The 280,591-nt window shown below is 51.7% G+C and overlaps 12 protein-coding genes across 17 annotated transcripts; 3 read left to right on the forward strand and 9 right to left on the reverse strand.

Annotated features, from left to right (window-relative positions):
- The first annotated feature begins 1,672 nt into the window (after positions 1 to 1,672).
- HAP1 (huntingtin associated protein 1) lies at positions 1,673 to 7,442 on the forward strand. Its single transcript, XM_034070184.1, has 15 exons — positions 1,673 to 1,769; positions 3,239 to 3,315; positions 3,405 to 3,521; positions 3,592 to 3,692; positions 3,892 to 4,000; positions 4,092 to 4,170; positions 4,259 to 4,389; positions 4,473 to 4,547; positions 4,625 to 4,762; positions 4,840 to 4,907; positions 4,993 to 5,151; positions 5,259 to 5,566; positions 5,643 to 5,861; positions 6,120 to 6,222; positions 6,886 to 7,442. Exons 1-15 carry the CDS (start codon positions 1,673 to 1,675, stop codon positions 7,232 to 7,234), a joined length of 2,130 nt encoding a protein of 709 aa, XP_033926075.1. The 3' UTR covers positions 7,235 to 7,442.
- An 833-nt stretch (positions 7,443 to 8,275) lies between these two features.
- COPZ2 (COPI coat complex subunit zeta 2) lies at positions 8,276 to 10,484 on the reverse strand. Its single transcript, XM_034070029.1, has 10 exons — positions 10,465 to 10,484; positions 10,080 to 10,148; positions 9,858 to 9,939; positions 9,688 to 9,779; positions 9,552 to 9,607; positions 9,334 to 9,411; positions 9,067 to 9,118; positions 8,879 to 8,982; positions 8,707 to 8,734; positions 8,276 to 8,533 (listed from the first exon to the last, which is right to left on the reverse strand). Exons 1-8 carry the CDS (start codon positions 10,480 to 10,482, stop codon positions 8,893 to 8,895), a joined length of 537 nt encoding a protein of 178 aa, XP_033925920.1. The 5' UTR covers positions 10,483 to 10,484; the 3' UTR covers positions 8,276 to 8,533; positions 8,707 to 8,734; positions 8,879 to 8,892.
- Positions 10,485 to 12,474: 1,990 nt separating this feature from the next.
- NFE2L1 (NFE2 like bZIP transcription factor 1) lies at positions 12,475 to 21,521 on the forward strand. Its single transcript, XM_034070028.1, has 7 exons — positions 12,475 to 12,521; positions 12,959 to 13,107; positions 13,350 to 13,861; positions 17,169 to 17,375; positions 17,748 to 17,837; positions 18,086 to 18,247; positions 18,451 to 21,521. The coding sequence occupies exons 3-7, from the start codon at positions 13,352 to 13,354 to the stop codon at positions 19,774 to 19,776; spliced, it is 2,295 nt and encodes a 764-aa protein (XP_033925919.1). The 5' UTR covers positions 12,475 to 12,521; positions 12,959 to 13,107; positions 13,350 to 13,351; the 3' UTR covers positions 19,777 to 21,521.
- Positions 21,522 to 24,843: 3,322 nt separating this feature from the next.
- On the reverse strand, positions 24,844 to 34,684 carry CBX1 (chromobox 1). Of its 2 annotated transcripts, none has more exons than XM_034070132.1 (5): positions 34,517 to 34,684; positions 27,643 to 27,818; positions 27,255 to 27,432; positions 26,324 to 26,418; positions 24,844 to 25,661 (listed from the first exon to the last, which is right to left on the reverse strand). In XM_034070132.1, the coding sequence occupies exons 2-5, from the start codon at positions 27,780 to 27,782 to the stop codon at positions 25,517 to 25,519; spliced, it is 558 nt and encodes a 185-aa protein (XP_033926023.1). In that variant the 5' UTR covers positions 27,783 to 27,818; positions 34,517 to 34,684; the 3' UTR covers positions 24,844 to 25,516. The 2 variants fall into 2 exon arrangements, with proteins under 2 accessions (XP_033926023.1, XP_033926024.1); XM_034070133.1 differs by having other exon boundaries at positions 25,303 to 25,661; positions 27,643 to 27,815.
- A 177-nt stretch (positions 34,685 to 34,861) lies between these two features.
- SNX11 (sorting nexin 11) lies at positions 34,862 to 40,190 on the forward strand. 2 transcript variants are annotated; one of them, XM_034070360.1, is made up of 8 exons: positions 34,862 to 34,948; positions 35,476 to 35,719; positions 37,158 to 37,206; positions 37,340 to 37,426; positions 37,766 to 37,866; positions 38,061 to 38,159; positions 38,288 to 38,500; positions 39,223 to 40,190. In XM_034070360.1, exons 3-8 carry the CDS (start codon positions 37,186 to 37,188, stop codon positions 39,353 to 39,355), a joined length of 654 nt encoding a protein of 217 aa, XP_033926251.1. In that variant the 5' UTR covers positions 34,862 to 34,948; positions 35,476 to 35,719; positions 37,158 to 37,185; the 3' UTR covers positions 39,356 to 40,190. The 2 variants fall into 2 exon arrangements, with proteins under 2 accessions (XP_033926251.1, XP_030898480.2); XM_031042620.2 differs by lacking the exons at positions 34,862 to 34,948; positions 35,476 to 35,719 and adding an exon at positions 36,556 to 36,645.
- A 2,034-nt stretch (positions 40,191 to 42,224) lies between these two features.
- Positions 42,225 to 172,234, reverse strand: SKAP1 (src kinase associated phosphoprotein 1). Its single transcript, XM_005141888.3, has 13 exons — positions 172,172 to 172,234; positions 167,519 to 167,624; positions 157,423 to 157,448; positions 144,313 to 144,429; positions 63,256 to 63,336; positions 62,270 to 62,353; positions 60,927 to 61,051; positions 60,167 to 60,230; positions 59,766 to 59,930; positions 56,320 to 56,382; positions 53,623 to 53,735; positions 42,906 to 43,023; positions 42,225 to 42,400 (listed from the first exon to the last, which is right to left on the reverse strand). The coding sequence occupies exons 1-12, from the start codon at positions 172,203 to 172,205 to the stop codon at positions 42,922 to 42,924; spliced, it is 1,080 nt and encodes a 359-aa protein (XP_005141945.2). The 5' UTR covers positions 172,206 to 172,234; the 3' UTR covers positions 42,225 to 42,400; positions 42,906 to 42,921.
- A 43,103-nt stretch (positions 172,235 to 215,337) lies between these two features.
- Positions 215,338 to 216,970, reverse strand: HOXB1 (homeobox B1). Its single transcript, XM_034070328.1, has 2 exons — positions 216,264 to 216,970; positions 215,338 to 215,663 (listed from the first exon to the last, which is right to left on the reverse strand). Exons 1-2 carry the CDS (start codon positions 216,871 to 216,873, stop codon positions 215,338 to 215,340), a joined length of 936 nt encoding a protein of 311 aa, XP_033926219.1. The 5' UTR covers positions 216,874 to 216,970.
- Positions 216,971 to 223,998: 7,028 nt separating this feature from the next.
- On the reverse strand, positions 223,999 to 226,467 carry HOXB2 (homeobox B2). The gene is made up of 2 exons (XM_005141865.2): positions 225,883 to 226,467; positions 223,999 to 225,049 (listed from the first exon to the last, which is right to left on the reverse strand). Exons 1-2 carry the CDS (start codon positions 226,277 to 226,279, stop codon positions 224,451 to 224,453), a joined length of 996 nt encoding a protein of 331 aa, XP_005141922.1. The 5' UTR covers positions 226,280 to 226,467; the 3' UTR covers positions 223,999 to 224,450.
- A 2,916-nt stretch (positions 226,468 to 229,383) lies between these two features.
- On the reverse strand, positions 229,384 to 249,144 carry HOXB3 (homeobox B3). 4 transcript variants are annotated; one of them, XM_034070158.1, is made up of 4 exons: positions 244,032 to 244,143; positions 238,880 to 238,942; positions 232,766 to 233,319; positions 229,384 to 231,740 (listed from the first exon to the last, which is right to left on the reverse strand). In XM_034070158.1, exons 3-4 carry the CDS (start codon positions 233,199 to 233,201, stop codon positions 230,977 to 230,979), a joined length of 1,200 nt encoding a protein of 399 aa, XP_033926049.1. In that variant the 5' UTR covers positions 233,202 to 233,319; positions 238,880 to 238,942; positions 244,032 to 244,143; the 3' UTR covers positions 229,384 to 230,976. The 4 variants fall into 4 exon arrangements, with proteins under 4 accessions (XP_033926049.1, XP_030898455.1, XP_030898456.1 ...); XM_031042595.2 differs by having other exon boundaries at positions 229,384 to 231,743; XM_031042596.2 differs by lacking the exons at positions 238,880 to 238,942; positions 244,032 to 244,143 and adding an exon at positions 249,086 to 249,144 and having other exon boundaries at positions 229,384 to 231,743.
- Positions 249,145 to 255,188: 6,044 nt separating this feature from the next.
- Positions 255,189 to 257,278, reverse strand: HOXB4 (homeobox B4). The gene is given in 4 exon segments (XM_034070159.1): positions 255,189 to 255,916; positions 256,706 to 257,126; positions 257,238 to 257,257; positions 257,260 to 257,278. Coding segments are annotated over 4 exon segments (762 nt in total). The 5' UTR covers positions 257,264 to 257,278; the 3' UTR covers positions 255,189 to 255,599.
- Positions 257,279 to 271,192: 13,914 nt separating this feature from the next.
- HOXB5 (homeobox B5) lies at positions 271,193 to 273,553 on the reverse strand. The gene is made up of 2 exons (XM_005141867.2): positions 272,950 to 273,553; positions 271,193 to 272,012 (listed from the first exon to the last, which is right to left on the reverse strand). Exons 1-2 carry the CDS (start codon positions 273,497 to 273,499, stop codon positions 271,765 to 271,767), a joined length of 798 nt encoding a protein of 265 aa, XP_005141924.1. The 5' UTR covers positions 273,500 to 273,553; the 3' UTR covers positions 271,193 to 271,764.
- A 3,027-nt stretch (positions 273,554 to 276,580) lies between these two features.
- HOXB6 (homeobox B6) lies at positions 276,581 to 278,912 on the reverse strand. The gene is made up of 2 exons (XM_034070123.1): positions 278,177 to 278,912; positions 276,581 to 276,840 (listed from the first exon to the last, which is right to left on the reverse strand). The coding sequence occupies exons 1-2, from the start codon at positions 278,583 to 278,585 to the stop codon at positions 276,581 to 276,583; spliced, it is 669 nt and encodes a 222-aa protein (XP_033926014.1). The 5' UTR covers positions 278,586 to 278,912.
- Between the last annotated feature and the right edge of the window lie 1,679 nt (positions 278,913 to 280,591).

The raw sequence follows: 280,591 nt of genomic DNA on the forward strand, positions 1-280,591 counted from the left end.
ATGGGTGGTGGAGGGGTCACCGGTGACCCCAGTGCTGCTGCGAGCTGCTGAAGGGGATGAGAAGCCCGGGGGGGGCACCCACAGCTCCCGTGGTAACCTTAACCCTAACCCATGGTCGCTGTTCGCTGCGGGGCACTGAGGGATGATCTCGCTTCACTTCTGCCTCTGGCCTACGTGCGGCGGGGACAGGATCAGAGCGAGGGGCTGGATGTGGGGCAGTAGGAGACAGATGGGGCTGAGGCCCCAGCCCTGCTCCCCCCCCATCTGCAACAGGCTGGGGATAAACCCCCCGTCGTGCCCTGCCCTTGCTCCAGCATTCCCCATCCATCTGCTCCCATCCCTGTGCCACCGGGTGCAGCCCCCCCAGACACCAGCACCCCCCAACCCAGTGAGGGATCGAGCCCCAAAGCCCATTTAGGTGCCACGGGGGCAGCCATGGGCCGGGGGTCACGTTTCTCCCTGGCTCCAGCGCCGCGGTGGGGGGGGCTGGTTCTGCCTCATCCCTTCACCCAAACCTTTAAGCTGCCGTCAGAAATAGCCCCTTGTAATCTGCTTGTGCACAGACACGGGGGACCTGCCCCAAGCCAATCCTGGCGCTGGGGATTAGGGAGAAGCAGCTCCTGCTGTGTCCTTGGGGTCCTTATGGGGTGTCCTGGTTTGCTGCGGGGTCCCTGCCCCTCACTGGGAGAGACCCCGGTGTGAGGGTGATGCTGGGGCTGAGGGTACCCGGCTCTGGCCCCAGCTCCAGGATGTTTTGGGGCAGGGGACGGGTGGGAGTCCAGGAGGCAGGAAAAGGCATCATGGGATGAGGAGGGGCAGCCCCAGCCCCACGGACTCATCAATGGGTTTGGTGCTAATGAGAGGTGGCACTGGGGCAGGACGTGCGTATGTTGGCATTACCAGCATCACGCTGAGCCGTGGGGCCGTGGTGCTGTGGGGCCCTCGCCGCAGCCCTCCCACCCCTGAGGCCTGCGTACGTGCCAGGCTGCTCCTCCGTAACTCAGCCCATGATTTATTCAGCTCCTGCTTCCGCACTGGTCGTTGTTGTGGGGCTGCAAGGGGGGCTGCAATGGGGGTTGCAATGGGAGCTGCAATGGGGGCTGCAATGGGAGCTGCAATGGGGGCTGCAATGGGGGATCTGTGCTGAGCGGGTGGGTGATGGTGATGCACCCAGGCCTGGGGGGGGAAGAGCAAGGCTGGGCAGTCAAAGGCTGCGCTGTGGTACCCAGGGACCCCTGCACAGGATGGGGTTTGGGTGAAGGATCCAAAACCTCCCCTCGCCCGTCCTGAAGGGCAGAAGCCGCATGACCCAATTGCATCAGCCCTGCAAAGGGACCATTGAACCCTCCACAGCCACATCCATGAGGACCCCGGTGCCCAAACCCCCCCAGCATCCACAGGGTAGGGGCCGGGAGGTGGGACACGGCACTGGTACCCTGGGATTGTCCTGATGGGTTCCCAGGGGGGGCAGCAGCCGCTGCGACCCCATCCAAAGGGATCGGGCAGGAAAGGGCAGCCCCAAACCCCCCCCCCCCTCCAGCTCCGCCCTCGGTCACGATCGCGGTGGGTGGGAGGCGCTCGGGCAGGTGCGCGCAGCCCGGACGGTGCCATAAATAGGGTCGGGCTGCGCCGCGCAGCGCTGCGCGGGGGGTTACGGCTGCGCGCAGCGGCCATGGAGATCTGGAGCAGCCCCGCTGCCTACGAGGAGCGCAGCGGCAGCACCGAGCGGACCGGTGACACCGACCCCATCGCTCGGGAGCTGGAGGAAGGTGAGGGCGGACAGGGCCGGCCCTGCCCGGGGCAGCGGAGCGGGGACCCCCCGAGCGGTGCCTTTCCCGGCCCGTTGTGGGGTGCGCAGCCCCCGCTGGGAGCGGGAGGGGCTCTGAGCCCCTGCAGCGCTGGAGAGGGGATGGGGCCAGGCCAGGTCCGTGTGTGCCCATGGGATGGGGATCCCTGTGTGCCCATGGGATGGGGATCCCTGTGTGCCCTTGGGATGGAGATCCCTGTGTGCCCTTGGGATGGAGATCCCTCTGTGCCCATGGGATGGGGGTCCCTGTGTGCCCATGGGATGGGGGTTCCTGTGTGCCCTTGGGATGGAGATCCCTGTGTGCCCATGGGATGGGGGTCCCTGTGTGCCCATGGGATGGGGGTTCCTGTGTGCCCGTGGGATGGGGTTCCCTGTGTGCCCGTGGGATGGGGGTTCCTGTGTGCCCAGGAGCTGGGGATCCCAGCATGGCCTCGGTCCCCGCACCGTGCTGGATCAGGCCGGCTCTGGTGTTTACGTGTTTGCAGCGCTGAGCCCCCTGTGTCTGCCCGGGCCCGGCGCTCGCTCAAACCCTAGCGATGCTCATGCTCTAATTACTTCCAATTAACGGCTCTGGGGCCTGACGAGGACCTTGGGGACCCTGCAGGGAGCAGCTGCTGTTGGGGTGCGGGAGGGGCATGAAGCTGGGGTTGTGCCCACTGGGGTGCAGGGAACCAGGGCCGCGGGGCAGGGGGGACCGGAGGAAGGGGGGTGTCAGGTGGGAACAACCCCCCCATTACTGCACAGCCCCCCCGTCTGGGGCAGTGTAATGGGATTTGTGCGGCTGAGCCTCCCGTTAACCCGCTTTGTGTCCCGGCTGAGGCCGGGGGAAACTGAGGCACTGATCCTTGGGGCAGGTGAACATCGGAAGGGGGCAGCGGGAGGAGGTGTGGGGTGCAGACAAACCCAGGGCTGGGATGGGGGTTGAAGGGGAGGGAGCTGGGGACAGGTTGGAGGGGACGCTGCCTGCGGGCCCGGCTCGGTGTGGTGCCACCCGCTGCTGTTTGTACTGGAGCTCCAGCCTGCTCCTTACTGGAGGTGTCGGCTCCGATCCCGTCTCTGCTGCCTGCCTCTTCCCATCCCTCCTTTCCATCTGTGTGCCCTGCGGTGGGGCTGGCACTATGGGAGCAGCGGGGGGGGGGGGGTGTCAGCATCCTCCCAGGAGGCAGCAGCGGTGGGGGTGAGCTGGGAGCACCCCGTTTCCCGTGGTGCTGACCTGGCTCTGAGCATCCCTGTGCATCTCTGCCCTCTGCATCACAGCTGGTGCTGCCAGGCAGATAAAAGCTCCTTTTTGGTGGAGCTGCTTCGTGCCACCTGCAGCAGCCACCTCCTGTTCCCCCCCATGTGCATCCCTGGGGGTCCCTGATGGGAAGCGGTGACACGGGGGGGGGCAGTGCTGAGCTGCTGGGTTCACCCTTTGCCCGTCTCCCCCAGTCCTGTGCGCTGAGCGGGTGGCCAGGATCACCAAGACCTACCACGACATCGATGCAGTCACCAACCTGCTGGATGAGGTACGACCATGGGACCCCCCCCATGCAGGGTGGGGACGAGGGGGCAGAGCAGGGGACGGGCGGGGGCTGAGCCGGACCTGCCCTTGCAGAAGGAACGGGACCTGGAGCTGGCAGCGCGCATTGGGCAGTCCCTGCTGAAGCAGAACCGGAGCCTGAGCGAGCGCAATGAGCTCCTGGAGGAGCAGCTGGAGCTGGCCAAGGAGGAGGTATCGGCCCCCGGGGTCCTGGGGGCTGCAGTCCCCATGGCCGTGCCCTAATGCCCCTTTCCCGTCCCAGATCGCGCAGCTGCGCCATGAGGTTTCCATGCGGGACGATCTGCTCCACTTCTACACCACTACAACAGAGGAGAGCGAGCCCATCTCCTGCACCTCTGCACCGTGAGTGGGGGTCCCTACCCCAGGGCTGACCCTGGGGCAGCATCCCTGGGGTAGCACCGGGGCTGCTGCTCTTTCCCCCCCCTACCGCAGCCGTGGGTCCAGCCCCACAGAGCTGGGTCACTGCAGGTGCCTGCTGGGGGCAGTGGCAGCCCCATCCTGCCCGCTCTGCGGTGCTCAGCGCCCTCCTTGCTGCCCTCAGGTTGCAGCGGCCGGAGCGCTCGCTGTCCCTGCAGCAGTACTTCCAGTACGAGACCCTGCAGCAGAAACTCAAGTGCCTGGAGGAGGAGAACCAGAAGCTTCGCATGGAGGTTGGGGGGCACCTTTTGCTGTGCCCACCCCCTGCCCCACTCACTGCAGGTCCTGCCCATCGTGCTCAGACCCTCTGACCCTCTCCCCCAGGCCAACAACATCACAACCGAGACCTGTCGGTACGAGGAGCAGGAGCAGCAGCTGATGATCGACTGCGTGGAGCAGTTCTGTACGTGGGCTTGGGGGGGCTCGGGTTGGAGGGGGCTGCATGGGAAGGGGGAGGTCCTGGCACTGACGGACCCCCATGCCCTCCGCAGCCGAAGCCAGCCAGCAGGTGGCCCAGCTCTCGGAGGAGCTGGCCCGCAGGGCCGAGGACACAGCGCGGCAGCAGGAAGAGATGGGGCAGCTCCTGGTGCAGGTCGTGGAGCTGCAGCACAAGTGCCGTGCGGTGAGTGCCCGGGGACCCCTGCCCCTGCCATGGGGGGGGACAGGCACAGGGCAGGTCCCTGAGCGCCCGCTCCTGCCCCGCAGTACGGAGCCGAGGTGGAGGAGCTGCAGCAGCATCTGACTGCGGCGAGGGAGGTGCAGCAGCAGCTCCGGATGGAGGTGAGCATGGACGGGGGGGTCCTGGCTCCTGCCCCGGCACCACCGGGGCCGTGCCTGAGCGGAGCCGGTGCCCGCAGCTGCGGGACCTGCAGGAGAAGTACACGGAGTGCGGGGGGATGCTGCAGGAGGCGCAGGAGGAGCTCAAGAGCCTGCGGAGCCGGAGCCTGCCCAACAGCACCGTCAGCCGCTACAGCGCAGGCAGCCTCCTGCCCGTGGTGAGCGGAGCGGGGTGCGGGGGGCTGGGGGTGCGGGGGGCTCTGCTCTCCCCTCACCCTGCTCCCCCGGTGTCCAGGACTCGCTGGCAGCTGAGATCAAGGGGATGATGAGGAAGGGCACAGACAGCTCCTCCTCGGACTACAAGTGAGTGCTTCGGTGGCTCATGGCCCTTCGGGGGGGTCCCTGTGGGGCTTGGCTCAAGGATCCATCCTGCTCTTGCTGCCTGCAGGAGCTGCCGGCGCATCTTTGAGACGGTGAAAGCAGTGAACCAGGCTGCCAAAGCCAAGTCTTGCTCCGAGGCTCCCCACAACGCGCCGGGCTCCAAGCCGCGTTCTGCTGCCCCTTCCGTAGGGAGCAGCACCCCCCGCAGCGGCTCGGAGGGTGCCCGGTGAGTGCCGTGGCTGGGGGTGCTGGGTGCTGATGGAGCATTGAGCGCTGGGGAGGATGCACTGTGGGTCCATGGCCTTGTGTTCCCTAACGCTGTGCCCCCGGCAGGACCGAGGGGCCCGGAGCGGAGCCGCGGGCAGCTCCGGGCCGGCAGGACCTGGAGGCCGCAGTGCTGCGGCTCTCGGTGCAGCAGCAGAGCCGTGGGGATGAGCGCTCCTCCCTGGAGGCGGAGCGGGAGCGCAAGCTCTGGCTGCGGGACGGGACCGGCTCCAGCGGCTTCCTCAGCCCCAGCGACAGCATCGTCTCCACCGGCACCGACCGCTCTGCGAGCTCGGAGCTCACCGCCGGCTCCGGCTTCTCCCTCGGCTCCCTCTCCTACCTGCCCGACAAGCTGCAGATCGTGAAGCCCCTGGAAGGTGAGGGCTGAGGGATGCGCTGCGGGGCTGGATGTGCCGTGAGGCTCCCGGGGCTCAGCTCTGTGTGTCCCCACAGGCTCCGTGACGCTCCACCACTGGCAGCAGCTGGCACGGCCCAACCTGGCCGGGATCCTGGTGCCGCGGCCCGGGGTGCTCACCAAAGACTTCCGGCACTTGGACACCGACCAGGAGCACGTTTACAGCCTCAGCGACCTGGAGGAGGACGATGTGGACGCCGGCTCCTTCCAGCTGCTCCCTACCTCACCCCCCGCCCAAGCCAAGGAGCGCCCCGGGGGTGAGCGCAGGGAAACGGGGCGGACGGGACGTGCTCCCCCCCCAGGGATGCTCCGGTCCTGCCCTTCGCATCGCCCTGCTCCTGCCCTGCCCCGCGGGGATGCTCTGCCTGCCGCTGCCCCCGTGGGCTGAGCCCGCGGCCGGGAGAGGCATCGGCTCCGGTCCCTGCTTGTCCTCGGAGCTCTCACCCTCAGCTTTGCACCCTGCCTGTGTCCTGCCCCCCCCTCCCCGTTAACCCCGTGTCTCCTGTCCCTTCCAGTGTTCCTCTCTGTTAGCAACCTCCCCCAGACCCCGTCCACCTTCACCATCACCACTTGCCACATCCTCCACCCCACCACCGCGCTCACCACGGTGACACCCAGGTAAGGCGTGGGGCCCCCCCACCGCCTGCTCTGCCTGCACCACTTTAACCCCCCCATAACCATAACCCTCTCACCTCTGCCTCTGTGCTTGTAGCCCCTCACAGAGCGATGCTTGGGGCTTGGGATGCTTCCACCTCTGCCTGCTTGTGCCTGGGGCTGTGCAGCCCCCCCGGCCGCTGCGCTGCAGCCCTTTGATGGGAAGGACACCCTGGGACAGAGCCGGGTTTGCTCCCGGTGCTGGCCGGGAGCCGCTTTCCCTGCACTGGACGCGGTTTCCCTCTTGGCACTCGTGCATCCACCAGGATCGTTCCCTTTAATTAATGAGCGGTGCTTCAGCGCTAATGAGCCCCTGTGGGGCTCGCTGGGGGCCGGTCTGAGCTGGGGGTCACTGGACAAGACCCTGCACGGCTGGAAAACACTTGTGGAGCAGCAGCCCCGGTCCATTCTCTCCTGGCTCCCAGGGAATGGGGGGGAAACCACGGCTGTAGCCCCCCAGGGCCGTGCCTTGAGCTTTGGGGTGCTTGGGCAATGGTGCAAGGGTTGGGTTCATGAGGGGAATGAGCAGGGAGGAAAGAGGGGGCTCTGCTCTGTCTCAGTACCTGCAGCAGCATCCTCAGGCCAGGGTCCCCCCACTGATCCCCTCTTCTCTCTCTTCCCCTCCAGTCTGTATAACGCGGTCGTGCCTTCTTGTGGGCCCTTTGAGGGGCTGAACCTCGGCAGCCGCTGCCCAGAGCTCTCTTCTGCCCGTTCCGGCCCCACCAGCGCCCCCGTCGGACTCGTCAGGCTCCTGCTGGGCCGAGGCATCCTCCCCTCGGTGCCAGGGCTCCCCCGTGCTCATCCCCGGCCCTTCCCCACGGCCGGGGGGCAGGAGGGACCCCGGCCCCGGAGCAGCATCTTCAGCTTGAACCTGGTGCAGAAGCTGCGGCGCCTGGGGCTGGACACGGTGGTGGCCAGAGGGGAGATGTCCTGCACCCAGGGACAGCACAGGGGGGGCCGGGGTGCGCTGACCTGATGGTGACCGGAGGCTCAGGAGGAGAAGAGTTGTCTTCATGGTCCAGCCCTAGGGGGATGGAGATGGGGCAGCCCCAGCACTGGCACCTTGGGGTGCTGTGTTTGACGCAGCACTGCTCCTAAAGGGATGGGCAAAAGGAAAAGGATGTGAATCCCAAGAACAGTCCAATACCTAAAGTACGATAAAGCCACCGCTATAAGGGGAACACGAAACTAAAAGGGGAATAGAAAGCAATAAACACAAGTGATGCCCAATACAATTACTCAGCACCCACTGACTGGTACCCAGCGTGACCCAAGCAGCGATCTGGGCCTGCTGAGTGCCTCCCCCATGGGAGCATGGGGGGGGGGGGAAGCTGTTGGGGTGTCACTCATGGTTTGGGGAGACAAAGGGCACTTTGGGATCCAAGTGATGTGGGGTGACCGCAGGAGGAGCTGGGGTATGGGGGGTGTCCAAGGGAGGGGAGTCCCTGTGATGGGGGGGGGGGGGGTGACAGAACTGGGTGTCCCCAGGGGCCGGTTGGGGGTCCCTGGGGTTTGGGGGGGGTCACAAGAGGAGGGGGGGGTGTGAGGGGGGGGGGCTCCTGTCCGGGGCTCCCGTGCTCCCCAGTCCCGCCCGCAGGTGGCGCTGCAGGATAACGGATGCGCAGTCGGGAGGGGCGGGGCTAAGGTGGGGAAGGGCGTGGCCATGTGCCAAATAAGGAGTGAATCCAGCGCGGGGCGGGGATATGCAAATGAGCCACAGCCTTGCCAAGGGAGCGTCGAGCAAGAGCTGGAGGCGAGGGTCGGGATGGGGACACTTCCAATCCCTTTCCCCTTCCCTTTCCCTTCCCTTTCCCCTTCCCTTTCCCTTTCCCTTCCCCTGCTCAGGACCCCATTGATCTTCAGCGGTTTCAAACGACGAAGCCGCAAAGAGCAGAATTTCCCAGGAAAACCCGGAGAGGTCACTTCTGCCTCCAAAGGAAACACAAGGAGCAAATGACCTCCCCAGCACCCGGCCTTGGGGGGTGACCCCCAACACCCAGGGCTGATGGAGGCAGGCTCTGGAACCACGGAGGAAAGCTTTATTTGCGGCTGGGAATCATCCCCCTCCATCAGGAGCTCATTTTTCCCTTGGTGTGCTCAATGCAGGAGGCAGATGGGAGGTGTGGATGTGGCTGGGGTCGGATGGGAGATGCCAGGTCTGTGTCCTGCTGGCCCAGCACTGGGATCCCACCTTTCCAAAGAGCCCCTCCAAAGGGAGCTGTCATGTCCATAGGGATGGCACCATGTTCTCCTTGAGGAGCTGCAGATTGAGACCCTGGGGATAGGGATGGGGTCAAGCTGACCATGGGGTGCCATTCCCAGCCGGATGCATGGGTTCCCTTGGCTGGGAATGGGGGGGACACCTCATGACAAGCAATTATGGGTGCTGGGGTGCACCCCATCTCCTTGCTAAAGGTGAAGCTGGGCAAACCCCCCATTAGCACTTACCTGGGGCACGCTCTGCTCAGGCACCAACCTGGAGGAGGGAAGGGGACCAACAGCTTTGGCTGGGGCAAAGGGGACCCATGGGGTGCCCTGATGTGAAAAGCATCCCCTGGACACCCATCGGGACCCTGACCCCAATCCCTGCCCATCCCCTAGGCACACAGAAGGGTTTGACCTCCTCAGGGCTGCTTATCTGTGGCTGTTCCCTGAGCCCTTCTGCTCCGAGCTGCCTGACAGGTAGTCAAAGAGGACGAAGCCGTAGGGTGCTGGCTCCGGGACCTGGGGATGGGAGAAGGAGGGTGAGGAGGGTGCAGGAAGGAGGCAGGAAAGAGGAATTACATGGAGCAGGATGGGCGCCCTCACCCGCAGGCTCAGGCGCTGGATCACTTGCTGAGGGTCACACTCCAGGATCACCCTGTGGAGCAGAGCGGTGCCGATCCCACCGGGATCCCCCAATCCCGGCTGGGCTCCAGCACCCCGGGCCTCAGTTCCCCTCCCTATGCAAAGCCCCTGGGCTGGAGGAGGAGCTGCAGCGCTGGGGGCAAAGTGGGGTGCCCAGCTCCCCCTTGGCACCATCCCAGCACCCAGGGGACCCCCTGTCCCTGCACCCCCCCCAAAGCAGGAGCTCACCCCCTATCCACGATCTCATCCACCACCAGGAACATCCCCTCCATGTTAGCCAGGAGCCAGCGCTTCTCCACCTCCTTCCTGCGGGCGAGCGAGTGGGAGACTGGAGCACCCGCTGCCGGGGATCCCATGTGAGGTGCTGGCAGCCGGACCCCCTCACCCCGGGATGCTCTGCCTCAGTTTCCCCATGCATTTGGAGCTGAGTGGCTCCAGGGACTCACTGCAGGAGGCGGCCGAGGGCATCGAGGAGGCAGGTGAGCACGGACAACAGCATCAGCTGCGGGAGAACCGGGATGTCAGGGAGGACATGGGGGTGCCCTGGGTGTCACTGGGGCCATGGGGGTCCATGGGTCCTACCTCATTCTCCTGTCCGCCCCCCACCACATAGAAGCAGAGGTCTCCGCTGCTCCTGTACACGATGGTGAGTCCCTGCAGACTCGCGACTTCACCTGCACACAGAACAGCATCAGAGCCCCCCCAGGATGCTGCTGCCCCAGGGATGGTGTCCGTGTCCCCCCCCCGCTCACCGCCCGCCCGCTGGCTCTGCCTGAAGATGCTCCTCTCGAACGCCAACCGCTCCTTGGCCGTGGGGAAGGTGCTGTCATAGTACTGCGGGTGGGCAGGGCTCAGCCATGTGCCGGCACCCCCAGCGTTGCCATCAGCACCCCCAAGGTCGCATCCAGACCCCCCAAGCGGGGATGGTGCTGACCGGGGGGAAACTGAGGCACGGGGGGGGGTCCGGGATTTACCTTGGCCAGGAGGCGCTGCCCGAGGCTGTCCAGGACGAGCAGAGCCTTCACCGTGTACAGGGAGGGCTCCTGGGGGCCGGGGGGGCTCAGTCCCGGCGCACGCCGGGCTCCGGGTACCGGGGACCCCGCTGCCCCCTTGTTCCGCCCCTCTCCTTCTCCCCCCCCCATCCCCGGTTCTCCCCATTCCTCCCCTCTTCCTCCGTCTCCCCCCGTGGTGCTCCCCCTCTGCCCCTCTCCCCCCACCCCGTTCCCGTTCCCCCTTCCCACGTTTATCTTCCCATTTTCCCCCCGTTTCTCCCTATCCCGCCCAGGCCGCACGAAGTTCCCATTGGAGGCTGCGCAGTCCCGACCCCGATCCCAGTCCCGATCCCGATCCCGGCCGTACCGGCCCCGCAGGCTCCATGTTCCCATTGACCCTGTCCCCCCCCCGCCACCGCGCTCCCGATCCCGCCCCCCCCCGTCCCGCTCCGCCCCTCCCCGCGATACCGGAGGGAAACGGGGATCCCCGGGGGGAGTCCGAGGGGGGGGACACGCACTGGGGGGGGGGGGTGTGTGTGTGTGATATCCGCACCCCTCCTTTGGGACCAACACCGGGTGGGAGCCAATGGGGTGGGATGAGAAGGTGACCCCCCCCCCGTCCCAACCCCAATCGTCACCCCGGGTTGTGGGACACCAGTTCTCCCATGGGGAAGGGGCTCCAGGCCCCCCCCCGCAGGGCAGCACGGGGCACCCACAGCGGTGGTGCCTGCCCGAGCCGGGGGCACTGCCAAACAGTCCCGGGGGGGGGGGACGACACTAAAAATAACACCCGAGGGGGGGGCCGGGCTCGGGTTGCGGAGGGGAGGTTGGGCAGTGGGGCTGGCAGCACCCCCACAGCCCTCGTTCCTGCCCTTGTTGGGATCTGGGCATCCAGGGGGATCCAGGAGGATCCAGAGGGATCCAGGGGGATCCAGGGAGATCCAGGAGGATCCAGAGGGATCCAGGGGGATCCAGAGGGATCCAGGGGGATCCAGGGCCGGCTGTGGGTGATGTGGCTGCAGCCTGGGTTGTTTTCCTGGAGATCAGGTAGACAAAACAAGCTCCGTTTGGATCTGGACGCTTCCAGGCTCCTCTTGGTTGTTCCGGTGCCTTTGCTGCTTGTGGATGCTCTGGATGCTTGACGGCACGAAGGGTCTCCGCTGGCATTGCCACGTTGGGAATGCCACGGTGGGAAGCCTCACCCTGCTGCGTGCTGGAGCCCACGCTCGTTTTCCATGGGTTTTCTTGGGGATGAACTATTGTCTCCGGCATCCTGTTTGTTACTGGGGCAGGACAGAGGGTGTCTGGGTTGGGCAGGCATAGCAGACAGGGGTGGTGCTGCTTAGCTGCCCTCACCTCCTACCTGCTTTCCCTGCCAGCTCTGTCCTGTGGGTGCTGGCATCGATTTGGGCCACACCAATCCATAGGGAAAGGTGGAAATCAGCTGCTCAGAGGTGATGGGGCTGAACAGTGTCCCTGCGCCTGCTCCTTTACCAGCTCCCATTGGGATCCCCGCAGAGAGCTCCGCTCCCGCAGCACCGTTCACTTCCAGGGCAGGTTTAGATGGAGCTGAGGACCAATTCCTGCCCCAGAGGGAGCCCAGGGCAGGGCTGCCGGTGCCCACACCCCCTCAGTGCCATGGGGCAGCGCTGGGCACGCTCGGACCGGCTGGGATGGGAGGTCTCCTCCGGGAGACCCCAGCGCGGAGCTTCCAGGGGCAGGGGATGGGTCGGGATGAGCTCCGGCCTCAGAGGGCCCTGAGAGCCCGGCCCAAGGCCCAACCCGCGATGGGGGCACCCCGGGAGCACCGAGCCCCTTCCCGGGGATGGAATTAACCCGGTCCCGGCCCCTCCGACCGGAGCCGCCCCCGGGCCCATGGAACCGGCGACGGGCCCGGAGCGATGCGGACGGAACAGGGGGGGGGGCTCCGCCATGGCGGCTGCGGGCCTCGCCCTTCGCTGAGGGCCTGGGGCGCCGGGTGCCATGGCAACAGCTGCGGGGCGAAGGGGCGGGGCCGCTTCCTCGCGGGGATTGGTGCGTTCCGCTGCCACTCAAGCGGCGGGGCCCTGCGCGTCGTCTCATTGGCTGCTGCCGCTGCCGCTCGGAGGAGGCTTCGCGTTCTATTGGACGAGGAGAGCGTCACTCAGCGGCGGGCGGGGGGCGGGTCCCGGTCACTCTGTTCTCTTCACCGATTGGTCCAGTGCGCCAATTGGCAGCTCAGCCCGCCAGGCCACGGCGCGGCGGGGGCGGGAGCAACGCCTCTCCTCCGCCTCTCATTGGTCCTCCGCTTCCTGCCGCCCTCCCGTTCGCGGCCGCCGATTGGCGGCGGCGCCGCGCGAGGCGGGAGGGGGCGGGGCTTGGCCAGGGCGGGGAGCGGGAGCGGGGCCGGGGCCGGGATCCGGGAGCGCGGCCGGGGCTGAGCCGGTACCGGCGGGGGGGGGAGGGGAGGGGGGGAACGGCGGAGGGGGGGGGGGGGTGGGGGCGGGGGGCAGGGGCGGGCGGGGCTGCGGAGCCGCGCGGGGGGGGGGCGGGTCACGAGGCTGCGCGGGGGGGGTCTTAAAGGGGCCGCGGGGTGAGGGGGGGGCTGTGAGGGAGGCGGCGCACGGACTCCCCCCCCCCCCGGAGCCACCGGTACCGGGGATGTTTCGGTGCCGGTAACGGCGGAGCCCCGGGGGGGGGAGCGGGTCCGGAGGCCTCGGGAGGGGGGGGGGGGGGTGGGAGCTGACGCGCGGGGCTAAGAATAGCGCGGGGAGGGGAAGCGCGGACAATGGGGAGCGCGGAGGGGCCCCCCCGGGAGCCGGGTCCGGGCGCGCCCCCGCCGCCGCCGTGCGGTTACCGGGCGCGCTCCGGTTACGTTGCAGCCGCTGATGAGAGCGCAGCCGGGAGCGGAGCTCCCGTGAGCGGGACCCTGGGCTCGTAACCGGAGCAGGAGGGACAAAGGAGCAGGCGCAGAGGGAGCAGCCCCCGTGCTGGAGCGGGGGGGAGCCGCTGGATGTGCGGGGCTTGGGCAGTAAGTGACCTGCGGGAGCCAGCGGGAGGGGACGGGGGGAGGCCGAGTTTGGTGCTGCTTGAGCACGAATGTCAATGGGAACCACAGCCCTGATCCCAAAGCCTTGGAGCATCCTGAGCTTCCCTTTGTCGGGGGCAGGGCGAAGGCCAAGCCGCCCAACCTGTTGTGTGTGCCCAGTGCTGCTTCTGGAGCTGTTTTTGTTCGTTCCCAACCCTCGTTCTCCTTCGTTTCTCCTCCTCCAGAGATGCTTTCTCTGAAGAAATACTTCACCGAAGGCCTCATCCAGTTCACCATCCTGCTCAGCCTGATCGGAGTGCGCGTGGACGTGGACACCTACCTGACCTCGCAGCTCCCCCCGCTCCGGGAGATCATCCTGGGCCAGAGCTCCGCTTACACCCAGACCCAGTTTCACAACCTGAGGAACACCTTGGACGGTTATGGCATCCACCCAAAGAGTGTAGACCTGGACTATTACTTCACCGCCCGCAGGCTGCTCAACCAGGTGAGGGCCCTGGACAGGTTTCAGGTGCCCACCACCGAAGTCAGTGCCTGGTTGGTGCATAGAGACACCGAGAGCTCCGTGGCTGGGGCGCAGCCCAGCGCCGGCATCGCCCTAGAGAACGGCAGCGGCCTCCAGGATGGGAGCAGCCCCGAGGCCGGGGTGAGGGAGAGCGGAGCTGAGCAAGGCTTTGGGGACGAGCTGGAGGATCTGGGAGCGGTGGCTGCCCCTGTGAATGGCAACCTGACCAAAGAGGTAGGAGCCTCTATGGCTGCTGGGGGGGGGGGTGTTGCCCTTTGGTACCCACCTGCGTGTGATGCACGTTGGGTTTAGTGCTTGGGAACAGCGGCTCTTCCCTTGAGAATGGCATGGATGCTCCATTAGGATGCATTTAGGGCTGCCTGTGTTACACGTGGGGTGGGATTTCCTTGTTGTTTCTGCTATCCTCAGCCTGAAAGCAATAATGAAAGTGGGGGGGGGGGGGGGGGGGAAGGGTCGGGGCCAACGTTTCGCCCTCTGCACGTGGTTTTGTGTTGCGAAAGCAATGGAACGAGGCTGGGAAATAAACAGGGGCGTTGGGTAACAGCTCCTCCCGGGGCGGTTGGGTTCCTGGGTGCTGGAGCTGCTCCAGAGCCCGTGTTGATGCCTGGGCTTTCATCACACGTGGGTGGGGAGAGGTGAACTGCAAAGCGCTTCCTGGCTTGGCTTGGAACCTCCCCTGCCTGAGCTCAGCCTCGTGGGGCCGCCCTGGGCCCCGGTGCTCGTGTCCCTTCCCGGCACCGTTCTCTTTGTCTTGTGCTCCACATGGGCTCTCCCCCTGCTCCCCTGCATGGAGGGGCCGGTTGGGCTCGGGGACGTGGCTCCTGTGTGAACAGGGCTGGTTTGAGGGGTCAGTGTTGTAGGGATGGAGCCTTGGGTATCCCATGGCATCAAACCCTGCTGTGGGTGTGCAGCCGTCGGTCTTGGTGGTGTCAGAGAGGGGAGATCACTTGGGGAGCTGCAGGCCCCATAGCAAATGTGTTCCCTGGTAATTCCCTGGCTTGGGAAATGCCTTGCTGAGATCCTGCATGGACTCTGCTGTCCTTCCCCAATCCAGTGATCTGGGCTGAGGGCATCAGGTCCTTGCAGCATGGGGAAGCTGGGGTCGGTTTTGAAGAGGAGATGGTGGGTTTGAGGCTGGGAATGCTGCTGGTTTCCAGAGGCCTCCTTGTTTCCATGTTAAATGCTTCCTGTTCTTGGTCTGCTCTGGAGCCAGGCTGAGAGAGCTGGGCTGGGGCAGCCTGGACAAGAGAAGGCTCCTGAAGGGGAGACCTGAGAGCAGCTCCAGGGACTAAAGGGGCTGCAGGAAAGCTGGAGAGGGGCTTGGGACAAGGGATGTAGGGACAGGCCAAGGGGAATGGCTTGAACCTGCCCAAGAGATGAGCTCTGAGGCAGAAGCTGTTCCCTGTGAGGGTGCTGAGGCGCTGGCACAGGGTGCCCAGAGAAGCTGTGGCTGCCCCATCCCTGGCAGTGCTCAAGGCCAGGTTGGACACAGGGGCTCCATAGGGCTCTGCAAACACAGCCCAGTGCTGCAGGGTGCGGGTCTGGGTCTGCACCTTCTCCATTCCCGGTGCTGAGGCTTCCATGCTCCTCCTCTATGTTCCATCTCTTTTTTCCCCCCATATTCCCATCTGGGAGCAGCAGGGAGGCTGTTATTGAGGCGCTGCCAGGGGCACAGCACCAGGCACCAGCACCAGGACATCCCCATGTCCTCGTGCCCCCACCCCATAGCACGTTGCCCTTGGGATGCAGTGCGACATTCCAAAGCACTTGGCTCTGAGCATCCCCCAGCAGGCTTCTCTGTGGTTATTGGGGTATCTTCATCCCCAGCAGCTCCCATCCTTCCCAACGGGAATACCGTGTGAGCTCTGCCATCTGCAGCCTCCAGAGACACCTGCAGGGTCTGTTCCCCCCCTCCTTCCTTAGGTGCTGGATGATGATGATGATGATGATGAGGAGGGTGCAGCTTTAGGCTTGGGGATTCCATTTTTCCATGACTTTTTTCCCAGTGCTGATAATATTGCAGCTCACCTGGGCCTGGCACGACCTTGCTGGGGGAATATCCCTGGTTTTTAGGGATAAGTTTAAAATGATCAATCTAATTATTCTATTATTGATCTAATTATTCTATTATCAATCTGATGATATAAATCTGATTATTCCATTATAAATCTAATTATTCTATTGTCAATCCAGTTATTCCATGATCAATCCAACCATTGCCTGGGCACCATGGGAGCATCCCAAGCAGGTGAATGGGGGTTCTTGCCTCTCCATCCCACATTCACTCCTCATCCAGGGACCGGTGCGATCCCGGGCGCTCCCTCTGCAGCATTGGGGGCGGGGAGGGGGGGGGGGGGGGATGCTCCGGTTCCCGGGGCCGGCTCCACACCACCGGGATATAAATACCGGCGGTCATGTGATGAGCCGCTGGTGCTCAGCCCCCCCCCCCGCCGCAGCCCAACGGGGATCTCCTTACACTTGGGCTCGGTCCCGGTGCAGGGGGGGGGGCTCCCCGGTGCAGGGGGGGCTCCGGGGGGGGGGGGGGGGTTCAAGGTCACCCCCGTTGCCCCCCCCCCGTCCTCCGGGACCGGAGCCGCTCCCCCCCCCCCCCCCCCGGTGCTGCGCAGGGCGAGGCCGGGCCCGGGGCGGGGGGGGGGGGGGGGCGGTGGCTCCGCAGCACCAGGGCTGTGCGCCGCGCGGGCGCTGATTGGCTGAAGCGTCAGCCCCCGTGGCTCGTGATTGGTCAGGGCGGTGGTCCCCCGGTGGCGCTGATTGGCCGCGGGCCGCGCGCGGGGCGTGTCTTGGCGGCTCATTGGTGGAGAAGGGGCGTGGCGTGGCGCGCGGGTGGGCGGGGCTTGGCGGCCGCCGCAGCCAAGGTAACGGCGGGGGAGGGGCGGGCGGGGCGCGCCGCAGCCCGGCCCGGGCAGGGCACCGGGACCGGGCCCGTTACCGGCCAGCGCGGCCCCAGCCCCGCCATGAGCGCGGCCCCCCCCCCCCCGCCTGCCCCCGCCGCCCCCCCGGGGACCATGAGCGCTGCGAGCCGCGGCCCGGGCGGCAGCTGGGGACATGAGAAAGGTACCGGGGGCTCCGGGATAACCGGGATGGGGAGGGGGGGGGGATCCATCCCCGGGGCTCGCGGTGCCCGGTACCGGAGGGGGGGGGGGGTCGCACACTGCGGGCCGGGGCCGCCGGGTTGCATCAGGTGGGTGGGAATGCGGGGATTTTCCTTGCTCCGCACCCCACCCCTTATGCAAATGTCCGGGATGGCTCCGCGGGCGGACGCGAGGCGGCCCCGGTGCAGCCCCCGCCGCGGCGGGGCCCGGGCGGGCCCAACCGGCTGTCCATGGGCGGTGGGGCGGGGAAGGAGCGAGGAGGAGGAGGGGGGGGGGGGGGGTGGGAGCCATGCGGAGCCCGCAGAGCCGAGGGGGGGACCCCGGGAGGGGATGGGGATGGGGGGGGTGTCCCCCGGGGAGGGGGGGGGCTCCCGGCCGGGGTTGAAGGGCCGGTGGTTGTGTTGCAGGACATCGATTTGATTGACATCCTGTGGAGACAGGACATCGATCTGGGCGCCGGGAGAGAGGTGTTCGACTACAGCCACCGGCAGAAGGAGAGCGAAGTGGACAAAGAGCTGAGCGATGGGAGGGAGCGAGGGGACGGCTGGAGGAGAGAGGTCCTGGCCAGGAACCTGCTAGTTGATGGGGAGACCGGGGAGAGGTTCCCTGCGCAGGTACCGCCCGCAGCCGGGTCCCTGGGGCCACGGGGGGGGGGGCTCTGCCTTCCAATGGGAAGGGTGGAAGGAGCTGCAGGGTTTGCTATGGGGAGGGGGGGAAGGAGCCGGCCATGGGCATGGCCCTGCCCGCAGGGAGGTGAGGGCGCCGGGTCCTTGTGGCACAGCCGAGTCCTTGCGCCGGCAGCAGGGGAGCAGCGATTCCCTGCTCCGCTCTGACGCTCTCCAGAGCAGGAGGATGGAGCCACTGGGTGGGGCCTCTGGCTCTTTTTGGATGCGCTGTAATAGAGCCCTGCTGGAAGGAGCTCCTTGCTCGTCGGCACCAGCTCCATCCCCTCCCTCATCCTGGGGCTGCCGCTGTGCTCCATGCAGGTGCCCGGTGCGGAGGATCAGACAGCGCTGTCCCTGGAGGAGTGCCTTAGGCTGCTGGAGGCCACCTTCCCCTTCGGGGACAATTCGGAGGTGAGTGATGTCCTGAGCTCCTCCTGGATCCCCTAACGCAGACTGCAGCAGTCAGTGGGGTTTGCCTGCCCTAAGCAGGTCACACTTACACATTCCTGGCCTTGCTTCTCATCAGTTCAGAGAGGAATAACTGCACCCAGGTTGCTCTGGACAAAGGGGAACTGACTGCTCATATGGAGGGTGATGGGGGGTTCGGGATCGCTGCCTCCCCCCTATCCATGGCCTGACTCTTGCCTCATGGGGTTCAGTTTCCAGCTGCGGATGTGTCCACCCTGAGCGAAGCCGTGCCCGGTGAGAGCCGGCCCGCGGGCGGCCAGCCCGGCCTGCTCCCCCCCCTGCTCCCCGAGGCCGAGTCGCCCTTCGACCTGGAGCAGCAGTGGCAGGACCTCATGTCCATCATGGAGATGCAGGTGAGCTCATGGGCCGGCCTGTGGGGCTGCGGCACTCGGAGCCTCGACCTGTGCGGTGACATTGGGTGTGTGGTGCTGGGTTCACCTTCCCGCAGCCAATCCCGCAGGATTGGGCTCATTTGGCAGGTCCAGAAGCATCACCCTGCCTCTGGCACATGGCAGGAGTGCAGTTCCTTCACCGCCGTGTCTTGTGTCCCTTGCAGGCTATGGAAGTGAACACCACGACGGCCGAGCCCCTGTTCAACGGCACGAGCGGGGACCTGCTGGCCTCCAACTACAGCCTCGCCCCCAACACTCCCATCAACCAGAACGTCAGCCTGCATCAGGCCTCCTTGGGTAGCTGCTCGCAGGACTTCTCCCTCTTCAGCTCAGAGATCGAAAGCCCCTCCATGGCCGGCGGCTCGGCCCTGCTCCAGCTGACACCGGACAACTCCACCGGCCTCAACAGCACCTTCGGCTCCACCAACCTGAGCGGCATCTTCTTCCCCCCGCAGCTCAATGGCACCGTCAATGAGACAGCAGCCCCCGAGCTGCCCGACCCGCTGGGGGGGCTCCTGGATGAAGCCATGCTGGATGAGATCAGCCTGATGGACTTGGCCATCGAGGAGGGCTTCAACCCGGTGCAGGCCTCGCAGCTGGAAGAGGAGTTTGACTCCGACTCAGGTCTTTCTCTGGATTCTGGCCACAGTCCTGCTTCTCTGAGCAGCTCCGAAGCCTCCTCCTCCTCGTCCTCTTCCTCCTCGTCCTCTTCCTCCTCCTCGTTTTCCGAGGAAGGAGCCGTCGGCTACAGCTCCGACTCCGAGAACGTGGACTTTGAAGAAGCGGAAGGGGCGGTTGGATACCAGCCAGAGTACAGCAAGTTCTGCCGCATGAGCTACCAGGACCCGTCGCAGCTGCACTACCTGCCTTACCTGGAGCACGTTGGCCACAACCACACCTACAACATGGCACCGGGGGCCCTGGATCCCGAGGAGCCCAAACTGCCCAGCACCGGGAAGAAGAGCAGCAAGGAGAAGCCGTCCGAGTTCCTGGACAAGCAGATGAGCAGGGACGAGCATCGAGCCCGCGCCATGAAGATCCCTTTCACCAACGACAAGATCATCAACCTGCCCGTGGAGGAGTTCAACGAGCTCCTCTCCAAGTACCAGCTCAGCGAGGCTCAGCTCAGCCTCATCCGCGACATCAGGAGGCGAGGCAAGAACAAGATGGCTGCGCAGAACTGCCGCAAGAGGAAGCTGGACACCATCCTCAACCTGGAACGGGACGTGGAGGACTTGCAACGGGACAAGTCCAAACTGCTCAGGGAGAAAGTGGAATTCCTTAAATCCATCCGGCAGATGAAGCAGAAGGTGCAGAACCTTTACCAGGAGGTCTTCGGGCGCCTGCGGGATGAGAACGGGCAGCCCTACTCGCCCAGCCAGTACGCGCTGCAGTACGGCACCGACGGCAGCGTGCTCCTGATCCCGCGTGCCGCGGCCGAGCAGCCGGCGCGGCGCCAGGACCGCAAACAGAAGGACCGGCGGAAGTGAGGGGATGGGAGCAGCAGGACACTCGTTCAACAGGGAGAACTGGAGAAGGGCTGAGCCTGGAAGTACGTAGAGGAACTTTCAATGCCTTCTTATCCGATCCTATCTTCTCAAACCCCACAACCCACAGCAACCCAACCCACACGAGCAAAGGTGACTGCTGCCGGCCGGAGACGCTGCGGGCAGAGCGCGCTGGGGGCTGCCCGCCGCCGCAATTCCACAGCTTTGGAATCTGCAGGACACGAGCTGGCAGCACTGGCGGTGGGCTTGGCAGAGGCGGAGAAACAAACTACTGTTAGGAACTGGCTTTAAATAAGTGAAACAAAAGAGATTTAAGCAAATGAACTTAAACCAAGTGATAGGAGAGACATTTTCTGAACTTCCAAAGTTCTGTGATTTCAGGTAGTTGGTTTATGATTATTTTTCTTTTTCCCTATTTTATTTTCCCTTATTTTTTTTGTTTTGGTTTTGGTTCTTTTTCGTTTCCTTTCCCTGGCCCCGTTTTTGCCATCGGTGTGTGTGACTCGATCCGACTGAATTCCAGATTTACCCAGCATCCCTTCCTAGAGCAGACCGGTGCACACATGGCAACACGCGGGCTGGGACTTCCCATTAACCCTTTCCAGGCTTGAGGAAGCTCACAGGGAGAACCGGGTACGTGCGGAGGAGCTGTGGAGGGCGTTCGGGAAAGGGGGGCACTGCAGAGGGGTAACAGAACCGCTGTGCTCCGGGTCCCCCCCATCACCACACTCAGAGCATGTCACTGCCGCAGCCAGCGCCGGGCTGGGCCGGCACACGCAGCAGCCTGCATGCAAACGCTGTCGTCTCCCATCCAAGGGCCAGGAGCTGGATGAGAAGGGTGGGGGGGTCCTTGGGCACCCCCCCCCAGTGCACAGCACAAGGGGAGCAGAGGGTTTAACCCCTTCCCTGTCCCCCCAAGCCGCGGGCTCGTCACTCATAGAACTTATAGACAGCCGTTAGGATTCCTGTGTCCGTAACCGCGCTTTGATTTCTTGGGGCTTCAGCCCTGGTTTTCCCTATAGGGTCTTGAGTGCTTGTGTTGAGTAAAAGAAACATAAAAAGGGAGAAGCCCAAACGTTCAAAGCTGCTCAATGTTCTCTTTGCCATACCGAAAGATTCCGTGTAACCGTGTGATCACATTATAGGATTCTCTTCTGTCCCTAGGTGTTGGTCTGACTTCCTTTGTTTTCAGGAGGGGGGTGGGGGTAGTGCCTTGATCACTGTCCGTCTCCGCCACGGAGGCGATCCTCTGAAGCTGTATTTCCAGTATAGCACAGCTGGGAGCCAACCGACTTTACCAGCAACCAACAAAACAAAGCTTCCAAACCCAACCGAAAGGCTTTGCCAAGCCAGTCCTGTGCGTGCGGGTCGGGCTGAGGGAGGACTCGGGCTGGGAACGCAAGGGAAGGAACCCTGGTACAGGCAGGAGAGAGGCCTGGCGTGGCCATGGGGAAGGTGGTTGGATCTCATGGTGGGGGGGGGGTTGTAGGGATCTGCTCTCTGCAGCCCCTGGAGTGCTCCTTGAGATCCTGTGGCTGGACTTGGGCAGGAGCTGAAGCACAAGAGGTGGAGCTGTGGGTGCGGGGAGGTTGGAAGGGAGCCCTGCGCGGATGGTTTAAGTTATTTTTCCTCTTAGAAACTCTTCTTTTGAGTGCTCTGTGACCTGTCAGGGAACGAGGAGAGATTGTGTGAGCACAGGACGAAAATAAACCGGCTTATTCACTGTACAAGCCTTTCTGCTTCATGGTTTTCTTCTTCGGTGCCTTCAAAGAGAAAGCAAACGGCCTCCTCCTGTGGGGCCTTCGCCTCCACGGTAGCTCCAGGGCGTTGCTGTTGGCCCAGCCTGTACGTACCAGCTTGGAGGGGAGGAGAAGGTTCCTCTGCTGTTCCCTTCCTTCCTTCCCAACAGCATCTTCCCAAAGCAGCCCTTGGAGAAGCGTGGTCCTGGTTGAACCCGCAGTGCATGGGTCCTGGAGCTCAAGCTGCTCAAAGGCCTGTGGGGTTTGGTGCTGGTCCCTGCAGGTCAGAGCTGCTTGGTGCAGCCTCATCCTCCTCCTGGAGCTGAGCACTGGGTCCTGTTGGGTGTTCAAATGCCACCAGTGCAGCTCCATCCAGTGCAGGCCACAGCGCTGGTTGCAGAGCCAGGGGCTGATCCATCACCAGTGCATTTACACGGGGTTCTGCAGGTTGGCTCCTGCCCCATCCAGCCCTTCACCCATCCCTGTGCTGAGGGATGCGGGTTTGGAGCACCTCATCCTGCAGCAGAGCCATCGGAGGGGCATTGCCAGGCTGGTGCTGGTGGGGAGCTCTGGCTGCGAGCCCAGGGCTGCCTCCAGCCCTTGGTGCCAGCCCCATTCCCTTGGCAGAGCTGGGTTCGCATCCAGCTGGGCTCAAGGGCAGGCCCAGACTCTGCAGCACGGCAGGAGGGGGTCAGGCTGCTGCCAACAGCCTCTCCCTGGGGCCAGGCAGGAGCCCAGGCCCTGCAGACGACACTGAGCATGGCTTGGATGAACCGAGTGGGGCTGGAAGGGCTGCGGCACCAGCGAGACCTTGGGCTGGTGCTGAATCACTGCAGTGCCAGGCAGCAGCTGGGGATGGCTGCCTGGTGCTCTGCACCCCCCAGCACTGGATATGCTTTAGTGAGAGATGCCTTTCTCTAAGGCTTTCATCCCCACCACCTTCCTGCACGGCTGCTGTAGGTGCTGTGGGTTTTCCATCTTGTGGCCTGATTATGGAGCAGGTCCTGAGCATTCCCTAGAGCCTGGCAATGAAAGCCACGGTGTCTGGGTGAGACATGGCACCAAAGCTTTGTGAGCACCAGCATCAGGCACCTCCCCGGGCCAGGCACAGCCAGAAGAGGAAGCAGAAGTTCCCCAATTGCCTTCACCAGGGTTCCAATGGGGTAAATGTCCTTTTCCTGAGGATTAAACCTCTCCTTATGGCACTGAAAGAGTCCATCCACAGCTGCTGCCGGCGCTGAGCCCAGCCCAGCTCCACACATGGCAACAGCTCAGGCAAGGGGAACACGAAGCATCAAAATCCATCCTCTGCAGTGCTTCCTGCCTCTCCTCCTGGCCTTGGGGGTTCTTACTGCAGATACTCCTCCAGGGCTGCTTTAGAATGGTGACAACATGAGGAGGTCACAGCCCCAGCGCTGTCACTGCTGCCAGCCCAGCACCAAGTGCAAGCAGGAAGCATTCATCCATCATCAGGGCCCTTGAACCATGGTCCTGCTGCTGCCTGAGCCCTCAGCATCCGCTGGGGATGGAGGAGCTGCCTCTGCCCCTTCCTGCCCCACTTGAGGCTCAGCCCGGAGCACTCCACAAGGACAATCATCCCGTGCCTGTTCCTCAGGAGGTGATGCATCCTGCTCCCATGGTACCACAGATCCCTATTCCTGGGTCTGGAGCCTGCCTGTAGCTCACGTGAAGCCCCCCCCCCTCAGTATGACCACAGGCCCACCTGGGGGGCTGCAGCAATGAGCATCCTCCAGCTACCTGCTGCTCTGACCACCACCAAAGCCTCCCCGCTCCATAGGAACACCAGAAACCCCTGGGGCAGGAGCCACGATCCTGCTCTCAGGAATGCTTTGGCCCTCTCTGTGCAACCACACAGGGGGAGAAGTCTCCTCTCCTCCACACACAGCTTGCAGCCCACAGCAAGCCCACACCAGGAACCAAAGGGGAGTCCCCCTTCACCCAACCAGCCACCAGCAGCACTGCCAGAGCTTTAGGAACCCATCCCTAAGCATGAAGTTGGGCTGAGAATGGAAGTGAAGGTCACTTACCCACCTCTGCTGCCGGCTCCTGGCTAAGGAACACGCGCGTCAAAGGAGGTCCCGACTCATCCTCTTGTCTCCATGGGTGAGACTGGGCTCTGGCCTCTATCCACTAACCTCTAGGACACTTCTCTTCTCCAGATGGAAGCCAACATAAACCAGAACCTGGGATCAGCTGCTCCAAGGCTCCGGCTGCAGTCAGGAGCCAGCGGCTGCCCTGGGCTGCACCAGTGCTCCCCCTGCTCGGCAGGAGCCGCAGCCACATCCCTGCTCTACACCTCCTCACTCATCGCATGCACAAAGAGCTGGTAGAGAAGAGAAAAATCAGGATTATAAATCTAAAATTTTATTGAGACCAAAAAATAAACCGAAAACAACAAAAAAACAAACAACAACCAAAAAAACCAACCCCCCCCCCCAAAAAAAACAACCAAAAACAACCCCAAACCAACCAAAACCCGACAGAGCTTGGGATGAGCTTCAACTCCAAACACGGACTTTACAGTTCAACAACGGCTTCACAAAACCTAAACACATGCTCTTAGAAAAGGTTTGTACAAGGCAAGTCTAGATACATACCCACCCCCCCAACCCCCCCCAGTGGGGCTCAGGACTCCGGCCATTAAATAGATGAGGATTTGTGACCAATCTGATTGCCAAAAACAGGACGAAACAAGAAACAAAACCAAGGAGTCGGGAAGATTTGGGGTCCCGCATCCAGCTCCAGCCCCAAGCTGAGGCCTCCTCCCAGCATCGCTTCTCAGGGGAGAATAAAGCATCCTCAGAGTGCTTTGGGTTGGAAAGGACCACAAGACTAGTTCCAACCCCCTGCCACAGGCAGGGATACAATGGAATTGGGTTGTTTGTGCTGTTGATTCCCTCTCCCTCCCGCAACGGGAAGGTTCCCAGTGCTGTGGGGCTGGCTATTGTCAACTGAAGGAACAAGTAGAAAGCTTTCCCCTCATCCCCCCCCCATTCTGAGAAATAGCACCTTGTAATGGAAAGATGGGTAGAAAGGCTTCTGAAGGGTTAAAACCCCCCATACAATGCATGTGTCAGTGGCAGTTCTGCTGCAGGACAATACGAATCACAAGTTTGCATTTTCACAAGTGTCCCCCCCCAGTTCCCTTTATCCCTCTCCCCATTGCTCTTGGGAGTGGGGGGGTGAGGATCCTGGCTCCAGAGAGCTGGATATTCACAGTGTCCCTGCCTCTGCCCCCCCCAGCACTGGGATCTTCCCCCCCCCCCAGCCCTGCCTTTATTCTGCTTCTCTGTTCTGAATTCAGGTTCTACAAAAGAGCTGGAAAGGATCTGGAACGTTGTCACCAGACCTCCCTCCCTCCCTCCCCAGTTAAACAAGAGACCAGTTTCCCCACATCCCCCCCACCCCCCTTTGAACCAATACACCAGTAAATAGCAAAAGAAACAAGAGAAGAAAGGAAACAAAACAGAAAACCAACACACATGCTACGCCGTAAAAATGCAGAGTTAACACTATTGGGAAGAAGGCTGTGGGTTGCTGAGATGGTCTTTGAAGAATAAGCAGTATCCATCTGCACTCCCTTTCGCCAGCCCACCCATCACCAGGGCTAGTCCTTCATGGAAGGGGCTTTGCTTCCTCTGCCCCAAGCTGTGAAATAGGCAGCTTTGAAACAAATACCCCATTTCCTCCCCTCATTCCCACCCCAGCATCCCCCTGCCCTTCCCTTCCTTTTCCCCCCCTCCCTCCACATTGAGCCGGGCTGGTTGGAATCTGTACACAGCATGAAGCTGCAGAAAGCAGTTGAGCAGCTGCAGGGCACAGAAACCATACTGGTCTCTTCAAAGGGCATCTTCTCCAGCCATCTCTATGCTCCCAACCGAGCAGAGCTGCGTTCTCCCCCTCTTGCTCAAACCCACAGTTCAGATCTTTATACAAAGGCTGGCCAGAGCGGGTGCCAGGGCTTAGTTCTTGTCCTCTTTCTTGTCATCGTCCTCTGAGGGGTAGGAATGCCATGTCAACCTCTCCTCATAGAACGAGATGACCACCTGGGGGCACTTGATGTTGGCTTCCTTGGCAGGGACCAGGTCGGCCTCGTCAGAGTTCTTCCTACAGGCCAGAGCAGAGGTGCAAGTTAGGGGGCTGCGGAGGGGGAGGCGGAAGGAACGGAGACCGGAGAGGACTCAAGAAGCAGCAGGAAAACGGGAATCCCTGAGGTGCTCGGGGGCATCCAAGTGCCCCCTTCCCGAGCGGCTCCGGAGCAGGGAGAAGCAGCACAGGAGCCCAGGGGAAACCGAGGCGTGAGTTGAGCGCTGCGTTGTCGGGGATGGGGAAGGAGAAGCCGAATGAAAGCTGCGGCCCTGCCCCCTGCCACTCCGGACTTCTGGCACGGTGCAAAAGCCAAGGGCTCCCACAGCTCCGCCTGCCTGGGCTGGCTCCCACCTGCACCGGCGACAAGCCCTGTGTCACTACAGCCAGAGGGGACACGCTCGCTGCCACGGCTCTGCTCTCCCGGCCATGACACCGTGCCCCTCCTTCTCCCCAAGCTCGCGCCTGCTGCAGGGGGGGGGACATCTTAAAGAGCCACACGACCCCCAAGGGCCCTACCTGCTCGTTTCACATCCACGTTAGCCTCAGCGCAGAGGGTCACCTCAGGCAGCGGAGCCATCGCCAGAGATTTCAGGCCAGGTAGCAGGGCCTCCCCAGGCGCGGGTCCTTCCCTCTCTGGCACAGAATAAGTGAAGAAGTGACAGCCACAAAGACACACTCACCACTTCATCAGGAACATGAGCTCCCCGCTGGAATCCGTGGCTCCGATGATCCGCTCGGGCTCGAATCCTCGGGCAAAGCCTCGTGGTTTCTCCGACTGCAAAGAGACAGATGCCGCTTGCAGCATCCCCCAGGACAGCCACAGCCCTGCCTGTGCTCACCACGGGAGCTGCTGGAAAGGCTGGGTCAGATGCACAGACCAGAATCATGGAATTCCAGCCTGGTTTGTGCTGGAAGGGACCTGAAAGCTCCTTGGGCAGGGACCCCCTCCCCTGGAGCAGCTGCTCCAAGCCCCTGTGTCCAACCTGGCCTTGAGCACTGCCAGGGATGGGGCAGCCACAGCTTCTCTGGGCACCCTGTGCCAGCGCCTCAGCACCCTCCCAGGGAACAGCTTCTGCCTAAGAGCTCATCTCAATGACTAATAATGGCTAATAATGACTAAGGCCAGTGGGGCACTGAGAAGACCACTCAGCTGTAAGCCTGCTGCAGAGAGTGGACGTCCTGCTGCGTCCATGGGGAAGTGTCCTGCTGAAGCTAAAGCAGAAGATCCAAAGCTGGTCCAACTCTTGTGCTGGCCAAGACCCAGCAGCTCCTGGGATGAACCCAGCCTGCAGAGCCTTTTACCATCCCTATTCCCAAGCAGCTACAAGCACCCGAAGCAGGAGGTCCTCTGCTCTGTCCTGTTCCCCCTCTCCAAGGGAAAACAGGAAACCCCTACCTCCTGTTCCCCCCCTTGTGCTGCTCTTTAGGAGAACCTGGTGCTCTAAACCCATTTGGTTCAGTTGAGTGCTAGGACTGGCTCTGAGGTCACTAAGAACAGCTGGAGCGAGGCTTTGGAGCGTGGCTTTGGAGCGTGGCTGCTCCAGCTCCCAGACACCATTGCCAAGTGTAGGGGTAGGGAGGTGAGCACAGGAGAACCCCACCCGGCCTCACCTCCTCCTTCTTCTTCTTTGGTTTGCTCTCCTCCCCTTTATCCTCTGTGTCGGACTCTGCTTTGCGCTTGCTCCCCTCGGACTTCTCGCTCTCATGTGCTGTTTTCTGGGACTGAAGGAACTCTGCAATGAGGTCTGGGCAGTCGAGGTTCTCCTCTGGCTCCCATGTGTTATCTTCACTGCAATCCAAGACAACAAGACAATCAGTGCCCTGATTAAAGCTCGAGGCATTCAGCACTGCTGCTTTCACCCTTAGGGCTGCCCTTGGCCTCTTAGCTCTGCTTTCCAGCCAAGGAGAGGCACAGGGACACTGAGCCTCCAGCCCAGGAGGAGATGCTCGCACCGGAGCAGCCCAGACCCACCTACAGCAGCAGCAGGGAGGCACTTACTCCGAGAAGCCCTTCCACTTGAGCAGGTATTCCACTTTGCCCTTCACCACTCGCCGGTCCAGGACCTTCTCCACCACATACTCCTCCTCCTCTTCCTCTAAAACCTCTTCCACTTTCTTCTTGTTCTGCTTTTTTCCCATTGTGCTGGCCAGTTTTTCAGCTTACGGGCGACGCTGCTAAGGGAGGAGGGAGAACCAACACGTTAGTGTCAAGGTCAGGTTTGCCTCTGCCAGGCAGCCCATGTGTTGGGTACACAGAGACAACGCATGGGGCAGGAATGCTGCTTTGGAGCAAACAGGTTCATCCAAAGCAGATAACACACAAAGAGCTGGGCCAGGATGGCAAAAAGGAGGCTCAAGCAGAGGCCTTTTTGATCTGAAGCTCCGGCCGTTTGATCTCCCTGATTCCACCCATATTCTGTCCCTGTTTTCAGCACACCATGGCTCAAACTTGCTGCTCTCATGTGTTGCTCATCGGCCTCGAGGAACGAAGCAGCACCCCACTGCTCCACACCCTGCCCTGCCCCTGCTGAGCCCCTCATGTCCCCCTCACCCTGTCCTCTGCCCTTTCTTCCCCTTGCTGACCTCCCCTTCAGCTTAGTTCAACCCTGCCTGCAGTGGCAGAAAGCATCTGCAGAGCTGTGGGGCACTGAGAGGGAGACAGCAGCACACTGCTGGTAGGAACTGTGAGTTACTGAACAGATACTCCAAGTTAAATACACACCACAGCCCTTGATACCGAGCTCCCTGTGCTCATTTCCTTGCTGCTCCATGGACGTGCCTATGGGATATTCATCCAAGTCACCAACTCCCCAAATACTCTTTTGCCTTTCTCTGTGCTGTTTGGCAGTTGAAGATTGCTGCCAGCACATCCAGGGCAGTGGCAGCAGGGATGAGGGTAACATGTGATGGGGCAGCCATGGGTGCAGCTCCGCTCCTCACTCACACACTGGGGAGTGCAGAGGAGCAGCAGCCCCTGCCAGAGCTTCCCCAGCCTGCAAGGAAGCACTTGAGAGAGCCAGAAACCACAGAGAGGCCCCACTTCCCTGCTGAAACCCAGCTTGGAGCAGTGAGAGCCCCGAGGGGCAGCTCATCCCTGCTGCTGGGGATGGCAGCGCCTGCCTCTGCCCTTGCATCCTTGCAGATGCTCCCCAGCCATTTCCCAGTTGCTCCCAGGTACACCAGAAGGTCCCAGCGCCGCAGCCAAGGCACCAGTGAGCATCTGTGAAGGGGTCTTTAGGCTGAAGACTCTGATCTCATCACCAGCCCTTGCTCCTGAGAACCGAGTGCGCTGGAGCTGCACTGATTGATACCAACCAAAGGGTCAGGAGGGCCCAGGTCTCCCCATCTGTTATCTCCGCTGTCACAGAGAGCCCCTGGTGAAGCTTTCAACAGGACCCAGACCACCCAAACCCAGCCCTGCAGCTCAGCCCCCACCCCAATCCCCCCCTGCTGCACTGAGGGACAGGACTCCTTTGAAATGCCAGGAAAATCCCTGTTTTCTGCCAAGCAAAGGGTCACACGTTACCTGCCTGGGAACGTTCTCGTTTTGCCACTCAGGTTTAGCATGAACCTTCTAGAACAGAATTCATTCCAGTAAATATCCCTGTGAACTGGGCTTGGTTTCAACCTCAGCCCAGACCTGGAGCTCCACACTGGCTGAAGGAGACACAGGGTTCAGCAGCATCCCCAGCTCTCAGGGTGCAGCTGGATGAGCTCCCTGGGGCACCAGGTGCTGCTCTTGGGGTATTAAAGGAGAAGGCTTCAAACGAGGCCCACAGGCTCTAAAGTTACCAGTTCAGACCAGCAGAGGCCACAGCAGAGGATGGCAGGGAGCACAGTGCACCCCAGAGCACCCATCTCTGCTGCTACCCCACAGACAGGGCTCGAAGGCAGCTGAGGAGCATGGAAGAGTGCAGAGGGAGAAGCAGCACTTCCCTGCTCGGCAGGAGCTGGATTGATGTGCTTATGCTTGGACCACGCTTACTGCCAGACAGACATCTTCCATCTTCCCTGTGCAGGGCCAGGCCCCAGTGGGTGCTGGCATCAGGAGGTGCTTGGTGCTCACTGAGTCCAGGCTCTGCACCAAAAGCCTTTTCCTCCCTCTGCTCATGTTTAGCACTAGAGATCTCCCTTGCTTTGCTTTGCTTTTGCTGGTGGTCTCAAGGAGGGGTTGGTACCCGAGCAGGGTGCAGAGCAGACAGGGAGGAGCTTATTCTGCTACTGCACACGTTGAGTGCTGCTCATGGAGCTCCAGCCAAAGGTGGAAACCAAACCCCTTCCAAGCAGCTCCCTGCCTTGTACAGACCAGATCCGAGGTGGTGCTGGGGATATTCCCACAGACAGGCAGCACTTCCCCCCTGGATCCTTATTTGATGTCCAGGACACCCAGTTCCAGGATGACGTTTTATTGCCCTACTCATCCCAAGGCAGGGGAACAACCACCTGGGAACATCCCACTGGAACAGCCACCCAGGAACACGCAGCAGAGAGGCTTTGTCCTCCCCAGCTCCTGAAATGCACTGAGAGCATCCTTAACCAGGCAGGATGGCTCCGGGTGCCTGTGATGGGGCTGAGAAGGAGGCTGAGCTCCTGACACCAACATCAGGCTCGGAGCCACCACCAGCACCTCAGCCCCAGCAGGAAGCCCAGAGGGGCTGTTTCAGCTGGGAATGCTGCAGGCAGCTCCTTCCTCCCTCCCCTCCATCCTCCTGTTCTGGAAGGGGCCAGAGCCGAGTGTGCCCCAGCTGAGGAGGTCCCCAAGAAGATGCTGATGCAAATAAACCCAGCCCAGAGGGGTGGATTGGGCTCCCCCTCCCTCAGCAGCCGCTTCTGTTCAGCTGCAGGCAAAGGGATTAAGATCAGATTGAGATGAGGCAGAAGCTGTTCCCTGTGAGGGTGCTGAGGCGCTGGCACAGGGTGCCCAGAGAAGCTGTGGCTGCTCCATCCCTGGCAGTGCTCAAGGCCAGGTTGGACACAGGGACCTGGAGCTGGATGAGCTTTCAGGTCCCTTCCAACCCAAACCAGGCTGGGATTCTATGATGACTTCAGTGGAAAGTGCTGTGGTTTCTGCTTGGAGAGGGACTTGTTTTGAAGGCACCTCTGGATGCTCGGCTGGATCCCCAGGCAACTTGAGCAACTTCCCAAGAAGGCAACAAGATCAAAGAGCCTAGCGGTAGAGTTGGCCTCAGAGAGGAGCTGCTGAAGCTCGAGGTGGTGTAGGACAAGCAGGTGTGGAAAGGGAAATGGAGAGAGGCACCAGAGCAATACAATAGCCCAGATCCAGCATTTTACTGTGGCAAAAGATGCAAACCCAAGGCCAGGAGCGCTGTGAGAAAGAGCCTGCCAAGGGGAGGGACCAATACCCCAGTGCAAAGGGCTGCAGCAACCAGAGTGTAAGCATCTGGCAGGCAGCAACCTCTGCAAAGCCCCCAGACACTCACTCAGGGCTGCTCCTTCCTGCAGGCACTGCCCTGGTTCTACTGGAGGCATTTACACCCCGGAGTACCAGCATCACCCTATACAGAGCCCTGCTCTGCCTCTGTGGCTCCTCATGCCTGCTCACAAGCAGGACAACGTGTGGGTCTGCCTCTGGATCCTGCAAACCAGAGGGGATAAGGGGATATCCATAGGGATAAGGAGATATCCATGGGGATAAGGCTGAGCTGTAGCTCACAGCACTGCTGCAAGCACAGAGCCAGCACGGAGAGAAGCTGCTGCACAGGCCTCTCACTGCACTGCAGTCGAACACGCAGCTCAGTGCAAGAGAAAGGGACTCAGCCCTCCCGGGGGCACAGACTCGTGCATGGCTTCAGCTGCAGAGCTGCTCCCCAAACCCTCCGTGTCAGGAATGCTGCTGTGGAACTGGGATTTCAGCCTCCTGTGCTCGGGAACATCCAAACCCTCCAGTCTGAGGTGTTCAAAACAAAGCAGCCAAAGCACCGGCTGGGTTCTGGTCTCCGGAGGAAGGGGGGAGGTTTGGGATGGGAGAGTTCCAGCTCTTTGGAAAGGCAGCACAGGGAAGACTCCCCCCGTGCTCTGCTGCCTTGTCTCCAGAGCTTGCAGATACACACACATCTCACACCAGAGGTGCAGGATGAAGCCAATGCGTTCTGCCTGGGCATTCTTAGGGAGGACAGACAACTCCTATGGTGTTTCCATGAGCAAACTCGTGTCTATGGGACTCAGGGCTGGGTGAGTCCTGCCTCAAAGAGATCTCGTCAGTTGTGTGCTGCCTAAAATTCAGCTTCAATCTTCTATACTTGATGTGTGAAATAAAGTTGGCTTATGCTGAAAAAATAGGATCAAGACAACTTCAGGATGCGTCTATGCCAAAGCTTTCCATTTGCATTTCCTGCTTATTCCCCAGCACTCAAGGGGAAGCTGAAAGCCTTTGGGAAGAGGAAAGCAGAGCAGGGAGAGACCGAAAGGATAACTTCTTGGTGCAGCTAAAGGGAAAAGGATCCAGGACAGACCTGAGCCACTGGGAAAGGATCCAGCCTCTGGTAAAAGGCCATGAAGAAAGAGGGGCTGAAGGCAGTGCTGCCACAGAAGCCTGTGCTAGTGGGTAAAGGAGAGCAGCATGGGTCAGATGCTGGTACCAAGAGAACAGCATCCAGCCCTGCAGGGAGGACACTGCCTTTGGAAGATGAGGAAGCTCTCCCCACACCCTCCTGGGATGCCTGGTGCTGGGCTCAGCAAAGGCAAAGAGCAGGCTAAGAAGAAAGCTCCAAGGTTTCACTGAGCACAGACTCATTGGCTGCATCTTCAAGGAGGAACAAGAGCTCAGCTCTGCTTCCAGCAGCTTTAAACCCAAACCGTCTCCTCCTCCTGCCTCCCTCCTTGGCTCCTGAGCACGCCAAGCGCATCCCGCACGCGCCAGGGAAAGGCAGCAGGGATCTTGCCTTTGAAGTGGGAAGCGGCACATGGAGGCTTCCACTTCTCCAGGACCTGGGAAGAGCAAGCAAACAGGCCTGGAAAGTTGGAGGGAAAGCTCCAGCCTCTGAGCTGAGGGCAGAGCCACAAGCTGCCAGTTCAGCCACATCATTCCCAGTTCAGTTCACAATCCAGCAGAGAAAGCACCTCTGGATTTCCGAGGAGCACACATGCAACAGGAGGGATGGAAACCCTGTCACACCACCAGGAATGGTGTGACCGAGGCAGACACAAGTGCTGAACTCCTCTAGATCAGATAACTGCTCCTGGAATGAGAGCAGGGATTTGCATTCTCCTTCCTTTAGTAGGGACAGCACTGCCCCAAGTGCTGTGGGATTCCTGTTTTTCCAGTGCCCCTGACACTGCGCTGTGTCCCTCTCACAAGCAAGCCCAGGTCCCTCCAGCACCTTCCCCTTCACCCTTCATCCCTATGGACACTGGGGCTGCATCTAGGGGCATCTCCCCAGTGCTCCCAGACCTGGTTGGTTTTGCCTCTCCCTGGCGCTGGGCATGGGTTAGAGCAGCCACATCTTCACCCTCATCATTCCCACTCCCAGGATCTCAAGCACTGATAGGAAACCAAGCCTGTGTCACCAACCGAATGCACATCCCTTCATCCCGAGCATCCCCATCCCCGCAATGCTCAAGGCCTGGTTGGGATTTGGAGCAAGCTGCCCTAGGGGAAGGAGTCCCCACCTGTGGAACTGGAGCTTTCATGTCCCTTCCAACCCAAACCATTCCCTGATTCTATCCCATCACAAACACTTTCCCCTCTCAAATGCACGGGGATTTTTAATTCGGCTTTTTGAAGTTAATAGGTTATTCCACAGGCAGGCCCTGGAATTCCACAGCCAGAAACCCCCTTCCCCTTCAACCCCTCACTTTACCGGGACAACACACGGGTAACACAACACAACTGCTTCCAAACCTCAACCAGCACTGCCCCATCGCTGGGACCTCCCCATTCAGCCCCTTGCCACCTCCTCCACACCAGGGACACATCCACCACCTCCTCCTCCACAGGTACGAACCCCACGTTGGCTCCACCACCTTCCCTTTCCACAAGCCCTATTCTTCCCCCCTAACCGCTCCATTAACTCCCATTGCAAGCGTGGATTGAATCCCCCAGCTCAGGAGCAGGAGGAGCTGCCCAGCCCCTCACTGTGCACTACGGGAGGGCAGCGCTGGCCCCAGTCCCAGCTCTGCTGCCTCTGCCCCTTCCCACCTCCCTGCTCGCTCCTCCGGGACCAGCCCCAACCCGCTCCGCACTTCCCGCTCATTCTCCCCGCCAAAAGCCGCCTCTCGTCCCCTCCTCCTTCCCGGCGCATTCCCGCAGGGACCAGCGGCTCCTCCGCTGCTCCCTTGGAGCCCTGTCCCGTCCCAGGCCCCGCTCCCCACGCAGGGACCAGCGGCTCCTCCGCTGCCTCCTTAAGCCCTGTCCCGTCCCAGGCCCCGCTCCCCACGCAGGGACCAGCGGCTCCTCCGCTGCCTCCTTAAGCCCTGTCCCGTCCCAGGCCCCGCTCCCCACGCAGGGACCAGCGGCTCCTCCGCTGCTCCCTTGGAGCCCTGTCCCGTCCCAGGCCCCGCTCCCCACGCAGGGACCGCGGCTCCAGCCGCTCCCTGAGCACACTGCCACCCCTAAGCCCGCACCCTCCGCACCAGCCCCATCTTCCTCAAGGGCTCCCCTCAGCTCTTCCTCTCCGGGCTCCGCTTTACCGGACCCAGCCCCTCAGGTCCCCCCGCTTTGAGGGGCTCATCACCCCCATTACCGCTCCCCCACACCCCAAACCCCCCTTTAACCCCCTCACCCCCATCTCCGGCGCAGCAACGCCCGGTTCCCCCCACAGCGCCCGAGCTTTACCTCAACACCCCCCCCCCTCCGGTCCTCCTCAGCCCCTCACGGCCCCACCGCAGCCCCCCCGCCCGCGGCCGCCGCTCACCTTGCACAGCCCCGCCAACCGTCGCCGAGGGAAGGGGCTGCAGAAGGGGCCCGGTCGGTACCGCTGCACACGGGGCCCGGTCGGTGCCGCTGCACACGGGGCCCGTTCGGTGCCGCCGCGGGCCTGGCCGCGCTCCGTCCGCCTCCCTCGAACAAAAGAGCCCGGCCAGCCCCGGTGCCCGCCGTGCGCACTGCGCCTGCGCCGCGACCCGCGCCCGCCGCGGGGCACCATGGGAGGCGTAGTCCTCTCCCCTCGCCGCCCCGGGGCACGATGGGAAGTGTAGTTCCGGCCGCGCTGCCGATAGCCGCTGCTTCCGCGGGTGTGAACTACAACTCCCAGCACCCCCCGCGCCGGAGGACGGGAAGCACCCGCTGAGGGAGAAGGCTCCGGTGCTGCCGCGCCGCTTAAAGGGGCCGCGGCCTGCGAGAGGAGGTGAGGGGGTTCGGGGGGGTGATCGGTGCCGGCGGGGAGCCCTCGGCCCGCTCGGGGCGGCGGCGGCGGGGCCGGGCCTCACTGCCCCCCCCTCCCCCGTGAGTGGGCGCTGGGCCCGGGCCCAGCATTACCAGGCCCTGGGGCCGGGGTTTGGGCCGCCCATGTAAACGGGGAGCCCCTTCCTTCCTAAGTGGGGCACCGGAAACCCGCTCCGGTGCCGGCTGTGTCCGAGCGTGACGGGCGAGAGCAGCAAGAACCGGGGCTCGCTCCTTGATGGGTGCCTCGGAGCGATGCGAGACGGTCCTCCCAATCCTGAGGCTCCCGTGGGGCTGGAAGGCGCCTGGACGTGACCGCGGGCAGGGAATGGGGCTGAGGGGGGCCCCGGAGCTGCCGCTGGTGTGTGCTGGTTCCATGCAGGTCCCGCTGTTCCAGAGGGATAGAGGCTGCTGGTGAGGCCGTGTCTGAGTCAGCAGGGAGATACCGGATAGCAGGGCAGAGATAAAAGCTGTCACTTTCTCTGTCCGCAGTGTGAGCGCTGGGGGCTGCATCCGGAACCGGGCAGGGCCATGGGATGTTCCTCTCTGCCTTCCACCTCTTCTCGCTGCCAGACCCCCAAAGCCTGAACCTGGGAGCACCGCAAAGCAGATGGGAGGAAGATAAACCCAAACCCAGCCGCGTATCTCAGGGTCCTGTAGACCGAGGCTTTAAGCCTTGAAAGAGGATTTGGTGCAACTGCTTAAAGCTGACTGGGAGCTGCCTCCTGCGCTGGGTGTAAGTTGATTTATTAAATTAAGATCAATTAACCCCAAATAAGGCATAAATAAGATTACACATTTCTTGGTCCAGCTCTGCATGGAGCAGAGGGGGAAGATGGGAGCGTTCAGACTCCCTGATCCCTGCTTTCCTGCAGCCTGCCTGGCTCCTCACCGCCTGCAGGGAGCCACCTCCTCCCTGTGGGTCCCTCTAGTTCTTAAGAGCACCCTTTCCATAGCTGGGAGAGTGAATTCCTCCTCTTGGCAACCCTCTGCTCTTCCATTCCTGCAGTGTTAATCTCACCAGGGCTGTTATGCAAAACGAGGAGCTCCAAAAGCAACGGGATGGGCAGCAGCATCCACATGGAAAAGGATGCTCAAACCCTGCTGCTGGCCTGGTTCTGGCTGGGAGCCCCAGCACGGGGGAGGCCGGAGCTCGCCCTCCTCCCGTGCTGAGCAGTGACTCACTCCGGTCCCATTTGGCTCCTGCGCTGCCCTCCTTCCCCAGGGGAAGGATCATGTGTGCTGCGGCGTGGGCTGGGCGTTATTTTGGGAGGTTCCCCTCGCCCTCCCCCTTTACAGCTCCAATTGGGAACAGCAGCAGCCTGACCCAGCTCCAACAGAGTTCAGCTCCTGGGAGGCAGCTCGGAGCAGGGCTCTGGGTGCTCTCTATCCCCCAAGCTTCCCCTCTGCTGCATTAACACTGTGTGTGCTCTGGGATGGGGTGGCTCCAGCCTAGGGAAAACACCTGCAAACCGGTGGAGCGGGATTTTTCCAGCGTGGCTCCAGCTCAGCCCCTCCCCATGTCCCAGCTAAAATTAGCTCTGTCTTCACAAGAGCTTCGCTTCACAGCTGAGCGTATAAATAAAGGCTGGCTCTCCAGTGCTGCCTGGCACTTGGCAGCTCCCATGGCCTAAAAGGCACCGCTCCAGGAATGGGGAACAGGTGAAGGGCTGCTCCATGAGCACCAAGTGCTGCTGCCTCAGCCCAGGGGCTCCAAAACCTCCTCCAACTCATCCCACAGCCGAGGTGGAGCCAGGCCATGGGATATGTTTGGTCTTCCAGCTCCCCCTGACGAGTCTGCGTGCTCTGTGTGCACACAATGTGTCTGTGGGGTGGGGGGGACCCTCTCTGAAAGGTTTTCACTGGATGGACTTGGGCTTTCCTGGGGGCTGGGGGGGTTATCTTGCTGTTCCCCCCCTTTCCTCCAAGCCTTGGCACTGTGGTAGTGCTGCAGAACAGGAATTCCTGCAGGAGCACACAGTGATGGAGCTGGATGCTCTCTTTGCTGTGGGTTTGAATGCATCCTCTTGATGTGGTGACTGAAGGGAGAGGAGCAGGCAGAGGGGGGCTGGAGAGGTGCCTACGGGACAGGACAATGGTGGGAGGTGCAGAGTCCATGTGAGACCCTCATGTGTTGAACTTGCTTCCTAAATCCTTCTCTTTTCTCCCTCCAGATGTTTCCCGCTGAGCTCTGGCTTTAGGATGTTGGAGAACCGAGAGGAAGTAAGAACCTTGCTGACCTGGGTTTTCTCTGCTCCTGGCTGGGGTGAGGGGTGCTGGGTCTGAGGGGCAGCTGGTGACGGGGGGGGGGCTGGCAGTGCCTCCCTCCCCACCTCAGGCAGTGCTTGTGCCTTAGGAGCTGACCACGGTGCGTGTCCAGGACCCTCGGGTGCAGAATGAAGGCTCCTGGAATTCCTATGTGGATTATAAGATCTTCCTCCACGTGAGTTGTGGCTGTGGGACAGGGGCGAGCTCCAGAGCTGGGCCGTGAGGCTCCTGGGTGGGTTTGTGTGGCCATGGGTGGCTGTGCTGAGCAGGGATGGAAGGAGCTATGAAGGGGGAGCCCTCAGCACCCTCCTCCTGTGCAGGTCTGAGATCCAGCTTCTCCCCTGGAGCCTGCTCAAGGCACTTTGAGCTCTTCCAAACCCCATTGCTTTGAGAGGTTCCTTCAGTCCCTGGGCTCTGTGCAGACAAGCTCCTGCCTTCCTCTGCTGTGCTGCCTGAGCATGTGGATTATTTCCATGTCGTGTGGATTATTCCCATGTTTGGGGTTGTTTTGCAGACCAACAGCAAGGCCTTCACTGCCAAGACCTCGTGTGTGCGGCGCCGGTACCGTGAATTCGTGTGGCTGAGGAGGCAGCTCCAGAAGAATGCAGGCTTGGTGTAAGCATGCCTGTGCCTTGTTCTCCCTCCTTTCCCCCTCCTGCAGGCAGACACTGTTTCCCATTGACCCACATGAGCTCAGGACAGATGTGGATAGAAACTCCAGGCACTAACAGGGGATACCTGAGCTCCTGGGTGTCCTCCTCCCGTGTCTCCTTGCACTGGGGTGATCTGGTTCTGCTCTGTCCCTGCAGGCCTGTCCCAGAGCTGCCTGGGAAATCCACCTTCTTCGTGGGCAGCACGGATGAGTTCATTGAGAAGCGGAGACAGGGGCTGCAGCAGTTCCTGGAGAAGTGAGTGGAGGGCTGGGGAGGGCTGGATGGAGGGACAGGACACACTGCTCCAGCCTGGCTTCAGGGATGCTGCCTGCGAGGTGACAGTGGAGCTCTTGCCTCAGCCGCCCTCCTCTCTGTGTGCACAGGGTGGTGCAGAACGTGGTGCTCCTCTCCGACAGCCGCCTGCACCTCTTCCTGCAGAGCCAGCTCTCGGTGCCCGAGATAGAGGCGTGTGTGCAAGGCCAGGGCCCGCAGACGGTGACCGAAGCCATCCTGCACTATGCCATGTCCAACTGTGGCTGGGTGCAGGAGGAGGAGAGCCGCCCCGCGCTGCTGCCGGGGGGGGACCTGCAGGCCAGGTAAGGCAGGAGTGAGCCAAGGAGCTGCCTGGAGCCCCCTGCATGGTTTGGAGCTTCCTTGTCCCACTCAAGGGAATGCATTGAGCATGTGTTCTCCAGCCCTGGATTCCTTGGGGTTAGGCCATCGGAGCTGGGCATCCTGGGCTGTCACCAGCAGCCTCCTGTGCTGCACACCAGGAGGGGGACCTGCCCTGGCCGTGGGCAAGGAAAGAGCTTGAGTCTCTCAGACCTTAAGCTGAGATTTACCAAGGTCTTCAGCTTCTTTCCTCCCTTAATCTCTGGGGAGTGAGGAGCCTTGGGAGGCTTCCAAAGCTTTCTGTGCATCTTGCCTTTGTCCTCACAACATGAGTGGGCTCTGCAGTTCCTTATGCCCATCAGAGCTTCACAGTGCTTGCTGCCTGCTGGGGAATTAATCAGGCATCTCCTTGGGGGGGGGGGGGTGTCTGGACACCAGTGAGAGACCTGCTTGAAACAGAGCCCTTCTGGCTTCAGGAAGGGCTCTGGGGGGTGAGCAGCAGCGCAGGGCCATGGGCAGGTACCCAGGCAGAGTGGCTCTGTCCATCCCTTGCGCCTGCAGCAGCATCTGCCTCTGCCTGCTCGGGGTTTGCGTGCGAGGGTGAGTGGCTGGGAGCCGAGGTTGTGCCGGGGAGGCAGCCGTTGTCTTGGAGACACGCGGGCACCTCAGCCCTGCGTCATTCCCACATCCCTGCCTCTCTTCCCAGCTGTGCCGGCCTGGGAAGCCCTCAAGGGCCGAGCTGCCTGGAGAGCTTCCCCTACTGGAGCGACTTCGGCATGGACGAGCCGCACTCGGACAGCCCCGAGGAGCCGCTGGGAGCAGGGCGTGAGGAGCAGTAACCGGTGCTGGAGACCTCCCCCTGCCCTGCAGCCCTCGCTGGAAGAGGGACTGCGGCCGGGGCAGGATGGAGGGACTTGGGCTCTGCAGGGTCAGCGGCTCCAGTGCTCTCTGCCTGTCCTTGATGTCCCCAGGCAGTGCGTTCCTATCGCTCTCCTCTGTGGAGAAGAGATGTAGTGGTTAGTGCAACCTGTGTTTGTTCTTCCCATGGCCTTTGCTCTCGGACTGGAGCAGCAGCAGGACTCAGGGGATCCGTGTTCTTGGGGTGTCCCTGGCCTGGGGCAGGGGAGGATGCTCTGGCTCACATCCAGCATAATGGAGGAAGGTTTTTCCTTGTGGAGCAGGGAAGGGCTCTTCAGTTTAGTCCCTTGTGTTCCCCTCAGTACCGCAGGCAGGGGATGCTGCATGTCCTCAGCAACAGCCACGCTGTGCAGCTCCTGGAGCTGGTGCCCACATGTGGGATGCAGATCCCATATCCGTGCCTGTGGCCTCCTGGCACAGCTCACCCTGTGGGTTGCCTGCACTGGGATGAGCATGGGGCAGGAGAATGAGGTTTTTCTCTCCTGCTCCTCTGAGGGGATGCCCCTTCCATAGACTCCTTCCTTGCACACTGACTGCCATGCAGGCAGGTGTGAGCATCCTCCCAGCCAGGCTCCAGTTAGCTGGGAAAGCAGGAGCATGCAACTGCCTCAGAGCCAGTGCCCAGCAGTGCTCGGGCTCTGCTGACTCCTATTGCCTCTCCCTGTCTCCCCTGCACCTCCTTCCTCCCCCTCAGCACTGGTGAAGGCAGAGCCGACGTGCTCTGACTTGAAATAAAGATGAAGTGGCAGAGAGGGACTGCGTGGTGGCAGTGTCTGGCCTCGCTGCATGGGCAGAGCCAGCTGAGCCCCGGCCTGGCTCAGTGCAGAGCCATGGCTCTAGGGACCAGAGGGGGTTACTGCATCTCTCACCATGGGGCTGATCCTGCCCTGGCAGGTCCAGGCAGAGCTGAGGGGTCCCTGAGGTGAGCTTTGGGGGGCTGGGCTTGGCTCTGGGGGGGTCTTGACCTCCCCCCAAGGACCAGGAATGGTTGGGAAAGCAAATGTCAGAAGTTCATGGTGCAGGGTGGCAGCTGCTGGTGCGCTGCGGCCATTGGCTGCCTCCCTCATGCATATTCATGGATATTCATGAGCTGTGCAGCTCCAAATGGTGCAGCTGTGAAGCCAGATGTGCCCATGGACCCGCTCCTGTGCCACGCATGCCCTTTGCTTGTGCACAGCCTCATGCAGACAACGTGCCCTCAGCCAGGGCCGTATCCTGCCCCTGGCACTCTGCTCCATGAGCTTGGCCTGGAACGGCTGCATCCTCCCCTTGACACCTCACCAGGAGCCAGCCAGTGCTGGCTGGAAGGTGGGTTTGGACAGGGCAGCCCTGGGGCTGCATCCCCTCTCCTGCCTCCTCACAGTCCCCCTGGAGCCCATCTCCCTGCCTCAGGGCTGCAGCTCTGCTGCCTCTCAGAGGCCCGTTTAGTGGTGCCCATCAGCTCTGCAAAGCTGTCGGGAGAACAACGACTCAGGGGCAGAGCTGGGCCTGGGGGGGGGGGGGAGCACCCAGCCCTGCTCATAGGCACCCCCCCAGGGGTGTGAGTCCTGCCTGATGCCCCCATGCAGGGCTCTGGGGGGTGACAGTGCCCGCTCCATGCACGGGGCCGGCTCGGTCCTGTGTCAGGGGGTGCTGGTACATGGGGATGGGGTGAGCACACAGAGCCCCCCCCAGCCCCGGTACTCATCCCCATCCGGAGCAAGGGAGGCCACAGCCCCCCCCCCTCCCCGTGCCCTCGCTGCCTGGCACGGCTCCTGCTGCTGCCACAGGGCTTGGAGCTGGGCCATGCACTCCAGACAGCGCAGCCCCCCCCGCCTGGCGCTGCCGCCGCTGCAGACAAAGGGCAGAGCTCCCCCCCCTGACCCGCACAAAGCAGCCTCCTCCCACCCCCAGCTCCTGCATCCCAGGGGTGGAGCTGGGGCAGGATCAGGCCCCCGGGGGGGGTATGTGTGGGGCTGGGGTGAATGCATCCAGGCAGGGCCGAGGCCTCGTCCCTTTCACACCAGAGCATCCATTCCTCCCTGCCTGGATCCCAGAGGGCTCCTGGGAATGATGCTGGAGAGATGGGTACAGGAGACAGGGGAGGCACAGAGCAGAGGGAGAGTTTCTCCTCCAGCTCCAACCCAATGGGCAGGGACCCCTTCCACTGGAGCAGCTGCTCCAAGCCCCTGTGTCCAACCTGGCCTTGAGCACTGCCAGGGATGGGGCAGCCACAGCTTCTCTGGGCACCCTGTGCCAGCGCCTCAGCACCCTCACAGGGAACAGCTTCTGCCTCAGAGCTCAGCTCAGTCTCACCTCAGGCAGGTTCAAGCCATTCCCCTTGGCCTGTCCCTACATCCCTTGTCCCAAGCCCCTCTCCAGGTTTCCTGCAGCCCCTTTAGGCCCTGGAGCTGCTCTCAGGTCTCCCCTTCAGGAGCCTTCTCCAGGTTCATCAACTCCGACTGTTCTGAACCGGGCACCAACGGGTCCCCTCCATCCATACACCCGCACCCCTGTGCCGGTACCCGGCTCACCCTGCGGGTGATGCTCCTGCTCCGGTGCAGCCCGGGGGGGTTCGGACACCCTCCCCGGGATGGCCGCGGTCTGCAGGTACCTACCACCATCTAGCGGCCCTGCAGCCAAGTGCGGGAGGAGGATCAGGATGCTCCGGGTTAATCCTCAGCCGTGGGGATCCCAACGGGCCTGGACCACATCTGAGGATGCTCAGAGCTGAGGCTGCGGGCCAAGAGCCGCTGCTTGCACCCAGCTCCGGCTCCAGCCCCACGGCAACGTCTGGAGCAGGCAAACACGGAAAGGAAACCGGCTTTATTGGGGGGTGCCACCCCCCGTGTCCCGGTGGCATTGCTGTGGGTACCACAGGGCAGGGCTCTGGTGATGGGATGTGGGTCTCTTCATGCAGCGGGTGCCTGTAGGGTGATGGGGACGGTGTCGGTGGTATCTCAGCATGGTCAAGGAGAGAGAAGCACCTGGATTTGGGGGGGGACAGATAGGGATGATGGTGGGAAGGGGACACTGAGGCACTGATGTGGCACAGAGGGGGTGACAAGGCTGGGATGTGCCTGGGTGAACGTGGAGGTCTCATTGCCCCAGGTGGGTACCAGGACTTGGCTGCAGACCCCATCTGCTTTCCCAGCCCTGACCCTGCCTCAGCTTCCCCATCTCCCAGATTCCCCCATAATGGAACCATCACAGAACCCCAGCGTGCTTTGGGCTGGTGTCAGCGCTGGTGGAGGCGGCTGCTGGGCTTCTACCATGTTTCTCCCCATGGAGTCTGAAGGATCTGAGACCCAGGGAGGGCCATGGGGCAAGGAGGCATCATCCCTCAGCCACATCTGGCTTTGCTGGGCTAAGCTGCTCCCGTGTAAAACAGGGACCAGGAGATGGAGCCAAAGCCAGTTCTGAAGGCTCAGCACCCTGAGGATGCTGGTGCACCCCAGAACAGAGCTGCCACCTCTGTGGCCCATCCCTCACCTGGGCTGATGGGTCCTCATTGCTCCTCCAGGTCATAGGCAGCTGCCAGGTAATCCTTTGGGACGATCCCGACCACATTGTTGAGTTCTCCAACCCACCATCCATACACGTTGTACTCCTGAGGGGACACAGTGGGGTCAGTGCTGGCACGCTGGTAAACCCATCACTGCCCTTCCCACCCTTCATCCCACCCCATTCCCCACCTTCACCCAGGGTCCTGCAGGCCATGGCTTGGAAGCTCAGCATTCAGTTCACCCCCTGGGGTGGGAATTGAGGGCTCTCATTTCAGATGCCAACCCTTGGGATGTCCCAGGTCCCAGCCTGGAGCTCTCTGCAGCCAGACTGTGCCTGGTTAACATGCCCCTTCCCAAGGTTTTTTTCCATGACAGAAGATATTGGAGGCAAATTGTAACAGGGAAAGCTTCTTGCACCCCCTGTGTGTGTGAGAGGAGCTGGCACACGCAGGCCCGAGGGGTTTGCCATCAAACCAGGAGATTTTCATGTATTATGTAAAGGAAATAGATGTTAACAGGGATGCACAGAGCAGCACATCCTGCATCCCACACGAGCTCCGGCCCCTCCACCTGCCTGGGGCATTTAATGGGTCTCCAACCTCATCCCTGCTTCCCAACAGGAAGAAAAGGGCTTTGCTCAGGATTGAGTCCCCGCAGACGGATTTTGCTCCTGATGCTTCCAGATGGTGCTGCCCTCACTGGAGCCAGGAAAGGATCCCTCGACACTCCTGGGGCTGGGATCCCACCGCTCCCATGGACTCCCATGCAAACCACACCCCGTCCATAGACAAGCAGGAGCACGGAGGGATGCGAGCCCCATCCCAGCCGCCAGGGAGGAAGCCTCCTGCGCTCTGCTGTACCCGGAGCCCTGGGGCAGAGGGGCCGATGGGGACCCCCGCAAGCCCCAGCTCTGCCATAGCCCGAACGGCAGCCGAGCCCCTCAGCCAGGGGAGGGGGATGCAAACGCGAGCCAAGGAGAGGCCGCGCCTCCCTCCCAGCCTTTATTTCACTGCGCGGTGCCAAGAAGAATTAAAAGCCCATTAAAGTCCCGCAATAACGGCCAAGTCCTCGTTTCCGAGTGCCAAATTGCACCGCGCTGCATCGTACAGATGTTCCTTAATTATGCTAATTTTTATTAAGCGATTAAAACGAGGAGAGCACTGGCACAGGGAGGCAGGAGCCCAGCGCAGCCTCCACTCGGCTCTCATTTACATCCTGCTCGCCTCGGAGAGGGAGGGAGGAGGGAATCTGAGGCTGGTTTTGCTGGGATCTACCTAATTACACGTTAATGGGGCCTCTGTGCTCCCAGGACCTGCGTGGACCGAGGTGGGGAGGGGGAAGTCGTTTGGTTGAGATGCTACAGACGGGGCTGAAAAGCCGTTTAGCTGGGAGGGGAATTGCTCCAGTGAGGTCGGTGCACTCGGAGAAGGGAGAGGGATGCTCAAGCTCCATCAGGGCTGCGGGAGCTCAGAGGCTGCACCCATGGGTGCTGCTGCTACAGCAGCTCCTGGGTCATTTCAAGAGGCAGAGCAAAGCTCCTGCCCCAGAAGCACAGCAGGGATGAGCAACCCCCTTCCAGGCTGGAATGTAACAGGAAACTGGATGTGAGGCTCACCCCATCACCCATTCTCCCAGCCCAGCCACCTATAGAGCCACCATGGCCTTGCTCTGCTCCCAAAATGCTGTGATTCTAGCCCAGAAGGATGAAATCCCCTCGAAGCACTTCTCCCTGTTCCATTCCTAAGATCCCTGGTGCGAACCCAAAGCAGACGCTCGTTCCCATAATCGCCCAACATCAGGGTGTTTATGGCCGGTTGGTGCATGGGGCCATAAAAAGCTTTATGCTGCTCATCTCCATCGACAAAGGGAGAAGGAAAAGGGGGGGAAGAAACAACACAACCACAACCTGGTTGCTCTCCCTGCCTTGCTCCACTGCTCCTCCAGCATCACCCAGGAGAGATGATGATGCTGCGGGAACATGGAGCCCCTGAATGGCCCCACTGGGGAGGACACCCCATATCCAGTCACCAAAGGTGGGGATGGAGCCAAGTGTCCCCTCACCTGGTGGGAGCCTCAATGTGCAGCTCCAATCCCCCCTGCAGCCCCCCTCAGGGAGCAGCACGGGCTCCCTTCCTCTGCTGATGCTCCCAAGCTCTCCTTTGCCACCGCTCTCCCTCACGAACAACCCTGCTGGGCTTCGGGAAGCACATTAATCATCCCCCTTCACATAGGAGATCAATGATGCTTTGATGGATGCCGAAAGAAAAGCCAATCACTCAGGGACTTATCGGTTTATGATTGCTCGGCCCCATTATTAGTGCTTGTGCACCATACATTATGGTTAGGAAAATGGAGGAATCTGATTCCTGCATGAGGGATGGTGGGAGCACGAGGGGTCGGCTGACACCGGGGAGGTTTATACCGGGTCAGCTATACATCTCCTTACCTCAAAACCCAGCCCGTAAGCTCCGGAATCAAGGGGGAGATGATCCTCAGGGAGCCAGAGCTGGAAGCAACTGAGGGATGCAGCTGGGAATGCCACTTCCTTGGCACATCATCCAGGATGGTGCATGGGGGGTTAATTTGGGTGATGCTCATCCTTTGCCATGGCCTGCCCCCATCACACTGCTCTTTTATAAGGTAGAGCCCCATATAAAGCAATGATTCCCATCTGTTTCCAATGAGTCAATTCCCAGCTGCTGTGAGGAGCTGAGGACACTCAGCTGGGGCTGGGGTGTTGCTGCTTCCCCATGTCCCATTGCAGTGCCTGTGCCAGGGTGTTGCAGAGTCCCATCCCAGCAGGGTCTGTGTATCCAACCCCACTGTGGTCCATGTATCACATCCCATCAGGATCTCCACATACCAGAGATATTAGGGGAAAAAAATAGGAATAATAAGTAATTATTCCAGTGCTGAGGCATTGCCACAGGGTGCCCAGAGAAGCTGTGGCTGCCCCATCCCTGGCAGTGCTCAAGGCCAGGCTGGATGGGGCTTGGAGCAGCTGCTCCAGTGGAAGGGGTCCATGCCCATTGTGTTGGAATTGGATGAGCTTTAAGACCCCTTCAACCCAAACCAGGCTGAGGTTCTATGATTAAACCCAACCGACCCATAGGCACCACGGCCCAAGATGCTGCTGCCGCTGAGCCTGTAACACCGCATCCATGGGGAACAACGGAACGACAAGGAGCGGATGGGGCACACATCCAGACGGCAGCAGAAGGTGCAGCTGGAGGGGACAAGAGCAGCACGGGCTGTGTGAGGAGCATCGGTACCGGTGCCACACACGCGGGGGGCTCCGGCGCGCTCCGAGCCTGGGGCACCGCGATGCCAGCACAACGTTTAATGTGCTGAGCCCATCTGTGCCATGAGCTCCCCGAGAGAGGAGCCTCCCAAGCTCCACATTGCCTTTAATATTCCCCTAAATCACCTCCCCGCCGCACTTCAAGGGCCATTGCTGCAATAGCGCAGGTTCATCGAGAGTGCAGGGAGGGAGCGGGGGGGCTGCGGGGATGGGCTGTGCCGGAGCGCAGCTCCCAGGGAACGGGGATCCTGTGCCCCTCGGACAGGGGAGGAAGGGAGATGGGAAAGGGGGGAACAGCAGAGGGCAGGGATCGTGTGGCTGCTGGGAGGTGATGGGCGGGGGGGGTGGGAGCAAATGGGTTGGAATGGGGCAAGAAATCACTGCTGAAGAATCGCTTTTATTGATGTTCCCTTGCAGACCCTATCCCACTCTGGAGAGCCCCATCCCTCTCCCCATCCTGCTTCAGAAAGCTCCTTCCTCCTCACATATAAAATGGATGCGGATGCTTGGGTGATGGGGGAGACCCCAAAACAGCCATAGCTTGAGAGGGGTGTGGGGCACAGCACCCATGGGTACCCCCCCATGCCCCTGCAAATGTTGTGTCCTCCTGAGATGCTCCAGCTCGGGTGCATCCCGCTCCCTGCCTCAGTTTCCCCATCACACTAAGGTTGATCCCCTCTTAATGTGGCTTCTCAATACGTAGACGGGGGTTGTAAGAAAGATGGGGATGGAGTTTAGCAGAGCCTGTGGCAATAGGACAAGGGGGAAAAGTGGCTTTAAATGAAAATACGGAGATTCAAACCAGATCTAAGAAATGCTTCATGCTGGGGCACAGGGTGCCCAGGGGGTGTGAGATTCCCCATCCCTGGATCTGGATCAGGATCAGGCTGGAGTGGCTCTGAGGGTCCTGCTCAGTTGGGGATGGCCCTACCCTTGGAGAGGGGTTTTAAGGGTCCCCCTCCAATCCAAACCATGACTCTGTGATTCTATCTCCCTGGCTGCCACCCCCAAATTGCCCCACATCATGTGTGGGGTGCAGGGGGGGGCTCTGGGGCTGCAGGGAGGGATATGGGCTCTGGGATGCAGGGGGTGTCAAAGGGAGAATGCTCTGTGTGTGTGTGTGTGTGTGATGCTCGTTGCCCGGCAGCGCATCCCTGCGTTGCCATGGCAGCCGCATCCACCGGCTCCCGAGCGACCCCGGCGGGGTCAGGCGCGGGTCGGCAGAACAAGAGAGCACCGGCGGCAGTGGGACCCTAAGCCCCGGCCCTGTTACCGCTTCCCCGGCCATACGATGCGATGAGAGCAGCGATGGGCGCGATGGATGTGTCCTATAGCGGCTGCCTCCCCACTAAGGTCACGGCATTCTCCCTCCTTCCTTCCTTCATTAACTCCTGGTATCTGCGGCTGGGGGGGAGCAGGGGGGGCTGTGGCTGAAGGATGGTGACAGCAAAGGGGTCATGGCAATGGAAACGGCTCCTTCACTTCCCGGGAACGTCCCGAACCGGGAATGTGCCAAACCAGCCTGTTCTCCACAGAGCACAAACCCCAACCCCTGCCAGCCCCGGAGAGCCTCCATCCCTCCCTTAGGATTTATGATCCTAATTAACTGATGACCTTGAAACGCGCGTCCTTGCCGCAGGGATTGCTGCAAGGGACCATTTCCCATCCAAACCAGGACTTGGGGGGGGGTCACCGGACCCCTCTGCCCCAGCCCCTTCCTACAACAGCCCCAAACACCCCAAAAGCGCCAGCGCCGGGACCCTGTGACCCATTCCACAGGCAAACTCACACAGAAGGGCCCGAATCCAGGGGGGAATCAGTGGGGAAAGGCAGGGAGGAGGGGAAGAGCTGTACCCCCGACACCGCTGGTTCATAAATAGCAGGCGGGGAGCGGCGGCTGTAACCCGGTGACAGCTTCCCCAGGACATAGCGGGATGCACTTGTGTTATTTTAATTAAATACTGCATTATGCTTTGTGACAACTTCATGGCTCCGGCGTAAATGAATCTGGAATTAAAGTCTTACTTAGGCATTCCACTACTTCCCCCCCCCCCCACCCCACTGCCTCCTTTCCCTCCCTCCCCTCTGTGGTACAAAGCAAAGGCCATAAAATCAAGATGTTTGCTCAGTTACAGATGGAGCAGCTTGGAAAAGAGGGGAAAGCAGAGGAAAGGAGATGGGGAAGGAGTGGGAAGCACCAGTGGCTGGTGGAGGAGAGCACCAGTGGGTGATGCTGAACGTTAATGGGGTGTGATCCATCCCTTCCCTTGACCGCAGGGTTTGTCACTTCCCACTTGTGACTTGAGGGGATGAAGCCCTGGAAGTCTGAATCCATCAGGGATGGGTTAGGGTTAGGGGTTAGGGTTAGGGTTAGGTAACCCTAATGGAGTTATGGCAAAAGGGAAACTTCTTACTTAACAGCCAGGCCTGGGAAGTGCAATTCCATCCCCCTGTTAACGCGTCTCTAATGAAACCAGACCGTACGTGACATTTTGCCTTTAAATGTTACCACATCCATTGGTTTAAATGTTACCCTGAACTGGGAGATGGGCTTATAATTATCTCTGCCTCTCCCTAATGAAGTCAGATTTGCTGCTGTCTGCTGGCGTTCGGCATCAGCAAAGCAAAACAAGGGGACTCAGGAACATAAACCCATCAGTTTCAAGGGGCAGAGACTGGATTTGATCCTTCTCTGCTCTGTTTTGCCCCCGTGGGATCATGATTTCATCCTTACATCCCCATTAGTCCCCATTAACCACCCCCCAAATCCAAACGACTCACTCCCATCTCCCCGCCCGCTCTATTCGCCCCATATCCAGCTGGATAATATGGAGATCCATAAACCACCAGCAGCCTGGGAAGTTATGGCCGGGGAGGGATGGTTCTAATGCCGAAGCTCTGCACATTTCCCCTTGTCGCAACCCCAAGTGAAATTCCCACTTCCATGTATGAAATAAGCCGGAAATCAGGTCCCATTTGTTGATGCTGGGAAGAAAAAGCAGATTTTTTGTAGCCTTTTATAGAAATATCTCATTTTTTTTGTCTTTGGCACCATTTGAATCAGGGCAAAAGCTTCCCCCTCCCCCCCCCCCAACCCCAAAACCAGATTAGCAAGGGGCTCGTTGCTAAATCTCTGTCTCATAAAGGCAGAGTTGACTCTGGAGGAGCTGCTGCTCCTAAGGCTGCCTTGGAAAATGGAAGCGATTGTCACACTTAAAGACACAAATTTCCTCTCTAATATATTCAAATGGAGCCCTCGGAATCCAATCCTACATGGGCAGATCTCATAAATTCCCAATATTTCAGCCTCAACAGCCTCCGATGGTTAGTTTTAAAGATTTATGTGGTAAAAAATTACTCGGTGATGAATATAGTTTATTCTGCACAGTATTGGAGGGGATAAGGAATTAAACTACTGTCTTTAACAGGGAATTTATTATTACCTCTGTCAAAGGCAAAGTCTTTAACAGCATTTATTATACATTTCAGGGCAAAATAAATGGTTGGAGCCCGTCTTAAACCCGAAGCCCCATGGGCCAGCCCAGGAAAGAAAGGAAAGAAAGAAAGAAAGAAAGGAAGAAAGGAAGGAAGAATGTTTTCTTCCTTCCTTCCTTCCTTCCTTCCTTCCTTCCTTCCTTCCTTCCTTCCTTCCTTCCTTCCTTCCTTCCTTCCTTCCTTCCTTCCTTCCTTCCTTCCTTCCTTCCTTCCTTCCTTCCTTCCTTCCTTCCTTCCTTCCTTCCTTCCTTCCTTCCTTCCTTCCTTCCTTCCTTCCTTCCTTCCTTCCTTCCTTCCTTCCTTCCTTCCTTCCTTCCTTCCTTCCTTCCTTCCTTCCTTCCTTCCTTCCTTCCTTCCTTCCTTCCTTCCTTCCTTCCTTCCTTCCTTCCTTCCTTCCTTCCTTCCTTCCTTCCTTCCTTCCTTCCTTCCTTCCTTCCTTCCTTCCTTCCTTCCTTCCTTCCTTCCTTCCTTCCTTCCTTCCTTCCTTCCTTCCTTCCTTCCTTCCTTCCTTCCTTCCTTCCTTCCTTCCTTCCTTCCTTCCTTCCTTCCTTCCTTCCTTCCTTCCTTCCTTCCTTCCTTCCTTCCTTCCTTCCTTCCTTCCTTCCTTCCTTCCTTCCTTCCTTCCTTCCTTCCTTCCTTCCTTCCTTCCTTCCTTCCTTCCTTCCTTCCTTCCTTCCTTCCTTCCTTCCTTCCTTCCTTCCTTCCTTCCTTCCTTCCTTCCTTCCTTCCTTCCTTCCTTCCTTCCTTCCTTCCTTCCTTCCTTCCTTCCTTCCTTCCTTCCTTCCTTCCTTCCTTCCTTCCTTCCTTCCTTCCTTCCTTCCTTCCTTCCTTCCTTCCTTCCTTCCTTCCTTCCTTCCTTCCTTCCTTCCTTCCTTCCTTCCTTCCTTCCTTCCTTCCTTCCTTCCTTCCTTCCTTCCTTCCTTCCTTCCTTCCTTTCCTTCCTTCCTTCCTTCCTTCCTTTCCTTTCAGCCCCCCAAGAGCACTGGGATGCCATTGGGGTCCCGAGAGCATGGGGAAGGGACCATGGGGACCCATGGGTGAGCCCCAGTGGATGGGGCACAATCTGGGATGCAGCACTGGGAACAGAGGGGCACTGGGGCATCGCCGGCGCTGCCGCCAGCTCTCGGCCTCCCTTTTGTCCTCGCCTGTGCCAACGTCCCCTCATTTATACACATTACCTGGGAGGAATGAGGCTGCCAGGGGCTGGTTCTGGACCATTGCTTCCCACCGGGGGGGGGCAGCCATGGCCCTCGCTTGGCTTTGACCGGTTGGTGACCGTTGCCTCCCAGCTGACCCCACAGCCCCAGCCCCATTCCCTTCCCAGAGGGGTTATTGATGGGATGTGAACACGGCCGAGCCCCGGGGCCCATCCCTGCACATCCATAGCTCCGGGATGGGCGCTGAGCCCTGACTGGGCTCATCACACGTTGGCTCCATCACCTGAGGGGTTCAGTGCATCGCCGGGGGGGGGCCTATGGCCTCTCCCCATAAGTGAGATGGCCCCAAACCCATGCAAAATGCCACTAGATGTCACCACACACCTTTCGCTCCGGGTCCGGGGTTTGGGAATATTCCCCCCCCGCCTCTCCCCTTCCCTCTCCCCGTTTCCCCCCCTGCTTTCATTGAAAGCAATTGAGAGAATTAACTTATCCGGTTTTATGGCCTGCTTGTCACATCCAACTAAGCCCACTTAAAATAGGAAGTCTCACTGCATTCAAATAATTATCATCACGTACAAATCACTCAGGCAGGGGAAAGGGGGAGAGGGATGCGGAGCTGGGGTCACTGCTTCCTCCTCCCCACATTCATTCCCTCCCATGCATTATCCCATCTGGGCTGCACTGAGCAGGGTGGTGGGTTTTTGGGGTCCCTGCAAAGGAGGGTGATGAGGCGGGTAAAGGGCTTGGACAGATGTAAACCCCCCCCCCCAGCCCTGTTATTCCCAGTATCCCTGCAGCAATGCAGCACTGGTGGCACTGGGCTGCAATGAAGAGCCTCAAGCCCAGATTTGATAGGAAAAGCCCTTGACGGTGGCATTCCCTGGTTCAAAGTCAAAGCTTTTTGATGGCAAAGGGCTGGGTGGCTGCAGCACCAAAGGGACCGCTCCAAGCAGGGATGATGCTTCCCTTGCATCCCTCCACCGCAGCATCCCTCACGTCCCCAGGTCCCTTCCATCTACCAGTGTCCACCAACCCCCAAACCACTTTTCCCTGCTGCTGGAGCTGGAAATGTCAGACAGGGCCCAGGCAGCCGCGTTTCAAACACACCAGATGGGTTTTTATATTAGCTCCTATTTCACGTCCAGCCGCAGCGGCTGCCGCGGAGCTGCCGACGCGGCTTCGGAGAGATTAATTCTGCGAAATTAATTGGGACAAGATTGAAAAGGAAATTAAAACGCAGCTGAACGAGCAGGATTCTCAAACACCTTCACCCCCCCTTCCCTTTCTGCCTCCATCCTTTCCCCCCCCCCCCTCCTGCCTCCATCCTTTCCCCCTCCCTGTCCACGGCAGCCTCCGTTCTGCAGCATCCGTCGCGCAAAGTCATTTACAGGGGAAAAGCTCTCAGGAGCGATCGGTTCCGTGTGAGGGAACCAGCACAAGAGTCGCAATCTGGAGGCACTGAAGAGAGTGAAAACCCTGCCGTGACTCCAAGCTGTGTCCCTGAGCTGGTACAGGGGGACCCGGCCTGCTCTGCTGTCTGGGATGGACCGAGGCACCGGGGATGGCACCGGTGTCACCCCCTGGGTACAGGGCTGTGGGTTCAGTGCCCGGAGCACTCAGCTCCATCCCTGGGGCCAGCAAGTCACTAAATGCCATTGTAAAGTGCTCTGAGATCCACAGATGGGGAATTCTCACCCTTCCAGAAAGGGATGGTGAAGGCCAAGCTCCAAGCTGCTCTCTGCCACTGCCAGCGATGCAGCTGCCTCCGAGGGGACACATGGGAGATGGTCTCAAACATGCCAGCTGAAAGCATCCATCCCATGCTGGCTGCATGGGAGGGGGGGCAGGCTGGGTATGGGGCTGCTGCAGTGCATGGCTCAGAGCAAAGGGTACCCTTAATGTAAGTATGACCCCAAGGGCTCTGATGGATGGATGCACAAAACCTCCAAGGAGAGGCTGGATGCTGCCACTCCCCAGCCCATCACCGCGGTGCCTGATCACCCATGTCCTCCCTGAGGATATAGGGATATGCCAAAACAAATCTGATTCACAAGGGCCTGTAGGGACAGGCCAAGGGGAATGGCTTGAACCTGCCCGAGGGGAGACTGAGATGAGCTCTGAGGCAGAAGCTGTTCCCTGTGAGGGTGCTGAGGCGCTGGCACAGGGTGCCCAGAGCAGCTGTGGCTGCCCCATCCCTGGCAGTGCTCAAGGACAGGTTGGAGCATCCTGCTCCAGTGGAAGGGGTCCCTGCCCATTGGGTTGGAGCCGGACGAGCTTTAAGGTCCCTTTAACACAAGCCAGGCTGTGAAAACCCGACTGCCCCAGTTCATCGCTGGCACAAACTGGGGCCACTGTGGTGCGGTGGGACCCGGCTGGGAGCCAGGACAGAGCCCTGCGGTGCTGAGCACGGCAGGAGGGGGTCACAGCACCCCCACTGATGCAAACAAGTTCTTCACCTGTGTGTGCTTGCTGAAGGGAGCCCTGGTCACACTCAGCTGAGCAACTCAATTACCCCTGTGCTACCTGAGCAACAGCACGTACGGAGCCCATCGCCATGGGGAACAGCACTGAGAGCGCTCAGCATCCCTCTTTAGGGCATCTGCAATGCCATGTGCGAGGGCAGCACTGGCCCTGGGGGGGCATCCTGCTCCCCCCCTCCACTGAGCTGCTCATGGAGCTCTGCTCTGGACCAGTTCCATCAGGTCCTGAGCCTGAAGTTGAGCCCCATGAGCATGGGGATGCTTTACCTTGCTGAGGATGTAGATGAGGTCTCCGCGCTGGAAGGAGAGCTCGTCGGGATGCTCACTGCTGCAGTCCCACAGGCCTTGGTAGTAATGGGCATAATCCTGCCAGGGACCCTCTGGGAAAAGCAAAGAGAGGTCAGGGTGACAGGGAATTCCATAGGGAACTATTGGGATTGTGGGTGGTGCCTTCCCCCCTCTCCCAAGTCCTTCATCTCCTCCTCAGGCTCAAACTGAGCCATGGAGATCCATAACCTGGTCCAAAGGGGACATACGGCCCCAGCACCACCTCCGCAGTGCAGTGTCCCCCCATGCCAGAGGCCACAGGAGAGGAGCACCACTCTTTAACATGGATATTGCAGGGAGGATGCTGCTGCCAAAGGTGACAGCCTTAATGATAGAAACCAAGGAGGGGATTGCAGGCAATGGAACAGGGATCATTCAGGAAGCCAACAGCACTGAAGGGAGTGGGAACAGGGATGGGAGGAGAGCAGGGAGCAAACATCTGCCTTCACCCCCATTGCAGCAGGTCAGAGAAGGTCCCAAGGGCACAACACAACCTGAACGCTCAGGTCTGGATGTGCCTGATGCCAGACTGAGCTGCTCTGCCCAGTTTGCAGGCTGGGAAGCATCCAACCCATCCTTCCCAGCATCAAACATCCCATCCCAAACCTGCTCCCAAGCACACAAGACAACTGTTACACCACGTTCCTAGACCAAACTTGAGGCAGGGGACGGCTCTGATGGCACAGCACCAGCATGGGGGTGAATCCAGATGTCAGGACACGGACATCACCATGATGTGACCCCTATGGATAATCGGAGCCAGGAAAAGCACGGCTTGCCGGGGGTCTGTGCTGCTCTCCACAGCTGAGCCAAGCCCAGAACGCATAAAGAGCAAATACTGAGCACATGTTGGAGGCAATGTTCCTAATATGGTCTAAGGGACTGAGTGATAAGGGTGCATCTGGAGTGCTGTGCCCGGATTTGATCACCTAAATATGAAAGAGGACATTACAGAGATGGATAATGGCACAGCAGGGAGCAAGTGAATGACTCAGGGACTTGGGGAACTTCGGCTGGGAGAAAACAACCCCACCAAAGTAGGTCTGCATCCATTGGAAAGTATTAAAGGGGGAGCACACAGTGGAGAGAGAAGATTGGGAAGGGAATAGAAGGAGTAGGAGCTCCTGAGTTATTTAAGCTTGTGCTAAGTGCAGGAACCAGAGGTGATGAACTAGAGGCAATCTCTGAGCAGGAGGATGAGGCAGGCAGCAGCTTTGGTCATTGACACCAAAGGTCATTGGAGGAGGGTGTGAGGACACCATCCCCATGCAGACATCACCTGGGATAGGGGGGATGTAAGCTTGGCACTGACCTGGTGCCCCCCCGTGAGATGAGGGCAGGGAAAGGCTGCTGGGGAGGGCATGAAAGCACCAATGATGCTTGAGCATCGTTGTTAATGTGCTGGCAAAGGGATTTAAGGACAGCGATCCCACACATCAGCTCCTCTGTATCACTGCTGGGAGGGGAAGAGGCTTGGAATAGGAAATACAGCTTCCTGCAAGGGGTTTCCAGGGCCAAAAGTGCCCATTCCCGTGCTGGCGAGCAGCTGGGACACATGGGTCTGCTCACCTGGAGCGAGGATGCTGCTGGGAAGCTGGAGTCAAGCTCATCCCAGTTCTCCCTCATTTACTGGGAATGCTGGGGAGGTGCCTCCCCCTCCTCCATCTCCTCTTTCCTGCTTAGCAAAGGAACAAGAGGACCTTGGAGGCATCTCCCCCCCTCCCCAAGGAGCTGTTGGTAAAGCAGAGCTTTGCAGGAGCGCCTGGACATGACAGGACAAAGGGAAGTTGGGCATTGGGGTCCTCTGTGAGGGGTGAACCAGCTGGGCAATGCTTGGGGTGCACTGAGGAGAGCACAAGCACATGTGAAGCTGGTTTAGCCTCCTGTTATCCACAGCATCCAGCACTGAACCCCTCCGGTCTCCATCACCCAACAGGCAGGATGCCCACTGAGCATCACCACTGGAGCAGGAGGATGGGCTGGGAAGCTCTCCCAAGCCAGGAGATGGTTTCCCATGAGCGAGCAGGGCAGCAGGAAGGCCCTGGCCAGCCCAGCCCCAGCTCCCTGGACACAAGTGCTGCTTTCCGGTGCCAGGGAGGAAGCAGGGATGGAAGCAGGTGGGACTGGGGAGGAAACAGATCTTCCGCTCCCATCCCATGGCGCAGGTCCTTAAGGAAGAGGCAGGGGTGGAACCGGTGACCGTGGCAGGCTCAGGGCTGCTGCTTCCTGGTGCTTGTGTCCTTCCGGCTCCTGCTCCCAGATCCTGCCCTGCAGCAGCTTCCTCTGGGCCGTGATTTGCTTCCTGCCCTCTCCCCGCACCAGTGGGATGCACTGGGGGAGCTGGTTCCCTCCCTGCGGTCCAGGACGGGACGAGAGACAGGGATGGGAGAGCCTCCATCGGGCAAGATGGGGATGGATGCTGAGGCTCCTCCACTGAGAGCTCACTAAAGCCATGGGGTCTGGTCCATAGAGGAGAGGCATCCCCCATGCCCACAGCATGGAGAAGATGGGGAGAGCTCCCCCCAGCCTCAGGGTCTCTCCCATCCTCACCCCAGGATGCTCAAAAGCAGTGGGGTTCAGCCCCCCCTCCCTTCCCAAGCATTCCTTAAGGTTGGCCAAAGCCAGGTGGGATCTTACCGCTCCTCCGCCTGCTCCCTGTGTCCTTGCTGTCCTCTGGGAAGGGGGGATCGAGCTCCTCATCTGGGAAGGAAGCAGCAGAGCTGTCAGGGGAAGGGCTGTGATGCCACAGCCCTAAATCCCGGCTCAGTTGTGCCGAGTGGGAAGGGAGGAAGTCCCAGCTCGGATTTTCAAGCGTGTTGCATAAACCCATGAATTGTGGTTAACATGGGGCAGAACAAATCCCTGCACAGAGCCCCATAAACTGGGGCTGCACTTTGCTGGGTGCTCCTGTGCGGGACTGTAAGGGAACATAAGGTGGGATGCAGGGATGGAGATGGGAGGAAGGAGTGGGGACAGGAGCAGAAGTGAAGGAGGAGAAAGGGGAGCACAGGCAGGGTGGTATGGGAGGGAATCCTAAGTAATACCATGGGACAGGGTAAGGAATGAGGGGCTGGAAGTCATGGGGAAGCGGTGAGAAAACAGGCAGAGACTGATGGGAGCAAGGATCTACACATGGATAAGAGCTCAAATCCATCCACAGTCAATCTCTCTATATTTGATACATGTATTTATATAAAGTCTATTGATATCCATTTTCTATCTCTAAAATAGAACCAAACCCATCTGCACCTCCTGCCCTTGGGGAGCAGGCCTGGACCAGCTCTTCCAGTGCAGAAGGGATGCATCCCTACTGCATCCCAGGGGATGTGGCTTTGCTGTCCCCTTTAGGCAGAGCCAACAGACACCAAGGCCAGGGCAGTGAAGCGCTGGGGCTGCTCCGGCTCAATCCCAGCCGGAGCCGATCGATGCAAACCGGGTCAGAGCGCCGCTGCCCCTTACAGACTGCATCCCATGGTGCAGGGGGGGCTGCTGCTGCTGCCCCCATTAGATGGGAAACAGCCCCCAAAATCTTTCCTAAATAAATCAGACTTTATGGTAGGGGTCGGCCCCTGACGAGGCAGGATCCCATTAGCATCGATCCCAAAGTGAATTATGGAAAGTGGCTTTTGCCTGCTCTTTGCATGTGTAAAAGAGAAGGGAAATGTAACCAGAGCAGTGCTCCCTCCCCATCATTTCCCCCCCCGCCCCCCAACCCCTCACATCTGGATTCCTCTATCCTTTAATTATGGCACTGAATCCCTATATCCCATCTCCTGAGGTGAAGGGCCATCAAACCAGCTCCTGCATGCCATGAAACCCCCAATGCCGTCCTCCAAAGCATGGCAGCATCATTCCCCCACCTGCACCCAGGGGCTCCCCATATCCATGCTGTGCACATCCTGCAGGCACCGCTTCCATCCCGGAGCCAGGCTGTCCTCAGGAAACCTCTTCCCAGATCCCTTCTTGCAAGCAATCCCAAGCTCCTTAGGAAGCATCAGACGGGGCTGGTGCAGGAAAACATGTGCCATGGAGGAAATGATGCCTCTGGGTTTCCAAGCGGAGCAAGGCTGCTCCAAGGCGCTCTCCCCTGTGCCTCAGTTTCCCTCTGCCCTGCTCACCTCTCCCTCTGTGCCTTTGGCAAAGGTGCAGTAAGGAGCAGTCCTTGTGGATGGGACTCAGCTTCCCATGGGAAGCAGCTCCCCACACCCCAGCCCCACAGCCAGGGGTTTTCCAAGTCTGGAAGCGACGTTCTGCCTCCCCTGGGGTGCTTCCTCTCATCCAATATCCCCCTTTTATAGTGATGGATCAGAGGGAAACGCTGACAAAGGCATCCCACGGGGTCCATGTCCTTCCCCTGCTGCCGCATCCCTGTGCAGAGCATCACAACCTCACCCTTAGGAAACCACCTTTCCATCCCCATGGGCATCCCGAGTGGTCCAGGGCAGGCTCAAGCCCCAGGCATGGCTGTGCCCCCCCTGCTGTGCTGGAGCAGCCTGAGCATCGGGGCAGATTCTCAGAGGAGCTGTGTTTTAATGTAGCAATTTGATTCAATTTTCCACTCTATAAAATTACCCATCACTGCTCGTTGCTTCCTAACAGACACCTTCACTCTTAATTTAACAATCCCATCGAATTCTGCCAGGGAAATTGGAAAAATTTATCACCTGTGAAATTTTATTTTTCCTTGGTTGTATCTGTTTTTGTAAAACTTCATTAACGACGATGACTTGCTGAGGAAATTATCTCTTCATCCCCCCCCCCCTCTTCCCTTCTCCATCCTCTTCCCTCTGTTCTCACTCAGGACACAAGGGAGGCAGCCGGGCCTGGAGGAGATCCCAGCTTGGATGAGGATGTTCCACTGAGGGGGTGAAGGAGCAGGGGGATGAGCTCTGTGCCCTGCAACTGGTTTCTCACCACTTGCACCCTGGACATCAATGTGCCCCCCCCACTGACAGCCAAGCTGCAGGAACTGGGGTCTGTGGGGGATGAGGAGCTTGTCCCTTCGTGGCAACGAATGCCCCAGAATGGGATGGGTTGAAGGGACCTCAAAGCTCATCCAGCTCCAGTGCAATGGGCAGGGACCCCTTCCACTGGAGCAGCTGCTCCAAGCCCCTGTGTCCAACCTGGCCTTGAGCACTGCCAGGGATGGGGCATCAGGGCACTGAGGTGCATGAGAACAGGCACCGAGGGTGAACCGGGTGCCAGGGTTGGCATCCTCACACTTGGCATCCTGAAGGGAGGGCAGCAATGGGATCTGTCCTTCAATCAATGCTGTGCAAGCTCCCAGCAGATGTCACAGCTGCTCCCACCTGTGCAGTGAGGAGCTGGACACAGCTGCCAAAGCAGGCAGGGATGGATGCTGAACGCCCTCAGCATCTTTCACCCACCGGCCTGGAGAGCCCAGGGACCACTGTGGGTGCACCCAAGGGAAGGGGAAGCTGCTGCCCAAGGAGCTGAGGATGCAAATAGAGGAATGGAAGCAAAGGCGAGAGATGGAGAGAGGCTGAACACAGCAACCAAAGGACTCTGCTGTCAGGGCTGAAGAGGCACAACCGCACACGGGTTTAACTGAGGCTCAGGTGAGCCCTTGGCCAAGCCCTGGGGCACATCACACCATGGGTTCTGCTATAACAAGAGCTATCGCAGAGGGTGTCAGGCTTTGAGGATTGCTCCTGGCTCCTTTAACCGGGAGCTGCTGCCCTGCTACCTCCAGACCTCGTGCACTGGTAGGGAACAAGCACTGGTCTTTAATGCAGTTATTTCATCATCTCCTGCAAGGGCAGTAATTGCATTACAGCCCTGCCTGTGTGCCCAGGAGGGAGCATTTTCATCATCTCCACTCTGATTTTCCAGGTAACACAGCCCAGAGATTCCACTCGCACCAAACTTAATATCAGTGGAGCTGAAGGGAGCCTCTAAAAGCTGCCTCCCCTCAATTCGCCACCATCAGCTGGGCCAGACAAAGAAATGGGGTCAAATCTCTGAGATTTGGGTCCATTAAACTCATTCCCATCGATGTAGTGGGTAGCCAGGGGTGTTTGCAGGGCTGAGGCTAGGGGATGGCTCAGGATTTGGTTGCTTACCTGGCAAAACCTCATAGATGTCATCCTCTTCCATCTCAACATCTGGCCCATCTCGATCCAGAGTAGTATTATGGGATACCGTGGTCACAGACTCAGAACTGTCCACGTCATTGTAGAGCTCCTCCTCATCCTCTTCATCACAGGGGATAGTGAAGGAGCTCAGGTCTGGCAGGAGAAACCACCCAACCCTGGCCTCAAAAACCAGCCAGAAGCTCTTGAGAACCCAGATGTGGGCTCCAACCAAGCAGCTCCGCTCCTATGGAACCACTGACTCCAAGGAGCAAGGCCCCAGGACCCCTCCTTGGCTAAGAGGGATGCAGAGCCCCAGCAAGGGCCAAGCCCCCCCCATTGCTGCCGGGAGCAGCCCAAGCCGGGTGGGAAGATGCTGCCACCAAACTCACCCTTCAGGAGGAACTGGATCTGATCCACCCATTCTTCAGCCTCTGCTGGGCTTGGGGCTGTGAACTGGAAGAGGTTCACCCGTTATTGAGCTGGTTCTTGGGTGCAGGGAGAGGGAAGAAAGGAATTGGGGATGGAGACCCTGGCTCTGCCGTTCCCTCCCCTGTGACTTTAGGAAAGCCATTTCCCTTCTTATCTCCCTCTTCCAAAAGGGAACCAGAAGCGGAACAGAGCCAGACTATCCCAGAGGAAACCTGTCAAGCCTAATTCATTAAACCAGGTCGGATGAAAACCACAATCCCCACTGAACACACTCCACCGACTCTGAACCAAGACATCCACAAGCTCAGGAAGCTTCTGCAGACGTTGTGCTTTGGGCTGGGTTCTTCATTCCCACTGGTTTTAGGTACCCCCAGGATGCTCAATGTATCAAGGCTTAAATGTAACTTGGTGCTGTGGGGCCTATTTAAAACTGGCCTTCCCAAACCCAACCCTTTACTGCTTCTACCCCATGTTCTTGCTTAAACCCTGTGCTCCATCAATGCAAACAGAGCCCAGGATGACTCTGGTGCCAAGGGAGGGCCCATGCTGAGATCACCCATCAAGAAGAAGCATCAGCTCCTTCTGCTTGGTTTGTTGGAGCTTCCCAACCCCCTGAGCCTCCAGGTCCAGCCTGCACCTCTGCCCCCCAACCTGGGCCATGGGCTTTGGTGCCTGGTGGTCAACCAGCACACGAGAGCCATTTGGGCCCCTGGTTCCTACCTCGTAGGTGCGTTTGCCAGAGCAGGTTAGCTCAAAACAGCATCTTTTCCGAGAGTCCTTGCGGAGCTGGGGAGCCAGGCGGGCACTGTAGTGCTCAATGGAGAAGGTGCCTTTAGGTTGCTTGCCTGGAAGAAGAGGAATGTGTTAAACCTGGAGCCAGCAGCTCTTTATCCAGTTGGCAGATTGGGATGCTGCAGACGTCCACACAGGGAAACTGAGGGACACCATGAGCCAATGGGGAATGGTTGGGAAAACCCCTTCAGTCTCAGCATGCCCATGGAAATCCAAAGGGAATATCATAGAATGCTCATAAAGACACAGGAGATGCCCTTTTAAACCTCAAGAGGAAGGTTGCTGGGGTCAGGAGGCTGCAGATGAGCTGGTTGGAATGAAGCAGAGACCGTGGTGGACTTGGGGAAATGGGATCCCAATGGCTGTTGTGCTGGTGAGGCATGGACAGGCCTCGGGAGGGAACGGGAAGTGCCTGTGGTGCTGCTGTGAGGCAGGGCAGAGGGAAGGAGCTGCCATCCGAGGCGCTGTTATTCCCTGCGGTATCCGGGTCAGGCAGTCACTGTGAACCTGTTGTAGCTGCACATCCTTAAGGACTCCCAGGGAGGCCTCCAGAAGGATTTCAGCTCACTTATAATGGGTTTCCTCTCCTGTGTTGTCACCTGAGGGGGTGATGACAACTGCTTGTCCCCCCTCAAAGCACCAATCCTGGCTTCAACACCTGCGATGTCTCTGCACGTACCAGGAGCTGGGAAGCTTGTTTGGAAGTGAAAAGTGCTTGAGATCCCCAAAGGATGCGGATGAAGGACAAAGCTCCAGCTCCATCCTCACTTCCCACTGGAGCTCAATCCTGTCCCAGCCACTGGGTTGCTTTGTGAGCTGTTCTCATGGCGTGTTTCTGGATGGGTGGACCAGGGGAAGGCATCTATCTTATCACGCCAAACTCTGCTGGAGATATTAGCTGTCTGTTTATATGGACCTGATAGAGCATGACTGCAAAATATTTATGTACACTGACACATGGGTTATATACAGCCACCGAGGGGGCTGAAGCCCAGCTGACAGCTAATGGAAAGCTTGGAGCATCATTCGATTCACACGCAACTCTGTTTGTGTGTCTCTCTTCTCTTGTTCCACACCTATAAAGGTGTTTCGGGGGCAGGAAGCAAGCTGAGATCTGCCTTTGTAGCACCTGCATGTTATGTCTTGAGAGGCAATGACAGATGATAACCTGGCCTTGGGCAAGGGCTCTGCCCTGCACTGCTCTAGCTCTGTCTGTGCCTCCATCCATCACCTACAGCCTGGGGACCACAAGCAGAGACCTCACCACTTACTCTTCTCATTGGCATAGTAGTAGAAGGTGCTTCTGTTGAGGACACACCAGCGCTTCTGCCACTCGGAGCCAAAAAAGCTGTGCTCTGGAAAGACAAGGTCAGAGCAGAGTGAAAAGGATCCATCCTGTTCTTGTTCCAGGGCAATATTTAGGGCAAAAAGGACTTTTTTTCCCCCCCCAATAAAACCCTGCACATTTCTGGCATAGAATTCAGGCAAGCAAACATAATATGAATGGGCTGAACTGAACTGAACTGGGCTGAACTGAACTGGGCTGGGTTGAACTGAACTGGGCTGAACTGAACTGAAGTGGGCTGAACTGAACTGGGCTGAACTGAACTGGGCTGAATTGAACTGGGCTGAACTGGGCTGCTGTGACCCTTAGCCCTGCTAACTGGGAGTGAGCACAGCTTTGGGTTAAACCTCCCCAGCTGAGATTTAAGCACAGGTCTTGTACTGTGTAATTGGAGCAAGCTGAAACGTGCCCAGGACCAGTTGCAGGGCTGGGCAGACAGGGGCTGTTCCTGCCTCATCCCTGCTGTCATACAGTAAATAAATCAAGATAAAATCAGAGTGATGAGGAAATCATTTGTAGCTTTCACAAGGAGCAGTGAAATCAAGATAAAGCCTGGGCTGACTCAGAGCCCTTATCTTAACCTGCTAATGTGTGCGATGCTCCCAACCCCCTTGTCTTCACCCGGCCTTTATCCTCATTAGGGGCTGCTCCTTAGAAGGACACATCTTGCCTTAGAGGACTGGGCTGCTGCTTAATTCAATCTGTGGGGTTTTAATCTCTGTGCTGCAAAAGAGCACAAGGAAAGGCTGAGCCCCCCCTGTGTGCACGAGGCCTAAGCAAAGCCTGAAAGACTCTGCATGTGCTATGGAAAAGATGTGTTTTCCTGTTAGTTTTCCATCTGAAAGCTTCAATTGTTGGGAACTCTGAGGTGATGTCCCCAAACCTTATCCTATGGTGCCTGTCGAGCCTCACCTCGCGACTTCTTCTCCAGATAGCCTTGCTTCAGAATGCTCCCTGTGTCTTGGATGGACCTGGGTGTCATCTCCTCCAGTCCTACAGAGAGAAAAGCAAAGCAAAGCCTTGGGATTTGTCCGGATAAAGCTGGGGCTGCCCCATCCCTGCAGTGCTCAAGGCCAGGTTGGACACAGGGGCTTGGAGCAGCTGCTCCAGTGGAAGGGGTCCCTGTCTGGAGCTGGAGGAGCTTTGAGGTCCCTTCCAACCCAAACCATGCTGGGATTTCCCATTCCCACAACCCACCAGCACAATGTTTGCATTGAGACCAAACAAGGATGCTCAAAAGGACCCAAACTCCCTCTGTGGGTCCAGCCTGGCTGGATTAGGGAAGATGCAGAATAACATCCTGAGGAGCTCCTGCACCCCCTTCGGATGCACCCTCAGAGAGGGGACCCCACACACCCCCTGTGCTGCCACCTCCTTGGCACCCCATAGCAGAGATGCTCTCAGGCTTCGCTCTAAGCGATGCTGAGCATCTGACTTGCAAACAAGGCACATTTCCCCTCGGCTCCCAGCCCTCAACCTCTTTTGCTAATGCAAATCTAAATGTCATTTGATGGGGCATTTATAAGGATGAGAAGGGGCCGGTGGTGCCGGTGCCCAGGGAGACCCGGCGCGTAGGAATATGCCATTAATGTGCCCAACGCCAGCTCCCCCATCCCGCTGGCAGGAGCATAAAGGATGCTTGAGTGGAACTTTGATGTGGATGTTAAGAAGGCAGAGCCCAGCGGGGGGACAAGAGGCAGCCCCAGTGAGATCCCATCAGCGCTCGAGCTCCGATTGAATTACCCAGGGGGGAAGGCAGGAGCTGCGAGGGCTGCTTTGCTTCTTTAATTTCATTGACTTTCAGTACATTATCAGCATGGGGCTTCCCTCGGCCCCCGCTCCTGTGCAAACTGGCTGTGGGAATAGCCAGCGTGCAGGATGCTGCTGCTGCTCCAGCCAAGGCAGGGATGCTCTTGGCCATCCGGCTCCTCCTTGGGATGTGCTTTCTGCTCCTGCCTCCTTGACAAGGGAGGTTTGGGAGCACAAGGACCTTTCCAGCACCCCAAAGAGCACAGATGTGATGGGAGCCAACAACCACCTCTGCCGTACCGGATCCTTCTCTCTTTTAGCCATCATTTCTTGGTGCTTGCCTGTCAGCAGGCAGGACCCCTGGGATTCCCTCCTGCATTCCCCAATATGCTTTGCCCCATTGGAGATCAGTTTTCCACATAAGCAGATCCCATGTTTCAGGTTATTTTGGGTCCCAGGATGTGCTGGGTTAGCACCATTCTGGTGCCTCTGTGGCATCAAAAACATCATCAGGAGCCCAAATCTCTCCTGCTCTGCAAGGGACACCGTGCCTCAGTTTCCCATCAGGAACATCACCATGAAAGCAAACTCCCTCCTCCTTAAGCACTCTGTGCTTGCTCAGACAAACTAAATACAATTAAGGAAGGGTTCTGAGGGCTGATTTGATTGCACAGGGCTCTGGAAATGTGAAGTCTTACAGCCTGTGACATGAGCATGGCAGTGGCAACCTGCGCGCTGCACACAGCATGGCTAATGCAGCCCTGCTAATGCAGAGCTGAGATTACATCTGGGTGAGTGCAGGGGATGGGGTGCTCTGCCTGGCTGCAGGCAGGGCTGGGGCTGGTGGGGTGTCCCTGTCCTTCCCTATGTCCCCTATAACAATCCAGATGGCTTTTGCTAGCAGCAAATAGCTCAGTGTATGTGCAAAGGCAGTCCCCATTGGGGGGGAGGTATTCCTTAATGGACATCCAGGAGATCCACAGAGGATAGATGGGAGTCAGCCCCAGAAGCTCTCTGGTTTCTAAGCCTGATGGTTCTGCCCCAGGACCACCCAGCTGGCAGGTAAACCACAGCTCACCACATCTCCAAGTGATGGAAAAGCCAGGCTGCTGCCTGGTCATCATCTGTTCCAACCACTAATGGCCATTCACCATTTATGAAAACAGGGGAAGAAAAGGCCTTACATTCATCTGAGAGAGGCACATCTGTGCTATCCCAGACACACGGCCCATCTCTGGTCATTCACGGGGCTGTGGCTGTGTTTGGATGTGGTCTCGGTGGTCCCTTCCACCCTGGCATCTCCCCCTGTGTGCCAGGTACTGCATGGCTGAGCCCAGTGAGCCCCAGTCACCTCCCAGTGTCACCAGCATCTCCTGCAGAGATGCTGAAGGCACTGGAAATGGCTCCTTGCCATCATCCTGGAGACCACTTTTCTGCAGGGGATAGACCCACACTCACAGCAGCAGGAGCAGACACCAGCTCCTTCCCCTCCTGATAGTGGCTCAATGCCATTCACATCCCCAGGTGCTGCTGAAGGATGCTCTCATCCCCCCTGCATCAGCCTGAACCCAGGTCACCAACCGAGCCTGTGCCTTTGCTGATCGTTCCAGCCTGTCCTTGCCATGTCCTCAAGGACCTTTGGATTTCATCTCTCTCCCTTCTGGTCTCTGAGTCATGCACAGCAGCTGCAGCCAAACCCGGGGCCTCATCGGTGCCCACGCTGTCCCATCAGCGCTGCTCAAAGGGATGCAGCACAGAGGCACGATGCTCACAGCTCATTCCCCATCCGCCAGCTCATTCACCAGGCTCAAACGTGCCAAGAGCAGATTCTGCTCCCGGGGACTTCCCAGGGAACACCCAAAACCATTTCAAACCGGAGCACAATCGGCTGTCATTTCCCAAACCCTCCATGGTGCCTGCGCTCGTTTTCCATTGAAGCTAATGAGCAGAAAGACAATCAGAAGGAGACAAACAAGCTCCTGCTGCCTTCAAAGCGAGATGGGCTCGGGAAGTGCTGAAAGCCTTTGGAATTCCCACCCACCGCCCAGGTCTGCTGTGGCAAACGGGTCCAGGACGTGGGTGCCAAGTGGCATTTGTGGGTCTATTCGATCCCATGTCAAACCAAGGACCTGGCTGCAAGCCATGCTGCGTTTGGTCTCTGATGAGGGAATAATGCTTCCTGCATTTAAACCATTGCCTTTTTCCAAGATCAAGAGGGTCTTGAAAGCATCTCTGCTTCCTCACATCGTGATCTATGTGGGGTACAGGTACCTCTTCCTGGGTACCCTCAATGTTACCAGCCAAATCTACTGATGGTCCAGTTCCCATAGGAGGATGGCAGTGAGCTTGGCTCCATGGTTCCAGGTTCTTGATGATGGAGGGTGGATGCGTCAGGCAGAGCTGGGAAGGACCTTTCCAGAGCCATGCAGATGCTGCAGGCCAGCAAAGCAGCCAGCAACAGGCATGGGTTAATCATAGAGTCATGGAATGGTTTGGGTTGGAAGGGACCTTAAAGCTCATCCAGCTCCAACCCCTGCCATGGGCAGGGACCCCTTCCACTGGAGCAGCTGCTCCAAGCCCCTGTGTCCAACCTGGCCTTGAGCACTGCCAGGGATGGGGCAGCCACAGGCAAATGTCCCGACCAAAGAGAGCAAGAGGAGAAAGGCCATGGTGGGGAATGAGCCACCATCCACCACTGTGGTCCCCTGGTCCCTGCCTCCTCATCCCCCAGCTCCAAGGGGCATCTCCTCAATGGCTCCCAAGCCCTCAGTGCCCCTTGGACACATTTGCCTCTGTGCCTGGGGAGCACTGCTGAACCTTCCAGTGCCTTGGAAGTGGCTGGGGATCATTTATAAGGATGGGAACAAAATGAGCAACTGTTTCAAAGAGAATGGGGAACCAAACAATTGTCATCATGGATCACATGGAACAGATCTTGTGCCAGGCCAATTTCATTGCATTTTTGAGCAGAAAAATAAGAAAGTAGATGAAGAAAAGGGAAGGCACAGCAGGGAAGATCCACTCAAGCTTCAGATTGACTTCTCAGAAGAGGCCAGTAAGCAAAATCCAAAGCGCAGGCATCCATCCCAAGATACCTTCCTGGACTGAAAGCTGGAGGCAGTTAAATCATGGAGAGTGAATATTCCTGTGTCCAGCTTTGGGATCAGTTGTCCTCAGGAGCCTGAGGATGCTCCAAGGCATCCCAAGCCAAAGAGCCCATCCCAAAACTGCCGCTAAACCCAGAGCATCCTTTGGGACAGGCAGGGAGTTGCTAACTGCTCTCTTGTAGCAGCCAGTACAGACCAGTACTGAAGGTAGGAACCAAGATTAACTGGTCCCAGGGAAGGGTGAGGGCTCTTGACAAGTGCTGAGTCAGGAGCAAACACAAAACCCATGGAAGTGGCTCAAGGAAACCACAATTCTCACCTGGGGTTGGATGGGGCTGAATGAACTCTGCTGCCCCTACATCCTTGTTGGACCACAGCTAATGACTGCACACAGACAGGGAGGGGAAGGTACAGATGGACCTTTGTTAGGAGCCGGGTTAGTGCTGGATTTACTGTTGTTTTCTCAGAGGAGCCCATGACTGTGGGGTTTATGATGGAGAAGCAAACAAGAGGCAGTCAATGGCCAACGGTCGGGCTGGGATTTAGCCCGAGAGGGTGGAAAAAAGCCTCCAACTTTGCTTGGTGCTTGATTTCCTCATTCTGTCTGGAAAATTTAACAGCAAGTTTGAAGCTGAACCAACTTTGCCAAAGGGAAATAGAAGAGAGAGAAAAGAAAAGGAGAATTCAAAGAGGAGGCAGAGCCCTTGGCCCAAAAGTTTCCTTCCAAATGGCTAAGTCTCTAATTGCAAAATAAAACCCACTAAATCTCAATATCTATTTGCACAGCTCATTAGCCAAGGGCTCACACTCAGCAAAGTGGGAGGGAGAAGAGAAAAACCCTTCAGCACCAAGCGGATTTGGGGAGTTGCTATGGAAACCAAGCCCCTCGCAGCCGCATCCCGAAAACCCCTGCTTGGATGGGGCTGTGTCCACCGCAGCCTTCCCAAGGAGGCAGCGTCTCAAAGCCCTCTAAAAGAAACAATAATGTATGAAATGCATAAATCTATAATGTGTGTAACTCACTCCCCCTGGTCCCGCTCTCCCCCAAACATAACATTATGTCAGCGTTCAACCTGCTGCGCTACCGGCCAACATGATTTACAGCACGAAAAGGGAAAACCTAAATCATCATGTAATGAAAACATTAAAGTTAATGCATCACAAGTGAGGAATTTATTACCATTAACTCCAATAAACAGTTATAAACCACCCGTCCTTTCCTGTCCACACACAGGGACACGGGGACTTCATTAGCTTCAACTTTCTTCTCTTCTCCACCAGACCGTTCATGTGTGCTCCAAGTGGCCACCATTTATTGTTAACTGGACTGGCTCATTTTCCGGGCCCTGGTGATGCTCTGAAGGCCTCATCCATTTCCTTCCACGGGTGGCTCAGTGCAGACAGATGGAAGAGGTGAGTTCTGGGGACATGCAGCTCCATGGGTTGATTTCAATGCTGCTACAATCGATGCTTTGACATCAGCCCCAGTGCCGTTACTCACAGGGGCTGATGGATAAGTGATACCATATGGGCACGCTGGGCGGTTACACCAAACACCAGCATCCCTCAGGCTGCTCTTGGCCAAATATTTGCTTCTCGCTGATGTTCCCCCACCTTGGCAACCTAAGCCTGACATGTGGAGCCCCAGCCAACTGCCCCCAGCACAGCGGAGGATGGCGGGGCTGGCTGGTCCCTGCATGGGACCGTCTCTCCTCCATCCCCTTTGGTCCTGTAACTGGTTTCAGGAGAGGTTCCAGGGGGGATTTGTGGGCTGGGAGCCGTGGGGATGCAATAAGAGCCACTGTCATCCAGTTATGAGCTATTGCTTCAGTCCTGAGGTGCTTGGATGAAAATACCCCTGCCTTCAACAGGAGCTGAACCACAAAGTGTGCTGATGGGTTGGTTATTGCCAGGCTGCCAATAAGGACCTGAACAAAGATGTGCTGCTCCCACAGTGCACAAACACATCCTGCTCCCCTATATGCCAGCACCTCACTATCCTCATAGGGAACAACTTCTTCCCAAGAGCTCATCTCAGTCTCCCCTCTAGCAGCTTAAAGCCATTCCCCTTGTCCTGCCCCTACATCCCTTGTCCCAAACCACTCTCCACGTTTCCTGGAGCCCCTTTAGGCACTGGAGCTGCCCTAAGGTCTCCCCTTAAGGAGCCTTCTCTTGTCCAGGCTGCCCCAGAACAGCATCTTCACATCCTTCATGCCAGGAGCAAGTGATGAGGATGAAGGCAACCAGAGAAACAGCCACCCCACAAAGGGACCTCAGCAGCAATCAACCTCTCGGAGCCCAGAGCAGCATCTCAGGCCACTGGGATTGCGGTTGGGCTGTGAGGGGAATATCGGCTTGGAGAGGCCAAACCACATCATGTTTCAGCATCACGACACTATCCCCCAGAGCTGCTCGACCCGAGCCCCTGTCTGCAGCCACAAACCAGTGCAAGAGAATTCCCAATGGGAAGATGTGATTTGAACCTCCAGGGTCTCGGTGAGGCTGCGGGAAGCTCAGGCACCTGTTGGTGAAAACCCATCTTACAGCTTTATTCCTATCCAAATGCTGTAGCACAAAATCATCAGCCTTGACACAAACGATTCCTATAGATCACTGCGGAAAATCGAGGGGATTTAAGGAGAGAGGAGGGTTAGGAAAAGTAAAACAAACGACGTGCCATTTTTCAAGCGGAAACAATGGCAATATGAAGATGTATAGGTGTCAGCCTTCTGGAGGAGGCAGGAGGCTGTGCTCCTTTACCTCTTCCAGTGTCACTCTCCTGACCTCTACCATTTGCAATGCTTTGATTCCACCTTGCCCAAGGGATCGCTGAGCGCCGGGGAAGAGATGAGGAATGCCCGTGCCTGACCTCACCTCCACACTGTCTAACGGCTGACAGCATAAATCAGTCCCTTCCCTCGGCAGACCCAAGTGTCAAGAACCCATGTGAGGAGGCTGCAAATATGAAATGATTTCCCTGAGGGTTTTCATTGTTACTCAGGTTCTCTCCTGTAACTGTAGACTCGTGTTTCACACGAACAACCTTCCTCTGGGACCCCCATTTGTGTATGGAATGAACAGGAGATGGGGAGGAGGGATGCTGGCAGTGAGCATCCACCTAGGAGGGGAGCAGGAGAGGCACAATGATACCCACAGCCCAAATGCACTGAGCTCATCCTTCCTGGCTCTGTGCACACCAAAACTGGTGCAAGACCAGTGAAGGGGTATAGGGAAGAGCTCAGGGAGGTGGCACATGTATGGGGTAAGACACAGGAGCCATCCCATTGCTGGTGACAGGGTGAGTGAACAAGGGAAGGGATGAAACCAGCCAAGGCCTGGTACTGGATAAAAGGACCACAAAGCTCACGGAGGGTGCTGGAAGCTGCCCCCATCCCCAGTGCTGGGGATGCATTTGCACATGACAGAAGCAGAACCAACACAGGGGCACCGTGAGCTGCTCCCCACACCCAGCCTTCCCCTATGGGGTTTTTCTGTTTCTCTAACCCTGACACTAACATCTGGCCACATTCTCCCCCATTATGGAATACCTGCTCAGGCAGAGCCATTTTGCTCCCTTCCCTTGGATTTGGAGGGTCTGGTACCCAATGGGGGCATCTTTCAGGTACCATCCCTATAAGAAACCCCTTCTCTGGCCCATCCCTCCATCCTAAATACTGGAAATGGCAGAGAGGGGTTTCAAGAGAGACCTGGGGTAAGAACAATGCAGGCAACAGGCTCTGGAGGCAGCAGCAGGGATGATGCCAGTACAGGTTTGGGTCTGCACCCCAGCAGCAGAACAGCTTCAGCTCCCTCCTGAGCTTACAATGGGTGCTCTGCTGACCCTGCCCTGCAGCAGAAGCTGAGCTGAGAGCCCCATTGTCTGGTTTTAGTCTGGCTTTCACACCCACAGCAAGCTAAGAGCTAAGGAGAAGCCTTGGGGCATCAAATCAGCTTATTTTAGGTGTATTTAACCAAGCTCTTGGAGAAAGCAGGCAGCCCACCTTGACCTGCTGATGCTGAGAGCATTGCTGGCTGCTATTTGCACAGCTCTGCCCAAGCCTAACCCCCCCCCCCCCCCCCGAAGTGCCAAATGGGATCATTATCCCATCCCTCAAACCCAGCATCCCTTTAAAACCCAGTTCTGCAGGTAATTAGAACTAAGTGCTCTGTGCAGCGTGGCCACTGGTTTGTCTCATCTCAAAAGCCAGTTGAGGCACCTCGGTGCTCACTTCCTTGGCACAGGGTCTCCAGCATCTTCACCAGTGACATCCCATGGGCACAGACCCCCCACACCCCCCCCCTCACTGGTTGCTAATGGGAATAACGGCTGTGAGTCAGGGTTACATCCCATTAAACCAACCCAAATTCCCCAGCTCCCTGGCAGGGTTTCAAGGTCCAGGTTTGATGCTGGAAGTCACTGTCTTATCAGGGGGACCCCTGCCATGATAAGCAAGGTCCTTGGAGGCAGCGAGTGGGAGGAAGCTGCTCTTCCCGGATGGATCCAAACCAGCAGCCTGGTTCTCCCACTTCCCTTTCATCTCAGCTCCAGCCTCTTTCTTTCCCTTGCTTCCTACTTCTGAGTAATTGTGAGGAAAGTAAAATCAACAGGTCGTAAAATGATAAAAGCAGGTTCTATGGCAAATCCTCCCCTTGGGCTCACTTCGCCTCTCGCTTTACACTGATAAAATGCCCCTGCCTTCCCTGGAGCCCTCTTGATTTACATCACATACCTTGGATTAGGAAAGTAACGTTGATTCCCTGATATCAACACAACATGAATCTAGACACACCCAGCCTGGCTCTGTTAGGCCAATAAATCAGGAGCAGAGCCAGGAATAGCTTATATACGAGTAATAGAGCTTCAACTACACCATCCTGATACGGCGAGAGCCATCCAGCCTCCTTAATGTAGATAGTTATATCCAAATAAAGGTGCTTTATGTCAGTATAAATTATTCTCTTCCCATTTAGGGATGCCTTTGTACAAAATGAATGGGCGAGAGCAACTGCCAATCTGGATGCAGAGAGATTGCTTAGACTCAAGAACAAACCCACCAGCAAACCCTCACTGAAACACAAGCTGGAAGTTGAGGGCTCCTTCCCCTGGACCTGATGCTGCGGGGTCCCCCCGGCCCCTCAGGACACGGTGCTGTCCCATTCCATCTCCCTTCCATGCCAATCCAATGGGAACCTGCAGGAAGCAGCAGGAATGTGGGCTCCCCCCCTGCTCCAAACCTGATGCCTTTTCTCCTGCATCACCTCCAACCTGAGCAGCTCAGGACCCCCCTTGCAAGGAGGCACCAAGTGCTCTGCAACCCAGAGGAGATGGGGATGGGGATGCCTTTGGGAGCCACCACCAGGCAGGAGAGGTGATCTCTAGAGCTGCCAAATGGAGTTCAGAGCATCTTAACCTCAGGATTATCTCTGCACCCCCTTGGCTCAGCCAAGGCCATCATCAGTGCCGACAGGAGCCCTTGTACCAGGCTTCTGTTGGGTCCTAAGTGCCTTACACTGGGTTTTAGTAACCCACAGCCACAATTAAGCACACATGGAGATGAGGAGCAGGACCAGGAACAGGGCCATGAAGCAGGACACAAGGCAGTTAGAGTGGGAGCCTGATGCGACCACGTTCCCTCTGCAGCATCCCAGGACCTGGGGCTGGGACCCCCAGGACTGAGGACCCCATCCCTAAGGAATTGCTCTGGCTTTTTGTCTGAGGGTTTGGGCTTTTTATGGGATGCACACCCTGCAAAACGGGAGAAGCTGGAGGCAGTTCCAAGTGCCTCCCTGTGCCAGCCTTTGGGAGCAGTATTCCCACCCCTAAGCCAGCAGCCCAGCCCAGCATCCATCTGCAGACCTCTTGGCTCATCCTCTTGGCTCTCTTCTGCAATCGAGGGGAGAAAGAGGCACTTTCTCCCCATTGAGTACAAAGAGAGCCTGGGGTGTGTAGCCAGAGGCAGGTGATGGGAATAATTCCTGCCCTCAAGTCCCTGTTGGCCATTCCCAAGACTGAACTTCCCTGCTCCTGGCACAGCTCCATGAGGAGATGGAGCAAGGGAGCGGCTGGAGCTCATTACAGGCTCCTGCTTTGCGCTGCTCTGGGACAAAGATGTTTCCTTTTAAAGCCTGGATCTCCCGCAGGCAGGAGCCCAAGTGATGAAAGGAGCTTTCTGGGTGGTGTGGTCCCAGCAGAGCTGCAGGGACCAGAGCCCTGGGTGGCTTCATTGAACTCCAAGTGATGCTTTCAATCATGGAGTGAGATGCTGGGATGGAGCTCAGCCACCCGGATGCTGTTTGGCTGTTGTCCTTTGGCTTCACTTCCTTCAGGAAAGATGGGAACCCCTCAAAGATGCTGCTAAAGTTCAGTTTTATGGGAGATAATGGAACATTTCCCTTGGCTGAGCAGCAGCACACACCGGGTCTATGCACAAATACTCCGGTCATTATGGAGCTCAACAAACATCCATTTGGGTACATCAGTGGTGGCTTACGTTGGGAGAGGGTGGAAGATGCTGGGTTTAGGAAGCGATGATCAACTTTTAGTCCCAGCTCCTGTTAAACACTCTCCGGTCTGAGTGTGAAGAGCAAATGGGAAGATACAAAACGCAATGTTCTGAATTTTATTGGGAAAATAAATTCACTTTTAACTTGATGGATGAGTGGGAAATGCAAATCCTATCAGATTTACAGCTGATTTATTTAAGCAAGGAAGTCTTATCAGCAGCCATGGGATGGGGTTTAAGGTTCCTTGTTAGCACATCCTTCCGGTTGGCACATCTCATCCTCCCAAACCTTGTCTCCTCATCTACAACACAGAGGTTGCCTTTCTCGGCCTGTGTGAGGTTGAGATCTGGGCTGCTCTAATATAGGGAATGAAAGGAAAGATTCCCCCTGAGCTTCAGTGTTAAGTCTGCTTTAGGCCCTTTCAGAGCTCCCCAGTGCCTTGCTTAAGACTCGGGCAAGCAACAAGCATCAGGGGTTTTACTTTTGAGCCTTTATAATTGTTTGGGGCTAATATTTGCTTGAGATGAAGCCTCATCTCCCCCCTCAGCAAAGAGATGAGCTCCTTGCAGTGAGCATAACCCAGGAATTCACACCTCATTTTTCCCAACCCAGCACTGTTATTCCAATGAGTTCCACATCCCGAACGCTGTGTTTTAACCTCCCCTTCTGCACTGCCTGCTCCCAACTCCTTCCGGGCTCTGGCACCCAGAGGTGAGGCTGACACAAGGGAATCTGGTGTCCGTGAGTCCCCCCAGGCACGGAGCCATGCGGGAAGCATCCCCATGAGCCTGGGCTGGCTCCGGGAGAGGAAGAGCGGCTCTGCCTGTGCTGCCATGGGAGGAGGATGCTCAAGGCTCCGGTGTTGGGTGATACGGGGCAATTAGGTTCCAGTATCTTCCATTAGTGAGGGGTGCGAGGTTGCTAAGTGTGGTATCTGTTAGGCCAGAGTCATAACAAACCCACAGACAAATGAAGTGTCAGTTATCCCCTTCAAAGGGAAAAACAGGGAAAAAAGAGCAAGCTGCTTCCTCTTGGAGAGGCTCCAGGCTCTGGAATTCCCTGCCTGAAATCCAAGCATCAGCTTGGTCCATCCTTGCAAACCGATGGTCTGGAAAAGTGGCATATTTAATGGGAAAATGAAGGCTGTGTGTTAAAGGGACACAGCTGGGAACTTCCCATGGGAATCAGCATGGGAAGGGCAGGGGTGTTCGCTGCTATGGGAACAGGGCATCGCCATGCTGGGGACAAGGGGATGCAGCAGTATCCAGCTCAGCTTAAACAACTTCCTGCAGGACAGGAGGGGAAATCACTGCTCAAGGGAGCTCATCAGGACACACTGCCCCTCATCTGTCAGCTCATTTGACTCCAACCCATCCATTGCTTTGCTCGGACTGGTCCAGCACCCAGAGGCACAAGAGATGGGGACACTGCACTGCATCCCCTCACAGGCCTGTGCCAAGAGCAGAAACTGGAGCCAGCCTTGACCTTCACTTATATTCCCATTGCAAAGCCATCCCAAGAGGCACAACCCCACAGCAGGGATGTGCTGGGCAAAGTGGGTCTGCAGGGCAAGAGGGATGCTGGAGGCTCCAAACCTGGGGCCCTTCTGTGCAATGGGGTAAAACAGGGAGGAAATGGAGCGTTCCTTGTGCTTCACCTCAGCTGCACAGAGAGGGAACCCCAGAGCTCTGCCCAGCTGGTGATGTGCTCTCCTCCATCCCCAACCATGCGGCCGCATCACCCCTCTGCCCCCAGCATCCGGACGGGAAGTGGAGATGAAACTTGGCCACTGCTTTTCCTTGTTCCAGATAAGAAGATCATTAGTCACCGGTGGGTTGGGGGGACGCCAGGGCCGGGCTGGGGGGGGTTTATCAGGGAAGTGTCAGTCTGTCCACACGACCTGCAGAACAAATGGGTGTTTTATCATGGGCCCCAGCACCTGCAGCAGGCGTGTGCCCCGGAGAAAGTCCCCGTGATGGATTTGGCCATCTTAATGAATGTAAACAAACAAGAGGGGAACATCAAATAATGCCCTTGACAGGCTGCAAAGGGAGCCGGGCGAGCAGAGAGCCCTGGGCGAGGGGGAGGCCGTTTGATGTGCAGGCCACGGGATCAGGGTCTGTAAATAGCAGCAGCTTCGTATCGCCTCTTATCCAAATATTTCCATTTCCCATCACGAGCTGAGAGCCAGGGGTTGATGGGTTTGGACTCTTCAACTTTCACCCTGCAGCAAGGGGGGTCCCCATCCGCCTGCGATCCCTCATTGCCCATGGAAAAGAGCCCATTGGGCACAGGGGGCATCTGGGATCCGGCTCTGTCACATCCACCCGGGGGATGCTGAATCCCATCCGCGTCTCCCTCCGGGACACGAGTGGAGGAGCAGATCTGAGGGTGCATGAGCCAAACGTGGGGGGATGAAGCATCACCTGGTGATGTGTAACCAGGACATGGGAAGAAATCCCTTTCCCTTCCCTCCACTTGGCTCTGAGGAAGGACCCTACATCCCAGTAGGGCCCCTGGTCACCCTTCATCCTTGACACCAAAACGGGGTGCCTGCAATAAAGGGGACATGCACCAGCTCACCAGGGAGCAGAGAGAGGGGTTATCTCTGGGTACCAGACAGAGGGGAAGCCCACGTTCAATCCTGAGCAGCAACGACACTAAAATTAGAATGGAAAGGAAGGGAGGGGAGAGGGAAAAAAGGCAGCTTTCCACCATAAATATCCTGTGAATTCCCATCTTGACACCGAGGTTACATTTCGGGTCTTTAAAAACACATACAACTGAAATCAAGTGCTTCCATCAGCTCCTCTGGCATATTTACGGTCTCCGGGAAGGGCTCCCAGACACAAATCCCACTTTGACTTATAAAGGACCCAGCAAAGGTCAGTGTGGGGCTGGACAGGGTGAAGCACGTCCGTGATGGACGGGAGCGGGGAGCCCAGCCTGGATGCAGGGATGCAGCCCCCCCCTCCACCCGGACCTGGGTACCCCGATGGATGCTGGTGGGGAGCTTGGGGGGGTTACCCCGGGATCTGGGGCCAGCGGGGCCGGGAAGGGCTGGAGGAGGCTGGGGAGGAGATGCGGGATGAGGGGATGGATTGTGTCATTCCAGGGCTTTGCCACAAGGAAGCAGCAGAAGCCCAGGATTGAAGCCAGGAGCGGAGAGAATCGTGGTCCAGCCCCAGCCCGGGGCCAGCTGCCCCCCCCGCACCCATCCTGCGCTCCCCAAAGAGGGGCTGTAGGGACAGGCCAAGGGGAATGGCTTGAACCTGACCGAGGGGAGACTGAGCTGAGCTCTGAGGCAGAAGCTGTTCCCTGTGAGGGTGCTGAGGCGCTGGCACAGGGTGCCCAGAGAAGCTGTGGCTGCCCCATCCCTGCAGTGCTCAAGGCCAGGTTGGACACAGGGGCTTGGAGCAGCTGCTCCAGTGGAAGGGGTCCCTGGAGCTGGAGGAGCTTTAAGGTCCCTTCCAATCCAACCCATTCCATGACTCTATGATAAAACAAGACCTGGAGGTAACCTGGACTCTCCCAGCTCCCAGTTTGGTGCCCTGCAGGTTCAACTGGCCATGTCCCACCTCTGCAGCCTCCCCTGGTCCCACATCCCTCCAGCCCCATCCCACGGGAGCTCTGTTAACCCCTGGCACATCAGGCCTAGCACACATGGAGCAGCTTTTGGTGCTGCTGTACCTTCATGCCCCATCGTGATGGGGATGCCAGCAGAGAGCTCAGCACCTCCGGCCCTTCCCCTCTCCTGCCTCCATCGCTTTTCCTCTGCAGGCTTAGCTCAGAAGTGCTGAATGCAGCACAACTTCCCTGGGATTATTTATCCAGAGGTGGGGGATGAGAGAAAAACGGTGATTTAAAGAATTATTGGTAAAAGGAGCTAAAATCAAGTATCGATCGCAGTGGCCGTGTCCCACCTCTGGAAATAGAAGGAAGTGACAGGGCCCTATAAAGAATGCCAGCTCCAAAAAAGAAGCTGCTTCTTATTACATCTCCGATAGCTGCTAAGTGATAAATCCAGGGCTTTATAGATCAGGAGTTTATTATAAAAAGCACCAAATGTGGTTAATCAGATGTGCCCTTGGCTACAAATCCAGGCGGGACCCAGGGCTGCCATTCAGACCTTCACCCAACCTCCAGCACCCCTCTGATCGGAGGGTTGGTATTAACCTGCCCTGTGAAAATGGGGTGAAAAAGGCCCCTTTCAGTGCCAGTTCTTCCCCCCCCTTTTATTCCTAAGCCTTCCGGTTCCTGCCTGGCCAAGGGGAAGCTGAGCTCTGCAATCCCAATTCCCGGCATAGAGCCAGCACTGCAGTGTTTAGGCAAAGGTGAGGGAGCCACTGAGCCCTTTGGAAGGTCTCTCATCAAATCAAAGCCCTGAGCTTAATGGCTCTGGCTACCTCGGAGAGCAATAAAAGGCCCAAACCCGGTTATGATGGGAGGGCAGGGGGAAGCTGGAGGAGCTCTGCCTGATTGGAGACTCATTGGAAAGAAACCAAGAGGTTGCATTAAACCGAAGGGAAGGTCAGAGCCCACGTGTGGCTCATGGAAGGTGACTGCCCCCATTACCCACCCCGGGGTCCCCCCCTCCTTGTGCTGCAGGGATGGGGCCTCTTGGTTCCAGGCTCTTTGTGGAGCAGGGATTGATAGAGAACCAGCCCTGCCCCAGCCAGCCCTGAGCCCACAGGGCAGCATCTCTCCCTGTTCCCATCATCACCAGGGCACACGGAGCCTTCGGCACAGGCATTTCTGCAGCAGGGCTCAGGCTCTGCCCTCCCAAAGCTTATCTGAGGCGAGAGGCAAGGGCTCTGTCTCCACACAGATACTTTATCTCTTACAATGGGTGCACTCACTTCATAGAGCCTCCTTTGAGGCTTTCCAAACCAAGGGGGAAACCCAGACAGGGCAGAGGTTGCAGGCACGAAACAAACCAACCCCCTCAGACTATAAGCATGGAGCAAAAAGGGCTCATAGAGCTCAATACACCATCATGTTATCCACGTCAGCTCAGATGCCATCACCTTCTCTTTCTCCTTTGCCACCCCTGGGCATTTTCAGCTTTTCTTTAGGCCTTTGCCCATAAAACACCAAGTTCCCATAAGGAAAACATCACCAATAGCATTCTGCCCAGTGGAACTGGAACCTCCCGACAGCTCAACCCCACATCACCATTTGCCCCAGCATCCATAAATCTGAACACTGCAAGATGTATTAACTCCGCAACCTCAGTCCTAACCCCACAAGAGCTCTCCCATTGGGAACAAAGCATCCCAATGGCAGGGAAGTGAGCTGGGATGGCTTCGAGCAAACTTTCCCCTCCAGGAAGGGAGATGTTGTGTGTTCCCCATCCCTGAGGACCCTCTCGGTGTCGAGGGGAGGGAGAGGGACATCATGAGGGATTTGTAACCGTGCATGTAGAGATGACATTTATAGGGCTCTCAAATTGGAAACTGTACATTTTATTGCACTCTCTGTCAAAAAATGCACTTCCATCAGAGGCGAGAGCGACAAGGGAAACAACCAATCAATACCTGCGCCTCTAATATCTGGGCTGAAAAAAATCATTATCCTCTTACTTTTATTATGGCGTTATGCTTGAAATATGATAGTTTGAGGTTGTTTCCATTACCTCAACAGTTTTGAAGGGGGGTTTCCCTCCCCTCTGCCTCTGCCTCAACTCCATTGGGGCTCAAAAGCACAACAAGTCACTTGAGAGGGGGATATGAAGGTCCTGGCTCCCCCCCCAGCCCCATGGATCTCAACTGCCACTGGAGACAGTGAGAAGGCAGAAGGAGCCCATGTCTGAACACAGGCGAGGTAGATCCATGTCCTATTGCTGAAATAGGCCCAACCACATCCTTTGGTACCCCTCAGCCCCAGCTGCCATCCCACTACCATTGGTACCAACACATCCAAAACACAAGCAGCAATTGGGAGCAAAGTTAAACCACCTCATCCATCCCCCCCCAGCACACGATCCCTGCCCCAAGGAGTTAATCTGCTCATCCACGGTGCTATTAAGGACAACCTCAGCCTCCCCAAGACAGAGACGCTCTGTCTTCACCCTGCACTGGGGTTGTTCGGGGAGCTCTCAGGGTTGTATTTGAGTCCTGGCCTTGCGCTGGGAAGATTATTGATGAAGTTTTGCATTACCCAGGCTAAAAGCCTTGAGCTGCTTCTCTCTTCCAGACTGTCTCACTTCAGTCCCACAGAGCACTAAGTGGGCCCTTAATGAACACGAGAGAGGTTATCAGGGCCCGCATGGGGCTCAGCCGTCTGCTCCAGCGCAAACCAGGAGACGCCACAGATAAGAGTTCAAAGTGATGCAGAGAGACAGCTTGTGCTGGCTGCTGCTCAGCCCACGGGCAGCTGGGGAGCTGGTTCCCAGCACCGAGCAGGTAAGAGCCGGGTACAATGGTGCTCCATGCATCCCAAGGCTCCAGCGCTGGGATGTGCAGCCCCGGAGTGATGGGTAAGGGAGATGCAGCCCTGAGGCATCCACAACACCTCTGAGCCCCATGGTGCTGGTACCCAGCATCACCCAGGCAGAGCCTGCACCCAAAGGTGCTCTCAGTTAAGGGGTATTGCAGCTTAGGAAACATGCAAGGTTGGCCACGGGACTGCCAGAATGGAAAGGATGTGACCCTAAGAGCAGAGGGTCTGGGATGGAGGGACAGAGACTCCCAGCCTTGGTTGTAGGATGTATTTAGGTACCACCTGGAGCATTTTGGTCAGGCTTTAGCAAGTGAGGGCTCACGCTCTGTGGATGAGCACAACAGGCACAGGAAGCTGTCTGCTACAGCATGGCCCTGGAGAACACCACTGGAACAAAGCCCATGGATGTACAACAGAGTTCAACAAGACACAAGGCCAAAAGCTTGTGGAATGGAGTTAAAAATGAACCTAAAACAGCCCGTCAGCATCTCTGGTTCCTCCTTTAGGGGATGGCCCCAAATGTGCTGTGGGACTCATCCATCAGAGGGACATTTCACTGTGCACAGCTCCATTTACACCCCTGGCAGGGTCACTGCGATGGGGTGCTCATGACAACACACGAGGAGGCAAATCCTGGTGAGCCCCTGGTAGGGGGATGTCCCAGGGAGATGCAGGACAGGAACCACCACAAGCACCATCTCCAGGCCCTGCACTGCAGCATCCTCACCAGCCATGGACATGCATTGGGCAGTCACTGAGAGCTGCAAAGCAGAGGAGGGGAAAGCTTCCCAGGAAGCATCTCTGCTTCAGCCTCCCCAGGCTGCACTGAGACACCTTCATTTCTTGTCCCTGTTCGAAGTGCATCACTGGGATGGCAATGTCACAATGGAGCCATCCCCTCTCCCCAGGGCCACCTCCGAGCTCAGCCCTTGCCACTCCACCTCTGTTTCCATCACAGCACACAGATCCCTCGGCCAGGGTTGTTTAAGTGGGATGCCCTGGAAGGTGCTAACCTCTGGAAGGACTCGTGGTTGAAGAGTGAAGGGAGTTGGGAGAAGCAGGGCAAGGAGTGAACGTGAAGAAAAGACGGATCAATCCCAACGATTCATCATGCCAAGAGCTGTCCAAATAATCAAAGGCATCAGCCAGGTTGATGTATAGCTGATGTCACCGAGAGAGACCCTTAACAAGGCAGCCAGTACAACAGCTGCTGGTCAGGGAGTGCCGCAGCACACGCCGGGCTGGGGCACAGCCACACAGCCCATCCATCACTGACCCACCTTAATGGCCAACCTGATTAGTAAGCACTGGCTGGGGCTGACAGCCCTGTCCCACCCGGCACGAGGATGCTGCCGATGGGATGCAGGCCGGGCGCTGGGATCAGCACCATATGAGTGTGAGCATCGGTGGGGAACCAAGCACCAGAGCATGGCAGAGCATCTGCAGGAGGTGGCAGGAGGGTGCTGTGGGTCTGAGGCAAGAGCCATGGGTCCCCAAGGCTCCCCCCATCTCTCTGCACATCAAATATCCATCAGCAACGTGGGACAAGACCCAGCTGCTCTCCCACCCGCATGTCCCAGGACAGGGCAGGGGCCTGCAGGGAGCTGGGTTTGACCATCACACTGATGCTATAGGGCTGAGCTGGTGTGGAGGCTCCCAGCCCATCCCAAACCCCAGGGCTCTGCTCCTGACTCACCACATGGCTCAGGGGGTGCTCAGAAGGGGCAGTGAAAGCCCCTCAAGTGCTCCCCACAGGGTCAGGACCCCCACCCCATGATGCTCAGGATGCATTGGGGATGGGAGCAGACCCCCACGTCGCTCACCAGCCCATGGAACATCACCAGCTCCATTGGCCACAGGGGAACCCAGTGGATTTACAAGCAGGCGGCACTGAACCCCCCCCACAGTGTCCCCATGGCCACCAGTGATCCCATCACTCATGGGATATGGGAAAGCATCTTCCTGTGTATAAACCCCACACCAGAAACAGCCCATGTGCGTGCACACCCATGTGTGCGTGTGAGTGGGATCCTTTGCATGGAAAAATCATGGCAAAATCCCTTAATTTTCCTCAGCTGGGAAAACAGGATTAATGAATTAATCAATGAATAACATTAATGGCTGGGGCTACGACACCTTTAAGCCTCCTGCCACCAGGCAGGACGTGGCTCCTGCTCCCATACTCCTCAGTGTCTATAGGAAGGTGAAGCTAAGCCCAAGCTCAGGCTTTCCTAAAACCCCCTCCTCCTGGCAGGCCCCAAGTGAGGATCCCATTGGATTAACTGGAGTCCAGTTGATTGCTGCAGTTTCAATAGCTTGTTCCGACATCGATTGCCGTCATGTCACTGGGAGAAAAGGATTAATAATCGGGTGCTCAGGTTGGCTCAATACTGCTGATAGCGCCTGACAAAATGCCGTTAGGAGCACTCCCACCGGAACACTATCTATGTAGGAAAGCTGCAGGGAACATCATTCAGGGTTTTGTGGGGTAATGATTAACTCCAGATCCTCAGCCTCGAAAACCCAACCAACAGTTTCTATTATTCCCAGATAAATTCTCCCTCTTCCTCAGTTCATTCCTGTTGCACACAAACCTTTGCACTGGAACCCACCAGGGGAGATACATCTTTTCCTGTCTCTCCCTCCTCCTTCTGCCCCCTCCAACTCCTTTATGATCCATCCCAGAGGAAATGCACTGCTTTGTAACCCTCACGTGTCTCCATGTGAAACACATCCAGGTCCCTGATGCTGCAAAGGGGCAGAGTCCCACCAGGTCCCTGCATTGGGAATGCTACTGATGCTGTGCCTGGCCTTGGCCATATCCCTTCTGCCTGCCCCCATGTCCCTGCCTGCTCATGCCTGTCTCAATGGAAGGAACAGGGCCCCATGGAGCAGTGGTACATGTAGGGAGCTGCGATGCCCCCAGTTACCCTCCATCATTTCCAACCTCACTGTCATTATAAGCAACAGTGGAGATGGTTCCTCAGCCATGGAAGAGCAGGATCCAAGCCACCATCCCACCTCCCAGTGTCCATGAGCTGGGCGCGGATCCGGTGACCTCCCTCCGAATAAAAGGAGGATGGGATTGGGGCAGTAAATCCCATCCCGGTGCACATCAGCCCGGCAGTAAATCGGAATCCTCTCCGTGCCCTCTTTATTATCACATTCACAGCATGAAGTTATGAGCTTCTTCACAGCTCCTGCTATAAAAATGTGATGGATGGTGGGGGAACCTCAGGGAGTTAATCTATTCTCCCATTAAATTTTACTTTAATTGGTCTTTGAGTCAATCAGAAACTCACTAGACAGTGAATTAAGAAAAGAAAAAGGGGGGAAAAAAGGAATGAAACAGGGTGGGGGGAGCAAAAGGAGGTTCCTGTTTGCTGTTAGGGTATGACAATGCTGCATAAGGCTTCGAGAGGAAGGCAAGAGGCTGGCAGGCCGTGGGGGAGCCTTCTGTAGGGCTGCAGGTACCACTCCAGAGGGCAAACCAACAGGAAGCACTGGGGCCTCCATGGAATCTGCTCCTCAGCAACAGAGCCGGTGACAGGGATGAGAGAGGGAGGATGGCAACAGCATCACTGAATAACCGGCATCAATACCATCAATGTGGAGGTTGGGGAACGGGGCAGCGCTCCCGAGTTCTGGCATTATCCAGCAGCAAAGACCATCCCAACGACCTGCAGCACCCACGGACGTCCCAGCATCATCCCCATCCCCACATTGCATTGGCACAGCCAGGAGTAGTGTACGGAGCAGGAAGGTGGCTTGGTGATTGCGTTGCCTGGGTGGTGGTGTTAAAACCCTTACCAGGCTCCAGCTAAAGGTATTCCGGGTCCATTAATCATTTTCCAGGATTTCCTATCTTATTAGAAGGATATCAGCCTGCAGATGGGATTTCTGAACAGAAATAGAGCAGCAAGGAGAAAACCCAAGGCAAATGGCAGGAAAACCAAGGCTGCCTGGCTCCGGAGCAGCGTGCCGGGGCTGACATGGGAAGTTTATGCCTGGAATATATGATAATAAGGTTTTATGGGAGTGAGCCCTGGGGACAGGCATTGTCTCTGCAAACAGCGGACTTGAGGGAGAAGCTGAGGTTTGAGTAATGTGCTCGACCTTCACTTACAATAATCCATCTCTGCATACATGCATATGTGTATATATATGCGCATAAGCACGTATATACACACATAGGGCAGCAAGAGCAAGGAATGAGCACCCTGCTCTGCCTGCAGGACCCCTCAAGGAGTGAGAACCACCTTGCCCTGGGCTGGTACAAGGTACTGGAACCAGTAACTGGGGCAGGGAGGACCCAGTCCCAGCCATGGTGCCATTGGGTTCTCTGGGGCAGAGCTGGACCCGCTTCCATGGTCAGGATTTGTGCTGGAGTGAAATGCTTCAGCCTATGTGAGCCCAGAGGGCCTGATCCTGAAAGCTTCCCCTTCGCCCTGCCCCACAGATCCCTTCTGCATGGGCCCATTGTGTGCACTGGTTTCCTGCGCAGCCCTGAGCTCCTGGAGTCCCTCAATAAGGATGCCCATAGAGCTGCATGGCTTGAGGATGGATTAGACCCATGCAGCATCCTTTGCCTTGCAGAGGAAAGCAAAGTTTCAAACACGAGGCAAAAAGACAGCAAACAAAGGCAGACCCCACATTTAGGCCAGCTCAGAATGAGGGCCAGAGTGAGCACCCATGACTCCAGCTGCCTGGAGCTACCTCCCATGCTCTGAAAGCCATGAGGAAGAGGAGGAGGAAGAGGAAGGGGAAGGCTGGTTTGGGCTCTTGCAATGCTTAGAGCTGGCAGGAAAGGACCAGCCCCATCCAGGCTGTATTCGTGTGTTCTCACACCTCTCCAAAGGGAGGACTCAGGGATGCTGCTGCCTCCATCCCCCCAAACCCCACCTGCACCAGTGCAGCAGCACAGGCTCCCGGCAGGATCCGTGCCTGACCCCGGGATGAACTCCGCATCCTCTCGGAGCGATGAGCCCCTCGGGATGCATGTGGATGGGTGGTGCAGGGGGGGCAGGATGGAGGCAGGTCCTGCCTGATTATGGAAATCAGATCTCTGGAGCACCAGACTGGAGGCTCCATTTGGACTGACAGCTCCTGAAGAGATCATCTGACACCCTTAATGGGCCAACACGGGTTCAGCGGCTGTGTGCAATTAAATCATGTGTTGGTGGTGTGGCTGACACCAACAAGGGGAGGGGGAAAGCCCAGATGTGCTGCAGAGGCTGTTAGGGACCACTGCGCATCCAGCCACCGGCTCTGGGGCACAGGCATCGCACTCACTCAGCCCACCGCATCCTGCACCCTGCTGTGCCTGCAAGTGGAATCAGACTCATGGGATCAGGGAATGGTTTGGCTTGGAAAGGATCTAAAGCTCATCCAGTTCCAGTTGGTTGCTCCAACCTAGGGCAACCCACTAGAGCAACCTGCTGTAGTGGAAGGGTGTCCCTGCCCATTGCAGGGGTTGGAGCTGGGTGAGCTTCAAGCTCCCTTCCAACACAAACCAGGCTGGGATTGTGTGATTCCATGCAGGCCATAGGGATGGGGATGGCTGCAGCGGCAGGCAACCCTTCATGGCACAGCAGGGACACCCCAGGTCACTGCACTTGTGCTTGCCCCATCCTTGGGTGCAGTGAGCACCTCTGCCCCTTGGCCGAGCGCATCAACAAGCCCAAAGTGCTTTGGAACCCCTGTGGGGTTAACTCACACCAGAGCCCATCCTGAGCAAGAGGCAGGAGCAATTCCCCACAATCCCCATCTCCTATGAGAGGCTGAACAACCCCTTTCCCCTGCCCCTTCCCCATCCCCTGCCAGCCTCGGGGCTCTGGGATGCGATGAGCTCCGTCCATCAGCGCCGGAGCAGGAGCCTTTGGAGGGGTGTAATTCTGCCGGAGGAGAATGGACTTCCCGAGCACATGGACCTAAACTGCAGAGAAACAGAGCCCTAAATCTTTGGCTGTAGATTTACAGCCTCCATTCTCTTTCTTTACTGCAAATACAATCCGGCAGTAATGGTCTAACACAGGAACACCATCACCAACTGGCTGATGGCTCACATAAAAGCAATGTCAACCAAAAACTATGAGTTTATAAAAGGGAACAAACCCTCAACAGTGACAAGAACATGAAACCCATTAACAATTTAAACACTCTCCATTTTTTATTCCCCACCTTGAAGCTATTACGGCTGATAGAAGGCTTCACAGCTGAGTTAACCACTTCAAGGGAGGGCTGCTCACACGCATAAAGAGTGTGCTGGGGCCGCGAGGTGGGAGGTTACGTGCTTTAAAACCACCCAGGGCTCTGCTCCTGCAAGATGCTCAACCACCCTCCCCTCCGCATCGCTGCTCAGCACCCGGCAGGATTCATCCAGGTGCGATTTCCAAGGCTTTGGAAAGCCGCTCGCTAAGCCCAAGGTACCCAAAGATTATTGCTATGGTTACAGGAGGGGGACAACAACAGCACCGCAGGTGTGTGATAATTGTTGTGCTTTGTTTCCTTCCCAGAGATTTTCTTGCTGCCCTGGGTCTCTTTTGGCACCTTCTCATATTATGGAGCAAATATTTGTGGAGGCTGCGTGTGAGCTGAGCCCAGAGGCAGCGTGGAGAGGGGACCCATCACCTGCTCCTTGAATACAAGCATCTCTGGGGTGACATTGAAAGGCAGAGCTGACCCAGCACCCAGGCACTAAATGCCCCTGTCCAAGGGCTCGGTGCCCAGTGCAGCAAACCCGCTCCTGGATCTCCATTGACCCTGAAAACACCATTTTCCCTCTCTAACTATCAATTTTCTCCTGCTGCAAAACAGGGATAACACCAGTTAACCTCGACTGTAAAGTGCTTGATGAGCTCCAATGGAAGTCACTCTGCCCTAACAGGAAAATGACTGTAATTTCCCCCTGTTATTAGATGGAACCAAGATGGGGCTGATCCTCATCCAATCTGGTTTAGACTCTCTTAGAATCCCAGACTGGTTTGGATGGGAAGGGACCATCCAATTCCAGCTCCCTGCCATGGGCAGGGACACCTTCCACTAAACCAGGTTGCTCCACTGGCCTTGAACACCTCCAGGGAAGGGTTTAAGCTCTTCCATGAGCTGTCCCAAGAGCAGGAATAGCTTTGGCTCCTCCAGGTCTAAAACAGCAGCAGCTCCATGCAAAGTGTAATGGATATCACTGATCATTGAGGATACCATTGATCACTGACAAACCAGCTGACTGGGAAAGAGGGAGCAGTGCAAAGGGGAGGCTGTTGTGCTGCTCCCTGCATCCCACACAAATATCCCAGCTGTTCCGGGCCGGCTGCGGAATCTCAACCACCATGCATCCTGAATTCGAGGCCGTGGGTATGCCCTGTGCCCATAGACCCCACCGAGTCCCTGCAGCATCCCCATCCCCTCCCTTCCTTCCTTCCTGCCCTGGCCCCAGGGCAAACAGTGGGGCAAACAGCAGGACCACTGGGAACAGCTTGAAATCAGATCCTCATCCCCAAATGGAAGGAAGTGGCACTGGAGGCTCCTGCCATAAAGCTGGTCCCATCCTATTGAAACGCTGGCAGATGGGGCCATAAACGTTTTCTCCTCCCCTCACTAACAGCCACCGAGGCTTCAGATTCATCTTTATCTTGCTGTCAGGTTGTAAATGCCTCTCGCTCTGTCTCTTGCAGCTGGGACACGCCAGGCCAGTTCCCTTCCTCTTGAGGTTCATTTCAGCCAACAACAGAGGGGAAACGAGAGGGGAAGGGTGAAAGGAAAATGGGATCTGCAAGCAAAAAGGGAAGAAACTCACACCTGCTTCAGACATGGACTCACAAAGTGCCCCACAGAGTGGCCATGGGATGGAAGCAGGACCAGGAGAACCCAGCAGCAGCTTTGACAGGGCCAAAATCAAACCCACACAGAGGTCCAGGCACCCTCCATTAGTGTGTCTACATCACAGGCGACGTGGCAAAGATTGATGTCCCCTCTTGTTTACCTGCACCGATACGGGTTAGGTATTTACACGGATAGCACGAACATCTGCAGCTTCATTAGGCAAGATAAAAGTTAAGGACTATAAACCTTTATGCTTGGAGTCGTAAAGCAGGAAGGGTCAGAAGGGGATTTCTAAATAGAGGCAAGTTCTTCCATCCCTGTCCATTACAGGGGTTTCTGGTGACTCTCCAAAGCAGCTGATGCTGCTCACTTGGAAGCATCGGCTCCTGGACAAGGTGGGCCACCTTGGATGGTCCCTTCCAATCCGAATCAGTCTGATGTGAGCTGGTGCATCCCCCATTTCCACAGTGTTTGTTTGGCACGTGAGGACCTCACATGAGATCTGGGTTTGCTGTGTTATGTGGCATTGACACAGGGAAAACCACCTCTGCTTTGAAGACCTGATGCTCTACGGCTTTATACTGCAAAAGCCATATTTAGGCTCTGTAACCAATGCTCTCTTTGAGCAGAATGGGGAAAATGGTCACCTTTTGGTCCTAGTTTTCCTACTTGTTTGAATATTTGGGCAGGCAACTGCTATCACACCAGGTACCTTCTGGCTCACATCATTCAGCTCTGGACCACAAAGGACATGGATAGCTCTGCAGGAGGAACAGCTTATTCAGGAACCACTGGAGCTCACCCATCCTTGTCCACACACACAGGCATTCCTTGGCCTGATGCTCTCCTGCTCTTATTGAGCTCAGGCCATAGAACCTTGAGCTTGAATTCTGCAGCCTAATTCCCTACAAGCATTATTTTCCACCCTATCCTCCTGCCACATCCACCTTCGTATGACAGCCATGCCACAAACCCAAACCCCCAAACAGCCATCCCTCTATGCACGTGTAGAGCACCAGGACAGAGCAAGCAAAGACTTGTCCAGGGTCATACATCAAACTGCAGCTCAGTTTAGGTCACCCTAAACACCCCATTTCCGCAGCCAGCACCAAACTAAACAGGAAAGGAAGCATCCGGATACATTCAGCCTCCATCACCCCATGAGAAGGAGGAGCCTGATCCGATGATGGTGCTTTTGACCCCTTGGTATTTGCAGCAAGGACGTGATCCTCCAGCACAAAGCTGCAATAGGATGGGAGACACTGAGCTTCCAAGAACAAATCCTGGGCAAAGCAGTTAAACCCCCTAACTAACAATAGTAGTGACAGGCTGACATCCATGAGGACAAGTGGACTCTTGTTCAAACAGTTTACTAAGCGCTGCTTCATCCTGCCCAGGGGATGGATGCTCTGGGCTGGTTTATTACACTGGACCCAAAGGACCTTTGCTTTCATGAACAGTGTGTTTTGGGGTATCCTGCCTAAAAGGGTTGAAGTCTTCAAGAAGGAAACAAGCTGAGAGCACTGCTGAAGCCCTGACACAGGATGCTCCAGCTCAACCCTGCATCTTGGCCCCTACCTGAATGAGCCATAGGGAAGCCAAACCTCTGAGAGTCCTGCTGAGGGCAAAGCTGCCACCTCAGCCACTTTTGCAAGGATAAAATGAGGTTTAAAGACCTAACAACTGTCTCACAAGAGGATAGTGGTGGTTTAAGTCCCCTTATATCTGGCATTAGATGCGTCTCAGCTTCCTTTGGGCTTGGGGATGAAGTTTCTCTCAGGGAGCTCACACTTCTCCCTCGGCCCATCCATGGGTTTTATACCGAAGTTTCCCATTCTGACTCCCTTTGGCACCAAATCTGCTGCCAAAAAATAGCAGATTTATTTACATCCAGCCATTTCCCCCTCTATTTTACACAAAGCTTTGGCTGTGCTGCAGCGGTGCCTGCACAGGTTTCCCATCATGTGTATGGTTAGACTGCACCAGACCACCTCAGACCACAGGAGGATCATGAAATAAACACCTTTTCCCATCGGATTGAGGAGCTCTGACCGGTTTTCCCCACCATAAGCTGGGAAACACAACAGACACCAACCTGTCTCTGCCTTGGCAGGGTGAAGAACTTTGCCTCCTTGAATGCTTAATAAAGATGGTTTTAAAGGAAGAGCGTAAACAGGCAGGAATTGCCATGAGAAAAGCCCACTCTGTGCTTGTGTTTCCCAGGATTAACAGCTAGAATCGGAGCTCTCCTTTCTCTAAGTCTTCTAATTCCACTAAACATCCTCTCCCCTGAAAGGACTCCACAGAATCCCATAAAACATTATTTATCTGTGTGCGTTAGCTGCACGATACTGTAATTTCCAGAATAAATGCTGGGTGTAAATTGTTGTTTATGTTGGAGTCTGACTGTCTTTACGAGAAACAAAGTGAAAACTGGATCTTCACAGCTTTATTTCTTCCGCTGAAACCTCTTCTGCAGGAGGAGAAGTGCCTGGTGGAGTGTCTTAATGGATGGCTGTAAAGATTGGTGGGTTAAAACCAAGTACAGGGAATCACCTTCGTTCCCCCCTTTTACTGCCAAATCCTCAGCTGGTGTAAATTGGGGGAGCTCCAGTGACTTGGGTTCATCTGGCCCACGAGTGCCGTTTAAATCAAGCTAAATTAAAGCGAAAGCAGCACCCTTCACATGGTTCTAATTAAAGGCCCATCACTGTTTCTACCGCAAACCCTGGCTGGTTAAAACCACTCATTTCCACACCAGTGTCCAGCTTCAAGCTGCAGGCACAGTGACCTGAGAATCTTCAGGTATCCCCATCCCTGCAAGAGCTCCTAAGATGCTCTGTGGTACCTCACATCCGATCCTCTTTGCAGGTAAGCATCACTGGAAGAGTCTGATCAGACTCCAGGAAGCACTTTGGTCCAGGACCTGTCCTCACTGCCCATCACACAACTGCTGTGGAGGACCAGTCCTGTGCTGCCTAAAGCTGGACTCCCCTCATTTCACTTCTGATACCCATATGAGACCATTAAAAATGCTTCCTTCTCTTGCCAGATGCAAACATCTCCCTAAGGATGCCTTGCTCTGCCCCAGGGTCTCAGGGTCTTCATCCAAGCCCTGTGTGACAGCCTGAAGTGAGGGGGGTGAATCTGAGCCATCTATCAACCACAGGGATGGATAAGCTTGGGCTTCATCCTGACTTTCCTCTCTTGTGAATGGTTTATTTTAGCCCCACCAGGTGTAAAGTGCTTGGCAGATACCACAGTGCAAGCTCAGGTGGGATGGAACTTAGTTGGGAAGACCTGGTTTGGGATAGAAGCTTGGGGGATGTGGCTTTGGTGGTGATGGTGACACTGTGGAGACTTCACCTGCTCTGGACTTGTGTGACCAAACTGGGAGTGCTTCTGAACTGGGGCTACCTTGAACGTGGTGCTGCACTGAGGCACTGACTGTAACAGAGCTAATGCAGGTAGGTAGGACTTGCAGCAAAGGGGACAAGCCATGAGCCTCCAAAACACCAAACGGTGCAGAGCTCATCCTGCTCCCAGCTCCTAGAACTTCATCCATCAGCTTCCCCAGTGAAAACTGGCTTTAAGGATGTGCATGGATGCGAGAAGAGGGCAGAGGCTCTGCCCAGAGCTCCTCAAACCATCCTTGGGCTGGGTGACCCCAAGAGCTCCTGGGCTGCTCCATAGGAGAAGGTAAAACCCAACACGTTCCACACCACAGGACTCACATAGACGTGGGTACCGCTCATCTCTTTGTCCCTTCTTGGAGCCCCACAGGGACAGGAGCCCCCCTCATCCTGGTCCCCAGGGTGATGCTGCAATGGCCATCACGGCTCCAGCAGCAGCAGAGCAGAGTTGAGGGAAACTTTTGATGAAGAGCCCTGGCAGCCCCATCATCGGCAAGCACGAAAGGTCAGAGAGTGGGAAAAATAATAAGAAAATATAACTGCTTTCTTATGAGGAAAATATTATGAGTTCTTCCCCTTTTTCAGCTTTTATGGAAGGAGATTCTGCCAGTTCCCTCCGAAAAAAAGAAGAAAAAGGAGTTTTAAAATGAGATTATGCACCTTCAGGGTGCCATTAGGAAGTTTTACTGTACTGAGATGACATGAAAGCTCTGGAATTAATATCCCTGAGATGCTTCAAACCTGCAATAGCAATTATTGTACTACGTGTCCCTGGATAAATAATAGGGCCATTCAGCTAATTAGCTTCAATGATTTCAGCTCCCTGTAAATTCTCTCTCGCTCGGCTATAAAAATAACACCAGCAAACTTCTGGTAACAGAAACTTCTTGGAGGGGGAAGGCAAAAACAAAGGGGGTTCCCCAGCTCCTAATTCATAACGGCTGTCGTGGCGGAGGCGTCATCCCAAGGACTGCAAGTATTAATAGGCTATAACAGCAAATAGAAAAGGAGAGCTGTTATTAATTGCCATTTGCTGGTAATAAACCTCTCGCACCAATTCCTGCCCGCGCACATGTGCAACCCCATTAATTTCAATGGGGCTGCACGTGTTAATTGAGAGCAGAATGTAGTCCGCTGGTTGGCATGAATGAATCAAGCGTGCGGGATGCTTTGCATCCTTGAAACCTCTCTTTGCTTTCTGGCTTAATTGCTTTCCATCTTCACGTTTCTCTGGGTTTGACTTACGCAACAGGGGCTCCGTTCCCCACCGCGATGGGATTTACTCAGGGTTTGCTCCTGCCATCGTTCACTTGCTATGGGCTAAATTCACCGACCATGAGACCATCACCACACACATGTACCTCGAATGGTGATCTACACCAGCACCCCTTGATCACCCTGGGACTGTCCCATCCCACCAACATCCACTGGTTTCTGGGTGTTTGGAGCAGTAAAACTCCGCTTTGTGCTACCTGCACCTACGTGTAAGCCCTGATGCATCGAGAAATGTAAGGAACTGACAAATTCCCATCTAATTTCATGCACAGAGTTAAACACAGCATTGTTTCCTTCAGAGCCCGTCTGGTTCTGCCTGTAAAAGGGAATGCCGTGATAATGACGTGGTTTGGGGTTTTTGAAGGCTGAAACATAAAACAAGCTTTAAAACCCAAGACTCCATAGGGATTATCCCACCTCCCTCCCAGATGCCAGGTGTCCATGAGGTGACATGGCTATTGCCCTTGCTCCTAAGACCTTAATATCTACAATGGGATGAAAGTATTTGTGTTTCTGATTTGAAGCAACCTGATATCCAACCTAGAGGCTAACTAAGCAAAGCAAAGGGAATTTTGGGAAGATGGGGGGGAATGAAAGGAAAATAAAGCATCCCCAGCAGCTTCCCAGACCACGTTTGTGTGTGATTTAAAAGCAGAAAATTCCCTTTATTCCTTTGAATGAACATATGCTCAAACCCCTCATAGTGAATGTCCTAAATCCTGACAGAGCCGAGGGCTTCCCAGGATTAGAAAGACAGAGGAAAATCCAGGTGATGAGCAGAACACACCCCAAAAGACTTGGCTACCCCATAGCCATAAAGCCCTAAAGCTTTTTTGGGTTTTATCCCATGCAAAGCCCATGCTCCACACACAGGACGATATAAATAGATCCTGGGATATAAACCCAAAGTGATTCCTGTCCATGGCAATTTGTCTCCAGCATCCCCCTGCGTCACTGCACTCGACGTTATGGCCCTTGGTGGTAATATTAATACTAATGCTCTGCTCATCACCACACGATCCCCAAAGAACTGCCCCGCTGTTATTGGAACACCATCAGATCCCTGTCTCCTTGCTCCCTGGGTTAGCTCTGCTAATCCATCCCCTTGCGATGCGCTGGATGGGCTCGGCTGATGAGGAATCCAGGCTCGCGGCTGCCCGCGGATGGGAAGTCACAACGTTGGCTTGGGAAATCTATTTTCGCCAATATTTCTCAATAAAATAAATGGTGTAAATGAAATCAGGCTGACACTGCAATATCTCCTATGGAGCCGCTGCCTCCCTGCAGCACTCAGGGACTGTCAGGCTGTTTTCCCGGAGGTTTTCCCTCTTTATCTTATGGCTTTTAGGGGAAGCGGGATGATGTGGGAAGGTTTGGGCACAGCACTGCTCAACTCGAGGCAAACCTCCTCACACAAGCTGTAGGTTCTGTTTGAGGCACAAGTGCTACAGATCCTGATGTTATCCTAACACCATAGGGTACAAAGACATTAAAAGCCAATCCTGATAAGAATTCATTTGTTGCCTTCAACACCTTTAGATGTCTGTGGAATCGGAAATCCCATTGGAAGATTCAAGCCCGGGTTCAAGTGGGTAAAACTGCCTTTTATTTTGAAGCCTGATACTGAGTGCTGGTCCCTGCAACGAAGATCAGGAAGGATTTTTGCCTGTGTGATGCTCTCTATTATGTACATTGTAAAGGAACAGCTTCAGAAGTCAAGGCGACTTCAGCATCCCCTTGCTGAGCTGGGACCTGCCTGCAGGAACCAGCTGGTGGTTATAGCACAAGACAGGAGGAGGGATGTGTTTGCTCCTGTATCTTGCAGAGAAGCAAACAAAGCCCAGCGAGGTTAAGGTCACGCTGATCAGGTCTACACTGAGCTTTGCTGGCCTAAGACCTTGGGATGCTCCACCACCATTTGGTCCCCTCGCATGGGACAGGAGCATCCCTCAGGCTGCAGTGTAGCAGAGCTGATCTGCTCTTCTTCTCCACATCTAATAGGGAAATATCCAGAAAAGGGAACAGAGAATCATAGTGTCATAGAATCCCAGAATCCCAGCTTGGTTTGGGTTGGAAAGAACCTTAAGATCATCCAGCTCCAACCCCCTGCCATAGGCAGGGATGCCCACGTTGCTAAAGCTCATGACAGCATCCAAACCACGTTATCCCTCGCTACGAGGTCTCTGCTCCCTGCTCCAGGACCAGCCTATGCCCATCACATCCCTATTACTCCAGCTACACCGAGGTATGAAACTCAAGGCATAGACCTGAAGGAGGAGTGCTGCGTGGCAGCTGTGTGCCCGGCAGCGTGAGAAACGAGCAGCCTGCGCATTGAAAAGCAAGCGCTGGAGAAACGTGACAAATTCCACCCTCATTCCTCCAGGCTTTGGGGTTAAATTGCTTTCAAGGCGTCGCATTATGTGCAAGCAGCTTTTCAAAAGCAGGCCAGGCTCAAATGCCTCATGTTGACCCATTCACGTACCCATGGCCTTAATCTAAACTTCCCTGGATCTCATTCTATGAGTAATTATACACACAGGAGGGCAGCTCATCAGCTGGCGTAAACTGGCTGAACTCCACCGAAGTAATTGGAGAACAGGCCAGAATACTGTTTCCAGACATGGTATGATGCCACTGGGGTTGAGCAGGCAGGAGTCCGGGCTTTTATCACCGCTTTGGGATCAGCTCTGGTCCAACGGATGACGAGCCAGGACGCTCGCATGCTTTGCCAGCTCCGTGTGTGTGTCTTTGGAGCTTGCTTAATTCCATTCCCTTTAACTTTGGTCTCCCTTTATTTGAATGTGAAATAACAGAGCTGTCAGCTTGAAAAAGCAGCTGGGATTGTGGGATTAAAAGTCCAGCTCTCTGAGCATCGCTGCGCACCGTGATTTATTCCCTGCTTTAAGACACCCATGTGTGGCCGGTTCTGCTCACAGGCACCCTCCTAACATCCACTTTCAGCTTCCATTTCTTGCACTGACCCACCAAACCCAGGGGGATGGAGCACATAACCCCAGACAGCACCTTCCCAGCACCCAGATGAAGCTCCCAGGACCCTTCACAAGAGCTTGACCCAGGTGAAACCTCAGCATTAGGTCCTGAATGGGGCAGCCAGCCTGGTGGCTGCACCATATCCTATGGATGTGAACAACATGCACATGTATGGAGAGGTCCTCCTGGAGGGCTGGGGGGAGCAGGGACAGGCTGTGTCTCCATCCCTCCTCTGCCCCACCTGGACAGGAAGATTTAGTCCTGCAGCCAGGATGAGAGCGCATCGCAGACTGCTCATCTCACCAATCAATTTTTACGGCTAGAGAGGATAATAATGGTAATATCAGTATAAAAAAAACCCGCAATGACCCATAACAGTAACATATTACAGCTCCTCTTAAATAACTGTGCTGCCTGCAGTTTCTTTGTTTCTCCGGCAGCAGACAAGCTGAGGTGCTGGGATGTGCTCCCGAACCAAGAAGGATGCTTTGGGATGGGGATGAGCGACCCAGCGGCTATAGAAGGGCTGGGAGGGAAGGGTGGGATAACAGAGGGGGTGCTCCCCCCCTCTAAGCAAAACCATCTCAACCTGGAAACATTTAGGCTGAGCTTTAATTCCGTCCTTGCTCCCCTGGCCCAGCAGAGCCGTCCTCTGCAGCGGGTCCTTCTGATACCAAAGACACGGCGTGGCCAAGCCCAGCTGTAAGGCAATGAAGCAGAATGCACAGCTCCATTTCCAACACCCCCCGACCATATGCTGCATCAGGAAAACCTGAAGATCGAGCATTTTACTGTAACACTGGGCATGGAAGGAGAACACGTTTCCCCAGCGTTCCCAGACATTTACTGTGCTTTATTGGTACTGCAGGAAGCAAAGTTCTCACTTGCCATATGCAAAAGTTAAAGCACAAAACTCCCCACACCTTCATTCCCAAAATGAAGGGGGGACCACAGGGCTTGTTTTATGGCAGGATGCAGATACCCACTGTAGGGAGCAACGAGGGAAGGCTGAACAGCTTTTCATTTCAGGCATTTGGTAACAGGAGGAAGATCCACACAGGATCTGGGTTCATTGGGATGGGGGGCAGAAAATGAAAGCCACTGCTGCTTTCTTTGCATGGCATTACTTGCATGTGATTACCTGAAAATACCGGGCTTCATTTCCAAGTACAATAAAGCACCTTTATGCTTTCATGCAAAAGGACCTTATGGCTGCCCTCAATCTTAAGCACGTCATTAGCTTCAGAGTACCTGGTACCCAACGCTCCCGTACCTCCCGTGCAGCATCACAGCCCCATCCAAACGGCTGGGGTTTTGCAGTCACTGTTTCCTACAGACACTCACAATCTTTTTATATCTTTATATCTTTAAAAGCCCTTTTCTCTCCTTTTCATTTGCAAACAGAACCAGACCCAGAGTATTGCTGTTTACTTCCCCAGCATCGCTTCAGGTTTACACTCGTGCAACAGCAAGAGCTGAGTCCAAACTGTGCAAAACCGACTTAAAAACAAAGGTGTGAGATGAGAATGTGACAAAACACACACAAACGCACCCAAACCCACATCCACACACAGAGACATGCCCCGAGCTCCAGCATTCCCTGGTCCCGGCTCCAAGCTGCCCCTCACGAACCCTGCTAATGCACTGATTTGCCATGGATATTGTTTTAAACGATGCTTCCGAGTGACCCTCAAATTTGCACACACAATAAAACCTAATCTACATCTGCAGGCTGTGCACTGGTGTGGGGCGTTCGCCTCATGCAATCCCCTCTCACACACAGGCACTGTTTTCAGAGCAGATCTGGAGCCTGTTCTCAACAGATAAAACCCATCCCCTTCTTCCCACAAGCACCCCAAATACCAGGTGCCAAACCAGGCTGGAAGAGCTGCTTCGACAGCAGCAACTGGGATGAAACATAAGCGAAGGAAGGTTAAAACAAGCCTAAATTGTGCTGCTTGACACGGGCTTCTCTTCTGCAAGCGCTGTTTTGAATCCTGCCTCATTCCTGGGTTTTCTCGACACCAACCCCTAAGGCTGCTGATTCTCTCTGTCTTTCGGAATATCTGCTTCATTTCAGAGCATTTCCCCAGGATATTTGGGCAGGACACAGCTCCCACATAACCACACAGAATTCCTGCAAAAGGGGGTTTCAACCTTCCTCAAACCCTCAAAAACATCCCCGAGCCTGAGCCCGTTCACAGCCGTATCTTAGGATCCAACCCCCTTTCATCCCTCTGTGACAGGGAAAGGGGACACAGCCCCTGCAGCTTCCCCTTGCTCCAGGTGGATTCCTAGGATCAGTTTTATTTCCTAGCAAATAAGGAAGCTGGAGGGATGCGATAATGCGGAGGAGCGGGTGCCGCTGCCTTCTGTCACCACCACCGAGTTCACCGATGCCCCATAAACCAGGGAATGCTGCTGGAATGGGACACATCTTGAAGGCATTTCAATGAGGAAGCAAAGGGGGTGTCTGTGCTGGTATCCAATACAGAAACAGCCCATTTAAACCCTGCTAACACCTCCGAGCACACAGGGAACCTGAAGCGCAGGTACATGGTGACAAATGACTCTGTTTTGCACAGGAAAGTCTTACTCAAAAACCCCCTTAGGATAGAATCTAAAAGTGTGGGGGGAAAGTTCCTTTTCTTCGTGTCTTTGTCCTCAAACGATTTTACGGGAGAGGAAGGGAAAAAAGTCTTTATTTTAATCCAACCCAGAATGTTGAAGCAGCTGAAATTGGTTTATTTTTCATGTTAAAAAGGGACATTTTGAAACCACGCCATGAAACCAACAAAAACCCACCCAAAATGCCTTGATCACCAAATAAATTATTTAGTTCTTATAAAAACCCCGGCATGAAACGACAAACATTTTTGTCACTTTTGCACAGCCCTGATTACTGTGCATTATGCTTCCTAACAGCCTTCCCTAGCATCATCACTAATGGATTTTATAACATGCTTTATAACAGGTTATTAAGGAATATGGCTATAGCTGGTAATCGCTGTATAATATGAATAAAGCATTTAAGAAACGGCCCCTTCATTTAAACTGTTAACTGGGAAAACTGTCGCATTATAAATAACAGGAGTGAGAGGCATTTGCTGGGGAGAGCTCCCATCTCCAGCCCCACAAAACAGGGATTTGTGCCTTTCTTCCTTCCTTTCTTCCTGCTTGTTATAAGAGTAAACCCCATTCATCCATCATTACTCTTCGAACCTCCTCTTGCCGCGGTGCCCACGAGAAGCGGATCCCCCGAGACTATTTCCTTTTATATGATGAGTCATTTATTTTATACAATGATATCATAAATCCTCCCAAAGTTCAAGCGCGCTGTGCATGGGCCATTGCCAAGGAGCCGTGTCATCTCCCGCCTGTGTTTACGGCCTCTCCTTCCCCACACCTCACTGTTTTGTCATCCCGTCACTGAATCATGGCAGGCTTGATCCTGCTCCCATTTAAGTCAATGGCAAAATTCCCATTGACGTCAATGTGACCAAGAAACGAGCTATCTGGGAGCGTGATGATAGATGGATGTGGAGGTATATATCAAACCGTGGCCCGATGTTGAGTATCTAACTAGTAATAAAGAATTACAGTCTGCTCTGATAGTAGGGGAATAGTAGGTGGGTTTGGGGAAGCGAGGAATAAAATTAACATTATAATTGGGCAGGTATTTATAAATCCGCATCCTGGAGGAGTTTTTAAACGTCCGTTGAAGGTAAAAAACATCAACTCCCCCAGCTAAGAGATGGGATTGATGTAATGGGGAGAGTCCTCCCGCATCTCGCATCCCGCATCCCACGGGTGCGTGTCAGTCCCGGCTCTGCAAGCAGGTGGCAGTGGTGACATTTCCCGACGAGGCTTCCCAGCTGGAAATGTCCAAAGCGAGGAGAGGAAAGGGGAGGGGAGAAGAACCCTCAGCCAGGAACAAACACACCAAAATAAATAACATCTCAAAACGTTCACTTCTTTCCCTCTATCAGATCATTGTTAACAGCTAATAAAATATCAGTCTGCAGGGACGCGAGATAGAAGCAATACCCTAATAAAGAGAGTCAAAGAAAGGAAATTAGATCTGCTGGGTTTTTTTATACCATTGGAATAACGTGATGGATCTGAAGCTTTGGACAATCGTGGCCTAAAAAAGCCGAGCCTGTGTGTGCCAGCAGGTTGCTGCGGCACCGGGATGCGGCTCTGCCGCAGCTCCCGTCTCCTCCCGCTCCAACTCTTGCTTAATGTCTTTAAAAAGGGCCCATTAGCCAATGCCACATGTAAAATGATTCATGGGTGGAAAGGCAGATGAAAAAGTATGACGGTCTCTGCTCCTCTATTGCAATGTAATTAATATCAATTGAATTAATCATCGTGAGTTAAGTGAAATGTTATTAAAGAATGCACAGGCGCAAACAGCCTCGCGTCCCCCTGCAGACAAAATGTAACGTTTCCAATATTTGCCTGCAGCTGACAGCCATAAATCCTCTTAAATTTACCTTCCAAGGTCAGCGGGTGCGGGAGATGCATGTATATGATTTTCTAGTTTACCTGCTAAGGAGAGAGAGGGGTCAGTAAATTATATTCCCAATTCAGTCTAATTGAATAGACTAGTGGACGTCAGACTCGAAACTGGAGGGAGCGTGAGGACATACTTGACAACACAGATCCGTCACCCAAGACAAGGAGAGACAGGTAAATGGACTGACAGAGGGGAAAGATATACCACACGTATAATAACCGGCGTGTGATGAGCAGAACAAGTGGTAAAGGAAGAATAACAGAGCCACCTCCACTATCTGCAAAGCAACTTCACTCATTGTTTTAATTAGGGGAACCGGCGGCTGACAAGGGAGGGCAAGATTGAAGAGTGGCTGGAAGCTCATTACATCTTCTCATCCTGGAATGGGTGGCAAGAGGCAATGTTTTTAAGCAAATCCAGTTGTGTTTCTCTGGAGCAGGACAACTTCCAGGATTTGCCAAATGGGCAAAGAACGACAGGTTGATGGCTCTGAGAAAAACGGCTTCCCACTGCAGATGTGTTAGAGCAGCCAAAGCAGCAACCCAGGGATTACACAGTGTTTGCTCTTGGATGGGGCTGTTATGCAGAGGTTTCGAGGTTCTTTATATGAGAAGGTTTAATGGCATTAATCCTGTTTCCCAGAGAGAAAGCGAGGCAAAGTCATTTGCTCAAAATTACTCAGTTGAGACCTAGAACCAATTGCTCTGACGACTGCTCCCAAGCCTGAACCGAAAGGGATGAGCGGAGAGGATCAAGCAGATGAAGTACAGCAAACCAGGGGCTGATGAGTGAGGAGGGGAGACAAGGTATTCACGGGAGGACTCCAAGTTGGGTCTCTTCACAAGTCTCATCCAACGAGACCAAAATCGCTGTGGAAATACAACAAATAGACTTGTCTTTTTAGAGGAGAGGGGCCAGGAAAAGTTGGGTGAGTCTTCAAAGACAAGCCAGTTTTCCACAGCAGAGGCTCTGGCATTGGGAATTGGCCCTTACATTTAGCAGCTCCTGCCAGAGCACATCCAAACACGGCTGAAATGTCAACAAGTTACTCCTGGGAAAAGGAAGAGCAGGAAGGGGAACGTTGGGAATCAATGAGCAAAACACGTTCCGCTCGTCTCCAACTCACCAGCAGAGTTCAAACAGAGACCAGAAATCTTCACTCTTAATCTCATTTCAAGCCACAGGAAAATGCATCTGCTTGAGCACAACACAGCTCACTGTGATGGAGCCCATGAGCTTCCTACCTTTCATTGTGTCTTTAACAGTAGGGTCCAAACATCTTCAGTAGTGTTTTGGTGAACAGCTGATGAAGTTGCCCAACGTTCCTGTGCCCTTTCCCAAACAGCATGGTTTCCATCAAGTGTTGGGACTCTTGGAGACAACCTTGAATGGACAGCAATGATTTCCCCATCTGACAGTCCACATCTTTTGAGATATCAAGGCCAGAAGATCAGGATGGATTTAAACAGGACATTCCAGTGCTTGCAGGGAACAGAGGTGGAAGAATTCATTCTGAAGTCAAACTGCAAAGCACCCTTAAATCCAAATACCACAGGAAAGGTCTCCCTGGCTAGCTATGGATCAAGTTAAGATAGTGACACCACCACAGCACTCTTTGTGACCTACCCTTCATCAGGAGATGCTTTGGGCTGCGCTGTTGATGAAAGCTCCATCCTCACCACCAGATCTCACCTTCTGGCTTCGGATTCTGCACATGCCATGGAAAATGGGGGCACAGGAATGACCAAATTCCCAGAGTTTTATGGACAATTTTCATTTCCATAGTGCTTTGGAAGGACATCTGAAGAGTCCATAAGGTACCATGGGAATAAACATAAGGCACTAGAGGAGACCAAGCATTACTGTTACCACTCTGGGACTTTCTTCTGTGTAATTCCAGGGTAGTCACTCATTCAATTTTAATCATAACTAATGCAAAGCCTTTTACAAGAAGAGCTTGTGCTATATTCTAATCTGGTTTGTAATTAAGCATAAATTGTAAAGAATCAATTGCATACAGTGATGAACTCTCAGTTTACCCAGTGCCTCTGCTGCCAAAGGGCGGCCCTGTGCAATTAACTGACTTCAAAAGACCTGGCTAAAGGATGGAAAACGCTCCCAACCTCTGGCACGCGGTCTTATCTGGGAAACGATGTAAGGAATAAAGCAGCAATGCCATAAAGATAAGTGGAGAGGCAGGAGGGTGGGTTTGCTTGAAGGAAATACTTAAGAACAGAGAAAAAGAATGGTTTGATGCAGAATTGAGCAGGAAAAGGAGGATTTGACCCCAAAGAGGAAAATCTTATCAGGTGTTTGGAAAAGACACTGTCAGAACTTGAGCCTTATCTTTAGCTTTCACCTGGGGCATCTTCCAGTTCTTCCAGTTAACACCTTTCCCACTGGCCAGAGGCAGGATGGACCCGATCCTGCACATCCTGGTGGGATCATCCGGTCTGAAGTACTGGGACTACCCAGGCCGGCCTGTGGTGGGAGGTATCCCGGCGATGTGCTTTGTCTGGTTTTGATGAAGTAATGAAAGAAGCACAACGAGCCCCTCAGGTCCAACTCTCTCCTCTGTCCAGGGGAACATAGAGCTTGAAACTGAAGTGGGGAGAAGCCGAGCTGGGTCTCACTGCCCTTTTGTTCATTTAAACCACACTTTATTAGGGATCATTCTAAAACATAAACCTTTGGAAGCAGAGCCGGGATGCTCAATGTCCGGAAGAGCCTGGCTGCGGGAGCCTGGATGGATGCAGAGATCCCTGCCGTGTGCCAAACCTGGCTGCGGACACTGGGATGGCTTCAGCATCTCCATCCCACAGGATGAGCCCTGGCTCGGGCTCCATCACCTGCCTCCACTGGAGGCCCTTCCATGCTGTCAGCAGAGGGCAATGAAGGCCATGCAGAGAACCCCACACCAGCACCGAGCCAGAAAGCAGGATTGCTTCCATCCCAATCACAAGCAGAGCAGTCCCCGGATCCGTCTCCTTTCCCATCGGACAACACGGCATTTTTGCTTATGTTTTGTAAACACAAAAGTCTCTTTACCCATAGAAATACTTCCCTTGCAACAAGCATTCCCTTCCTTCCCAACCTCCCCCCGCCTTGGTGCTGGCCCTGAGGTCAGAATCCATCCCAATCCATCCCACTGTCTATTCATCAGCACAGAGTCCGGGGAGATTTCGTTTTCTTTCTTTCTATGGAAAGCCAAGATGAACCCTGCGTGTGCTTCGAGCCTCTCCAATGAGCCTCTATGCAAATACAGTTGCTAAGGAGAACACATTGCTCTCCCCACACGTCCTCCTAAAGCCACTAATTCAAGCCGATGTCGCAGGGTACCAAAGCGATGCGAGGCAGTGAACTCCATGCGGGCAGGCATCAGCATCAGGAACAGGCTGGAATGATTTGGTTTTGACCGCCAGATGACCTCGAGGGCTGCCCGGCCTGATGGACAGTGGGACCATTAGTCCTTTTTAACACACATTCTTTGCTGGAAGCACAGCCATGGCTGCGCTGCTTCGTGGAGAGCACCATCTAAACCAGCCATGACCCTGCCCGCTGGGTTATGGGCCCTAAGGCGAGGGGGAATTCATTGGGGAAAGGAAGGCGACAGCTCGCCTTTCACAAAGAGCCCCTGGAACCCTCTGCATTCCCCCCCCCCTGAGAAAACCAGGAGGGTCTGGAGCTCTGCATTCCCAGCCCCGCAACAAAAGGGAAGAGGCGAATCCCTCTTTGTGTTTCCTGATGCTGGGATGGGATGGGGGGGGGGGGCTGTTTTTCCCAACCCAAATAAACAGCAAGCATCCCTCCTCCTGGTCCCGCTTGGGAAGAGCCGTGCTGCTCCGTGCTCTGTTAGCGGAGCACGTGGAAGCCCAGCTCCGTTTCTTTGCCCCCCTTCTCTTCTGCCCAGGCATAATTTTTTGGTCTTATTATTCCAAGGAAAATGAGGCAAGAGCTGAACGAGCCCTGCTGGTAATAGACCAGAACAACCTATTAATCCAGAGCAAAATTAAGCAGCACAAAGGTTAGGGAAATGAGAGGCTTGCTGTTTTTTAACCTCATAACCGAGGCCTGAGACCAATGCCTCCAGATGATGAGAGTTCTCTTTCGACTGCCTCTAATGAGGTTTGGAGCAGGAGGTCTGGGTGCAGCCCAGGCTCTGTCAATACCCAAAGGCGTTTGGCCTCAACAGAGGCAATATCTGCATCTTTGGGTCACCTTGGTGCCAGGCTGAGAGCAAAGCACCAGTGCCTGCAACCTGCCTCAGTTTCCCCAACTGGAAAACGAGGATAGGAGTGAATCCTCCTGCATCAGGTGCATGGCAAAGAACATCGATGAAGTGCTCCAAGACCAGCAGATGGAAGAGAATAAGCCCCACATATTGCTACGAGCACACTGGTATTGTACACATTGACTCTGCCTGACCCAGTAGCTTAAAAGATGCTGATTTCTGCTGGCAAAATGAATACAACCCAAAGCATGGAAGGGACAGTGTGGAGATGGAGAAGGATTTTCTGCCCCCTGCCCTAAAAAGATGATTCATTCCACCTAAAACCACAATGAGTAAATAACTGCAGATGCCAAAGCCACAACATGGAGGGGGGGCAATGAAAATAAAGCATTTCATCTCATTTTCAGTGCCTGCAGCAGGCAGAGCCTGGCCTGTCCCGAGCCCATTTCAATCCCCCTCTTGGGATGACGGACAAGCTCTGCTGAGCTCAATGAGGAAACATCTGTTTGACGTTCCAAAGCGGTGGCACTGGGTGCTGATGCTGGGATCCAGGATCCACAGCTCCCAGCCTCTCCACTGGGAACAGCCCAGCCAGGGCAGAGGCAGCAGTGGCAGGGCTGAAGCACAAGCACTCAGCCTCTTTCCCCCATGCTAAGGGAGAAACTGAGCCCTAGTTCCCCACTCTGTGAAGGGCAAGAACACAGGGAGCATCATAACCCCCCTGAAGAGGAGGCAGAGACAAACTCTGCCCCTTTCCAGCCTGCTCCATAGCCAGGAAAACCTTCCAGGGGCCTTTAATTATTATTTCTAAGCTGCTTCCCACAGCCCCTGACACTGTGCAGGCTGCGGCTGTTTGTTTTCTCTAGCACGGTGGCTGTACAGTAGAGTGCTGCTGACCCCTGCACTCCAGCACGAAGTGTGTCTAATGCTCCTACAAGGTAACCTTTTCACTGGAGTTTTCTTGGGTGACCCCAGAGTCCCATCTGTCCGAAGACTCACTCCTACGGCATGTGGAAAATGCAGCTGGCCTGGCTCCAGGATGCCTCCTGCAAGACCGACCCATCTGCATCTTCTCTGCTTTATCCCAGCTTGCACTATGGTGAATTTCCCCCTTCTCCCTCTGTTCAAGCTCAACATTTAACTCTTTCCACCCAGGCTTATGCAAAAGGACCTGGGAATGAGGAGCGAGTTTAAACACACAACCTGATCTCGTTGGGGATGGCACTGTTGGACTGGAGGAGCTTGGAAGGTCCCTTCCAACCCAAACCATTCTGTGATCCCATGAAATCTGGAGCAATCCACTTTGTAGTGGTTAAGGCAATAGCGCAGCCCTTGATTCCCAGGGTTTATCAGTCCCATCCCATCCCCAGCCCCTCTTCAGCAGCTGGAAGAGCAGACACTGCTCTGGGAACAGTAAGATGCTGCTGGCATCACTTTAGGGACGAGCTAAGGACGGAGGTTGCCCAATGGCACCGATTACTGGTAATTACCAGTGGCACTTAGTGACCAGCCTCCCATTTAAAACTGGTTTCACCTAAAGGAGGACAATGGCAAAATGAAGCAAGCCCCATCCTATAGTTTTGGGATTTCCCCTCCTTTTTCCCCAGGAACCCTGGATAGGCCAAGGAACAAGGGCTGACATTGAGGTATGCTTGCCCACACTTGTGAAACCCCTGGGTTTCTGCTTCATTTAGATGAGTAACATCTACAAACAAACACCGGCACCGATGGCCGGTACCCACAGAGCTCTCCTCGCACCATAAGGTGATGGAGTTGGCTCCTCCACACCTGGGGGGCTCAGAAACCCTCCTCTATATTTATTTGAAGGGGCCCAGACCTGCAGTTCATGACAAAGGTGCCGAATCCACCTCCACATTACCTGGGAGTGAGGCCCTGACCCCTGTGGGCAGCTTAGAGAAACCCCAACTTCCATTACCAAATTCCAACGGAGCTTCGGCTCCCGCAGGCTAAAGCACATAATAACCCACCAATTACCTTCAATGTATGCACAGGATTAACCAAGGGCTGATAATTAAAAGAATCCTGATAAAGCCTCTGCCAAAAAGGAATCAGGAAGAGGAGAACTGACTCCGTAAGGTGAGGAGGGTTTGCTGCTCCAGCTCATGCACTGCAACCCATCCCTTCCGCTCACCAAAACCCTGGCACGTCAGTGATGGCAAAGCTTGAGGAAGGGCAGCCAGAGTGGCTGGGTTACAAAAGCAGAGCTTTTCTATCCCGATTAGGCTCTGACACTTGAAATCCAAGGCAGCTGCTGCTCTGCTTAGCTCGGCCTCATTCCTTCCCCCCCCCCTTTTCCCAACAGCCCATCGCTCGCTCCCTCTTTGTCCTCTATTCTTTAACTCCGAGTTTGTGCAATCAGGAAAAGCAATGGCAGCCATTAGAAACACTAGTTAGGGACTTAGTCCAAAATCAATTTTAATTAAAAACACACCGCTTTAGTGTTGAACATGGTCATTTTTAGCATCGCTGGTGGCTAGACGAGCTCTGCAGCCTGCCCACCATTGACATGCAGAGGACTTTCCACCAGGAACAACCCTTGTTATTAATGGGGGGGAATGGATGGATGTGAAGTCCTGGGGCTCAGGAGAACCCTCTTATGGCTTTCAGCTCTCTCTAAACAGGGTGAGGGTCGTGGTGCCTAATGACAGGGTGCATTCCATGCTGGGGAGGGGGATATGAGGGTGGGAAGGGGCTGGCGAGGCAAGGGCAGGGGTAAATACACTGTAAAGAGGAGCTCCGTGGTTTTATGAGAGCTGCTGTGACCCAGAGTCAGTTGGTCACATGCAGCCGGTGCCCATTACCAAATCAATAAGCATTAAATCAACCTCATTTTCTACTATTTAAATTAACTATAACTGTTTTAATTGCAGATTCATAGCCTGCAAACTGCTTATTACGCTTTACATTATAGCTGAGATTTGCTTGCACGTTACAGACCATTGAGAGCACTCTACAAACCCAGCCCTGCTGAAACCTTCCTCCCCCCCCAGCCTTTGGCGTACAAGAGGAGACCCATTAAAACCAAGGGAAGCAAGGAAAGGGAAGAAGGGCTGGGAACACACAGCGTGGGAGCTCAGCACAGGGCAATGGTGACCACAGACTGTAGCAGGAGGCAAGAAATGAAGAGCTTGATCTTGCTCCCATGGAAGATGCTGCTGTGCTTGGTCCCTGCTGGGGTCCCAATATGAGGGGCTGTGGGTGGAGATTGGGTGTTATAGGAGAGCTACGTTGTGTGGGGACATCTCTTGGGGCTGGAAATGGGGTCCCTTAGCACTCAGATGAGGTTATGGGGTTATAAATCCTAAAGGAGAGCATGGTGTAAAACAGCAGTGACCTTCAGCTGGGCAAGGTGGAGAGAAGGGGATAGGAGACACCCCAAGGGGCAAAATCAGTGCAAGGACATGGGTGAGCCTGGGATGCCCTTGGAGTGGGGCTTCCCACCAAGGCTAAGCTCTTGGAGGCAGGAACTAAGCAGGGTCAGGGCAGGATGGAGCCCAGTGGCTCTGCAAGGCTTGGGGCATCACTGCACAAAGGTGCCCTTGCTCAGGCCTTCACTGCATTCATTCCTGCTTCCTTCTTGATTCCTTCCTGATTCCCAGACATGTTTGATTAAAATACAATAAAATACAATAACCCCATCCCATGGTTAAGGCTCTTTAACCAATCTTGGACAGTTTTCCCTCTTTCCTAGGGAGTGCACGCCCCGGCTCTGGCCCTGGCCATCCTTCTGGGGTGTTGCCTCTGTGGCTCTTGTCTTCTTCCCATCCTGCCTCTGAGACAAGGAATAGGCTGTAGGTAAATGGGAGTTTGTTAATTTTTTATGGATGTCAGCCTCTTGACATCAGTGTGAGATAGACTGGGCCCTGGGTCAGTGGCAATGACCCCAGCAGCACTAAAACATGCACAGAGTAAACACTCAAGGGTGGGCAGCGAGGGGGTTATTCTACAGGGGGTTAGCTCCATGCTGGCTGCAGCCCCCCCCCCTCACTCAGGGCTATGGGTGGACAGGCTCAGCCCCAGAGGCAGAGTCCCTCTGGCTCTCAGGCAGCAAGGGAATGCTCCAAGCAACACTGTAGGGCTTTAAGAGCAATGAGCTCTACTGGATGGACTTGGCACTGCTGATGAGAAGCCAGGTCCCCAGCTGGGGAGGTTTACATGGGCATTTCTTCCCTATCTTTTACAATGAGGGTGGCAAAACACTGGCACAGGTTGCCCAGAGAGGTGGGAGATGCTCCATCCCTGGGAACAGTCCAGGTCAGGATGGATGGGGCTTGGAGCAATCTGATGTAGTTGAAGATGTCCCCACCCATTGCAGAGAGGTTGGACCTTTAAAGCTTCCTTCCAACTCAAACCATTCTATGATTCTATAAGGGCTTCCACCTAACACTATGGGCACTCTGGAATCAAGCAGCCTCCAGGACTACCACAAGCATCATCCAGCCTCCCATCGCATCAAAGCAAACACCACCATGTGAGAGGATATAGGCAGAACAAGAAAAAAGGTATCTGTGGATGCTATCAAAAGAGGAGCTCAAGGAGCAGAAAGGCACATCCAGCCTCATCCCCTTCCCCAATGGCCAGGGTGCACATAGTACACACAGCTCCAGCATCTTCCCAGCGCCTCCAACCTTGCACCAGCACAGCTGCAGACCACAGAGCTCCTGGTCTGAACCCCCAGCTCACTAACAAGGTTTTCCCAGCATCACCAGCTCTGTCTCCTTGGGTTCTGGCCAGGCCAGTGCAGGCAGTGAAGGATCAAAGGCTGCCCTTCATGGAGAGGGCTCTTTCCAGGCTCTTGCTCCAATCTCTTGGGTCTGAAGGAGGAATTGAATTCTGGGCTCCCAGATTTTCTCTGTGCACAGCTGGCTCGGTAACAGGAATTCTGCATGCATGCTGGGTATGAGCCGGGACTGCTTTAACATCTAATTTCAGCACAGCAAGAATTAGCTCATCCATAAATGACAGCAGGCCTGCAGCTCCTCTGTCCTCTCCAATGCCCAAAGCACAGATTAGCGATAAAAATATCTGATTTTCTAGATGCTATACTTGATAATAGGCTAGTGAATTCCCCTGGATGGATTCCTTAAACAGTCCCTTTTATTCCACAACCTGCCCTCCCCGAGAACTGCAGTTTCCAAGGCTACGCCAGTGGACACCCCCCCATCTGTCCCCCTAGACCCCAAGGTACGGCTCCATGGGGACAGTTAATAGCAAGGATTAGTGAGGTAACCAATACCCTGACTCTCTCCTGTGGATATCCCTGGTCTCCATTACTGCCCAGAGCGGTGCTGGAGCCGTCTGAGCACTCTGCAGTCATTAACATCCCCAGAGCACCAGGGGCCATCATCCCCATCCTACCCAGAGCTGAGCCACGGCTCCGCTTCCCAAGAACCTCTGAAGAACATTCCAGGGACAGATCCATCCCCTGTTCACCCATTGCCCCTCAGCCTCCTCTTCCTCAGGAGTGGAAGAAAAAGAAACATGCTGAATAAGTAAATCATTACAAGCAGATATGGAAGCCCAGGAGACACCAAAATGTGCCCACACTGCTCCATGGAAGCAGTTCCTATCCCATTCTCTGGGCTCTCATGGTGAAGAGCATGGAGAAGACCCTGCAAGCAGCCTCCTGCAAAAGCTCATCAGCCATCACCCAGCTTTGCTCAGACCCCATCCTCAAGCTTTGGGTCAAGGAACAGGCATCCAACAAGGCTGGGCTGCACCCCAGGCTCATTGGGAACTGCCACAAAGGGCTGTGGGGCTTGGATGGGCAAGGGGGGAGCCCAGCTCTTGGGGAGGTCAGGAAATGCCCAACACACACCACATTGCCTGAGCAATGGTGAATAACACAGAGGAGCCCAGAGGAAGCAGAGAAAAATGAGGGGATGCCCAGGGCTCTAATAGGGAGGCAAAGGTCCCAGCCCAGGTAGGAGAAAATGTGCAATAAAATTGGCTGATTTGGCTTAACGGGTAATTACAGAGTTAATAAAACCAGGCTCCTTGACACCATAGGTCCTAACGACACAGCCTGTGTCATGGCCACTAAGTGACTTGTTACTTTGCTGGCCATTGATCCAGCAGACAGGCCCAGCTCCGCACTGGATCGATGCTGCGTGGACATTGTGCATGAAGGAGTTTACTGCTCCTGCACTGTGACCTGTTTGGAAATGAAACATCTGGTCGTTTCTGTCTCCTTTTCATACAAAGATGAATCCAGGCTATGAACTATTCGCCAGAAAGATCCATTTTCTTTAAAGGAGAAAAAAACAGGCAACGAAACAGCAGTTTTTGTGCAAAGGGATGGAGTTTTAACAGAAAACAGCACCAAAACTCATCCAACAACCACAAAGGGTTGAAGACTCCAACCTGAGACCATCTCTCTCCATCTGACCAATTCCACGACCAAAACTTGTCCTAAAACCTGATTTTATTTGCTCCAGAGATTGGTTTTATGGCAAGATGTTCACTGCAAAGACCTTCCCAGCAGCTCCAGCATGCACAACACACAAGCCCCAGGTGCCTGAACATAAGAGGAGGTTGGAGACCCTGGGGTCCTATGAGACCCCTGTGCCAAGCCAAGGCACTTATTCCCTCTTCTCTGTAATAGAATCATAGATTCAAAGAATGGTTTGGGATGGAAGGGACCTTAAAGCTCCTCCAGCTCCAACCCCTGCCCCGGGCAGGGACCCCTTCCACTGGAGCAGCTGCTCCAAGCCCCTGTGTCCAACCTGGCCTTGAGCACTGCCAGGGATGGGGCAGCCACAGCTTCTCTGGGCACCCTGTGCCAGCACCTCAGCACCCTCACAGGGAAGAGCTTGTGCCTAAGAGCTCAGCTCAGTCTCCCCTTGGGCAGTCACAGCATTGCATGGAAACTGCAAGAGATTTAATCCTGTCCAACCATCCCTGCTGAATTTGGCTGAAACTGGTCAGGAGCTTGGAAAAGAAGGACTGAAAATGGTCACATCCAGGCAGGGTGACAATAAACCCAGAGAGGAAAGCAGGAAGCAAAGGGTGCAGTGAGCGTTGCTGCTGGTTTGATCTCCCCAGGTATAAAGACCCGCAGGGCAAGAAGCACAAGGAAACCAAGGTCACGGAGTCAGGATGGGGACAGGAATGTGAGCTCAGCTCAGTGCTCACCTGTGCCTCGCAGCCCTTGCGGTTGGTATAAACTGCCAAAACAAAGCCATTGAGCTGGGTTAATATTTACCAGTGCCACCCGGGCATCTTTAAACACTGCACACGGGATATTTACAGCTGGCTTTAGAGTCACTCCAGCTCTACAAAGTTTCCACCTAACCAGTCACCCGTGCTCTGCCTAAGTGCGTTCCTGGGGAAGAAAGCGATCCATCAGGAGCTGGAATTCAGCCTGGCCTCGCATGAGCAGCTCAAACCTGATGGATCGGAAGCACGGTCTGCTGGGGCCAGCACCAGACTGGAACTGGGCTGACTGGGCTCAAACATCTGCCACGGCGTCCTCAACAGCCCTGGGCACAGCACTGAGCATCTCGAGCGTCATGAGGAGCATGGCTGGGATGTAAAGAAAGATGCTGAAATGAAGAGAAAGGGGCTTGGGAGGTCCCTATAACTGCACAATGTATTGGGAAAAAGAGCTGGAAGTACATCCATTGCATGCGGGTTTGGTGGGGAAGAGATCTCCAAACCTGATTCACTCCCATCAGGTAAATCCCTTTCATCGTGCAGAGCTGGATCAGTGTCACAAAGCATCTTTGGCAAAACCAGGGAGCCCTGGTTTAAGGACAGAGCTGCCCTTGCTCCCAGCAGGGTGCCTGTACCAGTGCTCATGTAAGGCAAGGTCCAGTCATTGCTTCACTACTGTGGCTTCTAAGACATCCACAGTGGTTCCTCTGCTGGGACTGCACTAGCTCTGGGAACTGGGTTTGCAAACTTAGGCCTCACAAGCCTAATAGGAGCCATCCACAAAGATGGGACAAGCACTGAGTTATCTTCTGGGACCCAGAACCAGCCATGCTGGAAAACACAAACCACTTCAATGCAAAGCTGTGCTCTCTAAGTTATGTCTGACTGGAAGATGGGGGGAAGCATTTCAGCATCCTTTGCAGAATAAGCATGTGAAGCTAAACATATGCTTGATAAACACATCTCCCTGGACCAGACACATCTGCCTGGCTCCTGCGTTAACCGTTTCTCAGCCTGCCTGGGATAGATGTCTACTCTTGCCATTCCACCAAGGCTTTCCCTACCAGAAGACAAGCCTGGCAGGGTTTTACAGCCTCATCTGTGGAGAACAGATACACACACCCCCACTGCGGGAGGAGAGAAACCAAAAACATCCAGTTGCTTCTTTACAAGCATTCCCACTTTAACTAAATATTTGCAATCTGTTTATACAGAGGGAGCTGCATGACCTTTTATAGAGCGAGCTGAACAAGCATCAGCTCCTCAGCCCTCGATGGAAGACAGGACCTGCAGAGTCCTGCCCCCCCTTTCCTTTCATCGATGAAGGCAAGGCAGTGCCTGCTCTTGCAAAACCATCACCCAAGTTTCAGCTAAGCTGTCATTACTTTTTGCCTGGCTAAAAGATCCCTGAGAGGCACAATAAAGCGCAATGCAAATACCAAATCAGCTTCCCCAGACAAATGATTAACTGTGAGCATTACACGAGGCACAATCCAACCAGGCACAAGATCAGATGTAGTTAAGAGGGAGAGTTAACCTCGAGTGGAAACTCTGCCATCTGATACCAAACTGGTTTAAAACCAGTTTTGCCTTCCTGTACCTTTTGCAGGCAAAACCATGACATTTCAGAGCACCCCCCCCCCAAGCCAGTGCCTCACATTGGTCTATGAGCACCCATACAAAGGGGACTGGACCCACTGAGATGAAGGCATTTAGAACCAGGATGCTAACAGCTCTGTGGCTCGCTCAGTGAGCAAGCACTAATGCAGGGGATCAGTTGTGCAATGCACTCGCACCCTCTTGGTTAATATTGTCCTGGAGACTGTCTCCTTTGGAGCCAAAGAGTGGACCTTGGTGGCTTTGCCTTGCTGCTGACACGGCCCTCGCTTGCCGACAACCAAAGGGACTGTCACCGTGCTGCATGACAGAGAAGGCAATATCGGGTATCGCACAAAAGGATGGTTCATCTCCAGAGTCCTTCAAACGTCTGATAAAACCTCCCATATATAAATAATACCAGTATGGATGTAGAGGTCCCTGCAGAGATCAGGGCCCTATCACGCAGGGTGTTTTATGTACGTGCTGGAAAAGGCTGTCTATATTCAGAGGAGATTATATTTTAAACACAAGATAATGAAGCTCATTTTGCAGGTGGGGACACAGACATAAAGATAATTTGCACACATAGAACCCGTTGCTAAGCCAGACACTGCGCTCAGATCCTCTTACAGGTCCTGTCCACTGCCACAGCCACCAAAGCATCCTCCTCCTCCTCCTCCTCCTCCCTTGCTCAATGCTCTCGTGTAACATTGCCATGTTCCTCTGGAGAATAACCCACCCCGTTACGTAGCTAAACTGCTATTGTGGGGCAAATCCTGTGCTCGGTGGTACCGGTGCGATGCTGCTCACGGCAGGCTGGCTGCAGCGGAAAGCCAAGGCTAAATCTGACCCTCGGGCGCCTCCAAAAATAATTGGAGGTGAGAAAACCACAATAGCAACACGCGGCTTTTAACCGGATCCATCAAATATTTACCAAAAAAGAGATAAATTATAGATGTGTATCCAATGCCCAGAGATGCCTCGATTTATATGAGACGGTTTCCTGAGAGCAGTACAGCTCCAGGCAACAGAAATGAGAAGTCAAGCTGAACAGCAATAGTGCATCCCAGAGATTGTGACATCTTATAACAGGGAACAGAGGTGCCCCTGGGGCACCCCATAAAAATTATTACTGAGCAGCAAAACAACAATGTCAGTTAATTTCATTGAAATTAACAGTAGTTTCCTCCCCTTGAGCACATGGAGAGGTAAAGCAGAGTGAAAAGGGGGAGGCGTGTGGAAAGAGTCGAGCAGTTGGAGCGCCCGAATGGCACCAATGCTTTGGAGAGGCTTAAAACCAGACAAAAACTAGTTCAGGAGCTGGGAGCGATGGGTTAAAACAAAACAAGAGAGAAAAAAGGGAGGTTTAAATCATGGCTCTATCTTGCCTTTGGAAGCTTTCAAAATGAAACCCTCCTTTTCCTTTAACTACATTTTCCTCCGTCGAGCCCCAGTGTGACAGTGGAGCTGCTTGCCGCTGATGGAGCAGCTCGCTTTTCCCTTCAGTAAGGAGATAGCAGTGTCTTTGCACTGTTAACAGACACAGGATTTCACACGCATCTAATCTGTCAGGGAGCCCCATCCCGGGAACAAACCTCGGGTCCAGGAATGGATTTTTGCATGCTGTAACCCCTGCTGTGATTTATCTGAACTGGATTACATGAATTATAATAGCACATACCTCTACAGTGAGTGTAGCTCGACCAGAACGGATCTGGTTTATGTTGGTACAACTTGTTTGCTTCCTTTGGAAGTATTATTGCGGTCCCATTGCCTCCCTGTGAACGGGTCGTATGTCTTAGTGCATCGTTAAAACAGTACGGCAGCGTGCAGACATGCCTTGAATAGATGGAGCCTCTGACTCTTTAACAGACAATCCCCATTCAAGAAGTACTTACACACATGGTTAAGCCCCAGTGACTTAATTTGTTGAGTAAAGGCTGTTTTAAGCAGATGCTTAAATATTTTGCTGCAATTGAGGCCACAGAACTTAGCAGTTGCTTTGCTGAGGAGCACCGGTGCTAGTGAGGACCACACGTAGGAGAGCTGTGTGGACCAGGCTCTGTGCTGGAGGAGCAGCGCGTTATTAAACACTTACAATGTGCATTCAAACAACTCAGACAATTGTTTTAAGAAGGGGAAGGTTACTGAGTATGCAATACTAGAACCTTAAGACCAACTAAATCAGGGAGCAGTTAGCTTTGTCTCCTCATCCTTGGCCTGGTTGCTCCATACCTCAGTTTACTTCCACCCCAAGGCACTGGGAATCACAACCCTCTAACCATCATCCTAAAAATCACTTTACTACCAACTCCTCTTCTTTAAACACAAGGGTAAGTGACAAAACGTCCTCTAGTGATAACGAAACAAAAGGGGAAATACTTGGAAATTCAAAATGAAGACCAAAAGCCTTTTGTCATGTCCTCTTGCTGGAGTTCAGTAATATATGAGGCAAACAGGGTAACATATCACAGGCATCCAGGACATTTGTAATGCCAGGGTCAAAGTGCCATGCACAGAATTGTGCCTTCTTCCTCCGGGCAAAAGTCTCCCAAGCAGATTTTCAGCTGGTGTAAATTGCCCAAACCCATAATGAAGTTATGACAATTTACAACAGCTGAGGATCTGTTCATCTAATGAAGAGAAATACAGCGAGGAGGGAACGAATTAGTTTAAAGTAAGAGCTCACTGCAGAGCACACGCGGAGTCATCCCTAAGAGACCCCTAAGAACCATTCCCTTATCTGAAGAAAGGAGAAAGAACAAGGGCCTTTCGTGAGCAAAGGGGTTTTTCTTCTCCCCTTCAGCTGAAGGATGGGATTCAAGGGGAAAACACGCTTTGCAAGTAAGCAGAGATGTGAATGGTATTAAAAGAGGGGCTTCACTTCTGTGCTGGGCTGCGGGTTGTTGTTTTTCCTGTTTCCCTCTAACAGGAAAGCCAGCCACGCTGCCCATATTTCACTCCTGACAGTCCCTTCCATCACTGGAACAATAGCCCTGCGTGGCTGACCAGGGTCAGCTCCGCGCCAGCGCTTTCCCCACGCCGCCGCATCGACAGGAACCATCAGTCTCTATCTCCGAGGCTCTTCCTGCGATTCTCTGGACAGAGCCCTCGCTCCGAGCCCTGCTTTGGTGCATGGAATATCTACAGAACCCAGGCAGAAAACAAGGGGATCCGAACAAAGAGCCCAGCTGTAAATCCTTCCATCCGGAGAGGGTCTGGGCAGCGCCAGTTCACTGCGTTACAGTCGAGATCCTATATTGATCTATAGATAAACTATCAGGGAAGTGGCTCCTTCCTTACAATCCACCCTCCATAAAAATAAAATAGACTGTCTCCGTGCATGGAGCACATATGTCCTTTCCACATGGGAAACCCCATTCCCTGCCACAGGTGTCCCAAAGACAGATGTAATAAATACAAGTATTTCAGCCGTACAAGGAATAGCAGAGTTCCGTATTCACATCAACTCCGATCACAGGAAGTCAGCAAGTGAATTTAAATGAATTATGCTGGTAGTAGACTATGCGCAAGGTATGAAATATGTGGAGAGTAATGGATGGGCAGTAATTCAGCCACCCGAGATGGGAAAGAGCAGATTTGAGCTGGTGTTTTCAGACGCCAGAACAAAATCTGTTGGGGCACAGAAAAACAAGCCAGAAAGAACGTTAAGAGGCAAAGGATAAAGAGGAATAAACCAACTCCTTCACAATCCCTGTCTTACAAACACTGCATGTTTTAAAAACCCAAGGGGAAAAAACCCAACAAAACAGCAATGTTAAAATCTATTAAAATATATTCAGTTTAGTGCTGCTGAATTTACTGATTTTCCACCCGGATTTCTTTGCGATCCATTTATTTTAAGCTGAGTTTTGGGAATGTTCAATCTCTTGTATTTTGGTCAGGGAAGAAAAGAAGGGGGAAAAAAAAAGAAGCCCAAAGCTTTTCATCTGAAAGGACTTTTCAAACATCTGCCACCATAAATGTGTGAAACAAAACCAGCAAATTCTCTGTCTTTATTCCTCGCGCTCCCCAGCAAAGGCAGAATTCACGCTCCGTAAGTTCTCTGGGAAGCGCTGCTAGCAGGGATGTGATCTGCTTTAATTCAATCATGGTTTCCATTAAAACAACAACAAAAAGGGACTGAGTTGAAGACGAGGGGGAAAAACGGGTCCATGGAGCAGACCGGGGGCAGTGGTTGCAGGCAGCAAGGCAGCTTGCAGCGATGGGATGGGTGAAGGGGATGCAGAGAGGAACACCTGAAAGATCCACTGACAGCCCTGGTGTCGGAGGTGCTCGATGGCTGTTTACACCAAGTGCCATCTGGCTGTATAGATATAATAACAATTATTCCATTGAGGTATGCAGCTCTCTAAATCATATTAATACACAATGATTCCACTCGTCTTATAGGGCTTGCTGTTACTGCGTGCTCCCATTTAACCTGGGTAATGCGCTAAAACAAGCCTGCCTCATCATTAAGAATTGATTTTTTATTGATGGGAATGTCGCTGGCAATCCCATGACATCCCTTTGTCAGGCAGGAGGACGGGGGCTGCATCCCTGCCTTCATCTCTTTTTATGGCATAGCTTTAAAAATGTGCAGCATCTTGCTGCATTTGGATGTTTATGGTGAGATTTGTGTCCTCACACGGGGCTGCTGTTTCGCTGCCGAGATCTATTCCGCATGGCACTGGCGCAAGTATCGCCTATACTTCATTAGCTGCATTACATCAGATAAGGGCTTTATTTCTTTAAATTATTTAACCTTGGGAGAGCCCATTGGGACCACATAAATTACAGCCCCACTAATGAAAATCATTAGTTATGCGATTCAAAAAAGACAACAGCAAAAGAATTAAAGATCCTTGAAAATCAACTTTCCCATAGTTGAAATCCCAGATATCGGATAATTCGGCACAATCCTCCCTGTTCCCAAAAGGGTGCTGGTTAGAGCTTGCTACTGGAACACCTGAGACTATGGAACATTGGGTTTTCCCCTCCAGCTTTTGGAGTCCTTGGAAAAGCTCCTCTGCTGCTTTCCAGAGGAGAGCAGATCATGAAGCATCCCTTTATCATCAGCAGCAAAAAGATAGCTCCTAATTACAGAAACAAATGGCAACCACTTTGTGTCATTCCTTAAAGCTGGAATACATGATCCGGCGATGGACATCTGACGTGGTACAACTCAACCCCCAAGGCTGGACCATACCTGCTGCCTGTGCTGAAAAGGGCAGCGAGAATCAAGGGGGAGGAAGCAAAATGAAGTGCACTTGCTTCGAGTTGTTATCTGAGCATTAAGTAATAAAACCAGCACATTTAATTTAGCCTCTCCCCCACTAAGTATCTCAAGGGGGACATCTTTAATAACACCTTCCACCATCCATATCACTATTATGGTAAACGTTGCCACATTAATTCAAGTTATTCATTTTTTGTCTCTTTCGTACGCTGTTTGGGGCGACGGGTTTGGTTGAGCTCCACACACACTGAGCATCCTGATATTTGGGAGGGGATGAGGAAAATCATGAGGATTTTGGGATGGATATTCCAGTATAAAGCATCACCTCGCCTCTGTTTGTCTTTGTGGGGATTTATTAAAGCAATTGAGAAGAGGCAAACAAACCCCATAACTCACCAAACTGACCCTAAAGGGGCTCAGGAGCACAAGGACTTGGGCACAGGGTAGGTCCTGAATACGGTGGTACCCTCCAGGGGCTCTTGTTACACATCTAACCCCATCCTTAGAACAAACCAGCAGAGAAAAGAGAGTATGAAGCACAACCATCCTCCTCCTCCCTCCCAGCAATCAAACCAAGCCAGCTTCATACAGACACAGCAAAACCCAGCAATAATAAACAGGGATAATATGGAGATGAAACCACCTCCCCAATAGATAAGCTGGATTTATGAAGCTACAGAAGTTTCTTATGGTCCCCAGAAAGGCACCAGAGCACCTCTGTACGACCACTCAGCACCTCATCCTCCTGGGCCGCTCACTGGTGACTGCTTCCAGCATCAGTGAGCATCCCCGATGCAAAACAAGAACCCCAGAGCTTCTCAAAACCATCAGCAGTCAGATAAATGAGTTTTAGAAGCGGTCAGAGGTTGGTCTGTTCTGCTGGGCTGTGCTTGAATCCAGAGCAACAGCACTGGAGTAAAACCAGAGCCAAAGGAAGCCTTCACCCATCACTGCCAGGGATGAAAGCGGAGGTGGCTGGACCCCCATCTCTACCCCGGCTCTGGATCACGCTCACACTGTGGGATCGTGCATCACTGTGACCCCTATAAAACCCCAGGTTGAAAATGGTGATTTAAGGATGACAGTTCCATTTCCCAGCTCCTCCAGATTTCAACTCAGAACCTAGCGAAAGCCGAATGTATTTTCCCTGCTTTAATTACTGCACCTTAGCTTGTTTCAAAGGGCTTTTTCTTCCCCCCCTCTTCCCTTCCCTTTCTGTTAAACCTGTAAAATCCCCCCAGCACAGAGTTCATTTTAACGTTCAGCTGATAAGCCATGAAGAACATGGGGTTTGCAATGAAAGTGCTGACAGCAACAGTAAAGACAGAGCCCTGCCATTGGGTGCTGCTGCAATTTGCCTTCCAGGGCTGTCTTTGGAACAAAAAACGCCAAGCTCCACATGCAGCATGCAAAGAAGTTACAAGTGTGTTGGGGGCCTGGGGAAGGAAAGGGGGGGGGGGGTAGCACATGTGAGATGAGGAGGGCTGGGAGTAGGGAAAACTGGAGATCAATCATTTATAATTAACAAAAATCCGATTGGCGCTTTAAATAGAGATCAATGGCTCGCAGGCTGAGTGGCTGGCGAGGATGGATTCACCTTCTCGTAAGTCTCCTCGCAAGCTGTCACACCTCCAGAATCCCCATTTGTTTTGTTAACAAAGCTTCGGGGGGCGCCGGGCGCTCATTGAAATTTCATTAATCTAATGGAGTAAAGTCCTATAGAAAAAAATCAAATCCTCGTTGGGCGAGATGGTACCTGGGAAAGATAACCTCTGGTTGAACCCCCGACTCCGAGCGCGCTGCTATTAGTCTGAGGAAATAGACAGCAACTCGGATGATTACAGCCACCGGCCTCAACGTTCCCCCCTCCTCTTTCTCACCCACCTCCTCCTCCTTCCCCAGCAGCCGCCGCCAGCATCGCGGCCTCGCCTCGCAAACCGGTGGAGGGAGGTTTGATACCATAAGGGGGCATAAGGGGCACAAAGTGGGGTGCATCGGGGGGGGGGGTCTGGGCACATCCCTTCCCCAGGCATTGGAGAGCAGGCATGGAATGGATGTCTTTAAAGATGTTGTATGGGGTGAGAGCAGCACCGGGCTATGGTGGTGATGCTCTGGTGAGTCCTGGGGATGCTCTAGAGGTATATTCTAGAGGGGCACTGGGTGTCCTCTTGGCCATGTCCAAACCATGCGGTGTCGTTAGTCCTACCTCTAATTTAAACCAAAAGACAACAAACTTCCTTCCCTTCCCCACACCAGTCCCCAGCCTCAACTTCTCATCCTTCAGACCCTATTTTGCTGGAGGGTTCCAAGGGAAAACCACTGCGTTTCCTCCACTGCTGGAAGCGTGACCTTTACAAACAGGACAAGCAGCTCTCACTCATGTTTTGAAGATGTTGTATTTGGAATATTCCAAGAATCCCAACAACTGGAGTAACACAATCGCAGGAGATTCTCAACTTTCAGTTCACACTCCTCCCAAATTCCTCATCCCCTTGTTTGTGGGAAAGAGCAGGAAACTTGAATCCGAGGGAGGAAAAGACCATTAAAAAAGGCAAAATCTCACGGTTTTCTGGCTGCTTGGGATTGCAGTCAGTGCCTGGGCTTCAGAGGAACCCAGCCCCACTTTCAATGGGATTTGAAGCGAACGGTTATAAAGATGCTACTGAGCGCAGACATCTGTACAGCTGAATTGTGCTACCCAAGTGGCAATTATTATACAAATTCCTTTAAATGTAGTGGAAAAGTGAAGCAGGTTCTCAAATCACTCATCCAGGTGGCTTATAAAATCCAGCTGCAATTTTTATCTTGGAGGACTTGTATCATCTATATTATCCAACACTACACTCGCCATCTGTGGCGTGTGGTTCCGAGTCCTTGGCCAACTGTCAGCATGAAAATCATAAAGCAAACCCCACGGCATGATTTCAGACAGAAGGAAACCCTGCAATAAAGAGAACTTGAACCAGGTCGGATGTAGAAATCAAAACCTGGAACATCTCATCTGACTGAGCATCAATTTAACCGCATGGGATGAAGTGTTTGTGTGAACCCCCAGTACTGGGTACAGCTCTTTGAATAAAGACATGGATTTGCTTTCTGTTTACAATCTAAATCTACGGTGCACTTTAGTGCCTTCATCTGAAACTGTGACAGGTCTTTACGGGAAGCTGACCAAGCCCTTCCCACTCTTCTGGGAAGGGCACTTACTGCCTTGTAGATGGAGAAGCTGAGGCATTGCCATGCTGGGACAAGGTCCACGCTGCCTGATCTCCTCTGATGCTCTTGGGAGCTGAAGGGTGCATGCATGGGGCTCTGACACAGCAGGGTGACTGGTCCCACCTTGCCCTTACACCAGTCCCACCATCACGACACAGCCTACAGGGTTCTCCAAGGTCACTAAAGCAATCTCCTCCTCCAGAGCCCAGATTCACCTCTACCCATCTTGAGCCTGGTAACCAAACTGAGCCCTGCATGATGAAGAAGGGGATCAGTGGTACCATGGAAGTACCCACTTCCTACTACCAAGAGCACAGGGTGCTTGGATGGGTGTACCCAGGTGACATGAATCTCATGATGGGGCTTTACACTTGACGTTAAGCAGCCCAACACCCTCCTGCTTTCAGCAGGTACAAACCAACCAGCTCAAACCACATTTTCCAGCCCACGATGCAGGTCAGCCACGCTGGCCAGTGCAGAGTGACCTTGCAGAATGGTGACTGCAGGACAAAGGGACACAACCAGGAGGGGAAGGTAAGGTAAGCTGTGCCAGCAGAACCCCAGCCATGGTGTCAAGAGAGGATGCAGCGTGCCAGGGCTGAAAGCTGAACATAAGGAGCCTGATGGAGACAAGGAGGCAGGCAGGGATTCAAGGAGAGGGCAACATTGAAAGAAGACACGAGGGGATGCTGGTCTTGGCAATACACACGTTCCTCTCCCACTGTCCTTACCCACAGCTCCACTCACTGATGGATATTCTGCCTTGCACTCCTCAAACCCCTCTCCTTGCGCTGGACCTTGTTTGTTTGCTGCTTGCTCTTGCGTACTCGCTTCCTACCATGGATCCACCTGTGGAATTAACTTCCTGCCCTCCATCCCTTACCCCTGTTTATTCACTTACGCGGCTTTCGGAAGCGTCGTTACCTTCCCGAGCCAAAAGGGATAAAGGACAAGCAAGGGTGGGAGAGGAGGAAGGGCGCTACCAAGTCCGGATTCTTCCAAGGGGGAAAAGAAGGAGAAGTAACCTTTGTTTAAAGCACAGCACCTTTCTGGGCATCTGTCTCCTAGCAGAGAGGCTGGGAGCGAGAGGGATGTGCGCGCACACCCGATTGCAAACACACACACACAGATGAGCCTTCAGGGAATGGGGTGAACTTTTGAACCAGGGATGCAGAGACAGAGCCTGCCCTGTTCCCACTTTAATAAACTATTTCTTTCCTTTTTTTTCCCTTCAATTAATTAAGGTTTGGAAAGAAGAAGGAGGGGGGGGAAAAATGGCAGCAGAGCAGTAATTTAGCATGCGGCACGTCCTTTACAGATGGATCCTACCTTTGGATGCTTATTAAATCTATGCATGATTGCGCTAGAGAAAATTAATCGCATTGTTTTTCACTATTCAGAGGGGTTTGCAAACAGCACAGAAAATGATGCAGAGCTCTGGTTCCCTTCCCCCCCCCCCCCCAACACTGCTCCCCCCATTCCCACACTAACAATAAGGACAGAAACCTAATTCACATCCTACCCGCGCTGTGCCAGAAGGAGCCTGTTTCAACCGAGCCTCATCACACAACCCACTGCGGTGCAAAGGTTGCTTTGCCCGACTCAGAAGCCTCACAACCCCAGTTTCTCCCTCCATGGCCTCTGAACTACCCAGTTAAAGACTGAGGTTTGACTTGGACCCTGCTGGGAAGAAAGAGCTGAGTGACTGCTGGGGCTCTGCTCTGGAGGGGAGCGGCTGGATTTCAGCTTGCTGAGCAAACCCCAAACCTTCAGCGCTCTGACAAGCAAGTATCTGCCTGGAAATAGGCAACGCATTGAAACAAATACCCAGGGAGCCGGGAGAGATCTGCATCCCATCAGCCTTAATAAAAGACTGTCATACTCTGGAGATGGAGCCACCTCCAGCCTCTTCCTCCCACTGCAGCCTCCCCCAGGCTGCCCCAAAATGAGCCTCATGCTCAGCTCCCAGGGCCCATGTCCATCAGCTCCCAAGGACCATGTCCATCAGCTCCCAAGGACCATGTCCATCAGCTCCCAAGCACCATGTCCATCAGCTCCCAAGGACCATGTCCATCAGCTCCCAAGGACCATGTCCATTAGCTCCCAGGGCCCATGTCCATCAGCTCCCAAGCACCATGTCCATCAGCTCCCAAGGACCATGTCCATCAGCTCCCAAGCACCATGTCCATCAGCTCCCAAGCACCATGTCCATCAGCTCCCAAGCACCATGTCCATCAGCTCCCAAGGACCATGTCCATCAGCTCCCAAGCACCATGTCCATCAGCTCCCAAGGACCATGTCCATCAGCTCCCAAGGACCATGCTTTTCTAAATGAGTTGAGAAAAATCACTGTTCTCATCTCATTCTTGAAGTTCCTTCTAAACCAGACCCTTCCAACCCAGCTCTACTTAGCAAATCCACCATATTCCATTGAAAACCCCAGAATATGTCTGAAGCTGGGTCTCAATACATCCAAAAGATCATAGTCCCTTCTTTCTCTCCTTGTTTCTTTCTTATTAACCCCATCACAGCTAAGAATATACAAGAGTCCACAGCTAAGAATATAGAGGAGTCCACAGCTTTGAATCCCATGGATTGGGAATTGGCAAGTTTTAGAAACAATTCAGACTTCTAATGGTATCTGAAAGGAAAAGGGGAGGGGAAGGATTTGGCCCAAAGAGAAGTAGCAACATCAGGAATTGGATAGAGGAAATGATGCTGAGGTGGGTATTCTGAGCAAATCCTCTTCCTTCCTAGACCAAAGTCCCACGAGAAAGCAGGATCTGGGAGCCTGTAACCCACAAAACCCATATGGCTGCATGTAGGTACTAATGGGCAAAACACTTGCAGGTGCTCTGCTAAATGCCACCTAAAGAGGAAAATAAGGAAACCAATCAGGTCCATATCTGATGTTAGGAACAAATAGAAAATAAGGGCTCCTTAAGCAGTGCAGCCAAGGAATATACTGAAACCAGGGCACAGGGTGAGCCTTCTCTCGCCCGGATTTTGCCATTCCTAGTGCCCATCTGCAATCTCATGCTCTGTTTGACAAAGCAAATGTCAGAAGCTCTATGCAAGAAATGATGCACGGGACTGTGCTCCAGTGAGGTCTATCTGGTACACACAGGAGAAACCAGAGGCAGGTGACATAGCCCACTGGTGTGGGCACACAGCACATTAGGGACTATGAAGTGTTGGAGGATTTAGGATCACAATAACTTCAGTTTCCCTGATTCAATTCCTAATCCTTTACCTCCACACACCCCACAGGATGGAGAGAATTCCTATCTCATCCACCCCCACCAGAGTGAAAGCAGCAATGTTTGGCACACGTAGCATCGGCTCCTATGCGGTCATAGCCAAAAAAGAACCCCTCCCATTCAGAACAAGGTTAAGATGCAGAAAAGCCACCAAAGAACAAAAAGACAACCAAAAGGATGGCAAAATCACACCGTGTTTTCATAGGGCTTTCATGACAGGAGTGGGGGAATGAAGGGAACTACAGAGAATGAACTGCAGGAGCTGAGCAGAGAGGCAGGACTCCAGGTGTTCCTCTAAATTCTGCTGTTAAATCCCTTTCATCTTAAGCAACTTCTTTCCCCCTCTGTTTCTCTTGCAATAAACCAGAGGCAGATATACTACACTTCTGCCCAGGAGGAAGAGTATAAAGTGATCTGATACTTGTCAGAAGAGCTTCACGTGAGATCCTGCCCATTCCCAGCAGCTCCAATCCTCGCTAAGAACACATTTCAGACATGGATCCAGCTGAGATGAAAGCAGAAAAGGCTTTTCTTGGTATGAAGTGTCTACAAAGGATGTTTTTGCAACACACAGCCCCAGCACTTTACATCCCAGTCTGCTTTACAATAGCTTCCTAGCATGGTTATGCCTTATTATGACATTTCAGTGCATTAAAAATGCATTGGGCAAAGCAAATAACTTTAAAAAAAACAAATTTTAGCAATGTGGAGCTATAACATTAATTGCTGGGCTGGTTTCTCTGCTTCCCTCTCAGCTATTGCAGCTCCAGCCATAAAGGTAGAGGACAAAACAAACATGCTGGGGTTCTGGCTTCCTCAGGCGGCTGAGAGCATCACGCACACAGACAATGATGCTGTGGGTTTGCTTGCATCCCACTTTCCTTACAGACACTTTGAAGTCCTTCAGATTAAAAATCTAAAGGATTTAGATCTAATTTAAAGCAGAAGATGGAGATGAGCTCTTAGGCAGGAGCTCTTCCCTGTGAGGATGCTGAGGCACAGGGTGCTCAGAGAAGCTGTGGCTGCCACATCCCTGGCAGTGCTCAAGGCCAGGTTGGACACAGGGGCTTGGAGCAGCTGCTCCAGTGGAAGGGGTCCCTGTGCATTACAGGGGATTGGAACTGGATGAGCTTTAAGGTCTGGGATTCTATTAAATACAAACATCCTAGGCCTTACTGAGCACATTTGTGCTTTCCTGCATGCCAATGGGGAAGACTTCGTTTCTAACATATAAGAGGGCAGAATGCGGCCGAGCTGTCGGCATTTTCAGCTCAATGTGTTCAAAGTCTCTTATCTATTTGAGTTCTGCAGAGCCACAAGCACTGACTCTCCCTGCCCCATGGGGCACAGACATCAGCAAAGGACCCACAGCCCCTTACTGTGCTCCCTGCATCAAAAAGGGCTCAGTCACACAGATTGCAGCTGATTTGCACAAGTTGTTTTACAGGATGGCTACAGCCCTGTGTCCATTAACTGATAATAATAGGGTTATAACAACAGTTTTTAAAACTAAGACAATGAAGTCATACTGATAAAATAGGCCATAAAGAGGGATCTATAGCCTGCTTATTGCTCTGTAATGATGAAATACGACTGACTCGCAGTTAGCTGGAATACCACATCTATTAAGTAAATCTGGATGGAGTTCTGTTGTCTGGAAGCCACCCCACACCACTGGGACCTCACAACAACATGGCCCAGGTGAGGAAGAGAAGGGAATAAAGCCCTGCGCTTTCCACCCAAGGTTCCCAGGGTATTTGAGGCACTTTGGAGCTTTAAAACTTGATGGCCCTGTGTGCACAGATGAACAAATGTGATGGAGAGGGAAGGTGCAAAGAGGTTCTCCTTCAGGTCAAGCACAATAAAGGGTAAAAATAAGCACTTTACCCCTTAATTCCTGGTTTGGTACCTCCAGAACATCTCAGTCCTGTTTCCTCCACCCAAGGCACATACAGAGACCAACACCCTGGAATGTCCTTGGGATTGCAGCAGGGAATGGGACCAGTCCATGCCTTCAACGGCATCACCACGACCACAGAATCACAGCTCTCCTGAGCCCACTTCTCCCGAGGCAGCCATGCTGCTGGGATGAGGATCTACCCCCAAGGCCTTTGGCCGGGTGGGTAACACCGGGAGGGTTTGTATCCGCATTGTTCTGAGCCAAGTGAGTATTTTCACAGCTGCTCCGAGGTCTTTGGAAGCTGCACTCGGGTCTTTCAGACACCTCAGCTCAGGAAAACCATTAAGCACATGCTGACGTGTGGTCCTGATGACAAATCCTGCTCTGTTCTGGAGCTTAGAGAGGGAGAAGCAGCAGAATCCTTCACAAAGGACCTTCAGGGAGGTTGTGAATGCTCCATCCCTGCAGTGTTCAAGGCCAGGTTGGACAGAGCCTTGGGTGCCATGGTTTAGTGTGGGGTGTCCCTGCCTATGGCAGGGGGTTGGAACGGGATGAGCTTAAGGTCCTTTCCAACCCAAACCATTCCATGATGATTCCACAGCAACCGCTGGCATTTCTCAAGTTCAACAGAGCTGGATCAAAACCACTTCTGCGACACACAGAGGCTTGGGGATCGCCAGGAAGGCAAAAGGAAACACTTGAACATGGAGAGTTTTTCCTTCCACTTCATGCCCCTTTTGCCAACAACACAAAAACACTGATATTCCTTGGATTTTCACACCAAAAGCAGCTCCAGCTGAGACAGCAATGGAGCAGGAATGACAGAAAGCCTGACTCCGGTGAACTGACCTTCCCAAACCACCCCCATCTGCACAAGACCTCTTTACAGCTTGAAGACTTAGTGATGCCATTGAGGCAGATGTTCTCCACCCATATTTGGCCTCATAGTGCTGGGCATCCCTTAGCAGCGATGATCACTCATATACCCCAAAAGAGAATCACTATGCAACTCATGGGGAAACTGAGGCACGGTGGAGCAGGGGGAAGGGATGCTGCAGCACTCAGTGCAAAGGGAACTGCAGGGACTCATCCTGCATCCCAACCCCTACACCACAAAGCTTTAGGATGAGAGGAGCAGTGAACCCCCCATCTTCTCCCATCTTTGTGTGACGATGCCCAAGAGCCACCCGACACACAACCAATTGGGGGCAGGGGAGGATGGAGGAGGCCTGGCCTATCTTTGGGGGTTGCCATGGCTGCAAGGTCATCCTGCCAGACTTGGCTCTACCAGCAGAGTTCAGACGGGTCAGCGTGTGACCGCCTCAAACCCCGAGGTTAAAAGTTCAGGCAGGGAAGGAAAAACCAATACGTCCATGCAGAGCCTGCGCTCCGATTTATTTCAATTTGCATCAAGCCATGCATATAAAATCCAGATAAATCCCATTCAGATCCGATGTTGCCTCGCGCACAATGTATGCAAACAGATGTCTTTGGGGCTTTCACTCAGCCCTGGGGAGGAGACAAGGTGCTCGGGTAATATCTATTAATACGACATAGACACGTTTGGGAGGGGGTTGTTCCTAGTCCTGTTTCCCAGGAAAGCAGGGCAGAGGTTTTAGCTTTAAAACCACCGCGTTCCCTGCTCCCGGTTTTAATTTCCCTTCGTTGTAATTTCCCCAGCTCTCCCAATCCACACGGTGTCATATTAGGGAAGATAATGAGTATTTACAACTGCAGCCCTGCTTGTCACCGCAGTTATAGCCTCTATTTATATCCTGGGCCACTTTCGCCACATTCCCCATGACTGATGGCTTTGATTTATAGTTCAACGTGGTTCCCCCCCCCTCTTCTCGCCTCTCCTTGAGGTCCCACCTTCGGAGCCAAGGCTGCCGCTCGGCACCGTGGCCACGAGATGGCTCCTGGACCCCTTCTCCGGCCACCACCAGGGTCTGCACAGGGGCCAGGAATGCATCAGGACCCCCCATAGGACCAGCACTGGGATGGGCCGTGGTACAGCACCGGATGGGGAGAACCCCCCCCCTTCATCCAAGCACAAGCGCTACCTGAATCGACACACAAAACTCCCCCCAAACTGCTTCTTGCTGCTTGTGAGAAATAACAGGGGAGAAGGAAAGAAGGAATTAGATGGGATATTGGTTAATAATTGAGCAAAAAGGGGCAGGACAAAAAGGTTTCAATGGCTTCAAAGTCAAATAATTTGGTTTTCCCTAATATTAGTTTACCTGGGTGGGAAACAGGAGAGAGATGGAGGTGTGGGGAACCACAGAAAGAACCAGAGGATGGTGGTGGGTGCCCCTTTTCCCTGGTGGAAGGCTGAATGAGACCCATAGGATGGGTAGATCTAAACAGTTGGTGCCTGCCCCAGCCCCTGCTGTGCTGGCTCCCATTGAGGTGCTGGAGCATCGCCCGAGCCAGGACCCGCAGGATGAGGGGTGTTATGGAAACACACTGCAGCCTTTGAGGGAAAATTAGCCAGATTGTTTCTATAACTGGTTTAATGGGAAACAGTCACACTTTAAGGGGTGCTTGAGCTGGTGACAGTAATGAGAAGCTGCTGCGCTCGGGTCCAGCGCTGCAGAAGGGCTCTGATAAGCACATTTGCTTGCTTGCATCCAGCAGCAGCTTCCAGCTTTCCCAACTTTCTATCTTTAATAAAATAGCCTGACTTATATAAAGCTCCTTCGGCTTTGGCACAAGGGCAGCAAACTGGTGAGCTGGGTTAGAAAGCGACTTGCTTGAAATCAAGTTGGGATTTTCCCTTTGCTTTTAAGCTGTTTCAAGCAGCACAAATCCTGCTTCCAGGTGCCCAATAATTTCCTAATAATCCCCTTTAGCTTCTAATCCTCTAGGAAATAACAACACCAAAATAAAAAATCCCTTACAAAGTCTTTACTTAGCCCCTAAATGAAGCCAAACCCATAGTCAGGTTTCACTCGAAGTCAGACACCAGAATTCCATACATCAGAATATAAATCCAATTCTCTTTTACCTGCCAGGATTTCCTCGGAGAGCAATTCCAAGGTCATAAAGAACAGGCCCCATCCTGAAGCCTTGATGCAGTTTTATTTAGTGGCTATTGTGACTTAGCGGAGAGTTTTGCCCGTGACCCACAGTCCATGCAATGCCTAAGTGATGGTTTAATAAAGACTTTGACGTCTTAAGGTAAGAATATTGGGTCAAATGGCAATCGTCCGTACGAGAGCACGAGGGGATGTCTGTGTTACAAATGTATGGATGAACCCTTCCACGTGTTGGAAGCAGTTCCTTATTCCAGGACAGGAAATTAATGACGTACCCACTTTTCAATGACTAAAAACGAGGGAATAAAACCATTTCTGAAGCCCTCCATTTCTCAACACGGACAAAGTGCCTTATTTTCATCATCCCTGTCAGTTATGACAAGTGCCGACTGGACAAATACCAGCTCCAGTTCTGGCCATTCGTTTCTATTCATGATGACTTGAGCAGAGGCTCAAGTGCCTAAAAATACAGATGAGGTCGGTTTTGGGTTGTGGGGGGTGTTTATCACAGAAAGAACAATAAACCATAAGAACAAGACAGGAAGGTTTCAAGATGCTTTGCAGTGATTCCAGTTCCTGCCTTTCCAGGCTTTGCAAAATGGGCATTTCCACCATTAAAACAATAAGAGAAAATAAAAGGCATTTGCCCTCTCAGCCCCCCCTCCCCTAAGATGTGCTGGAAGCCAAGTGGTAAGAAACAAGATTTACTGCACCGAGGAGCTTTTACTATATTTGTAGGGAGTGTTTCAGTTCCAGCCTCCAGCTCACAGCATCCCTTGAAGAACAGATGTCCTGGGGCCGTGGAGCCATTCATCCTGCCCACAGTTTGGGGGGTCAGTCCTGTAGGAGCCGCCAGCCAAGAGGGGCTCTCCGATTGGCATGAGAAATCCCCTTTTCTGATGAGCCAGAGGAGAAGCTAAAAGCCAAGCATTGCTGTGAGCAAAAGACGCTAATTTGCTACACTACTGGATGTGGCTGGGGAGAGGCGGCAGGGGGGGAAAGAGGGAGGTGAAAAGAGGGGGGGAAGGAAAGAAGGGATGGAGGAATAGAATTCCACCCAGTTACAGAATCAGTGCAAACCTGCTCCCGGTTCTTCATCAGTGTGAAAAATGACAAGTGTGCGGAGATTTTTCTCTGTCAGCAGCGTAAATGTGCGATTACAGCTGTTCATATTTTCACTCTAATGAAGGGTTGCACATTTAAATGGTGAGATTTATTAGGGAGCGCAGACCGCCTCGGTACAGGCAAAAAGTGCTCAGCGACGCCTAAACCGCTGCCTGTTTATTCTGGCATCAATTATTGCTTCTCTCCATCTTTAAATAAGAAGGAGAAAAGAAGAGCTTTGGTTTGGTCCCTTCTTGGGGAGGAACAGACAAAATGCAACAAAACGGGGGGAGAAGGAAAGAGATAAAACCTTCAACTCCAAAGCAGGAAGGAAAGATGAGGAGTAAGGGGATGAACTGGGAAAGAACCCCCTTCCCGAGGGCGCAGGACCCCTTTATCCCAGCAGGAACAAGGAGCCCATAGCCCTCAGTGGCAGGGTTTTGTGCTGAGAACGCCGCTCCGAGGCTGGGTTCATAAACAGGTGAAATGATGGAGTTTATTGCAAGCAACATCCCCACTGAAACTAAATAACTGTGTTGCCATCTCGGTCCCGCTGGAAGACGGATGGTAAACTTGACCTGCCGCTGGTACTATCCGAGTGCCATTTTTTATGGCCCTGGGCCACCCCCCCGGCTGAGCGCGCTGGGTAAATGCCTGTGCGTGGTCAGGTCAGGCGCGGGCGCGGGTGAAACTCCGTTCACATTTGCATACAGGCGGGTTTCCACAATGAAGACCCATCTGTTCCCGTCAGCGAGTACAAATCGAGTGTCACCCAACTCGCTGCAAACGACAGCCGCGCGGCCATTAGCTGCAGGAACACTTAGCTCAGGTTACGGATATGGAACTGCTGATTTGGGTTTAAATACCTGATAACTGAGGACTTTTTATTGCGCGCGAACAAAGAGTGAACCTTGAACTGATCACAAGAGCATCCCGCTCCCCCCACACCCACCCTTCACCCTCTATTATCCACACAAAACCACTGTATATTTGGGGGGGGGGGGGGGACACGACACGATGCTCAAGCAGATTGAAATGTCACCAAACAGATCTTAACAGCAACCGGTGACATCAAATTTATACAGGAGATGGGATGCATCCAATAGGAAAAGGGAGAAAAGGATGGGTGGTGCAAACAGAAGGCGAACTCTGAACTCTCCATGCCCTTTGAGGTCATTAATATTGGTGCAATGCTGGTCCTTGAACTTCTACATTAAGCCAGGGTGGAAATATGCACGGCCCAGGTTCAGCAGAGGTGAGGCTCTGTCCCCCCCCTCACCCCAACCCCAGCTCTGGCCACCAGCCCCTTGGTGCTGCTCACACCGAGCAGGATGGGGCAGGACCCACATCACCTGTGCCACCCTGTCCCCAAAGCCAGCTCTGCACTCACGCGTGGTCAGCACTGGGTGACCAGCAGGATCATGGACCAAGTTCACAGGGAGATGTTTGGGGGGTGCCCCTCATCTCTGTGCCATTTAGAGCTTGCCTGGGGAGCTGCTCTGCTACTTTACCCCTTTCAAGTGAGGGAAGTGCTAAACTTCCAAGATTTACTTCCACGATGAGCTCAAAAGCCATTATTTTACACTAAAAATGAGCCTCCTGTCCCACAGTTGAGGCACTGGGCAGAAAGGCAGCAAAGCTCAGCACCCATACAGGAAAAGCAGTGTGATGAGCACCATGAACCCCTCCTTGCTTCCACAAAGGGGGACAATGAGCAGAGCCGAATCCTGCCGAGCCACCTCCGAGCATCCGCTGCCGACTCCTCAGCCCCAAACATCAGCTCTGCACATTCACAGCCCAGCTGTGCCCGAGGGACATGGGAACTGATGCACTGAGCATCAGGTGCCACAGCCAAAACTGTTCCTAAGACCACCAGAACACCCCCTGGCATGGACAGAAGCCGCATCTTTACCGCGAGGAAAACACCACTTCAGGAGCATCAATAGGAACACAGGTTTCTTCCACCAAAACCCTATCTGGGAAAGTGAAATCCTATTAAACCCCTTACCGTGGGCAGTTTCCATGGCCCAGCTGCCTTCTTTCCCCTGCCTTGGAAAGCTCCCCTAAACAAAGTGGGTATTTGCATATCACAGGCAAGGCCCTTCTCGGGATGTCACCATTTGCATGCAAGGTGGCTGCGTGCGGCAGGCTCCAAAGGGAAGAATAAACCAACTCAGGGGAAAAAGAAAACCCCATTGCACAAGGTTTACCCTTCTGTTGGCTCCTAAAGAAAGCAAGCGTCATTAAAGAGCTGTCAGTGCTTTAATTCCCGTTTTCCTACAGGGATATGGCCCCATCCCCTTCCCCAACAGATAAAGCAACTCGTCTGATAGAAATATTGGCTGCTGGGTGCGTGTGGGTTGTTGTGGGCTGGTTTTCTGTGAACAGGAACTGAACCTTGAACTTCATTTCCCCTTTGAACTCGTTACCTTTAAACAAAATTCCCCATGCTTTCCCTCTCCAAACAGATTTCATCACAATTACAGTCCCTTCCACTCCGCTTAAAGATATATAATCATTGACTTGACCTAATTACCTGGCGCAGGCCTTTCTCTACAAGGTGAAAGCCATATTGGTGTGAACAGAAGCTGACCCCTGTATTCTTGATACCCCAATTTTATTCTAATTATTGTATAGGAGGTTTTCCATCTTCCTCTGTCCTCCTATTCCCTCCCTCCCCCCGGTTGCTATTTGGTCGCCGGCGCGTTCGGTGATGCCCTTTGGGTTGGGAGCTGCCTGGAGACAGGCTGCAAAATACATCTTCTGTTGAAAAGAGCAGATTCTGCTTTTTTTTCCCCCAACCTCATTCAATAGGGAACGGGGAGATTCGGCTCTGCAAAAGGCTGCCAAGAACAATCCCCCTTGGAAGCACACGCAGCATCACAAGCATGTGGGTTTGGGGACTGCCACACAGTGACATCCCACACCACAGTCCCCCTCCAGTGAGGCCTGGGCTGCTTGTATACATGGATTAAAAGCTTTATGCTAGCAGGGAATGGGAATTCTGATGTGGAGGTTGAAGGCAATGTTGCCTGTAAGTCCAGAGCAAGGGGATCACACTGAGAATATAAGCACAAAGAACTGGGGTCCAGGTGGTCCCTCCAAATCCATGTGAGCCAAGGTCCCTCAAGTGCCAAGAATCACCTCTTTTCGCTGTATGATACTGTCAGCTTGGCGAGCCCAGGACTCCCATGCACATCACGCTCTTGGGGTTTTCATCCCCTCATCCACCCTCCCAAAACACAATGGCAAGTTCAAGGGCACTGGGTTGATCCTGGTCCAACATCACCTCAAAGAGCCGGTGTGTTGGAGGCAAACCACTTCACACTCCTCTAACATCACCCCCCTCGTCACCCTTTACTTTGCCTGTTTGCCTGTTCTAACTGCAAGCTCTTGTAACTCGGTGCAAAACAGCTTTGGTGCTGTGGTGGTACCACAGAACATCACTGCAATGAGAATGAAATCATCTTCCAGCAGACTAGGATAAGACTCTGGTACCTTCTTGCATAAGGCTGAAGTTCACTGCAGATCCCCACCTTCTCTAAAGCCACTTTTTCCCCTTACAAATGAAGTTGCAATGAAAGGATGGAACTTCCCACCAATGTCTTTAGCCTGTTAGTGAACTGATGGCATTCAGAGCCGGCGAAAGGCTCCAGTTACCTCTGCAATGCAAGATATTTCCCCTCCTATTCTTTCAAACCAACAGAATCTCACAGAACCAGCTCCACCATTAATAGGAAGGGTGCCAGGAATTGACAGGCAGGGTCACCCTCCCCAACCCACTCATCTGGGTTCAATAGGGAAGAGTAAACAAAGGGAAAAGGGTTCCTCCAAGCCACGGTCCCATGGCCTGGGGCACCGCATTTGCTCATCCCCAAAGGTGAGCATCTCCCCCCCCCATGACAAATGAGCCAAGGACAGGGCAGGAAGCAAAGGGGAGGGCAGGTGTGGACAGGCAAAGAGCTGCTCTTTGCATTCTAATCCCTTCCTGCTTGTCTCCTTGGTTTATAAAGCCCCCACAACAAAAGAAGAAGCAGAGGCAGAAAGAGCCAGCACCGAAGTGTGCAGATAGGTGGTGCGCAAAGCCCGGCTCTGTGACACCGAGCTAGTGCATCCATTTGTTATGGTCTCTTGGCGAGAAAGGCCATGCTCAGATGCCCTGGAGCTCCACTGTAATAAATAGACACTGAAGATTAAAGGAGCAAATCCTACCACCTGCCCCAAGTCTGAACCCACAGATTTAGCATACTGGGGTACCCAAGAGGGATGGAGGCTTTGTAGACAGCAGAGCTATAGCCATTTTATGGCAGTTTCTGCAACCTCAGGGCTTGTGCCTGTGCCCCTGGCTCAGACAGCTCAGCTCCCCTGCTGAGCCATGAATTCACCAAGGGGGAGGGGAGGAAACCAGTGCTTGTCCCAGTCCCCAGGCCTACCCCAGCCATGCTGGGATCCAACTGAGGAACCCAGCCCCAAAGTCACGGGGATCCGCACTATTGTCCTCCTCCTCCCAGAGTTCTTTGATCAGCAGCAAGTTTGCATATCAAAGAACAGGAGGAAAAGAATATTCAAATCCTGATCTTGTCTGGGTTCTGGGTGGGCTGGTGAGTTCCCATTGTAAAAGTCGGTGTTTTCAACCTTCTTGCTTTGCTTTGCCATTGGTTGAGGGGGGTTTTCCTGGATACATTCAGAGTTTGTTGCAAGACCTTAAATAAGGTCCAACACACCAAATAACAGAATTGAAGTATCTCTGACCCACTTATTCCAATGGCATTTGAAAAGAAAAGCTTGTGTTTGGGGTGGTTTTCTGCTCTTTCCCAACTAGATTTCTCCTTCCCTGGGATGGGAGCAGGGATGGATACAGGAGTGTCACCATCCTGATGTCCACTAGATGACAAACACAGCTCACAATTGGCAGCAAAGGTTTCACGCCAGCTTGGGAGATGCCATTACAACTCAAGGGGTCTGAAGCTGTGCTCTGCTTCTTGATGGCTCCAGAGACTTCAGGTGGCCTTTGGGCTTCCTACAGTTGGATGAGGGGGTGAGCATCGTACCCATCTATTGTTTTGTACTCCTATGGTTGTGTTTTCCTTCCCATCAATCCCCATTTGCATGACATCTTACAGGAATCATGATGAAGTTCCCAAACTTCCCAACCCACCTTCTAATCACGGCAGAGGACTAGGCAATACAGAAGGCAATGATCAAAGGTAGCACCACCACTTAAAAGCACAACACCAAGATGAAGCTGAAAAACACTGGGGCAAATCCAATGTCACCCTCATAAAATAACAGAAGAGATTAGAAGAAAGACTCAAAAAGGGACTAAATTACTTGAGGAGCAGCCAGGCAATAATTGCCTTCATAGCAAGCAGCAACCTTTGGGTTTGTGAAGAGAGAATGACCTTAGGCATGGGTCAGCCCTTCTGATCAAGCTCAGAAGGAGCAGATGAAGGCTAATGTGGAAGATGCAATATATCTGGAGCCTTTCCTGGGCGTCTGATGTGGTGCCACAGCAAATCTCACTGAAAAGCATTAATTTCCCTCAGCTTGGATAGAAGCAATCGTCAGGCTGAGAACTGGCCCAAGGGCCACAGGCAAAAGCTAGTGATAAATGGTCTTGTGTCATGCAGGGGGGAAGTGGCTGTGTTGGGGTACTGCAGGGGATGAGTCCCTGTTTTATCTAAGGCAAGTAAACAGTCCATTAATTCGGTGAGCAGGAAGATACTAAATTAGGTGGTAATGCAAATATCAAGTGAAAGCAGAGGAAATAATAGTAGGGGACATGGAGAGGTTAGGAATAGGGATAGAAGAATAAAATGAGATTCATCCTACTGAGGAATAAACCAGGGGAATACAAAAGAGTCATCTGGAGCACATCCAGCCCCAGGGAATGTTATGGAGCAAAAGGAGAAATGTTATGGAGAAAAGAAGGATTTCAAATGTAATTGAGGATCTCAAAAGTGAATTGGTTGCATGGGGCGCAGGGAGCTCTGCACTGAGAAGAGGGGAGGCAGGGTCACGCAAAGCTTCTTCCACCCATGATCCTACATCTACACAGGCTAAACCCCAACACTGGATCTAGCCCAAAACCTCAGCAACTCAACCTAACACACTGAGCACAGGGAGGGTGTGCACAGGAATAGGATGGAAACCAGTTCCCTCCAAGTCAGAAGCAGGCGATTGATGAGCTCATCCTGCAGTCCCCGGCTCCCTGGAATAACTGGGTTTGCTTTGAAAGCATAAGGATATAATGAAGCTTAAGGAAGCAGAAATCAGGATAGATTTGAAAGCTCCACTGAGCCAAAGACCTCTCCAGCAGATGCCCATGGCCTTTGGGGGACAGCAGAGTTCCGTCTTTTTAGGGAGCTAGAAACAGGTAAAGCAGAGAAACAAGTTCCATGGGCTGGGAAGCACCACCCTATAGACAAAGCCTGATCCCAACCACTTCCCTGCTCCAGATCCCCAAGGAAAGTTCATCCCCCCCACGCACATCCTCTCCACACACCTCATGCATCAGGTGTTTATCGGAAAGGCAGAGTGCTTCCAGGATTTGGAAGGAGTTCAGAGAGGACAGGGAGCTTCACCCCACTAAATCCTGTCCTCCCTTGGGTTTTGTGACTCCTTCACCCACCGCTAGCACAGCCCCTGCCAGGCACCTCTCTTGGCAGGCTCCCATTGCCCACAGCATAAGCCTGTCTCAGCACTAAGTGCCTCTGCCCCAGATACCATCAGTTTCAAGCTAAAATAAACTTCCCCAAATTCCATCCTGTTTGCTCAGGCTTTGATCCTCTGCAGAGCGATGCCAGACCATTCTCATCTGCAGCACACGGCCAACTCGCATTACTGAATGCAAAAGTGGGCTTTGGCCAGAGAATGTGAGCAAGGTTGCTGGGGCTCCAAGGCTGATGTGATTGCCACCTACACCATAGGCTCTTCACTGGACCTTGGGTCAAACCACTTGCACTCCGCATTAGTCCCAGCTCTATTATTCCCTCCATTCCAGGGGATGATCTGACTGTAAAACCAGGCTAATGCTCTCCTAAGCTCTTTGGGATTGTCCAAGAAAGGCAGTCATCAAGGCTTCCTTCTCCAAAGGCCACCCCAGTGCCAGGAGCATCCCTGTGCTGCTGGGAAGGTGCCACTGTGAGGGCAACTTGGTTAAACACTGCAGAGACACAGCCCAGAGTGATGGGATGCTTCAAGGAACCCATCTATCTGCCAGAGCGTTTGTTCAAGCACAGGGTGAGGGTGGATGGAGGAACAGCAGCAATTCAGCAGCCTCAAACGGCAGCTCCCACTTCAACCTATGAGTGCAGGAAAAAGAATAGGGGTGAAGCTTTGTAACCAAATAAAGAGAGCTGTGAGCTCAATAACAGGCATTATCCTATGGCAAAGATTTTGTTATTGTTGAGTGCTGATTCCTTTATCTCTCGGAGACAATCAACCTTCAGCCAGAGGAGTCCAACCTTAAAACCCCATAACTCAATTTTACATAGTGTTAAAGTTTGGGGGGATATTTGTCAGTGCTGGAGCTGATACAATCAGTCTGGAGGACCCTAGAACAAAGAGCAGTGGGTGAAGAGCATGTCACCTCCACACACATTCGTTTCCTTGATGAACAAGGAGCTATTAGTTGGCGAGAGAGCATTATCAGGGTGAAGGATGATGCCGATTGTTTCGGCTGCTCTTCCCGTGACACTGGATTAGAAGTCCCAGTGTTTGCTCAATGCCCCCCTGGCTCTGCCCCAGCACACACAGGTATGTGGCTGCACACTCCCAGCCACCCTTCACCATGGAGCACAAAGAGATCAATCCGGACACCCAATCTCCTTCAACTGCCGCATCTCTCCGAGGGTTAAACAATACAAGTTTACCTTGTTTTAAGCAGTAGTTCATCACCAGGAGAATTAAACAAAGCTACTCCTAAAACCCACATGTGCAGACACACACACAGAATGCCCCCATGCAGAATGACAGTGATGGAACGGCCAAGCGCAGCCTCTCTGCTTGAGTAAACCCACGGCAGGTACACCAGCCCCAGAGAGAAGCTTACTGAATACAGTTACACCTGACTCCTGCTATTTAAAGTAGAACTGGAAGAAGTTCCAAGACAAATTGAAGGAAAGAGGCTTTTCCTTCCCCTCCAGTTGTTCCTGAACGTGTTTCACTTTACAATTTATTATAAGCAGTCTTTAAATTAAATTCTTCAGGACAGTGGCTTTATTTTTGCACGTAGTGATTTTCACCAATGCATAACCTGAGTAATAATTTAATGCGTTCCCTGTGGCTCACGCTGAACCACACACTGAAGCACATGCTTAAGTCAGAATGAAGTCAGTAGTAGTTTAGTGTGTGTTAATGTATATACAGCAAAGGCTTTTATTGCTGTCCAGACCATTTCTCTCAGCTGGGAATTTGGTATTTCAGGACTTGTTCGTGTTTTGCGATTGATGCTGCAAGATACAGGTACAATTATTACTATTCCCATGAACAGCTCCAGCCAGACAATACCTGGAATGTGTTTGTGGGGTGAGGCTGTCTGCATTCGGGATAAGGGAGAAGGGCCCCAAGGCTCATGAGTACCAGGAGCATGGGGGAAGCACACGGCTCGGTTGCCTTTCTGGCCCACAGAGGAATGAACAGATGCTTACCCTGCTTTCAGACAAGTCTTGTTGCCATTCACTCAGAGGAAGAGCCTCCTTCACCTCCTCTGCTGACCTCAGTACACTCAAAGTCCTATCACCAAGAAAACAACCCCCAAATCTTTGCTCTAAACCCAATGTCTTTCAAGGGCACAATCTAGAGCACCTCTTCCCTGTGTTCCTGCTGAAGCAAACACACAGAACCCATCAAATATTCCACCTTATATTCTATCTTATTCTTATCTACATATTTGGACAAAATGTCACCCTAGATTTGCTGTACCCCATCACTACCGGTGCCAACCACGCTCAGCCCCAGCCTTCTGCAAAGGCAAAACCCCATTTCCCAAGTCTAGATCAGGTCCTGGGCATCAGATGCGAGGGTCTGGGCATCCTCAGGCTGCTTCTACACAGCCACAGGGCACCAAAGCTGGCACCTCTGCTGCCAGGCTGCCCAATCCCTCTGCTGGGGAGAATATGGAGACACAAAGCGTTAATGCCTTGGATTTGCATCCTCATGAATAAAAAGGCCTTGAGGAGGCAGGTACCCAAGTTATCCCAGTCCTGTCCCGTCCCCCCACAACTGTAACTTGGCACATGGGTAATTCAGGTGTGTTTGGCATGGGGAATATGGAATGCACCACGAGAGGAAGCTCCATCCCTCTGACATCCCTCCTGGCAGCCACCACCCGGGTCCACACACCCAACAGCATCAGCTCAAAGGCACCAGTGCTCCTGCTGGAATGATGCACGTGCCGAGGGCATCCCTCTGCTGCAATTCATCTGACGCTGGGATCATAAGGCACCATTCCCTGTTTCCATGCAAAGTTGCTATTAAGCTGCTTCCTAGAATAAACCCCAAATAACACCTTGTCGTTAAAGACTGTCCTCTAGGTATGGAAAACAAATCTCTTCATCTGATCCTGCACTTCCAAAGCAATACACAGGAACTTTAATTATGCTTTTCCCTGTCGGCAAGCAGCAGCACTGGCAGCTTTGTGCTTTAGAAGAGCTGCATTAATAAGTTATCGGCATTTCAGTGACTTGGAAGTGATTTCAATTATAAATCCTGTGTGGGGCCCCAGTGAGCTGCTGAGGTTTTACCAGCTCCTGTGAGCAGGAAATGACTCGAGCAGCTTCAAAGCCCAACCAAAGAGCCCCATGGTTGGGCAGGAACCTGTTTCCAAACCAGCAACCCAAGCAGGTGACACCCAAAACCCCACTCACAAACACGTTATTCAGTGTAAAAGCAGCGCCTGAATCCTGAGGCTGAGAGTCCCCAGCTGCAAATAACCAGCACAAAGTGATCAGAGCATCACAGCATCCTTCGGGTTGGACCTTCAAAGCTCATTCCCTCTGCAGTGAGCAGGGACATCTTCAACTCCACCATGCTGCTCAGAACCACATCCAGCCTGGCCTGCAGGAGCTCCAGGGATGGGACATCCACCACCTCTCTGGGCAATCTGTGCCAGTGTTTTACCCCTCTTTTACTTTAAACCCATCACTGCTTGTCCTATCAAACCAGCCCTGCTAAAAGTCTCTCCCCATCTTTCTTATAGGCCCTTTTAAGAACTGAAAGCCCCAATAAGGTCTCCCTGGAGTCTTCTCCAGCTGAACAACCCCAACTCTCTCAGCCTTTCCTCACCGGAGCACTGCTCCATCCCTCGGATCACTTCTGTGGCCCTTCCCTGGACCCTTTCCAACAGGTCCGTATCTTTCCTGCACTGAGGAAGTGCTTCATCATCCAACTGAGATGTGGGAGCTTAAGGCATAGGCTGGACCCAAACATTGCGGGGCCCAATCTGGTCCTTGTCAGGATTACATCCCAAAAAGAGCACTAAGGAGTGTCCTGCCTGGTGATTCCTAAGGAAACCTCTGGTCCTCCCCTCCATCACTGCTGATGTCTTATGTTTCAATACCTTATAAAGAAGAACTGCCTTTTTGGGATGCAGGGAAAGATAAGGGAGGGAGATAAGATGAAGATGCTCCTCCATAGGCACCCTTAGCACATGAACACCCTCTCAAACCAACTTCCAAACGTCTCCAGCTTGAGGAAAAACGACTTGGAGCTCAAAATGGGCACTCATGGAACTGGGGGCTGGCTTGGATGCCCTTGGGAGCAGCATCGGCATTCCTGGCTGCTGGAAGCTGTGGCCACAAATGGGGATTTCTGCCTCAATTACTCACACTACCATTTGCTGCGGCTCTGAAATCCCAAATGGGAACAGGGGACCCGCTTTGGGTTGGGTTTTCTGTTGCTCTGTTTGCTCCCAATGCAAGCTGAAGGTCTCAGAAGCATTCCTCTCACCATTGCTTGTTCCCTACACAGGTCTGAGCTCTCCAGTGTAATACATACATCTCCTTCTGGCAGCCTGCAACCAACCCACTCTTCCTCCTCTGCACCCCTAACAAATAACCCTGACTACCAAGCTAAATGCTAAATCAAAGCACAGAGCCCTGGATCTCGGAGGGAGGCTGATTTCTGTACAGGATGTCACCATAAAGAGAAAACATGTTTTCTTATCCATGGATTTGGGCCAGTTCTCCCCCCTCAGCAAAGCTCACACGGAGCTGGTCAAACCTGCTCAAAGCCTAAGGAGAAATAAGTGATCTGTGGTTTAACATCTCTCATTTAGGTGATGCCCGAGATCAGAAAGGAAACGAGCCAGGAGAAACCTTTGATGGCATCACACTTGTCACAGACCCGGTCCTTGAATGTCTCCTCCTGTTTCATAGAGTTTTCAACTACCTCAACAGCACGTTTATAATAATGTGGTCAAAAGCAACAAAAGACATTTCTGGACCTCAGGGAGGCAGAATAATTGCTTCTAATGGTATTTGAAAGGAAAAATGTAAAGCTTTCAACGCCAGTGTAAGAGGCATTTCCCCTCATCCGCAGGCATTCAGGGCCCGATCCATACACATTAGAGAACCTGGAGCTATTCAGCATCTCTGAAACAGGTTCTTGCTGCTTTTTACTTCATGCAATTTGTCCTCACTCCTGAAACAGCATTTGGGCAAGTGGCTCCTTCACCCCCCCTGGGGCAGCGGCCACCACCCTGTCCTTGGGGTAGGAGAGCAGGTTCCCTGGTTTGGGGTGGAAAGCAGGATCTGCTCCTGCACCGGCACAAGGGTTTCCCTCGCGCTCCCGAGGCTCCCACAGCGGGAAGAAGGGATCCGGAGGAACCCTCGGGTTGGAGATCGGGTGGGTTTTGGGGTCGGTTTTAGGGGGGGTCTTTGGTTCTTGGTTCACGGGAAGCGGAAGGAGCCCACGCGGGTCCGCGCACGGTGCAGTACCGCTCTGCGCCACACGGGGGCGCTGCAGAACTCCGCTGCCGCCGCCGCGCCCCGGTTGCGGAGCCGGCCTCCCCCCCTCCCCGGCGGTGTGACCCCCCCTGCATCCTTCAGCATCACTCCAGCGGTGTGACCCCCCCCGTATCCTTTAGCATCATTCCAGTGGTGTGACCCCCCCTGCATCCTTCAGCATCACTCCAGCAGTGTGACCCCCCCTGCATCCTTCAGCATCACTCCAGCAGTGTGACCCCCCCCCCCAAGCACCCTGAGCACCCACCCACACAGCACAGCACACATCCTGCCCAATTAGTGCCCACCTGCACCACATGTTCTGCAGGACCACTCACAGCCCCAGGGACCCTGCACATCCACCTTGCGTAATGGACCAAGAAAGAACGCAGTGCACCTTGGAAGAGGACACATCCATCCCATACTGGGTACAGGGTGGCTGGAGCATCATGGACCAGACAAGAAACTTGCAGAAGAAGTTTACAGGCTTCTCCCCTGGAGCCAGCATCTTGCTTCTGAAGAGCTATGGATAAAGCTCACGTTGGTGCTTTATTGTTTCCCTACCCATTTTCTATGTATTCGGAGGCCAAACATGAGCAAAAGGAGCCTTCTCCAGAACACATTCCTGTCACTGGGAATTACGTTCCCTTCCATATGCTAACCTCTGCAACAGAAAACATATTGTTGCTGAAGCTGTTGGGACACAGCAGCACAGTCAAGAGCCAGAAACGGGGCAGAAGCCACAGTGGTCCTCACCCCCTTCACCTCCACATGGACCCAGGCTCAGCATCCCTCCAGCAAGGGGTAAGATGCTCTGCCATGATCACAGAAGCCCCACTTCAAGCCATATTTAGTAGTGCTAAACACTAAGAGGTGCAAGTCCCACCCCTCAGGATGGTTTGGGATCCATCTTCAGTAACACTAAATGAACAAACACCAGCAAACCCAGTGATTCACCAGTTTAAAAGACAAAGGCTTCAAGCTGTCTGAGTCCATTACATGGGAAGGGTCTCCTAAGAAATACTTATCATTCTAACAGTACTTAGTGGTTCCACGGTGCCTCCCAGCACTGTACAAACATTAGCTTCTTAATCACTCATTAGGGACGATCCTATAGAGCTGGGCCATGCCTCATTGAGTAAAGTCATCCCCAACCCGCTCAGTTCCTCTTGCTTCCTCCAGAGACAGCTCTGGAGAAGCTCAGAGCCTGCTCCAAGTGCACAGTGGTGGCATTCCCTGCCTCCAATCCCAAACAGAACAAGCAACTCCAGTTTGCAGCAAGATGTTCAACAACTACATTCAACTTCAATCCTAAACAATAAAAGCCCCAAACTCACAAACCCAACTCCTGCATGATGACAACAAGGAAATGAGACCAGATGACATTTCATGTTATCTCTTCACTCAAGGACTTCAAACAGCACCAGGGACTTACCTTCATCCTGGAAGTCCGATGGAAGTGAAGCATCAGACGCCATGGAAGGGGCAAAAGCCCAGCTCTGGTTTTCATCAGAACTGTCCTGTCCAAAGCCAGCATCACACTGATCCTCTCCTGGAAAGGGAAGGAGAGCCTGAGTTCAGTGGACTCATTCCTCACCCCAAACCCTCCTGCCCACCCTGTCACACAGATTCCCTCCTGGTTCCCACTGAGCTCCTCTACAAAACCCAAACCCACGTTTATGTGCTTAAGGCCACATTCACCATTTAGGGCCATGGTGGGATAGTCCTGACGCAAGAAGACTCATGCTGGATGTGTGCAGACTTCCTACCCGGAAGGTGTACAAGGAGGAGGCTGGAAATACCGGCCTTGAGGCCAAACTACCAGAGCAAGGTCCAATTCTGTTCTTGCCCTCAGTACAGGAGCTCTGCATAACTGAATAACCCATCTGTAAAATGAAGGACTATGCTACCTGCTTCACTAGAATGAACTCATCCTATGTTGTAGGAATGAGCTTTGAGATCCTTCCTTGAGGAACAGTAGGGAAAGAAAGGTTGACTCCCTATGACAAGCAGTCACATATGTTTGAGTGTGGAAGCAGGAGCTATTCCCTCCCCATCCTTGATGTTACATTGAATTTTTGCTAGGGAATTTGCTCCTGATAATGGGATTTTACACAGAAGGCACCTAGAGACTACAGTGACAGATGCTAATATCAAGGTTGAATATGGAGTGCAGCTAGCCTACCTGTAGAAGAAACTACTCCTCACCCCAAACAAAGCCAAAGGTCTTTCAAGCTTTTACCCTCCATTTCCTGAATACACACAGCCCAGAGTGCTGATAACAGAGCTGAAGACAGCTGCTCACTCATTCAACACCCAACAAACAGCAAGAAAGGTGAGTTTTCAGCTGATGTTAATTGCGCTCAAGCACTAAAGCCAAGTTTTATCTGGGCAAACAGAGGAGCTGTGCCCCACAGTTTCAATGAACCACTGATGAAAGGGTACCAAGGCCTGGAGCAGAGGCTTACAATGCTCTTCCTCACACCTGGAAACACAGCGGAGATGCTGTTAAGCCTCCAGCTGCACAAAGATGCGACACCGTATTTGGGATGGGGTTTACTTCCAGCAATCCCAGTTGGAGTCCCCCCTCACTTGCTCTTGAGTGGGAAGCTCTCGGAGACCCCCAGGCTCCTGCATTCAAGGGCACGGGTTCAGTTCTCAATCCTTCCCCAAAGGGAGCAATAGGGCTGTGAAGAGCATCTCACTCCCATCACAGCGGGTGCCACACACAAAGCTCTTGGAAAAACTGATTGGAGATTTGGCTTTGAGCTTAACCAAAGGCCTATGGGGGGCAATGACAGAACAGAGGGGTCTCTGGCAGTCCACCCTTTAGACCATTACAACTGGAAGTAATCCAGTCTTTTCCCAGCTCTGCTTGCGTCCAGCAGCCATCCCAACACACAGTGCGGAACATCGGATTCTGGGAAAATAGGGAATTCAGAAATGACCCTTTTGGGAAGGTGCATCGCTCTGCATTGCTAATCCAGCAGTGGTCCCTGGCCCAAACAGGCAGCCTGTGATCCTTCTGCAGAATCAGACCTCCGCAGACAGGGTACTGCAGACGATGGAAGGCTAATGGAAGCCTTCCATCCATTACAGCACGATCCTCTGCTCCAGCAGACTGGGATCCATGCATGTGCCTCCACAAGGAACACAACAATCAGGGGTTAAAAAGCAGAGACTGAAATCCCTGCTCCAGCCATGGGAAGCGGAGCGCAGCCGGGAGCGCATCCCTGACCTTGGAGCAGCCATTGCAGAGCTTTGCTCAGCTGCCTGTGACAAGGAGATGCTTCTTCCCTGCTTTACTGTTGGGCTTTTTCGCTCCTCAAATCAAAAGGCTCTAAAAAGCCTCTCTAAAAAGCTCCTCCCCAACAGCAAGTGGGCAGCATAGGAGAAGCCAACGTTCATTGCAGCAAGGAGCCTTCCCTTGTGCCGTGCTCTGCTCTCTGCACTTCGGCTCCTTTCAACCCAAAACGCAGTGTTTTCCAGCACAGCCATGGGTTACAGGTGTCCCTGGAATGAGGTGCAGGTGCAGGATCATTGCAGGAATGGGTAAACTGCTCCTGTTTCCAGCTAGCAGCTCCCACGTGTGCCTGCACTAAGCTATTTGGAACAAGAACAAGGACCCAACCGAGGAAGTTACCTGCAAGAATAAGTCAGTGCCTTTCTACAGTGACTTATGGAACAGGGGAAGCTGGTGCAGACATCAGCCACAGGTCTCTGCTTTGGTGGATGGTGCATGAAATAGCACACAGGGGATGCTCTCACTCCTACTTGCTGTCCCTACACAGTAGAAACTCGGCCTATATGTCCGTCACACACCCAGGCTGCAAGATGCACATACATGCATCATACCAAGCAGGCTGGACTCTGCTGCAACACAAATGAATACAACCAAAAGCACTTTGGTTGGTTCAACATGAGGGATATCCTCAAAAACCACCTCTAGTTTTAGTAACCGAACAGAAAAAGAGACCAACAAAAGCTCTGCAGACAATAGCTCCTTATAACAAATCCTATTGCCTTCCCACTTGGGTTTGCATTACGAGGACTTGTTGTGCTTTAATCCGCTTCTCCATAAAGTTTATGGAGCAGCAACAGTTGAGGCCAAGCAAAATAAACAACCAACAACTTGTCAGGGGCCAAGCCATTGTTCTGAATGAAGCAAAAACTCATTAGCTTTTAATGAAAACACAGGGAATAAAAAGCAAATAGCAGAGAACCCCAGCAAATAACTACCCTGCACCTGACACGATGCTGCGCTCGCTTCCCACTCCCATCCGCAGCAACATCCCCAACTTAGCACTCTTTGGAGCATGAGCAAAAAGCAGGATTGACTCAAAGGGAAAGAGCAAGAGGTTTCTGGGGCTTACACCTCATCCCGGGGATCTCCAGGCATGGTTTGGCTACCCCCAAGTGTGCCAACACTCCACTCGCTTCATGATAGTTGTGGCATAGGGGGAAAGAAGATGAAATTATGGCAGCTTTTAGCCGGCTGATGTATTGTGGAGAAACAGCTTCTTGCACAGCAGCAGAAAGAGGGGCTTGAAGGCATTTGGGGTAATTAATACAGATACCCTGCTTCTACATAGCAAACCTCAGAGGGGATGGATGGTGTCTGTGCTGTCCCCAGCATTAGAGGGGTGGCAGTTTAAAGCAGTGCCCTGGGACAACAATGGCAGGCAGGTGGCATCAGTTACACCAGGTCCCTGCAGGAGCCATGGACATCACTCAGACCTGGCTCTGGCAGAACCCCTGCATTGGAGAAGAACACAGTGACCAAGAGGAAAATGAGAACCTAATGAAGCATTCATGAGGCTGCATCCAAGCAGCACAAGGAGGACCTGCAGTAGAAGGAGTCACTGTCATCAAGGAACACACAGTTGCTTCCTTTGCCACAACCTTGAAAGCACAAAGTGCTCCCTGCAAGGAGCAGAATAACCTAAACCTTTCCTTCCTATTTGCTCTGGGGCTGGCAGTGCTGCAATGTAAAAGCAAGAGCCCCATCTCTGCCCTGGCATCGCTGCAGGATCCGGCAAATACCAGGACTTAGGGTAAAGGACAGAAAAACCTCAGTTCAGGTTCTGGGTGCAGTGCCAGAACGTGCCTCCATGCCCACCTCTTCTTGTGCAGGAGAGGAGCAGTGACTCTATGTAAGACTAAAACCTCTTGTTGAAACCCCAAAACCCAAGTTCTTCCCCAGGACAAGAACTGCCAAAGCAGTTCCCTATCTTTAAGCTGCAGTTTGCCTCTCCTGGGGGGGAAGCCGGATTAATGCATCCTGGCACACACAGGAAGAGAAACAATCCAAATAGGTGAAAGGGTTTTGTAGCAGGACAACAATCATCTCCAGTAGCTTGTTAAGGGAACTGCAGTTAAGCTTTATGTTGCATTCAGTGAAGGCCTTTATCTGGTACCCTGAGTTTCATTAAGCATCTTTTTAAAGCATAAGAAAAATCAATACCAAGCGAGTTCCATTTACACTTTTATGATAAGCTTGTTCATGCCAAAGCGGAAGTAAAATCCCCAACTCGAGTTAATATTCAGGGAAACGAAGTTCCTGCTTTAAAGTAATGACTCCTCAGCATCATGCTACAAATAAAGGTCTCTGATCCAAATCCCATCTGCCTTCATGCTCGACAATGTTAATATCCCTACATTTGCAGGGACTAATTTAGAAGTAATGCATTTCCCAAAGCAGAGCTGTAAAAGTATTATCAATACTATGGTTTAATATCCCTCACTACAATCACTTGCTGAAATTATGGAGAATCACATGGAAACACATCAACAGAGACGCACCCACACAGTAAGTACTGCTCACTTGTAAATAGATTATAGTTTAGCCTTTGTAATGTAGTTACAGCTCTGTCAACGTTGCCATTATAAATTATATACCTTTTTAAACACATTTATGTGCTAGGAAATGTCTGATGTTTCTTTTTTGAACGCTTTAAAGGCTTCGCTGGCTCCTAAGCACCCATTTGGCTCTGTGTGGTTAGTCCTTGGGATTAATACGTGATAGAGCTGAGGTTTTGGGGGATGCGGATGTTCTGCACCTCCTTCATTCAGACTTGTAGCGCCAGGGCCCAGATAACATTCTATCTGCTTGAAAATCCCATGTTTCCTATTGCACATCACTATGTACACATACACATCCATCCCAGGCTGTACCAATAACAATACCAACAAACTACATGAGAAATTCCTATATCTACAGATCTCAGGGTGGTTTCCCCCCATAGTAACTATCTTCTTGGCTGCGGAGACCACGCACAGGAGGAATAACTTTGTCCCTGGCTCTCGAGGCAGACAAGGCCATGGTGAGAGCAGGACCCATCTCTGCTTAGGCTGTGTTTTACCAGCAGGACAGCTCTGCCCCACGGCAGTGGGGTCAGCAGCAATGCAAGGGACCTCCTTGTGCACAGGAGGAGCCGATCCATCACTGGGTTAGAAACATCGACCCGAACAGGTCTTGGCTGCCTGACAAGTGAATCCGGTCCAAGCCTGATCTTGTTCACTCAGTAGCCAGGGTTTCTTCACTAATTACATGGAGTAAAGCAAATTAATAGGCCACTAAAGCTGCCCCTTCTGTTAAAGGAGGAAGCGGGTTGCGGGTGCAGTGAGCGCCGGTGCCCAGCAGGTCGGGCTGCAGCTGCGGCATCAGCCCGTGATGGGCCACAGACATCCCGGGAATTCATCAGGCAGGAGCTGGATAACACAAGAGCAGCCTTCCTGAAGCGTGTAGACGGGAAAACAGCAGCTTTCTGGGGTGAAAAACCTCCTTTTGTAGCGGAAACAAAAATCATTATTCAACTGAAAGCCCCACAACGGGTCCAAAGAGAGAAATATTTTGTGACACTGAAGGGAATTCAGGTTTTGCAGCTCTCAGCTTCCAAAGGAGGATGAGATGCTCCAAACAGACTGGGGTTAAATTGTTTTCTCTCCCTGCCACATGGCAAAGAAACTGCATGATCATACAACCCTGGAAGCAATCCATCCCTAGACATCCATCCAACGGGCAGATATGGAAACGGAGCTCTTCCCACAGGGGTTATTTCTAAGAGGAACACCAACAGAAAGCCTGAGTCCTGCTCCCAAGCCAGGAGGCAGCCCCATGAGCAGCATTCCATAAGTTTCCATAACTTTGGCAGGGCTGCTTGAAGACAGCCGAGCTTCTCATGAAGCCAAATAGCTGATGAGGCTTGGGGGGGGGGGGAGGAATTAGATACCCCCCAGACCCTTGAAGACAAGAAGCTGCTGAGCATCTCCTCTCCCATGACTCTGTTTTCTCATCCCCTGCCAGCCCCTGTGTCATTCCCCAGCTGAGCTCCCCTTTTCCCCCTGCCTCCCTCCCCTTCCCACTTCCTCCCTCCAGCTCCTCTCTTGCAATCCTTGGCACATTCTGCCTCTCAAGTGGGCAGCAGCTACAGGGAACAGCTGCCTGCCAGGGGAAGCACAGCACATTGCAGCCTGGCTGGGAACAAGCCTGAAACCCAGAGCAGCAGCAGATTCCCACGGGATGTAAACAAGTAAACAAGATTTATCCCTTCTTTTATGCCCCAGGAACACATCAGTGAAGCACAAAGCCCGGCCCAATGCGAGCAAAGTCAGCCTAAAGCTACCAATGCTTTGTGTTCCTGTCCAATAAGAAGTTATTCTTCATGAGCCTCTTTGAAGAGAGAAGGTCTTTGGTTAAAGGATGGGGATACTGAGGCAGAGGGAGGTGACAAAGCTGCGCTTTGGTTCACCTTCTAAAGCATCAGCTCTGCTAGAAGCACAGCACTGTGCCTGCAAAGCTTGTGCAGTCCAATAACTGACAAAGAGTTCTGCAAAGACAGCCTGGGATCTGAAAAAGACATCAGCATCATCAGTACCAAAAAGGAGACCACAAGCCAAAGGGGTTTGAGTAATGGCCATTGCAGTGTCAGTAGGTTCAGTGTACTTTCTTAGCCAAAACCCTTCCAAGCAAACAAGGGATAAACAGAACTAACCCATGAGGGAGCTGGAGCTTAGCAAGCACATTCCAATGACAAGACACAAGGAGGCTGTCTTGCCCGTATCTGCAGCATTCCACTGCTAAGAAAAAGTAAGTACAGGCAGTGAATGCAAAGGCAGGAGCACACGGCAGAGCAATAGGTGCTCCAGGGACTCAGGAAGATGCCCATTAGGCATTTATGATAATGCAAAGGATGATTTTACAGTGATGGTTCAGCATGGAGGCTGCCTGACGGGCAGGATTACTACTCTGGAGATGATTTGGATGGAGTTCCTGCTCTACAAACCAAAGCAGAGCAGAAGTCAATGTGGGGAGAGGGGGCAGAGAGATTCAAACCTCCTGATTTTGAACCAGCTGAAGGTTTGGAAGAGACAGGAGTTGGGATCCAGCCCTGCACTCCCAGCCCTGCTCCTGCTATGGGTGCAGAGGGCACCCAGTTCCCTGCTCCCCACAGAGGCTCAGTGGTACACAACAGGACTCCAAACCATCTTAACAGCCAAAATAGAGAGTTTGCACCATTTCTCCCTTTTTGTGGAGCAGGAGGGTCTATTACCCCTATGGGAAAGCTCAGGTGATGGCCTGGGTGAACACTCTCTTATGCTGGCCCCAGTGGGACAATTTCTTGCCTGTTCTCCTGCTCTGCACAGAGCAATGCTTGAGTTCTGAGCATCCCAGCACATTGCAATAACCTCTGAGATTTATTTACCCCAGCACATTCCTGCTACACAAACCAGTTCAGAAAACACAGAAGGGTCCCTCTCCAAAGCTGCAATCAGACCATTTAGACAATCTCATCATTAGAGTATGGATTGTAGTATATATATATAGATAGTATATCTATTTACAACCAAAGCAGGACCAATAGAACCAGTTAACGTTTAACTTGCTGGTGCTCCCCAAACTGCTGGACATTTGGCATTTGTACTGACTTGTTCATACCTTCTTTAGGGTGCAATGCTTTATTCTTCAATGTGCTCTGGAATTCCTTAGGGAGGGAAGCACAGGACACTGCCAAACGTGAACCAAGAGGCCAAGCTCTGCCCTAAGGTGTTACAGGTCAGATGGGGTTCAAAGGATGGTGGGTGACACAGTAACTGGAACACTTGGATAGATGAAGTATAGATGTCCAAGAGTAACCTACTAACCCAAACCAGGAAGTTACCCTCAAGTTTAAATCAAGGGTCTGGTTTAAAAAGAGCACAAAAACCACATTAACCTCATTCTTCTCAATAGAGGTCATGAAAGCTTTGACATAAACTGCAGCAGAGTACAACCAAACTGGAGCTGCTGTTACCTGCTCTTTAAATCCCGTTATAAACTGTGCAACTTCTTCATTTGTTCCAAGGAAAGATGATAACAGTAAACCTGATTTACTTCTAATCAAATGACATGTTGACTTTCGGAAGCTTTTCCCTTCTCCCCTCGTTTCACACAATGAACAGGACTCCCCCCAATAAAAGTGCCTATCATTTTCAAAGGTTTTTAAGAGATTTTAAAGCCTCATGATAATCCCAGACTGGTTTGGGATGGAAGGGACCTTAAAACTCCTCCAGCTCCAACGCCTGCCATGGGCAGGGACCCCTTCCACTGGAGCAGCTGCTCCAAGCCCCTGTGTCCAGCCTGGCCTTGAGCACTGCCAGGGATGGGGCAGCCACAGCTGCTCTGGGCACCCTGTGCCAGCGCCTCAGCACCCTCACAGGGAACAGCTTCTGCCTCAGAGCTCAGCTCAGTCTCCCTTCGGGCAGGTTCAAGCCATTCCCCTTGGCCTGTCCATACAACCCCTCTCCAGGTTTCCTGCAGCCCCTTTAGGCACTGGAAGGCTGCTATAAGGATTTCTGGTTTGAGCACTTGAAATGCAATAGAAACAGTTTCAAAGTCACACAGAACTTTGCATTTTTCTAGCTATACATGCACATAAAAATGCAGCTCCACCTCCATAGGGCCCTTCCCAGAGCACAGACGCCTGCCTCCTTCCTATGACATTTGTCCAAGCAGAGCAGCCTGTTCTCTCCTCTCATCATTACTTGCCTCCAGAATGGGCACAATACCTCCCGCAGCAGAATAATTCATAAGCCCATGTAAAAGCAAAGCTGTGCAGCTGCTCAGAGCCTGCACAACTCCAAAACAGGAGCGATTTCAACCCAAAAACCCCTGCCTCTGCACAGATTGCTTTGCCCAGAGTATAACACATGCACAGAGGCAAAGCAGTGCACGCTCGGAGCTGCAGGAAGCAAAGCTTCAGCGCTGATAAAGGGACCTGTCACAAGTGTTGATGTTAAAGCCTGGCTTTTGGAAGTTCAAGCACACATGCCTGCGTGTGGATGTTAGTTTTCATTAATAAGCTCTGCCCCACACACCATCCAAGCACAGCTTGGCCTGGAGAAGGCATGCTAACAAGAGTTGTTTTGTTTTCCCTTTGTCTCTCCATGTTATGACATCCCCAGGGTTGTAGCTGGCACTGGTGTTTAGAGAGCAGGGGAATTCCAGGCATGGTGAGAGAATAGATATTCTAACAGTACGTTACAAATATTGGCCATTGGATAGTCTTTTTCCCTGTGCGTTTTCCAACACATCATAAATCTAGAGGAGGTTTCTGTGTTTGAACCCTGCTCACCATGGAGCTGGAGCCTCTTGGCATGAACGTAAAGAGGGGCTTTTATAAATACAACTTAGGGACATCACTGTGCACTCCATTAATTCAGGAACACTCTGCCGCAGCTTCAAAGGGGATCTTTACAGTAAAGATGGTGTTTTTGCTGCTTTAATGATTTGCTACTTGTACTTGTCATAACTACACGAAGCAAATATGCAATGCCAGGGAGCAGCGGTTTAGGGAAGCTCGCGGTTCCGTCTCCCATCCAGCTCCGCTTCAGTTCAATTCAATAGATTTGAGGCTTTATGTAGAAAAGCTACTTCATAAATCTAACACTTGAGGCCTTTGTCTAATGCCAGTTAATGAAAGCAAGCTCCATGCATGCCTCGGATGTACACACACATACCTCAGGCACTGCTACAACATCCAACCCCAAGAATAACCAGTGACCCAGAAAGTCTCTGCATCCGAGCCAAAGCGAGTGGGGCTGATAGAGGTAAAATGATACACACTTCATCTAAATACTATATACACTGTAAGTGACCTACTAAGACTTTCCACACTGTTACTCACCTAATCCTCTTACAGACATGAAGGCTCCCAATTTTTAAGTCATGCTTAATCCTGGCTTATTCCTTACTGCATCTCCCTCCCTATATATCTACATTGCTCCCAACTTGAGGGAGGTGACATTTTTTGTGGTTAAGGCACAGAGATGGAAGAAGCAGTAGATCTTTGGATGTACCTGTAGATGTTCTGGTACCTTAAGTACATTTATTGAGTCTCAGTTTTCCCACATTTCATGAATTGGAAGAACCATCCTCACACTCTCACGTGTTCAGGTGACTTCTGAACATTTTAAGGGCCACAACTAGGCAGGAAATACACACAGCACTTCAGAGGAAACCATTTGGGATCAGCTTCGGATGGAAAACCAAAAGTTATGGTAAGCCCTATGAAAATAAATCTGGGTTTATTCATCTAGTTCGGGCTGGTTTCTTCAAAATCAGGTTAAAAGAGTCACTGCCTCCAACTGCATCCACAGTGAGTTCTTAAGCGTAAGTACGTATCAGTTAAGAGTAACCCTGAACAGCTTGGGGCTAGTAGGAGTCTACTAGTGGGTGAAACTACATAATCTTAAGGTCCTTTCCAACCCAAACCATTCTCTGTGCAGTGCTCTGCTAAGGGGACACCCACCAGAAGGAAGGCCCAGGTACCCCACAGGAGGATTGAGGGTTCCAGTTCTTTGCCTGCCCCAGGCTAGATGCCTTGGTGGAGGGGCAAAGCAGAACATTACTTGTGCTTTGAGTATCTCAAAACACTGTCTAGACATCAATGGTTTCATTTACCTCACTTCTACCAGTGACCATATCTTGTTAAGCTTGCCCATCTTTACATGTCTTTTGGGTTTGGGAATGGAGAAGCTGAAACACATTACTTCAGTGCAAAGTCCCATTCCAGCAAAGCCAAACTTCCAGCTCTTATTTAGCCACACATGCACCTTTTCCTTCTTTAATCCTTACTTCTGCATTGCTCCCTGTCCCTCCATTCTCTTCCCAAATACCCCTCTCTTCCCTCCTCCTGTTGGATTCCCTTGCAGTACCCCAGAACGGCCTCATGCTGCTCCCTCAGACCATTCCTTTCTTCTAAATCAAAGCTGTTGCAGAACATTTCCTCTGCACTGAATGATGAGAAGAGATGGAAACAGCAACAAGGAACCTGGGGGAGGGCTACAGCTGACCCAGGTCCTCTCCAGGGTTTCTTTGCCAACTCTTCTTAGCTCATTCTCCATAAAGGGGAGGTTGCTGCAAGACAGCAAGGGCAGGCACGCAGGAAATATATTAAGTGTATAAAATGCTTTACATAGGCAGTCAGCCCTCCTCCAAAAGGAAACATGAGTCACCCTGGGACTCTGTTCAAAGAGCACCTAAGGAACAAGGCAAAACTAACTTGCAGTTACATGCTACAGTCAACAACATCTCTCTTTAGATACATCTCTCTGAAACCACTCTTGTTTGCCTATGCTCCCATTTCGTATCAATCTCTGCTTGCTGGGAAGCAGCAAGGCCAATTCTATTCATTTCAGCCAATACTGGAAAGCAGCACGTTGGGATAGATGGATTTTGGTCTTCGGGGGGATTTCAGCACAGCACTGAGTTCAGGGAGCTCAGATGCGGTAACAACTTGTGCTCATCCCCTTTAGAATAGCTCTTTACTCAGTATTACAAACCTGCTTAGAAGAAAGCTTTTCCTTTGTCACATCAGCCTGTTACTTCAATAGCCAATTGATACCTGGATTTTGCACTTCTCTGATCAATATAAGGCACATGAGATTCATTTCCTTAAAATCAAGCCCCACATTGTAGTTCTGTGGCTCTTTCTCCATTCAGATGCAGCAGCCTCTCATCACCACCTCTCCTTTCTCCAGCAAGGGATCAGAAACTGGAGTTGAGGCCTCTAAGGTGATGTCCAAGCCCACGTTTTCACCCCCTGATTGCCCTGTTTCCATAGCATATTTTCTTCCCAATAGCATTAGTTGCCAAGAGGACCTGGGGACACATGGAGAGACACCTCCATCCCTGAAGACCCAAATACCTGCACAGTAATGCCTTGCAGAGATTTAAGCAAGCTGGGCACTTCATTTGCAAATCTATACACAGTTCTACAAACCAATCTTCCTAATATTACTCAGCCTTCCAAGTCTATCAAAGAAGAAAGACTTTCAAAAGAACAAAAGCATCCCTCCTCCACCCTTGAAATTGCATGAACTTTCAGAATTTAAAGCAAAAACCTCATTTTGAGCCCTTTTATGTGTTCTAATCCTCTCTCCCTTCTCTCATTCTGAACACAGCTGTCTGTTGTACTTTCTCAAATGATGCCAGATGCTGGGTTCATCAACCAAACGCATGAAAACAAAGGTTTGAAAGCAATTAGAAGCACCAAGGCTGCAGCGAGGCTCCTATTAAAACGTGATAACACTGTTCTAGTGGGAATTGCAATGCCGCTGCATTTCTGTGCTGCCAGCCAGCCAGGATGTGCTGGAAGTGCTCCCTGATCGAGGAGGTAACACACTGGAATTCCTTCCTGGAGTAAATGAAGGATTAGCTGAGTTGGAACACTCCCAAAGGGGTTGATTACAGCCCCAGCTCCCATCCTGTTGGAACATTGGCATCCTTCTACCCGCACTCACATACCACAACCATTGTGTAAGGAGAAAGGATGAAGCCACTGAACCACATCCTTGGCTGCAGCCTGGTTGTACCCAACACTCTGAACGATCCATCAGAGCTGAGCAACACCAATTCAATCGAGTCAAAGGAGCTCCAGGTCAGCTCCGAGCAAACACATAGCCATCCATTGTCCCTAACACACAGGAGAACCCAGTGACACAGCTTGTGACCTGCAGGCACCCTGGGAAGTTTAACTCATCACCCCCATTACTGTGGGAATGAAGATCAAAGTCACAATGGGAATATCCCAGCTTGTGAAGAGATGGTCACAGTCCTGAACCATTCGTCTACACCTGGAGGTGGATTCGGTTTCAAGTTCACATGAACATGAAGCAATGAGACTGAAGGAAACTCCCTGCAGGTTACCCAATCGTCTTTGTTCCCAAGTCAATGGCCCATGGGAATCTCCTGCCCTTTTGGAACATCAGGCCTTTGTCCCAGACATTGTGTTTGTGTCAGCACCACTCAGTTTTGTACTATTTGCTCTCAAAGGTAAGGGGAAATGAACTTGTGCTGCTCGGCAAGAATACTAACCCCAACTCCTGCTACAGCATCACCCCAGCTTTGCCCATTTCCAACCTCAAGAAATGCCACACACAGCTCTATATTCAGTTTAAGCTCTTCTCCTTAATGACTTTGCATAGGAAACACACACATGTCCAGCCCTTCCCTACTTCCCAAGCCCATAAGAGCTCATCCCTCTTTCCCCTGGCTTGTACTCACCTCGAGGCAGAAAGTCCAAGTGGTACCTACAAGATAAAAGAGAGGAAAAAAGACAGACATAAGCATACACGAGGCTCTCCATGCTTTGTTCCAGCCTGATGAACAGTGACAGATGGAGGATTCTGCCTGAAATGCTGCCAGGACCCCAGCAATGATCACCACGCATTGTGTGCAAGAAGCTCCAAGAGGAATTGTAAGTCCTAAAGATGTTTGTTGGGCCCTGGGACATCCTCTGCTCCCCAAGGAACCTCCATCGCATCTCTTCCTCTTAAGACATTCTAAAGGCTCCCAACTCCCTTCCATTAGAATGGGTCTCCTTCTCCAAATGCAAAGCTTTATATGACCTTTTGCTTTGAGCCTTAAAGACCTTTAAAGGTGCCTTCCAACCCAAACTACTCCATGATTCCATTCCATGACTCTTTCCTCAGCCTCATCTCACAGCTTCCCATCCAGCAGCAGCATGGCTGAGGGCAGTACACACCCTGCCCACTTCTGGCCATGCCAAAAAGAGAAGCCCTCCATAAGTTCTTCACCTCTAACACTTGGAGCTCCTCTTGGGTTGACATCTGAGTCATTCAAGAAGAGCACTGGTGAGGTTTGGAAAGAGATCAAGGACCAGGGATAAACCACAAAGTGACCCATTCACAAGCAAGATGTGTAACAAAGGGCTGGTCTATGGGCATTAGTGGCAAGAATCCAGTATGCAAAAAATCCAATCAATTCATTTCCTCATTAAAAGCTTTCATGAAGAACATGATTTACCACAAACATCGCAGCTCCTGACACAGATGGATGAGCAAACACCAACAGAATCCTGATGAAGGGCAGAACATTTGGCTTGGTTGCTTTGGACAAAAACCAGTCAGAAGACACTTCCCTAGGAGAACAGGCTCAGGGTAAATACCAGCTCTGTCACACGGGAAAGAGCCTCTCACTGGGCTTTGGGATGCTGCTTCCTCAGGGATTGTAGTGACAGGACAAGGGGTGATGGGTTCAATCTGAACCAGGGGAAGTTCAGGTTGGAGATAAGGAAGAAGTTCCTTACTACAAGGGTGGTGAGGCACTGGCATAGGTTATCCAAAGAAGCAGTAAATGCTCTATCCCTGGCAGTGCTCAAGGCCAGGGTGGACAGAGCCCAGGGTGACATGGTCTAGTGTGAGGCATCCCTGCCAATGGCAGGGGGTTGGAACTGGATGATCTCAAGGCCCTTTCCAACCCAAACCATTCTAGGATTCTACAGTATTGAGCAGTGGACCCCTGTTTTTACAAGCAGCTCTTTCCTATCCATCCTACAGCAGCTACACCTCCCTCAAGCTTAGAGAAGTGACACCACCTACCCAAGGTCAGGGCAACCCAACAGCATCTCCATCCTTTTGCCTCCAAACCCCATTAACAACCACTCAACGTTCACTTGGAGATTTCAACCATTAGTCAATAGGATTCAAGGCATCTCTCCCCCCGATTCATGCTCTACAAGAGGCACCCACCATTCCTTGACCCCCCCGGATCCAGCATTCCCAAGAGTTCCAATACTTTTGTCTCCTCACCAGACAATGGCTGCGAGACAAGGACAGCAAAATCACTTCTTCTTTGTGAACTTTTGTCTCTTGTGCTTGAGAGACTGTCCTAATCTCCCCTGAACATGCTTTAGTGATAACATTTACTGCACTAGGGCCAAAATGATTTTCTGTCACTTGTAATTCCAGCTCAATAAAAGTATAAGAGCTTTGTTTCTAACCTCTGTCATTTTTAATACAGTAAAATGGTTTAAGAAAAAACATGTAAAATTGAGTTCCATTTCCTACTGGACCAGCAAAGCCACATTAGCTTCACCCTGATCACATTTAAAGGGGGGGGGGAGGAAATACCAAAAAGATGCTTTGCTTTTTCTCTAGCATAAGGAAACAGACAAAACTCCTGATCTCATCAGATTGGGATGTGTCTTTAATCTCCTGCTTTGATCATTTGCACTCTGGAAAGGCTTAAGCACAGAATGAAAGTTAGCTTAAAATGTAATGGGGGGGGGGGGGGAGAATGTCTTGTTCTGCTGGAAGAAGAGGAATGATCCAATCCCTTCATCTGCCACTGGCTGCATAGAAACCTTGAATAAATGACTTCTCTTGAGGGCTGGAAAGGCCCCTGCATGCACTGCCCACAGTGGCTGCAGGATGCTCAGGCACAGCAGTGCTTCCCCCCTGATGTTCTGTACATGGCGAAGAGGGGAGGGTGACTTTCAGCATGGCTGTTTCCCCCACCCCTTCCTGCAGAACATGAACAGCAAGTTATGGCCAGAAGGTTTCATGGTTTTATTCCTGCATTACCCAGGAAATGCAATTATTTAGGCAAAACACCCATTTTGCTGCAGCAAATAGGGCGAGTTCAAATATATCCATAGCCCTAAGTCATGCACGCTGATAGATCCCAGACTAAAGCATGGTTCAGTGCAGCAGAGGAGGAGCTCAGCAGAAACAGTTTGGGCATCTCGGGCCATCCTGCAAGGCACAGAGCCTGAGGCCAACTCTGATTTCTGGTCCCAGTGAAGCCAATACTGAGTGACAACATGGTACACCTTTAACATGCCTGGGCTGGGGGGAAAGGCAGTTCCAGAGGGGTTCATTCTGCAGTGTCCAGTCACTTCTCACAAGTACTTAGAGTAAGTGGTAATTGCTCCATACACATTCCCCCTTGAGCCAGGCAGTAGAAGTCAGTAACCAGATGCTTAATCCTCATCCAACAGCATCTTTATGTGGGATGTTATTTGCCTTGGGATCGCTTTGACATTTTCATCTTTAATAAGGAACTCTTAGATGTCACAAGCACCAAGAGAAAAAGCTTCACATTTTCTTAAGCGGCAAGTATGGGAATAACCATACATTTGGTTATATCCTTTTAAGCACTTGATTAAAAAACCCCTATCCACCACTGCAGGTAGAATCCCCCGACCAGAGAACCAGTTAAGGCAAAGCACAGCAAAGAGTTTCCAGCCAAAGAGGAAGGTCCAGTCTACATCAGACCTTAAGGAAATGGAGAGACATGGAAAACATATCAAATAATGAATAGGCTTCAGCAAAATGAGCTCCCAAGGGAATCTATTGGGGTTTTGGATGCAAAGCGAGGAACTAACCCAAAACCACCCAATTTCCATTCCAAAGCCAAAGAGCGACTGCTGCACTGCCAGTACCGAACAAGAGACAGCCTCCAAGTATCCCCCCCACGTGCTTCCCAACAAACCACCCACTTCTCATCTCATGGGGCCATGCTCCAGGCCAGTCAGAAGCCACAGCTTTGTTCTGTTCAACACACAAAGCGTTTCCCATGACTGTGTAGGCTTTGAGGTTAGGTACTCGCCATACAACACACAAGCAAACATCAGAAGGGCTCGCTTCTCTGGAAATGGTTATGTTCTTTGCTCCTGACACACACAGAGATCCCAGTTCTAATTCATCACCCTCCTCACAGCAATGTCTCCAGCTGGATCTGATCAAAACTGCAAGTTCAGTGTGTATGCAGAGCTCAAAGGGTGAAATGCCATGAGAAAGAGAAGAAAACGTTGTTGTCGCATTGGAAAGGGAAACTGAGTCATGGAGCTGGAACCCATTGTCTTTACAGTCCTAAGCCAGACCTAACGCTGGTCTGTAAGGACCAGAGCCTTCTGCTGCCTTGCACAGAGCAGGACTTGGTCCTCAGAAGATGCTTCCAGGATACACCAGATCCTTGATCACAGATCTTATCCTTGCAGTGATTTATAACAGAAACAAGATGAGAAGCAACCTCAAGAGCATCATTTAGGTACCTGTGGAGCTTGACAATAAACCCTCCACATCCTAACCCTTCCAAGCTGTCCTGTGTGATGGATTCACCCTCCAGAGAGCAGAGCTGGCTTTGCACAGCTCTTCCTCAAAAGCAGTCACCTGAGAATAGTGATGCTTCCAGGTCTGACCAAGCAGCACTGCCAGCAAAGAAGCTACTTCAACATCCCATCACCTCAGCAGCAGTGTTTAAAGCAGGGAGACCCAGAAATATCCCTTCTTGCACCAAAAGAAAGGGCACATTAAGCCCTGGAATATTCAAGTATAGAATTCACACCATGGAAGTATTACTCCTGCCACACTGAGTCTGGATTTGCCTTTTGGTATGAGCACAGGACTGGTGTTTTCCTGGAGCACCAAGATAACTTGGGTTTATCTCTACATTTCCAACCTTCATACAAAATGCATGCAGCAGATCTACCCCAGGCCTCCAATCTCCTGCTGCATGAGGGTTGGGGGGGGTCACAAACCCTATCAATGCCCAGAAATCCAGTAAAATCCATTATCAACATCCCCTTCCTCCCACCCACAACTCGAGTTTGCTGACCAGCATCCAGCACCTGCAGCAAACCCCAGAGCTGAGGGACTCAAACCAGATCCATTTGGGACCAGAAGCACAAATTGCTGTCTGAAATCGTACACTCCACATGATGCATAAGGTCAAACTTGATGGTTATAATGGTCTCTTTGCAGCTCTAAAGCCTATAAAGAGTCTAAACCCCACTTCCTTCTCAGACTCCATTTCAACAGGAACCATAAAGTCGGGTTTCAATCAAATTCCCTGTGTTTTCCTGTCCAGTGAAGAACGTGACCATCGCCACAGATGTTATTGCATTAGGCAGCTCAAGACAGTCTCATTTGCACAAGGATTTGTTGGGGTTTAATGCTTGCAAAAAAAGAAGAGTTTGGAAAAAATCAATGTACAAGGGGAAAAAAAAGGCAGCTGAAAATGGGATTGGGGAGCTCACCATTAGCAAAGTGGGTTACAAAGCACTTCAAATGGGTTCTGTTAAATGGTACAGCAGCGGTAGCTATGCAAAGACTCTGGTTACACAGCTTCAATCATTTACAGTCCTCAGGTTTCAGATTAACAATGCATTCATAAGGAAATGGATGGGGAAACAGGGGTAATTCTATCAGCTGGGATGGAAAATGATGCGTATTACTGAAAGGAGCCTAACCCAGAAGGCACCAAACTGCATTACTGGCAGAGTGAATGGCCATGGTCATCTCAGGTATAAAAGCAGGTACAATATGATAACAGACAAATTGAATTTGTGCCCCCACCACATCATGTATTAACAGGAGAATTCTTTCCTTAGCACTTCCCAAAAGGAGACATTCCCCTACTGAGTACTGAATAAATTGGGAACATCCCAAGAGAAACTCGACCAGACATTAAAAAGAACCTGTACCAGCAGCTCAGCACCCTCACAGGGAAGAGCTTCTTCCTTATCTCCAACCTGAACTTCCCCTGTTTCAGTCTGAACCCATCACCCTTTGTCCTATCACTGCAGTCCCTGATGCAGAGCCCCTCTCCAGCATCCTTGCAGCCCCCTTCAGACACTGGAAGCTGCTCTGAGGTCTCCATGCAGCTTCTCCAGGCTGAACAGCCCCAGTGTTCCCAGCCTGGCTCCATACAGGAGATGCTGCACACCCTGATCACCCTCATGGCCTCCTCTGGACTTGCCCCAACAATGCACCAGTGCAGGGTGATGAGATGCTTTACATCTCCATTAACACCAACTGGTGCAACACAGGCTTCTGCATCCCCACCCCAGGCAGGACCACATCTGCCCTGCACAAAGGGGAAAAAGCAAGACAACTTCAGGAGCTTGTTTTTAGGCTAGAAAAGGCAAATCTAAGAACTGCAAAGTGACAGGGACTTGCTCTGGTTTTTGTGCAGAACAAATCTGTATTTAATGGGCAAAGTAAGTGTGAATGAAATTCTGCTCAGCAAGATCCTTTCCTTGCTGAGCAAATACATTTCCAGCCCTCTGAAGAATATGAAGGAGGAGAACAGCACTTTGCCTAATTAAGGCCAATGTGGTAGGGCCACAGTCCAGCCCTGGCACTAATGCGCTGAGCTCAATTATCTGCCCATCAGGTCACATCCTTACATTCCTTTTTATCTTGGTCTCACACATTATTCAGCATAATGAGTTCAACAGTGGTAGGAATTACAGGCAGAGCATTTCCAGTAATGAAGCCAAATTACCCTGAAATTGCATTTTCTTTCATTTCAATCTTCAAACTTTGAAAGAAGGTTGAAAAGTGAAGTAATAAATGTGGTTAATATGGGTTGAAGTTTATTAAAACAATGCAAACACTCTGCTTTGGACAAAATTCTGGAGCTATTTCCATTAGTGAATCTTTTCCAGTCCTACTATGATGCCTTCCCACAGAAAGGATCAAGTGTTGAAGCACCTACCGATGAGCTACCCCTGCAAACCAGTAAAACCAGTAGCTTACTGGTTTGTGACAGCACGTGTGAACCACATACAACAACAGTAGCACAATCGGACATTGAAACCTCACCCCAGGCTTATGTGAGACCCCTAAATCACTCACCCAAGGAAGGAGCTTGTGACACTGCCCATGGATACCAGCAGGGCAGTTGTGGAGGTCCAGGAAAGACCTTGTTTTCCATAGGCTCTCCTTCCTGGGCCAGGACATCACCTGGATACATGAGAAGCTGCACTGCAGAGTTAAAGGACCTCATGCAGGCTGCTCCTCACCAACAGCACAGTGTTAGTGTTGGGAACAGTGCCATCAATGTTAAGGAGGATTAGAGAACAAGGCAGGAAAATGAGGTTTGGGGCTTCTTACCCCAAGCCTGGTCTGTGCTGGAGCTCCTGCTGCAGGCAGGGATGTCAGAAAGGGCTCCTGTGTGTTAGTTATGAGCAGCAGGATTTGGCCTCAGGTTCACACCATCAGTTTTGTCAGAGAAGAGCAAATTAAAGGTAAGGTTTCAGCCTCTACTTTGGGTTTCCTAGCGGGTGCATGCAAGAAGCTCAACATGAGCTAAGCCCCTTTCTCCTCACCGCTGCTTTGATACCCAACAGCCCTGCCCCACTCTCCCCTCAGCACTATTACATTTCACCTCAGGGAGAAGGGAAAAAACACTAAGGATTTGTTTCCATCCCTGCAAACTTGCCTCCCAACAGGGAGTTTCAATGAGTGCCTGACTCCAAGGAGGTGGAGGAACCATTTATCTCCATAGCTTCTTCAATAAATCCCTTTCTCCCCATCTCACCCCCTGCCATTGTAAGCGCTCCGGCAATGTCGGAACGCTGAGGTGAGGTCATTTAACAGCAAGAAGACTTTAGTCTTTGTTGCTGCTCTTGCCAAAGGACAAGAAAGAGCTTGTGCTCCTGAGCGGAGTCATGTATCCGATGCATCCCAGGTGCCGGACATCTGCTCCCACCCCACAGCGGCTTTGTTTGGACACAGGGAACAGCAGCAGTGTTCCTAAGGAACAACTCGAGACAAACCCTCAGCACCAATGGGCATAAAACAAGCAGCTGATGACTCCTGGGGGACAAGCAAAGCTCTGCCCTGGCACATCCTGCCCTCCAAACCAAACTGCTTTTCAAGCGGGTTGGATCCATCACAAACACTTCCCCCTATTGAGGAGCAGAGCAGAGTGCTCAGCCTGCAGTCAGGACACAGGTGTACAGCGAGCGCCTCATCCCTCGCACTGATGACACCTGGGGACCAAGCCTCCAGATGTGGTCCTGGCCTTGTTTGCCTGGATGCCAGGGACAGCAAGTAAAACAGATTAGCAACAAAAGCAAAGAGATGATTCTGGGGGGGGGGGGGAAATGCCAGGTCTGGGTTTCCATAGGGAATACCTCGACATGGAACAGGATCCAAGTTAGGAAGGGAAAAACACCCCCACTGTTGTGTGTCAACGGTGCTCTTTAAACAACCAACTGGATTCTGAAAGCAAAAGGGTGCAGGGACCCATAACTCGGGTATTTGGGGACAGCCTCCCACAGCCACCGCCTGCACCCACGGCTCCTTGAGCCGAGCCACCCCAGCCTGCTTGGGAAAGGGATAACCTGCACTGCTCCCTGCCACACATCAGCACAAGCATCAAACCCAGCCACTTGTTCCCATTGGAGTCGTCCGCAGACCTCCTGATAGGGGAATGCTATGAGGCCATGGGGAGAGCGGCGATAGCCACGTTACAGGAGCGGGTATTGAGGCTGGCTCAGGGTGAAGCTCTTCCCTTTCAGAGATGGGGGTGTCTCTCCCCACTAGTTGAGCAGTTTGCTTCTATTATGGACCCCAAGAATGAAACCTTACGTGCTTGAGCTGGGTTTTACCCTGCACAGGGCTGCTCGGGGCAGGCAGGCGCTTCCTGAAGCCCACGGCTGATGATTTCCTGCACAGCAGCCACAAAAGCCACAGGAAGCTCCCCAAGAGACAACCCTGGGCCTCAACCCCAAGAGCAGGAGCTGCTGAGATCTCTTCAAATCAGAAGATGCAGTCATCGTGACTGTCATCTCCCATCATTGCAGTAATGGCTCAGGTCAGAGCAAGGACATTTGTAAACTGACTTCTTCCCACCCTTCCCAAATGCTACTGAGCAATCAAACACTAGGAAATCAGCAGCACCCCACAGGCTTTGCTCAAGGGGCTCCCTTTCCCCTCCAGAAGTACCTGCCATTGATTTCAATAAGCAACAGGATTGAGGCCCATATCTTAACCGGAGCATCCAGGAGGAACGTGCATATCCCCTCTCCTCCCAGTGCAAATCCTGCTTTTCCAAGGAGATTTCGCTCTAAAAGCTGTATCCCAAATTGAATTCTTAGGCTGACATAGAGCTAAAAGCCAAGGCTGTGTTCTGCATCACAGCACCAGTGTTTGCCCCAGGACCCTAAAGGCTCCTTCTCAGGCACATCAAACCACACACTCTGGGAAGCCAGAGGTCCACAGGATGATGACCACAGCAGCATCTTTCCCTACCTCAAGCACTGTTCACAACAGCACACGGAGACAGAACCACCTCCTCTGGGAAGCAGGAACAAGGCAGTAACTCCAAGTTTGCCAGCTGCCTTACACTGATCAAGTTCCATGCTATTTGTCTGTCGTTCATTAGAGGTGCACTATGTGCAAATCAAGAGCTGGCACTTTTAAAGTTGCACATTTCTAGAACAGATAAAATAAAAGCTTGATTCTATATCCAAATACTTCATGCTCAGAACTCTGCTTATTTAACTCTTCCCATCCCAGCTCAATACCTGCCAAGGAGGGGATCTAAGCCGCATCAATCTGTTGTAAACCTGCAGTGAAACCCCTTTCCTCTGCAACATCACAGGGCTCTGATACACACATATTCTACCATTAGAGATGCCACAGCCCCAGCTTCCAAAGGCTTCATCTTCTGCCTTCAGCTCACTTCAATTATTCAGGGCAACCCAGGCTGATAATTACACAGTCCCGAGTTGCTGAGTAAAACTGATGCTTAATTAGGCAGCAGGAAAGATCGATTAAGATCCAGCAGGACATCGTGCAAAGTTCTGCAGTGGGACTGCAGGGAATAGCTGCTGGCTGTGTCCTTCCAAAGGATAAAATCCTCCCCTTCTCAGGGCCTCCACAGCAGTTTTTGTTAAGCTGGATGCTTACATCAGTCAGCCACCCTGAGCTTTATTGTCAGGTCTGAACGTCAAGTGACACAACCCATACCTTGTAATAGAGCATTAACAGCAAGCTTTGGATCATGTAATGTAGCTGAGGCTGAAAGCTTTATTTAAGCCTCCAGTAACCTGTTCTCTCTTTATGATCCCTGATTTTCCACTAGCACAACAGAACAACCTCCACTCACCCAAATGACACAGCTCATGCTGGCACACAGGACTTGAACAGTCCTGAGGACATGAGGTTTTGAACCCAAGTTTTCATTCCAGAACTCCGTCTCATCCCTTTTTACTGTAGCAAAAGTCCAGACAAGCCAGACTTGAGTTCAGGAGCCACTTGTGAAATGGATCCTTTGAGCAGCAAGCCAGAAGCATGAGCCTTTGCCATGCACCAAAGTTGCACACACAGAGCCCAAGGCAAGGTATTTTACTTTGAAACACATAATAACTTTGCAGACACCCATAAAACTGGTTAAAGAACACACAAACCAGTGCACAGAGCATTCACATTATACCAAGCCCTGAATGCCCATCAACTGCCAGACCATGGGCCAGCTGTCCAGCTAACTACAGCACATGGCACCCCAAGACATGACATTACTCTGAGGGACTCCCAATAGAAAGCAATGAGACAACACAAACCTGGCTTTGACTTGCTGGAAGCCAAAGAGAATTGCATCCCTCTGTTCTTTTGCTTTAGCACTCAGCTTCTCATGCTGCAGCCCATCTGCCAGGTAACCCTCAGCATCTGGGGAAGAGTCACAGGTTAAAACTCACAGGCAGAGAAATACCAGCTCTTGGCTAAGAAACCTGGCCCTGGCTGTGCACTGGGAAGCCCTCAAGGCCCTGTTCCAAGCAGTCTGATCTTGAGACCTAAGTCAATCTGAAGGCTTTGTTTGGAGGAGCTGAGACATTGAAGTGATTGTGGATAGAAGAGGACCTAAATGTTACAGAGCTTCTCTTTAGCTGCCATGGTATAAGGCAGGCAAACAACTGGGATGATCTTCCTGAAGGACAAGCACTGAAAACCAGGCTGGTTGTGCAGCAGCATCCCAACATGGGTTCTCCTGCAAGGCTACCTCTCAAATCCTACACCCTGGGCTAGCTCAGCAGAGACAGCCAAGTAACAGTAAATACGGAGTTCTCCCACCTGGAGACCACATCTATATGCAGAAAATTCCACGTGAACTGGAGGATAAAAGGATTAAGTGTCTCCCATTTGCATAACTATTTATGTTCTTTACAAGAACACCTCAAATCTCAGAGAGCAAAACAGCTCCAATCACAGCAGCTCTATACAGGAGATCATCACCTTTGTACCTGAGCAGCATCACTGCTCACAGCCCCTAGCAGGAAAAAGGCTGGCTTCAAAGCTGTGGTGTTGCACACCCACAGGCCTCTCCAACCTTTACCTCACACCCCATACTGTGCCACTAATGTCAGTTTAATACCTTGCTTGCAAGGCTTCCAGCTCCTTATGCTTCAGCTGCCAGCACAACAGCCAGCACTGTTGAGCACAGCCCAGGAAAGGGGCACAGCTCCTTCACCTGCAAGCACAGCTCAAGATCAAAATACCACATGAGAAAACACCTTTTTCTGGTCAGGTCAACAAGTTCACCTCTAGTAATCTAGCCCTAGGCAGCCTGGTTGGGATAAGCCAAAGGCTTTGCCAGAGTATCCAAGTGAAGCTTTTTAAATCCCAGGCCAATCTCATAATCCTTAGGCTAAACTGCATTTCCAGTACCTCTCTCTGCAGTTTCAATTGTGCATCCAAGATACAGGACCAGCTTATGACATGTCTAACAATGCTGAGGCTTGCATCGCTTACAGATTACATAGAAAGCACCCAAGTGCACATATCTAAGCACGAGGGATATATCTTGCTCTGATGAACTTACTGCTGAAGAACAGATGAGGCTAAGGGGACAATTTATTATATACAAACCAGCACAGTAGAAATGGCTCAGCAAGAGAAGCTATGTACTGTATATATGTGTGTGTGTATATATATATATATATATATATATGGGCTGTATTTCCACTGTGAGAGAGCAAGCACGAAAAACAAACTGCTCCCAGAACTTCTGCAAGCATCAGTCGCATCCCTCTGTCATTTTTAAGCCCAGAATTAGCCCCATGAGTATGCGATTAGCTCTAATACAGTATTTACTTACTGGCATGTCAGCACAGATCAGCTGCTGGATAAGTTATAGTAGAACCAGGGTCACTTCTGCAAAGCAGGCAGAGCCCCTTTCAGAGCCAGCCACTATGTTTATAGCACCAGGAAATGAAAAAGAAAGCCTAACCATAAACTCTCCAAGTGGATCAGGAAGAGCAATATGTAAGCAGCTCGAGAGTAAATCACCCTAATGTTAGTTTTACTGCTTGTCGGTAACATTATATTCTTGATGTTTATAGATTGCTCTCTGTGATCCACTCGGAAAGTTTACAGGACTCTCCTTTCATTTCCTGCAGCTGAAAAGGTAAAGGGGGGGGACCAGTTTTCATCAAGTGTTTCAGGGGAGCTCCTAAAGGCAATTGCCGTTATCCACTTTAATCCTGCAGGAGATACACAGCATCATAAGAGTCCTGTCACAACCACTGCAGCCCAGGTAGTAAATAACCTTTGAATAGCAGCACTAAATTCTAGGAGTTAATCAGCACTCAATGAGCAGAGCTGAAGGGTATTAAGGTGCTGTGTGTATTCTCCCCAGGCCCACACACACATTCCCTTTGGTCTTCCCCACTCCTTTGCCATCAGCAATCCTACACTCCATGCCTGGAGGAGCTGGTCCCTTGGAATCACAACGGTTCAGTGCAAGATAACACTGAGGCAGTCTGCTCCAGCATTACTTGCTGCTTCACTTGATCCCTCCTGCACTTTATCAGCCCAGCTGGCTGGGAGAAATCAGTTAGGACAGAGTGTAGGTACCTGCGCTTACCTGACACTGCACTAATACCTCCAGGATGCATCCAAAGCCAGGCAGGGATTTTGAAGGCTGTTATCTTCCCCCCCACACTTGTCAAAACCAAGCCAGGAACTCTCATACACAGCATTTCTCCACCTTTCTGCAAGCTCAGAAAAGGATGGCTTCATTATGGAACAACACTTCTCAGCTGTGCCTTCCTGCTGTTGTGGGGCTGAGTCAGAGAAAACCTTGAGAACTGAAGCAATCTCCATCCATCCTCCTGCAATGGGATGAAGGGGCCATTCTCCTCTGTGCAATGGGCAACCGAGGAACTGAGAAGAGCTTCCCAAATGTTCAGCTTCCAAGCCTCAACCCCAAATTCCCCAGTGTTTAAATTCCAGAGCTACTCCTGATGCTACATCAATGCTGGCTCTGGTTTATTTGCCCTCACAAACCAGAGCATTTTGCTGCTTATCATTGAGGCTGTGCAAGTGTCACCATCTCCTCCTATCCTCCCTCTTGCCCAGACTGCAGCAAGGAAATAGCTTCCCAGACCCACTTCCTGAAATGAAGAGGCCCAAGCAAGGCAGGTGAAGGGAAGATAACCAGACTGCTTTTGCTCCTACAAAGGAAAACAGAAGCCCTGGGTTCTATCACCCTTTTCAACCTTCAGAAGGAGTCTGTGCTCAGCAGATATGAAATACCCTTCAGTAGCTTTCAAAGGGACCTGACTGAGCCCAAAGTGAGGTGGGACGTCGAACAGTATAGTTGTTGCAGTGTAGAGAATAGCTATATTGTGCTGGCTTCCAACCTCTGCAACCTCAGAGGTGGCTTATGTGATAACAACACAAGACCAGCAAGCCTTCTGCTTCTGCGCATCGCTGAACAGACCATGGACCAAATTTAATGCAAGGAAGCAGATGTTATTGCCTCCTCTACTTGGGATTTCTTCCTTTAAGCACAAGGCTTCTTACACTGATGCAGTTTGCAAACCCTGCAATAGTTCAAGCACCTTCATTTCCAGCCTGCAGAGCTACAAACCTCCTCAGCCACTGGAAGGCCTTAAGACTGCGTGGATTGTTAAGACACAGCAAGTTTGATCCAGGGTATGTGACATGCAATTAATCTCCATTCATAGCCTGCTCTACCTGTCAGCAAACAAAGGCTGTGCTTTAGAAGGAGATCTGAAGCCTTCAATTAAAACCAGTCAGCTAACAAGAAAATAATCCCAGTTAAAGGGAGGTGGCAGGTGCAGAAATGAGCTGTTTACAGAGGTGTCAGCGCCGCACAATAAAGTGCTGCACATCAAAACCAGGAGAGGGTGAACTTCACCCAAGCCCCTGCGCACAGAACAGAGGGGAAAACTCACACCTCCATCTGGGGGAAGACACAAAGCATTTGGAAGGAAGCTTTGATAGGCTCCGAGACTGACACATCCCAGGGCTGGAAGTTATCCCGCATCTTCATCAGGGACTGGAGCAATAGGACAAGGGGTGATGGGTTTAAACTGAAACAGGGGAAGTTCAGGTTGGAGATAAGAGGAAGCAGCTCTTCCCTGTGAGGATGCTGAGGCTCAGGGTGCCCAGAGAAGCTGTGGCTGCCCCATCCCTGGCAGTGCTCAAAGCCAGGTTGGACACAGGGGCTTGGAGCAGCTGCTCCAGGGGAAGGGGTCCCTGCCCATTGGGTTGGAGCTGGATGAGCTTTAAGCTCCCTTCCAGCCCAAACCTGTCTGGGATCCTGTGATCTCCAAGAGGAAGGAGTGAGCCCTCTGTGCTGCCAGGACCCATCACAACAGGAAGCAAAAGGTCACAAAAGCCTTGTGGCATCTCCACAGTGAGATGCTAACGGCTCCTTCCCCACCACCAACCCACCCGCAGCTGCAGCGGCAGGATGTGTCCTTACACGTGCACTGTTGATCAGTGATGGGCTCACTCCCTGCAGCACACAAGCTTCTTCCACCCTTTGTACCTGCTCCCTTGCCTCACCCTGAGATGCTCACCCATGGAGCCTCAACACCTGAGCCGAAAGCAGACACTGGGGACACCCAACCATGCCCAAAGAAACCCCCTAATCTTGCATCCTCTTTCCCCTTCACAAACCCTGAGCCAACCAAAGAGCTTTCCTACCCTTACCCAGACATGGAGGCACCCACAAAGCCCTGAGCACCAAGACACATCCCATAAGCTCTCACTGGGCTTAGGGAGGGCACACATAACCTTGGGACCCCAAAACCATGAGCTTAGAGAAGCAGCGGTTCCCACAGTGCCTCCACTTCTCTCTCTGGTTCAGCAGTGAGGCACAAAAAGCTTCTCAGCTTCTTCCCCTGCGACCACAGCACATTTCCCCCATTAAGCAGAAGGGGACGCAAGGAGGAAGCTGTGGTTACCTTCCAGGAGCTTCTGGATGTCCTTTGGGATCATGGTAGTCGCCACCTTCCTTCCCACAGGAGCCAAACCCGCGCCTGATGCTCCTGTTCCTCGGGGCAGGGGCGGAGGGAGAAAGGAAGCACAGGAAGGGCGGGGACACCCCAAAAAGGGGGGAGGAACCATTGGGTTCCGCTCTGGTACCTCCTCCTCCCCATAGGATGCTGTGCTCCTGGGAGCCAGGGCTCCAACCGAGATGCTGCGGAAGTGCCTGGCCCCAGCACCAGCCCAGCTGGGGCTGGTCTCCTCCATCACTGCTTTAACAGGTGGCACCTGGGCACCTCCTTCATTGTCACTTAATGCAGTGCATCTGCGGCAGAGCAGCTTCACCTGGGGCTGTGTGGGGCTGATCCAACCTCCTGCTCCTGACCCTGGCCCAGCAGGAGCTGGGGATTGGATTTGCATCAGGTAAAGGCAGGCTCCCTCCTCTAATGGGTTGTTCTGCAATAAAACTTCCCCTTTTCCTCCATTGTCCATAGGAAGGGCCCTAGATTGTAACAGCCATTCCTGTTTCTGTGTTGTGCCCAGCAGACAACAGGGTTGCACACTTTAACTTGCTTTATGACAAGCAATAAATGCGATCTGCGCTCTACAAGCCAAAAATGGCATTGCATGAGATGAAGCTCATCAGTGATTCCAAAGACTAGTTTAAGATTTCCCATGGGTTAAGCGTGCAGGATCCCATCCTTCCTTTGCAATATCCAGCTATCAAACAAGTATTTATAATCACAGCACATAGAAAAGGTTCTTTCGAACATGTACAAGATGCTGAGGTCTTAAAGCACATGGAATGTCACTGCAGTTCAGGGGGAGATTGCCTTGCTAGAAAGCATATCCATTGCAGCAGTCATCCCCATTACATCTCCTAGTCAGGAAGGATTTCATGAGTCAGGATTTAGGGAGCTCAGAGTTTCTTATGGGAGCAAAACGTGCATCTTTGTCCACTGCCCGAGGCTCCGGACATGTCTGTGTGGATGCAAGATGTGGTAGTGTGTGCTGCGTACAGCAGATGGATCCGTATCCGTGTTCTCACCTAGAGGTGTTTAGGGATAAATATTTAAACAGGTCTGTGTAGAAATCCCAGTCAGTTCATTACAGTCTATAAATAAAAGCAGCTGCTCCTGAGGCTGCCTTAAAAACTGAGTTTCTAAAGGGATGAACCAGGTCCCTTAGACAGGAGAAACTGCCTTCAGATATGGCAGGAGGATCAATGAAACTGGATCAATGCAAATCTCAGAGGAAGAAATGTTCATGCAACTGCAAAGGAAAGGGTCATCCCGCACGGTCGCTGCAGTGCTGGAGCTCCCCCAAGGATCTGAAAGCATAGAGAGAACTCGAGGGTACCTGCTCATGGGTCTTGCCCAAGAGCTGAACTGGTCATATTTAGGGTCTGGAAGACTTCTTTCCTCGTGTCAAGCAAGCAGTGACTTGTTTTGCTGGTGTTTTGTGTGGGTTTGCTTTCCTTTGCTGCCATGGGTGTGATCACTGTTTAGGAGCATGTTCACCCAACAAACGTGCTGCTGTTGCAGTGTTTATGGCAACAGTAAAGCTCTAGATCTTTCCTCCTCGATATCAGAGGTGTCGCAGGGGTGACTTCTGGTCTGCTATAGATCTTAAGGTTACCATAAAGCACTGAGAGCAGCATCGTGGGTGAAGGCTGGCACTGTTGCACCCTGGATGCTCTTGGACTACACATGCGTGGTCCTGGCAGCTGGAGACAGCACCAAGAATGTTCCCTTCAGGCCTGCAGGAAGGTTTTGCTAAGCCCAGGTTGACTGTGCAGCAGTTGTCATAACTATTACATCCATTTTACTGAGGAATACTGAAGCATGGAGGCTCAGCTGCCACGGAGACATAGGTACCACTGCTCAAAGCCTTAGCACCAAGCCAAGCCTTCCTCCCAACCTTAGGCAGCTGCAGATGGAACTGGGCAGACTGGTTCCCAGGCAAATGTCCTGGTTTTCCTTCCCTTTTTAGTTGCCACTTCCATTTCTGGGGCACAGATTGCTTTGTGGTCAGCTGGGGAGGAGGCTGGGCAGTCTTGGCAGTGACTGGCAACTTCCCCTGCATCACTGTTGTGGAGCATCAAGCTCTGTGGGCTCAGGATGTGAAGCTGCCTCCCTACATGATAAAAGCCCCACCTTAATCATTTTAGGTCCCAAGTTCAGCAGCCAGGCTCTCTCCTAATGCCATTCTGTTAAATGGACAAATTCCTTTGAAGGCTTGTCTCGCTTTGAAATGCAATTTCACAGGAAGGCAGATGCGATTGGGTGTAGCTATGGAAACAAAGCAGGGCAGCCTTGGAGGAGCTGAGGATGGGAGGTAAACCGGAGAGCCCGAATCTCAGAGGATGTGGAGAGGTTGGCAGGAGATGTGTCCCTGCTCTGGTTGGTGTGTGTGTGCCTGGGCCCCAGTGCTGTCACTGCAGGTAAGAGCCCTCTCTCCTGTCCCACTGCCTGATGTGGGGCTGAATGCACAAAGCCAATGGGGGTGCAGACCCCAGTTCCCTGCTGCTTCCCCCCTGAGCACCACCAGGATCTCTCCTTCCCCTCGCTGCCATTGGGAAAGGTTAACAACAAAAGGGTAACAAGGTTAAACCACAAAGCCCTGGCTGATAACAGCCCTTTCAAGCAGCTGCACTGAAATTAATGTGAAACTTGGAGTAATTAGATAAGATAAGGATGTGTGCATGCTCGTGCGGGCACACGCTGACCCTGGGACACCCATCGCACAAAGGAGGTGGAAGATCACAGGCTTCATTAAAGTGGCTCAGGTTATTTGTTCACCTCGTCTGGTGCTGCAGCACTGAAAGTTCATTTCCAGCCCCTTTATTCATCTTGCTCAATATCCCTGGATAGAGCACTGACTTGCCCTTTTGTCCTCTCTTCCCAGTACTGCAGCTCCTGCCAATTCAGAGCACACTCTAATTCCTGCCATTTCAGAACAGATGCTGGTCCATCTATTTCTGTATCCCAGCTCCTGCCATTCCAGGGCAAATTGTTGGGCCGCTGGGTGTCGTTTGCTGCTTCTGACAGTGACCAACAGCTCAGAAAAAAGGCAACTTTCCAATCTGGTAATGTACCTGACTGCTTGAATAATGTCTCCTGGTGTACAAATCAGCTATGCCATGCTAATGCTCTGCTGGAATCCCAGCCTTTCCATGCTTGTGTCAGTCTCAGCATCCAACAGCTCGTGTATCTTTTCATGTGACCAAGCCATTCAGTTAAAGGCTGGGTACGAGCCTCATAAAGCCTTTTCCATTTGTTAAAGCTAAGTGGCCTTTGGTTGCCTTCATCATTTGCTTCTGCACCTCTGCTTCGCAAGGGCTCGCAGGTTACTGCTCATCAGCTCCTGAAGCCAAGGAGAAACAAAAACACGTCAGCAGCTCTGAGTTATGGTCAACCAGACCTGGTCCCAGAGCAAAACTAAATGAGTGGACCTTGCTCCTGGCTTAGAGTGCCAGGCTCAGCATTCATTTACCTTCCAAACGTGCTGCATTTCCTCTGCTGTGAGGGTTTCTCAGAAACAAGCAGGTGTGTTGAGATGTATGTATTAGAGGAGCTGAGCATGCCTGGTAACTGGTTTCCATCACCCCAGCACATTAGTTATAGTAGGACCCCACTGCACAACAGAAACCCCTATAGGCTGACCAGACAAGATGAAGTACAGAAGGGAAACACCAGAAGACCCGGGGCAATAAACAAGAGTATTGGTGCCCAGGCTGGTGTTTGGGGTGATCCAGGCCCATTTTGTGCACAACACCCCAGAAATGGAAAGGCAGAGTCAGTTGTGAGCTGAGAGGGAGGAAGGAAGCTCAGAGGCTTAACTCAGGAGTGAAGAGGCCCAGATTTCCTCCCCTGCTTCATCCTTCCTGTGCAACACCTGACTGTACATCAGGCTCAAGTCCATGCTTCAGTCCATATTCCTCTGTGTTCAGCACATGGCTCCTGGCTGTAATCCCATGGACCTGAGCCAGGGAAGTCTGGGCACACATCTCTTTTCCATAAGCATCCTCTCACCTTTAGGGTGAACGAACTCCACTGGTCCATCCCCTCCTACATCCTCCCTTGTGGAGGCAGCCTGGGGCAAGGAAGTCTGTCTCTGGGAGCAGCCACAGTGGTCAGTGGGATGAAGGTGGTCTGTGAGATGCCAGCATGAAAGAGGCATCTCCCAACAGCATGTTCCTGAAGCTAGGCATGGGAATGGGACACAGCTCTGGAACAGCATTCCTATGGCCTCTGGCAAATGCTGGCCAGCATCAAGAGGGGAGGATACTCTGTAAGGGGAAGGATTAGAAAGATAGGAAACCAGAAATAAGCAGTGAGCTCAGCTCTTGTGGATGCTGCTCTTCCTCAGGCTGACGGATGGGCTTCAGTTTAATGCAAAGGTGATATTGATCCCTTGCTGTTTGGTTACAATGTGTGATGGAGCTGCCCTCTGCCCTGTAGATGTGCCGTAGCACCTCTTCTCTTTCTCCCAATCCTCATCAAACTACTTTAATGATTCTTTTATTGACAACACTGAGTCTTAATGAGGAGGACTGCCACACACTTCATTAAGGCTGCAGAAGGGACACTTCCTATAACCAGCTAGGACCAAGGGCTGCCAGCAAGGCTGAGGGAGAAGCATGGAGTTGAGGGAAGATCCGTGGTTCTCTAGAGGAGGAAAAGCTCCTTGTCTGCTCCTAAGAGAGAACAAGGATTTAGGACCAAAGTCCACATGACGTGAGAAGCAGTGGATGGAGGAAGGAGAGATCAGTCCTGGAGAAGAGTCTTGATGGGCACAAAGGACATAATGTGAGCTCCTTGACTGGTTTCTGGTCAGGATGCAGATGAGAGATGGAAAGATGCTGGGGGGCTACTGCCTGAATTTAAGCTTGATTTTATTACCCAGTGTAATGATAACACAGCATGTCTGCACTGTGTGGAAGGCAGCGTGTGTCAGGCACCCATGAACAGTAAGGAAGTGCTGGTTTGGGTCTGCCCAAGCAGCGTTGGGCAGATCCAGGCTCAGCTGAGAGCCACTTCAGAGTCATCTATGTAGATATCCATCACATTATTGCACTTGATGATCCTGAGGTTTCATGGACAGGTCAGTGACATCCCAGATTAAAACTGGACCAGCCATTCTGTGAGGTTTCCTTCCCTCTGGAAAAGAATCTCCTACCTAAAACCACCACAAAAGAGAGATTTGGACTCAAGGGTCTGGATTCAGAAGAGGCTCGGAGATGATGTTCTAATGTAGCCCTGCTCCTGCATTAACATCCATAAATCTCCATCCATCACACAGTTCTATTTCAATTATTGAGCCAATTTCCAGACACTTTTATGATGTATTGTTTGATTTTATTAACTGGAGTGAAGGTTTAAACTCACTGAATTCCCATAGTAATCTTGCCCTGTAACCCTACCCACCTTATCAAATCTTGCTTAATGAAATGCAGGCATCTGTCTTAATGGCTTTCAAACTATGCTATGTAGACTGACCCAGATGTTAGTTCATAAATAGGCATATTTGGAGGTGTTAAACAGGGCAGCTGGAGACAGAAGGAGGTCCCTGAAGTGATCTTTTCTCTTATGAAGAAATCAGTGAGATGGGAGAAATTACTATAAATCTTCAGGAAGAGAAATGAGAGCCAGAGGCCTGGGGGATGGAGGCTCAGCTCTGCAGGATGGAGGCTCAGCTCTGCAGGATGGAGGCTCAGCTCTGCAGGATGGAGGCTCAGCTCTGCAGGCAGCACAGCAATAGATCTGGTCCAAAATAACCAGTTTAAGACCAAAATACTCATCTGAAGTATTCTGCCTGGGGACCTTGGTTGTTCTTCTGGGTGCAAGGAGGAATTTGGGTGTTTCAGGTGACAAGGATCCTTTGTCAGGCTGCTTTCCCCATGGTACTCGACCTGTCTTGGTGAAGAGAATGTGGAAGTGATTAGCTGGGGTTCTGGGATTATGGCCGATGTAATATGCTATGGAATAATAATTGCAAGTTGAAACACGTTCTGGTCCAGGTCATTGAGGGCATTTCATTGTTGAAGGAGAGGAAAAAATAAGGTATCTTTAGAAAAAAAAAGATCTTGGAGGGGAAGGAAGAAATCCCATGATTTGTTCCATGGGGAAAATAGCAAACAGAAAGGCAGACAGCGTCGGGAGCAGGCCTGCAATGCGATGGACACAACACCAGGGGCTGACTGCAAGTGCTCACTGCCTGGCTGCTCCTCCAGAGCTGGATGGGAAATAAGCCGTGATTTTTGTCCCTCCAGGTTTCCCTACTTTGGTAAAGGCCCCTATGCTGAGTGATGCTTCCAGCCACAAGGAAGCACCTGCAGTCCTGCACATCTGACCTGTGTCCTGCTGAATGGCCATGGCTGAAATCACACAGCAGATCTCAGGAAAACGAACTGGGTTCCCCATGGCAGAGAACAGCAACCAGACCAGAGAAGCAGCATCCTCTGCTGCAATAGGACAATCTAGATCAAAGTTACAGCTTACTGTCTGCATCCAGCCTACTCCAGTGGTTCGGTCAAAGTCTGTAGAAGAGCTTGAAACCAAACCCGGATCTCCTAAAGACAGCTTCAGTGCATCACTCCTACAGCAGGGCTTCCTCTCTTTCATCCCCTCAGCACTGCCAAACAGATCCAGGCTGGCAGCAACCGTGCCCCTCTGCTGCCTCTGTTTCAGCTTGGAAAGGGACAGTGGTGACTTGTGTGAGAAGTTTAGCCTTTCTTTTAGGTCACTGGTTGCTATAACCAACAGTGAGGGGTTCTTTGCCCCACAGAGCTTTAGCTGAGTGCCCGCTTATCCCACTAAGTCTCTCCTCTCTCCATGTTTATCTCTTCTGCTGTAATTACCTGCTGCTTTGCATTGCACTTCTCTCAACTCTCAGGTCCCTACTTTCAACCTCCTCTCCTAGCCCAGAGCAAAGGGAGCTTATTCAAGGTGAAAGAGAGGGCAGTGTGTGGGGAAGTGCCCTTCATCGGGAGGGATGGCTGTGGTGCTGCTCTGCTGCCCCATTCTCTCTCACTCTTCATTTGCATGGCTTTGGGGGATGCACACATTAAAGGCTATGGAGATGTAATCCACCAGGATTACAAGGGTTTACAATTTCAAATCAAAGCATTACAAAGGTCAGATACCCAACCCAGAGCAAGCTGATCTGGGATTCCAGCTGATGCCTTTTCTTCCTCACCTCCTCCTGAACCAACTGATCTCTTAGTCATGGCTCTGCTTCCTCTGTCTACAGCACTCACAGTAATCACTCTTGTGGTGCCTAAACAATGGATCTCTTACACTGAGCTGGGCTCCAGGGGCTCCTGAGCTGGTATGCAAACTCTTATTCTTTGTACCGTGATAGCTTTGTTGAATCCTTTCATAGTGCAGATTTCTGCTGGGATAGGCAAGCGGGCTAAGAGATGCCCCAGAGAGCTTACAGCCGATGCATAAGGCAGGAGACAAGAGAGGAAGACAAAGAGGTAGGACCTTAAGGGGTGCAGGGTTGAGAGGCTAGTGGCAAATTCAGCTGGATGCACTGGTCCCCAGCCTGTCTGGCTCCCTGGAAGCATCCCTGACTTCTCACGACACAAAATACCCTTTATGTATCCTGGCTTCTAGTTCCTGAGTCTGTTCCCCTCGTTTCAACTCTCCCTGTCACAGGTCACATTCCTCTGGTCAGGCAAATCCTGTCACTCCCTCATGGTGGTTCAATCATAATCGTGACCGTTCTTTCCTCTGCACCATACATGTCAAAACACCTCCAGTTCTCACACCTGCTGCTGGGAGAAGAAGCCTGGATAAACTACCTGCCACTTGAACCTGCAGAAGCTAATGCAGGGAGAGGATGCTCACTTTCCCTGCTCCACCTGAGCTCCCACAGAAAATCATGGAAGGACGTGGAACTGAACCAAGTTCATCTCAGATCCCAGTGAATGCTTTAGTTACAAGGCTTCCCCTCCTGTGGGGCGCTGCTCTGGTTCCCAGCCGCCTGCCCTTATCACCACAAGTGCTTTCCCCTCCCAGTTTATCTCCTTTCATCCTGCCTAGTCCCCAGCTCCCAGCTCTCCTCTGTCTTCCACCAAACGATTGGAGAATCACGTCTGAGGAGAGAGCAGCGCCCGGGTCCTGTGTCACTTTTATTTACCTTCATTGCACTGCCTTCCATTGCTTAACAGAATAGTTTTATACCAGAGAAAATTGGAAGCTAAGTAGTTGCCTGTCAGGTAGTGTCTGTCGCCTGTGTGAGAAGCTGACATCGTAGTCAGCTACCCTGTCAGCCATCTCCGTGCTGAGCATCAGCCCTGGCCCCAGAGTCCTCCTCCTCATGCTCTTTTCTCTGTGCCGGTATTTGGACCAGTGGCACTGGTACCACCACACGCTGCAGCTTCACGTACACCCGTTTGCACTGCACACGTGGCAAAACAAGATGAAACTGCTGAGATACAGGTAAAGGAGGTGCAGTTTCTCAGTCGGGGATTAAGGACACCCCCACCTCCAGAGCAACATCCCCGGCTTTCAGGAATGCCAAGGGGACTTTCAGCTCCAAATATGTAGAAGAAAGAGACTTTGAAGGAAATCAAAAGATCATTTTGCATCAAGGCAGACTAGGAGTAAGAGTGTGTTTGGCATGAGAGAGACGTGGACTAGATGCAAAGCCTGTTTTGGAAGGGTGGAAAGGGAAGGGAAGGCTATTTTGATGGATCCATAAAAGTACTGTGTTTCATAATGAGTTTAATACACAAATTCCCTTCCCTAGGAAGAAGAATTGCTTAATAAACACGAGTGAATTATCTTTCTTCCCCCTCCTTCCTCTCTCCTTTTCTCCTCTTTCTCTACCACCTCCTCAGAGTCCCCTGGAATTGCCAGTCGAGATTACAAGGTGTCAAAGGGACTGAAATGAATTTTGCCACTCGGCTGCTCATAAACTTGGTGCCCTGGCTTCTTCTATTACAGCACCATAGCCTCTACCTTTAAATATCAGCCACCCACAGAAGCAACCTGACTGTACATCGGCAGCAGGAGAGGTTTCCATGGTGACAGGATGCAGGTCACAACCTCTGTAAATGTAATCAGAGCACTGGGACTGGTGTGTGGAGACAGGTTTAATTTCTCCGTTAGCAGGAGCTCTGTGGTCCAACATGTACATAAGCTCCTCACGTTGACAGACAACCTGTTATCTTCAGGATGGCACTGCCTATTGCCAGTCCTCCCGTGCACTTGCCATCTCACCTTCATTTCTAAGCACTAACAGTGATTCCACTTAGGATCCAGCATAGCTCAGCCTTCACTGCTCTGCACTTTGCAAAAGCCTCATCTTATTTCAGCTGCCCACTGCCTTTTCCCACTTCTGCTCCCTATCCCACACTGCTTGTGCAGGTGGAAGCTGGAGGCAGAGCTTAGTCCCTTCAGCTCCACATCTATCAGGTCTCTCATTCCTCCTCTGTCTGGATACACAGGTATTGCATTGTAATGTGCCTGTCTCCACAGTGCCTACATGCCAAATGCAATACAGCAGAACAGTGTTCCTCGATGCTGGCCGGGAGTCAGACAACTCTTCAGTCGGGCAGGAGCATTCCTTATGAAGCGTCTTGCAGAGCAGCTTTATAGGGAATGCACTCAGGGGCTTTTGCTGAGTATGTGGAAGATTTACAAAAGGGCACGTGCTGTTATTTCTATAGGGTCTGGGCTGAGGTTATACTCCAAGAGACACAGAATTTCTGGCTATTTATGGCATATAAAGAAGCCAAATGTTTACTGACTGTGCTGTATGTTGCGTATTTCCAACAGTTCTTAGCTTTATGCTTATCCTTAATTTGGCCATACATCCATCTCGCATTACAAGCCTCAGTTGATCTGCTTTTAAGATGCATAAGAACTGAATAGTTCCCATCTTCAAAGGAAAACAGCAGCTGCGTGTGCCAAACTGTTTCAGTGATGCCCAGTGTTTAATTACCGGCTTCTTCTCTCTTATGAAGTTAAACCAAGAATATTTTAGGCCCAGCTTGTAATAGCGTTGGAGATCTGCATGTTCTGAGTCAACAGTTTGCACAGATGACTTTGGAAGTCAAACAGCAATTACTGCTTTCTCTCCTGTGTATTTGTGCATTTACAGTGAAGTTAAAAGCTTCTCTTCAGTAGCAGCCACATGCATTCAGCCTTGGTCCCTGAGCACCATCAGACCCACAGAGCAGCACAACAGTGGCAATTTTGACAGATACTGGAAAAGAAGAGTTAAAGGATTTGATCCTTCAGAATCCACCCAACACTGCCCATCAGCCATAGCTTTATAGCTCTTCGTTTCAGATTAACTTTCACATGTGGCCAAGCCCATGTTTGTCTGGGCAGCTAACGTGGGTCCCCTGAAGCTACACCTCTGGATTTCTGGCTATGAGAATGCTTTGGAAGTATTCAAGATTGAATATGAACAAGTGTCTTAACCATTGGCTTACTCTGCCCTTACCTCGGCAGCAGGTACCAGCCGATGCTTCGGTCCTTTCACCTTGGAATGCTGTGCCAGCCTTTTCCAAGTGTGCTCCTGAGGGAATCTGCTGAGCACATTCACACAAGTGCTCTTTGAGAGGAACTAATCGATTGCTAAAGACAAAGCTCAGGAGCAGGAATCTTTCAGCCTGTCATCTCTATTATCCTTTTTGCTTCATCTCCCTCCACACTGTGCATGGACAGAGCATGGAAGCTCTGCCGGGATGTGTGCACCTGAGCCGTTACCCTGTCTAATTGTGCACAGCAGATTTAGCAGCTCAGAGCAGCGGGCCTGGGTTGTTCATCTCTCATGTGGATTGCTCTGTGCACACCTAGGTGTTGATGGAAAGAGGCACGCATGCTTGGGACAAACGTTAACCCAAAAGAGTGAGGAACGAGGCTTTCCGGGTGCCTGGCTTGGAAAAGCCTTTTGAAAGTAAGGAGGGTGCAATAGAAGTGGCTAAGGTTGGGCGAGGGGAGGCTTTTTTCCACCTTTGATCTTCGGATTGTCCTGTTCAGCTGAGTGGAATACAAAGCAAGGGTGTCTCAGAGCTCACACTTCACCTCAGCACTGCAATCGACGGGAGAAGCATTGAGCGAGACCGACAGACTGTCACTGGCAAAATGAACTGTCACCTCCCATTTTTCAGAGGCGCGCTGGGATGAATTGCGGCTTTGAACCATGTGGCCCGTTGCTGATTGAGTTCCGCTGTCTTAGAACCCCACTGAACAAGGCAAGTTCATTTCAGGCTGACGTCCCACTGCTTATCAATGCTGGAGCCGGTAACATTAACCGCTTCGGAGCTGATTTCCCCTTTGCTTCCCCTCCTACCGCCACCTTCCCAGCTTTGTACCTGGAAAGGTCAGTGAAGACATCTCACAAAGCACCAAGTAACATCCCTGTGGCCTAGGGAAGGCTTAACAGAGGTGCTGTCCTTAAACAGTGCTGCCCTCAGAGACCTCTGTTCCGGTTGCCAATCTCTAGCAGACATCTGTCCCCATCATAAAGAGCCAAGCAGAACGTGCTGTGCAGTTCAGCACAATTCAGTGTGCTTGGCAGGCTCCGAAGCTGGGGGAACCCAAGTCCTGCAGTGACAGCTGTGTAGGAAATCAGGATTGAGATGAATTGGAATGGCTGTGGGAGAAGGCTGGTAATGGAAAGGTAGCGATGCTCAGGGTCACACACAGATCCCTTGAAGAGCTGTGGGAGACCAAGTGTGTTAAAATACCACAGACACTGTGAGCCAAAACCACTTTCCTGGTGTGTGTGTCCCCTGTTTGATCCAAACAGTATCTCAGCATCCAGCCAGCCTGTGGTGTTCATTCCAGTCCTGCTGACACCAGTTAGCTGTGTCTGGTGCTGCTCTTTCTGTCTCTTCATCCCCTCAAGAAGCAGCCTTACTTGCTTGGCCTTTCTTCTCACCCAGAATTCACATAAACCTGCCCTTCCTTTGCTTTCACATCATCCTGATATCACTTCCCTCCTTTCAGATCTCTCCCTCTACAATTACATATCTGTTTCCAAGCCAACACTTTGGCCCTACAGAGCCAATATTACCTGTGTCTTCAGCATCCCTCTTGAAGACCGTTTGTTTCCTCCAAAGTTGCTCCTCATCAGTTGTGTGTCTGTATTTTCACCACTTGTCTCATGTCTTAGAGCAGCTCAGGGTGAAGTTCCGAGGTCTGTAATTGTTAGTATACACATGAAACTTGGTTTAGGATGGAGAAGCCCTGAATCAGCCCTTCCAGGGCAAGATGTTGGAGGACAGGAATTACTGTCCTCACTGTGTTCTCAGGAAAGGTGGACGCACATAGCAGTCATACTGGAGGCCTTTTGCTCATGTAAATCAGGTTCACCCCACACTGAGTAACCCAGCTGGTGATCAGGTACAATACACTTGGATTAATCTCTCTTGTAATTCTATTGGTATCTGGAGAAAAATCTGTGCTTTTCAAAGCATCATCTCCTACTGTTACTACCCGCACCAACAACTCTAACACAGTATCTCATCAGAGACTTCCTAAGCTGTTCCTAGCCTGATTCCAGCCTTAGGAGCACTATTTTTCCTCGGAATACTTTGTATTTTGTGTCCCAGGCATTCGGGTAAGTGTGCGGAGCTGCAACAAGAGATGGATGGGCCACTGACAAAAGGGGCAGGAGAATTAGTTCCAATGGAAATAATTTAAGGAAAGCTTTATTCAAGATGTCCAGGAGTGGGAAGCTCTGGGCCTGTGTCTCACCTTCCCACAGACTGAACAAGCAGATGAAATATTAGCACTTTCCACATGTTAACACTACAGGATATCATCCATCTTCCTCACCAGTGGGAAGTGTTCGCTAGCACAGGTCTTTATGAAGCTGATTGCTATATTCCCATATGCCAATCAGAGCTTAGAAACTGATTTTGCACGTTAGGAAAAGGGACTGTGAATGTGGGGAGGCAGCCCTCAGGCTAGCAGCTCCCTCCCAGGCTGTCCTTAAAATACACAGCTGTGCATTACCTCAACTGGCTTGAGAAATGGCACAATATTCCCTCAATCCTCAGTGAAGGAGCTGCAGGGGCAGAGCGGCTGTGGGAGATGCAAAGCTACATCAGCTGAGCACATGTAGCTTCATATCTGGGCCAGAGAGTTGAAGTGTGCTGCTTAGGAAGGAAGTCATGATGTTCCATTGGGACATTGTTGGCTGCCAAAGCCTTTCCACTTTAGTCTGTGCGAGTGGGCTTGGAGAGAAGTGATGGTGGTGAGCACCTGACAGTGGTACCCAGTGGTGCAAGACTCGTGTTTTAGAAAGGAAAAGCTCCCGTCAGAAATCCTTCCTTCCAACAGGAGATTTGTTTCTATCAGCAGAGAGGGAGAATCTTTCCACCAGTACTCAGAATCTGAGACAGGATAAAAACCTATTACACAGCACTCTGACTGCAGCAAAAGGTTTTCCCTTGTTGTAGGATCTGACAACACATGTATGTCTGTCCATTACACAGGGCTAAGGTGGAAGGCTTGATATAAAAGATGTTCCAGCACTCACTGGCAACCAGGCAACCCCGCAGTGTCAGCTTTAACAGCTTCCTGGGAGCTGTGGGAGCATCACCCATCAATTCATGGGTCATGCTGCTTGTCCCCTAACTCAGGAGCACTTCAATCCTGGAAAGCTCCAGATTGGCCATCCTTGCCCTCAGACAACCTTTGCTGGAGATAAGAGCTTCATCCTTTGGGTTTTCAGTACCTTTTCCAATCCCAGCAGTGAAAGCAGTCTGAACACACACAGAGCAAGATCTAATCCATAGTTTCAGAAAGGCAGAAGCTTATGGGGACCCTTCATTTGGAGGAATAGCCACATCCCTGTTTCAGTCATAAAGCTGCAGTGAGTAAAGGGAGTGAGAGCAGAATCCAGCCACTGGGCAGCAGCTCTACTCCATTGCAGCTGGCTGAATATTTAAAACATGCAGACTCCTTCCATCCATCTTTCCTCAAATAACCCAATCCTCAGGTTTCTGCTGAAGCTCCCTGCTCATGAGGGACAGTTTGACTGATACAGCAATGGATAAAAGGGTTTTCCATGCTTTAAGTATTTATTCCTAATGCTACCAGAAAGTGCTTTTTTAAAGGCCAGCCCTGGGAGGCAAGATGCTTTAATATGAATCTTCCCTCCTCTATCCAGGAAGAGCCTGCAGGATCAATGCTTGTAACGATCCTTCACAGAAATTAATGCCACTGTGCAAGGGCTTGTCTACACATGAGTTATCCCAGAGAGGCTTTCTGCTTCAAATCTGCACCTTACTTCAATGCAGAGTAAGTTTCACATTGAGACAAAAGCTCTCTTTGTACGATCAGCACATCCTTAGGGGAACGATTAGTTAAACTTCAAAAGCTCGTGGGTGTTTTCCGACCATGTCCAGTGCCCACAGGAAGCTGTAAGAGAATTAAACTGACTTTAATGGTCACTGGTCCGAGCTGTAGGAAAGTAAAATTGATAAGCAAGGATAGAAGAAAATGGAAAAGTAATTTCTCATCTTATAACTAGAGCTCAATCCGTGTTGTGAAGTTGAGGCTGTAAATAGCACCAGGTCTAAGTGTTCCCACAGGTAGGGATGTGTGCGTGTGTCTAACAGACATCTCCAGCTCTTATCTCCAGCAAAGGTTGTCTGAGGGCAAGGATGGCCAATCTGGAGCTTTCCAGGATTGAAGTGCTCCTGAGTTAGGGGACAAGCAGCATGACCCATGAATTGATGGGTGATGCTCCCACAGTTCCCAGCAAAGGAAAGGAGAGCTGAACAGGGTGAAAGGAAGGGTTTGGGGTGTTTCAGCTTCCTGCAAATGCACAGTTTCAGTGGGACAGATAAACATGCAGCAAACAGAACAGAGACTGTCATCCTCCACTGAAGCGTGAAGAAAATCTGTGTCTGAGGCTTCCGCAAAGCTTAGTGTGTTACAGAATGAACTTGGCTGTTGTTTTAATTAAGCTCCCGTCGAGGCCTGATCCATACTGAGATTATAGGACATGTGACGAAGAGGATTGCCATTTTACTGATGGAAATTACCCTGAAACAATGACCAGCATGAAGACACTGCAATGAAATCCAACCCTGGCTCTGAACTTGCCCAAAAGGCCTTCGTGTATTTATCATTTAGTAAATGAAACAGCCCAAATTGCCGGATCAGAGCTTGGGAGAAACGTTATTAAACCTTGGATCAGGTCAAATACAGCCATGTGAGCCATCACATGGTGTGCAGGGGGTGTGATGTCATCAATCTGGGTGGCAGATGTCACAGGCAGGAGCATCATTAGTCTCTGCAGGGCTGTGTGATGCATGGTGACACCATGGCTGAGAGGGGCGTGATTGATATTTGGTGCATGGAGCCATATGAAAGATCTCGTGTGCAAATAACAGTTTTATAAATGCCTTTCTCATTCTATATGCAGACAGGGCCCTGGAAGGAATCTAGGAGATTGAATTAAGCTTTTAACCCTCTAGGCTCTCCTGTCATTTATTGTTAGGGAATTAATAGGAACGCGGGAATGCAGATGGCCTGCCTGTCAATTCCAAGAGGTGATTTTTCTGATCTTCACAGACATTTCCAGCATCTTTCATTAAACACTCATGTACCAATTTGTCATTTTAACTGGGCAGGAAAGAAACTCACGTTGAACTCCTTAGCTCAGGTGCTGTAAGTTAAATTCAGAAGCAGAAAGCCTTGCTTTGTTACATCTGCCAGGCAGGCTTAGGGCTGATGAACAGCCTTCGATATGTGTTTAGGTGGGTAGAGGGGCTCCAATAGGATGCTCTAGGCCTCTTCTCTTTGCAATCACAATAAAAAGAGATTTGACAGGAATGAGAGAAGCCTTATACAGATCCATTGAGATCCCAGAACAAGTGACAACTTAGAAACAGTGTTTTCAAAGGGAGATAGAGAAAAAAAGATAAGAATACAGTGCCTGATTCAACTCTTGCTACTTTCTGGGGTGTTCCATCAGCCCAAGGATGATGCATGTGGCACACCATGGCTACCCTACTTATGGGACTGATACAGAGCAGCTAAAGTCACCCTGATGGGCTCAGGAGCTGCGTGTGGAAAAGTGTGAGATCCCAAGATTCCCATTTGTGGCTTTTTAACCCCAGCAGCTCATCTCCAGCCTAACGTGCTCAGGGCACTGAGAGCTGGCGGAGCAAAGAGAAGTCTGCCCGGTGGAAATGATCAGCTGAGCTGGAAAAACCTCAAGCAGGTTGACTTCATTATGTGCTCATTAAGAAATGTGTAGCTGTAGTTTGTTCCTGTGTGTGTGAGCTCTGGCTGTCAGAAACCCTGACAGATGGACAGACAGACTGAATTATAGGCGCAGAGTATAGACTGGGCAGGATCTCCCATTAACGCTTATTGGGGATTGTCATCACTTCAAGCTGAATGGGCTCCAGATGTTGAAAGCCTTGTAGGGAAGCCTTGAAGGTGAAGGTTAGAGGCTTGTGATTTTGCGTGTGTTGTATGAGCTGCCGCCATTCCCTTTGATTTATTATTGTTTAAGTCAACAAGATTTGGTAGTAGGGAAAGAACTGAGAGCAGCACATGGGTGAGGGTGCCTGGCTCTGAGCTGCTGAAGGAATTGCTCTGCTTTTATTACCTGGGTGTGAGAGAAACATTAAGCAAAGGACTGTTGAAAGTTTCACTGGCAAACGCAGTGCCTTGATATTGTCTGCTTTTTACAACAGTTTCTGTTGCATTATTTGTGCTTATGTACATTTTAATGCACTTATTTCAAGGGCACGGTTGTGGAAACACAGGGGATGGAGCTGTATCAACCCATCTCTCCATCAAACGTGGGAACAGTTGCTTCAGCCAGACATCAGCTTTCCTTAGACTTGAAAATGCCCAGTGATGGGGATCCCGCAGTCCCCTCAGGCAGTGCACGCTGGGGCTGCACCATCCTTACTGTCAGAAAGTTTTCCCTAATGCCTAATCTAAGGCTCCCTTGGTGCAGTTTAAACTCATTACCCCTTGTCAAATACTCCGTGAACATGGAGCATGGTTTATTACCTTCCTTTTTGTGGCAGCTTTTCACATGCTCGAAGATGGATAAATCTTCCCTCTCCCTCCTCCCTACACTCGGCAACTACTTTTGGTCTCTTCAGGTAGGTCATGTTTTCTAGATCAGAAATCATTTGGTTCCTCTCCCCTGAGACTCTCCCCTTGTGGTACCCAAAACTGGGTGAGCTGAGGCCCTTGTTAGTGCTGAGAACAGTGAAGAGGTTTCTTTGTGTATCTTCAATCTGACATCCCTTTTATGCAGGCCAGCATAATCCTGCTCATGCCTCCTCAGTTTGATTGTCCCAGATCTTTCCCTGCAAAACTGCTTCCTTGGCACTTATTTCCCAGCTCCCATTGTTGATTATTCCTTCACAAGCTTGGGATTTAGCACTCATCTTTATTATCTTTCTGCTTTCAGATTATTGCTGAATTCTGATGATTCTGAACTCAAACCCTGCTCTCTGAAAGCCTTGCAGCTCTGTCCCTCTTCCCCATCTTGAAATCACCTGCACATATGCTCTGTTCCATGGCCTGAGTTATTAATACAAATATTGAAGAGTGTTGAATTCAGGAGCAGGGATTCAGATGAAAACTGAGGACTAGCAGCACTTTGCAGGATCAAACCTGTAGGATCAAACCTGTTACGATCATGTACTTACAGAGACCAGAAGCTTTGCATTGCTGAACATGTACTTTGCTCTTGGAGGTCACGTCTCTGGCTTGGTGTACGTGGTACCCATTTGCCTTCCTCCAGTCCAGCCACTGGGAATGGCTTCTCCCTGCACCACAAACAGGCTATTTTTCCTTCTTTTGCACTTCCCAGAGTTCGTGAACTGCTCCCTGGTCTGTACCCACAATGGGGCCGGAGCCAGAGGAAGGGGCTGGAGCAGAGACCTTAAGAATGGCCCTTACTCATCAATAACTGCTCCCTGACAGGGCTGAAGCATACACAAAGTGGCTTGTCTGTTGTGCTGTCATTCTAGCTGGGGCACAATCCACAGCAGGGCCCTGGCTCACTGGATTTTGCTGTCCAAAGCACCAGAGAAATCTTTTCACTCGCCTTTTGAATGTTTAAACTATTATATTTCTAAGCGGTTGTGAGGATGCTGCTGGTCACCTTTGAGTTTTATTAGGATGATCTGTACCTCTGGAACAGGAGGGCATTGGCTATGGACTCAGAGCAGGTACAGTCTTCAGATGATGGACTGAAGCTCTGTTTCAGTCAGCAAAGCAGTGGTGATTTACAGCAACTGAAGAGGTGGCCACCAGAGATCCTGACCACCAGCTGCATTCAGATGGGTAGATGAGAGATGGCAAATTCCCTCCTCCAGTTCACATCCAACTGCTCCCTTTCTTCTTTGAAGGAAATCTTCTTTTCTCCTGCCTGACTTCATGTGGTGCAAATGAGGAGTAATTTGACTGAGGACTTTGCAGTCAGAGAAAGAGATGCATGGCTTTGTTGGTATGATGGAGTTTGAAAACTGTTATTGGGAAAGTCAGTTAACCTGGGAAATGTCATAAGCTTCAATGTCCAATTTGATACAATGACAGGGACAGAAAGGAAGCTTCAGTGTCCTCTCTGTGGGAGAGTTTATTCGGTAGCAACATCAAAGCTATGCTTCGAAGAGGTACTGCTGTGGTTTAAGTCCAGCCGCTAACTCAGAACCACACAGCCACTCACTCATTGAGCCTTTCTTCCTCCCAGGTTCCAGGGAGGATGAGGAGGAGAATCCAAAGAATGTAAATGTCACAGGTTGAGATAAGAACAGTCCAATAACTAAAGTATAACACAAAACCACTACTACTACACTAATAATAATAATGATAAGGGAAATCACAAGGAGAGGGAATATCAAGCTAAATAGGGAAGGGGAAAAAACCCAACAATAAACACAAGTGATGCCCAATACAATTGCTCAGCACCTGCTGACCAATACCCAGCTCGACCTGAGCAATGATCTGGGCCTCCCAGGTGACTTCCCCCAGTTTCTATCCTGGGCATGATGTGCTGTGGTATGGAATACCCCTTTGGCTAATTGGGGTCCGGTGTCCTGGCTCTGCTTTCTCCCAGTTTCCCATGTCCCTTCACACTGGCAGAGCATGAGGCTGAAAAGTCTTTGATCAGGGTAAGCATTACTTTGCAACAACTAAAACATTGGTGTTATCAGCATTGTTCTCAGGTTAAAGCCCAAACACAGCCCTGCACCAGCTACTAAGAAGGAGAAAACTAAGTGTTAGAGCTGAACTTAGGAGAGGCAGTTACTGCTGCTTTTATAACTTAAAAAACTGGAAATTCAAAGCAACTCAAGTAAAATCCAGATAAAGGTGAGAAAACCTGGTCTGGTTCTTAGAAAGTAAATTTTCTATCATCCAGTATGAATGTGCATAAAGGTAAATCCTAAAATTCACATTCAGGCCTTATTCCAAGCAAAACTACCATGGCAATCAATCGTGGATCCTGCAGTCAGCTAACTGTACCTGGCACCCTAAGGTTTGATAATGTGATTCCACAGACTGTAAAGAGTTGTTCAGTGTATCCCCAAGCATGAGGGGGATCAGGCTATAATGTTTACAGCCTGCTTTTCATTAAGTGTATACCTATTTGTTAAAAGAAAAAGGAAGTATAGCCATCTGAATGTATCACAGAACTCCCATTAGAAACTGGTCTCTATTACACTGGGGGATGCGGGAGGGAAAACCACTTCTGTCCATGGAGCTTCCAGTGTGGACAGTTCTGTCCTTGCTAAATGAAAAGCCTTTTGCCAGTGACTACAAGAAGAGCAGGTTCAGCCTTAAGAAACCTTCATAAATGGAGGAAAAGAATCAATTAAAACCTGGGAGCTGATATCTGTAATTATATGACACCACATCATGCAAAAGAAATGTTGCCTCAAGTATCCCACTGGCAGGGCAGGGATTTTTTATCCCGAGCTTTGCTAATTCCCATTGATTTATTTTTCCTTGGAAGCATTTGTTTTCTGCAGCAAGGATGAGTGCTCTAGCTAAGGATGAGGTGTTTATCTTTTGCTGTGGGCAGGCAGCCTGAGTGGATGGCAGAGATTTTGCAGCTGAAAAGGATATTCTGCTTTATCAGTGTTTCTGGTGGTTTGGGAATACATCATTCCAGCAGAAAAACGGAGAGCAAGGAAATGAATGGAGTAAATGGAGCTCCATAGAGCACCATCCTCTGCATCTGAAAGCGTCTTAATGTTTAAAAGCCAAGTGGCTTCAGCACTTCATAGGCTTGCTCATAAGAGTTTGTGGGTGGTGATATGAGGTTGAATGATTGCTAAGACTCTACTGCTCCCTGAGACTCTTCTCCAAAGCAGGCAGATGACAAGATCCCTTTGGTGGTTCCTCCATTGGGGCCGGATGGCTGTTGCTGGGATCACTGGGGTCTGTGGGCTGCTGGTGAGCACAACGAGTGGCTTTTGGAGCCTCTAAGTCATGTCTGCAGGGGCCTTATCCTTCTGCCATAATGAGGCATGGGCAAGGTCTTTGTCTGCCAGGATTAATACAGAGGGGTTAAAGGTCCTCAGAACCAGTGGTGTTTAGAACCTGTCTATAAATGGTCCTTTCCTGGGTGTTTCTTTCCAGTACATAAGACTTTTGCTTTTTCTATGGAAGGTTTCTTTTCCTTTTTCTTTTGTTTTTCAATACATCCTATGAAAGAGTTGCTGCAGCTTGAGGCAAGCAGTGCTTTGGATCCGGAATCAACCTGCATCTTCTCAAAGGGAGGGATCTGGAGGAGCTGTGTTTCTTATAACCCCTTCACCTCTGAATTATTTGCTGACACATGGACACCACATCACGTCTGTAACTCCTAAGGGCTGAGGGGTTAAGTATCTTGTCACTCCAGCATAGACACCTCACTTGCAAATCCCACACTTTTCCTCAACCTTCCCGAGCAGGGGATCCCTGCTGTCAAGCCAGAGTGAAAGCTGAGGGCTCTCTCTCAGCACCCCAGAATAGCCTCTGAATGCTGAGCAGTGTAGTCTAAGGGGAAAGAGGACTGGGAAAGCACTGATCGGTGGGTCCAAAGAGTGGGGCTCTACCCCAGCTTCTGTCCCCAACCTACTGGATGATAGTGGCCAAGTCACTTTCTCTGCGCCTCAGTTTCTCCACTTGTGAAATAGGTGGTAGAGATGCTGACCCACATGGCAAGGATCAAAACCAGATTCCTTTAGAGGACAGCCTTGCTCCTTGAAACTCTAAACGTGCAGGTGCTTTGTAGAGAGCCTTGGATGAGCAGCCATGAGTTGGATGCAAGCAGAGTTCAGGCCTCTCATCTTCTGCCCCTTCATCTCTCTGCTTTCTCGTAGCCAGCAGCTTGCTCTGTATTATCTTCACCCAAGCCTACCTGTAATTGTGCTTATTAACAATCTAAACCAAATTGCACCAGAATCAATGGGAAGATGCTCATTAGCACCGATGGGTTTGGATCAGCCCCTAAAATAAAGTCTTTCCATTGGCCTCCTGCTGTGTTAACATTAACTATTTCATTTCCATAAAGCTAACAGGCAGATGAGCTGAGAGGCAGGGGACACCCTCAGCCCTTGCACAAGGGAGTGTGGTGACAAAGGGAAAGGGAGCTTCTGTTTTCAGATCCATCATTCCTTCCTCCAGCCCCTTTTCCTCCTGCCCCAGACACAGCCTTGGTTGCTTTGCAGTTGTTCATAAACACCATCTACATCTGTCCTGAGCCACGAGATGTATTAATCAATTTGATGAGGATGTTAAAGCTTTCTCTTTGCACCTAATTATGGGCTGATTTATAGTACTGGCCTTGTGTTTGATGGAGCTCTCCCCTTGGCAGTGATTTACATGGCATTGGCACCAACCTCTCCATCTCTCCAATACTCTGTCATTTTCTCTGCACCTCTTTCTTTCTCCCTTTCCTCCCCATCTCCCCCCTCTTCCCCACACCCCCTGCTCCATGTACCCTCATGAGAGCCTAATGACATGTTGACAGACCAGTGAAACATTGCTCCCTCTCCACTGCATCTGTCTCTGGCTCAGTGGCTCCCCAGTGCTCTCTAACACATCCAGATGGAAGGCCTGGCAGGCGAGGCAGAGGCTCTGGCCATTGCCCCATTGCAAGCCCTGCAGCTCCACAGATTTCCTCCTGGAAGGAGTCGATGCAGAAGCTGAGATTCCCTATGGGACATTTCCATGCTGGCAGGGATCTGGGGACCCCCCATCCTGGTTCTCCAGACCCCACTGATATTCCCTAATGAAGCAATTACACCGCAGTGATTCACACTTGCACAGTGCAACTCACCTGAGGAGCTCCAAAACCTGGGGGGAGGCTGGGGAGGGGATGGGGGGGGATGTATTCCATTTATTTCACTCTCATATCAGAGAGGAAACTGAATCACAGAGGCACTGGAGGGGTGTTTCTGAAAGGTGCAACCTCTAAAGTCATCCCGCTCCAGTTATTACCCAGAGGTTCTTCTCTTGAAGCTAATGGGGAAAGTGGGAGGAGAATGAAGCAGTTTCATCAGTTTCCCTCACCTTTCAGAGGTTACTTCTGCCCCAGAGCAGAACCTGATCCATATGTTTCAATCTTGGGCTTTTCTCCTCCTTTTTCTTTTTCTTTTCCTTTTTCCTATCTATTCTCAGAGCTGAGACTCTTCAAATACAGTCAAGGAAGCCACAGGATACTTGGAAACAAAACAAAGGTGAATTTCACATAGGTCATGTATTATACTGGACCAAGCATTCATAGCTACTGGTACTAACACAACTCCAACCTCATCCCCTGCTTCCATTTGGAAAGGAGAAGAGCAATGTGTACCTGAGCCAAGGAGGTGTGCTTAAAACCCCGAGGCAATGGTGTGATATTCTATGCACATACTGACCCCGAATCCATCATCTTTGAGCTGTGCATCCCTGTTCCCTCTGTGCAGCTGCCACTTCGCACAGCAGGTGGTTGGTTCTCCAGCTGCCAGATGTGGCTGTGAGTCCAGATGTTTTGTGTGCTTAAAATCAGCTGCACATCCACAATGTATAGATGAATTCAGTCGTGTGTGCTGCAACGAGCACAACAGTATAGAAAGTGAAATCTTCTATCATTGCGTTACTAATACTATAATGACCCTATATAGAACTTTCATTCTGTCCCTTCTCACTAGAAAAGTTCCTGCCAGGAAATTATAGGTAAATCCCTTTCTGCTTTGCCATGATAAAACTGAAGCCTCTTTCCACTCTGTGGGATTGAGTCATCAAAATTCATCTCACAACCATGACTCTCAGAATGTGAACTTTGCAGTTACAGCAAAGAGAAACTCGGCCAAAAGAAGCCAAGAGTCCGAACACGTATTCCATATTCATGTGTCACTGCAGTTCATGAAAGCTTGTCCACCTTGCAAAGACCAAGATCTTTGCTCCACAAGATGCCCTTTGCGTGCAGGTGTGCATATGTGCAGACCGATGTGGACTCTTTAGCCTGCAGATTGCACATGTGTTCCATTGCACTCCATAAAATGCATACTAATGGTGCCGAAGCTGGAGTCCTGTCCAGAGAAGCAGATGCTTGTCGATGGTGAAGCTGGCTGCGCTGAACAGATGAAAAGACATCTCTGCTGCTGAGTGAATTCCATCAGACCAGGAGCAGCTGCTCGAAAGCTTCTGAAAGCAAAAATCCTCATGAATAAATATTAGGAGGGGAAAAAATGAGGCTTCTAGAGAACAAAAGGAAGCAGAGGAAGTTACTGAGAGATGCTGAGACCTTTCATCTCAGTAAAATATGCAATTAACACAACACACACATCTCCTCCAGAAAGGCCTTGCATTTGTTCAGGGTGACTATAGGATCAGAGATAAGGTTTCTTTTGGTGAACAGGGAAGACCATAAACTGCTATTCCTCGGCCTGTCAACACAGGAGCACTTGGCATCAGTGGTTTCACAAAGTTACTGAGTCAGCCTCCTGGAAATGCTCAGCAGTCATTTGATCTAAAGGGAAGCTGCTGGGGTTTCAGGTTCAGAAATGCTTGGCATTCCCTTGAAAAACAATGCCCATTTTTGAGGATGCCCATGCCTTGGAGCCATGCTGCATTTCCCTCTGTATCATTGCTTCCAGGTACCAAAGCAAAGCTGCAGCCCCCCATTTCTAGCAGCCCATTTTACACCTGCCCTGATGCAGGTGGAGAGTGCTGCTGGATCTGCTTGCTGCACAAAGGATTGTGCCAGTAATGCAAAGGAGGACTTGCAGCCTCAGCATTCTCCATCTTCACAAGGTATCTGGTGATAAGGTGAGGCAGAAGTGGCTTCGTCCCTTCTGGGAAATGAGGATGGGCTTGAGCGCAGATGTGACTCGCATGCTTTCTGTCCACACTGCCATCTGTTAGGCCAGCTTTCATCCAGACTCAGAGATCTGCAGTGTCTTTAGAAAGAGCTGACCTTAGCCAGTCTGATGGATTGGGCTATGGGACAGTTGGCTTCGGCTGAGGATGAGGAACAAGACCCTGTGTGCATGCTGAGCTGGGGCTTTCCCCTTCCCCTGAGCTTTAGAGCCCAGGTTCAGGCAGCCCCCCAGCATGACTTACACTACAGCCAGCAGGCACGGCCAGCCTTGAGGAATGGCCAGAGCTGTGCTGGACTGGAAGCACAACACAGAATCTACTCTGTTCCTAAAAGCTGAGATATCATTTTGTCCAATGGTTTCCAAATCCATCACTCCGTTATTAATTCTTGTGCCCACACTGGAGCAAATTCCTCCATGCCACCAGCTCTGCTGCTTGTATCCCCAGCCAAGAAAGACGCCATCAGGGCTGCATGAGAACACTGGCATAGCAAGGTGACTGGGCTGATTTTGATCCCATTTGCTTCAGGAGCCAGAAGTAGATGCCTGGACAAGTACATAAACCTTTCCAGTAGGCAGATGTTTGCCCTACACCCTCCTCCTCACACCCTGCATGTACACACATTGACTGGAGTCTGTTGGCTCCAGACCTACAGAGGATGCTTTCAAATGTATTTCTTTCCCTGTCCCTCTCCCTGTTGCTCATATTGCTACTAGGAAATGACTTGTCACTGCCTTATTGCTGTACGACCTGTTATGATGGCTGTGAGGAGTAGCCAGCTTCCTCCTTTCCCATCTGATCCACTTGGACCACTTCTTGATGGCAACCTGGAACTCTTTTCCTCTGCCTTGCAGTGTGCTCACCCCTCAGAGCTCTCAGTTCATTCCAGATAAACAAAAGCAGGGATAGCTACAGATGGCTCGCAGCTGGAGGAAGAAATAGGCACACAGTTCTGCTGGCTGCAGTTTCAATTGAGCCCAGGATAATTCCCTCCTTCTGCTTCTTCTGGGTGAGGAGATGCAGTTCTTTCTCTTCCTGCAAGCCATAATAGGTAGGCTGAATTGGTGCAAGAACAGGAACAGGCTGTCCAAAACTGTCCAGAATGACTTTGCAGAATAGAGTAACCCTTTTGCCTTTAAGTCTTCTATTTCTTTCACTTGGTTTCCCTTTTTCTCTCCCATTTTTGGCCCCCAATGAGCAGGTGCAATTCAGTACTTGCAGAGCTCACATATTAGGAAACAAGTTGTGCAATAAACCCCTCACAGAAAAGCTACAACTTCAGGTTTTCCTATCTCCATAAAATACCTCCCATTCCTCACTGTCATCTCCATCTCTCTTCTCCCCTTCCCTTTATTTTCCCTTCAGCTATGCAACTGTGGCTTCTGGTTGAAAATAATCCCCCTTAGGATTCTGTTTAACAAACACGTCCCAAAACACCAGTATCTTCCACCAGACAAGGATCCAGATTTCATGCATGTGGAATCCCTACCATTATCTCCTGTGGTGAGTCTGGTGCATCTGGACTCACTCACTTATCTGTTAGCTAGGAGGAGTTATCTGATTTACAAATTCTGGAGAAGGTACAAAGAAGAGCTATAAATTGATCAAAGGTATGGAGGAGTCTTAGCAATGCTGATAGACCCAAGTGTTTAATCTCATGCAGGATGGTGAAACAGATTACAGGGTGGGATGCTGGCTGTAGGGAAAGATATGGGCGAGGAAAGACTGTTCTTGCTCTCCCTGAAAGCAGATCTGAGAGACAGGGATAAGAATGCATTCAAATGGAGCAGGAGCAGAGAAATATGCAGCTGCTTGAAGAGCTGAAAGTGCTGCTGTCAAGTATTTTTAGTCACAACGTTGGCTTGCTAAGCATTGTTTTCTGCCCTTGAGGAAGATGGAAGGTAACTGATTACCCCATGTGTCAGAGGGAATCCCGGGTCTGTGCGCATTAGACAGGCAGCAGCAGCACTATAACCATGACAGTTTAGTGATTTTGGACTTTTTATCCATCATCCAGTGCGATGAAAGTGGCACTGAGGTTCAGCCCCTCCACCGGGGAGAACCCCTCTGCTTAAAACCAGATCTAACTTAAAAGTGCCTTTAGTTCCCTGGAAAGAAGGGCTGTGTGTCCAAACTGCCTCCAGGTAGTGCCCTAAGAGCTACTGGTTGACAGTGACCTTAACACAAGAGACAAGAGGAAACCTTTCTCCCAGCACTTGCTCCTGAGAATAGGACCTCTCTCTAAGCATCCCTTTGGTTGTGGGTCAGTCCTTAAAACAGTTTCTGCAGATAATATCTATATAATACCTATTCTTGACCTCACTTCAGTGAATATCTCCAGTCTTGGCTTTTGCCAGCATGCTCTGGGGACCGTTCCTGACAGCAGAGGATTAAGGATATTGGCACAGAGGTGATTCAGACCATTGGGAATTAAAACCTGGCTTTAATTTCCATTAGAGTGCTTTTGAAGAGAAGAGTTTATGAGTAGCTTGATGTGCCCATCCACTATTGCTCTTCTGGGCACTTGCTCTGATGATGCAAAAGGTTTCTGATCACCATAGCTCCTTTCATGCTGCTTCTCTAAGTGCAGGCATTCAACTGATGTTCAAGTTCTCTGTCATCTCAGCTACCTATAATATACAGGTAATATATATATCATATATAGGTATAATATAGAATATAATAGCCCAAGCTATTCAGGGAGAGGTGGTTTCTTACAAAATGACCTCATTTTGGATTTTCAAGTGCTTTTACTATTTGCTCCATCAATGCTTTAACAGCAAGCTGTGTCAACAGTCAGTGGGGCATTGGGCCTCAGCAGATCTGCACTTTGTCCCCAGGTCAGTTTGCTGGGTAGGTCTGAGCATCTCCCTTTGCCTGCCCCTACATTCCCAGTTCGGATATCATTCCTGAAATCTAGCAGAGAAAACCAGGACTGGTCCTGAGCTTATCTTCTGGTTGTGTTTTATCTTTGTACAATGTGGTATTTGCTGACAAAGGGGCTTGAGTAAACATTATTTATGACCAGTGTCATGTGAAAAAGGGCTTTCCAGTGTTAGTGCTGTGGCAGGGAATACAAGCAAAAGGACGGTAGAGAAAGTAAAAGATGAAGAGTGTGGATGTGGTAGAGGGGTTTTATCACACTGTTTTGATAATGGCATGTTCCTATCCTGGCCTCTCTTCAGCAGCTACAGCTGGGCTATTCCTGTTTCCTTCAGTGGAATTTGGGTTATTTGCAATAGCTGAGAGTCCAGTTCCTCCAGTGACCTCTTGCTACAACAAGAGCAAGAGGAAAAGCAGGTCCCAGAAGGAATTCTGAAGCGTGGTTTCCGCTCTGTGTGTCTCCAGAGGCTGATGCCGAGGCCCATCCAGCTGGAGTTTCTCTGCCACTGAGCCGTCAGCTGCCATGATGCTTCCAGATCCCAGTTATTCCGAGGCAGCAGGGAGAGCTCCTTCTAGTGTGGATTTTCACCCCATCTGTATAGATTTCAGCGTGATGGAAAACTAAAGCAAACCCCACACCTGATAGGACAAGCAGCAATTAAAGAACACTTCTTAAACTTCCTTTGCAGAAACAGGAGGATCACATCCCTTAGGCTGGTAAATGCAGCAAAGCCCCTGAAAAATGCAGCATCAGTTGACCCCAGAACCAAAGTCCTGGGGAGCCCTTTTGCTGTCTGAGGAGGATCTAATGCAAGTGATGGGGCGAGCTCTCTGTGCCAGCATGCTGCGGATCTGCAGTTCCTCAGCAGGACTGAGATGGCTCTGTTGCTTTTGATTTGCCTTCCCTGTTGCTTTTGATCTGATTTCCCTTTCAGAAGGCGTGGGAGAGAAGGGCCAGGCTAGCTGGATCCAGGAAAGGCTGGAAGCACTGCCCCACTAGGGTGCATCTGTGGGCTGGGGGCTGGAAGGGTGCTGCTTTCAGACTCCAGCTATGAGGCTTTGGAGCTGTTTCGACTGTAACTATAATTGGGAGGGATGGGGGGGGCACTTTGTTTATTTAGGCTGAGAGCTTTAAGATAAATGACAGCTCTGAAGATGCTTTTCAGCACTTCATAAATCAAGTGCCAGCTGGCCAGGTTCACCTCTGCAATGGCTCCTGCTTTCTTTTCTTGGCTTCTTTTTTCCCTCCCAACTTTGGAAAGTTGCTGCTATCCAAAAGGGAACCAACAAAAACCTGCCAGAGAAAGAGCTGCCATGAGGAATACGTGCGTTTGGGGAAGGGGAGGGGAAATTACTTCATCCTTAAGACTCAAAGGGTTTGAAATCCTAACCCGTTGCCTCATTGCAGTTTCTGAATTGAAAGCCGTCAGAAGGCATCTTCGCAGAGGACACAGACAGCCAGCACAGGAACTGCCCCAGCCTCGGCTGCCATGGCAAGCAGCTTTCTGATCCCATTTCATTCCCATTGCCACAGTCTCACTCAACACATGCAGAGATTTACTGGCGTTCTCTTCCCTTAGCTCCATTGCTTTCATTCCTGCACAGCTCGTGGGACTGTTTGCGCCAAGGACCCAGCATCTCCTCTCTCCAGAGGGAGGCGAGATTCCTGCCAAGAGCTTGTTGACAGCCATGCAGTCTCTGTGGGCAGAAGTGAACAGCATTTGAACTCAGACACCATGCTCGCTTTGAAAGGCTCTGGACTGTTCTCCAGCCCCTTGCCAAGCCTGAAATCACGTTCTGTCTGTGTACGAGGGAGGGGGACAGGGCAAAACGTGACTGAGGCCTTTGGAGCAACAGAAAAGTACTGACAAAATCTGCGGGGGTTGGATTTTAGGATCCCAGATTATAGGTCTGTGCAAGCGGCAGAGAGTGATGCTCTTTCATTTTGGAGCTGAATTACAGACTACACCCTATTCTAACTGCAGAGGAAGACAACACTGTCAGTCTAATCCCACTTCACAATGGCATCTGAGCACCCGTAACAGCAACATGGGTTCTACCCCAGTGAGTGACACAGATACCACGACAGTCAGAGGGACACAACAGGAGAGGCACTGGCCCTGACTGCTGGAACAAGGAAGGAGGCAATTCTGCCTACAATAGTCACAAAAACCCCGTCCTGAATAGGGTCTTTCCTCTGATACCTCCTTCCAAGAGCCACTTCCCATACTCACCCTGGCTCCACACAGTGGTGGCACATGAGCAGGTGGAAGTTAACACCGAAAGTCAAGATTTGCCAGTTAAACCAGGCAGAGAGTATAGACAGGTATATGCTACGTGATCACAGAGCATCACTTCATTAGCAACAGCATTACCAGTATAACCCTTCTGCCTTCATCTCCTACCACTCCCTGGGGCAAAATGTCAAAGAACTGTTGGTAGGAGCCTAGAATGGAGGCAAAGAAAAGGAATGAGCAATCTGCCCATGAAAGATCCTGCTAAAATAGGTTCTAGATTCCTTTCTAGCTGGTTGGTAAACCTACAATGGCTGTGGGGCACGTTCCTCCTCTTTCAAGTTTTACTGGGCATCTAAACTTAGCAATAAATGGAGCAGCCAGAAACTCCAGCTACAGAGCAACATAAATGCAGCAGAAATGAAGGGAAGAAGGACGAGGAGGAAATCCCATCAAGAGGAGACAAAGGGCTGACACTTCAGGGGCTCTAAAACAGTGCACATCACAGCATTGCTGAGAAAACTGCACTTACATCAAGTAGATTCTAAGCTCGTGTCAACCCAGCTCCACCAACCTCCTGTAAACCACAGAGAACAATGGGGAAAAGCTCCTTTTCAAATCAGAAGTGGGAAGACTGAGATGTTTAACAACGGGGCCTTCAGCAAGCCCCAAGCACTGGGCAGTCCCCACCTGGTTGCATTAAACCGGCCCCTACATTTACCAGCCCTCACCCATGCTTTAATCTCTGCTCCATTTCACATTTCCTTGTGATGCTGCCCAAAGAAATGCGCTCCTTGGCAATGAGCTCTGCAGTCACCACAAAGCTTAACAGGACCTTGATGTGGCTTTTAAAAGAACCCCAGACCTTTAACTGCTGAGGCTCATGAATTTCTCCTCCTCAGCAGATGTTAGACGGGGACTGAAGCTTGGCAAACATTCGCAGCCGTGGATAAGGCTCAGGCTGATGGCCTGATTCTCATTTGCATGGAGCTGCCTTTCCTTGGCTTGGAAAAAAGTGCCTCAAAAGTGGATGCAAAAGGAATTCCTGTAAAGGGACCTTAGCAGGAATGGAAATCAGACTGACAGTCTCCCCATATAAATACAGTTTGCTTCACTTTCTTGATTGTAACCCAAACCCCCGATGCTAACTTCTGTATATATGTCTGTTCAAAATGTCAGATCCTTTCACCAACAGCCCTTGCCACAGCCACAGGCTCTGTCTCCACATTCCTGATGATCCCGATTGTTAACCTGTGCTGCAATAGCATCTAGAAGCTGTTTTCCTGTGTCAGGACCTTATGTCCAAGCACAGAAGAGCAAAAAGACATTTAGTCCAGAATGTTCCCTATTTTGCAGGGCAGTAAAACCTTGTCACCCAAAGCCCAGGTTTGGGATCTTCTTCTTCCCCTTTGATCTGTGGTGAGACAGCAGCTGGGACAGTGGCAGCTTCAAGCTCCAGGACTCAGGAATGCAGGATGCGTGACGTTCTCAACCCCATCTTGGCTTTTCTTGTGCAGGAGCAGTGATTCCAGCACATTCTGAGCATGTATTGCTCTCAGACTTCAGAGGGTTGATTTCAAGTGTCTAACTAAAGGCATGAAAGGTTCTCTTTGTAGATGTTTGTGATCGTAAACTTCTTGGCTGATCTTAAAACCGAGTTACACTGCCAGAAACTGGACCAATTTAGAACCTTATGCATCCTATTTGTCCATGGGTAGATTAGGTGGAAGCAACCTCATCTCTGCTTTGCTCCAAAACCATCACTTCTGCAGTTTCTAACTTTGGGAAGAGGAGAGAAAGAGGTGAATGTGTTTTTACAAGCTTTGAGGCATTTCCTCCCGTGGTGATACTGAAGCTGGGCACGTCATAAGTGGTGACAGTTTATCTGGAGATGCTGCTGTGTTCATTAAGAGGAGCTGTTGCTGTTTATCTGCGTCTTGTCTGCAAAATCAGGTGTTCAGAGAGCAAATCCTCAGTGTTGTCAGCGTGCTGTGGTGTTGCATGGGAAGAGGTCGCCCATGCTCCTCCTCACAAAAGCTTTGGTGGTTGAAGGGAAACCATCCCAACTCTAAAAGAAAATCTCCTTTTTCACCCCAACCTGGTCAAAACCGTAACATTCATCTTTATGAACAAGATGAGCCTGCATTTTGGGGATAGAAAGATGACCATGTTTGTCATCCGACTGACACAGCTTCTTTTCTTCAATCTAAACAGTCTGGGCTTGCTTTCCTGAGTTACCATTTTTCTCCCTATGAAACGCTGCAAACTGACACAACAGATTAGTTACTCTGAGATTTCAAAGCCTCAGCCAGCTTCTCAGCAGCCAAGAGCACTTGTTGAGCAAAGGGAAATCAATACGAGGAGAGAAGCAGACGTGTGTGATTTAAAAGAGACCATTTTCAAGCCACTGAGCCCAGCTCTCTGTTGCCTTGGCCTTTCTATGTGAAATCAGACCATTGTTTCTCTTTGGGGGAATCTCTCCAGGAGAGACTTGTCTTGCTGAAGGTACCGCAAACAACCTGCTCCTAACAGCAGTCACTTCAAATGCCCATATTGTAAAGGTGACCCTTATGCTTACCCATTTGTTTTTGAAGCCCTAAGCCCTTGGAAAAGCAAAGGACACCTATTGGGGTTATGTTGAGGTTTAAATCAGCCTCAAGATAGGAAACCCCTGTATTTAGTATCTATTGGTCCCTTGAACACAAGAACCACTTGACCCTTGTGCATAAACTCCTGTTGGAGCCTGGCAGCTGGATCCCGTGTCCTGCAGCACTCCATGCACTGGGAGGTATCAAGCACAGCACAGATCATCTGTGGACTGCTGGGCAGCTGCTCACCCACCGGCGAGCAGAGTGTGCTTATCAGGATGCTGCACCTCCGCACACCACCAGCACAGTGACAGCAGGACCTGCCTGTGAAATGAGGCCAAGATAAATGATGTATTGCCCTCATCCCTAACAGTGTGGCCCAGACAGAAACCAGGTGGAGGGGAGGGAGCCAGCACCTTCTGTAAACAATCCCCTGGCTCAGTTGAAACAGCTTTAGGCTGAGATGCTGGATTAAGAAAGTGATTCTTGCCCTGGACAGAGAGTTAAAGGCCAGGGGTGATAATGCACTGACGGCCAAAGGTGGCTGGGGGAACTTAGCCATTACTCAGCAGTGGTTCATTTGACCTGGCAGGAGAACATCTGATATCTAAACAGTCTCACTCATGCTGAAGCACTCAGAAACCTCTACACTAAATATTTGATGCCCTTGTTTGATAATGTTTATTTTGCTTTCTCCCCACCTGTGTGAGGCTAATATGCTTTGAGTGGGAAAACATGGGGTAGCACATACCAGAGATAAACCACTAACGTGTGATCTTTTTTAAACAGAGATTTATGAGACATACTATGAAGCTGACTGGGCAAGAAAGTAGGGAATTTACTACAGGGACCAGTTCTGCATTGGTCTAAATGCCATCAGCAGTTATGTGAGCTTCCAGATCTTCCCTTTGTAAGAAACTTGTGCAAATCATGACGCAGCTGACTCATGATTCAGTACCAGGATTTGGATCAGCCTCATCTGGGTATCAGTTTCTCCACTTTTGCATGGATGGAAGGGGAGAAAGGGGAGGGGGGAAAGTGGATTTAAGTCAGTCTCACTTCCCTGTGTCTGAGATGCTTCTTTACTGTCTCACCACTCCACTGTAAGCTAAAACAGTTGTGATGCAGTCCTGGTTTCTGGGTCATCTGCTGAAGACTCTGCTCTCCTTGTGTGAGTTTGTAGCTGATCGGGTGATGCCAACTTACACCAAGAATGAGGGCACCCCAGTTTCCAAGGGGTAGCCACTGCCTACATTGAAGCTATCTTCGTCTAGATGGTTGCCCAGAACCCCTTTACAGTCAGCAGAGATCCAGGCAATACAGGCAGTGACATCTGGAGGGTGATTCACCTGAACAGACACAACCTTCTCTCTAAAAGATGGATGGAGCCCTGGACTCAGCTCTCTCCACACCCCACAAGCCTACCCAGCATTTAAATGACAGTTAGAGCTTTGTCCTTTGTGTTCCTTCACAAACCATCCCCCTCCCTTCCAGTTTATAATATCAAGGCATTTACCACACAGAAGGAGAAAACACTGTGTGAGCTGGTTTCTTTCTCTACCTCATCCAAAAATATCCTTTTGAGCTGTCATTTACCTTTTCCCACAGGAAGCCTTGGCCTCTGGGCTAGACAGAAAGAGCTTTGGTCTTCTGAGAGTTGACACTGCCTGCTGGTTACTTCCGAGAACCAGAAATCCTAGGATTTCTTTCTGATGTTGCCCCTGTACAGGAAAGAGAAAACCACATTCATAGAATCATAGAATTATGGAATGGTTTGGGTTGGAAGGGACCTTAAAGCTCCTCCAGCTCCAACCCCTGCCACAGGCAGGGACCCCTTCCACTGGAGCAGCTGCTCCAAGCCCCTGTGTCCAACCTGGCCTTGAACACTGCCAGGGATGGGGCAGCCACAGCTGCTCTGGGCACCCTGTGCCAGCGCCTCAGCACCCTCACAGGGAACAGCTTCTGCCTCAGAGCTCAGCTCAGTCTCCCCTCGGGCAGGTTCAAGCCATTCCCTGTTGTCTTATCACTACCATGCTCTTGTAAAAAGTCCCTCTCCAAATTTCTTATAGTTTTTTGCTTCCATTTCCTTGTTTTTCAGGGACAGGAAAACCTCTGGCACTCAGCTTGCCCTGGGCCCCACAGTTTCATTCTTGGCTTCATGTTTAAAAACTCCTTACTAAAAGAGCTGGCTGATGCTTTCTAACAAAAAGCAAATAACAGAGAGGTGATCACAGTGCTGGTTCTATGGCTCTTGAGCTGAGATAAATCCGGTTTTATCTGCTGGGTTATGAGAAGCACACCTTTACTTGTGAAAGTTCAGGTGAAATTGGGCTAAAAGCTGGAAAGGATGCGGGCTATAAGTATGTTTAAAATGTTATCTGTTCTTTCTCAAACATGTCTTTCCAGCTCAGGTATTTACATGCTGATAACCTTTTGGTCCCAATGGTGCTGGAGACTTCGTGCCTTGTATTTCAAAACTGATAAGCAATTGAAAGATGTGGAGCCTCCAAGAAACGTTATGGAAAACAATCCCACTCCTTTGCCCCAAGTTTCCTGGGGTTTTGTGCTACTTGAAACAGTGGATTTCTGGAAAGTATTTACTGTAGGAAATCTTTTGCCCCAAATAAGGAGATATAACTTTGAGGACTGATGGAGAAGAGGAGACGTAAGTGCTTTTGTTATTCAAAGGTTTGCCCTTTGTTCTCCCTTTGATCTGCCACTCTCGTAGATTCCTTCCTATCAGCAGATCAAGGCGAATTTTTATCTGCTGGAGCCTTTACATGTGTGCTGTGATTTTTTATTAAAGTCCTTTTGCAGTAATGGCAGGAGAAGTTTTGCAACCATCTCTGTCTGCTCCGTCTGCGAGGAACTGAGCAGACAAAAACACCCCCTTGGTTTTGATGTTTTAGTGAGTAAATGGCCTTGGAATGCTTCCCCCCACTCCCCTTTTATGCAGTAACGTGGCCACACCACAAGAAGATTGTGCCAAAAAGCAGAAATTGAGTAGTGTTGGACATACCTGAGAGCAAGAGGATGGGGAGGTTCATGCTGCTGCTTGACTTTCACTGGGCTGGCAGATACTGAGCATAGTGTTTTAGTGTGAGGTGTCCCTGGCCAAGGCAGGGGGGTTGGAACTGGATGATCTCAAGGTCCTTTCCAACCCTGACTATTCTATGATTCTATAAAGTTTCTCTGGTGTGACAGAAGCTGAGTTCAGCAGCCCCAAGGAGCAGCAAAAGTGTGGGTTTGCTGTTAAAAACACAAATACACAAGCAAACCCCATTGCAAGTGATACAGTCTGGAGACGAAGAGAGTTACTGACACTGGATTCCCACTCCCCAAGACCAGGAAGGAAGGAACCTCAGCAGGGGGAAGCTTCCCCTGCCATTCTCCACCTTAGGAATAACCATGAGGGGCTCATTCTCCCTTCCACAAGCTCTCCTTTTAGTGAACAGGGAGAAGGAAACTACAGAGCATCCACAGCTTTGAATACACTGCCACAAACACCAGCATCTGCATCTTGATGCTGTTGATCCCCAATCACTGTGTTAAGTTTTTGTGTTCAAGTTGATGAAATGCCAATTTTATTTCTGAGTTTTAAACTTGCACAAAGTCTTGAGAAGGAAGAAAATTTAGACTTTAATCTGTTGAAATGATGCTGATGATGACCTGAAATACTCTGATCTTGCACAGACAGAGCCCAAAGGCACTCAGACGCTTTGCATGCATCGAATGTATGTGTTTAGTGACATATATCCCCTTCTTGTGCTTCCATGAGTGTTTCTTCTCCCTGAGAGATGATGACCACCAAAGACAGTTAATAGCATGTGCTTCATCTGGAACACAGCCCAGCACAGCAGGGTGCTGAGGCCTTGGCACAGAGAGGCAAGCCAGATGAGGTTCCAGTCATACCTTTCATAGCCAAGACTGTGCAATTGATTTATGTCCGGTGCTGATGATGACAGAAAAGCACAGGCTGGTTAAAGCAGGGCTCTTGGTGCATTTCATGTGTGAGTGGCCAAAGCTTAACACAGCAGGCCAGACATTGCAGGAATTCAGGTCTTTAATAACCCCCCTGCCTTGTGCATCTCACTGGAAGGGGATCACCCTCCCAGGCTTGGCACTGCCTGGAGCTGCAGGTTCCTGCCTGGGAAATGTCACTTCCCTCCCCACTGCAGGAGTTAAGCAAAGGGCAGAAGCAGCTAGAGCCAGCTCAGTCTGCTGTGGTACCTCTCATGGGCTGCCTGTGAGGAGCCCAAAGCAGAGAGCATCTCCCTTGCCCAGCGCCAGACAGAGCAGGAGCTTCCCCATCCAGAGAACAGCGTGCACAGTCCAGAACCTTATCTCAGCCCTTCCTTGTCTTCTTCCCTTCATTATCCTGAGAGAAAACATCGATTTTGTATTATTTGTGTTTGGGGGTTTTGAATGCAGCAGCAGAAACAATATTAAATGCACAGAGAATGCCTGATGATTTCCATGGCACTATCAGCTTCCTGTCCAGTGTAGAGGAGAGGAGAGTATGGGTCAGGGGAAAAGGGATTTACTTGTCCTTGATACATACGGCCTTGGCAGCACTGTTGTGAATGTGACAAGCCATTCAGAAAGAGCTCCTCTGTAACTTTGTAGGCACCCAGCCTCCATAATGGAGTCTTACCACAGAACTCACTGCTTCATACATCCCAAATAAATCATACAAGGGGCATATTAAAATCATTTGTATCAGTAGGGTCTGATTTAAAGCCCAGCTCCTCATCCATCAAAGAGATGTTTTCATTTGCAAGCATATTCCTCCAAACTGCAGGAAAAGCCTCACCAAATCCATTAATAATACTATAAGGAAAAAAGGAAAGGGAAGGGAAGGGGCCTCTTACAGAGCAAATGGACAAAGGGGAAGCAGAGAATGATGTTCATGAACTGCTTTCTCTTTACAAAATCCCCTCCAGAAATAATCCTGGGAGACAAGCACGGCTGCCGCAATTCGGGACAATGTTTAATGCACAAAAAGATGGTTTATATTCTTTGCCATTCAGCTCAGAGGGGCAATACCTGAAATACCTGAAAGGGTAAAGGGCAATAGAACTTGGAAGCAATGAGCCCGAGGAAACCATTTCCAGGGGGAAGCTGCTAAGGATGCGGGGACTGTGATGCAGAGGGAGGAGCAGCCCCGGCTGGTGCCGAATCCTTCCGGACAAAACCCCCTTAAAGTGCAGTTAAAAACCACTTTTCTCCTGTCTTTTGCTCTTACAAACCCCGGGGTCTGTGTCTCTGTCTGTGTTAATACCGTAACCGGAGTTAAGAGCCAGGCTTTTGTTTGAGGGAAACTGTTATCATCTAAATAACGGAAATCCATAGGGAAAGGTGTTTGCTCGGTGCCTTGGCTCTTGCAGCCTGGCAAGGGTAAGGGAATCGTTGAACTCCTCTCAACAAGTTAGAGAGACTTCGGGTTTAGTGCAGACATCGCTCTTTTATCGGGTTTTGGCAGTACCGCCTCTCCGGTGGAAGGAAGGGGCACCTCGCTCCTTATGATGCTCTTTACCCGAGGCTGCCAGCGGAAAGGTGGAGAGGCCGGGACCAGGAATGGGAGAATGATTGGAGAGCCCGTGGGAATGGTGCGGGATTCCCAAGCCTCCCCTTCCCCTTTTTGTGTTTCCCCCCCAACAACACTCTTGTTTTTTCCCACCTCCCTGGGTTGTTTAACCCACAGGGATTAACAGACCCGTTACATCTCCCTGCATTATCTTTATGGCCACTGAAAGGGAGCTCACCCTCCTCGGCTGAGCTTTAGGGAGACTCCCCAAGCACGGTGCGGAGATCCTGCGGGAAAGGGCTGTAACCTCATAGATCAAACCTCAGCCTCCTTGTGCTCAGGAATGCTCTGCCTGGGGACAAACCCTGCGCTCCCTGGGATCCTCTGGCTCTCGGGTACCAGCTCCTACCCCCGGCTCTGACCCCAAACCCTCTAAGAACTCGCCCAGGCTTTATGCCAAGCACCCAGCAGAGGATCCCTGCCTTTACCGGAGATCCAGCGCCCCGGAGAGGGGCAGATCCAGCTCCTACCGCATCCACGAGACATCCCAAGTCTGCGGGACTGTTCCCGGCCATCCCCTGCTCCCTCCTGCACCTCACTGACCCTGCTGTGCTCTCCTCTGGAGCCGCTTTGGATTTGCCCCACGGGAACACGCACGGGGTTTGGAATAATCCCATCTGCAATATTCCTGCTTTGCATCAAATCTGGATTTGCCCCTCTGATAAAAGCCTTGCAGGAAAGACTTTGGTTATTGCTGCTGGGGCAGAGCTCAGCTGTTACCTAAAGCCGACTTTCCTGTAGTGGTTTGAAGCAGAAAGAGATCAGTCTTAATTTCACTTAGTTTAGGTTTTAATCCTTTGTATCGGATATACTTTTACATATAAAAACACAGATGTATACATATGAGTGCATTTTATACTTTATATAAATACTTTTGATATTCACTATATATTTCTATGTTTAATGCTGTATCTTTATTTACATATACATATAGATATGTGTGTCTGTGTGTATATATTTCTATATCCTTTTCCCCCCTTGGTGCAGTTGTACTGAGGTTGTAGAGCTGTCCCTTGTCACACCTCGCTCAGAGGAACCACCCATGACCTATCCACCCTCCCCGCAGGGCTGACCTGTGCTATCCGCACTGAAAAGCAGCTCCTGCCTTCATTGCATCCTCCCTGGCCCAAAGCTTTTTCCTTTTTAACCCCAAATAATTGTTCAAAGCAGGCTCCTGGCCGGGAGTGCTGAGAGCTGCCTGCATCAGGGCTGGCTGGGGTGCAGAGACCCAGGCTTGACCCCAGCGCTGGTCCTCAGGCCAAGCTGGGCCCATCTTGGGGTGAATTCATTCCAGGCTGAACTTTGTGTGAACCTGGGCCCGAGGGGAAGGGAACCCGACCGAGCAAGGCTGATGGAGGCAAGTTCTGAGCAAACCCATCAGCCTGAGTAAATATTGAATGAGTCCATGTGAAGGCTGGGGTTGAAATGGAGCTGTCAGAGCAGTGTAAACTGAAAGGATAGGTGAGGCCTCTGAAGAGCAAGGAAACATTTTGTACACTCACTTCTGCAATTGTTCCTTCCACCACAGCCCTTTGCCCCAGACCTCATTTCACCTGCCTGAGAGGCCAAAGCAACCCTGAAGCTGATCGGTGATGAAATATCTGTGTTGGTGGAAGCCAGGGGCAGAGGGTGAACAAGGGGACAGCTCCTTAGGGTGGCCCTTTCAGGAGCCGGGGTCAGACACAAGACCACAGACTTAAACACAGGTGACCAGCATCAATCCCCCAAATTAAATATACTGTATATTTGAGACAAATACAAATGAAATTCGTTGTCTCTAGATATCTATAATCCAAATAACCACATCTATGCCCCACTCCCAGGATCTAGCCCAACCATGCTGCTGCACAGGGGAGGTCCCCGGGATGAGGAAAGGGTGTTGGTGGCCAAGCTCTCCCACCCCATCAGGGTGTGAGAGCAGCTGCAGGTCTCTTGCCTGATTCAGCAGGGATTTTTGTGACACCTAAAAAGGTTTTCATGTCCAAACGTTGAGAAACCTCAGCAGGCATGAGAATCCCTCCTGGCTTTACCTGATGCAGGGTGTATCAGCTCCCTCAGTGATGTTAGTGAGTAAGCAGGTGCGTGGGCACCTTGATGCCGTGGTGCCACTCACAGAAGATGGATCAGGCTCTTGTTTCAGTTCTGACTTGCTCGTGTTGTGATGAAAACGTCTTGCCCTCATCCTGCTCTGGGTTTGCTGAGAGCTGGGAAAGGGGTGGCCCCATTTTAATGTGTGAAACGAGTCTGGAGCAACTTATAAGACTTCCTCCTTTCTTCTGCTCCACTTCAGGGCATCAAAGGGACCAGCTATAGCATAACCTGGCCACAGTAGGTCACAGAGGGGATGGATTTGCCCCCACACAGGCACCCCAGGAACGCTTCACACCTCTGTGTGAATAGGCTCCAGGAGCAGACTTAATAGCAGCCAGCAAAGTGCAGTTGAAAGTAAGGAAATCTTCCTGGTATTATTATTATTATTATTTAATAGAACGTCCTCTTCTGAGATCAAAAGGGCTTCACATTGTGAGAACAAATGCTTTAGGGAGAGGAGAAACATTTCACACCAAGGGGTAAGGAACAGATGGCCCTGGCCAGAACACCAGGGGTGCTCCTGGGGTCCCTGCTCTGGGGCTCTCCCTGCCCCTTCCCATCCCCTCCTCCTGCAGAGGAACAGCAGCTCCAACACGCCGCTGCCATGAGTAATTTACACAGTTACGTTTCTTTAACTGGGAATTGCCCCTTCCTTTGGGATATTAAAAGAATAAATCTCCATTAAGACGTGGCTTTGTGTGCAAGCGTACAGGGGGACTTGGCTAATTTTCCTGCTCATGAAAAATGCAATACCAGGACCTACGGACAGACACACATGGAGATATCCCCATCCCTGGAAGTGTTTAAGGCCAGGCTGGACAGGCTTGGAGCAATCTGGTCTAGCGCAAGGTGTCTCTGCCCATGGCAGGGAGTTGGAACTGGCTTTAAGAACCCTTCCAACCCAAACCAGTCTGGGATTATATGATTCTATATGGGAATATACTACATTATAAATAATGGTGCTGTTGTGTATCGTTTCTATAAAACAAAGTGTGTATAGGCCTCATATTTGTGATGAAGCCCAACTAAAGCAACCGGGCTGAGGCTCAGGGGGGATTTTGCGTGCAGGTCTGCAACCGCTCCTCTGTGCCTCCCCCTGTGTAGTCTGTGCAGCGTGCCACGGTTCATGTCTCCTATGGACACCTCGGTACCTGTGTGGGTACTGAAGCACCGGTGCCCCGCTCCCATCTACCTCCCGGGTGTGGGGTGCGCACGGGAGCCCTCCCCACTCCCCGAGGGGGACCTTCCGCTGGCTCCTGCTTCCCAGCGGTGGGCTGCGGGCTCCGGAGACAAAAGGGACCGTGAGAAGCTCGGAGGGAGAGCAGGGAAGGGAGGGAATGAGCTGTGTGCGGTGATGGCTGGGCAGGGAGGGGGCAGGGGAAGGGCTGAAGGGAGCCCGGGGGGGGGGTTACATATGTAAGGGCGAATCCGCACCGTCCCTGCGGACTCTTACGGAGAGTCCCTTTGAGTTTCAAATGGGAGCCGGGAGCCTTTGTTGTGCCCGACACACTGACACGTCCGTACCCCCCTTTCTTTGCCGGCCTTTCTCTCTCCTCCGGTCCCCCCCTCCCCCGGCCGGTGCTGCCCGGGGCAGCGCTGCGGAGAGACCCGCGAGCACGGCGCCGTGTGTCCATGGGACAGCTCGAATCCCACGGGCTCACCACAGCCAAACGGGCCAGGTTAACCCGAGCTGACTCACACACAACAGGTTATGGAGTCAGTCTGGCTGCTGGTGCTTTTTCTTCCCTCTCCTGCTATTTTTGCAAACCGCTAATGTAACAAAATCCTTTTTCCACCTTTTCACCCCTTTCTTTTTCATTTTCCTTGTCTCTGAGCGAATTGGACACTCAGAAGTCGTTCTTTGGCGCAGGAGCGGTGTGTGGATGGGGATGGACCGCGGAGTTGCCCAGATCCCCCTGCCCTGGCCGGGCTGCGGCCGCAGTAGGTTCCTCGCTTACTCCTCGCCCCACTCACACCCCACAGCAAAGGTTTGCAAATCTGACCAAGCCAGGACAATGGCTTCTCCTGGCAGCTCCTCTGTTTGCTTGTTTAGAAATCCCAGAGGCGTTTCGAGGTAAAAAGGTCAGAGCTAAACCCGGGCGCCGGCCCCGCTTTGCTGTGCCCGCCCGAGGACCCTGTCCCTCCGCACCCTGCCCTGGGGTGGGATTCCCACTGTGGGAAAGAGCCGCGTTTTCCTCCCGTCCCTTCTGGGCCACTCGCTTCGAACGAGCTCGGGCCCGATCCTGACCATCCCTGGCGGGGGGAGGAGTGCGGAGGACCCGGGGGAAGAGGGATCGGTTTGTTCGGGAGCTTTGCCAGCAGCAGGACACCTTTTCCTTCCTCCTCCTCCTCCCTCTGAGCCCGGGCTCCCCACGCCCCGTGTCTTGCAGGTCCCTGTATAGGAGAGGTTTCCATTTAGCTTCGAGTGGAGGGGACTGGCATATGGGAAAAGTAAACTTTATTAGGCTGAGGTAGTTCCATTTCGAGATACAGAGCGCGGGGAAGGGAATGGAAGGGAAAAGGGAGATTCCGATTAAGAAACCGCTGTTTTTTCTCGATGACATTTGGGTTTTTTCCCTTTAAAGCAAACTCTAACAAAAGTTGCCGTGTTTTTCAGTTCGTCCTACCCTAATATTTCTCGTGGGTAAGGGAAACAATTCAACCATGGGTCAATAACGTTTTTATCGGACTCCGATAAGCCTGAAGAGATGGGGACACATGGAGCTGCGCTCCTCGCTCCAAGGCTTCGGGCTACCGAGACGTACAATAAATAGCAGCCAGTGCGGGGAGCCGAGCCCCGCGGCCCCCCCAGCCTCGTCGCCGACACCTCCTGCGACAGCGACCACCGCCCAGAGCACCCCGAGGCCAGCCTGCGCCTCGTCCCGCTCCCCTGATGGCACAACCCAGGTCAGTGCCAGTCGCAAAGCGTGTACAAAAACCCTGTAAAGCAGAAATAGTGCAAAACGGCAGCAGGGGAATTGCGGGGTTTGAGCGGTGCGGGGGTCTGTGCAGAGGCCAGCGGCATCCTGGGCTCCTCAGATCTCGTTCCGACATATACATACAGGAAATGTAAAGGAAAGAAATAAAACAAATGCCCAAAACCTTTTTACAAGTAGGAAAACCGTATAAAAAGTAGGGTTCTTGCAGGCGAAAGTCGTTGTGCACGTTTTTAAAAACGGGAGAAAACTAAATTCGTTTTAAAGTTTGTGTAGTTGAAAGTGCAGTTCCTATAGGGAAAGGGAAAGGAAGAGGAGGAACATCCCTGAGACAAACGCCTCTTGCTGGGGTGTACGAGGACCCGGCTGCTCCGTCGGGGGCCGGTGGTTTTACAGGGGTCTATAAATTAAGGGAGAGAAACTCGAGTGGGAGAATGGGGCCGGCCCGACGCGTGTGCGCGGCCGGGCCGAGCCGAGCGTGGAAGTCTGCAGGAGCTGCGGGGAGAGCTGCCCCTCAGGAGGACACGGAACCGGGGGAGGCCTCGGGGGAGGTGCAGGTGGACTGGTCCGAGGCTTCACCCGCCTCCTTCGCAGACCTGGGGGCAGCGGCTGGGGCAAGACCTTCCTTTTCTCTCTTCTTCTGCTTCATCCGCCTGTTCTGGAACCAGATCTTGACCTGAGTTTCGTTGAGCTCCAGGGTGGCTGCGATCTCCACCCTCCGCGCCCGGGTGAGGTACTTGTTGAAGTGAAACTCCTTCTCCAGCTCCGTTAGCTGCTTGGTGGTGAAGTTGGTGCGGATGGTGTTGGGCTGGCCCAGGAGTCCGTACTCCGCCGCTTTAGCTGTGGACGAGCAAAGAGGAGCAGGGCAGGAGCAGCCAGGGCGATCCCTGAGCATCCTCTCGGTCCCTCGGCTGGCACCCCCTGCCTCCGACACGGAAGGACAGACCCTGGCTCCACAGAGCTGTCCCCTTCCCTTGGAGCCCTTCCCTCCAGTTCCCTGCACATTGCCGTGACACCCGAACGTGCGTGGGGTGAAGTGGGAGGGCAAGGATCATGATGTGAGAAGGAGGAGGAGGGAAGGATGTGGTTAAGGAAGACTGGGGAGACGGAAGTTGAACAATAGAGGAAATGGAAGCCACGGCTGTGGAAAGAAGCAGGAAGCCTGGTGCTTTTCCTACTCCGAGCTGGGCTTAAATAGCATTAGGCCTGCGGGAAATTTAGCGCAGGGACCCTCCTTTCAGATGAGTTTGGGCAATCTCTCTCTGGCTTTTCACAGCGCCAAGCTGGCGTTAAACCAAAAACCACCACCAACCCCCAAAGCAAATTATCCCCTGGACAACAAGCCCAGCTCCCTGGGCCCACACCCGAGGAAGGCCACCCCTTCCCGGACAAGCTGAAACCTGCCAACCCCTCGCCCTCTTCTGTGCTCCCCAAACTCACCTGTCTTGGGTGGGTTCCTCTTCACCCTCATCCAGTCGAAGGTCTGCGTGGCGCTGGCGTTGGGGCATGGCTCGGAGGGACACGCAGGGTCTTTGTCCTCGTTTAAAGCAGGCGAGAGGTTGCTGTAAACGGCAGGCAAGTAACCGGGCTGCTCCTGCCCGTAAAGGTGTTGCTGCTGGTACGGCCCTGGGGCCGGCACAACCCCGCAGTAGCTCTCTGCGAGGGAGCTGAGGCTGGGTCCGGCGTTGGCGCAGTACCCGGCCGCCTGGAAGTAGACACCCTCGGCGTCCTGCTGCCCGGGGAAGAGCTGGTGGTGCCCGTAGCTGGGGCCGCAGTGCTGGGCCGGGAACCCGGCGGGGGCAGCGCCCAACACGGGGCCGGAGCGCCCGGAGGAGGGAGGGCGGCAGCCGGGGCTGGCCTGGGGGAGGTGGGCAGCCGCGGCCGCGCTCCCTCCCGTGCCAAAGCGCCCGTCCCCGCTGAAAGTGTCACTGCCGGGGCTACCTGAGCAAGGGGGGAAGGATGGGGAGCTTTGCTCCAAGTGGTGGTAGGCGCCCGTCCCACGGTTACAAATTGCATACTCTAAGAAGGAGTTCATCCTAGTATTGTCCATCTGCCACTGATGGAGGAGGGTCAGCCTGTTTTGGGGGGGATTCCGCCTGCCCTACAACCTTTAGATAGTATGTCAAAGCTGTAAAACTTCCTTCCATGCAGCGCTGGCCCTCGGAGCCCGCAGCCCGCGGCGGGGCAGGGGGGGCGGCCCCGGGGGGCGGCCCAACCCAATGAGCGAGGGGCTCCTGAAGTTTGTCACGGCTCTGAGCTCATCCATCAAGGCCCTGACATTTGCATGACAAAGGGGTTTCAATCAAACCCTGCCCATCAATCTGATAACAACACGAATACGTCAAAATCTTTCCTCAAAGACTTTAAAGGAGAGGAGGGAAGTGGGGTGCGGGGAGGTAGAGGGGAAGAGGGGCTGGGGGAAGAACTAGAATCATCCATGACTGTTTTAAGTGCTAAAAAGGCCCCCAAGTTGTGTGATAAACCAATTTCAGCAGAACGTCCCCTGGCCCCAACTTTAAAAGGTTTTCCTCAACCCTAGGTCCATGTCAGGGAAAAAAGGACAGAGGGAAAAGAGATGGGGAGGGCCGGCTGCTCTGCCCCCAGCCCGGAAGGATGCTTTCTTCTTCACTTCCAAACTTTCCCCTAGGAAGTGGCTTAGACACATTTGGCGTTTTCTGGGCTAAGTCGCCCAATGAAAGCTCCTAAGGAAAATAACGCTTCATATATTTGAGTTTTGCCAGCCTGGCTTTGTGTCTAGGGCTAGTGTGGGTAAAAGCGATGTAATTAAATCAATATTCTAATGAGGGGATGAAATAAAGTTAGGAAGACAGAATGGCTTTTGTTGGCGATATAGCATGCCCAGCTTTACAATTAGAGGAATAGAACTAAAAATGATCCATGTGTCTGATATCTTCCACTCCGTCCCTTCTCCCTTGCACCTACACACTTTATACTGAAAATAAACGGTGTCTTAACGGCTATACCCAACTCTAGACCATTAAAATCTGCTTTTCCATGGCAAACCTGGTTGATCTTTCCCCAGATCTGCTCCCAGAGCAGAGCTTTCCCCTGACAGGGTCCAACTGATGAGTAGGTGGAATGACACTGACTTCGGGCCGGCCACTCAACTGCCCAGAGAATGGAAACATAGGTAGGCAACATTTATTTACTTGTTAGCAGAAGGGAGACAAGAGCACCCAACAATATGACGCCCACAGTCATTTGTTACTTGTCAGGATATTTACTGGTTATTCAGCCTCGAAGAAGAACCAGGAGGGCTCTTTTTCTTCTCTCCCCCAGGCCAAAAGTTCACTTCGGGCGGCACAAACACGTCCTGGAGTTGGTAGGTTTGGCTGATGCAACACGTTGGGTAACATTTGTTAAGAAACTACAACACAGCAGCCATAGCATCACCCTCCCTTCCTCAGCCTCCCCCTCTTCGTGAGCTGTGGCCAATTGCAACCCTCGTCCTTCAATAAGAAGAGAAACGAGAAAACTATTTCCAGAGCTGCTTGAGGATTTATTCATCTCTTCCTCTCTTCTGCATCTTTGCTGATGTTGAGATGTGCAAGAGGGAAATCTTGGGGTGTAACAAACGTTAACCAACCGAAAGTAAATATCAAGATTCAAAGCAACTCTTATGTCTTTTCCCTTGCAAGAGAAATCCGCTTCTAATTTGATTCCAACAATAGTTTTTGTATTAAGTTGCACTCACGTTTAAATGGATGTATTCCGTTTAAGCGATGCTTCTAAGAGATGATTGATGGGAGTAAAGTTAAAGAAAAGAAAAGGATAGATGTTTAATTCCTCCTTGAATCAATTGTTTCGTGTTGTCTGTTCATTTTCCACCGTGATCTCACTCCACTGCTGCATTAAAGGGATGGTTTATGTCGTTAAAATACAGCTGTACCCTGGGAGGGAATTCGCTGCTATGGAGTTCCGGAGGGGAAAGTTCTGCTCTACATCTACTTTCAGCGAAGGGTAACCAAAGTTTAGAGTTAAGGCAGCCCTTAGGTGAAAGCACGGAGTTTCTCTGGTGGATGGAGGGCTGGGATAACGCGGGATCATGATTTTAGCTATGAAAAGCAGCAAATCGCGGACCTGGGGGAGCTGATCGGGGGACTGGGCTGCAGGAATAGGGATGAAGCCGAGCAGGGGACTTGCGGAGCTCTGGTCACTCTGGCAAAGGCTCTTTTCTCCCTCTGCGGAGGTACCTGTAGGATCAGGAAGGATGGGATATGGAGCCGTGTCCTCAAGCGAAGGGGCCTCTGCCTCTCCCCCCTCTCTCTTACCTATCTCGGGAGCCCGAGCAGCACCACACGGGGCAGGTCTCGGGGTGCGCCGGGACGGAAGATGCTGGGTCCCCCCACGAGGCTGCCATGTTGACTGCCGCGGCGCACGTTGAGCCCCCAAAGTGCTGTATTATTCTCCCAAATGCATGGCTAGTGGCCACTGCCCGGTATTTTCGAAACCCTCAGCATCAACGTGCGTGCAGTCGCAGAGGGAAGCCCTTTTCTAAGTTTCCTTCTCTTCCCCTTGCCCTGGATCCGAGAGGAAATCACCGCTGTTACCGTGACTGGGTTTAATTCCCCTTGTGCGGGAGGTGTAGGACCCCTTTTCGGTACAGACCCTCCTAACACGCCGGATAAACGAATCTCAGATTATCGTTAACACCCAGGTGCCGGAGTCTTTCACCACTACATTTATTTCTTTAAAACCTCATTTTTGGTGAGTTGAGAGACTGAAGGTGGGCAAAGAAACGGTGCAGATGGAGATTCCCAAATTATCTGCCCTATGTCGCCCAAATGCTTCATTCGTTTTCATTATATAAATTACTTAATTTTCACTTATGTGTTCGGGGAGACAGCTGTTATTCCTACTGCCTAAACCACGGATGGCCCCGTTTGGGGATGCTGTGTGGGAACACTCCCTAAAGAAACCTTTACCCGAGACATACAGGGAGGTTTTCTGTTGCAGGCGACACAGAAGGAATGAGGCATTTCCAAAGGCTCCAGGGTGCTCAGAGTCTTCAGACGTTTCGTTTTGGAGTTAAATATAACCCTCTGCAGAGAAAGTTTGTGTCGTGCGTTAAGAAGTGTCACTTCTGGCTCCTGGTGGGTTGATTTATAGGAAGCGCTGCTGGCGCTGGGGGTGCGTGGTTGGCTGCGGGCATCGTTAGCACCAAAAAGGACTTGTCCCTTGGAATTGTCAGAGAAATTTATAGCCCCGGCATGTGTCTTGGTTAAATCATAGCTTGCTAAGCTATATTTGGGGCTAGAAACTGAAGAGGGAAAAGCATACAGTACATGGAAAAATGATCCAGAGTTTGGGAGTCCAAAGAAAAGCAGAAGGAGAGCCTTTTAATGAGTTATAAGCAAGGGGCTATCTCCGAGCTATATAATAAATAGGGGACACTTAAGATAAGATGGAAAAGTTCTTTCTGCCTCTCCCGGGTAAATAAAATTCCTTCTTTGACAGCTCTGGGGACCTGGTATCTGGTGTTTCTACGTGGCTCCAGGAGCAGAAGTGTGTCTGCAAGCCGGGGCGTCTCGCTGATGAGATTCCTTTAAGCCTTTCTGCTGGGTGGGAATGGATGGGGCAGCTCTGGACCTGGCTTCTCACCCCAGGCCAGCCCCTCTCCCGGCTCCTTGAGAGCTCAGCGTCCTCGAGGGACTCGAGCCCAGGGGCTGCAGGATCGGTCCGACCCAGGGGATTCCACAGTCTCCGGGTTTCCTTCAGATCCAGCACCCGGCAGGCTCGGCCTGGGCCAGCTCCACCTAAACCTGCCCTTTAACAAGAGCATGAATTTATTAACGAACTCATCAGTGATGCTAATAGTAGGTCAGTGTTGTTCATCTCAACCAGCTTTAGTCTGAACAGTATCCCTCCGTGATGAGGGCTAGATTCACCTGCCCGATGTCCAGCGTTTCTTAAGTTAGTTTCTCCGGACCCAAGACTCCGTATTTTCCTTTTCCAAGAGGAAAAAAATAATACCCGGCAAAGCTGGGATGGATGCAGGAGGTACCAGACCTGCGAGCAGAAGGTCCCCTCTCCTTGAGGACGGGGTAAGGATGTTAGACCTCAGCTGGGAAAGCGGTTCCAGGGGGGATATCCCCGGAAAGCCGGAGCTTGGCACTGGCAGCTCGTGAGGAAGGTCGGGAGATTCCAGGGAGAATTCAACTCTTCCCACCTCATCCGGTTTCCACCCTTCCCGGAGGGGTTTAACCTCCTCAGGCCTTCAAGTAGCTCTTCAGCAAACACATCCCCAGACTAGATCAGCACAAGATAAATATTACTTTTAGCATCCCTACAACCCGTGCGAGAGCGTCTCATTTGCATACTCCGAGGTTAATAATCGTGAGGCAATTGCAGTGTTTTGACAACGATCAAGGGCTGAATCCGCTTAATATGCTTAATATATGCCCTCCAGTTGCACAGAACAGAAGGGCAGGGTTGCAAATACGCATTCCCCATTTGTTTGACATTTTGAAGAAGGTAAAGAATGGCTGAACTAATGGCAAAATCTTACAGTCATTCAATAATTTAAATTTTATTGAATATTCCCCTTCTTTCCTCCGACATTTCAGTCGTGCTAATTAGGACAAATCCGAAGGGCCCTGCTGTTAGCGAGGATAATAACTGGCGAGCTTCCATTTATTAAGTCACTTTCCGTGGGTGTAGAATTGATCTGCGGCTGTGACTGGCATGCTTCCTAGACCTGCAGCAACTTTGGGAAGTCATTACGAGCTGCAGAAGGGCCCTCGTTAGAGATTTGTATTGATAAGGTGTCAGGGTTTATGGTGGGGAGAGGGTTGGAAAACCCTTCTCTGTCCCGGTTCCTCCCCAGGACCCGCAGAGGCCGGGGTCCCTCCCCTCCGCCTCACCCTTCCCCTCCGCCCTTCCCCATGGAAAAGGGTGTGTGAGCTCGTGGAAATCCGCCGCAAGATCCATTTGCTGGGAGCTCTATCCCTGCGCACGTAGTTTGAAGTTGATTCAGGAGCTGCCTGCCCTGGGGAGTGCTGGCTTGGGGTGCGGAGACCAGACCACTGCAAGCCCCCAGGCCCCGGTCTCCCCATTCCTGACTCCGGTCGTGCCGTCCCCAACAAACCCACATTCAGGATTGCAAGGAGGGGGAAAGGCGAGAAGGGAAATATGTAAAACACTGGAACAAATGGCGCTTTGATAGACAGCGTCTGGCAGTGCCAACGCTGCCTCTGAGTGCGTTCCAGAAGCTGGAGATATTAAATAAACTTAAAGATAATGAATAGCCTTCTGTGGGGCTGTGCCTGGGCTTTGCACACCCCCACCCCCCCACACGCCCAGCTCGGGACTGGCTGGAGAGGGGCAATGACTAAGGGCAGCACCAGCGCTGGGGACGCGATACCAAAGGGACACCCCCAGGCCGGGGGCAGCTTGACCGCAGGCAGCGCTGGGCTCTGCCTCTTCTTTATAGGGAGGTGTTAAGTAACGTTCAGTCGCATATTTTAGCGGCCATCTACTTCGATTTTCAATATAAAACCTTCCCGGAGTGAGGCTGTAGCGGATGGCAACGGCGGCTGGCCTGGTGGGGGAAGAGAATGGCGATATTATTAAGAATAAGAAGGTAAAATCATGCCCACCCCACTCCCTTTGTTCCAGCGAGAAGAGATAATCCAGCTCTGCGAGCAGTAATTCGGGAAACATCTGTCGAGGCCTTTCTTTATTTGATTTTATTTCCTTTTACAGCCCGAAGTGGAAAGCAAAGCTGGGCTCTGATGCTCTTCACCCCAAACAAAACACTCGGGAGGTCTCCCTGGGGCCTCCGAGGAAGGGGTGACCCCCCATCCCCAGCAAACCCCAGGCACCAGCCCGGCTTTGTCGGGGGCCTGGGGAACCGAGAGTTAAGGCCAGGACTCAACGGTCCCCACTCCTCTCCCTGCCATTTTAAGGCCGCCTCCGCGGGTCCCCCCCCTCCACGTACTCGCCCCTTCCCCCACCGCCCTCCCTCCCTCCGGGCTCGCCTTTCCGCGTTATTTCCGCGCACCCCGCACTTGAACGCGTACCAAATATCCACCCCGTGTCTGAGGAAACACCGATGACTTAGCAAAGACGTAATATGATTTATTTGGGGTGTCACCGCGATTGATTCCTGCTCTGACCCCTTTTCATTCACAAGCTGCGCCCCCCCCTTCCCTGATATATGAGTTTTGTGTTTAAAATTGCACGTTGAGAGGAAGGTTTCGTGCAGGCGGGAGCTGCGGAGGGAGGAAGGGGCCGATCCCTGAGGCCGAAGGCTTCTGTACGGCTGGAAAAGGAAGAGGGGAAAAGAAAGGCCTCTTCCAGGCTAAGATCTTACCCCTTTTCTTCTGCAACATTATTTGTTGATTAAAATGCCGGCACCACCCACCCCTCCAGAGTTGGGGGGGGGGGAAGGGGGTAGTGGGGGGTTCATCCTCCCTTTCCGCCTTTTTGAGGGGGTTTTTGGTGGTCCGGGAGGGTTAAAACGCAATCGGCGCCTCTGTGTTCTCCTCTCCGAGAGGAGAAGACTGAGATGAAGGCGAGAAGCTGGGGGGAAAGGGGGGAGCGGAGGGGGAAGCGTAGTCGCGGGGATTGCGCGGCCCTACCGCCCCCAGCTCGGCCGCGGAATGTGCGGAGGCTCCGCGGAGCTGCGCGGCCCCCGGCGCGGCCCCGGGCTTCGCCTTTGTGCCGCTTCCCAACCCGGGCACTGCCATGCGGGGCGGGGAGAGGGGGACACTTCCATAAATCCAGCCTCAGACGTTGAAATTGGGAACAAATGTCCCGTTTCGATTCAGTGAGAAACCGAAATAAGCTACATACAAAGCAAGCTCACGGGAAATGAGCCGTGCTGAAGGCAGCGGCTGCTTCTGCTTGGAGAAACCTCCTGAAACGTTGGTTGGGAGCAATTCCTTTTGTTTCCCCTCTCAATGCACACGAGGACTTCACTGGGACACCATTGCTGTAGAGCAGGAAGGAGGGAGGCAAATGATTTAGGAAACGAATAGCTCATTTTCGATGGAAATACGTAGCGAGCAACAAACGGGTCTGGATTTTATAAAGACATTTATTCACTCTATGAAAATAATGTGCAATAAATAATTTGCCATTTACTATTAAAGGATTTGAATAAATAGTCTACATCTAAAACTTAAAAAGAGGAAGGAAAATTCCTCTCTTAATTATTTTTATGCTTATTTTTGATTTTTATTAAGAAATCTAAAAGTCTCGTTCTGATTCCTGAGAAAGTCGCTGGAAGGATTGACAAAGATTTCCTCTCGAGGGCTGACATCTCGGATGTGCAGGGGGACTAACGGGCACCTTCTTCCAAATAAATAAGGAACGAAACAAATAAAACTAGAATTAAATACCTGCGTTTAGCAAAACTCGGGCTGTTCTTTCATGTGAGCCTTCTAGAATAAATATGGGGGGGGTGTGATTCGGGTCCCACCATGTGAGGAGCTTGAAAGGAAAGGCTTAGGGGGGCAGGATGGGATGATTGAATGAGAGATGGATTGGGGAGGGGATTGGGGCTGCTCCCCTTACAGGAGACTGGGGAGCCGCTTGGGGCTGAAGGGTTTCCAGCCGCCGGGAAGGGGCAGAAACGGCGGCCCGGGCAGGAGCGAGGAATCGCTACTGGAAATTGAAATGTTGTAAATCGATCGTACAAAGTGCGCTGGTAAAAAAGTCCAGGTCTTCCTCGGAGAAGGGCACGGGGCTCTCCAGGGCTTCGTGAAGGCCGGGGGAAAGCCCCTCGGCGAGCTGGAGGCAAGACTCTGCTGAGAGGATGCTCAGCTCTGGCAGCAGAGGCGAGCCCTGGTTCCCGGAGGGACAACGGGCAGCAGGGCCGGAGCCACCGGCCCCTCCTGCCAACAGCGCCGGGCTCCCGGGCTCCGCCACCCCCGGCCTGCTGCTGCCGTGGGGCACCGGGGTCGTGGGGCTGCCCCCCGGTTCCTCCGCGGGGTCGCTGCCCTCGTCCGCTGCGGGGTAGGTGAGCTCCGCGTCGGGGCTTTCCTTGTACTGGGTCTGCCTCTTGTGCTTCATGCGGCGGTTCTGGAACCAGACCTTGACTTGCCGCTCGGTGAGGTCGAGCAGAGCCGCGATCTCCACCCGCCGGGGCCTGCAGAGGTATTTGTTGAAGTGAAATTCCTTCTCCAGCTCCAGCAGCTGCGTGTTGGTGTACGCGGTCCGGAGCCTCCGGGCGCCGCCGGGCTCTGCCGGCCCCTGGGTGTCTTAAACACACAGAAAACCGCAGGCTGCGAGGGGGAGCGGGGCAGGAGGGGGGCAGGGACGGCCCCCCCTAGGGCAGCCAGGGCCGAGCCCCTCTCTAATAGGAGGGGGGGGACGACCGCTAAGGCAGAATGGGGGCAGGTGGGGGGGGAAGAAACGTGGAACTAAACTCTTCCCACTGTCGGAGAGGACTGGAAAGAGCTCTCCGGTCCTCTTGTCCCAAGGAAAAGAAAGGATTTTTCTCCCTGGCCTCTCACTTTAGAGACCTTCCGTCGCTGCTGCCTTCGCGGATAATGGGAATTGCCACTCATTACTTCCCTTTATTCTTCATTTTTATCCTCCCATGCCTTTCGCTAGCAAAAGACGTTCCGGGGCTTTGATTTCGTTATTCCTGTGTTATCGGTCAGCCAGTACCCCCCCTTCTCCTACCCGGCAGGTGCTACCGAGCCCCTGAGGCGGCGGCCCGGGGGAAAGAGGGTCCCTGTCTGGAGCTGCCCCACCAAGGGGCGCCCTGGGAGGAAGCTGTGGCTTTGTCGGTTGCCTGGGGAAAGATTTGGGGTGTATTTAGTTTATTCCGCAATGGGAGCTGCCTCTGCCCACCGTACCGGAGCCTCTCGCTCTTCCCTCCTCCCCATTCTGCTGATGCAGCCTTTCCCGTCCTGTTCCTCCCCCCCCCCCCCCCCCCCCCCCATCCGCTCTTTATTCTGGTTTTTGTTGTTGGTTTGTGTTTGTGGGTGTTTTTCTTTCCCGTAGGCTGTAAAAGAATTCAGGGCTGGGAGGGAAAGCGAAGCAAAGGGGCCGCGGCAGCTCCCCCTCACCCCCTCATTATACGAACCTGCAGGAGATCCTGCGGCAGGGACCGGCACCGAGGATGATGATGATGGGGGGGAAGAAGAGGAAGAAGAGGATGGAGCCTGGGTAGCTTTCTTGGAGGATTTCTTCTCTTTCATCCAGGGGAATTCCGCTGCCAAGGGGCCGGGCGGTGCCGGAGGCTGGGGCTGGAGCTGAAGCAGGCCATGAGATGCTCTTTTCTGGCTCCTCGGTCTTGCTTGGCTGCTGGAACAAGGATTCAGGCTGAGGACGGTTTGCTCAAAAGGAGGAGGAATTAATGTCGAGTCCTTGATTGATGAAGTTTGAAATGTCTCCAGGACAGCGGGAAGAGACGTCAGGCACTCTGCGAGCGAAGGCTGGCTATTTATAAACCCGATCTCCCTCTCAAATTCAAAATTCATGGCTTTCCCAGGGCCCAGGGTTTAAAAAGCGGGAGGGGGGAGAGGGAGGAGGAGGGGAAGAAGGAAAGAGATCGGATGGCCTTAGTTTTGACGGCAGTGATGATGATGGTTCTCGGGCTTTTTATAATTGTTATATTGCTGATAATACAGGCGTATGGGGACCTTGCTCTATTAAACTCGAGACTGGGGCGAAATTGCAGCCAATTCTTGGTCACGTGGCCAGCCCTGGCCAATGGCAGGCGGGGCCTGGTGGCAAACAGAAAGCATTATTTTCTTTAATTGATTAAAAAAGGGGGGAAAAAAGGCGAGAGAAGATCCCCAGAAAAACCTCTACCCACTACTTCAGCCACCACCATCTCTCCTGCCTGTGCTGCCTGCCCTGCCTGTGCTGCTTGTGCCCTGCCTGTGCCGGGCAGCTCCAGCCACCCTCACGGGTCCCCCCACAGTTCACACCCCCGGCAGGTGCCCGGTGCCCACTCAGTGTTCGCCCGTGGGCAGGGATGAGCAGGCTGCCCGTCACAGATATATCTGTATCTCTATATATTCATCTACCTAGCTAGCTGCCTGCCTTTATACTTCTGTATCTCTGTACCGCTATACTGCTATGTATCTGTATCTCTGTATCTCGATATCTCTATCTCTCTGTCTCTCTATCTCTGTATCTCTATATCTCTGTATCTCTGTATATCGCATAGCTTGGAGAGTTGAAGCCTACATTTGTGCGAGTCTGGATGCGAGCACTTCGGAAATCAGCTGACCTTTCAAGTCAAGTCTAGTTAGACCGGCCTGGTTTCCCGAGTTAAATCACTTATTAGGAAATGTCCAAACCTTCTGCTTCTAAAGGCAGACTCAATGGACCCTTTGCATTTGTCTTAAAGGCCAAGCATATTTTGAAGGCATGGATATCTTTGAAATCACATTTCTTCCTTCCCGTTTTTTTCCCTTTCTTTTTTCCTCACTTCCACTTCCAGAGTTTACAAAATAAAGAAATAAAACGAAAAGTCGTTTCCCAGGAAGATTTTTTCCCCCTTTTCAAGTGCCCGGCTCCACACAAACCCAAAAGAAGTGAGAAACGATCAATCTTTTCTTCTCGAAAGACTTTTGACAGCTTGGCCTGACTGACTCAGCAAAGAGATTGGGCTTTTGCTGAGGGCTTATTTAAGCCAAGAAAGATGGCAAAATTCAATTCAAAGGCTTAAATTTAGGAAGTTTAGAAAGTAAAAATTGTGCAGGGAGGGGGGATAAGTAGCTGAGGCTCGGGTTTTCCAGCCCCGTTTCTCCCGCAGCCCCCACTCACGCAGGGAGAAGCCTGGAAACTTTTGTCAGCTTAAGCATCCGTGTGGGTGGTGAAGGCTTCTGAGAGACACACAATAAATCCAAAGCTGGAGCGGGGCTGAAGCGTAGTTTAGCAAAAGGAGGGGGAATGACATAAAAAAGCATTTACAAAACGCCGCTCAATTAAAGGGAGAATTTCCCTACATTTCTGTGAACGCGGTTATTGAAACACTCATCAACGTGCTCAGCCCCGGCACCATTTACTGATGGGAAAAAGAATAGTTGCATCTCCGATCGCTTCTTGCTCGGGTGGGTTAAAGCGGCGGTTTGGGAGGCTCGGCTTTGCTCTGAGGCTGATGGGTCCTTGCTTTCTGGGGACAGCGGGGAGCTGAGATGCGGTTTGGGGTGCTGAAAGGAGCTCTACCCCGCCACTCCCAACTGTTCACGCTGCTTTGGCTGACGGAAAAGAGCAAGGAAAAAGAAAAGAAGGAAAGAAAAAAGGAGCCTCTTGGGTAAAGAAGGATTTTTCCCACGCACCACGCGGATGCACAAAACAGAACTCCCTGCTCGAGGGGAAATAGGAACAAATGCACAGGGTTAGGGAAGGACAGAGGAAGGCGGTAATTGGAACCAAGGCTGGCTGCTGCTTCCCGATTTTAGCTAATTCCTGGGAATCCCAGCAACATGGCGACGGGGATGAGAGACAAGAAAATATATTCAGAGAGAGGGAGGTGGGGGGAAAGCCACGGGCAAACTCGAGCCTAAACCAGGCCCTTATCCTATGAATCGAGTCCAAAAGGAGCCCCCACGGGTTTCTGCTCCGAGTTGCCGGTGTCCCCAAGCGGGAATGGTCCCTATATGAATGGGCACAGGTCTGGAGGGAAAGGAGCCCTGTCCCCGTTACACCATCCTTTATTATAATTATCAACCTGGAACTTCTTTTCTTAAGAGATGGAAAGAAGAGCGGGATCATGTCTCAGTTCCTCACTAGACCTGTCCGCAGGCTGGCCCTGGCTATGTCCACAGTGTGTAGAACACACACAAGCATCCTCCTTGTTCTACAGCCCAGCTCTTTTTATCGGTACTTTTTCCAGCCTTTTTATTTTCCCAGCAGCAACCTACATCCCCCTCTGCTTCCCTCGGGGGGACCTTCCCCTCATCCTAGTCCTCAGCGAGCAGTTCCCCCCTTCTAGAACCATCATAAAACTTTTATTGCTCCTCGCTCTTTTAATATAAGTTTTCTTGGGGCTTTCGGGCATAAAAGGCAAATTATTCACGGTATTATCCCATCTGCTTCTGCTGCTGGTGGAGGGGCTTCTTCTCTTTTGTTCCCACTGATAATGTAACATTTGGTAGCGGGCTTTTTCTCCCGTTTAATAGCAATTGCAAAGGCGTGTGTTAGTACAGGGGGGTGGAGGGACTGTTGGTGTGCATGCGTATGTACATATGTGTGCACACATGTGCGTGCATTTCAATAGCCGGGAATGGGATTTCTAGGCGCTGTTCAAGGGCCCCACATGGGAACTCTGCGCCCTTTATCTTTCTTTTTCTGTCATTAATCCTTTTTCCTTTGTTTTCATTTGCTGCCCAATGGCAGCCCGGCCCCGGCGCCACGTGACCCTCTTTGTGGCCGCTGGAGCGGGCCGGGCCGCGCAAGGGACCGCGCAGGGACAGCGCAAGAGCCACACTTAGCTCGGACCCTCTGGGTCTCACCCTAGGAGAGGATACAGACCCAGAACCGCTGCCCAGACCCCATCCTTGCCTTCTCCTCGCTGTTTTCACATCCATGTGGCTCCTTTTCTCCTTTAAATCTCAGCGAGAGGACGAGATAAAATTGATAACAGAAAGTTTATTCAAGAATTGTTCAACAGACAACCCTTAGCAAGGAAACAAAATAACTACTATAAGAACAAAGAAAGAGCTCGGAAGAGGCGGGGTGAGGTGGGAGGGAGGGATTAGCTATAGTTCTAATTCAGGACTATACAATTACAGGCTGGTTCTGCTCTCATGCCTCCAGTAGAACTAATTACATTATTCATATGTACGAAGGTAACATAAAACTACTGGTCTTCCTAAATTACAATAACTAAAATAAGCTTGTTGTACAATGACAAGGAAACACAATGTCCTTTAGAACAAGTAAATACTAAAAAAGTACAATTTGATTCCTTCTTTTTTTGTTTGTTTTTTGTTTTTTTCCTCATATAAATACATAATATTGGGGATAAATAATACCAAAAAAAAGGAAAATATTTTAAACTGGCTATAACCAATAAATATATATGAATGTTCACCAGAACACACACCTATTGAAGGGCATCTCGACTGAGTTGGACGAAAGCCCTTCAAAGTTGTTTTTATACCCTTTATATGTAAACTCTAAGTGCAACAAAGATGTCCAGACAAGAAAGCATTAGCAAATACTAGAGATCCATTCACTTCTGCTTCGATGGGAGGACATTCCATTTGTTCAAATATACCCTGTTTTCACGTAAGGTCAAGAGAAGAGGAGGAAAGAAGTGTAGGACTTCTGAGTCTTAAGATTGCTTTTCTGTTAAGGAACCCTAAGAAAAATACCCCCAAACAAAAACAAACCCAACGCTGTCGAATGGAGACTTCATGTCATCAGAGGCAAAGGTGGGAAAATATTCAGACCTGTCAACTCTTTCTTCCTCTCTTTGGACTGCTGTTATTGTTGGGGGGTTGAGGCATTTCAAAAACCCTTGTTTCCCGAACCTTTTGCGATACTTAGACCTCTCTTATTCTAATTTGATGATGATTATTATCATTATTGAGAGGGGAGGCAGGGGCTGGAGGGGAAGAGAGTGAATCCCAGGTGTTGGCAGGTTTGTATATTTGCAGTTTATGTGGTGACTGGTGGGAAGTTACTTAGTGCCCTCCCTCATCAGGCTGGGAAGGAAAAGCACGAGGTTCCTCTTGAGGAGTCAAGAAGAGGGTAGTTTTCTTGTGAATCTCTCTTGATTGCATATGTATACACTTGTGCAAGTTGATGTAGATGCAGAGACATCAATCGTAAGGACTTGACTCCTGACTATTCTCCTTTCTGATGGCCAAAAATTATCAATGACGATCTATGCTTGGACTGGAAATGAAGGATGTTTCTGCCTGAAATTGGCTAGATTCCCATAAAACTGCCCCATATCCACTTCAGAAGCATTTGTGCTGAAACACAGGAGGTATATCTCTCCAGAGAGAGAGCTACTGAAATGCTTGGAAATTGTGCCTAATAAACCCAGCAATGATAATAGCAAGCACAACTAGCTATTAGAAATCGCCCTGTCAAAGAAAGAAAGAAAACAGCTCAACACAAATGCTCCTGAATCCAATCCTGCCCTCTTCCCCTCTCCCATGCCCCATGGTGGGCTCCCATCCACTTTGCCTGAGCCTGCCCCTGCTCCCTATCACAGGTGGGTCAACTTGGGAGCCTCTTGGATTCTGCCCTGAGAAGAAGCGTGGTGCGTGGAAAGGTCTGTGTAGGTGGGGTGGGTCTCACATGGTCCATGGTGCTGGCTTGGGGGCATCTGGGGAGGCCCACTGTAGTCCATGTTGGTGGCCTGGTGATGTGGCAGGTGATTGAGGCCATAAAGGGATGGGCCAGAGGTGGGCATAGAATCCACATAGTTACCTCCAACATAGACGGGACTTCCCTGCATATTGGGTGTCCCGTAGGCCACCCCATTCCCTTGTAAGACATGGGGGTCATACTCGGGGGCCGTGTTGGCGTATTTCTGTTGGGATGGGCAGCCTTTGATGGGGTTTTGGTAGTTAGTTGACATGGCATAGGCATTTTGGTGGGGTTTATTGAAGGAAGGTGGCGAAGGGGCATCATAGTTACTGCTCATGGTGTGCAAGGCATTCATAAATCCAGCAGAGGACTGCATGGGCTGGGGCGGGCTGCCGGTGGGGGAAGGCCCTCCAGAAGAAGACCCCATGCCTTTTGACTTCTGATCTTTCTTATACTTCATCCTTCTGTTCTGGAACCAGATCTTGATCTGCCTCTCGCTGAGGTTCAGCAGGTTGGCCATCTCCACGCGGCGGGGCCTGCACAGGTAGCGGTTGAAGTGGAATTCCTTCTCCAGCTCCACCAGCTGAGCACTGGTGTAGGCTGTGCGGGCTCTCTTGGAGGCCGAGGAGCCTGGAGGGCTTTTCTCGCCGCTGCAGGTTTCTGCTGGCCGCAAAATGAAATCAAAGATAATTACTTACATGCAGCAATTGAATGCATCGTTTCTTAATAAATCCTGGAACAGGCACAAGAGTTCAACTCCCCCCCCCCTTCCATCACCCTTTTGCATTAGCCTGCACTCCATAATCATGTCATTTATTAAGAGTTCTGTTCTCCAAAGCTGCCCCTGGTTTATGAAAATTTGATCATGTCATGGAGAAAAGGATTCCAGGGCCATTTATTTAGGAGTCGATTATTTCCAACAGATAATTTGGAGAAAATAATATTTGGCAGGGGGGCAGTGACTGTAAAGCCCATTAACACTAACACGGGGCAGTGTGGGGAGGAATTGTGTTTGCTGAGGTACAAATGCACACGCACACATCTTGTGTATGTCTTGCACTTGTGTAACCCAAATATTTGCATGTGTGCCCTTAAAAATGGCATTTGTATCTACCTTTCTGTGAGACAATCATGTATAAACCACATAAATTATACTCATGTAAAGTACAGTGTGTGCAGCAGAGCTGAGATGAATTTTTTGCTCAAAACAGTGATATTTCTCTACTGATTGTTTTCTCTTTTGTGTTAGAGATGCACATGAATGCATGCAAAATACACGTGTTTGTGCACATGCCCTATACATGCACACATACACTGAGAGCACCATGTTTCCTGCTGTGTCTAGGGGCAGGGAGGTGGGAAGAGAACAAGCACTCAGCTTTAGCATCACTGGGCCAAGCAGTGAGTGGACATTTCCATGTATCTGTCTGTACACAGTCAGACATCGGCTGTGCACAACCATCTGGTTGTATCTCCCTGCAGTGCTCTGGATGTGTTGAAAATGAACCAACTGTGCACAGTCAGTGCTGCAGGACAAGCCAGGCATGTGGCTGGCAGGTTTGAGATCATGCCCAACACCAGGATCCTCACTGGATCCTTGCTGGATCCTCTCCCCTCCCTCCAAACCAGACCACTGCACCCAGTGTTTGCATCCCCTCACTGTTTAGGAAAGCAGAGGCATGTACCTGTGCTAGGGGAGCTGGTTTTCTGTTTGGAGTTTTGCCTGGATTCTTTCATCCAGGGGAAAATCTGCTTGGTGAGACTGGCGTTTGCACTGAGGTTGGCTTTGCTGGGGGCACTTTTACTGCTCCCCGACTGGTTATTGCTGTTGTTACTGGTGCTGTTGGTGGCAGGGTTTGGAGGCGGCGAGATGGGGGGAGGCGGGTGGTGCTCCTGGGGCAAACTTGGCCGCATGCAGCTTCCGTTCAGGTCTTTACTTTTTGCATGCGGGGTTGTGTTGCCAAGAGACTGGAGGGAGCAGGCGGACCTCTGGTAGTCGTTCTCCATGTGAGAGGCCGGCTGGAAGGACTGCTGGGCACCCTCGTAGCTGAATCCATTGGCATTCCCATAGGAGTAACCCCCAAAGAGTGTGGAGCTGTCGTAGTATGTTGTCTTCTGCATCTCTGGGACTCCCCAAAATGATTTTTCCAGCTACCAGGGTCTTGACACCCCTATGGCAGAACATTGGCACCCCAAGGCCACGTGACAGGCCGTTTCCAGCTGTCTATTGGAAGCTGACCTGAAAGGTTAGGAGAAAACACACAATAATAGTACCCAGCCTATGAATCCATCTTGGAGCCTGAAAGGCCCATGACATGAATAGGGTCCCGCCGAACAGGCCGAACAGATGCTTTGAGCAGATTTTGTCCTGTGCACAAGCCTAAGGAGGCTCAACAAATGTTACTGCAAAAGTGCTGAGCTCATTTTGGGGGGTAGTTTTCCTACTTGGTTGCTTGCTTGCTTGCATGTACCCTTTTTTCCCTGGGAGAATAACCCCCAGGATGTGTGACTACACACATGCTCTATGAGTACACGTGGTTTCCGCTGTATACATTTATTTACTTCTCTATTTCTCTATGTACATATATACACACACACCACGCTTACACATACACTCCCATCTAAATGTGTGTGTGCGTATGCATGCAGTATCATGTGCATATACACACATCCATGCCCAGAGAGCACCCACATTAATGTAAATCTGAGAGTACAGAATGGATAATTGCTGGCTCCAAGCATGAAAGGAATGAAGTCTTGCTTTCTTACCCCTGACCTATTCAAATCAGCCATTCACACACAGAAAAACCAGCAAGGCCTTATAGCACCAGAAATTAAAAGTCCGCTAAGTTGATTGCAGGGCCTCTGTTGGGTATATTTGTTTTTAAACTGAAACCAGCAAATAGTCACTATGTTTTCTGCAGGTAACGGGTGTCCTGACACAGTTGGCTTCATTTGCTGTTTACACAAGGACTCACAAATGTCTTTGGAATTCAGTGCAAATATTTCAAGCAGATTTAAGCAGGGGCATGAATTCAAGAATGTGCCTCCTTTGGCCTGTTTGATAGCCTCCCCCTCTCTGGCAGCACAGGTTGTATTTAGAAAACACAGCCCTTCAGCGCCTGCTCTGCTTTGTGCTCATTCGTCCTAACCTGGAGCTGCCGTTGGTAAGAAGCGATTCCAAAACCAGTTAAATTTCTGTTGGGTTTGGGGTTTTTCTTTTTTCTTTTCCCTTGGAAAACAAACCCATCACCAGGCCATTTGCTCCTAACTTTCCTCCCTTTGATTTTGTATTGTTCCTCCCTCCCTCAATCGAAGCTCAAAAGTCTAAAAAACCCCAGTCCAAAGCCTCAAATTACAAAATGAAACCTTCCTTCTTGCTTCCTCTCCCTTTTAATTTTTCTTGATCATTTCCTCTATCTTTTCTCAAAGCATAAACTTTCCTTTGCCATAAAGACAGAGTAGAAATACCCTTGGAAATATGAAAACTACCTTGCCCTGGAAACAAGCCGATGTATGAGGCTCAGTCAGCAGCTCACATATTTTACAAAGGCAGAGGCTTCTCTCCGCAGCTCAGAGCTGCGAGGAACCCCCGTGCATTCTGTTTGGAAATTGATACCCACTGTATATTTAATTCTATCTCTTGTATATTTAATTTTATCGGGGCTCTTTCATCCTCTAAAATAAAATGAAATAAACTCAGTGGAGATAAAGCCTGATGCGATATTTCTAAGTACCGGGGTTTAACAGAAGCCACAGCTCGACAATAAATAACATCTTTTTTTCCCCTTCCCTGACTGCTCTGTTCTTCTGTCATGTCATACGAAACCTCCGTGTACTTCCCTCGCAGCCTCCGAAGACGTGGCCACGGAGGAGCTGCTTTGCTTTTCTACACTGACTCAATCCTTTCTGCATTCCCAGATCCGTGTTGTATCTTCCACGGAGATGCATTATTGTCTAGCGAGAGGACGGGGAGTTACTCGCGTTTGTTTTCCTCGCCATGATAAATATGTCTTATTAAAAAGTACACTGCACTTCCCGAGCCCGAGCTGGGAATGAATTAAGCAACAGCAGCGCCTTTCTTATGAATAGCTTCGCTGAAAATATCTCCGAGGCCAGAGGTGGGAATTTCTCCAAGGCCCTTCCTGTCTGGCATAGGTTTGTTAAAAAACCCCCCACCAAATCCCAACCAAACCGAGCGGAGAGGCTGAGCTAAAGCAGCTAAAAATAACAGCGACGGTCGCCTTTTTGTTGCTTTTTTTTCCTGTGTGTGGGGTGGTTTTTTTTCATGTCCATAAAATAAATTTACAACCCCCTTCGCCCAAAAGCTCGCTCGTGGCTTCCACAGCTTTGCTTTTGTACCTCATCTCTCAGCGCCTCGCAAATGCCGCTCATTTATCTTCGCCGAGGACGGCGCGATCCTAATTATTTACTCCAAGGAATTGCTTTAAAAAAAAGAAGCACATCTCGGGCAGAATAATAAATATTCGATTATCTCCTGGTGCGGTTAAAGCCGGGTGGGATCCGCGCTGCCGCTTTTCCTCACGCTCCAAGTTTCACTTTTGCGAGCGGTAGCGTTTAACACAAACTCTTTGCCGGCAACTTTGGAGTGCGAGGGGTTGGAGGCATTAAAAAAACCCAAAACGAATCAAAAGACGAGAAAAGAAGAGAAAAAGAAGAAAAATCGAAGGGAAGGTGCGAGAGGGCTGCGGGGAGGAGGATGCTCGGGAGGAAAAATCCGGCGGTCGAAGGCAAAAGGAAAGAGGAGTCCGAGGCAGAGGGATTCTGGTGTTAACGCCATCCCCTCCATGTTGGAACCCCCAAATTCACAACCTGCCTGTGCTGAGGAGGAAGAGCAGCGCCTTTCCCCTCCCCCGCCCCCTCCCAAGGTACATTTCCCAGCGCCAGCGAAACCAGGCAGAGCCCCTCTTTTCATTTCAATTATTATTAATAATAAATATTCCAAACATGCCCTTAACAATAGGGCGGCTGCTCAGGAAGAGCTCAAACCCCAGCCCCTGCCTTGGCGGTGGATATGCCTGCAAAATAGAGACACATTCCTAAAATTTCCCTCTTCCCTCCCCCACAACCGAGCTTCACCCCAGCCAGAACTCCCCAGTTGTAAAGCGGGGGGGAAAAGGGCCCTGGATGAGGGCTGCGAAGGAGCCTCTGCGTGGAAGGAAGCTTAAAGCTTGTGAACTCTTCTTGAACCGAGATTGGAGTCATATGGTCATAAATCATTGGGACATATACTCCGCCATTCACAAAGTGATAGCCTATTTGAGTCCGGCTTACCTTAGTCTCTGACGAGCAAAGCACAGGCAGACATAATATATTTTCACATCCAGCATCCACGCAATCAATAAGCAAGGAATGACCCCCTTCCTTTAAAAGCGTTAAAGGAATATACGAGCGAGAGAGGAACAAAATCCAGCATATGCATGTATATATGGATAAAAAAAAAGCCCAAACAGAGGGGGAGGGGGCTCAGCCAGTGGAGCTTTCGGTTACGGCAGCTCAAATTGTCTCTCTGTCTCCGTTTGGGAAGAGAAGGGGGGGGGGGGAATAAAAAAATCAAGATGCTTTCCAGCTTCCAAGATGTGCTGAGGGCTTTGAATGGCCAGACCCTGAGATTCGAGTTGCCCTATAGCTGGTACGCGCTGCTCACTGATAACAATGGCCTCTGCTTTCCACAGCAAAGGGGAAGAAGGGAAAGGAGAAGGGGAAAAAAAAAAGAAAGAAAGAAAAGCTGAACACAACCACCCCCACCCCCCCTCTTTTAACTATGCAATGCTTGGCTGGGATTAAAATAATAACGCAAAGAATCCAGGCTACTGAAGGAGGGGAAAAGGGGGAATAAAGCCGGGGGGGGGGGGGGGGGGGGGGGGGGGGGGCGAGTGGGGGGGAGCTGGTTTTAAAACCCAAGATTTGGTTTGGATTGCCGGGAAGAGCCAAGGAGCCTCCCGAACAGCGTCACTAGTGAAAAACGATGCTAATGGCAGCGACGGTGACCGGCGGCCTGGGCGCGGACGCGGACCTGGCCGCGGCTTCACGTGCTCCCCGGTTAGGCGTCGATTCATGCTAATAACATAGTCATAGCATGTCCCCCCCCGCAAACCCCCCACCCTGATCCCCCGCCCCCGACCCCTCTGTGGCGTTTAGTCCAGAACCCCGCACCCCCGAACCCCCTTTTCTGGGGATCGAGGGGGGGGACACATGGACCGAAGCCGCCGGACGCCGTGGTTGCAAGGGGGGGGGAGAAAAGGGGGAACCGCTCGTGTTGTTGCAACTCCGAGGCCCCGCGTAACTTCGGCGTTAACTTTGCGCGTCCCAGCGTCTTGGGGGCTCCTCCCGGCTTCCTCCGGGGTGGAGGTGTGGGGTTTAAGGGGGGGGAAGGGGGGTGTCGGGGCTCAAACTACCCCCGGGGGAGGCCAGAGCAGCGAGGTGTTGAGCCATAAAGATGATTATTATTGCTATTATTAATAAGGCCGTTGCTGCCAGCGAGGCGCTGCCGCCACAGGAGATTTACGCCTTCCCCGTTCCCACGCGGCTGCGAGAGCAGAAACTCGCGTTCTGGGGAAAGCCCGTGATGAGGAGGAGCTGCGAGGGGGAGGAAGGCGGAGAGGAATGGAGGTGTCTGCACTTTCCTTTCTTTATTTTTGTTCTTTTCTTCTTTAAGTGCTACTTTTGTTCCCCATCGCAGTTCTCTCCCCTCCTTTAATTCTGGCGCTCGCTCCTTTGGCTTAAGTGCTGACGGGGGGAAATTTACAATTCGCAAAGCAGGAAAAAGTGGGATCACAAAAGGCTCCTCGGACCTCGCCGCGAAGGGACAGCCCGTCAGGGGCGGGGGGGGGACGACACACACACTACACATCTCCTTGGTTTGGTGGTTTTTGTGTCTGTGTGTGCACCTTTAGGCTGAGAACTCCAGGAAGAAAAAGAAGCGCGTTCCAGGAAACACTTGACTTTTAAGAGGACTTACTCGAGGGTTTCTAGGTGATGGATAAAGTCCTGCTCCACGGACCGCGGTGTTTCCAGCTATTGTTCTGCTGGGAGGGAGCTTTCCACCGGCGGACACCATTATTTTTCCCCCTATTTAAACTTTTCATGAACTACTCCAACATAAATCTTCTCCTTCAAGCCAATTTTTACTCTGGAGCCCCGGCGTTGAAATTCCAGGGAAGGAAGGATGAAAACCAGTAGTGGACTATTATTTTAAAGACTTCTCAGTAGGTAAAATACTCTCTAGGTTTCTGAATCTGGATCTCCACTGACTATTTGGGAGTGCCCAAGCAACCAGAAGTCCCTCGGATACTGGAGATAACTCCTCTGAAGTGCAAAAATCGTGCATTAACTTTAACTGGCAGCCAAAAAAAAACCTTTTGGAAGGTCGTTGCACGTTTAGATTCTGAGCTCCTGAAAGCAGAGTTTTTAGGCTCCCTTTGGCAGCTTTGCTTTGGTTGCAGCTTATTTTTCTTAAGATGTAACTCCCTCGCCCTCATCCCGAAATCAGCAGCAAATGTTGCAATCTGCCTGGATTTCCCTTCAAAGGGAGTACAGGAAATATCTTCAATTTAAAACACTCCCTCAAAGTTACGCTCATAAATCACAAGTTTAAGGACAAGCCAGTAGCAAAATGAAAATAGTCCGGTGAAATCCAGGGCAGCCCTGTTTATCCTGGGGGTGGGGGAGAGGGACGGGACGGGATGGGACAGGAGGGGGATTCACTTTGGGTGCCCTCAGAGAAGGAATGAAAAGAGACAGAGACACGCACAGGTAGGATATTGAGCCAAACTCACCGATTGTGGAACGTCTGGTCCAGCAAAGCCGAGGCAGTGTCGGGCTTTGGGAAAGGAGGAGAGCTGGGGAAGGGGAAGGAGAAAAAACAAAGTATGAAACTTCGGTGAGAAACGAGGGAATTCATCATCCAGAGGAACCTTTGCGTGGAAAAGGGGAGAAGATGGGCTCTGGTGAACAAAAGCCCCAGCAGTTCCTCTGACATTATCTCCCACCCCAGTCACCGGCATTTCCAGGACCCGATAGCCTCATCCCGGCACCAGGGTTATTTCGGTAAACCCCTGCGCTCCCTCCGCTCCTTCCTCCCCCCGTACAACCCCCCGAAGGAAACGCTTCTCCCGCTCTGGGGTTCGCGTGTGATGGAAGCTTTTGGTGTGGACCAGGGGATGTTGTCTACGTCTGGTGGTGAACTCCAGATGCCATTTCAAATATATATACATTGGGAAGGGTTTGGGTTAAATTCTGGAGGTATTTTCAGCTTTTAAGAGATTAAATATCTGCAGTTAAGTAGCTCTGGGTTCAACATCAATGTAACAGTAGAGAAAATAGGAGAGGCAGCAAAGCCTGAAAGATCCAGAATGTGGGTTTTGGTGTTTCTCCAGTGTGGTGGAGGGATCGCCACGAAGGGAGGGGAAAGGATGGAGATGCGCTGCAGTGCACGAGGCCATGGGGCAGTGATTCGGTATCAGAATTAACGGTTTGGAGACGTAAACGTCTTGAAAGCCAGGCCGAGATTTATCGCCACAACTTTGGCACGAAGGATTCGGGAAGCGAGAAAGAAAAGGAGAAAGACAAAACAATCTAATTTAACAATATTTTCGTTTGGGGAAACATTCCAACGCTTTAATAATCCCGTTTCCGTTCTGTATGTTGATGTTATTAATCTCGAATAAAAATGTTCCCCTTACACCCCTATTCTGCTCTTGACAACATCCCCTAGTCCATAAATCCCCCGCTGATGCTTCGTGACCTTCTCTGCTCGGCGGCCTAAAGCTGGAGGTTTTATTACTGTTATTATTACATGGGCGCACAGTTTAATACACAGCTCTGGCAATATTCCACTTACATCCCAGCCCTCCCCGGGCTTTTCAGTTCCCTCTGTAGAGCACACACAGAGGCTTGGAAAGAGGGAAAAAGGTAAAAGAATGAAAGAAAAAGCTTTTTCTGCGCTGTGAACTCAGCCTGTTTTCAGCAAGTTCCGGGCTGGGAGGAAGAGGAGAAGCGGGCAGGGAAGAGGTGGGAAAAAGAGGGAAAACCGCGTTTATTTGGAAGTGGATGCAGGAAGGAGGAGGCAAAACGAGAAACAAATAAGCATCCCCGAAGAAGCTGGAATAAACAACGGCTCCAGCGCGTAGGGCGAAGGAGGGGGTGGTGGTGGTGATTCCTTTGTTTTTCATATATTCCCTGGCAGCGCAGGCACAGAGGAGGGATGGAGCGAGGGTGTTCCCCCCATCACCTTCCCCTCCCCCGTGTTCTTTGTTTTGATTTGGGGGCTTTTCTCTGTTCATTTTCTCTTGGAGGCGGCGCAAGTCCCGCCCGGCCCCTGCTCCGCACCCGCGGATGCTCCGCGGGGCCGCTCCTCCTCCCTCGGCTCTTTATTTAGTCTGAAGGGAAGGAGTTTGGGTTTTCCCATTCCCCAGACACTGAGCCCGAGGGCGGGCAGAGCTCCGAGCAGGAGGCGAAAGCTATGGAGGGTGCAGGACCTCCTGAAACCTCGAACAGAAGCCAGCCCGGATAAGAAATCAAACTGAAACTGAGCGAGAGCTGGCTTTGCCTTGACAGATTAGACCTTTTTCTCCCCCTGACCTTTGCTTAGACGAGCAATAACTCACCAGGTTAATGATCAACCAGCGGAAGTGCTTTGGAATTGTCTCCAAAAAAGCAAAAACAAAACCCAAAATCAAATCAAGCCAGGGGCCCTTGAGGCTCCCACCCCGCCCCGCAGCTCCCCGCTCCAATGGGTCCACCTCTCTTTGCTCCCACTGATTGCGGTGGGGTTGAGGAGTGGGAGGGTTCGTGGGGACACCGGTTTGGGGGATCAGCGTGTTGCAAACAGCTGTTTGGGGAGCAGCACACAGGGGAAGGGCTGGAACTGGGAATCACCCTCCCCACTTTTCTTCTCTCTCTTCTCCCTCCTTCCTCCCAAGTGCCAAAATAATGGCTTGAATTATGCGCCCACGTGACTGGGACACGTCAACCTTTTGCCTATTTTCCCCAGAATTGGGAAATTCCCGGCTTCCCCCTCCGCTAATTCCACCATCAGCAAATTCCCTGGAGCTCCCGGGCAGGAGGTGCCCCCGCTCCCGGGGGCTGCCCGGCCCTTGGGGAGCTCTGAGTGCCTTTTCCTTTGGTTTTTCCTACCAGTTTTCCTTTTATCTTTTAACCTGGAAGCCAACAATCACTATAGGTGAGGAAAGAGACCGGCAGCACCCACCGCACCCGCAGCCTCAGCATCCAGCCCCACGGCAAAGACGATGGAAACGGAGGAGGAAAGCAACGGGTCTGCGGGAGCAGGAAAAACGGAGAAGGGCTTCTCAGCCTCCCAGAGGCCCCGAGGATGGGCTTCTCCCTCCACGGCGACTCGCCTGGCCCCTAAGATGAGGTTTCTCGGGGGCTTCCCATTTTAAACCCCACTCCGTTTCCCCTCCCCCCCTCAAAATCACCAATATATAAGAAAGAGAAGGAGAAAATGAGGATTTGGAGCTTTTCTCCCATTGCCCTTCCTTAGCCTCCCGCAGGACCACGCACCACGCTCCCGTCGTGGCCTTTTCTATGAGAAAAAGAAGGAATTCTGTTGGGTTTTTTTTTAGGGATACTCGCCTCAGTCCTGGCGCCGGCTGGCGCTGGAGAAGAAGCTGGGCATGAGGAAGAAGAGACCTGGGAGCAGGAATGAGCTCCATTGTGCCTGCTTCCTTCTGAGAATGCATAAAGACTAACAAATTCTGAAGAGGAATTCTCCGGAGAGAGAGAAAGAAGTGGGGCAAGGAATTCTATTTCTCTACTTTGGGATGTTCATGCGGAATATTTGTGGTCTGCAGGGAAACGTGTGGATCCCACAGAGTCCTGCAGCCTCCCTGCACGGCGCATCTCCGCACCCCCCAAACACCGGTGCACCCCGAGGCGCTGCCCCTTGCTACAACCCCTCGGGAGCTGCGGGATGCTCCCAACGCCACCTTCTCACCCCATCAAAGGGCTCCCACCCACCCCGAGTTAATTTTTAATGGGGCGGTAAAGTTTTGGGAAGGACAATGTTTAACGAAGCAGAGGGCACGGAGGTGAAAGCGGGGGTTTGAAATCCTATTTGAGTCCGAGTTTTTACCACGGCTGGAACACAAGTATTTGGGGCAGAAATATCCCCTCTCTGCGCCCACCAAAGCGCTGGGAAAAGGGAATAACCTGCCTAGGGGAGCATTCTGATTAATATCACAGAGAAACCAAACTATTCCTTGCTCTTTTCCCCCACATCTCGGTGATCCCGGATTCACCCACAAAGCAAATCTGAGCCCGCCCCCCGCCCCGAAAAAGCAAGGAGCTGGGATAAGTCGCTTTTTAGGATGGATGAGAGAAAACTAGGAAGAAAAATACCCCCCCCCCATCCCACTAAAATCCGCTGTCCCAAAAGAGCAGAAGTGGGAACAGCACAACCCTATAGATCTATACGGTTACATTTCAGAAAGTGTCCATTAATATCAATTTACTTCAATGAAAACTTTGCTTCTTCATGAAGTTGATGATTTATGATAAAATCAATTAAATTACGGCCACTCAGGGCTTGCGGTTTCTTCTCAGATTTCATTCTCCAACAGATCAAGCGGTTGGTAAAAACACCCAACTTTAGCTGGAGGCGAGTAAAGAGAAATCTGGAGCTGAGGAAATTTAATGCAAAGCAATTTTCAGGGGGAAAAAATAAGACAAAAAACAACAAAAAAGGAAAAGAATAAAATAAAGAAGCTGCCTGTGTAGCTGAGCTCCTGCTCTGCCAATATCGCAGCTCGCCTCGGGAAATATCAGTCACTGAGTCAAAACTTTCCCAGTTTCCCAATCTAAGAGGGTATTTTTAGACCTGGCAACTTGTCCCGAGGATGAAGTTATGATGTCTCTCTAAAGGGAGAGGAACCAAAGGAGAACAGAGCACGATTATGTATGTATTTAAAAGGGGGAAAAAAAAACAACTTCCCAGATTTAATCTCATTTCTCGTGGTTTCGGGGTTTTTTTCTGCTCCATACAAACGGTTCTCCTGTCTAGCTCTTAAAATGCCCATCGGGCGTTCACGGGGCAGGATGGAGGGGGAGCAGCCAGAACCAAACAACACAAACCCATAGTAAATAACGCATCCGATATTCCCACGCGTAATCTCACCCACACCCCCGCCCATCCTCTTCGGTCCCAGACACCGCATTTGAGCGGAATGACCCATTTTTGAGGCCATTCGCCCCCTACTCCCAACCCAAACAAACATCGAACCTCTTTAAACCCCTGATATTTTCATGCTCGAACACACCAGAAGCCGCCGCTTTAATATTGAAGCCCCCTTCTTACCCATTGCGGTCAAACGCACGGCTCGGCTAAAAGGAACAGCAGCTCAATGAACCAGATGTTTGTTGGTCACATCTGGCCACTCCACCCAGACCTGGGGAGGGAAAACCCGCTATGGACATACACAGAGCTTGGGAAAGCTTCTTTTTGGGGTGGGGGGGAGGGCTTTCTCTTTTAGAAGCCCTTGTAATGAGGGTCTTCAAGTAAACAAAAAACTTGGTAGGGCCATAAATCACCATCACAAACATTCTTCAGTTTAACACCCGCTTTTCCAATGGGCTTTTGTAGTTTCTTTTTCAAACAAGAGAGAGGTGCTAAACCTTTACCAAATGTACCCCAGACAAACTTCGCAAGGAATCACACCCTCGGATAGAAGCTTTTTGCGGCCGGTCCCCGTTATGGACCCTGCGAGGTCTTTTTTTGCTCATCCCCAGCTCTCCCGCTCCCGAAGCATCAGTCTTCATTTGTGAGCGGCAGAAAGGCAGCTACAGCTCGCGGAGAGCGGGGGAGAAGCCTGTCAAAGCTCTCGGAGCAATTCATTACATCTCAGAGCGCCGGAGAAGGGAGGAAAGGCAGAGCTGCATCATTCCTTTATTTATTTGTTTGGAACTCCTTACCTGTGAGACTGTCCGATCCAGGACTTCAAGAAGAAGGAGCGAAGCCGGATCGGATGGGGCGAGTTCGCAACTGGAGCAGGCAAATTAAGGAGAAGCAACTACTTTATTGCACCCCGGAGGAAGGATCTTGCTGACGGCTTTCCCGGATGATTTGGAATTTTGTTTCCCTAAAAATGCTTTGATTTTTGAATTATTTCTCCTTATTTTTTTACTCCCTCGATTCAAACGGAACTGACTTGACCTGGAGAAAAACAGAAACTCTTCCGAAACAGCTTTAAGGATTGCAAAGATGCGGCCCCCTTTGCAGAGAGATACCGAGAGGAGCGGGGTGGGATGGGGGTGTCGGGAGGGGGGCGCGAGCACGTTCCCTTTAGGAAAAGCGCCCCAAAAAACCCTCCCCCTCTCCTGACTCCTTCGTATCACTCTGGAAAGCTGTTTCTCTTTATAAAGACTTAAAATGTTGCAAGACGGTTGTAATACTGAGTGACAAGGGGTGCTGGAGAGAAGGGAACCAAATGGATTCTGGTTTTTAGAGCCAGTAGGAATTGGCCAGCCTTCAATGTCAGGATTCAAAATTGATTCCATATGTCTCGGCCGGGGAAAGGGGAAAAAACGAAGGATAGAAAGAAGGAAAGAGAGGGAAAGAAAGGGGGGGGGGGGAATAGAAGCTGTGCAAAGCCTATCGGGTTTAATAATTCTTCTTACTCCCACCCTTCCCAGCAATACCCTGCCATTAAATATTGTCCTTTTCCAGGGAATAGTTTGCACTCCCGCTTTTGAAGCGCAGGGAGTGTTGAGGTACCAGTAGCAGCAAACCAGATCTTGAGAGTTATTTTTAGACTTGGCTTTTCTGTAGCTGACCTCAGCGCGAGGAGAGGAAATCTGGATCTGCGTGCTGCCGAAAGTGCGCAGCGCTCCACGGCTCCCCAAAACGGGGGGGACGGGAAGATGCAAACTCTCCCCTCCTAAAAACCACCACTACCATCATCATCATCACCCCACGGCACTCAGCACCGGGGCAGGTGATGGGGTCGTAGAGTCCGGGTCAGGGTGCTGGGAAAGGGGTTCAGGGAGGGGGAACCTGTTCCTCTCCCAGTCCCCCCTCAGCACAGAGGCTGTGGTTTGCGGCTCCCCATCGACTTCACCGGGACATGCTCGGAAAGAATTTGACCCGAAGTTTTCCAGGCTTTCCTCCTGACCTCTCAATACCGCTGCCAATAAAGCATCGATATATTTCGCACGGAGTCGGACATCAAAAGGAGACGAAATAGCAACGAGTGGGGATTTCTCCTTAACCCCTCCCCTTGTATCTACGCTAAAATAAGGAGTCAAATCTCCACCATCGCCTCTGATTTATAGCCTCCCTTTTCAGCTGGGATGGTTACGGGCAGGGAAGTGTTGAAATGCGGTTGTCGCCTTTTATTTCTTTCGCCTCCTCCCTCTTCCCCACTAAAAATAAAAAAGAGATAAAACTTCAAAGAAAACAGTCCCTGTTTCCAGACTTTTGCTTATTTAACTGAAAAGCAACAGAGCTCTTCCTTTTGTCCTGGCTGCTCATGACTTGTGGTCGTTTTCTTATGAAATAGGAAAACGAAGCACAATAGGTTCCAGGTCCCCGGGTCTCGGCGACGGTTTCGGGGTGATACCGGGGGACAGGGGCGGGCTGAAGCCCCTTCCCAGGGGGAAACACATCCACAAAAAGAAAAGGATGGGGGGGAGCTGGTGCCAGGCCCTGCCCCTGCGCCCGCTCCGCGCCTCAGCCCCAGGTTTCCGCGTTTATCCCCTTTGTTGCTCCCCTTCCCGGCCTTGCAGCTCTCGCCCTCCACAATGCTTTGATCTGAAATAACTCTCTCCTCCCGCCTGCAATAAATTATGAATTAAGGTGCTGTTGACTCATATTTACAACGTTAATAGCTTCCTCTTTGGGCAAAGATAGGGATGTCTGGCCGAGAGGGGAAGGGAGGGATGAGATGTTATAAACACGGATTCGCAGAGCCTATAGACCAGAGACTTCTGACGAGATGCCAGACAAGGAGAAAGGCTTATTGCACACAAACGAATGAAATGGAACCTGCTTGAGTGACTTGAAATAGCTTATTGCCTCCTCCCGACTCTTGAACGTTGTTTCTGCCTTTTGTAACCCTAAGGTACAATAGCTGGTTTCTCGAAAAGAGCCTCCCAAACCTCGGTTTCAAAGAGTTAATAAAGAAACACAACTTAAACATGGTAAGGAGCTATTCGCTCGTTATTTGTAGCGAGGCTGGGAGAGCAGCTGCAGCGGGACTGCGCAGAAGATGTGGGGAGGATGCGCAGATGTGCAGAGGATGCTCGGGACAAGGGCTTCTGCTCTGGAATCCCCTTCGCAGCTCTGGCTAAAATCAAACCACTTCCATCGAGTGATCGCTAACCCCAGTGGGGAGAAACTTGTGTTTTGGGTAGGTTGGAGCTGGTGTCCCCCCAGACCCAATCCTGCACAAGGGGAAGTTTTGTATCATCTAAGGAAACCCTGACCCAGGTTTCCCCCCCACCTCCCAGCCGCCGGCCGGGGACAGAGCAGGATGGGGAATATTCTGCCTTCTCCTAGCCAGGGCTGAGGTACCCGCCTGGGCCTGGGGTCCCCTCCAAGGTTGGAGGATCTTGTCCCAAGTTTTGGGGTCCTATCTCTGTCATGGGGTGGCCTCCTGGGTCTTGGTCTCCTAGGGGAGCTCTGGAGCTATTATCCAGTAGCTGACCTTCTGTTCTGGCTCTGAGCCTCATAACTGCAGTCTGAGAGCCTTCTCAGGGGTCCTGTTTCTGGTGCGGAGCCCCAACCAGGGGCCGAGCCCCCCTCCCTGGTCGGGCCGGCAGATCTCGGGGTCGGAGCAGCGTCCCCAGCACGGAGGTTCGGCCAGAGCGACCCGGCGGCCCTCGGCCACCCCATCTCCTCCTGACATCTGCTTATTAAAGCGCGACACTCGCACAAAGGCGTCTGCACCGGGGATAAATAGAGCCCCGAGTATTGATTTAAAGGGGACTGCCGCCCGGGGCGGGGGCTGTGGGGCGGCTCCTCCGCACCGAGCCCGCAGCCGCCCCCCGCCAAGGGCCGATTTCTCACGCTCAACATCCCAAACCGACAGAAAACAAAAAAATTAGGAATGCCACCAAGTAAAACAAAACAGCACCGAACAAAATAAAGGGGGTGAAGAAAAAGAGGGAAGAAGGGGGGTCTGCCTCCATTTGAAGCAGACAACCTAAATTAATACGGGGCATGACAGAGAATGATGCTGTATTTCTGGCTCCGTCACCGTCCCTGGATCTCCCTTAATATTTAATGAAAGTCGCTGAGTTCCTCTAATTTTGCTACATAAAGGTTTACACTGGCAGACAGAGTAAAATATCCCTGCTCGGGCGGTGTGAGAATTGGCTGCGAGCAGAGGGGACGAAAGGGAAAGGAAGGGGGGAAAAGCAGGGAATTCTCATTCGAGAATCCGGTGCGAACATTTAATCTTTGCTCCTGTTGTCAGTTTTATTGACTCCTCGCATGCTGGAGCTTGTAAAATATTTAAAAACGCGATCTCCCACTTCCTCCTTCCCTTTCAACACTCCCCATTAGGACCAATTTGGTCCAGTTTGGAGACGGGAGGGGAGGGCAGTGCTGACTCCCGACCTCCCCTTTGCCGTGGAGGATGCGCTCCCTGCGCTGACAGGAGAGCAGGTACCGGTGCCTCCTGTTCGTGACACACATCTCGTCCCCAGAACGCTTCAGCTTCGCTACCTTAGTGGCTTGAAAGAGATTCCCCTAGTAGAGCTCTGCTGGGTTTTGCACAGGAATCGCTATGAAGGTAACAGCTGCCGGCCAGGTTACGCTACTGTGCAAGCTTATTTCAGTGCTCTTTCTCCTCGGATCTCTGTTTTTCTCAAGAGAAATAAGAGGCCCGGGCTCCTAGAGCATTCCTGAGAGCACCTTCTCCAGCTCTCATCTTAAGAGCTCTATTCTCTGCCTCTCCATCCATCACCATCCTAGCCCGAACGAGCCACGCGAAGTCACCCTCCTACACCAAAAGCACAACGAGATACCCGCGAGGAGCTTATCCCCCTTTCTGCTGCTGTCTGTGGACAACTCCTCCGGGCTGGGTCCCTCGGCAGCGCCTCACTTCCCACAGCCCCCCTTTGTTCTGCCTTTGGTGGGCAAAGTCCCCTTTCCGCCTGGGACCTGATCCGCGCCTCTCCGAGGCAGCGACCTCCCAGCGGTAAGCTCTGGTTTGGTCTTGGTTTAAAATGATTCTTAATTCTTTTGTTGCTTTTCAATCCGGTTTCGGTGCCTGGTTTAAAACGAAGCAGCTCCAGCAATTGCCTAAAGCAACCTGTGCCTGTTCTCCAGCGAGGAGTCCTGCCGGGGAATGGGGAGAGGGAAGTTGAGAGAAAATGAGTTATCGTTCAGAAAGAGATGTTGCAGCGCAGGACTCCGAGCTGTGATTTTGATATTAAGGTCGTGCTTTTTTACTAGGTTTATATGGCAATGAGGCGTTCCCGGTTTCCCAAATTTATACAAATCTCTCCTTAATTGGTAATCACAGATGCTGTAATTTAAGACCCCCAGCTCCAGAGCTTTCATATTAGCTGCTGATCTATTACTGTAAATCGCCTGAAATCATCAACTCCAGGGAGTGAGGCAGAGAGAGATCCTCGCTCTAAAATATCATCGCTTGCACATCATTTTCACTCCAGAAATGATTTATCTTGGCCACCACTCTAAACAACACAACTCTCTCACAAACACACACACAATGGCAGCCGCGCTGCTGCTGACATGTTTATTGTAATAAATCAAGAAAGGGGGATGAGGGGAAAAAAAAAGGGAGGTTGCGAGGAGAGAGAGGGAGAGAGGGGAATATTCCTAAAAATATCAATGAAATGCCTCGATGGGTATAAACATCCATAGCGCCATGTGAAGAGAAATGGGAGGAAATGAAGACGGCGATTTGTCACATTTTACGACAATAACATTAATAACAAACAATAAATTTACATGGACATATAGACACGCTCGGAATTGGGAAGCCCCTGCTACTTACAATAATCCAGCCCTCGGCGTGGCTTCGTGGGTCCTGAGAATTGTTTTATTGCAGCCTCCTCTCCCTCTCTCCTCCTCTCCCCCTCTTTCTCTCTCTCCCTCTCGCTCTTTCTCTCCCTCTTTTTTTACCCCCCCCCCCCCCTCAGCTCTAGGCTTGTTTTTTAAAGGACAGTTGAATTTCACGTCAGACACAAGGAGTCCATGGCTGCGATTTTCCTGACGAATACATATCTATTCTGCAAGCTCGGCATTAATTATTTAATGAATCACGTGATGGGAAGGGGGAAGGGGGTCTCGCAGTTTCATACTCAAAGGACCACTGTGACCTTCCACCGGAACAGTAGTTTTTGAAAGAAGTTTCCAACTGAACGAAGCTTTTCGAGGTGGACAGAGCCCCCCCCCCCCTTTCCCCTTTCCTCCTCTTCCTCACGGCTGCTCCCCAAAGCCTGGCACGGCAGTGAGAGGCTGTGCAGGGGCACCCACCTTAACCCCCTGCCCTGCCCAAGGGCACGCGTTTAGTTATATCCCCCCATCTTAAAAGCCCTTAAACCCTTCCTTAAACATTGCTTGCAGCTTGGCTTTGCTGGACCTTGTTTCAGCTAAACCACATCGTGCTTTTTTCCCTTTCTATTTTCATTTCCCCTCTCCACGCTGCGATTTTCATGGCAGGCTTTTACTGAATAGCACAACTGTTTTAGAGTCCAAACCAGCTGAGAATATTTATACTCCTGGTTTGCAAGAACTCAGCCCTCCCTTCCAGGCCTTTTCTCCCCGCTGCTGTTATTGTTTGGCCAGCCTTTATTGCATTAAAAAAATAAAATCAAATCAAATTTGGACTCTGAGGAGAGCTGCCAAGTACAAGGATCCTGGAAAGGAAAAAAAGGGAAGAAGAATGAGCAACAAAGGGAAGCGGCTTGGAAAGGCCTCGGAGTCCACTGAGGGAACCCACCACCCAAGACAAGATAGCAAAAGGAGCCTGAAAGCCTCAGGAGAGTGTCCTAGAGCAGAGCAGGGGAACCCCAGGGCAGAGGCCCCCCCAGCAGCACACCAGCACCCCTTCAGCCCATTGGGGCGGCTACAGGGGGAACCGACCTCCCTCCACGGGTAAAGCCTGGAGGGAGCTTGTATTAAACATCAATGTAAATTTGAAAAGGCTAAAAGCGGTTTTACTCCCCCTTTAAGCCAAGCTTAGGGTGCTTTGTGGGGGAGGCTCTGGGCTGCCCCCGGCCAGAAAGGAGGGAGCAGGGAAGCGCTTCATTTTCAAAAGCCCTCGATTATTTCTGAATCGATTTTATCGAGTGAAAGTCGTTGTTGGAAGAGAGACGCTTGGTCAAGGAGTGGAGGGCTGGAAATCTGATTCAAAGGGGGTTCTATCGCTGGGGGTAGGGATCCCCAAGAGGGAGGAAACTTCAGGGGGCGGCCTATTTTGGAGCTTCAGCTCAATTCAGAAGCCGCAACTTTCGCTTCACACAACCACTTCTTTTTTAGTTCCCTGTCATAAAATGTAGAGTCCCTGTGAATGGAGCCGAGCAAATACACTAAAAAAGGGGGGGGGGGGGGGAAGGATCACAGTCATCCCAGGCAGCAAACGGGGCAGATACCCCCCTCTCCACCTCCGCTGACATTTTTGGGTTTGTTTCATGCAAAAGAAGCACCCGTTTCGGGGGTTTCTTTTATTTTTTTCAAGCCCCCAGTTCAAAGGGTCGGAAACGCGGCCATAAACAGCGGCTTCACCCTCCGAGGTGCTGTGATCAAAGCCGTTTTCTTTCTAAAGATAAAATGAACGTTTATATAGTGAGAAAGCGAGATTGATTTACGGATTTAAACACGCCGTTCTTATTGCGGATCATAAATCTGTCACCGGGGCTGAGAAACTCCCAACCCGCTTGCCGAGCTTTTAAAGCGACCCAGAGCTATAGAGGGGGTGCACGATCACCCACCACCACCTATATACGAACAGACCCCCCCATATCCTTGTGTATATAGACAGATATACACATATATATTTATTTCTACATCCTCTATACCCTTCCTCTCCAGTAACTACTCAGTGAGTTGAGTTACAGCATTTTCTCACCCTTTTTTGTCCAATTTTGCGACTAAGGGGTAACAAAGGGGTTCAGCTCTGGCCGAACCTCTGCTGGGGGCAGAAAACGGGGGTCCCAGCTCTCGGGGGGCGAGGGGACGGGGCGAGAGGCCCCCGAGTGTCCCCCCCGGGCGGGTGGGATCCCCCCTCACAGCTCCGCACCGCTCCGCGCTGCTCCGCGCAGGCAGCTGGGCACAGAGAGGCTTTTGAGAGCGCCGTGGGCAGGAGCGAAGTGGGAGGAGGTGCGGGGGGAAAGCGGGGGGGGGGGCTCTCAGACAAAGGAATTTCTGAAAATAAGAAGCGAGATGAGACGCGGGGACGGGCGGGGGCTGCGCTCCTGCACCGCGGGGTTGGGGTTGCTTCCCCCCGAATTTGGGGGGTAAAACAGGGCTCGGCTCGCAAAGCCAACACGGTGCGGAAGCTCCGCGCCTTCCCTCTCTTTTCTCACACCGAAGCAACACGCCAAGACAGAGGGCTTTGAAGTGAAATCAGAGGGGAAAGCGTCTGTCGGGCCCAGGCTGGGCAGCAGAACCATTAAACCGTGAGAAAGCAGAAATAACCCCACTTCTAAGACCCTTCTTCATTCCTTTCTCTCTCCGTATCCCCCCCCCCCTCTCGCCCCTGCCTCCCGGGGCTGGTTCCCGGCTTCCACGGCCCGAGGCCGCGGTGAGGGCCAGGCCGGCGGGACCTCGCACACGCAAAGTTTTGCTGCGCTGCGGGCTGAGCACAATGTCCAGCCTCGGGGAGGTCAAGGGGTTTGCGAGGTCACTCCCTGGCTATAATACACAGCTAATCGCCTAGAAAACGTGTCCTCTGCGTGAACTCTCTTTCCCCGATCGGGGCTTGCCAGCGCTGGAGTTTGTCTCCCCAATTTTCAGCCCTCTCCTTCACTACAGTATTCCCACACCATCCCCGGGACGGGGCAGGAGCCAGCATCCACGGGACACCGGCAGTACAGGAACAAAGTCATGCCCAGGAACCCCACACTCTGGGGCACCCAGACCCCCCGGGACACCCGAACCAGGGGATCCCCGCACCCCGAAACCCCTCAAACACTCCCCACACGGGTCCGTGACCGGCGGGAGATGTTGATCATGAAAAACGATATTTGGAAAAGGGAAAAAGATGGAAAAGGGATGAAAAGACCGGAACGAGAGAGGGCTCCCCCCTAGTACTCCCCCCTAGAGCCTTTCCAGAGATCCCGCAGCGAAGCCGATCCTGCACACGCAACAGCCCCTAATCGAAGAGAAGCACACACACCCCCCTCACCACGAATAACCCGCCTGAAAGCTCTCTCTGCCCCTTGCCTCACTTACACCGGCCAAAACAAAACGAGAAAGCAGAAGGAAAAACCCGCACAAGCCTTCACGTATTGTTTTTCTTTCTGCCCTTTTTCCTTTTTAGCTCTTTTTTTCCCCCTTTTTTCCTCGTGCTTCTCCAGCTTTCTGCTGGAAGAGGCAACAAACAGACCCGAAACGCATGCCAAGAGAGCAGCTCTGTTACCTGGTTCGCTCCCACATCCTTTTTCCAACGCCCCAGAGACGGCCCTCATGGTTTGGGTGGTTTCTTCCAAAGTGAGAGGTCTGGGGGAAGGGGATCCCTTTGAGAGGGGGCTCTTTTGCTTTTGTTTTTCTCCCCCAAAAATAAAGCTTTCACCTTTACGATCCAGATTTTATTATTAATAAGATTATTTCCCCTGAAGATTCTTGTAGAACTCCGGGTGCTTTTTTCCCAACAGACGGTCTGCGGAGATTTGCTGTTGAATAACAATGGGAAAAGGATAAGTATTTAAAGAAAAGAAGTGATTAATGATTTTCTGTATAATTCTCGCATTTTTCTTAGCTTCTGTCTGCTTCTAATGGCTGTGAACTTTTAGGTCCTATAGAACTCTTCTTTTCTCCCCCTTCTATTCTATTCATACTTTCCAGCTTTGATTTGCTTCTATAGACCCCACATTCCTGGAAGCATATGCCTTTTTCTTTTTAAAAATAGAACGATTTTTTGCCATTCTTAGAAGCACTATCTCGAAAATAACACCCTCTTTACAACCCCCGCACATCAAAGAGAGAAACAGGGAAATAAAATGCAACAACACCACCACAACACCCCAACCTCAGGCACTGCAATAAAATACAGCCCTTGCCACCCTCCCTGGGAAAAAAAAGGGTTGAAATAGAAAGAAACTTGAAAGGTTTGTAGTTGCTGCTGCTAAACCCGCCATAGTTAACCAAAAATACAGCCATAAATCCATTTCTCCTACATCACAGCTGTGCCATGTGACTACATTAATATTATTTTAAAGTATGAAAATGTCAATAGGAAGAAAAATCGAGCGGCCTTTGTTCGAGCTGGGGGCAGGGACACTTGGGGGGGGGACACACTTTATTTGCGTGGTGGCCGTGCGGTGACTTACTACAACTCAAGGAATAACCCATCCACACACCCTGGCTTGGAAATATGTCAAGCCTTGCCTTTGTTTGGCAAGAAATGAGGGGAGAATATTTCGGTCCTGATGGGGGGTCCGGGAGAATTCCATGAGCATTGAACAAATAAGCAAAAGTCATTTTTCGCCTTGAGAGGAGAGTATAAGAAAATGATCCTTTCTTCAGCTGGTGCCGAGGATTCCACCCCTGACAGACCCCCCTGAGCACAATAGTCCAGTTTTTATATATTTGGAACTTAGGACTGGAATGTTATTTCGTCCTGAACCGTATTTTCGATACTTTCTATGAGGAAGAAAATGAAAATTAATACAAGAGCTGCGGCTCACAAAAGGAGCCATTTGTCTTCTTGATTATCTATTTGCTTGTCAGGCTCTGAGCTATCGCAGGAGCCAGCTCCTTTGTAATATCAAAACACACAGAAAACCTGCAAACACCGAGAAACATCTGTGCAAAAATTAGACTCATTAATGCATTAACTACCTCGGAGAAGGAGATTTGGTGGTCTTTTTTTAAACCCGAGAAGTCTCTCTAGAGAAATCCATCGCTCCATCCATTCCTCACAGCAAAGCAAAGCGCTAATGACTCCCTCTGTTTTGGCTGAGCCCAGTTTGGGAAGAGCATATTAATATATGCTTAGAACAAATAAATCATAATATGTACGGCTTAGCAGTACTTAAGGCTGATATACCCTAGTCAAACATCTTTTGTTTTCATTAGGGACTTGAGGCTGTGCCACTGACACCAGAAATGCCTGTAAAAATGAAACGTGCTCTTTAATTCATTTCTTGAAAATAGGTATTTTTTTGATCCTCACCAGAATAAAAAGTCAGCACCCCCCTCCCCACAATAAAAACCACGCAGGGGCAGGTTCACAATGAACAGATTTATTTCCAATTGCGATTTTTTGTTGCTGCTGTTGTTTCTTTTCTCTGCTCATTACAGGTAATCCTAGACAGCAAGAAGGACAAAGGGAGGGGAGGAAGGGTATCGGGGGGGGGGGGGCTCACCAAAGCTCTGGCTTACCCCGGAGGGACAAACCCTCACCCCTCCATCCCGAATTCACATTTTCAGTACAAAACTGGGCTCCACAGCAGGAAAGGGGGGTTCCCCCCTCCTCACCCTAGGCTGTGGGGGTGAATCCAGGTGCCACAGTTCATCACCCTGTTCCTAAACTACCCCACCTCCCCTTCCCAGAGTCACTATTAACATCCTGGAAATAAAATAGCGAGGGGGTGGGAGTGGGGGTGTCTGCAGCACTCCCCATCCTCCTGCCTTCTTTGTCCACCACCCATTTGACCTAATTTTCCCTTTTTCCCCCACCCCTTCAGGGTATTCCCCCACTTCCACTCAGGACCAGCGCAGTGTCCTGGAGCCCCCCCCCCTCTCGCACCCCCGTGGATCTGGGTTGTGTTTGTTGCGTTTTCCCCCCTCCATGGCAGGGCAGTGTTAGAATCGCCGAGTCTTTGGGATGGCGGGATAGAAACTTCCCGTTCGTGGCTGGCAGGCGAGAAAAGAAAAAGAAGAGGGGAAAAAAAAGGGGGGGGGGTGGGGGGTAGGTGGAGGGGGGAGAAAATCCAGTTCGTCTTGAAGAAACTGAGCCTCATTTATTAAAGTGAGCGCTGGTTGTCGAGGTAATAGCAGACATAAGGTCCATCCTTTGTACGGGAGAGTAAACATGACAAATGGGGCAGAGCTTGGCGTGATTAAAGATGAAACAAGGATCCATCTTAGCCAAATCTGAAAACTACTATCTACAGCCTCCTCTTAATGGAAGAGGCACAGCAGCCCAGCTCTGCTTTGTTGCAGCTGGGTCTCCCTGTTTCCCCTATAAATAAAGAGCACCCCTCCTTCCCTCGCTTCTCGGAGCATTAAAAACAAAGTACCATGTGTTCCCTACACACACACAAACTCACAAACACGCACACTCCATCCATCCATCCATCTATTCATCCATCCATCCATCCATCCATGCATCCAAGGAATAGTTATAGGCTGGTGGCTGGTCCATGGGATCGGTTTTGAGATCCTCCTTGTGGGATCTGCAGGCTGGCAGAGGAGCTGGAAGAATTAGACCTGATCTTGGTATTTGGTAACTTGTGATCTTTTTTCCATTTCATCCTCCTGTTCTGGAACCAGATTTTGATCTGGCGCTCGGAGAGGCAGAGGGAATGGGCGATCTCGACCCTGCGCCTCCGGGTGAGATAACGGTTATAGTGAAATTCCTTCTCCAGCTCCAGGACTTGCTGCCTGGTGTAGGCTGTACGGGAGCGTTTCGGTTCCCCTCCTGAGTAATTAGGGTTTACTGAACAAACAAAGGAGGAAAAAGAAAAAGGAGAAGAAGAAAAAAAAAAGAAAAAGAAAAAAAAAACAAAACAAAGAGCAGAAGAATTACCGAGCTGTTCCTTTAACGGGTCCTTTCCCCCCAAAAAAAGCATCGCACATTCTTTTGGTGGGGGGATACACTCAAAAAAACCACACCACAAACCTGCTAAAAATACACCCAGAACCTATCTGCAAATCTCCACCTCCAGCCTCGCTGCTTGACGTGTATTCCTGTCTAAACGTTTTTATAAGGTCCCCTAGACACATTTTCCGTGCCCTCTACGTGTGTATATACACACACGTATATATATATACACACACCTCTACTTGAGCATCACTGTATTATCCCCAAATCTTGAAGGTTCCCCCTGCACACATGCAAGCAGGCAAACGCAGACACTCCTTGTTATTAAATATCACACACACAAAAAAAGTAAGAAAAAAAGAAAAAAAAAGGGGGAGGGATAGTAAAAGTTTACTCAACCCGCCACTTAAATACAAATTACGAAAACATAAAACTTAACTTATGAAGATTCAACAGCCATAAAAAAAAGTAGCCTGCAAGAAATTGGAGGAGGATGGTAACAGAGACTTCAAAGGCACATGGCCAAGCAGAGCAATAAAAATTTATGGAGGATGTAATTATACCGCTCTGCAAACAGGCGATCGTAAATCTCCGCGAATGGTTATTTTACAACTGGTGCAATAGGATTTCTACAAGACTTTGAGGTGCTACTCGGTATAAAGCGAAGCGCTTCGGCTCACTTACCCGTGCTTACATGGACTTTCTTCATCCAGGGGTAGACCACCGGCTCCTTGCAGGGGGGGGCGGGCGGGTTCCGGGGGTCCTGGCTGCAGGAGGGCGGCGGGCTGGGGGTGCCCGGCTGACGGGGGGGGCCCGCCGCGGGGAGGTGGCCCCGCAAGCCGGGTGGAGGACGGCCGTGACCCCGGGGGGACGGCAGCGCTGCTGGGCGGCCGGCGCTGGGACAGGAGGAGTAGAGCTGCTCCTCGCAGGCTGACCGCTGCGGGTACATCGCGTCATGGTGGAAAGTGCCTTCTCGCCTCTGGCTGCCGTAATATTCCGGCGAGTGACTGGGAAGGTAATCGCTGTGGGAATACTCTTCACAGGGTGGGAACTTGGGGTCCACATAGTTGGAGTTGATCAAAAACGAGCTCATGGCCATTAATTTCTTAGAATTGCACACACGGAAAAAAAAATATATATATCTCTATCTCTCCTAAAATTTATCCCCGTCCCCCCCTTTACTCGTTTTCCTGTTTCGCGGAACCCTCCTACTTACTGTCAAGTGAACAAAGTTGAGTCCATGTGACAGCGCGGGCCAATGGCGAGGGGCCCCGCGGTCCCCGGATAAGGAAACCTGCCCAGCCCGGGCTCTCCCGGGGCCCTGAGCACCCCCGGGAGGCGACCGGGGGCTCCCGCTCCCCCCCAGCCCCGACCCCGGCCCTGTCGGCCCCGAGCCCCGCAGCGCCCGGCGGGCAAGGACTGGCCCCCACCCCTCCGGGGGTGTGTCCTTGGCTCGGGGCGGGGGGGGTGTGGGAGAAGGAGGAGGGGTGGGAAAAATAAATGCATTCCCCCCAACCCCCCCAAAGCAAAACCAGATTTCATTAAAATAGAAGTAAAAAATGATTTTTGCAGGGTGCGGGGCTCGCTGCTGGTGCCCCCGTACACGCTCTACAGAGGTCCCCGCGGGCGGGGGCTGCAGCTCATCCCCCGCCAAGGTGATGCGGGAAGGGACTAGCCTGGCAGAGATGAATAGGGCTCGTTGGGGATCGATAAGAAATTCATCAGCTAATTCGGGGTGCCCGGTGTCCTAAATCACATTTCTGAGATTGACCGTTTTCCCACGCACCGGTGGTAAAGGGAGCCCATCCTCCGAGCAGGGAATCAGGGACTTGATGAACAATTACAAAAGCGAATTAGCCCAAGTCCTAATGCATCTTCCGCTCGCCCTTCTGGTAATAAAGACGCTTTAAAAGCCAGAGCAAACCAGCAGCCATTCAAAAGCCACCACCCCCACAAAGCCGGGTTTAAACCCGAAACGCGCAATAAGCTCCTCGCAAGCAGTAATATGTGTGTGTATATATATATGTTAGTTTTGTTGGTGTCAGTGCTGAGATTACACAACCTAAAGCAATAGTGGGCTCCTAGTTCTTAGATGGCAGCAATAACGCCCCCTCCTCCCCCTTCTTTCTCCCACCTCTCCTCAGAGCACTGATTTTATCTCGAAGTGATGATAAAGTTTATCGCAGGAGCGCTGGAGTTGAGCTAAGGTCAAATCCAAAGTATTTCTTTTCAGCCAGAAAACGGTTTTCTGGTGAAGATCTTGTTTTCACGCTTTTATTTAAGGTTCTGGGATGTGGGTGGCTCTTTTTTGGGGGGGGAGTTGGTGGTTTGTTTTTAGTGCCTTCTGGGTGTGTGACCTGTAGTGTTTGTGTCAACTACATATTCCCCTAGATACGAATTTGTGACCCAACTTCCTTTACACAAATTCGGATCTACAGGGTACATATAGAAGACAGATGCATCCTCCTTGGTCAGAGATCTTCGCCTACCGCCATAATTATCTTCTGGGGAGGGAGGGCAGAGTTTTGGGACTCGAGAGATCAGGAATTAATCTATAGGTAAAGACGGTTCAAAGATTTCACTCTTCAGAGGAAAGACGATTAATTAAAGCACCAACACAGCATCTGAATAGCCAATACTAGGAGAGAAAAACTGGAACTTTCCTACCCTCTCCTCCATCCCTTGCACGTCAATTAACCGCTCTGCTAAAAAAACCGCTCCTGAATATATATATATAGAGAGATGCGTAAAGAGCTTCGAATCCAAATAATCGCCGTTTAAAAGCAAAACGCCACTGCCCGGTCCCCTCCACCCCGAAACCCGCGGGATGAGTTTCAGATACGCAGCGCAGAGATTTAATCCATTTTTCGTTCTTGGAGGTCAACTAAGGTTTGGGTTTATACGTGCGTGTAAGGATAAATTATATATACAGATATAAGCGAGAAACAGATGAAAAGAAATACAGAATGTAAAGGCAGATGGGACGACAGGCGCTTTTTTTTTATGACAGGCAATTCTTTTTACAACCCGAGAAAAAGATCAAAGGCGTTTCATTTCCGAAAAAGGGATATAAAGCAATAAAATATTCATCCTGTCTAGGTAATGAACCTTCATTCGGAACTAATGAGGGTAGCATCATGTTGAGATTTCGTTTAAAATTACAGTTGCCCAAGAGATTAAAAGTACAACATCCCCCCCTTTTTCCCCTATTCTTTTTTTATTTGTATTTCAAAAGGCAGAACCTTTTTGATCAAGTATGTCCCGAATTAATTGCATTTAAATGCCACAGCAAAGAGGCTCTGAGAGAAAAGCCGCGTTTCCCCTCCATTAAAATTCCTGCAAAACATCCTCAATATATTTCACAAATTCCTCATTTTTCCTAATAAAAAGAGCACGAATATCCCGGGGCTTTTCCGGACATACGATGCCCGGAGATTTTTCGGGTACTTTAAGGCGAATAGTCGCTTTTCCTGATAAAACGTATAATTCGCAGAGAAACCGAAAAAGGACGGCGTATTTTAAGCAATAAGCCCAAATGCAACTGGGACAACCCCCAGACCATTTTACACGCCGAACAAGCCCCCAGATTCCCAACCAAAGTCGCCGAGTGAAGCAAAGCCGCCTTTTACATGGAGCAGATTTCCCCCCCTCCACAGATCTACATTGGGGAGCAACGGTCACTCTAAAATTCACCTTCCCCTTTAAAACCTGCCATCAAAATAAGGAGCCAAATAAAATCCGCTTGTACAAGGTGTAGCTGGATGCCATGAAATAATTCCACAGAACCAATCCCATCAGAGTTCATTTTTTTTTAATTACTATTAACTGAAATGTTATTCCTCCTTTCCAACCCTCTCTCTGATTTATTTTATTGGATTTCCTCGCAGCCGGCTCCTAACCGAGGAGAGGAGTTTCAATAGCCATAACTAAGGCCTATTTCTTATTTTTACCCCCCTCCCACATTCTTAGGGTAAAAAAAAATGGAAAGAGAAAGGTTTAACGTTCCTTCCCTGTGGCACGCAGGGGTCGGTGCCAGCAAACCAGCACCCCTAGCGTTTACCAGCCACCTTCCCCCCAAACACCTCCAAGAACTCTCCCCCTCGCTGCCTCCGATCCCAAATTAAAGGCAGCCCCTCGCTGCCCCCCTCCCAGCCCCCTTTCTCACAGCTTTCTCTATTAAACCGCCCCACGTCGCGGATTTCCCACAGCAAATTCCACCCGGGCTCTTTTCCATGTCAAAGTAACCTCAGGCAGGAAGGAAAGGGGTGTCCCCCGGATCCCCCGACCTGTGTCCATCGCCAACGGGTGGCCAGGGGAGTCCTCAACCCCCTCCAAAACCCTCCCAAAGGCACCTGCCAACGCAGGGAGGGCGGTTTGTTATCCCATTCTTGATGCTGAGCGCATCTGTGGTCCCCCCCAAAAGAGGCAACACTCGGTGTGTGGGGGGGTACCCCCTGCTTAGTGCCCCCCCCCCTCAGCCCGGCCCACCGCCCAGGTGTAACACCGACAGAGGTACCTACCTTAGCAAAACGTGGGTCTTTTCCTCGGAGTAATCCCCGAGGGGGCTCCCCCAAAACTTGGGAAGGTTTTGCAGGCGGAATCCTATAGAACCCCCTAAACACCCCCATCCCCCCACCCCGTTTCCCCTCCCCACCCTAGCCCAGCTTTTCCGCCCTCTCTCCCCAGTGTTGCTTTTACAATGAGATTAATTCTCGATAAGAACACTAATTTCTCTCCTTCTTCTTCTGCCTTTTTTTAGTGGGTGCCCCCTCCCCCGCTCTCCCCCCAAGTATAAACCACTATTGTCCTTTAAGGCGAGCGGAGCTGCTCCCGGCAGCGCCGGGAGGCCCTCTGAGCATTTTGGGGTGGGAAACCCGCAAGTTTTGGTATTAATCTCATAGTTTGTCAGTCTTTGTTAAACAGCGAGGCGTGTCCGCAGCGCGGCGGCCGCCGAGAGCCGCGCTGACCCGCGGTTCACCCCGCGCCGCGCGCCCTCCGCACTGCTCCGCGCTTTCATTTGTAGGGCTTTTATGATTCCCCCCTTCTCCCTATTATATCCCCCCTCCCTCTGAAATCTCGCTCTCGGCTTTAGCAGCAAAGACGAAGGGGATCTTTTATTTTTGCCTTTTCCCACCCTTTTCCAAGCGCAAACTTTCTTGTATGAAACTGTGTGTGTGTGTATCCCCAGCACACGGAGGGCTAAGGATCTTCTTTAAGGCAAAACATTTAATAACGACCATCCGAGATGTACAACAGCAGGGAAGGAGGCTGAAGGGCTGGGTAGGAATCGGCCCACACCTGCTTTCCAACAGGGAAAAGCAGATTTAAGCCTTGCGTGGTTTCCCAGCCTTGGGTGTCCTTTTCATTTCGGATATCAGTATTGTAAAATCATATTTTCCCCCTTAAAACCAGTGAGGCAGCGAGGGGGGAGCATCGCATCCCTGCGGGGATTCACCCTTTATCTCCCTGTTAACACCGCCAGCTCCAAGACGGCGATAAAGAGGTCATTGGAGAGTAAATCGGGATTAAAAAGCACATTCAATTGATTGCCCGGTAGAGAAAATAATAATAACAACTATAAATATATATCGAGAGAAGGAAAAGCGCCCTGAATTGTGTTTGCAGCGCCCGGCCGGTACTCGGAGACTCCCGGGTTAAGCCGAGTCCGTCCCGAGCAAGAGAGATAAATTAGAAATATCCTTGGAAATGGTACCTTTAATTTCCCCCCTCTCCCCTCCCCTGTCTCCCTCCCTCTTCACATCTCTCCAAATGAACCCACTTCAAACGAACGCGCGTCTCTAAATGGAAAGTTAAACGTTCTGATGTAGGAGTGAATATTAGAAGGAAAGTTGGGAGGTGGTTTGGGTTGGGGTTTTTTTTTCCTTTATTGCCGTGAAATTATACCTGCTTGTTTTAATATCCCGAAAACAAATGGCCTTTATTATCCATTACCTGTTCTATAAACCTGGAGTAGAAATGACTGTTCTAGAGAGATAAGTGCAGTAATTACAAGGGCGAAGAGATGGATCACCCAAGTTCCAACCAAACCGGAGCCCTCATATAGTGATATTTTATAAATACCAAGCAAATTCATGGCAATTAATTAAAGCCGAGTCTTATCACGCGAAACAAAACGCTTTACGTTCGCTTGAATTTCACCTACTCCATGAATATATCCGCATCGGGAAAGCAAATGGATTTTCCAGAATGCCTTTCCCAGGGCTCTAATATTCACTCTTTCTTTTCCAAGAAAAATGACCCTTGATATAAGTATTTAGGCACTGAAAATATTTAAAAGCCGAAGGGGGAAAAAAAAGCAAATTTGCAGGGCAAAAAGGGAAGAGTTTGCCTTGCTACGACTGTTTGCTTAAGCAGCTATTGAAGAGATCTTCCCCAGTCCCAGTGCAAATAATATTTAGAGTTTGGAGGGTTCAAAGTCTGGCAGTGTAGAAATAACTTTGAAATGCCAAGGGAAATATTTATTATATCAGTTCATTAAACTGTTGCAATGACCAGAGTGGAGTCACATTTCAAGCAAGAAATAGAAACCATTTCATTCAAATTCCGGCGGAAAACGTGCTGCAAAACAAAATTAGCCGCTTTAACCGGAGCGGGAGACGAAACGAGCACTTAAAACCTTTTTTAAATACATATATTGGGGTTTTTTTTTAGCCATAAATCCATTGCTTTTGCCTCTATATCATTATTTCAGATTCTCTACGATTAAGGTAGAAATGCAAACAGTAAATCATGGGCGTTATTTCTTGTCATTCTTTTCTTTTTGTGGATGATTATTTGCATTCCTACCGAGTTCGTATTAAAGATGCTCGGCTCTATGGGAGCCAGGCACCTCTTCAAGGACTCTGGAAGTGGTTCCAAGTAAAGATTTTGGAACCACATTTTTACGAAACGTGTCGGGCTTTTGAATTTCTCCTTTTTTTAAATATATATATCTTTTTTTTTCCCCAAAATAAAATTGACGCTGGAATGAAAATTATTTTTTAACTGCTCACTTTAATATCCTAAAGGGACCTCCTCGTAATTGGGTTGAAGAAATGCATTTCCCCTTATATTCTGTTAATTCCACTCCAAATAGCGTTTCAGGGCTCATCTTAGAAAAAAAACCCACTGAGAACTCGCTCGGCGTTTCCTCGCGGGAGACCCAAATCCACCTTCTTTTCCACCCAGATCCCACCCCAAAACCCCTCAGCCTCTTATCCCCCCTTTCTGCCTTCGCGGATGAAGGTCGCTCCCACCTCGCTATCATCCTCTCTCATCTCTGCCCAGCAGCAGAGACTCTTCCTCCCACCTCGTCCTCCCCCCCCCTCCCCTTCCCTCTTTCTTTCTCTCTCCCTCTTTTTTTTCCCACTGACATCAGTCTATCAGGGTTATACACAAGACCGAGTCACGCACAGCGTAAACTTTTGACCCTCAACTTTTTGACCCCTCGAGCTATAATGCTGTACTAACAAGCCCCCCAAGACCAGAGTTACCGGCTACGCCTCTAGAAACCAACGCTCTCCTGATTTTCCTATTTTATTTATTTTACTTAGAAAAGAAAAGGGGGAAAAAACGGACATTTATTGGGTTTTTTTTTTTCTCTGCCCAACGAAGAATAAAAAAATCAGAGCTCGGCAAACATCAGATGTTTCTGTCCCCATCATCCATTGCTGCTCTAGACCACTGATTTTATTTTACTTCTTTTGCTCCCCCCACATTTTTACATTTAAAAGAACAAAAGGGGGAAAACCCTCAAGAAAGAATATAATTTATTATTTCTCTTTTATTTGTGATTTCCTCGGCGAGGTTTTGACGGCCGTTATTTGCTCTGATCTAATTTTGGGGGCGATTTTTCCTCCTTTTTCCGCTGATAAAGAGGGTTCCCGTGTTCTTTAGGGAGCCCCTGAGGGCTTGGGCAGGACTGGAGGGCTGCGGGAAGCCGGTCCCGCTCCCGCCCCAGCCCGGCCCGGCCCGGCCCGGCCCCGCTGGCAGTGAACTTGGTCTGAAGCGGGCTCTGCTGGCTGCTCGGGGACGTTACAGCCGAGGCAGCCGCAGCAAATCCCCCTACCCGGGGCGCCCGTTCCCCCGCTCCTTCCCACCACGACCACCCCCCTCTCCACCCTGGTGTTGCAGTCTCCCTACATAAACAGCCCAGATTTGCACCAAACAAACGTCCTTTCCCCCAAATCCCGGCGCTGTAATTTGTTTTGACTTGAAGGGTATATATATGTGTGTGTGTATATAGAGAGACATACATACACATGTTAAAAAGAGATAAATCAAAGCGGGGAAAAACCTCGTACTAGTCTTATTCTTTCAACGCTCGCTGTCAAAATAGTTTCTTTTTAAAGCTATTTAGGGTAACAGAACACGGAAAAACTATGCCGGGTGGACACCTCCCGAGTTAAGTTATCAACCTCCTTCCAAATATCATTTATTTAACATTAGGAGAGGAAAGAATGGGAAAAATCAGCTCAGACACCGAAATAGCCACGCTCTGAAAGAAAATTTCATTCTTAAATCCATTCTAGGACTGGAAAGAAACGCCGGAGGAGGAGCCAAAGCCCATAAAAGTCCTTTTCGGGTTCCTAATTGAGGAGAGACCTTTAGTAAGAGGATTTTAAATAATCCCATCAGCTCGTTCCCTTCAGGTCGGACGTGTAATAAAAAAAGAGGAAGGGGCTGCGGGAAAGAGAGAGCAAATCCTCAGCCTGAAATTCAGCTGTGGGGGAGGGAAAAGGGTTCGGGGAGCCGAGCTGGAAGGAAGGGAGGGGGGGTCCTTCAAAAGCTTGGAGGGGGGACCTGGACACACAGAAGGAGTGTGGGCTGGAGTCATTTACAGGACCATGGCAAAGAAATAGGTGAATAATCAGAGTCTTCCTCTAAATAGACTGAACCACAAGAATTACAGCCTGAGCAGTGTGATTTCTAGTCGCTGCCTCTCTGCCAAGGCAGGAGGGACCCGCCGCCTCCCAACCTTAATTTCTGGGGCCAGAAACAAACAGAACAAGGAGATCCCTTTGGCTTAAATACCGCATTGCTGGTGTGTGTCTGTAGTGGAGCAATATGAACCACATCCAGTCCTTCTCCAGCCCTCCCCCTCGGTTACGGCCAGTGCCCAACACACGCGCACAGTGAGATGGGTACATTAAAAGTAAAAAAAAAAAAAAAAAAAAAAGGAAAAAAAGAAGGGGTAGAAAATGGGGAAAAAAAAGAAAAAGGAGGAAGAAGAAAAGACAGAAAGAAAGAAAGAAGGAAATAAATAAAGAAAAAAACCTAGAGTTTATGTTTTCCTTGCAAAGGTGCCCCGGCAGCCCCCGGGGCCCGCTCTGTGTTGTGATACGACGCTCACCCTCCCCTCCAAGAGAGGAGCCGGGGCTGTACAAGTCTGCTGACCTCGGAATGATCCCTCTTGCCTATGAATTATTGATGAGATATGAGCTCTGATTTCTCTTTTCAGTATGCAAACCCCATTATACTGTTAAAATGGCGATTTAATCGTTTAGAATAGCTTCGCTTTTTTTTTTCCAACTCATTTGTGCCCCTTCCTTTTCATTTAATTCTCTTAATTAAATCCTTTAACAGATTTTAATCACTTTTTGTTGAATAAAATAAGACATCATACACATCTGTAACTAGGCTACCTTGGCGAAGTTTGTTTTTGGTGGGGTTTCTTTGTTTTGGGATTGTTTTTAGTTTGCTCTGCTTGCTCCTTTGGGTGAGGTTTTTAAAACCTAAGTGGGAGGGAATTTTCTTTTCTGTTGCCCTGAACCCGGTGAGCAAAGAAAGTCTAAAACACAAGAAAGCTTGACGAAAAAGAGCCCTAAAAATAAATACATCAGTAAAACCGTGACATTCACAGTGGCCTGACAACGGCGTTGCAACCTCGGGCTGCCTTTTGCATTGAAACGCTCCCCAAACCACTCACAAATGCATTTCCCCACCCCCCTATTTATTGCTGAACGATCCTAAAAACCAAAATGGGTATTTTACTGGTGAAATTTCATCTATTTTTCGCCCTTCAGCAGCAGTCTGAGCACGGGGGTCCCTGGACCGCCCTGGAAGACACTCCAAAAGGCAGTTTGAAGGGAGCTGGAATTAATACAGATGCTCAGCTTGGCTCCTCCAGGCTGTGGAGCCTGGGCTGGCTCTTGGGTGAGAAATAACTGCTGTGGGGTTTGGGGTTTTTTCCCCTTCAGAGCAGGAGTGAGGTTTCTACAACGTTTACTAAACGAAATAGGAAACCTTCAGAGAAGTGGGAAAGCTAAAGAGGACAGAGAGCAAAAATAGGTGTAAGGTTATATGGCTGCATACAGTTTTGGATGTAAGAGATGTTGTGAAACAGGTAAGATCCTGGGGAGGCTTCTCCGAGCTCTGGAAGCCTTCATTCACTTGGGGCAAACAGCCCACATCTACCTCACCAGACCCGGTTTTAAGGAGTCAAACAGAAGTTTCCCCCATGCGTACCCAGAGTCGTGACAGAAAGATCTGCAAAACCAAGGGTTTATAAAAGGAAATTTTCCTTGTAAGCAGTAATCGTGTGCTAGAGATTCTCCATATTCTTAGAGCCGTTATTAAAGCACTTTGTATTTATTCTGTCTTCTACAGCTACAGAAGAACTAATTGTCCCATGTCTGATGTATGCCATTAAAGTGAGAGAAACGATGAAAAATGCAAAGGAAAATCCCCGCCTACCTGCACGGTCAGAGCTCCGTTTTCCTGTTTACTCTCCTTATACTTCCTTTTCACCAGCAACAGGGAGATCTTTTTTTCCCTTTCTTTAAAGAATGGGGAGGCAGGGAGGGAGGGAGGGAGGGGGGAAGCCCATGCTAAGCTTGTGACCCCTTCCAGGCTGTAAAATGGTAGACAATGATCCCTGCTTATGCCTCACAGGAAGATGGAGGTTAATGCCATGTCAGAGAAACAAAATCCCCAAATAAACCCTCCAAAATCCAGCTTGTAAAAAAACCCCAAACAAACCCTATCTTAAAAACATGCTAGGTGCTGCAGGTAGAAAGCAGATCTCAAACAGAGGACAGGGGTTATTGAAAATTATGGGAAGGATTAAATTATCATGACAGCAACTAAATCCAGTCCCTGTTCCTTTGTGGTGGCACAGGCCCAGTGCCATCCCTGCACCAAGGATGCTCAAATCAAAGGGGTGACACAGTGTTGATCCCTGTTGTCACCCCACAGGCACCTCTTCTTCACCTCAAAGTCCTAGGGCTAAACTGCATTGTAAATTCCCCTTGGTCTGGCTGTCCTTGTATGCTTATTCTTTCCCCTTGAAATAACATGTTGTATACACCAAAGGGTTAGGAACTGTGGTATGTTAGAAGAAAACCACTTGTGCTGCCTCTGATCAGAGTGGTTTGGGGAGGATACTTTGCCTGAGACTGTATAAAACCCTTGTAGTGGGATGTGAGGATCAGTGATGCAGATGATAGATGGGGAAGAGGTGGATGAATGGATAGATCTACGGCTACATGGATGGATTAATATGTTTTGGAATCAGAGTGTTTATGGGTACCTGCATGCATTGAACATACAGTTGCATTTCAAACATACGTTGAGGTGAAGAGGTAACACTTCTCTTGCCTAAGTCAGTACTTATCATTTGAATCAGGAGAAATGATTTCTGGTCACCAGTAGAGACCATGAGGGTAAGGAATTAGAAGGCCATCACTTGGGCTAACCCCAGCAGGATCACATGCCTCTCCTCACATCCCTTCTCCTTCCAGCACTTCTAACCCTGTGTAGACAAACCATCTGCAGCTTGAAGGGCTAAATTCACCTTTCAAGGTCATGCCATGGAAGTCCTTTAGGATCCCATGAAGTACCTTTTTTATTAACTAAAAAAGCAGGCGTCCAGCTTGCACAGAGATTAGGGAGAGGCTGCTCAGCATAAAACCAGACTGCTGAATAGGAAAAGCTCCCTGCACCCCGCTTCCCTTCCTTGAATTTCCAGCTTTTTGAATCTGTGTTTACAGGTTTTCAGAGCAGAGGGTTCCAGGACTGCACTGGCCACCCCCTGACTGCTCAGGGAGAAGCCAGAAGTTCAAATGATGATAGCAAAGATATTAGCAGGACAGGAAAAACAGCCCAAGGAAGGAAAAGCAATCTCCAAAGTGTGCTAAAGGGGGACATTCTGCTTTGTGTAAAAGAGACGGACATGTGTCCACCAAATGTTGTCTTACCCTAAAAAGGAGAGGGGAAAAAAAAGCCTGTGAATGCTCCAAATTCAAGCCACCCCCTTCCCCTCTGCAGCACCTCCGCTTTGAACTTTCTTGTTTAAAAATTGATTTTATTTTTGAAACAGCGATGGGGGGGGGGGGAATTGATGTGAGTTGGTTCAGGTGTGGACAAAGTGTCCTCTACCTCTCCTGCAAAGGCTTGCAAAATAAGCAACCTCTCCAGGGTTGGCTTATGGGGTTCTCCCCCCTCTCTCTTTGGCTCTGTCAGCCCTATTTTGCTCGCTTATGCACTGTTGCGCGGTCGCGGAACCGGAGCCCAGTGCCAGGGCCACCTGCCCGGCCAGCCTCAGCACAGCCCCTCGCCCCTCACCCGCGCAGGCTCCGCGCTCCTGCCCTTTCCTGCAACTTGTTTATTTTCCCAAAGCAAAAGGCTGCTGCCTGCCTTTTCCAGAACGATGTCAGCCCTGAGAGGGAGAGAAGGAAATCTGGGATATATCGGTGAGCTCAGTAAGGTTTGGACGCTCTGTCTGCAAACTGCAGCCTCTCTGATTATTTTTCTGTAGCACTTCAGGGCAGGCTGGAGACATAACAGCGGTCAGTCAGTGGCTCCATGTGAGAGAAACGAACTACGGGAATATGAGGACACTCATTTGTATTATGAAGGGGGCAAAAAAACAAGGAAACCCAAGAGGGGGAGGGGGGAAGGAAAAAAGGGGGGGAAAAAAAAGGGGAAAAAAAGGGGAGGAGAAAGGAAGGGAAAGCCCTGGGGCAAAAAAACCCTGGTCTCTACACAGGCCGAAAGGAAACAAAAAAGTGCATTTCTATGGCAAGAAGGTGAAAATAATGAAAATCAAAAGGTGTTAACACCCTGAAAGTACAGACAGAATATCGTTGATTGAAATGCAAAGTCATGGTTCAGGTTTGTGGCTATTTGCGAGCAGCTCGAAACGCACCGAAATCGCCTCCAATAAACGCGCAAGAATGGCGAAGGATAAACCCAAACTTTGGCTGAAGTACACATGTCCCCCGGCAAAGACAGGATGGAGTTGCCGTGCAATGATAATGAATCTCTACAGCTTTCCTATTTCTCCCGCTGCCACAAAGTTTACTTGCGGGCCTCGAAGCTGTGATGGAAATGTAATGCAATTCCAGCTCTCGGGAGGATAAGAATTAAGACCTTCTTAAAAGTGAGAAATAAAGCTCTGAAAGAGAGACAGTCCCTCTTTCCTCCCCGCTCAGCCTTTAGTCATATCAACCCTTTAAAATAGTTTAAGCAGATAATATTTCAGAACTTACTTTCAGGACTCCAGTCTATTGGCTCCCTGGACAGAAAACTGGACCCGCAAAACATGTTCCCTGCAATTGCAACGTTTATCTCATCTGGAAAAGTGCTCACCCATTGCTGCCCCTTACAAGCCAAACCAAGCAGTTAAAGTGTCACTTAACATTCTAGAGAATGTGAAATATATTGTACATTGTCAACTCCCCAAAACCATAAAACTAACTTTATGGACCTCACGTGACTTTTGAGAGCCAGTGAGGGGTATCTGTCTGAGGTCTGGGCGATTTTTACGATCTAACTTCTAGATAAAACCCTATCCATTTGACATCTAAATGTCATACCCACTTTTGGTATAGTTTGCTATTAGTGAGGGAAAAAAAAAGAAAAAAAGAAAAAAGAAAGAAAAAAAATCAAGGGAAGGCGAGCAAATGGTTTGGGACCTGACAGTCCACTTCACATCCCTCTCAAAATCACTTAAGAAGTACCTAAACAGTGGGAGATTAAGTTTGGTAAGTTTTAAGCTCCAACTTTACTTGCTACGAACAAAAAGCCTAAGCTGTATTGTAGAGATGTCAGTGGCGTTTTGCCAAATAGAGCGACTTTAAACCGGAGTATCTCGTGCCTTGTGAGATTCCCTAGGTAGCGAAATGGCAACATTTGCCATCTTTGATGATGTTAAATAATCTGCAGCCAAAATGACTCGTTGTAGTGAATGTCAGTAGTTGCAGAGATGTTATTTACATGTTAAGCCGGAGACTAGGAGTTAAAAGCAGTTAAGCACAACAAACCGAGGACGAGAGATAGCAGTGTTGGGCATAGCTCAGCGCAGAAATGTATGCTGTATATACCCATGTTTATTTATATATATTTCAAATATATCTATCCAAACACACATATCTGTGATTCTATAGAGCGCAGGTTTATGTGTACGCGTATATGGGCATAAATACCTCTGGCTTTTCAAATGTGCGTGTGTGTATGTAGATCTAACTCCTGAAATGCACGTAAATCTGCGTTTATACCGCGGGATTGCAACTTGAAGTACTGGAAACCAGTTTGTCTGCTACCGTGGGTTGGGGGGGCCGGCGGTGTTATGGGGAGACGGCGTTCGGGGAGGTGTGAAGGGCTGCGGTTTGTGTCCGGCCGGTGCCTGGAGGGCTTTTGGTGTGAATATGTGGTGGTTTTGAGCTCCCCAGAGCTGCCCAGGAGAGGCTGGGGCTCTGCTGAGAGTTCCTCGCAGCGGCTCAGCCCCACGCCAGGCATCTCCGCGGCTCCAGCATGGGCTGCGAATCTCAGAGCTTGTGTATAAAGTGCAACTGGGAGCCTTTGTGAGTAGGAGAAACGTTTATTTGACTTCAAGTAAAGCTACAAACAAATACAAAAAGCTTATTGGCAAAGTACTAACAGGCAGCTAGACATGACAGATGCCATTTTTACACATAACATTGCATTCACTCTGCCCACTACAAACCGTCTATTAGTCACATCAGAAATATTTCTAGTATTTACAGACATTAGAGCACTCTATTGTTGGTCCGATTTTATACATAATTTTTTCTTTATAATAGTGAAGTTTACCCACGTCTAAGAGTACGTCTTGGAATTAGGCTGGGACTCGACATCCTGGCCTGAAGTTTGAACTAAAACACAGACTGGACAATTTTAAGACAGATACAAGAGCTTTTCCTTTTTTTTTTTTTTTCCTCTTTTTCTCCTTTTTTTTAAACATTTTTGTTTGGGTTTTTTTTAGCTTATTTTTTTTTTCTGCCACTGTAGTGCAGGAACCCCCTTTTTTAGCTTAGGCAGAGAACAACTCACCCAAAAGCAGTAAACTCAGGAAAGGGGGGTGGGGGGGCATGAAGAAAAGAAACCGAACAAATAAACAACCGTATCTGTTCTCGATTTATAAATAAGTTATAACATTTAAAGGGCTCACATAAAACATGCTAGCTTTCCAGAAAGCATCAAGAGAGCACGGACACAGACATTTAGAAGAACAAGAGCATGAGGAGCATCTGGAAATAAAATTTAATTATATAAAAAAAGAAAAGATTCAAACCCCCAAATTTAATAACAAACAGAACACGACATGGACTCAGTCCTGGGATAACGGTACCATACGCGTTGGTTTAGAATATCAACAACATGCCGAAAGGAAGGTGCCTCACTGTACAGTACTCGGAAACTAAGATCTGCGCTTTATTTATTTATTTACGGATTTCTTTCTCGCCTCCTCTTCTTCCCTCGATATATTCCTCCTCTAGACTTTATGGCTGAAAGGCGCTGCCCGCCGAGGCTAAGCTCATGCTTTTCAGTTTATTATCCTTCTTCCATTTCATCCTCCTGTTCTGGAACCAGATTTTGATCTGGCGCTCGGAGAGGCAGAGAGCGTGAGCGATCTCTATTCTCCTCCTGCGGGTGAGATATCTATTGAAGTGGAATTCCTTTTCCAACTCCAGGGTCTGGTAGCGAGTGTACGCTGTCCTCGCCCTCTTCCCGTCTGGTCCAGTCATGTCTGAATAACACGGACAACAGCGGGGTTGGGGTTTTGCTTTCTGCTAAGATTTTTGTTATCCTTAAGGCTATATAGATAGATATATATATTGTAAAACCGAGGTAAAATACCCGCCTTCTTCGGGCAGCTTGTAATGCTGCTTATTCCCCAAATAACAACACCCCCCCTCCCTTTTCTCGCACACCCCCAGACACGTGTAAACCCCCCCACCCTCTGCCCCACATTCCCAACTCAGTGTTCATAATTTAACTGGAGAAGCGAGATTTTGCATCTCCCCTTTTTCCCCCCCTCTGCCCGTTTCTGTGTCTGTTTGCAGGGGGTTCAGGTTTAAGGCTCTTTTCTTCAGGAGAAAACCGGGCCGAGTGTGTGTGCGTAGTTGGGGGGGGGGAATGATGGTGTCTCTCTGTTCTTCTGTATCTCTTCGCTATTTTGGTTTTGTCAAGAGCAGATTGTCGAGAATACACCCAGCAAAATAAGAGCAGGAAAGGACTGAGAGACCCATCTGTGCATATAATGCCATTTTAATGGTCAATTCTTTCCTTTCCTCTCCCCCCCCCACACCCCCAAGGAACACCCCCTTCCCTCAATTTTTAAATTACCTTCTCCCACCATCCACATAGAGCTACGAGCTGAAAATTTCGCGGAGAGAATAGCGAAAGTAAAATAAAATCGCCCCCCCCACACCCCTTCGAGGCGCCAGAGGCAGCTTTAAAGCAGCGATCAGAGCAAGAAATACAAAAGCAATAAATAGCTGCGTTTCTGATCAAAGCGCCTCCACGGAATAAAAGGAAGGAGAGAAAAAAGGGAGTGGGGGGGTGGGGGGAGGAGGAAAAGAGGAAAGGAAATTAAAAAACACACTAAAACACGAGAGAAAAGGAGAAGGGTGTGAGAAAACAAACAACAACAACGACAACGACGGAAAAAGAAGTAGCTGTACCATGGCTAATGTGAAGTTTCCTCATCCAAGGGAATATCTGAGGTGCCTGCCCTTCTGTTGCTGCGGTGGAGGTCGCGATGGGCTCTGCCTGTGCTCGGGGGATGCTGCTGCTTATTGGAGTGCCCTCGTCGGCTCCCGAGGACGCGCTGGTCTCGTCTAGTTCTGTGAAATTTGTGTTGGTGGTGCTGGCAGAAGGAGCTTGGTCGGAGGGGGACGGGGCGGGTTTGCCTCCATGGCTCTCGCTGTTGGAGCAGGGAAGGGAGTCGGGAGAAGATAAGGAGCAGCTAGACGCCTGTCTAAACCTGCTCTCCTGAGCTGGAGAAGGGAAACCGCGGGAGCTCTCCCCCACAGCCCCAAAGTGGCTGGAGGAGGCTGAGCGGTTGATGCTAAGGTCCATCCCATTGTAGTTGTAGCCATAAGAGCTGGAATGCATGGTGCTTGAATCTCTGTAAGAACCGTTCATGGAACTGCTGGTCCCATAATTTAGTAACTGATAGTCGGGGCCATTTGGGTAGCGCCCTGAGAACGAGTTTACAAAGTAAGAGCTCATTTGGGTTATTTTGGAGGGCTTGATTTGTGGCTCGTGGTCGTTATAACCCTGTGCTTGACGATTTATGATGTATTAATGAATTATAGCGATGCACTGTACTTCGTTTTTGCTATGTATGCGGCCAAATATGGGGGGGGGGGGAGGGGGGGGTGCGTTTGGGAATCACGTGCTTTTGTTGACCAGTCGTAAATTCTCACTGATGACCTCAAGAGGTAATTCATGCTCTATGGTTACAAATAATGACGATCGCGGAGTCGTTTAGGCCCGAGTCGGTGCGCGGCGCCCCGAATCCCCGTGCGCGCCGCCGTCGCGCTCACCCCCCACCTTGGCGGAGCGCGCCACCTGCCGGCCGAGTGGGGCGCCGCGCCCGGGGGGGCTGGAGGGGGGGTCACCCCAGTACCCCCAAATCCACCCTCCGCTACACATCCCCCTTCTTCTATATTCATTTTGCTTCCTAAAAATCAACGCTGAGATGAAAGCGGGGGGTGTGTGTGTCTCTCCGCTGCTGCCGTGTCCGCGCTCCCCCCCGTGGGTCTTCTCGCCCGGCTCCTTTTCTTTATTAAACTCTTAATTTCTTCCTTTGTGACACCGTTGGGAAGTTCGGAGGCAGGGGTGAGGTGCCTTGAGCACGGGGGGGTTTCTCCTCCGTTAATATCTGCACGGGAAAAGGGGGTACGGTGAAGCTGTGCTGGGGGTGGGCGGCTGCGTGGGGTTATTTCGCGTGGTTACGGTCAGAAAAGTCGAGCGTTGCTGCACGCTGAGCTTGGACCAGGGATGCGGTCGCACCTTAATTCTGGAGGGGGAAAAAAAGAGGAAAGGGGGAGAAATAAATGGGGAGAAAGAAGAAGGGAACGTCCAGCCGGTGGAAGTGTTGACAACGTCGCTTTTGGGATATTCTCGTTCCTGAGCTTTCCGCTTCCTCTTTGAACACAGCATTGTGCTACGTGCTTTTTCCTTTCCATTTGTTAACCTGTAAGGAATACTGGGGAGCAAAAGCACTCTGAAACTGGTAAAATTGGGTAAAACGTTGTGGAAAAGCTGTGCTTTGTTAAGCATTCCTTCCTTTTTATTTTCCCCTTCTTCTCTTTTCTCTCTCTCCTTTTTCTTTCTTTCTTTCTTTCTTTTTCTTCCCAAGGCAGTTTAGGAATTTCATATGCTTGTCTGCAACTCATTGGAAATTATGCGCCATATTGAAAGTGACATATAATTATAATAATTACGGGCAATGAAAAGCGTGGCAATAATAGTAAATGTCCTACAGCTGTGAAGCTTCTGCATGAATTGATTTTAAAAGTGAGTGACATTAAACCAGCTTGTGGCACGGGGGAATGCATTCATACATAGGTATTCCGTGTGGAGAGTGGGAAAGGGAATGGGAGCCTGGAGGTATCCTCTTTCCTTGCGTTTTCCCCTCGTGAAGCTGCAGAAAACGGTATCCGAAACAGCCTGGGCTGGTAGCTTGTTTCCAGTCCTAACCCTCAGCAGAACAAGCACTTCCTTTCGTTTAATCCCCTAAACCCAAGAAAAGTTTGCTGTTTGCAGCAGGAGGTTCCTCCTTGGCCAGAGCAGGAGCGGTCCCCAGCCCACCCCCCCCAGCACAGGAGAAGTCACTGGAAAAGCTTTCCAGTTCAAATTAAAATCTGCTCTTCTAAAAAAGCTCTTCAGACATAGTTTAGATTATTTTCCACCTTTTTTTTCCCCCTAAATGCAGGCTGTATTCCTGGAGCTGGGAAGCTACTCGTTTCGAAGGGCAAATTCCCTTGAAATCTGGACTTTTTTGCAATACACCTCACTTTGATTTGGGGATATGAAGTAAGGGACCAGATGTTTGAAAGATGCTAGGCAAATGTTAGGTATCTTTGGTAGATAAATGAGAGCATATTTTTGCCTGTTTCCTTGATTTATTATGTATATGGAGAGCGTTTCGTCATAACTCTTTGTACTGTAACAATAAAAAAGAGCGATACTAAAGCAGAATGTCAGCGAGGAAATACTATTGGTGAAAGGGCTTCCATTTACGATTAGACAAAAAGAGGGAAAACCAGATTTATCTCTCCACTGTAACTTCCGTGTGCTTGGAGTTGCTTGTCCTTGCAGATTAGAAGACATTGTCAGGCAGAGAGCAGCAAGGCTTTCGTTACAGCTCTCTGCTCCTTAAGAATGGCAAGTTCCCTATGGAAAAGGGAAAGATAAGAAGAAGAGCAATAATAATAGTAATAATGACAGGGTGTGTGCGTGAGCTCGAAGACTTTGTTTTTATTAGAGAATTCCATGGTCATACCTAAGACAAACTTCAAACACAACACGTACAAAAATTAATAAAATAGAACTTTTTGCCGTTGCTGTTGTTGCTTTTGCATCCTTTTAGGTAGTACTCGTTCTTTCAGTAGATTTTCCTTTAAAAAAAATAATATATATATAAAAGAAAAAAAAAACAAAAAAAACTCATAATAAAACTAATTCCGAAGACCCCAGGGCTTGATTAATTTACCAAAGGAGCAAAAAATGAAATAAAAACCCAACTATGTCAACCGTGCAGGAAACATTTTTACAAAATTAAGACAATAAACACCCCAAATGACATATATTGCAGCACTTCCATTAAATACAAGAGTTAGCAGGTTACTAACAGTGACACCAAGGGTAGAAACACAGGTAGGAGTCCTTATTTTTTTTGTCTTTTCTCTTTCCTTTTCTTTCCCTCCTCCTCTCGTTCTCTTCACTTTCGTATTATTATTATTATTATTTGAGGGAGGGGGGAGTGTGAGTGGGAGGCTTGGGAAGGAAGAAAAATCATTAAAAACGCATCTAGAAGCCTGATATTTTTTTTTCCTGTTTTTTTTTTTCCTGTTTTTTTCTTGGACACGCCAGAACACTGGGAACAAGAATCCATGGCATTGGTGGCCCAAACTTTCTAGCTGTGGCCGCTGCTCAGAGGGCTTGTCCCACCAATGTGCAGGTTCTCCCTGTCCTCGCAGCCAGCCCACACCCCCCCCATCCTCTCGGCTCTCACACACTCACTCACTCCCTCTCTACTTCTTTAACGTGTTCTTGTTGTGTGTGGGGTTTTAAATAATACTTTCACTCCGCCGTTTTCTCCTCCTCCTCCTCCGCGCTCAGTTGCGAGGAGTTGAGCAATTTATTCTCTTTTTTCCACTTCATCCTGCGGTTCTGGAACCAGATTTTGATCTGCCGCTCCGTCAGGCAGAGGGAATGGGCGATCTCGATCCTCCGGCGCCGGGTCAGGTAGCGGTTGAAATGAAATTCCTTCTCCAGCTCCAGTGTTTGGTAGCGGGTGTAGGTCTGACGGCCTCGGCGGCCGCTGGGCCCGAAGGAAGAACCTGTGACACCCGCAAAAATAAAAAGGAAACAAATAGGAAACAAATAGGGAAAAAATAGGGGGAGGGGAAGGGGAGGGAAGGGGGGGAGGGGAAGGGGAAAATAAAATAAATTAAAGGAAAAAAAAAGGGGGGTGGGGGAAAGCCCCGCGGTTTAGTGGGGCCGTGGAGATACCGGATAATGAAGGGGATTCTAAACCCCTCACAACGGCAGTATGCAGAGGGGTGTGTGCCCGCTCCCCTGCCCTCCAAAGGCTTTGGCCAAGCTCAAAATCTCCCGATCGGCCTGTGATCCCCTCCGTGCGCACAAGGGAGCTCCCCTGGCCGGGCCGCACCCGCGGAGGATCCGCAGCCGAGCTGTAGGCAGGGATCGTGCTGAACTGGCCCTGCTGCAGGCACGGCTGGGGAGACAGGGCAAGATCTATCTGATTCCGGGATGAAAAATCGCAAGGTGTTCTCCCCCCCCTCCCGCCCGCGCTGTTTTCCACCCTACCGGCAACTGTAATAGATCGGAGCATTTAAGCAATAATGAAGTGAATCGATCTGCCCAAACTCTGCATTAAAGAGGACACAACACTTTATGTCCCTGCGCTAATGGACGTCAATTTGGAACTTAAAAGGCAACAAATGCATCTAAACATGGGAAGGAGGGTGGTGAACCTCTATTATTTCCCCCACCCCCGTTCTTTTTTTTTCTTGATTGAGGAAACAGCACTTAAAGAAGTCATATATCACCAGGGGGTGGAAGAAAAAAATCTCCCCAGGCAGACTTTTCATTATGTGTGAGTTTCATTAAAAATGTAGCCCTCTCCTTTCAAATATTTAAACACTTTTATATGATTTAAGACCAGATCGGTCAGCCAGCGAGAAAAGGAGCTACGTGGGGGTGTGGGTCCGTGTGTGTGTGTGTATGTAAAGTCATCCAGATCTGATTTAGAAAAGATATCTCCCTGTGCGTGTGGAGGAAAGACAGAGACAAATCGCTGTAGCTGAGTGACACGCAAAGTGGAATGTGGGGGGAAATCATAAAGGGGGGGGGGGTGTTGGAGAAATACTGTATTGGGGTTTAAATGGGGGTGGGGGGCAAACTTTTTGAGTGTGTATGGAGGGAAGTTCTGGGGGGGAGATACTTGAGCGGTGGGAAGTTTTGGTGCGTGTCAGGAGCAAGTTGGAGCGTCTCGTGCCGCCTAACTTCCCCGCTGGAAGTTTGGGCTCCAAAGTGAAGCTTATTCCTGCTTCCCTCGCGCGCTCTCTCTCTCACTCTCTCTCCCTGGCGGTAACAAATAAGAAAGGGGGGGAGGAGATTGATGTATTTATTTCTGTAAAAGAGTAAACTCACTATTGCAAGAGTTCATCCGCTGCATCCAAGGGTAAACCGGGGCGGAACATTTTGGCTCCTCGCTCTCTCCGAAGGCGGCTTTGCCGTGCGCGCAGTCCGCCGTGCGCGGCTCGGGGCCGAGGGGCGCCTCGTCCAGCGCCGGGGGGGCACAGGCGGGGTCCTTCTCCCTGAAGAACCCTCCAGCCCCGTAGTCACAGGCGGAGCCGCGGCTGTAGGCTCCGTTGCTCTGCTGGTAGTAAGGGGAGGAGGTGTAGCCCTTCTCCTGGACGCCCGCGGCTCCATAGGTGGTGGGGTAGTGCCTCAAAGGGTCCGCGTAGCCCGAGGGATACAGCGGGATCTGTCCCAGGAAGGGCTCCTGCCCCGCCGCCAGACTCACCGGGAAGGTCGAGTTGACAAAATAAGAACTCATTGGAAGAAGCCTGCCGTCCTTTCCCGGCTTTATGATTTGTTGTGTTTTATAGTCCAAGTGGTTTAGCTATTAGTAGTATATCGGAGATTGGGTTTTAGCTGAAGGGAGATGGCGTGGTGCCAGCGAGGGACACAAGGAAATACAACCATCTGATCAGGGGCTGACCAATAGCAGGCGCCTGAGGTTGCAAAATAGCACCCATGAGGAGCTGAGATTGCACCAGGGACCCCAAGAACAAACCATCCACCCCTTTTTCCCTCCCTTTTAAACAACAGAAATGCACCCCCTTAACCAAATATATAATATCTGCCGAAAGAAACATTCCCGGCGCGCTCCGAGCTTCATAAATAAATAAACGTGTCCGTCCCCCCCCCCATCTCCCCCCGCTCCCCCGGAGCTCTGCGCGGGGGTGTGCGAGAGCCCGTCGCACGGATGGCGGTCTGTGCGCCTACATGTATTTACACACATAGAACGTACACAAATACTCGCTGCAAGTGGGGGGAAAAAAGTCAGTTATTCGCATTCGGAACACTTTAACCCCTAAGTGTTTGCAAATCGTCCTGACATGGCTCCGTACTTCGCTACAGTTACAGAAAAGAAGGAAGAAGGGGAAAAAAGGGAGGAAAAAAAGTTTTTTTGTGCGTGTGTGAGAACTTTGCGAGGAGATCTCACCGGGCTGATTAACTTAGATTTGCTATAGGAGAAGAAATCGGGTTTGACAACTTATTTCGGTTCCTGTATGTCTAATTACCAGAGATTAGCACTCCCCGTCCAAGGAAATCCGCTCTCGCTTGAAGCAGACCTTCGCTTTTTCATATATTGCATTTTTACCTTTCCTTTTCTGCAAAAGCTCCGTATTCAGGAGATAAATGGAAAATCGAAGTATTTCCTTTATCCCTCGTTAAATCCCTATCCCCTCCGGAGTCCGGCACCGCATTGTGCCCTCTTGCGTTTTTTTGTTAATACCAAATCTATGCCCGACCTTTTATGGCTAAGAGGCAGCCTTGGGTTACAGTCCAAAGCTGAGTTTATTGATCGTTCCCGATCGAGATGGGGGTTTTAAGGAGAGCAAAGCCGGCAGTGCGGTGGGGCTGCTGCCTCGGAGGTGCGCACGGACCCCGCGGGTTTGCAGCCCCCCTTTGAGCTCATTCCCATTGCAAAAAGCAGCCTTTTCTATTTTGCAAAGTTAAAAAGCTGGAAGGGGTAATTCACAAAATCTCAAGCAATTCCCGGTCACCCTAAAAGCTGCTCTTTGCTCTGGGCTGTGCCTCTCTCCGTTTTCCTCTACAGAGATGTGCTTTGCTCTACCTGGTGCATCCCCCCTTTGGATCTCTGTTTGCTCAAGGTAGACTTGGATCTCTGATCGCCGCCTTCCCTCTGTTCACATGGGAAAATCAGAGCCATCTCACAAGAAAAGATAAAAAATAATAAAAAATATCACCAAACGCAATCTAAATTAAAGCCAGGACTGTGCCCCGATCATTCGCCTTTTATCAAGGATTCGTTTCCTGTCCGAATTTGTAGCCATCTGTCTTTGAGTCTTACATGCCGTGAAATGACCCGCCTTATAATACACACTCCCCTGTACTTGAATGTGTGAATGTGTGCGCTCCAAATCTAGAATTACATATATTACATGGTGTCTGCAGAGCTGCCAATGCGGCTCTCACTGACGGAGCTCCAAGTATCTACCGAAGTGATATCTTATTACGAGCTGATTTATTTTAAACATCATGTTTACAGCAGCAAAGCCAAGATTGTTTCATGCCACGGCTGCAATGAACATTTCGACTGAAACGTAATCCTTATAATTCAAGGAAATAACATGCAAAGGAAATAGTTTCCCATCCTCCACCCCCTTTGACTGATATCTCTTATATTTGTTCTTTCAGAGTTTCCCTTTGTGTATGGAATGGACCCAAACTTACGTAGATCTGCTTTATTGGTATGCAAGACAAACAAAAAGTGAGATTGAAAGGGAACGATGACTAGAGAAGAGGGGGAAA

This window comes from Melopsittacus undulatus, chromosome 17 (genome assembly GCF_012275295.1).
Source record: "Melopsittacus undulatus isolate bMelUnd1 chromosome 17, bMelUnd1.mat.Z, whole genome shotgun sequence".
Lineage (NCBI taxonomy): Eukaryota > Metazoa > Chordata > Aves > Psittaciformes > Psittaculidae > Melopsittacus > Melopsittacus undulatus.

Bases quoted from the DNA above. Each gene is read 5' to 3' on its own strand.
- HOXB2 (XM_005141865.2), bottom strand. From the start codon at position 226,279: ATGAATTTTGAATTTGAGAGGGAGATCGGGTTTATAAATAGCCAGCCT. The intron at 225,050-225,882 runs GTTCGTATAATG...TGTGTGTTTAAG, and splicing joins TGCCGCAGGATCTCCTGCAG to ACACCCAGGGGCCGGCAGAG.
- HOXB3 (XM_031042596.2), bottom strand. From the start codon at position 233,201: ATGCAGAAGACAACATACTACGACAGCTCCACACTCTTTGGGGGTTAC. The intron at 231,744-232,765 runs GTACATGCCTCT...TTTTGCGGCCAG, and splicing joins AACCAGCTCCCCTAGCACAG to CAGAAACCTGCAGCGGCGAG.
- SKAP1 (XM_005141888.3), bottom strand. From the start codon at position 172,205: ATGATCCCAAAGGACATCCAGAAGCTCCTGGAAG. The intron at 62,354-63,255 runs GTGAGGCTCGAC...TTGTCTTTCCAG, and splicing joins TCTGGAGAAGAAGTCGCGAG to AGCACAGCTTTTTTGGCTCC. The intron at 53,736-56,319 runs GTAAGATCCCAC...TGCTTTTCCCAG, and splicing joins AGGGAGCAGGCGGAGGAGCG to AGGGTCCCTGGCAGGATTAT.
- CBX1 (XM_034070132.1), bottom strand. From the start codon at position 27,782: ATGGGAAAAAAGCAGAACAAGAAGAAAGTGGAAGAGGTTTTAGAGGAA. The intron at 26,419-27,254 runs GTGAGGCCGGGT...GTCTCTTTGCAG, and splicing joins CAAAGAAGAAGAAGGAGGAG to TCGGAGAAACCACGAGGCTT. The intron at 25,662-26,323 runs GTGAGTGTGTCT...TCTGGCCTGTAG, and splicing joins CTCATGTTCCTGATGAAGTG to GAAGAACTCTGACGAGGCCG.
- HOXB1 (XM_034070328.1), bottom strand. From the start codon at position 216,873: ATGGACAATACTAGGATGAACTCCTTCTTAGAGTATGCAATTTGTAAC. The intron at 215,664-216,263 runs GTGAGTTTGGGG...GCTCGTCCACAG, and splicing joins GAGGAACCCACCCAAGACAG to CTAAAGCGGCGGAGTACGGA.
- HOXB6 (XM_034070123.1), bottom strand. From the start codon at position 278,585: ATGAGTTCTTATTTTGTCAACTCGACCTTCCCGGTGAGTCTGGCGGCG. The intron at 276,841-278,176 runs GTGAGTTTACTC...CGGGTGTCACAG, and splicing joins GCGGATGAACTCTTGCAATA to GTTCTTCCTTCGGGCCCAGC.
- HAP1 (XM_034070184.1), top strand. From the start codon at position 1,673: ATGGAGATCTGGAGCAGCCCCGCTGCCTACGAGGAGCGCAGCGGCAGC. The intron at 4,171-4,258 runs GTACGTGGGCTT...TGCCCTCCGCAG, and splicing joins CGACTGCGTGGAGCAGTTCT to CCGAAGCCAGCCAGCAGGTG. The intron at 5,567-5,642 runs GTGAGGGCTGAG...GTGTCCCCACAG, and splicing joins GATCGTGAAGCCCCTGGAAG to GCTCCGTGACGCTCCACCAC.
- SNX11 (XM_031042620.2), top strand. The intron at 37,867-38,060 runs GTAAGCATGCCT...CTGTCCCTGCAG, and splicing joins CAGAAGAATGCAGGCTTGGT to GCCTGTCCCAGAGCTGCCTG. The intron at 38,501-39,222 runs GTAAGGCAGGAG...CTCTCTTCCCAG, and splicing joins GGGGGGGACCTGCAGGCCAG to CTGTGCCGGCCTGGGAAGCC.
- HOXB5 (XM_005141867.2), bottom strand. From the start codon at position 273,499: ATGAGCTCTTACTTTGTAAACTCGTTCTCAGGGCGCTACCCAAATGGC. The intron at 272,013-272,949 runs GTACAGCTACTT...CGTGTTATTCAG, and splicing joins GAAACTTCACATTAGCCATG to ACATGACTGGACCAGACGGG.
- NFE2L1 (XM_034070028.1), top strand. From the start codon at position 13,352: ATGCTTTCTCTGAAGAAATACTTCACCGAAGGCCTCATCCAGTTCACC. The intron at 13,862-17,168 runs GTAGGAGCCTCT...GTTGTGTTGCAG, and splicing joins ATGGCAACCTGACCAAAGAG to GACATCGATTTGATTGACAT. The intron at 17,838-18,085 runs GTGAGTGATGTC...CATGGGGTTCAG, and splicing joins CCTTCGGGGACAATTCGGAG to TTTCCAGCTGCGGATGTGTC.
- COPZ2 (XM_034070029.1), bottom strand. The intron at 9,608-9,687 runs GTAGGACCCATG...GTTCTCCCGCAG, and splicing joins GGGGCGGACAGGAGAATGAG to CTGATGCTGTTGTCCGTGCT. The intron at 9,119-9,333 runs GTGAGCTCCTGC...TCTGCTCCACAG, and splicing joins GATGAGATCGTGGATAGGGG to GGTGATCCTGGAGTGTGACC.